General features: G+C 35.7%; 5 protein-coding genes and 1 long non-coding RNA gene across 16 annotated transcripts; 2 read left to right on the forward strand and 4 right to left on the reverse strand.

The window, feature by feature from the left end:
- The first annotated feature begins 10,245 nt into the window (after positions 1 to 10,245).
- LOC123525364 (uncharacterized) lies at positions 10,246 to 110,917 on the forward strand. Of its 3 annotated transcripts, none has more exons than XM_053537928.1 (17): positions 10,246 to 10,437; positions 39,708 to 39,846; positions 45,537 to 45,866; positions 50,758 to 50,881; positions 51,692 to 51,879; positions 54,071 to 54,213; positions 55,721 to 55,892; positions 56,667 to 56,767; positions 68,387 to 68,615; positions 69,265 to 69,392; positions 71,682 to 71,850; positions 76,246 to 76,401; positions 76,897 to 77,046; positions 94,868 to 94,955; positions 99,330 to 99,417; positions 100,153 to 100,200; positions 101,562 to 110,917. In XM_053537928.1, the coding sequence occupies exons 2-17, from the start codon at positions 39,771 to 39,773 to the stop codon at positions 103,980 to 103,982; spliced, it is 4,611 nt and encodes a 1,536-aa protein (XP_053393903.1). In that variant the 5' UTR covers positions 10,246 to 10,437; positions 39,708 to 39,770; the 3' UTR covers positions 103,983 to 110,917. The 3 variants fall into 3 exon arrangements, with proteins under 3 accessions (XP_053393903.1, XP_045160287.2, XP_045160286.2); XM_045304352.2 differs by lacking the exons at positions 10,246 to 10,437; positions 45,537 to 45,866 and adding exons at positions 25,703 to 25,835; positions 44,912 to 45,223; XM_045304351.2 differs by lacking the exon at positions 10,246 to 10,437 and adding an exon at positions 25,703 to 25,835.
- Positions 88,547 to 91,588, reverse strand: LOC128555509 (uncharacterized). The gene is made up of 3 exons (XR_008370120.1): positions 91,445 to 91,588; positions 89,273 to 89,411; positions 88,547 to 88,599 (listed from the first exon to the last, which is right to left on the reverse strand). It is a non-coding gene; the product is annotated as an uncharacterized LOC128555509 (long non-coding RNA).
- Positions 110,918 to 124,469: 13,552 nt separating the features above from the next.
- LOC123525365 (uncharacterized) lies at positions 124,470 to 181,719 on the reverse strand. Of its 4 annotated transcripts, none has more exons than XM_045304356.2 (22): positions 181,514 to 181,719; positions 178,421 to 178,547; positions 177,869 to 178,081; positions 170,979 to 171,124; positions 170,453 to 170,561; positions 167,074 to 167,222; positions 166,695 to 166,820; positions 165,416 to 165,527; positions 165,103 to 165,275; positions 164,597 to 164,704; positions 163,278 to 163,349; positions 161,326 to 161,449; positions 160,464 to 160,637; positions 157,131 to 157,240; positions 145,042 to 145,111; positions 134,240 to 134,476; positions 132,626 to 132,868; positions 132,189 to 132,428; positions 130,373 to 130,459; positions 126,958 to 127,182; positions 126,077 to 126,166; positions 124,470 to 125,425 (listed from the first exon to the last, which is right to left on the reverse strand). In XM_045304356.2, exons 1-22 carry the CDS (start codon positions 181,514 to 181,516, stop codon positions 125,280 to 125,282), a joined length of 3,084 nt encoding a protein of 1,027 aa, XP_045160291.2. In that variant the 5' UTR covers positions 181,517 to 181,719; the 3' UTR covers positions 124,470 to 125,279. The 4 variants fall into 4 exon arrangements, with proteins under 4 accessions (XP_045160291.2, XP_045160288.2, XP_045160292.2 ...); XM_045304353.2 differs by having other exon boundaries at positions 178,421 to 178,577; XM_045304357.2 differs by lacking the exon at positions 181,514 to 181,719 and adding an exon at positions 179,114 to 179,210.
- An 11,528-nt stretch (positions 181,720 to 193,247) lies between these two features.
- Positions 193,248 to 211,295, reverse strand: LOC123525367 (ras-related protein Rab-10-like). The gene is made up of 5 exons (XM_053537933.1): positions 211,235 to 211,295; positions 205,250 to 205,388; positions 199,409 to 199,498; positions 197,609 to 197,710; positions 193,248 to 195,474 (listed from the first exon to the last, which is right to left on the reverse strand). Exons 2-5 carry the CDS (start codon positions 205,328 to 205,330, stop codon positions 195,394 to 195,396), a joined length of 354 nt encoding a protein of 117 aa, XP_053393908.1. The 5' UTR covers positions 205,331 to 205,388; positions 211,235 to 211,295; the 3' UTR covers positions 193,248 to 195,393.
- Positions 211,296 to 238,130: 26,835 nt separating this feature from the next.
- On the reverse strand, positions 238,131 to 248,494 carry LOC123525362 (T-cell acute lymphocytic leukemia protein 1 homolog). 6 transcript variants are annotated; one of them, XM_053537931.1, is made up of 3 exons: positions 247,958 to 248,494; positions 246,089 to 246,127; positions 238,131 to 239,338 (listed from the first exon to the last, which is right to left on the reverse strand). In XM_053537931.1, the coding sequence occupies exon 3, from the start codon at positions 239,328 to 239,330 to the stop codon at positions 238,557 to 238,559; it is 774 nt and encodes a 257-aa protein (XP_053393906.1). In that variant the 5' UTR covers positions 239,331 to 239,338; positions 246,089 to 246,127; positions 247,958 to 248,494; the 3' UTR covers positions 238,131 to 238,556. The 6 variants fall into 6 exon arrangements, with proteins under 6 accessions (XP_053393906.1, XP_045160280.1, XP_045160283.1 ...); XM_045304345.2 differs by lacking the exon at positions 246,089 to 246,127 and having other exon boundaries at positions 247,958 to 248,491; XM_045304348.2 differs by lacking the exons at positions 246,089 to 246,127; positions 247,958 to 248,494 and adding an exon at positions 245,846 to 245,973.
- An 8,604-nt stretch (positions 248,495 to 257,098) lies between these two features.
- LOC123525895 (alpha-1,3/1,6-mannosyltransferase ALG2-like) lies at positions 257,099 to 265,126 on the forward strand. Its single transcript, XM_053537930.1, has 3 exons — positions 257,099 to 257,717; positions 262,594 to 262,794; positions 264,544 to 265,126. The coding sequence occupies exons 1-3, from the start codon at positions 257,222 to 257,224 to the stop codon at positions 265,050 to 265,052; spliced, it is 1,206 nt and encodes a 401-aa protein (XP_053393905.1). The 5' UTR covers positions 257,099 to 257,221; the 3' UTR covers positions 265,053 to 265,126.
- Positions 265,127 to 277,187: the final 12,061 nt, after the last annotated feature.

The following is a 277,187-nucleotide window of genomic DNA, read 5'->3' on the forward strand; positions in this document are numbered from 1 at the left end:
AAAAATATTAAGAAAACTTATTATACACATTACATTAACATCAGACTGACCGATAAATTAACACCTAAGTGAAAGCATGAAGTGTTAAGAACCCCCTAGAGTTAACAGGACACATGGCAAACACATTTTTATGATAAGGCCGCACCAAATTGATGTCTTGTTCTTCGGATTTTTTTCAAAAATATTTGGGACGAGCGAGCGAAAAAAACAAAACTTTTTCAAATCATCATTTATTGAAGTAAGCGAAGAGCGATGAAATAAAAACAATTAAATAATCGCTTGTGTCATGTTTATCACCAAATCAAGTGTGTTTCTATTCATAAGCAGGAAAAACAAATGTGTGTGAAGTAACATTAAGACAGTATTGTCTTTGGAGTATTGAATGTTTAATGTGTGATGCATACAATAAAAAGTAAGAAATATATCAGCGCTTTTATTATTCTGAAATGTGTTATTTATCCCATATCACTTAACAATTTTCTCTGCTCGTGATATTAGACCTTTTAACCCTTGAAGTGCTGGACAACATGTATCTATTACAAATGCAGATCACACAACACTCTATTGAACCTGTTAATCTGAGGTGGTACTATTCGGTGCCAAGTCTGCAGGCTGGCGCCGGGTTTTCCTGTCAGAAATCGAATGAAAATCCAACACTTTGAGAGTTTGACTATACAAAGTATAAAAAAAACAAACGTTGACACTTTGGAGTGACATATAAGCAAATGTCTAGAATTCCTGATGTATTGTCATGTACCATCTTTAATATCACTCAAACCAAATAAAGAATTGTAGAACAATCACCAAAAACAAAAACCAGCGTTTGAGAAACACATAACCCTGGCAGGTTTTACACGACCGTATCTGCGGAAAGATTCATCTTATTGTATAGTGCAGCAGCCCTAACATCTCTGTAAAACTGCAGCTCGGGGAAATCTCAACAGCTGTTGCTGAAATTACCTGCCGTTCGTCATCTCGGCATGAAATAAAAAAAGACATAGGGGCTGCCATTTTGTTATGCCCGATATTTAAAGCGATCGAATATTACAAAATTTAATCGAATAAACTCATACTACCGCGGTAGGTATCCCTTCTGTGCGGTAGTGAGACTACGTAGTCGGATCAGTGACTGTATTACGGAAAATGTTCTTCCGTTGCTCCGATAAATTACAAGCAAGGTGCATTTAAACTTCGGAATTTCCACGTTTTTTTTCCGTTCCTACTGATTTCGACCCAGGGCAAAAAATACGCCAGGTGCGGGCGGTCAAAAAAAATTGAAATGTTTTTTTTTTTTCATTTCCCGTCAAATTGGTGCGGGAAATCCGACGAACAGGTAATCAGTTTGGTGTGGACTAACAATCAGTAGGCTGAGCCAGTGGATAGGATTTTTTTTGCAAACTTAATGTATCCAGAGTAACCATTGTCTATTTGAAACAAAGCTTCCATTTAGGGGTAAAATTTAGCAATATATTCAACTAGCTACATTAGCTAGCCCCTCTTTGCTTATGAATTAAACGGAAGTGTGACTCGCTTAAATTAATGCTACAACAATAATTTCAGTTATATATTACTAGCCAGCATTTTGAAATGATAAATTTTTTACAAGGCTTTAAATTTTATGTTCAAAACAGACGAAACAGCTATCCAAATAGATGGTATTGATAAATTACATGATTAGAATTATTTTTTTTAAATACTTTAATTATTTTTTTTATTCAGCTGTCAAACGCATGAAAGGTTAAGAAAAGAGTTTAACACTATGATAAAAGCCGAGGTACACCGCATGGTAGGACCTATTCGCCCGTAGCGTCACCTGTCAAATTATTAGGGAAGATAACTCAGCGAATGCTGCTATTCAGCCGAAATAGTTGAACTATTGCCTAAAGATGGAAATCATGATGAAAAGCAAGTGTTCGAAGTTTCAAAACCACATGTCAAATACAAATAGTTTTGACGAAACATGTACAATGTACGAAAACCGAACCAATATTCAAGTCCAAAAAGGGGAATAATTCAGTCAAAATGTAATAGAGTTAAGTACTCTTGCCTACAGATAGATATAATCTGAAAAGTAAATTCCTCGAAAGCACCGAAAACAATGCAAACAGTGAAAATTGCAGACTCGGTTTGATTGAGTCTGTTCATGAACAGTAATGGAAAATGCAACACTGCCCACGCCCCCTAGCACCGGCTTAAGCAGTATTCAGACTAATATAATAAAGAAGTGTTCAAAGTTACAAAGCCACATGTCGAATAGATGATGCAAAACATGGACTTGTACGTAATCTGAACCAATTTCAAAGATCAAAACGAGCCATACCCTTACAGAAGAAAAAGGCCTGCTGCGTACTCTTGCTGTGTACATACTGCGTATATGATGCGTACATGATGTGTACTGAAATCAAGGGCTTTAAATAGTACGCAGGATATACACCGCACATACACCGATAGTACGTTTGTAGTACACTTTTGACATGCAAATGAGCTCTGCCGCGTACTACTTGCTGCGTACATGCTGTGGACTACATAGTACACAGGATGTACGCTGGAGGAAATTAGTATGCGGGAAATAGTACGCAGCATGTACGCGGCACATACACTTTTCACATGCAAATGAGCCTGTGGTGTACTACCCCTGTGGCGTACATGCTGTGTACTCCTACGGCGTACATGCTGTGTACTCCTGCGGCGTACATGCTGTATACTCCTGGCCCGAGTCCTGTGGCGTACATGCTGTGTACTCCTGCTGCATACATGCTGTGTACTCTTGTGGCAAAGCTGCTGTGATAATGTAAATTCCTTACCCCACCAACTTTCGTATGCAAATGCTGATCATTTGGACAGAAAAAAACAGAAAAAAGATAAGTGACATGTATCAATAAGTATTTACCCTTACCAAAATAATGTAGATTGATGTTATCAAATAAATTAGTATGCTTTTCTTCATCCACTTTTCAATGAAATAAATCAATTTTTGTAGCATGTAATTTGGTAAACATTTGAAGAAAATGACGTAACTGCATCAAGGGGAAACAACTTTAATGCAACTAAATATAAGTGTTATGATTTATTATAGACGATGTGTGCGTAGTATGTATTTATTTTGATTAAAATCCATCTGAGAACAATCTAGGACTGGAATTATATTAGCATTTATACACTTTTACGTCCGTAAAAAGTAGCGCACCAAAAAATTTTGGATTGATTTTTTCCAATGGGGCGAGCGCAATTAGCCAAAAACGTTCTGAAAATATACGAGCGGCAAATCTGATGAACAACTTTTTAATTTGGTGAGGCCTTAATGAGTTAACATAATGAGCATTAAAGCCTTTATAAAACATGATAGAATGGTGTTTTGCTTAAGAGTATTCAAATAACAGTGAGAGCTATTAATTCTTCTCATTTGGGTGCTGTTGAGGCATTATCTTGGTAATTATTTCATGTATTACAAAATGTAATGCAACGAAGTTCAAATAAGGCTTTCAATTATCCAAGTTAGAAAGCTTCAGGATTAATTCAAAATGAAAAGAATATATTTTTACACTGCATGCAAGGTGCAGCTCAGAAATCACTAAGATGTAAGCTTCACAAATGAACATTGCGAATAGTTTGGAAAATTTTCATTGTTCAGAATACCGGTAATCTGAACTATTCTATGCTATTAAGATAAAAGTTACTCGGAAATCAAGTTCTTGCTTCCAAAAAAAAAAAAAAATGTACAAATCCTTCCTGCATGAAGTGTACTTCAGACTTTTACCTAAAAAAATTCAAAGTATAAACACCAAAAGAAAATGAACAAGTCCCTCACGCATATATGAAGTTTACTTCAGACTTTAACTTAAAAAAAAAAAACTAAGTATAAATGCCAAAAGAAATTGTACAAGTCTTTCCCACGTATATGAAGTGTACTGCACAAATTTCAAAGTATCTGCGGTGTACATGCAGTGTACTATTTTCTTGTACAAGTCCCTCCTGCGTACATGCAGTGTACTCCTTAAATTTTCAGAGTCTGTGCTGCGTACTTGAAGTGTACTAGTGACCTCCTGCGTACATGCTGTGTACTCGTCGAAATAGTACGCGGCATGTACGCGACATGCGGTGTATGTAAAATGTACTCCTCTGGCGTACTACTGTGTTCGCGGCATATACACAGCAAATACGCAGCATGTACGCCACAGAGGCTTGCTTCTGTAAGGGTAATTCAGCCAAAATACTTGACAGAGTTATGTACTCTTGCTTACTGGTAGGTACTGTTATAATAAACAAAGTTACAAAGCCACATTTCAAATAGTTTTTACAAAACATGGACTTGTACAAAATCTGAACCAATTTTTAAATCCAAAAGGAGCCATAATTCAGCCAAATTACTTGACAGAGTTATGTACTCTTGCCTACTGGTAGAAACTAATATATTTAAACAAGTGTTCAAACTTTTAAAGCCACAGTCATGTCAAATAGTTGTTAGAAAACATTGACTTATCATTAGAATAGCTTCAAATGCGAAATTTAACTTTAGGCTTCATAAAAAACATCACAACAACCAGTGAAAATGTCAAAACTCTAGGAAATAAATATGAATATAATAGAATAGAGAAAAGTAGAAACTTCACAGGTCACTCAACACGACAAAAACAACGAAAATGTTGCAGGCTCGGTTTGATTGATGTCTTTTTGGAAACGAAACAATTTAATAGATAAAAAATGATATAAATGATAATGGTTATTTTGACATTTTATTCTTAATATGTATGACCTTAAAAATTATCTAAACCTAAAATATAACATATTTTAAACATTTGAGTATACTGCAAATATATCTTAATTAAGATTGCAAATTATTTGTAAAACACATAGGTCTATTCTGAAATGAAAATCTGTACCATTTGAAAAAGAATGAAAACGTGTGTATGGTGTCACAGTACGAACTTTGTCACGTTAGGGGAGAAGATGTTTCAGGCAGCCAGTTAGCTCGGTTGGTAGAGCACTCGACCTGTAAGCGGGGGTTCCCGGGTTCGAGTCCCGGACTGACTGCATTTTTATCTCACCCTGTGACATAATGGCGTCCAACATTGGACCGTAGCATGCTTGCTTGGTCAGTCTTACGACGCTTGCAATATTATATACCTCCGGAATTCGAGGACGAATTTCCATTTTTTTTTTTTTTTGGTGGGGGGGGGGGGTGTGTGTATGTCACGGTACGAACTTGGTCATGTTAGGGGAGAAGATGTTTCAGACAGCCGGTTAGCTCGGTCGGTAGAGCTCTCGCCCTGTAAGCGGGGGGTCTCGGGTTCGAGCCCCGGACTGACTGCACATTTATCTCACCCTGTGACAATGGTATATTAAAAAGTGTTTTTATGTGTCCTTTTTGCTATTTTGACCAACTATCCTTGAATGACCTCAATCACTTTCAACAATGTAACATTTAAAAGAATCTTTCACTACAAACAATTAAAAGGAGTTTGTAAAATGTGTTGTTTTTTCACATTTGTATGTGATTGCACCAACTAGATCTTAATAACAGATATATTAGAACCAATTTTGTTTCACCATGGTAACCATGTTAGGCAAATGTACACCTCTAAAATATTGTAAATGAAATTGTCATGCACACAAACTTGTTCTAATATGAAAAATTACCAGTTATGTCATAGAATTTGGAGAGAATGTAAAACGATTGCAGATAAAATAGTAATTTTAGACATTTTTGACCTTTTGACCTTGCCTACGGCCTTAAACTGACCTTGAGTGACCTCAGAAATAAAACATGATTTTACACATTGTTAGTTTAAATACTTGTATACAGTTAAGTTACATAGTTTTTCTTCATAAATTATTTACATCCTTATCTTTAAATTTACCTATAAAATCTTAAAATGGCGGCCATCTTGGACGCCATCTTGGATTTCTCGGTCCGCACCAAAAATTCGCAATTTATGCCGGCAGTCCGATAAACTTCAGACCCTGCCAAACATTTTGGTATATGACATGTTTTGTAACTTTTTGTGGCTAGGTTACTCATTAACTAAGCCATTAAATTATTAGGTTTTGCTGCTCTACTATAAGGGACATTCAAGGGACAAAACATTTAATTTTATTGGCAACGTGTGAAGAATAAAATTGAAGTGATCTGGAACTGCTCATGATTTGGAACTGCTACACACACTGTATTCATCAAATTTTTACCAATAAAATTTTTTTTTTTTGGACTGAAAATTGCCTTTCACCAGATTAAGAAATTTACAGTGCTTTATAGGGTATAGCGGATTTTAGGGTATAGGGGATAGGTTGATAAATTTTGCATTTAGACTTGAATTATTGTATAAATTTTCATATCATTCTTTTACTGGCATGCAGACAGACATTCTGACATACATTTTAAATGATTGCTTGTTATGTTGTTTTTCATATGTTATCAAATAAAAATCGAGGCTATCCTTTACTGACCAAATAAGTGTGTATGTAAAAAAAAAACCATAAATGAATGAAAAGTATTTGATAGAAATTTAAAAGCTGAATGTTTTTGAAAAGAGAATACATTATTATTCTGATTTATAGTAAAAACATATTGGGAAGTTTGTTTAGATGTGGATTTTAAACTAATAATGGAAAAAATGACCAAAGCTATCCTGTACACCCTAAACCAGCACGTATGTATGTAAACAATAGCATGGAGAGAAAAATCACATGAATTTCTATTAAATGCTGAATGTTTTGAAAAGAATAGCTGTTTCTGTCTGATATACAGAAAAAAAACTACTAAATTTTGTTTCTTTGAATTAGAATGCAAGAAAAATTAGTTAGCTATCCACTATACCCAAAAGCACTGTATAAGAACTAAAAGAAGGAACATTTTTAGCCCACCATCATCAGATGGTGGGCTATTAAAATCACTCTGCGTCCGTGGTCCGTCCGTCCGTCATTCCGTCCGTCCGTCCGTCCGTCAGTCCGTCCGTCCGTCCGTCCGTCCGTCAGTTAACAATTTCTCGTTATCGCATCTCCTCAGAAACTACTGGGGGGATTTTGACCAAACTTTGTCAGAATGATGTATTGGTACCCTAGTTGTGTCCCCCTGAAAATCAGACTGGTTCAACAATTTATGAGTGAGTTATGGCCCTTTGTTTATTTCTATAATTTCTATAGATTTATATAGGGAAAAACTTTGAAAACCTTCTTGTCCAAAACCACAGAGCCTAGGGCTTTGATATTTGGTATGAAGCATCATCTAGTGGTCCTCTACCAAGATGATTCAGATTATTTCTCTGGGGTCAAATATGGCCCCACCCTGGGGGTCACATGGTTTATATAGACTTATATAGGGAAAAACTTTGAATAACCTCTTGTCCAAACCACAGGGCCTAGGGCTTTGATATTTTGTATGTGACATCATCTAGTGGTCTTCAACTAAGATTATTCAAATTATACCCTAGGGTCAAATATGGCCCCGCCCTGGGGGTCATATGGTTTACATAGACTTATATAGGGAAAAACTTTGAAAATCTTCTTGTCCAAACCACAAAGCCTAGGCTTTGATACTTGTAATGTAGCATCATCTAGTGGTTCTCTACCAAGTTTGTTCAAATTATCCTCCTAGGGTTAAATATGGCCCCGCCCCGGGGTCACATGGTTCATATAGACTTATATAGGGAAAAGCTTTTAAAATGTTCTTGTCAGTAACTACAACATTCAAACTTGGACCACATGTATATTTTTGAGTGGCAAGATGAACCTTGACATGAGTTGACCTTGATTTTGACCTAGTGACCTACTTTCACATTTCTGTAGCTACAGCCTTCAAATTTGGACCACATGCATAATTTTGTGCACTGGAAAAAACTTTGACCTTTATTTTGACCTAGTGACCTACTTTCACATTTTTGAAGGTACAGGCATCAAATTTGGACTACATGCATAGTTTTGTGTACTGAAAAAAACTTTGACCTTGACATTGACCTAGTGACCTACTTTCACATTTTTGAAGGTACAGGCTTCAAATTTGGACCACATGCATAGTTTTGTATTCTGAAATAAAATTTGACCTTGATTTTGACCTAGTGACCTACTTTTACATGTCTCAAGCTACAGCCTTCAAATTTGGACCACTTGCATAGTTTTGTGTACTGAAATGACCTTTGACCTTTACATTAACCTAGTGACCTACTTTCACATTTTTAAGGTACAGGCTTCAAATTTGGACCACATGCATAGTTTTGTATACCGAAATAAAATTTGACCTTGATTTTGACCTAGTGACCTACTTTTACATTTCTCAAGCTACAGCCTTCAAATTTGGACCACATGCATAGTTTTGTGTACTGAAACAAACTTTGACCTTTACATTGACCTAGTGACCTACTTTCACATTTTTGAAGGTACAGGCTTCAAATTTGGACCACATGCATAGTTTTGTATTCCGAAGTAAAATTTGACCTGGATTTTGACCTAGTGACCTACTTTTACATTTCTCAAGCTACAGCCTTCAAATTTGGACCACTTGCATAGTTTTGTGTACCGAAATGAACTTTGACCTTAAGATTGACCTGGTGACCTACTTTCACATTTTTGAAGGTACAGGCTTCAAATTTGGACCACATGCATAGATTTGTGTTGTGTACGGAAATGAAATTTGACTTTGAGCTAGTCAATAAGTCTTGAAATTTGGAACACTCAAAAATGGCACATTGGTGGGCGCCAAGATCACTCTGTGATCTCTTGTAATTAAATGAATGAAAATTGCTGTAAATAATTCATGCATGCCTGTACATAATAGACATTTCTAACGTAAACGTAAATCGGAAACGGAATACTGAATCCGTAAATGTTATTTGCAAATAATGGTCTAAGGGAAATTACTAGTGCATTACTATTGGATGAAATTGTCTCCCATAGACCACAAATTAGCCTAAAATTTTACGGCTTCAGTATTCCGTTTCGTAATTACGTTTACGTTAGAAAGGTCTAATAAGGAATAAAGATAGTTTGATCACTATGAATAGATAATGACACATATGTATAACTCATCAATATAAGGATATATAATCTGGCATATGAATAAACATAGATTCAAACAATAGGAGGTACATTCTGTTCATATAAGGATTAAAACACACACTGAAAACAAAAATATTCATATTAATACCACCTATAACTAGTAATATTATATATACAGAGAAAACCTAATGTTAAAAAGTGGTGAATTTTATATAGGAGAGAAGACTTGCAACAACAAATACAAATAATATTATATAAAAAAAATATAAGGAAAAAATTGAATAAGGTGGTCAGTAAATATTTTGAAGTGAAAACTAAATCATAGTCAAGAGTGTGAAAAGTGAACATTAGGTTGAAAAATGAAGTAATCTAGAAATTTAAGAGTGGAAAAGTGAAAAGTTCAGCAAAATCTATTGTGTGAAATCAATCCTGAAGTTATATTAATTCTGTGTATAAATTCGCCTTGGATATAATTGTGTTATTCTGAATTCCATTGATTATTATCGTCGCTGCAAGATTTTTACTGAGGGAAAGGATTCTTACCCTTGGGTGCCTCGACAAGTCAACGGGGGAATCTACCTGACAACAACAACAATGGCGAATTTGTTTTGGTTTGAAGTTGGAAAGTCGTTGATACCTGTGTGTCGGGTAAAAGAAAATGCATTATCTATGGTATTTTGCGGCAACCTATCGTGGTTCGTACATTTTTGGTTCTTTTTTTTTTTTGAGAGAGAGAAATAAAAAAGATCTGGGCGGCATAAAAAGAGGGGACGGGCGGGGATGATAATCTAGGAATTAATTTATTATGGCCTTACCTCCCTTTTGTCTGTCTTGATTGTACAACCTAGAGTGAATTATGAGGTCTGAAGAAGAGTAAAACAATCTGTTATAAAATGTATTATCATAATAGCTGTCAAAGGGAACAGTATAAAGTTTAAAATTTTGTTGAAATGTAAAGAAATAGGCTCATTAATTATGTTGTCCATAAAGGGAGATAATAAGAAAAGTTACCAAAATTGGGTAAAAGAATGCAGTTCAGATATTTATTTAACAATGTGATATTAACCTACTGCAATGTATGAAAAACTACAAAATGTGTAAAAACTTTAAAAACATCTGGATCTAGGACACTGTCAAACAGAACTATACATTTGGCCCGTTTGTTTTGTTTGTGTTTATTCTAAGTATTACGACAACCACTGTGACTTGCCCGAGGCAATTAATTATGACAAAAAGACGTTTACAACTAGGTCTTACAGTGTTTTTGACGTAACATGAATATGATAAATAAATTAATTGTTTTTACCATCTCTTTATAATGAGTTTTTTGCCTATTAACTTGATGTTTAAAATTATAAAGTTTGTAATTTGCCATACGTAACATTTTGGAGTTAACTTAATATTTTCTTTCGTCGTATACGGATGTATGTGGATATTCATGTAAAAAGGGTAGGTTTATAATTATAGAAATCAGTGTGTCATATCATAATATAAAATTTTCATCATGGATTATTTTGTGATCATAATTTCATTAAAAACGCCATAATTATGCCATATTTCGACATGTAATTTGTAAACAGGGCCCTATTTGATGGTTTAGGTAAGGTCATGAGGAAATTTATTTAGTAAACAGGCCCCAAAGTGAATTCATAAGGATTTTTTGTGTGAACAGGCACAGAAATTCTATGGTTAACAGGTCATAAGAATTTTTTTGTACTAAAGAGTGCCAGTATGTATGGTTCAGATAAAATCATAAGGAAGTTATTGTTAACTGGCTATCTTGTAAAAATGCCATAATGCTGTATGTAATTGGCTGTTCATTAAGATGAAGATTTCAACTAAAGTGGTTTTTTCTTTGTAAACTTTATAGTGTTACTTAGAAGAAATCAAACAATTAAGTGTCTGGAAGTAGAATTACCTTAGATTTTATTACTGGCAGTAATACTAGTAATAATTAAATTGTTAATTTTTGAAATTTTCTGGCTTCATATCTATTTTACAATTTGATTTGTTTACTGTAGTTTGAATGAAAAAAATACAACCATAAGTAACAATGTTAAATTATGTTTGTTTATAAACCAAGGTAAAAGGTATTGGTTGATTTTGTATGTAAGCTCAGCCAGTTATTAATTACCACAGTTTAAAGGTCCATAATGCTTTAAAAAATTCTTAAAAACAGATGAAACAACTTTCCAAATAGATGTTATGCATACTTACATGGTTAGAAAAGCACCTCTTTTAATACTGCACATGAAATGTTATAGTTAGAGCAATAAAGGGAGGTAATGAAAACAATAGATTCAATAAAAGATTCTAGTTTATTCACCAATATTCAAACCTTTGACAAATTTCCAAAAATCAATTATTGGAAGTAGGATTTAACAAGAAATTAATGTATTTTATGTTCATCATTGACAATTTTAAAATGTTGTAGCCACATTTTAAACAGTGGCATTAATATGAGCCTGTTACTACTTTGTTTCTTGTTGATAATTTATTCCTTATTTTCTATAATTGTTATTTCTCACTTATCGGACAGAAAAATCTCTATTTTTAGAAATGCTGGAAAATCTTATCTCACATGGGTTATCCCACACTCCTGTGACGAACTACTTCATGTACTAAATATACATATTATTTATGTAAAATAATTAAAAATCAAGTACCTTTATCTTTTCTCTCCGATCTTTATAGTGTATTTCTCGATTCAAAATTCGTTACTTTATGATAAGAACGTATCGTTACGTTACAAACGATAAAACTAAAGCGGAACTTTGTTATTGTGCGTCACTGAAATGTCATGATGTCACTTCTGCTTACGGACTTCAGTTACCCGCGTTTTAAATAGTTTCATATTTTCATGTTTGTTTTTACTGTTTCTGTTGTGGTAAGTGAGAAATAGAATCCATTATTGGTGTTCAGTGAAGATCGGAAATTCCAACCCTCGGGCGCACCGCTCAAGTCTTAAACTCGGCACAGCCTCGTTTAAGACTTGAGCGGTGCGCCCTCGGTTTGGGTTTTTCTGATCTTTACCGAACACCAATGATGGATTCTCTATATCTTAGATATTTGTCAAAGATATTTATGGCTCTAAGTGCACATAATATTTATGATGCATCATAAAAAGAAGTGGTTTTCTTTCTATGAATCAACCCTTACTCTGCTAAAGCTTTTCTATAATACAGCTCTCATGCCATTTTTAGCTCACCTGTCACAAAGTGACAAGGTGAGCTTTTGTGATCGCGTGGCGTCCGTCGTCCGTTGTCCGTCCGTGTGTGCGTGCGTGCGTGCGTTCATGCGTAAACTTTTGCTTGTGACCACTCTAGAGGTCACATTTTTCATGGGATCTTTATGAAAGTTGGTCAGAATGTTTATCTTGATGATATCTAGGTCAAGTTCGAAACTGGGTCACGTGCGGTCAAAAACTAGGTCAGTAGGTCTAAAAATAGAAAAACCTTGTGACCTCTCTAGAGGCCATATTTTTCATGAGATCTTCATGAAAATTGGTCAGAATGTTCATCTTGATGATATCTAGGTCAAGTTCGAAACTGGGTCACTTGGGGTCAAAAACTAGGTCAGTAGGTCTAAAAATAGAAAAACCTTGTGACCTCTCTAGAGGCCATATTTCTCAATGGATCTTCATGAAAATTGGTCATAATGTTCACCTTGATGATATCTAGGTCAAGATCGAAACTAGGTCATGTGGGGTCAAAAACTAGGTCAGTAGGTCTAAAAATAGAAAAACCTTGTGACGTCTCTAGAGGCCATGTTTCTCAATGGATCTTCATGAAAATTGGTCAGAATGTTCACCTTGATGATATCTAGGTCAAGTTCGAAAGTGGGTCACGTGCGGTCAAAAACTAGGTCAGTAGGTCTAAAAATAGAAAAACCTTGTGACCTCTCTAGAGGCCATATTTCTCAATGGATCTTCATGAAAAATAGTGAGAATGTTCACCTAGATGATATCTAGGTCAGGTTTGAAACTGGGTTATGTGCGGTCAAAAACTAGGTCAGTAGGTCTAAAAATAGAAAAACCTTGTGACGTCTCTAGAGGCCATGTTTCTCAATGAATCTTCATGAAAATTGGTCAGAATGTTCACCTTGATGATATCTAGGTCAAGTTCGAAACTGGGTCACGTGCGGTCAAAAACTAGGTCAGTAGGTCGAAAAATAGAAAAACCTTGTGACCTCTCTAGAGGCCATATTTTTCATGAGATCTTCATGAAAATTGGTGAGAATGTTCACCTTGATGATATCTAGGTCAGAGTCAAAAGTGGGTCACATGCCTTCAAAAACTAGGTCATTAGGTCAGATAATATAAAAACCTTGTGACCTCTCTAGAGGTCATATTTTTCAATAGATCTTCATGAAAATTGGTCAGAATTTTTTATCTTGATGATATCTATGTCACATGTGCTCAAAAACTAGGTCACTATGTCAAATAATAGAAATAACGACGTCGTACTCAGTTCAACACTAGGTCATGTGGGGATAGGTGAGCGATTCAGGACCATCATGGTCCTCTTGTTTTCAACTGAGGTAGATTGAATCTGGTGTTAGCAAAGAAAATGACAAAATCCATAAAGACAAGTAAAAAGAGCGAGATTCCCAGCGTGCAGATACATTGCACTGCCAAGCCACCTCTCAATCTACTTTTGGTTGAAAAAATGGCGTGAGAGCTACCTTGTCATTTTTAGCTCACCTGAGCACAAAGTGCTCAAGGTGAGCTTTTGTGATCGCCCTGTGTCTGTCATCTGTCGTCAGTCGTCGTCAACAATTTGACTATTAACACTCTAGAGGTTACAATTTTGGCCTAATGTTAATGAAACTTGGGAAGAATATTATCCTTAATAAAATCTTGGAGTGTACAATATTGGGTCATCTGGGGTCAAAAACTAGGTCACCAGGTCAAATCAAAGGAAAAGCTTGTTAACACTCTATATGTCACAATTTTGGCCCAATCTTAATGAAACTTGGTCAGAATTTTGCCCTTAATAAAATCTTGGATGAGTTTGATATTGGGTCATCTAGGGTAAAAAACTAGGTCACCAGGTCAGATCAAAGAAAAAGTTTGTTAACATCCTAAAGCTCACAATTTTGGTTAAATTTTAATGAAACTTGGTCAGAATGTTACTCTGAATAAATTCTTAGAAGAGTTAGATATTTGGTTGTCCGGGGTCAAAAACTAGGTCACCTGGTCAAATCATAGGAAAAGCTTGTTAGCACTGTTGTGGTCAAATTTTTGATTGTATCTTCATGAAACTTGGTTAGAATGTTAATCTTGATGATCTCAAGGTTCATTCTGAATCTGGGTCATGTAGGCTCAAAAACTAGGTGACCAAGTTAAATCAAAGGAAAAGCTAGTTAACACTGTAGAGGCCACATTTATGACCATATCTTAATGAAACTTGTTCAGACTGTTAATCTTGATGATCTATAGGTCAAGTTTGAGTCTGGGTCAGATAGGGTCAAAAACTAGGTCACTAGGTCAAATCAAGGGAAAACCTTGTTAATTTTGGCCCAGTCTTAATGAAACTTGGTCAGAAAGTTACCCTCAATGAAATCTTGCATGAGTTTGATATTGGGTCATTTTGGGTCAAAAACTAGGTCACCAGGTCAAATCAAAGGAAAAGCTTTTTAACACTCTAGAGGTTACAATTTTGGCCCAATTTTAATGAAACTTGGTCAGAATGTTACTCTCAATAAAATCTTAGATGAGGATGATATTTGGTCATCCCGGGTCAAAAACTAGGTCACCAGGTCAAATCATAGGAAAAGCTTGTTAACACTGTAGAGGCCACGTTTATGATTGTAACTTCATGAAACATGGTAGGAATGTTAATCTTGATGATCTCAAGGTCAAGTTTGAATCTGGGTCATGTAGGATCAAAAGCTAGGTCACCAGGTCGAATTATAGGAAAAGCTTGTTTACACTGTAGTGGCAACATTTATGACTGTATCTTCATGAAACATTGTAGAAATGTTAATCTTGATGATCTCAAGGTCCAGTTTGAATCTTGGTCAGAAAGTTACCCTCAATGAAATCTTACATGAGTTTAATATTGGGTCATTTTGGGTCAAAAACTAGGTCACCAGGTAAAAACAAAGGAAAAGCTTTTTAACATTCTAGAGGTTACAATTTTGGCCCAATTTTAATGAAACTTGGTCAGAATGTTACTCTCAATAAAATCTTAGATGAGGATGATATTTGGTCATCCCGGGTCAAAAACTAGGTCACCAGGTCAAATCATAGGAAAAGCTTGTTAACACTCTAGAGGCCACATTTATGACTGTATCTTCATGAAACTTAGTCAGAATATTAATCTTGATGATCTTTAGGTCAAGTTTGAATCTTGGTCATGTGGGGTCAAAAACTAGGTCACCAGGTCAAATCAAAGGAAAAGCTAGTTAACACTTTAGAGGCCACATTTATGACCATATCTTAATCTTGATGATCTTTAGGTCAACAGGTCAAGTGAGCGCTACAGGGCCTTCATGGCCCTCTTGTTTAATATCATCGGAAAATTCTAGATATTTAAAAGAAGAATTTAAATTGAAAGCGGTGGGTTATTTGGTAGCCATAGATGTAAAGAATTTCAGATATGAGAAGTAATGGTCAAATCATGGCAGGTAGTCAACACGGCGGCTTAATTTATATCCAACTGCAGAGTATGTGATTTGTAGCATCATTTTAGGTCCTTTCTTCAGTTTGATCAAATATTGGCACAAGAAATGGCCCCATTTTGTTGTCACTAGAGCTAAAAATTGATCGAAATATCTTTAAACAACTTCTTCTCCTAAGGCACTTGATCTTCATTAAAATTCTTCAAGTGGAGGCACTCAGCCCCATTTTAAAGAATTTATGCTCTAAATTTTGAAATAGTTTTGGTACCACATGGCGGATCTTCATTAATGCTTATAGTCATACAGCCTTGAAGGGTTAAATCATTTCACATTAATATTGAACAGCATAATTCATGAAACTTGTATAGTACACAACAAAACAATTGCCAGTTAATACTGATATTTATATACATTGAATTCCAGAAAAGGACTGCATTAAGGGGCCACACTTTTGGACAGTTCATTCACTTTAAAAACTCACCAACTTCAAAGAACTTTAAAATAATCTTTAAGTTGATGAAGCAATAATGTCCAAGTGAGGAAATTTCATCTAACTAAAGGAACGTGGTTTACAGCTATTGTTTATTTTTATTTGTTAGCTCACCTGTCACATAGTGACAAGGTGAGCTTTTGTGATCACCCTTCGTCCGTCGTCTGTGCGTGCGTGCGTCAACAATTTCTTGTCTGCACAATAGTGGTTTCATTTATGATTTTATTTTAACCAAACTTGCACACAACTTGTATAACTATGCATGAATGTGTGGCACAGTAAGACGACGTGTCGCGCGCAAGACCCAGGTCCGTAGGTCAAAGGTCCTAAACTCTAACATCGGCCATAACTATTCATTCAAAGTGCCATCGGGGGCATGTGTCATCCTATGGAGACAGCTCTTGTTAATTCATTTAATGTTTTAATTAATTAAATTTCAGGCATTAATATGCTTCACTGTATGAGCTTGTGTGTGAAAATATATTTAACTAAAATTGAATAAGAACATAATTTTAAAGATTTTGAATATAATATAAGCTCATATTAGAGCGAAATGTTTTTGGCAAGCTATTGTGACCACCCCACGTAAGTCATCAAACTTTCATTCAATTAAAGCTTGTCGTATTTTCTAAGAAATGAAAATTCTCTTATTTCCACAGCTTCTTCACATTTTGATTAATTGCTGCAGATTTCCTCGGCTCAGTACTCAGCATTTCCGCATTCGGTGGCTCAATACAATTGCTAACTTTTCCAATATCTGATCTTCTCCCAAAAAATTTCCGTATCCTTTCCGCATTTGGTGGCTCAATACTCCGCATTGGTTGGGGAACTTTTCCGATACCTGCTTTTCTCCCAATTTACGCAGTTTTTTTTCCACATTCTAGATTTGTTGCGGATTTCCTCAGCTCAATACTCCACAAAGTTCTGCATCATTTGCGGAGATCTGAGCTAATTAATGTATTATATTATAATAAGCAATACTTTTATTCGTGTTTTTTGTTCTTATGCATAAAAATATACCACGAAGGCCTTAGGCCTGAGTGATATATTGTTTTCTCATAAGAACAAAAAACTAGGGTTATTCTAAGATAAATCACACTTGGGAACTTGTTATTTCGATTCTAAGACGTCATACTAGTATCAACAGTTCTAGAAAAAATGGTAACTACCTTTTTTTGACCGTGCTACACGCCTGGATCAGATGACATCATTGCACGTGAGTGGTTTATTGCAGAATAACCCAAGATAGATTTTGCTCTACATGTATGTAGGTTATTCGCTGGCCGTGTTAGAATATATAATAAACAGCATATTATATAAAGAATTATATGCACTGAGTGAGGCTGGAACCTGCATCGATGAGAGGCAAGTGATTTGAAGTCAGCAACCTAACTACTTGGCCATGGAAGCCCTACTGTTGGTCCAATAAGCATATGGGCCATGCCAATTGTCTAGAAAAATGACGTGCGTAAAATACTTCCGCACGGTATCCAAACAGAATTTTGTTCTGAATTCCATCTCATTTACATATTCCGTGCCTGTTTTCCTGCCCAATGACGTGCGTAAAGCTGCTCCGCACGGAATTTTTTCCTGCTAATTTAAATATTCCGTGCCAATTTTCCTGCCCAATGACGTGCGTAAAGCTGCTCCGCACAGAATTTTTTCCTGCTAATTTAAATATTCCGTGCCAATTTTCCTGACCGATGATGTGCGGAATTTCTGTTTTATTTAGATACCTTAGAAACTGAATTCCGCCTGGAAAAATTGAGCATTTTCCCTCTCTAATCCGTGCCACTGATGTGCATAAAATTTCATACAGGTGCAGCAGCAGCAGTTAAATATCGGAGAAATAATGTTAATTAACCTTTTGCTGAGTTCATAAAAGCTAAAATGCTTTTCTCCATTTCGTATCGATACTTTTTTGCACATGACATATGTGATGTCTGACAAACCCTTCTACGCGGCTGACAATTACGCTGAGAAGTTGGTGATGGAAACAAAATTATCACGTTGCGTTTTAGACCGTACCAAACAATCGGCAAGTGCGCAATAAAATAAATTGAACATAGGTGTTCCGAATTTCAGAGTGCGTGCATGTACTCCCATGAGTGATTTTTATATGTGCATTTGATACTTTGTGCGTGATTTCACGTACTGCAGTGCGTAAATGGGCATGCTGTTATTGTATTAACTTCATATCAAACAATAATAGAATATGATTAAATCAAATTTCATGAGAAATGCTTTTAGAAAAATTCCTTCAGGATTGGTCAGCCAGTTTAAATTGCCAAGTTGAATTAAATGCATTGTTTTAAGGTGCGCCCCCTGACTTTCATTGTAAAATTGATTGTTCACACAGTACAAGGTCTCTATGCACTAAATAATGTTTAAAAAGAATGCATTCTTGACATGCAGAGTGTAACGTTTTAAGTATGATGACTGTATTGAATTTCAGGGGCGGCATAATCAATTGTCCGTATTGCCCAGGTTGTCCCAAAGCTTGTACGGGCAAGTGAAATTTGACCAGAATTTACTGTAACTATCATACAGACAAAGTGAAAAATGACAGAAACGGACAAGCAAGTCAAAATCAGATTTCACCACCCCTGAATTTAGTGAAAATCATTATATAGAGTTTGTAATTTGAAACAAATTTTATGCAAAAAATTGAACCTGTTTTGGGTACAACAGTAAAATACAAGAAACATTGTGTAAATTGAAAATATTTTTAAAGATGTTACCCTGCTGGAATGTTTTTGTAAAAGCTGGCAATCAATTAACATAATTATATAAAATACTGGTAGTAATATAAAGCAAAATTGAATGTTTTCTATTCAAAACTTGAAAGCAAATTAATTTTAATATTAATTTTTGTTGTTTTGTTATCTAGATGTAATTTTTTGCCTTCATTGACATCTTATTATGCCATTATATGCTTCAATGCATGGTTGCAATAATGACGCAGTTTTACACACTAGATAACGGGCTATCCTGACGCCCGCTGGACAAAATATCCCGCTGGAAATGTAACCCAGCTGTAAATCGGTAGGTAAAGTTTTTCATTTATTTCTAATAAAACAAAGCCAATTCTTGCAAATCAACTTGACAGTTTTGTCAAGGAATGAACATGGCTTACATTTACAATTCCTTGGCCAAAAACGATCGTTGTGTTTTTAGATATTCGCTCACAATTTCTTCAGTTTGAAAAATCAAGCAAAAAAGTTTTGTGCAAATTGTTTTGTTTACGAAGAACCTGTGAAAACTTTTATTATCTACTTTAATGGATGTGTCCTTTTGGAACACCTGTGTGAAGTTTCCAGGTTCTCTATTATTCCTGGAAATATATGTTAGCCGTTAAATAGGCATGGTTGAAAACGGCCACTAGTGCTGTCATTGAATTCGGATGTTAATTACATTTATAGACTATCCATTAACTCCAATGATTTTAAATACTTTTGTATGTAAAAAGTATTACTGGCAGTGATTTGACGGAAACGTAATTATTTTATAAAACGGTACTTTCATTTCAAGAGGCTTTATGACTATATTCCTTCACATTCGGGCTGAATTTTAACCTAGTACACGCGTTCTTGCAATTTTTATACGCCCGTTTGAAAAACGGGACGTATTATGGGAACGCCCCTGGTGGGCGGGCGGGAGGCGTCCACAGACATTGTCCGGAGTATATCTTCTACATGCATGGAGGGATTTTGATGAAACTTGGCACAGTTGTTCACCATCATGAGACGGAGTGTCCTGCGCAAGAACCAGGTCCCTAGGACTAAAGTCAAGGTCACACTTAGAGGTCAAAGGTCAAATACAAGAATGACTGTCCTGAGCATATCTTCTTCATGCAGGGAGGGATTATGATGAAAGTTGGCACAATTATTCATCATCATGAGACGGAGTGTCGTGGGCAAGAACAGTTCCCTAGGTCTAAGGTCAAGGTCACACTTAGAGGTCAAAGGAAACAAGAATGAAAATTTTGTCCAGAGCATTTCTTCTTCATGCATAGAGGGATTTTGATATAACTTGTCACAAATGTTCACCACCTTGAGGTGGAGTGTCATGCGCAAGAACCAGTTCCCTAGGTCTAAGGTAAAGGTCACACTTAGAGGTCAAACGATACAAGAATGAAAACCTTGTCCGGAGCATTTCTTCTTCATGCATAGAGGGATTTTGATATAACTTGTCACAAATGTTCACCACCATGAGGCGGAGTGTCTTGCGCAAGAACCAGGTCCCTAGGTCTAAGGTCAAGGTCACACTTAGAGGTCAAAGGATACAAGAATGAAAACCTTGTCTGGAGCATTTCTTCTTCATGCATAGAGGGATTTTGATATAACTTGGCACAAATGTTCACCACCACGAGACGAAGTGTCCTGCACAAGAACCAGGTCCCTAGGTCTAAGGTCAAGGTCACACTTAGAGGCCAAAGGTCAGATACAAGAATGACTTTGTCCGAAGCATTATTATTCTTCTTCATGCATGGAGGGATTTTGATGTAACTTGGCACAATTATACACCATCATGAGAGGAAGTATCATGCGCAGTTCCTTTCTTTAGAATTACTTCCCTTTGTTGTTACTATAAATAGCTTATATTGTAACTTCTTCATTACTAGTCGTAGGGAAAAATCAAGACCACTTTTCTGTAGTACAACATGCATGCTACATCCAATTTTGAGGTGTATTTTGACCAGTCTCTACCTGGTAAAGATTTTTGTGTGGACATACAATTTTTTATTTTTTTTTTATTTTTTTTAAGATTAACTTCCCTTAGTTGTTACTATAAATAACTTATATTGTAACTTTTTTATAATTGACCGTAGGGAAAAACCAAGACCACTTTTCTGTGGTACAGCATAGATGTTACTTTCAAATTTTAGGTGTATTTTAAGGTCTCTATACCTGGTAAGGAGTTTTTTTGGGGGGACTTAGAAAAACAAAAGACTTACAATGATTACTAAACAACCACAAAATTAAAATACATTTGCAATACAGCAGCTAGAGTAAAGAAATTTGCTGTGACGGGCATATATTGTGACATTCTGGCACTCTTGTTCAGCCATGCGAAAGCCAACCATATAGTTTTGTGCAGTTATTATAAAAACTGAAACAATACAGTACATATTGCCAATAACGTAGAACCCGGAAACTTCACACAGGTGTTCTGAAAGGACACATCCGTTAAACTTGATGATATAAGTTTTCGCAGGTTGTTCTTTAACAAAACAATTTGCGCAAAACTTTGGATGTTTTGCTCAAATTTTCAAACTTGAGAAATTTTTAGCGAATATCTAAGACCATAACGATGGTTTTTGGCCCAGAAATTGTAAATGTAAGCCATGTTCATTCCTTGACTGAACTGTTAAGTTGATTTGCAAGAACTTACTTCGTTTCAATAAAAATAAATGAAAAACTTTACTGCTGGATTACATTTCCAGCGGGTGTCCGGATAGCCTGTTATCCAGTGTGTTTTAGCTTGACATAATTTTTGACAATTATGTCGACGGGGAAGCTAAAATAATACCTTCAACCCCCTTCAGCTCACCCTATGTCCTGCAACGTTAATGTATTGAGAAACCAGATTTATTATCTCAAGTTAAGATCATTATTTAAAAATGAAAATCTAGGTTCTTTTATGAATTGTTCCTGAAGATAAAATGGCACAACTTCTTGAAACATTCTTAAATATGTGTTCATGAACAGTGCATGAAAAGTGAAAGGTGACTTCAAGAACTAATGTACATGAACAGTTCATGAACTATTCACTTAATAAATAGTTCTTGATATTTTGTTGACCATGAATAGTTCATGAACTTCTTGCTATATGTTTTTAATGTGCCATTTTATCTTCACGAACTAGCAGTGAACCGTTCATGAACTTGATTCTTCATTAGTTCATGAACTACCTGTCATGAGTAGTGCATGAAAGATTCAAGAAAATAACATCATGATTGTTCCTTTAACCTTTTACCATGGACAATTCAAGAACTCTGTGTGATTCTTTAGTAAATCATGAACACATTTTAAGGACAGTTCATGTCCAAAAATTCATGAACACAAATCAAGAACTGTTGAAGGTTAGTTCATGAACAGTTCTTTAATGGTTTGAAGTGTTCATGATTTCAAGAACTGCATTTCGCAGGGGTGCTTCCATTCTTTGCTCTTTCGTCTTTCCATAACATTTTGAGTCTGCTCTGTATCTTCTAAACCCTTTGAAGGATTTTCATGAAACTTTGGTCAAATGATCACCTTTTTAAGGCAATGTGCAGAATCTATGAGTCAGCCATGTCGGCTCAAGGTCAAGGTCACATCTTGAGGTCAAATGTTCGAGTCTGCTCTGTATCTCCTAAACCCCTAGACTGATAATTATGAAATTTGGAAGAAATAATCACCTTAGCAAGACGATGTGCAGAATTTATGAGTCTGCCATGTAGGCTCAAGGTCAAGGTCACAAACCAAGGTCATAGCCTTTGATTTTGTGCCTTCTCTGTATATGTATCTCCTCAACCCTTTGAAGGATAATCATGAAACTTTGGTCAAATGCTCACCTTATCAAGACAATGTGCAGAATTCATGAGTCAACCATGTTGGCTCAATGTCTAGGTAACAACTCAAGGTCAAAGGTTTGAGCCTTCCATTTTGTCTCAGTTCTGTATCTCCTAAACCTGTTGAAGGATAATAATCATGAAACTTTGGTCAAATTATTACCTCATTAAAATGATGTGCAGAACCCATCAGTCAGCCATGTTGGGCAAGGTCAAGGTCACAACTTAAGGTCAAATGTTTTAGGTCCATTCTGTGTTTGCTCTGTATCTCCTAAACCCCTTGAAGGAATTTCAAGAAACTTTGGTCAGGTGATCACCTCATCAAGAAGATGTGCAGAACTCACAAGTCAGCTTAAGGTCAAGGTCACAACTTGGGTTCAAATGTTTGAGCCTTCCATTTTGTGTCCGCTCTGTATCTCCTAAACCCCTTGAATGATTTTCATGAAACTTCGGTCAGTTGATCATCTCATCAAAAAGATGGGCAGAACTCAGGATTCAGTCATGTTAACTGAAGGTCAAGGTCACAGCTTGAGGTCAAAAGTTGGAGCTTTCCATTTTATGTCTGCTCTGTATCTCCAAAATCTCTTGAAGGATTTTAATATGACTTGGCTGTGATATTCCCCTTATCAAGACAATGTGCAGAATTCAAAATTCACCCCAGCCAGCTTAAGGTCAAGGTCACAACTCGAATGTTTAATGGTTCCACCAAATACCAGAACCCTTTCACTATCCATAATAGTTGCGGGGATATAGCTGTCTTTCTGACTGCCTTCTTTAATTTAATACCCGCTGAATAATTATCTCAAAATTGGTTAGCTCAGAACTATGGATCTGATTGCATGGTTGTGTGTTCGACCCTCAGGCATCATGTAATATATTCTCATTGATGATTTGATAGAAGACATTGTGTCTGATATAATTCATCCTCCACTTCTGATTCATACATGTTGGCAATTATTGTTGGGAATATTGGCAGTTACTTGTGGAGAACAGGTTTGTACTGGTACAGAATCCAGAAACACTAGGGTTTAAAGACTGAACTGAGATACTGTTGAAAAACAGTGTTAAACACAAAACAAACAAACGTTAGTTGAATTTCATAGTATAATTGCCTGCACGTCTCCCAGTACTTTAAATCCTGTTACAATTTACAAGCTTTCCTTGTACTTAGGGGAAAGCAGAGAAAGCTTAAATTTTGAGTTTTAATTAATTACACTGTATTATTACTTTGAATGACTCCATGATAATTATGTCACTTTGTAAGTGCATGATGTTGAATTAAGATGTTATTTCTGGAAAAATGAAATGCCCAGTCAAATTGATCAGCAGCTAGCTTCTGACAATAGAATTTCAAAAGAAATAAAGATATTTTGAACATTAAAAAAAAAAAGAAATGCTATTACCTCCCTTTAAGTTCTTTAAAGTTTAGTATGAATTGTATTGAGACTTATAAAGGAAACAACTTGGTTACATCAAAGATTTCTCCGACATTAGTTTCCAACCTCAACAGTTGAAATCGTCTCAAATTTTGACCAGTTTAATTTATTTGTGTTATATAGAACAAAATAAAAACTTGTTTGCAGATGTTAAGTTTTACTTTAATTTTTAGGAAAATAAGAAACTTGGATATAATTAAGGAAATTATGGAGAGTAAGTTAACATAGTTTTAATAGTTGTGATATTAATTTGATCTTGACAGTCAAAAATAAAAACCTATAGATATTATACTAAGATATGCTAACAAATGAAAGTTATTTTTTCAAATTTTCCTGTTGGCTTTCAGAGGGGCCTATTTTGCCATAGGTTAAAGGTTACTAGCCCTCTGACTTCGATATGCCTGCCACTATCTGTTGTTGGTTCAAGCCTCACTTGGGGTATTGAATTCTTCACGTGAGGAAGCATGATCCATCTGGCTAACAGAAGGTTGATGGTTCTACTGAGGTGTCTGTACATCAGATGAAATAATGTATTGGGTGTCACCTGGGGTTTTCCTATTCCATCAAAGCTGGGAGTCGCCATATGACCTATAATAATTGTGTTGGTGCAATGTTAAACCCAACAAAATATGTAAAATTAGCTGCCTGTTGACCCTTGAGAAAATGTTAACTGCAGTACTGTATTTTTTAAAAAAATGCAGGTTAAATGCCAGATCTCTCAGGTAGTTACTGCCGACTTAATAAGCCACTGCACCTCAGATCATGTAACAACAGAAAAAAAGAAAGACTTTTATATCAGAAAATTATTGCTATATTTTTTAAGAATGCTTTAAATTTTACTGACATACATGTTATGGAAACACATGAGAATTAGTTGTGTTTACAATTTTTTTCCATTTTAAATTGAAAAGAGTTTGTAATGAGATACTGAGGTTAAACTGCCTAAATAATCATTTATTAAACGACCACTATAAGTATGTATAATCCTCCGCAGTGTATTTGCAAGAACGCTGGAAATTTTTTGGGAGGCAGTAACATTACTGTTAGTATGATTCTCCAATGCGGGCATGATTTTAGTTTTCAACTGTCCGTTAGTTTCTTAGTTCGTTCGTCACAACGTTAACTTTTTGCATGAAGGCACTTTACCTGCGAACCACTGCACCCAGGACCTCCAGACTTCACATGCTGATAGTACTTATTGAGTATACAAGCCCTATTGACTTTGGGGTCACCAGGTCAAAGGTCAAGGTCATCAGGTCAAAGTTCAAGGCCGTGCGGGGGGCATTTGTCACCATTAGTGACAGCTCTTGTTTTGTTGAATAATTTCATTGGCAATTTTTAGACGGTTGATAAAAACTCATGTTCTTTTTTGTAATGTTCACAGTACAACTATCAGTTCTAAAGAAAGATAAAAAAATTTTAGTGAAAATCTAGGGGTCAGTGCTTGCAAGATATTTCTGTACATTTTGTTTTCTTTAAATGTTTCAAATTCCTCAGATTTGTTAACCAGATTGTTTATCTGATAAGTTGTTAAATGTGAGTGCATGAAACTGACAAAGTTATGTTGCATGACAGGTAGTTATCAGTAATGCACTTCATAAAGATTCATGAATATTTGAACAGCATAATGTGAAACTGTTTTGACATTTTTTGTAGGATGGTTACTTTTAAATGTGACAAAAACTATCAATACATTAATGGATTAAGTTTTTATGGGATATGGATTTGATTACCGTTTGGACAGGTATAATTTCTAATAGTCTTTAGCACTGACCAAAAAATATCACAATACCAAGCCCAAATTAATTTTCATTAATGCCAGGTTTACAATTTATATAATTATTCTAAGGTGTGATGTTATTATCAGATGTTGGTCTAGTTACTGATGCTCTAAAGGCATAACCCCCCTATTTGTATTCATTTTTTGACACAAAAATAATTTCTGAAAAGTCTCCCGTAATAAAAAAAAATCAAAAAAAAAAAAAAAATTCTGACCTACCTACACTAATTTTTTTTAGCATGTTACCGGAAACAAAGAATTATGTCTCCCCCAGGAGACATATTGTTTTTGCCCTGTCCGTCCGTCCGTCCGTCCGTATGTCACACTTCATTTCCGAGCAATAACTGGAGAACCATTTCACCTAGAACCTTCAAACTTCATAGGGTTGTAGGGCTGCTGGAGTAGACGACCCCTATTGTTTTTAGGGTCACTCCGTCAAAGGTCAAGGTCACAGGGGCCTGAACATTGAAAACCATTTCCGATCAATAACTAGAGAAGCACTTGACCCAGAATGTTGAAACTTCATAGGATGATTGATCATGAAGAGTAGATGACCCCTATTGATTTTGGGGTCACTCCGTCAAAGGTCAAGGTCACAGGGGCCTGAACATTGAAAACCATATTTGATCAATAACTAGAGAACCACTTGACCCAGAATGTTGAAACTTCATTGGATGATTGGTCATGAAGAGTAGATGACCCCTATTGATCTTGGGGTCACTCCATCAAAGGTCAAGGTCACAGGAGCCTGAACATGGAAAACCATTTCCGGTCAGTAACTTGAGAACCACTTGACCCAGAATGATGAAACTTAATAGGATGATTGATCATGCAGAGTAGATGACCCATATGATTTTGGGGTCACTCTGTGAAAGGTCAAGGTCACAGGGGCCCGAACATTGAAAACCATTTCCGGTCAGTAACTTGAGAACCACTTGACCCAGAATGATGAAACTTCATAGGATGATTGGTCATGCAGAGTAGATGACCCCTAACGATTTTAGGGTCACTCTGTTAAATGTCAAGGCCACAGGGGCCTGAACATGGAAAACCATTTCCAATCAATAACTTGAGAACCACTTGACCCAGAATGTTGAAACTTCATAGGATGATTGAACATGCAGAGTAGATGACCCCTATTGATTTTGGGGTCACTCTGTTAAAGGTCAAGGTCACAGTGGCCTGTTCATGTAAAATCATTTTTTGGAAATAACTTGAGAACCACTTGACCTACAATGTTGAAACTTAATAGGATGATTGGACATGCAGAGTAGATGATCCCTATTTATTTTGAGGTCACTTCATCAAAGGTCAAGGTCACAGGAGCCTGAACAGTGACTTGAGAACCACTAGGCCAAGAGTGTTGAAATTTAGCGGGATGACTGGACATGCCAAGTAGATGATCCCTATTGCAGCCAACCATCAGTGTCACTTTGACTTTCGCTCCTGACCCCTATTGACTTCTTGCCTATAGGACTTTGCATTGGGGGAGACATGCGCTTTTTTACAAAAGCATTTTCTAGTTTTTTTTTAGGCCTAACCAAAAATATACTGACTGAATAGCAAAAACACTGCAGATCATGATCACTGACTGCATGGATATGCAGGCTGATCATATCTACACTGGTCGCAAAGGCAGAACCAATGTTGGCCAGCATGGTAAGGGTTAATACAAGTGAATGTTTTCACTGATGGTGTTTTTAAAATTTTGATTTTCGTATCCTGGTTGCTGAACCAAAATAGAGTTATTTTAGTGTAGCTAACTAGTTAACTGTATACATTGGACTGAAACTTCACAAAATATTGCTTCCTTGTCACCTGACCTGCTGAAACAATGCAGTCAGATTACTCTTGATATCTTGATTGAATTTAATGTAAATCATTGCCCTTTTAGATTCTGGGCCTCTCCTGCCATTTGCCAGTGTAGTCAAACACTACGTACAAATTCAAACACTGGCTACTAATTTTTTAAAGTGGCTACAAGAATTTTATTAAAATGTGGCCAAATTCCAGCAATTCAGCTTCATTTTGGCAGTTTCTCTAAAAAAGGAGGCTACAACTTTCCGAGGCCTAGGGGAGACCTGAGTGAGACATTAATATATGTCATGCACAAAAACCATTTTACTAGCTCAAAGGTCAAGGTCACAGTGCTTAGTTGATGTATACAGGTTACTAAATGCTCAGGTGCTGGATGTCCAGCGTCCATCGTCTGTCTGTCAACAGTTAGCTTGTGTATGCAATAGTGGCTGTATTTTTGCAATTGATCTTCATGAATTTTGGTCAGAATGATTACCTTGATGAATATAGGCCAAGCTCAAAAATGGGTCATCTTTGGTTAAAAACTAGGTCACTAGGTCAAATCAAAGAAAAACCTTGTGTATGTGATAGAGGCTGTATTTTTCAACTGATTTTCATGAAAAATTATCAGAATGATAACCTAGATAAAATCTAGGTCAAGTTTGAAATGGATCATCGGGGCTCAAAAAGTAGGTCACTAGGTCAAATTAAAGAAAAACCTTGTGTATGCGATAGAGGCTGTATTTTTCAATTGATCTTTATAAGGCTAAAATTAAAATTAGGTTTGTTTGCTGTCTCCCGACTGACCTGCGAAAAACACTAGCTGTGCTCCAAATTTTTTTATCGGCTTACTGAACAGAATATTTTTATGCCCTCGGCATCTACTGATGCAGGAGGCATATAGTGATTGTCTTGTCCGTCCGTTTGTTCGTCCGTCCGTACGAGGTTAACCAAATAGGACCGTTTCATCTGGCATCAATACCCCTTACTAGAATGACTTGATACTAATGCAGATGTAATCTGTGACCATTCCTCATCTTCAGACATCACCTGACCTCAGTTTGACCTTGACCTTGACCTCAATTTGGACTTAGGTTTTATATTGGCCATCCGTCTAGCATCAATACCGCTTACAAGAATGAATTGATACTAGTACAGATGTAAATTGTGACCATTCCTCATCTTCAAACATCACCTGACCTCAGTTTGACCTTGACTTCATTTTGGGCTTAGGTTGCTCTATATGGGCCATCTCTTGGTTAACCAATCTCTTGGTTAACCAAATGGGACCGTTTCGTCTAGCATCAGTACCCCTTACTAGAATGACTTGATACTAATGCAGATGTAACCTGTCACCATTCCTCATCTTCAGACATCACCTGACCTCAGTTTGACCTTGACCTCCTTTTGGACTTAGGTTGCTTTGTATCGACAAGGATGCCATCGGGGGCATCAAGCGTTTGTTGAACGCAGCTCCTTGTTTTATAAGTTCCAATCAGCTGCAGAACATAAACCCAGACTGCATTCACGTGACAGAGCAGCGCTTTCAGTTAACCCCCCGAACGCTTATCACTTTCAATTAACCCCCGAATTTCTGTCACTGGCCGATAATTACATAGATTGTCTTAGCACACACTATTTACGGAAGGAAATATTTAGATCGACATCCGGAGCTTAGGAGTGTGACTTTTTTCGGTGAATCCTTTTCACCTACATTACCATGGATCCATAGCCTCATCAGATATCACTCTCTCTCCACATTCATTAAGTTTATCTTAATGAAAATTGGTTAGAATACTCGTTTTTATGAAATCACTAGGTCAGACATGTTTACCCTGTTATGGTGTGTTTCTCAGGTGAGAGACCTAAGGGCCATCTTGGCCCTGTTGTCTGGTTTTCCTAAAATATTTTTTTTGTAAATAAATAGGGCCAAGGCTCTTTCTTTTAGTTTAATTGTGAGCTGTGCATGCCTGTGACTTTTCTCATGTTGCTGGGACGTCCGTGTCTGTGACACATTTCTAGTTTCCAATAAAAAATATGATATATACTTTGTGTCATTATATCTAATAATAGTCTCTTTTTAGCTCACCTGTCATATAGTGACAAGGTGAGCTTTTGTGATCACCCTTCGTCCGTTGTCCGTCGTCAGTCCGTCCGTCCGTGCGTCTGTCCGTCAACAATTTCTTGTCTGCACGACAGTGGTTTCATATATGATTTTATATTAACCAAACTTGCACACAACTTGTATCACCATAAGGTCTCGGTTCCTTTCTTGAACTGGCCAGATCCCATTATGGGTTCCAGAGATATGGCCCCTGAAAGGGCCAAAATTAAATATTTTGACCTTGTCTGCACAATAGCAGCTCTATTTATGATTTGATTTTTACCAAACTTGCACAAAACCTGTGTCACCATAAGATCTTGGTTCCTTTCTTGAACCGGCCAGATCCCTTAATGGGTTCCAGAGTTATGGCCCCTGATAGGGCCGGAATTAGCTATTTTGACCTTGTCTGCACAATAGCATCTTTATTTATCTAAGTTTCAAAACGTTGTTACTTGCATTACTATTATTATGTGCTCAATTAGATATTTACCAATTTAATACTGAGAAACAAAAATTGTTGATGTTATAATAAATAGCAGTTTCTTATACGTACTTAAAAAGGAATTTAAACTTTACTTAGTTCATTAGTTGTATCAGTATGTGTAGGCGAGATGAGTGAAAAGAATTTCAATTTAGTTATAATAAAAAGGGTACTTACTTTTCGTCATTCTGAATTTCGAAACTGGGGCATGTGGGGTCAAAAACTAGATCAGTAGGTCAGATCAAATGAAAAGCTTGTGAACACTCTAAAGGCCACATTTTTGACCCAATCTTTATGAAACTTGGTCAGAATGTTAGTCTTGATGATCTCTAGGTCAAGTTTGAAACTGGGTCATGTGGGATGAAAAATTAGGTCAGTAGGTCAGATCTAAGGAAAAGCTTGTGAGCACTATAGAGACCACATTTGTGACCCAATCTTTATGAAACATGGTCAGAATGTTACTCTTGATGATCTTTAGGTCAAGTTTGAAACAGGGTCATGTGGGGTCAAAAACTAGGTTAGTAAGATCAAAGGAAAAGCTTTTGAACACTCTAAGAGACCACATTTTTGACCCAATCTTTATGAAGCTTGGTCAGAATGTAAGTCTTGATGATTTCTAGGTCAGGTTTGAAACTGGGTCATGTGGAATCAAAAACTAGGTCACTAGTCCAGATCAAATGAAAAGCTTGTGAACACTCTAGAGACCACATTTTTGACCCAATCTTTATGAAACTTGGTCAGAATGTAAGTCTTGATGATCCCTAGATCAAATTGGAAACCGGGTTATGTGGGGTCAAAAACTAGATCAGTAGGTCTGATCAAAAGAAAAGCTTGTGAACACTCTAGAGACCACATTTTTGTCCCAATATTTATGAAACTGGTCAGAATGTAAGTATTGAAGATCTCTAGGTCAAGTTCAAAATTGGGTCATGTGGGGTCAAAAAACTAGGTCACTTGGTCAGATCAAAGGAAAAGCTTGTGAACACTCTAGAGACCACATTTGTGATCTAATCTTTATGAAACTTGGTCAGAATGTTAGTCTTGATGATTTCTAGGTCAGGTTTGAATATGGGTCATGTGGGGTCAAAATTGAGGTCAGTAAATCAGATCAAAGGAATAGCTTGTGAACTCTCTAAAGACCTCATTTGTGCCCCAATCTTTATGTAACTTCATCAGAATGTTAGTATTGAAGACCTCTAGGCCAAGTTTGAATATGGATCATGTTTGGTCAAAAACTAGGACAGTAGGTCAGATCAATGAAAAAGCTTGTGAACACTCTAGAGACCAGATTTGTGACCCAATCTTTATGAAACTTGGTCAGAATATTTTTCTTGATGATCTCTAGGTCAAGTTTGGAACTGGGTCATGTTGGATAAAAAACTAGGTCACCTGGACAAATCAAAGGAAAAGCTTGTGAACACTCTAGAGACCACATTTTTGTCCCAATATTTATGAAACTGGTCAGAATGTTAGTATTGAAGATCTCTAGGTCAAGTTCAAAATTGGGTCATGTGGGGTCAAAAAACTAGGTCACTTGGTCAGATCAAAGGAAAAGCTTGTGAACACTCTAGAGACCACATTTGTGATCTAATCTTTATGAAACTTGGTCAGAATGTTAGTCTTGATGATTTCTAGGTCAGGTTTGAATATGGGTCATGTGGGGTCAAAATTGAGGTCAGTAAATCAGATCAAAGGAATAGCTTGTGAACTCTCTAAAGACCTCATTTGTGCCCCAATCTTTATGTAACTTCATCAGAATGTTAGTATTGAAGATCTCTAGGTCAAGTTTGAATATGGATCGTGTTTGGTCAAAAACTAGGTCAGTAGGTCAGATCAATGAAAAAGCTTGTGAACACTCTAGAGACCAGATTTGTGACCCAATCTTTATGAAACTTGGTCAGAATATTTTTCTTGATGATCTCTAGGTCAAGTTTGGAACTGGGTCATGTTGGATAAAAAACTAGGTCACCTGGACAAATCAAAGGAAAAGCTTGTGAACACTCTAGTGGCCACAGTTGTGACCCAATATTTATGAAATTTAGTCAGAAAGTTTGGCTTGGTGATTTCTAGGTCAAATTTGAATCTGGGTCATGTGGGGTCAAAAACTAGGGCACCTGGTCAAATCAAAGGAAAAGCTTGTGAACACTTTAGAGGCCACATTTGCGACTCAATCTTTATGAAACTGGGTCAGAATGTTTGTCTTAATCATTTCTAGGTCAGCTTTGAATCTGGGTCATGTGGGATCAAAAACTAAGTCACCAGGCCAGATCTAAGGAAAATCTTTTCAACACTCTAGAGACCACAATTTAAGTTTTAAACTCATGAAAATTAGTCAGAATGTTTGTTTTGATAATCTATAGGTCAAATTCGAATCTGGGTTATGTGGGGTCAAAAACTAGGTCACCGGTCTAATCAAAGGAAAAGCTTGTGAACACTCCAGAGGCCACAGTTGTAACCAAATCTTTATTAAATTTAGTCAGAATGTTTGTCTTGATGATCGTTAGGTCAAGTTTAACTCCAGATCTGGTAGTCGTAATAGGCAAAACAACAATCAAAGAAACAGAGATTTTGATAGATTTAGTCATAATTATTAGCTAAAATGTGACTTTTGGAATGTAAGGAGTTGGAAAAGTGACTGTAACTGTGATAATTTTTTACTAAGATGTCATTATATAAATAGTTTAAATCTTGATATCATTGGCATTTCAGAAACTCATCTTATTGGTAATGATAATCTTTGTGTTCCTGGGTATAATTGGTATGGTCAAAATAGAAAGAAACTCCATGTTAATGCTAAATTGGGTTCTGGAGGGATTGGCCTTTTAATCAAGGATAAAATACTTTTAGATTTTAACATTCAGATTCTTAATTCTGAGTCAGAGGGGATTTTATGGCTATCATTGACACATAAAGTTGATTCTTCTCGTTTTAATATATGTGTGTTATCTACCACCGATTAGTCACGCCAAATAGATGCACAAAAATACTTTGATACACTGTTATCTCACATTTATGAGTATAAGAACTTAGCGAAACTTTTTATCTGGGGAGATTTTAACAGTAGATGTGGTGATTTATCTGACTATATTGATGGAGTTGATTGTATACCTGCAAGGAATGTTTTAGATTTTACTGTTAATAAATATGGTCATTTGTTGATTGATTTTCTCCTTAAATATGTGCTTGTTAAATGGATGAATCTATGTCTCTAATGATTTTACATGTGTTTCAGCAAATGGTAGCCCTGTAGTGGATTATTGCATTGTAAGTCATGATGATATGCATATGTTTAAAGAATTTTCTGTTCTGAAAACTACAGATGTTATAAATAGTGTTGGAGCTGATAATGTTACTACTTCAGGATCCTATCCTGATCATTCCATTCTTACATGGAATTTTTGTTTAGATACCGACTGTGAGAAGGGTATGAATTATGCTAATAAGGTTCAAGGTTCCTATTTAAAATTTGATGTCGAGTCTATGCCTAATTCTTTTTTGTCCGATGATGTTAAGATACAGCAACTATATGGTACAATGTTTAGGCTTGAGCAAGGTTTACAACGTCAAGTAGATATGGACAATGCATATGAAAATCTGTGTTCATTGATGAAAGAAGAAATGTTCTCAAAACTTAAACATAAGCATGTCAAGGTATTGGCATCATCTGTTAATAATAAAAAAGCGAAAAATGGTCAAACCGTGGTGGACCGAAGAGTTGTCTGTGCTTTGGAATGAACTTTGTTTACATGAGCAAAATTGAATTAAAAGTAATAATGGTGTACAAAAGACTCCTGTTTTTAAAGTATATTTTTTCTCGGCATAGAAAACATTTTGATAAAATGGTCCTGAAGGCTAAACGTGGCTATTGGTATAAAGTTCAAGCTGATATTTTAAATGATTTTAACTACAGTCAATGTGACTTCAGGAAGAGAATTGGAAAAATTGGTATTGCTTGTAATAAAAGCATCCCTATGGAGGTTGTTTTAGATAATGGTATGGTGTCAAATGGCGTACCAACAGTGTTGGATAAATGGAAAAATAGTTCCAAAAATCTGTATAAAAATAGCACTGTAGAAAATACTAGTACTATTTGTGATAACGACAGTTATATGTCTGACAGTAATATTTTACATGAACCTGCTTTTGATAATGCAATTTCTATGTTAGAAGTTAGAAAAGCAGTCTTAGATGCTAAATGTAACAAAGCCTGTGGTTTCGATGCCATTCCGGTAGATGTATTTAAGAATGACACATCTGTCTCTATACTTCATATGTAATTCAATGTCTGTTTTAACACTGGTATAATACCGACTGCATGGGGATATGGTATTATAAGTCCTATACCGAAGTCTAGTACGGCAGATCCCCGGGATCCTTTGTAATATAGAGGTTTGACCCTTGCATCCAGTATGTACAAGTTATATTGTTCCATTTTAAATAATAGATTAACTAAATGGTTTGAAGATAATGGTATAATTTCCGAGGAACAGAATGGGTTCAGAAAAAATCGAAGTACTGTTGATCACCTGAATACCAGTCACAACTATTATAGAAACTAGAATAAAGAAAAAATTATCTACATATTGTGCATACATTGATTTTAAAAAAGCATATGACTGCATTAATAGGAATATTCTGTGGAAGAAACTTTCTGAATTAGGAATACATGCTAATTGTAAGATGTATGCAGCACTGAAATCCCTATACTCTTCTATGAAACCATGTGTTCGTCTAAATTCTTTTACCACAGACTGGGTCGATGTACACATGGGTTTACGACAAGGATGTAGTTAATATCACCAGTATTTTCAACTTCTATATTAATGATTTTGTATCTATAATTAAATCATGTGGTTATGGTGTTGACATTGGTACTAATGATAAATGCTGTATTCTGCTATATGCGGACGATATAGTTCTTCTGGCAGGTTGTGAATACGAACTTCAAAGTATGTTGGATATCTTGCATGACTGGTGTACTATCAACTGTATGTCTATAAGTCCGACAAAGAGTCTGGTTGTTCACTATAGACCAAACTGTATAATTTAGGTGTGGGACTGATGAAATAGCCATATTTGATAGATATGTTTATCTTGGTTTGGTGTTGACTGAAATATTATGATTATAACATTACAGCAAAGATTGTGTCACAAACTGCCGGAAGAGCTCTTGGTGCGATTATTGCTAAGTTCAATAATGCTGGAGGGCTTCCATTAGATGTTTACAATAAATTATATGATTCAATTGTTTGGCCGGTGCCATTTGGGGTACAAGATCATTCTCCTGTATAGATGCTGTTCAACACCAGGCTATGAGGTTCTATTTAGGAGTGGGAAGGTATACACTGAATGCAGCTGTAAATGGAGATTTGGGTTGGGTAGCTCCTTTTGACAGACAATGGCAATCCATATGCAATCTGTGGTCAAGGTTTAGTAAGATGGATGATGATAGATTAAACAAGACAGTGTATATATGGTATGAACAATGCTAGGGGTAATTGTAGGAACTTTATGTACAGAGTCAAAAGTCACCTAAGTAAAATTGACTGTTCTCAGTTTTATGATATAAGCTATCCTATTTCCAAGGCTGTTATGAAAAAATCTGTATTAGAAAAGATGAGATCAGTGTTTCAGATATCATGGCTCTCTGTTGTTAATAAAACTAATAGTATTAGATCGCGAGGTACTGGTGGAAATAAACTCCGAAATTACACCGAACCACAAAATAAACGCAATGGTTGGGGAAACACATATAATTCGAAAATAAACAATTCACCTGTGCGTCTTGTGCCGGTGTTGTCACTTTGGGACGTCCTGTCCTTGGTCGATCCTGAACATTACCAGTTTGTTATAGACGTTGATGGAGTCTTACAGTCGTCGAAGCATGACAACCTAATGCTGCAGCTATACGTCACATGGACATTCCGGCATGTAGCATTCCGACAGCCTGATTTTGCAAATTATCTGGAAGTGGTGGCATTACAAAAGACTATTTATGTCAGCTAAAAATCTTCTGGGGTGTTTTTTTAATTGTAAAATCGTAACAGGTCACGAAATTAGCGATTTTTTAAAAATAATTTACTTACTTCAGCGCACACGTGCAAAACGTGCTTTTCGTATTGTTGTGCCAGTCAGGTGTCACGGTACGATGATTTCAATAAATTTTAGTGGCATAGTAATTTTTTACATGTATAAATAATATTCAAATACGTTTGGGTTAGTAAAATGTATTTACGGCGGAAATTTTCAAAAAAGAAGTGTGTTGCGTTTATTTTGCGGTTCGGTGTATAAGCTGTTAAAACAGGACATCTCTTGTGAGAATTATTGTAAACTGGTGATACCCAGAATGCATCGGTCTTCTTTTGCTAAGTTCAGAGCTGGAGTTGCACCTATCCGTGTAGAAACGGGTCAATACGAGGGATTGCCTATTCAGAATAGAACATGCTTATAGTGTAAGGATTGTGTTGTCAAAATGAGTTTCATATTCTTTTGCACTGCCCTTTGTATACTGAAATAAAAGCGAGTTTATTCGAAAAAGCTATATCAATAGACCCAGACTTCTATAAAATGAACGATACAGATAAATTCATCTTTTTGTTCACAAATTCAGATATTATTCGTTGCTGTGCCAAAAGCTGCCATCTGATAGTACAACGTCGACAATTATTTGCTTGTAAATAGTTTGGTTCTTGACCTTGGTATCTGAAATAAGCACTGACTGAGAAAGTACGTGTGTTGCCTCTTGAAATTGATTCTAGGGGGATAAAGTTGAGAAAACTGTTTCTCCTTTTGTCTCTCTAGTGCCTTATTTGTAAATTTTGGCTGCAGTCAGCAGATGTTTGAGGTAGGAAGGTCAACTGCCAGGTTTATCTACGTTGTAAGATGTTTAAGGCCCTGTAACTAGAGTTTTATTGTAAACTGTACCATATAAATTTTACTTTTTTTAAACGATATAGATGACATAAATGTTCCATTATTTGACAACATAGTATTACTATATGATACTACTAGTATATTCTCATGCTGTTATGCAGTGGTATATTCTCATAGTGTTATGCAGTAGTATATTCTCATGCAGTTATGCAGTAGTATATTCTCATAGTGTTATGCAGTAGTATATTCTCATGCTGTTATGCAGTAGTATATTCTCATGGTGTTATGCAGTAGTATATTCTCATGCTGTTATGCAGTAGTATATTCTCATAGTGTTATGCAGTAGTATATTCTGATGCTGTTATGCAGTAATATATTCTCATAGTGTTATGCAGTAGTATATTCTCATAGTGTTATGCAGTAGTGTATTCTCATGCAGTTATGCAGTAGTATATTCTCATGGTGTTATGCAGTAGTAAATTCTCATGGTGTTATGCAGTAGTATATTCTCATAGTGTTATGCAGTAGTATATTCTCATGCTGTTATGCAATAGTATATTCTCATAGTGTTATGCAGTAGTATATTCTCATAGTGTTATGCAGTAGTATATTCTCATGCTGTTATGCAGTAGTATATTCTCATAGTGTTATGCAGTAGTATATTCTCATAGTGTTATGCAGTAGTATATTCTCATGCTGTTATGCAGTAGTATATTCTCATAGTGTTATGCAGTAGTATATTCTCATGCAGTTATGCAGTAGTATATTCTCATTGTGTTATGCAGTAGTATATTCTCATAGTGTTATGCAGTAGTATATTCTCATGCAGTTATGCAGTAGTATATTCTCATGCTTTTATGCAGTAGTATATTCTCACAGTGTTATGCAGTAGTATATTCTCATATTGTTATGCAGTAGTATATTCTCATGCTGTTATGCAGCAGTATATTCTCACAGTGTTATGCAGTAGTATATTCTCATGCTGTTATGCAGTAGTATATTCTCATGCTGTTATGCAGTAGTATATTCTCATAGTGTAATGCAGTAGTATATTCTCATAGTGTTATGCAGTAGTATATTTTCATAGTGTTATGCAGTAGTATATTCTCATGCTGTTATGCAGTAGTATATTCTCATGCTGTTATGCAGTAGTATATTCTCATACTGTTATGTAGTAGTATATTCTCATAGTGTTATGCAGTAGTATATTCTCATAGTGTAATCCAGTAGTATATTCTCATAGTGTTATGCAGTAGTATATTTTCATAGTGTTATGCAGTAGTATATTTGTACCCCCCGACAACAAAGTTGTTAGGGGGGGTATACTGGTTTCAGGTTGTCTGTCTGTCCGTCTGTCTGTCTGTCTGTCCGTCCGTCTGTCTGTCCGTAGACACAATCTTGTGCGCACCATCTCTCCTCATGCCCTTGACACAATTTAATGAAACTTCACACAAGTGATCAGTAACAACAGTAGTTGTGCATAGGGCATGTTAGGTTCTTTCAGAAAAAAAACTTGCAGAGTTACGGGACTTTGTTTTTTGTTACTATACTATATACATAGACACAATCTTGTGCGCACCATCTCTCCTCATCCCTTTGACACAATTTAATGAAACTTTACACAAGTGATCAGTAACAACAGTAGTTGTGCATTGGGCATGTTAGGTTCTTTCAGAAAAAAAATTTGCAGAGTTACGGGACTTTGTTTTTTGTTACTATACTTTATACATAGACACAATCTTGTGCGCACCATCTCTCCTCATCCCCTTGACACAATATAATGAAACTTCACACAAGTGATCAGTAACAACAGTACTTGTGCATGGGGCATGTTAGGTTGTTTCAATGATAAAAATTGCAGAGTTACGGGACTTTGTTTCTTGTTCACATACTATGTACATACAGTCTGCATATGCAATCTTGTGCGCGCCTAATCTTCCGAACCCTTGCACACAATTTAATGAAACTTCACACAAGTGATCAGTATCAGCCCCAGTTGTGCATGGTGCATGCTACGTTCTTTTAGATAAATATTCTGCATAGTTATGGGACTTTGTTTTTTGTTACTATACTGTATACATACAGTCTATATACATACAGTCCACATAATTATGCAATCTTGTGTGCGTCAAATTGCAATGTACTGTGTCAGTGCATGTGGGGGGTACATTCATCACCTTTAGTGATAGCTCTAGTTTCATACTGTTATGCAGTAGTATATTCTCATACTGTTATGCAGTAGTATATTTTCATGCAATAATGTTACATTCTCAGGCAGTTTACAACACCACTAAAGAGCAAACATCTCTCTTCTAATTGTATTGCCAATTTTTGAGGTTGATTCTTTCTCATCACATATTCTTAGTAGTATATTTATTTTCAAGAAGAATAACACTGACATAAACCACTGTGTAATTTAAGTACTTTTGTAATCTAAGTGGTTTTAAGGGTTGTGCAGTACTGTAATGTAGAAATTAAGCAAAACACTTCAGTCTGAACGAGATTCTGTTGTAGTCATCACAGAACTTTATTTTCCCAATATTTATACATATCAGGATTTGTTTCTGTCTGTATATTTCAGAAGCTTCAAAGAACTAAGAAGATACGGATGAATTATAACAGTTTCCTGTAGGAATATTTCAACATGCGTGCCATATATACAGTAACAGTCTGGCTAGCATGTACTGTATCGTGCTCTGCAGTGCTTGATTTCTTCACAAGTAAGTTGAATTTGAGTGTATTATTATACTGGATTCCAGTCCGTCCATCTGTCACTGTCACTTCTTGTCTGGAGCATAACTCAAAAGGTAATGAAGATAGGTAGTTGTTACTTCACACATTGATAGAGCTCATTGAGAGGAAGTGCAATGATAAGGAATCATAACTCTGGATGGACTCCTTTTTAGCTCGACTATTTGAAGAATAAGTAGAGCTATCCTACTCACCACAGCGTCGGCGTCGGTGTCACACCTTGGTTAAGTTTTTTGTATCAGTCCACTTTTTGACAAAGTCTTTTGAGATAAAGCTTCGAAACTTTCAACACTTGTTTACCATCACCATGGCCAGTTGTAGGCAGGTGCACATAACTCTATCAAGGATTTTGGCTGAATTATGGCCCCTTTTGACTTAGGAATCATGGTTAAGTTTTTCGTACCAGTTCGTATTTTGGCAATGTCTTTAGAGATAAAGCTTTAAAAAAGAAAAAAAATAATTCTTCCCCGATAAGGCTTAACATCGAAACGTTGGAAGTTAATAATTATCTATGAACAAATGCTACACGTGTTGTTGTTGATTTTTCTTGTTTAGAGATAAAGCTTTGAAACTTTCAACACTTGTTTAGCATCACTGTGTCTAGTTATAGGCAAGAGTACATAACTCCATCAAGGATTTTGGCTGAATTATGGCCCCTTTTGACTTTGAAATCTTGGTTAAGTTTTTTGTACCAGTTCATATTTTGGCAAAGTCTTTTGAGATAAAGCTTTGAAACTTTCAACACTTGTTTACCATCACCATGGCCAGTTATAGGCAAATGTACATAACTCCATCAAGGATTTAGGCTGAATTATGGCCCCTTTCTACTTAGAAATCATGGTTAAGTTTTTCGTACCAGTTCATATTTTGTGTAAAGTGTTTGACATATGGCTTTGAAACTTTTATCACTTATTCAGTATAATAGTCTATATCTGTAAGAAAGAATACATAACTCTGTCATCTATTTTGGCTGAATTACGGCCCTTTTTGGACTTGGAAATCTGTTCTGTTTTCATACAAGTCCATGTTTTGTCAAAACTATTTGACATATAGCTTTTAAACTTTGAACACTTGTTTATCATTATGATTTCCATCAGTAGGCAACAGTACATAACTCTGACAACTATTTTGTCTGAATTATGGCCCTTTTTGGACTTTGAAATTGGTTCACACATTGCCATTTAGTGCAGGACTTATCGAAATCCACAGATACTGGAACATTGTTTGTCTAATCTATTTTTATTTTTGTCTGAATATTTATGTTAATATTTTGACCCCATTCTTCAGTCAATTCTTCGAATGGTCAGGCGCATTATCATCAGACAGCTCTTGTTGTGCCCCCACCCCCCCAATCCCCCAGCTCAAAAAGTATTAGAAATAAATTGATGAAACCTTGCATGAGTCTTTATCCTGATATGAAGTTTCGTGCCTCCTATTTTTCATCTGGCTCCGCCCCCTATTTCCAGAGTTATGGCTACTGAAATAGTCAAAAATGCACATTTTCACCTTCTGACACGCCTAGCTCAAAAAGTATTTAATATAGATTCATGAAACGTTGCATGAGCCTTAATCATGATATGAACTTGTGCGCCGCCTATTTTCATCTGGGTCTGCCCCCTACTTCTAAAGTTACGGCCCTAAATAGTCAAAAATGCACATTTTCACCTTGTGATGCGCCTAACTCAAAAAGTATTACATATAAATTGATTAAAACTTGCATGAGTCCTTACTATGATATGAACTTGTGCACCTCTTAATTATTTTTGTCTGTGTCCGCTCCCTATTTTCAGAGTTATTGCCCCTGAAATAGTAAAAAATGCACATTTTCACCTTGTGACGCACCTAACTAAAAAGTATTATATATAAATAGATTAAACCTTGCATGAGTCTTTATTATGATATGAACTTGTGCACATCCTAGTTTTTGTCTGCTTCCACCCCCTATTTTCAGAGTTATGGCCCCTGAAATAGTCAAAAATGCACATTTTCACCTTGTGACGCGCCTAGCTCAAAAAAGTATATGATATAAATGAATGATAACTTGCATGAGTCTATATCATGATATAAACTTGTCCACCTCTTAATTTTTGATTGGCTCCTTCCCCTGTTTTTAAAGTTATTGCCCATAAAATAGCCAAAAATGCACATTTTCACCTAATTATGTGCCTAGCTCCAGAAGTATTTGATGTCAGTTCATGAAACCTTGCTTAAGTCTTTATCATAATGTGATCTTGCACACTTGACATTCTTCTTGAGAATCTTAGCGCTTATTACAGAGTTATGGCCCTTGAAATAGCCAAAATAGTGGATTTTTTGTTTTTGATGCTCATAGTTCAAAAAGTATATATGGCCTAGAATAATGAATCTTTTTCATAAAATGTATGTTGAGGCTATACGCTATTAAGACTGCAAACATTTGAATTATTTCCCATTATTTGTGACAAATGTACCAGTGGGTGGGGGCACACCCTGTGTCCTACAGACACATTCTAGTTGGATTATCTCTCTTTTTGTAGAAAGCTGTCCAGAGCCTAAGTCCAAACTAATGAAAAGGATTGACTTGATACATAACATATTGATATAGGTCAGTAAGAGAAAATGCAGTGTCAAAGAACCATAACTCTAGCTGACCCCATTTTTAGCTCGACTATTCAAAGAATAGTCTAGCTATTCTACTCACCATGGCGTGGGTGTGGGCGTCACACCTTGGTTAAGTTTTTGCATGCAATTACATATAGCTATCATCTAAAGGCATATAGCTTTGAGACTTATTTTTTTCTTTTTTAGGGTAATTACAAACCTCACTGGGTCAAGTTCCATAACTCTGACATGTATTTTGAGCAAATTATGCCCCCTTTTGGACTTAGAAAATTCTGGTTAAAGTTTTACATGCAAGTTACTATCTCCAAAACTTATAAATGCAGATATTGAATTGAAACTTCACGTGTCTTCGGGGTTATGAAACTAGTTGATAGCACCAAGTCCCATAACTCTGACCTTCATTTTGGCCAAATTATGCCCACTTTTGGACTTAGAAAATTCTGGTTAAAGTTTTGCTTGCAAGTACATACAGCTATTACTAAAAGGCATATAGATTTGAAACTTATTTTTTCTTTTTAGCTCATCTGATTTTTTGAAAAAAAAAGATGAGTTATTGTCATCACTTGAGCGGTTGTCGGCGTCGGCGTTGCCTGGTTAAGTTTTATGTTTAGGTCAGCTTTTCTCCTAAACTATCAAAGCTATTGCTTTGAAACTTGGAATACTTGTTCACCATCATAAGCTGACCCTGTATAGCAAGAAACATAACTCAATCTTGCTTTTTGCAAGATTTATGGCCCCTTTTGTACTTAGAAAATATCAGATTTCTTGGTTAAGTTTTATGTTTAGGTCAACTTTTCTCCTAAACTATCAAAGCTATTGCTTTGAAACTTAGAATACTTGTTCACCATCATAAGCAGACCCTGTACATCAAGAAGCATAACTCCATCTTGCTTTTTGCAAGAATTATTGCCCCTTTTGGACTTAGAAAATCAGTTTTCTTGGTTAAGTTTTATGTTTAAGTCAGCTTTTATCCTAAACTATCAAAGCTATTGCTTTAAAACTTGCAACTCTTGTTCACCATCATAAGCTGACCCTGTACAGCAAGAAACATAACTCCATCCTGCTTTTTGCAAGATTTATGGCCCCTTTTTGACTTAGAAAATATCAGATTTCTTGGTTAAGTTTTATGTTTAGGTCAACCTTTTCTCTTAAACTATCAAAGCTATTGCTTTGAAACTTGCAACACTTGTTCACCATCATAAGCTGACCCTGTACAGCAAGAAACATAACTCCATCCTGCTTTTTGCAATAATTATTGCCCCTTTTGGACTTAGAAAATCATTTTCTTGGTTGAGTATTATGTTTAAGTCAACTTTTCTCATAAACTATCAAGGCTATTGCTTTAAAACTTGCAACAGTTTTTCACCATCATAAGTTGACACTGTACATCAAGAAACATAACTCTATCCTGCTTTTTGCAAGAATGATGTCCCTTTTTAGACTTAGAAAATCATGGGTAGGACAATATTTCTATTATGCAAAAAAAATCAGATGAGTGTCAGCACCCGCAAGGCGGTGCTCTTGTTTAAGATAAATTACCAACCTAACTGGGTCAAGTTCCATAACTCTGACATGTATTTTGGGCAAATTGTGCCTCCTTTTGGACTTTGAAAATCCAGGTTAAAGTTTTACATGCAAGTTTCTACCACTAAGACCACCCTAGCTGCTATTAAGACCATTTTGTATAGGAAAGGGTGGTGGTCTTAGTAGCAGGATTCCACTGTCAATTGCTAACATAGGTTTTGTTGAGTGTATGCTTTATTATTACATACTCAGTTATACATTCCGTTAAAGACCTGCTCCAGTCATATACCTTTAAATCTTGAATTGTCACTGAAAAAGCATTAAAATCCTGACTATGAGCTGTGAAGCCTGTCGTAATAGAGTCTTTTTCATATAAAATTCTATATAAAATACCTGTGGTTTTGCGTTGCATACACACAAAAGAAATTGAACAGCTGTGGAGCAGGGCTTTAAGTTACAGTGGAACCTGAAATGTCAAAATTTATCCATAAAATTTGACATTCCATTTTCATATCTGGTGTGTGACGTCAGTTTTGTGCAAGTCTTCATGTTCAAAAGTTCCTTAACAATGATATTTTCGGACCAGGGCCAGACACTAACCATTTTGGGTGACTGGTCTGAAGAGCAGTTTCCGCTAAATTTTTAAATGAAACGGTTACTGGTCCTCCAGATATTTTACTGGTCCTTGTTGCTTTTCACTGGCCCCGGACCAGTGTTAGTGTCTAGCCCTGTTTTCCGTTTTTATTAAAGAATAGAATTATATCATTTATATAATAATTAAAAGTGTAGTGTGTGTATGTAATAAAAAGATTATTAAATTTGCATTGAGAAATTTGCACACGTTCTTTTGCAGGAAAATCTAATAACCTATAACTATAATAACAGATCAAAAATACAAATATTTTACAGTGTTTGCAAAGGAGAGCCAGGAGGCAGATGTAAGTCTTTATCCAATGGATCCGACAGTTTGTGTTTCGTCAGACATCACTTTCAGCTGTAACAGTTCTTTGCATAGAAAATCAGACTCTGCAGACCAAATAAGATTTTTTAAGGGAAAGAACAGCTTCAAAAGTGTAAAAAATCTTAATAGGAATGGAAAAAATACTGCTAATTTTACATTATATGAAGTCAGTGAAGTAGATCAACATTTAATTGTTTGTTGCACCTTGGGTAATTCCTGTAATACAAGTGAAGCAGTAGTATCTATGCTGAATGTTTTACGTAAGTGAGATCTCCCATGTGCTTTATGTCTGTATGAACCGCGCCATGAGAAAACCAATATAGTGGCTTTGTGACCAGCATGGATTCAGACCAGCCTGTGCATCCGCACAGTCTGGTCAGGATCCATGCTGTTCACGGTTTCTCTAATTGCAATAGGCTTTGAAAGCGAACAGCATGGATCCTGACCAGACTGTGCGGATGTGCAGGCTGGTCTAGATCCATGCTGGTCGTAAAGCCACTATGTTGATTTTCTCATGGCACAGCTCGTATGCTTTTAATGTTATAACATGTTTTATTTTTCTTCCATGAACAGATCAAGAATATTTACACAATGGCACTCTAATCCCGATAGATCCCGATGTTTGCACCTCACAGAATATCACATTTACATGTATGCTTCTTAGTACTCCAAATCCTAGCAACTCCATTGGCTTCGCTGTGAAAAATGAAAGTACGAATAAGGAGTTTCTACCTGTGGACAAGGATAGAATAACTGCGATAAATGAGACCTCATCGGAATTTATGATTTACAACATCAATACCACAAAATACATTTTTGTTAAATGTTTCTACTGGGAAACTTTTGGTGTTGTTAATGATACGTCCCTGCAGCTCGGTGATACATCAGCAGCATCTATTTACCGTAAGCATCTCAAGAGTACATGCTTAATGATGGTTTTTCTGTCACAGGGATATTTTTGTTTTTGTCTACAATATTGGTTTTGTTTTGATATTTCAACGCAACAGTTTTCCTGTAACGAACTTTTAGCTCGATTTCAAATAAATACAGAAGCTATATATCCTACTTGCCCCAACTTCAGTATCAGTGTTAACATCAGTGTCAACATAAAAATTGGTGCATACAAATTTTTGATCTTCATTCTTATTTATTTGTCAAAATTTCTTGAATGATTTGCTTCAGGACCGTCACACATACCACACGGCATAAGTGCATTATGATTAGTCACTCCATTGATAGGTCTTATTTTTCTCAGATACGTCTTAATTCAATATCCAGCTATTTGCAACAGTTGAGTGTGCAGTTTTCTTCATAAGCTGACTTGCTTACATTTCTTCTTTGTTACTTTCTGACTTCTTTTTGTCAAAATCATTTATTCATCCTCACTTTCTGTTTTGTATGGGTAGTATCTTATTTAAGTTTGTATTGAATTGTCAGAAAACTATGTAGGTAACCTTTAGCCTGCTGCCGGTAAGTGATTCTGCCTTTGCGACCAGGGTAAATGTACAGGCTGATCATGGTCTGCACTGTTCGCTATTCAGTCAGTAAATTTTCAGTAAACACCCCTTCAAATAATAAATGATACTACCCAAACTGAATGATGGACCAGTCCAATATAGAAATTTCAATATAGCTAGGTAGGTTCTTCTTTAACTGAGCCGAGCCATGAGAAAACCAACATAGTGCTTTTGCGACCAGCATGGATCCAGACCAGCCTGCACATCTGCGCAGTCTGGTAAAGATCCATGCTGTTTGCTAACAGTTTCTCTAATTGCAATAGGCTTTGAAAGCAAACAGCATTGATCCTGATCTGAGACTGTGTGGATGCGCAGGCTGGTCTAGATCCATGCTGGTTGCAGATGCACTATGTTAATTTTCTCATGGCGCATCTCAAATGTTACCTGTGCCTTAGGAGATAGATAAATCTTGTATTACACAAATTTCATAAAAGTTGACCCAAGTTTTCTCAGAATTACCTTGCTGCAAACTTACTTATCTTATTAAAGCATTTGCCAACTTGTTTGTTAGATTGTGATAAGATTCTGTTAACTAATTTCCTTTTTCTTGGAAATGACTGTTGTTCAAAGTCTTGTTGAAAAGGATTATCAACAAAGTTAAAGAGACAGATAAAGGTATTGCACACCTTTTTGTACCCTTAAATGTTTTTTATGTGTCACTGTGCTTTGATATAATGCACCACACTCCTTTGTTTAATATTATTCCAAAAAAAAAATTAATCCCTCTATCCTATAATGAAAATGGAAGATTCAATGTGTCGCTTTATAGTCTAGATTATCCTACGCAACAAAAAGTAAACCTCGAAATAAAAATGCACTCAGCTTTTCAAGAAGCAGTTCTGTGCCTCACTGTCCAGCAATGATGTAATTAAAAAATTAGCTTCATACAATTGAAACATAATTTCATTTTTTTTTCATTTACAACTGCATTTATATTTGAATGTTTAGATTAAATATAATGATTTTTCTACAAATTGCCAATATCCTAAGTACATGTTTTGTTTATCTTATTCTAAAGAAATGAGATTTTTTAGACCTTTCTTTAAGATGTATTTATTATGTCTCCCCCAGGAGACATATTGTTTTTGCCCTGTCCGTCCGTCCTTCCGTCCGTCCGTCCGTACGTCACACTTCATTTCCGAGCAATAACTGGAGAACCATTTGACCTAGAACCTTCAAACTTCATAGGGTTGTAGGGCTGCTGGAGTAGACGACCCCTATTGTTTTTGGGGTCAATCCGTCAAAGGTCAAGGTCACAGGGGCCTGAACATTGAAAACCATTTCCGATCAATAACTAGAGAACCAGTTGACCCAGAATGTTGAAACTTCATAGGATGAGTGGTCATGAAGAGTAGATGACCCCTATTGATTTTGGGGTTACTCCGTCAAAGGTCAAGGTCACAGGGGCCTGAACATTGAAAACCATTTCCGATCAATAACTAGAAAACCACTTGACCCCGAATATTGAAACTTCATAGGATGATTGATCATGAAGAGTAGATGACCCCTATTGATTTTGGGGTCACTCCGTCAAAGGTCAAGGTCACAGGGGCCTGAACATTGAAAACCATTTCCGATCAATAACTAGAGAACCACTTGACCCAGAATGTTGAAACTTCATAGGATGATTGGTCATAAAGAGTAATTGACCCCTATTGATTTTGGGGTCACTCCATCAAAGGTCAAGGTCACAGGAGCCTGAACATGGAAAACCATTTCCGATCAATAACTAGAGAACCACTTGACCCAGAATGTTGAAACTTCATAGGATGATTGTATATGCAAAGTAGATGACCCCTATCGATTTTGGGGTCACTCCATTAAAGGTCAAGGTCACAGGGGCCTGAACATTGAAAACCATTTCCGGTCAATAACTTGAGAACCACTTGACCCAGAATGTTGAAAGTTAATAGGATGATTGGTCATGCAGAGTAGATGACCCCTAACAATTTTGGGGTCACTCTGTGAAAGGTCAAGGTCACAGGGGCCCAAACATTGAAAACCATTTCCGGTCAGTAACTTGAGAACCATTTGATCCAGAATGATGAAACTTCATAGGATGATTGGTCATGCAGAGTAGATGACCCCTAACGATATTAGGGTCACTCTGTTAAAGGTCAAGGCCACAGGGGCCTGAACATGGAAAACCATTTCCAATCAATAACTTGAGAACCTCTCGACCCAGAATGTTGAAACTTCATAGGATGATTGTTCATGCAGAGTAAATGACCCCTATTGTTTTTGGGGCCACTCCGTTAAAGGTCAAGGTCACAGGGGCCTGAACATTGATAACCAGTTCTGATCAATAACTTGAGAACCACTTGACCCAGAATGTTGAAACTTCATAGGATGATTGAACATGCAGAGTAGACGACCCCTATTGAGTTTGGGGTCAGTCTGTTAAAGGTCAAGGTCACAGTGGCCTGTTCATGTAAAATCATTTTTTGGAAATAACTTGAGAACCACTTGACCTACAATGTTGAAACTTAATAGGATGATTGAACATGCAGAGTAGATGACCCCTATTTATTTTGAGGTCACTTGATCAAAGGTCAAGGTCACAAGAGCCTGAACAGTGACTTGAGAACCACTAGGCCAAGAGTGTTGAAATTTAGCGGGATAACTGGACATGCCAAGTAGATGATCCCTATTGCAGCCAACCATCAGTGTCTCTTTGATTTTTGCTCCTGACCCCTATTGACTTCTTGCCTATAGGAATTTGCATTGGGGGAGACATGCGCTTTTTTACAAAAGCATTTTCTAGTTGACATTAAATTTGAAAGCTTCTCATTTTAATTTTAAGTAGATCTGTGGAAAAACAGTGATTAAGACAGTGTTTAAATCAAGAGTTGATTTTAGTTTTTTGATAATCATCATACATAATATAGCACAATTTATGAATATGATTATACCCTCACCAAACATGTTTGTGAACGGGGTGGGGTGTATATTATAAGAGGCAGTTTTGTCGGGTCCCCTCATGTCGCATCCCGTAGCACAATCTATTATCTCAATTATTACTTAATAGATTTGATTCAAACTTAAATTAGATGTTCCACCTTATCACCCACATCATGTGACACAACTTTTCATGAATTATGCCCCCTTTTACTTAAAATTTATGGTTAATTTTGATGCATTTTCACTTGATCTTAGTTATTTCTAAATGGAATTGATTCAAACTTAAGATAGATGTTCGACCTCATCACCCACATCATGTTACACAAGGTGCATAACTCTGACACAAATTTTTCATGAATTATGCCCCCTTTTACTTAGAAATTAAGGTTAATTTTGATGCATTTTCACTATATATCATTCTGATTGGCTTAGAGCCATAGGGAAGTAACCTTTTTTAAAAGTACCTAGTTACTTTATCTTAAATTCCAAGAATAAGTCTATTTTTAGAAATTCTATTTTTAGATTTTCAATATTTTAGGTCTTTTTCTAACTTTTTTATTATTAGTCCTATGGAAAATGTTAAGACATTTTTCTGTGGTAACATGTGTTGGTAAGACATATTTTTGTATTCATTTTTAGTGTATCTTTAATATTAGAGATTTTTATATTTACCTAATCCCTCATCCTGGGCACATAAACTTAAGTATTACTTGCATGTGCCACGGAAGCCCAGGATGAAGTACTCAGACAGAAGACGAGTAAAATTTTCTTTAAAGTATTAAGAGTTTTTTTACATTTTATTTTATTCTAAGTATTTTTAAAATTTCTTATGGTTAGACTGTATGGCGGGGATATAAGTCACTCCAGTGAGTGCGACAGTTCTATTTGACATTGTTGTTGGTCAGCTTTCATGGATTCACATGGTCTGAAAGTTTAATCCCAAAACAAAGATTTGAATCTTTTGGGCTTCCGTAGCCCAGCAGTTTATGATGACTTTTAGGCACTTGCACTTCACTGATCTGGCTTTGAGCCCTGCTTTGGGCGTTGAAATCTTCATATAAGAAAGCCATCCAGGTGGCTTGTGGAAGGTCGATGGTTCCACCCACATGCCCACCCATGATGAAATAATGCATGGAAGGGCACTTGGGGTCTAAACCTCCACCATCAAAAATTGGAAGGTTATAGTATTGGTGTGACAAAAAAAGTCTTTACAGTTGGAAATCCATGAATATAATTATGTACTTTCAAAATAGCTAATTTTGGCAAAACTACAAAAAAGGTTAAATGATTTCATGGTGATAATATTAAGTAAACTGAAAAATGTAAATTCAAAGTAACTAAAAAATGAAATAATCACTTTATTTTTTGCCATTTAGCTATGCCTGAAAAGGTGGAACATGTGGATTGCATTGTGGAAAACTACATCAAATCAATGAGGTGTTCTTGGAGTTACGGGGACAACTATAAAGGACGCGAGTTACCACATGTAGAATTTCATTGGTATGAATCTTTGCTAATTCAATATTTTGGGAGTAAAAGTGCAGAATTCCCTCAAAATTTGTAAACTATTATATTATGATAATTATTAATGTTATTTAAGATTTTAGCTGGTTTTATGAAGAAAAAAATGTTTTGACATATTTAGTGATCAACATTCTGCAATAATAACTTGTCTTTTTTTTTTTACGTCTTCACTTTCTTCATTATTCATAAATATCAAGTTGAACTCTTGGTAGATATTATACTTATGTCTTCCCACAAACCCCATCTGGTGAGACATATTGTTTTTACCATGTCCGTCTATCCATCCATCACACTTCATTCTTGATCAATAACTAGAGAACCATTTGACTTAGAAGCTTCAAAAGGCTTACCTAGTAGATGACCCGTATTGTTTTTAGGGTCACTCAATCAAAAGTCAAGGTTACAGGGGCCTGAACATGGAAAACCATTTCTCATTGATAACTTTAGAAACACCTGACCCAGAATTGTTTACACTCCATTAAGGATGATTGGACATGCAGAGTAGATGACCCCTTATGGTTTTGGGGTCACTTGGTCAAAGGTCACAGGGACCACAACAGTAGTCATCTTAAAATCATGCCCCTGGGGTCAAAATTAGCCCAACCCGTAACTTGTTTTAGATAAACTTGTATTGAAAAATATCTTATTTGTCTGAAATCTTTAGACCTAGAGTTTAAATATTTGGCATGTAGCTTTATTTAGCAGTCCTCTACCATTAAATTATATACCAGTTTGAGTCAGGTGAGTTATGCTAGTGTCATCATAGACCTTTTGTTTTGTTTCCAGGAGAATTCCAGAATACTCGAGGTCATGGAATGTATGTAGTGATCTGAACATTAAAGCAGGCTACTGTAACTGGAACAGCTCACGTAGTGGAGATTTTACAATGAAATTAATTGATATAAAGCTTATGCTTAAAGAGCCATGTGGAGTGAATGTGTCCTCAAACTTCACCATAGACACAAGAAAGATAGGTTTGTAAATTCAGGGTGTTGTTGATCTACTGCTTAGTCTTTTTAAGTTTGTATTCAAGAATGTAACATGCAAGACTAACAAAGGTGTCATGTTAAGAAAAAATGCCCCCCCCCCCCCCCATGAGTGGTGGGGGCATATAGATTTGCTCTTGTCCGTGTGTTCATCCATCCGTCTGTCCGTCCGAAGTTCGTGACGATCCTAGTTCAAAAAGTATTTTGCCTGAGTCTTTATCATGATATGAACTTGCGCACCTCCTATTTTTCGTCTGGTTTCGCCTCCTAATTTTAGAGTTATGGCCCCTGAAATAGTCAAAAATGCATATTTTCACCCTTTGACACACCTAGCTCAAAAAATATTTGATATAGATTCATGAAACCTTGCATGAGTCTTAGTCATGATATGAACTTGCGCACCTTCTATTTTTCATCTGGGTCCACACCCTATTTCTAGAGTTACAGCCCCTGAAATAGTAAAAAGTGCACATTTTCACCTTGTGACATGCCTAGCTCAAAAAGTATATGATATAAATTGATGAAACCTTGCATGAGTCTTAATCATAATATGAACTTACGCACCTCTTATTTTTTGTCTGGCTCTGCCCCCTATTTTTAGAGTTATGGCCCCTGAAATAGTCAAAAATGCACATTTTCACCTTGTGACACGCCGAGCTCAAAAAGTATTTGATATATATTCATGAAACCTTGCATGAGTCTTAATCATGATATGAACTTGTGCACCTCCTATTTTTTTTTTATCAGGGTCCGCGCCCTATTTCTAGAGTTATGGCCCCTGAAATAGTCAAAAATGCACATTTTCACCTTGTGACACGCCTAGCTCAAAAAGTATTTGATATATATTCATGAAACCTTGCATGAGTCTTAATCATGATATGAACTTGTGCATCTCCTATTTTTTTTTTATCAGGGTCCGCACCCTATTTCTAGAGTTATGGCCCCTGAAATAGTCAAAAATGCACATTTTCACCTTGTGACACGCCTAGCTCTAAAAGTAATTGATATAAATTGATGAAACCTTGCATGAGTCTTTATCATGATATGAACTTGAGCACCTATTATTTTTCATCTGGGTCCGCCCCCTATTTCCAGAGTTATAGTCCCTGAAATAGTAAAAAGATGCACATTTTCACCTAATTATTTGCCTCACTCAGAAAGTATTAAACGTAAATTCACGAAACCTTGCTTGAGTCTTTATCATAATGTGACCTTGCACACTTGGCATTCTTCTTCAGAATTATAGCGTTTATTACAGAGTTATGGCCCTTGAAATAGCCAAAATAGTGGATTTTTTGTTTGTGATGCTCATAGCTCAAAAAGTATATGGTATAGAATAATGAATCCTTTTCATAATTTTTTTTTGAGGCTATACCCCATTAAGACTGCAAACATTTGAATTATTTCCCCTTATTTGTGACAAATGTACCAGTGGAGAGGGGTGTGGGTGGGGGAGACACACCCTGTGTCCTACAGACACATTCTAGTTTCCATTATTGATCTGGTGTAGTCACAAAAATCATTATCGTGGTGCAGACAGCAAAAATACGCAAATTTGTGTATAATATGTAAATAATACTGACTAAAAGCTAGAGTTAGGATTACCATGGTTACAAAATATAATTATATATTTAAGATACTTTGTTCAAATTGCTTGAATCTGGTATATACCAGAGTCTGTAGTATATCACCACATTTGTTTTTAGTCACAGCCGAGACAAATACATCTGGTATTGTTTAATTTCAGGTTTGCCACCAACCATTTGAAGTCTGGGGAATTTTTTTTTTTCAGACCAGAAAAGTGATTTTATTTTATAGACATGATTTGAGCCGCACCATGAGAAAACCAACATAGTGCATTTGTGACCAGCATCGATCCAGTCTGGTCAGGATCCATGCTGTTTGCTTCCAAAGCCTATTGCAATTAGAGAAACCGTTAGCGAACAGCATGGATCCTGACCAGACTGCGGATGCGCAGGCTGATCTGGATCCATGCTGGTCGCAAAGCCACTATGTTGGTTTTCTCATGGCACAGCTCATTTATTAACTTACTGTTAGTAAAGCAAGGATATTCTATCATATTAGAAAAAACTAATATCTTCTTATTTCTGTGAATTAATCAACATGCTGTATATATGTAAAATGCTAGACTTAATCATTTAATTGTCTCTTGTTTCAGTGAAGCCCAACCCAGTTTTTGGATTAAAATCTTCAGTTTTAAACAGCACTTGTGTCCAAGTGCAATGGAGAACAAACAATTCAGAGATGCAGTACCCTAAAGAACACAAACTGATAGTTTCCAGTAAATGGGATGACCCTAAGGTAAACTTTGGGCTTTAAATATTAACCTTAAACTAATTTTCTTGGAGGCCATTCACTCTTGTCTTGTAATTCTGGATGACCCAGACTGTACAATACCTTGGTCTGTAGCATGCGGACATCTCTGTTGCAAAAAGGATGAAGGAAGTTTGGCTCAAGTCAGTTCATCTGTAGGTTGTTGGTTGGTCAGTGAGTTTGTTTTATTCTGATCAGTTGCTAGAGAACACATTCTTGCAATCAAAATAAGTTTATAAAATTTACAGTGATTGACTGGTAGGAAGATGATCTCTAGTGTTTTAGGGTTCATAAGGTAAAAGGTAAAAATTGGATATTATGTATAAATGTATAAGGTGGGCCAGTGGTCTAGTGGTAACACACTTGACTGTCAATCCAGAGGTCCAGGGTTCAAATCCCAGTCCAGACACTGGACAGATGCCTGGACATATCTGAGAGTGAGTGTCTCCCACGTAACTAAGAGGCCTGTACTGGTCCTTCCCAGGAAAGACAGCTTTGCCTGGCACTTTAAAGAACCAGCCTGTCTATTCCCAAAGAGCTATATAGGCTAAGTTAGCCGTATAGGCCTGTATCTAAAAAAGATTCCTCTCTATCTGTTCTTGGAGCTTTATCTCACTCTGTCCCTCTGGTCAGATTGCTCTGTGTCTGTACTAGTAGAGGATGAATTTCCCAGCCTGTGTAGCTGCATTTGCTATATGTAAAGTGCCTTTGGGCATGTTTATCATGAAAAGTGCTTTATAGAAATCAGGTATGATAATAATAATAATAATAATAATAATAGTAACATTCTTGATACTGGAAATTATCTGTTAAGTTTACTCAGACAGGCTGCCAGGCTGGGAGGAATAGAGAGGGTATAGGGCATTTATGCTGCACAAACAAATCTTTGAGTCAGTTTGACATGTTTTTCTCAGACAGGCCACAAGGGTGGGGGGAGAAGTGAGGGTGTGGGGAATTTTTGTTGAAGAAAGATAATTTCTGAAAATGTGTAATATTTAGCATAGATTTAGTTCCAAGACAACCGGTCAGTTGGGTAAACAGTTTTAATATATATACATAAGGGGGGGGGGGGGGGGGAAGCGGAATGCTTGGATTGTACTAGGGGTCATTGGAGGCAATGTCACATTTACTATTACTGTTTCAAAAAGGTAATTAGTTAAGATTAAGTTAAGTATTGTTGCCAAACTGTTTGTAGCTGGTTTGAAGTCAATTTGAGCAGCTGGTCAATGTAAAAGTAGGCTGAGTTCAAAGTGAGTTTTTCTAAAAATGGATTGATTCACCAATTCCTTAAAATTGTTTTTTATGGTCAGGATCCATGCTGTTAGCTTTTAAAGCCTATTGAAATTGGAGAAACTGTTAGTGATCAGCATGGATCCTGACCAGACTGCGCGGATGTGCAGGCTGATCTGGATCCATGCTGGTCGCAAACCCACTATGTTGATTTTCTCATGGCACAGCTCATTTTAAGACTGATTTATTGCTTTTCTTTTTCCAGGTGTATAAGTTCAACACAACAGAAGATACTGAAAAAGATACACACGGTTGGACGTTGTGTAGTCTGCACCCACATACAGCTTACACATTCACTGTAAGCATACAGCCAACTGGAGGGCAAGCAGGTTTTTATAGCGACCCTAGAGAAATTGTGGCCACTACATACTCTGATAGTGAGTGAATTTGATCTGAATATTATATAAAAAAGCAACAACCTTCATTCTAATTCGAAATTTATTTAACACTTATGCAAAAACTTTGAAATCTTTGTTTACATGTAGGTTTGTGTTAGCTGTCATATCTGACATGAAGAATTCATTCATGTTTTTCGTGATACAAGTGTAAGATAATCTGCTAAGTAGATTTTAAACAGTTGTAATATCAGCATATTTAGCACGACTTTTCAAAGAAAAAGAAGAGCTATTGCACCGTCGCAGTTGGTTAAAGTTTTTGATAAAAGTCGAATATCTCTGTTACTATCAAATCTATTGACTTGAAACTTAAAATACTTATTTACTATCAAAGTCTATCTACATCAGGAGAAACAACCCCATAACTGTGATTTGAATTTTGACAGAATTATGCCCCTTTTTAAATTAGAATTTTTTGTTAAAGTTTTTGATAAAGTCAAATATCCCTGTTGCTATCAAAGCTATTGACTTGAAACTTAAAACGGTTATTTACTATCAAAGTCTACACCAGAAGAAGCAATCCCCATTACTCTGATCTGAATTTTAACAGAGTTATGTCCTTTTTTAACTTGGAATTTTTTTTTTACTGGCAAAGCTGTTGTAATTCAAAGTCAAGCACTGAAAAATGCGAGCGCGCTGTCTTACGGATAGGTCATGTTGTTAGTGTAATTATTTGCTTAAAAAATGTTTCCCATAATGAAAAAACTGTTCCTGGTTTCTTTTTTTAACTATAGATTTTGCTTTCTTGATTTTCAGTACCAAGTGCCAGTCCAGGTGTAACAGAAGGGGGTTACAGCTGGACTCACAGGGACTGTGAAGGAATAAATGACAAAAGAAAAGTTTGTGTGTTTTGGAAGGTAAGTTGTTTTTTTGTGGCATTTTAGATTTTACTACTTTCTATTTTGAGAACAGTTAATTTAAAATTGTCCTTGGTCTGTTTTTTAGTATCCATCTTCTTCCATACCAAGAAGAATTTTTAACCAGGTTTTCAACGAAAACAAAGGCTGGGATTGATTTTGGGGTTTCTGGGGTCAAGGTCAAGGTCACTGTTACTTAAAATAGAAAAAGGGTTTCCGGTCAATAACTTTTGTTTCGGTAAAGATATTTGAATAAAACTTGGTATGTATGTAGCTTATCTCAAGACAAAGGCTGGGATTGATTTTGGGGTTTCTGGGGTCAAGGTCAAGGTCACTGTTACTTAAAATAGAAAAAGGGTTTCTGGTCAATAACTTAACTTAGGAATGAGCTATCATGATGAAACTTGGTGTATAGAAAACTTATATAAAGTTGTAGCTTGGGATTGATTTTGGGGTTTCTGGGATCAAGGTCAAGGTCATTGTTACTAAAAATAGGGTTAGGGTTAGCATATCTTCTACATGCATGGAGGGATTTTGATGAAAGTTGGCACAATTGTTCACCATCATGAGACGGAGTGTCATGTGCAAGAACCAGGTCCCTAGGTCTAAGGTCAAGGTCACACTTAGAGGTCAAAGGATACAAGAATGAAAACTTTGTCCGGAGCATATCTTCTTCATGCATAGAGGGATTTTGATGTAACTTGGCACAATTATAGACCATCATGAGACGAAGTGTCTTGCGCAGTTCCCTTCTTTAGAATTACTTCCCTTTGTTGTTACTATAAATAGCTTATATTGTAACTTTTTCATTACTAGACGAAGGGAAAAATCGAGACCACTTTTCTGTAGTACAACATGCATGTTACATCCAATTTTGAGGTGTATATTGACCAATCTCTACCTGGTAAGGATTTCTGTGTGGACTTACCATTTTTTTTTTTTTTTTTAATAAGATTAACTTCCCTTAGTTGTTACTATAAATAACTTATATTGTAACTTTTTTATAATTGACCGTAGGGAAAAACCAAGACCACTTTTCTGTGGTACAACATAGTTGTTACTTTCTAATTTTAGGTGTATTTTAAGGTATCTCTACCTGGTAAGGAGTTTTTTTGTGGACTTAGAAAAACAAAAGAATTACAATGATTACTAAACAACCACAAAATTAAAATTACATCTGCAAATACAGGTGCTAGAGTAAAGAAATTTGCTGTGACGGGCGTATATTGTGACATTCTGGCACTCTTGTTTATTCTTATGAAAAGTGTTGAAAACCTGGTTTCGTGGCATTGCCGCATTTCTTGTTTTAACTGTCCTGATGTTAAATGCTGCTACTAGAAGACTTTATGCCCAACAGGTCCAGTTCACACCATTGCTGTTCTAATTCAGTTACAACAAAAATGATATTAATGCAGATTTTGAAATAAGTTAGCCTATACAATAACAACAAAAGGAAAAGAAATGAGGCTCTGCAGTTTTGTACAACAGTCTCAATTTGATAGTTTTAATACTTTTTCACTATTTCAGTGAGTTGATATTTTCTGAATTAATTTTAAAGCATCAGTATAGTCAAAACGTGAATTGATTTAAATTGTAGAAAATAAAATAAGCTGAACTTTGTAATAAAATTAAAGGGAAGTAATAAAGATAAATTTGTGAATGAAGTTATTTATTAACCCTTACCCTGCTGAATTTCTATAAATGAACTTGTCCATTAAGCTCATTATGAACATTTATTCTATCTCATTAACAGTTGTTGTAATTTTACGAATTGATGGTATAAAAAAATTATTTGATTTACTTAATTGCAAACAATTTTTGAGTAAAGAAGTTTATTAAATAAACATGTGAACATTGTCTTTTGCAATTTTTATTTTGAAATGGTGCTAAAGTTTGAAGACACATTCTAACTTGAACTTTTTTTTTTTTAATCAAAATAGCAAAATATTATTTTGTTGATGTTATAAGTCTTTGCCAGTTTTATAAAAAAAAACAAAAAAAAAACGTCTTTAGCCTTTAAGCAGTCAGTATAATTATCAGATCTAATCAGTAAAAATTTTACTATAACTTCATTCTTGTTGTGCTGGCCTTTTTTTCTGACTGTCAAAAATGTAAAGATTTTTAGCTCCACTTTTCGGAGAATAGGGGTGGTATTCTACTCGCCCCGGTGTCGGTCTCAGTGTTGGCATTGGCGTGTCCTTTCTTGGTTAAGGTTTTTTGGCAACCTTTGTTTTTCTGTGTTACTATTGCTTATATCTTACTTTATCTCCATATTAACATTGTTCATCATGCAAACAAAGTACGGTATGTGCAGGGGCTGGGCCCATTATACCCAAGGTCAAGGTCACCAAGTTGTTATACTTAATAGGTTATTTTTAAGGTTAAAGTGTTTGGGTAACCTTTGTTTTTCTGTCATATCTTTGTTACGTTTGCTTATTTCTAACTTTAAGTTCACATAAACATTTTCCAGCATACAAACGAAGTATGTGCAGGGGCTAGGGCCATTATACCCAAGGTCAAGGTCCCCAAGTTGTTATACTAAGGTTATTTGGAAGGTTAAAGTTTTACAGCAAACCTTCGTTTTTCTGTCATATCTTTGTTACTATCTCTTATATCTCACTGATCGCATAAACATTATCCAGCATACAAACAAAGTATATGCAGGGGCTGGGCCCATTATACCCAAGGTCAAGGTCACCAAGTTGTTATACTTAGGTTATTTTTAAGCTTTAAATTTTTCAGCAGCCTTTGCTTTTATGTCATATCTTTGTTACAATTGCTTATATCTTAATTACTGTAAGTTTACATAAACATTTTCCAGCATACAAACAAAGAATGTGCAGGGGTTGGGCCCATTATACCCAAGGTCAAGGTCACCAAGTTGTTATACTTAGGTTATTTTTAAGGTTAAAGTTTTTAGACAACCTTTGTTTTTCTGTCATATCTTTGTTAATGTTGCTTATATCTTTCTGTATGTTCACATAAACATTGTCCAGCAAACAAACAAAGTATGTGCAGGGGCTGGGCCCATTATACCCAAGGCCAAGGTCACCAAGTTGTTATACTTGGAATTATTTTTATGTTAATTTTTTTTTTAAGCTTCTTTTATAGACATATCTTTGGTACTTTAAAAGATAATGACTTGAAATCAAAAACATTTCTTTATAATCATGATCTGCATGTGAAGTTACAATTTCCATAACTCTGATTGTGTTTTTGACAGAATTATGCCCCTTTTATACTTAATTTTTTTTGGCAGTCTTCGCTTTCTGGATATAACTTTAGTACAGTATAATTTGAAACCTAAAATGTATCTTTATCATCATCATATGCTATAATTATAAATAAAATAAATAAATAACAAAAATAAATAGAAATATAATTTGAGTTTAGCAAAGTCTTTATACTTTATGCACATGTAGTTTTTTGGACTGTTTTTTTTTTCTGATATGATTTTATTTTGTCAAAATAAAGATTGTCAGTACCCCTTCCATACTTAACCTTTAACCCCTCTGAGTAGTAGGGTCTTTTGTGAATGCTCAATGTTGTTGCATCCGTCAAGTTTCTAAAAAAATCTTCTTGTTGAAGACCACTGGGCAGAATTACACAAAACTTCACAAGATGTTCCTTGGGTGGCTCCCTTCCAAAAAGAATTTAATTCTATGCAGAACTCTGGTTGCCATGGAAACCAAAAGGAAAAACTTTAAAAATCTTCTTGTACAAAACCGCAAGGCATAGAGCCTTGATATTTGGCATGTGTCATCATCTAATAGTCCTCTATGAAGATAATTAAAATTTTGCCCCTGGGATGAAAAGAGGCTCCGTCCTGGGGGTCATAGACATGGACTAATATAGGAAAAAAATTTAAAAATCTTCTTTTCTAAAACTACAAGACCTAGGCCTTTGATATTTGGTATGAAGCATTGCCTTATGGTCCTTTACCAAAATTGTTCAAATTATAACCCAGATGTGAAAAGAGGCCCTGCCACAGGGGGTCTCAAGTTTTACATAGACTTATATAGGAAACTTTAAAAATCTTCTTGCCTGAAACTGGAAGGCCTAGGCTTTTGATATTTGGTATGTTGCATTGCCTTGTGGTCCTCTACCAAAACTATTCAAATTATGCCCCTGAGATGAATAGAGGCTCTGTCCTGGGTGTCCTAAATTTAACATAGAATTATAAAGGGGAAAAATTCAAATCTTCTTGTCTTTAAGTTCAAGGCTAGACCTTTGATATTTGGTATGTAGCATTGCCTAGTGGATCTCTAACAAGATTGTTCGAATCATGCCTCTTGGGTGGAAAGAGGCCCTGCCCTTGGGGTCACATGTTATATGAGTTATATATGAATATATACTTCAAAAATTATCAGATCATATTTCATAGACTGTTTTATTATAATTAGTTGATGACCCCAATCAATTAGGGGTCACTTGACTGTGACCTTGACCTGCTGACCTACTTTCTTGTTTTTAGCTCACCAGAGCACGAAATGCTCAAGGTGAGCTATTGTGACCAGTCATTGTCCGGCGTCCATAGGTTCCGGCATCAGTCAACATTTGCCTTTTGAACACTCTAGAGGCCACATTTGTGACCCAATCTTTATGAAACTTGATCAGAATGTTAGTCTTGATGATCTGTAGGTCAAAACCCAAACTGGGTCATGTTTGGTCAAAAACTAGGTCAGTAGGTCAGATCAAAAGAAAAGCTTGTGAACACCGAGACCACATTTTTGACCCAATCTTTATGGATCTTAGTCAGAATGATAGTCTTGATGATCTCTAGGTCAAGTTTGAAACTGGGTCATGTGGGTTCAAAAACAAGGTCAGTAGGTCAGATCAGAGGAAAAGCTTGTGAACACTGTAGAGACCACATTTTTGACCCAATCTTTATGAAACCTGTCAGAATTTTAGTCTTGATAATCTCTAGGTCAAGTTCGAAACTAGGTCATGTGGGGTCAGAAACTAGGTCAGTAGGTGAGATCAAAGGAAAAGCTTGTGAACACTCTAGAGACCACATTTTTGACCCAATCTTTATGAAACCTGTCAGAATTTTAGTCTTGATGATCTCTTTAGGTCAAGTTCGAAACTAGGTCATGTGGGGTCAAAAACTAGGTCATGTGGGGTCAAAAACTAGGTCAGTAGGTCAGATCAAAGGAAAAGCTTGTGAACACACTAGAGACCACATTTTTAACCGAATCTTTATGAAACTTGGTCAGAACGTCAGTCGTGATAATCTCTAGGTCAGATTCGAATCTGGGTCATGTGGGGTCAAAAACTAGGTCACTTGGCCAGATCAAAGGAAAATGTTTTCAGCACTCTAGAGACCACAATTTAAGTTTGAAACTCATGAGAATTAGTCAGAATGTTTGTTTTGATAATCTGTAGGTCAAGTTTAGATCTGGGTTATGTGGGGTCAAAACCTAGGTCACCCGGTCAAATCAAAGGAAAAGCTTGTGAACACTCTAAGAGGCCACAGTTGTAACAGTTGTAACCAAATCTTTATGAAATTTAATCAGAATGTTTGTCTTGATAATCTTTAGGTCAAGTTCAACTCTTGGTCCCCATGTGGGGTCAAACACTACGTCAGTAGGCCAGATCAACTCTGGTGAGCGATATATAGGGCCATCATGGCCCTCTTGTTTAAGATATAGCCTTGAAATTTGGATGGCATGTACAGTTTTGCATACCGATCTTAAAACTGACTTTCAATGACCATGAATGTAACCTACTGACCTACTTTTTAGCTCACCTGAGCCAAAGGCTCATGGTGAGCTTTTGTGACTGCTCAATGTCCGTGGTTCGTCGTGTGTCATGTGTCGTCCATTGTCCGTCCGTCAACATTTTCTAAAAAACCCACTTGACAGAATTACACCAAACTTCGCAGGAATGATCCTTGGTTGGTCCCCTTTCAAAGTTGTTCAAATAATTTGATTCCATGCAGAACTCGGCAACCGAAAGGAAAAACTTTAAAAACTTTCTTATCCAAAACCGCAAGGCATAGAGCCTTGATATTTGACACTACATCATCTTGTGGTCCTCTATGAAGATTGTTCAAATTGTGCCCCTGAGGCGAAAAGAGGCCCCGCCCTGGGGGTCACAAGTTTTACATAGACTTATATTGGAAAAAACTTAAAATACTCTTCTTGTCTAAAACCACAAGACCTAGGCATTTGATATTTTGTATATAGCATTGCCTTGTAGTCCTCCAAAATTATTCAGATTATGCCCCTTGGGTGAAAAGAGGCCCTGCCCGGGAGTGGATGGGGAAGGTATCTCAAGTTTTGCAAAGACATACAGAGGAAAAAAACTTAAAAATCTTCTAGACTGAAACTGCAAGGCCTAGGCTTTTGATATTTGGTAGGTTGCCTTTTTAGCTCACCTGAGCCTTTGAGCCAAAGGCTCATGGTTAGCTTTTGTGACCGCTCAATGTCCGTCGTCCATCGTGTGTCGTGTCCATCAACATTTTCTAAAAAAATTTTCTTGAAAACCACTTGGCAGAATTACACCAAACTTCACAGGAATGATCCTTGGGTGGCCCCCTTTCAAAATTGTTCAAAGAATTGAATTCCATGCAGAACTCTGGTTGCCATGGCAACTGAAAGGAAAAACTTTAAAAATCTTCTTGTCCAAAACCACAGGGCCTAGGACTTTCATATCTGGTGTGTAGCATCATCTAGTGGTCCTCTACCAAAATTGTTCAAATTATTCCCCTAGGGTCAAATATGGCCTTGCCTCAGGGGTCACATGGTTTATATAGACTTATATAGGGAAAACTTTGAAAATCTTCTTGTACAAAACCACACGACCTAGGGCTTTGATATTTCGTATGTAGCATCATCTAGTGGTCCTCTACCAAGATTGTTCAAATTACCCCCCTAGGGTCAAATATAGCCCCGCAACTTTGAAAATCTTCTTGTCCAAACCACAAAGCCTAGGGCTTTGATATTTGTAATGTAGCATCATCTAGTGGTTCTCTACCAAGTTTGTTCATATTATCCCCCTAGGGTCAAATATGGCCCCACCCCGGGGGTCACATGGTTCATATAGACTTATATAGGGAAAAGCTTTTAAAATCGTCAATAACCTACAATATACAAATTTGGACAACATGTATAGTTTTGAGTGGCACAATGAACCTTGTCTTAGTAGACCTTGATTTTGACCTAGTGACCTACTTTCACATTTCTGTAGCTACAGCCTTCAAATTTGGACCACATGCATAGTTTTGTGTTCCAAAATGAAATTTTACATTGATTTTGACCTAGTGACCTACTTTCACATTTCTCAAGCTACAGCCTTCAAATTCGGACCATGTGCGTAGTTTTGTGTACCGAAAAAAACTTTGACCTTTACATTGACCTAGTGACCTACTTTCACATTTTTGAAGTTACAGGCTTCAAATTTGGACCACATGCAAAGATTTGTGTTTCGAAATGAAATTTGACCTTGATTTTGACCTAGTGACCTACTTCACATTTCTCAAGCTACAGCCTTCAGATTTGGACCACATGCATAGTTTTGTGCACTGGAGAAACTTTGACCTTGACATTGACCTAGTGACCTACTTTCACATTTCTGAAGGTACAGGCTTCAAATTTGGACCACTTACATAGTTTCATGATCCAAAATTAAATTTGACCTTTATTTTGACCTAGTGACCTACTTTCACATTTCTCAAGCTACAGCATTCAAATTTTGACCACATGCATAGTTTTGTGTACCAAAAAAAAACTTTGACCTTGACATTGACCTGGTGACCTTCTTTCACATTTTTGAGGGTACAGGCTTCAAACTTGGACCACATGCACAGTTTTGTGTTTTTATGCCCCACTTTTGTGGGGGGGGGGTGCATATAGATTTGCCCTTGTCCGTCCTTCCGTCTGTCCTTCCGAGAATGTTGTGTCAAGCGTAGCTCCAAAAGTATTTGACGTAGGGTCACAAAACTTTACAGGAATGTTGGTCAACATGTGTAGTTTTGCACCTGGGGTTTTCGCGTCCGGATTCATTCAGTCAGAGTTATAACCCCTGACTTTGTAAAAATTGGTCATTTTAATGTTGTGTCACGCCTAGCTCCAAAAGTATTTGACCTAGAGTCACAAAACTTTACAGGAATGTTGGTCAGCATGTGTAGTTGCAGGGCACTCGTTCGGCCGTTTTTTGGGGCCGAATATGGGCCCCATTCCCGTCATAAAATAATATGTTTTTTTCCCCTTTCACAGAAGAAAATTCCCCTGATAACAGGTTGTTTGACACAACTAAATATGAACTCTCTTTCAAGTTATATTTAGTTACTCTAAGGAAGGTTACTGCTGCAATATAGTTACATTAGTTAGAAATGTTGATAAGTGTGAAAAGTAGTAACATATATCCCTAGTGAAAATGAACATCTGGAATACCACTGGAACATCAGCTGGAATTCCATCTCAGTTCCACTGGTATTTTTCAACGGAATAGTGTTGGTATTCCACTGGAATACCAATTATTTTCCAGTGGAATTCATTTGGAATACCAGTGGAATCCCACCAAAATACTGTTGAAAAATACCAGTGGAATTCCACCAGAATACCAGTGGAATTCCACCAGAATACCTGTGGAATTTCACTTAGAATACCAGTGGTATACCATCAAGATTCCAGTTGAATTAATTCCATCAAGTTTCCAATGGAATTCCATTTGAAATACTAGTGGTATACCATCAAGTCAATGAAAAAAATGGTACTTTAATGATATCTAATGAAAATCAATGGTAAATCAATGAATATAAATGGTACTAATGATATCTAATGAAATTCAGTGGTAAAAAATGCACTGCATGGACAGCATTTTTCCCACTGCAACTGGCGGGCATTCAAGGGACACTGGACAGATGACGATTCTGACAGATGGCCCTGTCTGTCAGTGGATATTCATTTATCATGTGACTTAAATCCTTGCGTTAGGTAAATATATATCTTGCAATGTTGCTTTTAATTGGATGTTGGTGTCATCATCATGTGTAAAATAGGAGATGTGCAAGTTTACATCATGATAAAGACTCATGCTAGTTTTTATCAATTTATATCAAATACATTATGAGCCAGGTGAAAATGTGCATTTTGTCACTATTTTAGGGACCATAGCTCTAGAAATAGGCGATGGCCACAAAACGTAGGAGGTGCCCGGAAGTTATATCATGTTATAGACTCATGCAAGGTTTCATTAATCTATATGAAATTCTTTTTGAGGTAGGTGCATCATCACAAGATGAAAATGTGCATTTTTCACTATTTCAGGAGCCATAACTCTGGAATTTGGGAGAGGGGTGCATTGCTAGCTGGAAAATAGAAATAGGAGGTGCACAAGGTCATATCATAATAATTTAGACTCATCAATTTATATCAAATACTTTTTGAGCTTGGTGCCCCACAAGGTGAAAATGTGCTTTTTTTACTATTTCAGGGGCCATAACTCTAGAAATAGGGAGCAGCGACAGACGAAAAATAGGAGGTGCACACGTTCATATCATGTTAAAGACTTTTGCAAAATTTCATCAATTTTGATTAAATACTTTTTGAGCTAGGCGCGTCACTTTTTTTTTTCCTACACACATACTCACAAACGGATGGATGTACAGATGCATGGACGACACTAGACTAAAATTATATGCCCCCACCACTCATAGTGGGGGCACAAAAACACATATTTTAACAAAGTAAGAAGCATGAGCATCAAGAACTGATCAAAATATTTACATGTATAAGAATATAAGTCATGAAAACCAATGACAAAAATATGACTGCATCTGACTAGAATTATATGAATAAAAGAAACAGAAAAAATATCACATTTTATAATTGATTTAAACTACTTTTGTTTTCAACATATATAACACACTTACTGTAGCTGATACCATGCTATTCACATAAATCTGGTCCAGAATTTCAAACTATATAAAAACCATCATTTTTCCGCCAAAACTGGTGCTATATTTTATTCACAAATCATGAAATTCAGTTGAGTGGAATTCCACTCGTACTGGTATTCCAAATTCAAATTCCAGTGGAATTCCACCTGTACTGGTATTTCAAATTCAAATTCCAGTGGAATTCCACCTCTACTGGTATTTCAAATTCAAATTCCAGTGGAGTTCCACCTCTACTGGTATTTCAAATTCCAGTTCCAGTGGTATATTTGGTAATTCCACTGGTATTCCAGTAACATAGCAGATTCCAGTGGAATTTATGTAGCATTCCACTGGAATTCCATTGATTTTTTCACTAGGGATATGGCTAAAATCTTCCTCTTTTTGTCTTAAAACACCGAAAAATTCCCCTTCCTGAGGGTATGGGTACCTGTCCCCAAAAGTTGTCTAGTGCCCTGAGTTGTGCACCTGGGGTTTTGCATCCGGATTCATTCAGTTGTGTAGTAGTTATGGCCCCAGACTTAGTAGAAAAATGGTCATTTTAATGTTGTGTCGCGCGTAGCTCCAAAAGTATTTGACCTAGAGTCACCAATGTTTACAGTAATGTTGGTCAGCATGTGCAGTTGTGCACCATGGGTTTCGCGTCCGGATTTACTCAGTCGTGTAGGAGTTATGGCCCCTGACTTAGTTAAAAATTGGTCATTTTAATGTTGTGTCACGCGTAGCTCGTAAAGTATTTGACCTAGAGTCACCAAAGTTTACAGGAATGTTGGTCAGCATGTGCAGTTGTGCACCTGGGGTTTCGCATCTGGATTCATTCAGTATTGTAGGAGTTATGGCCCCTGACCTAGGAAACAATTTGTGTCCTTTGTCATATAGTGGGGCATCTGTGTCTCATGGACACATTCCTAGTTGAAATGAAATTTCACCTTGATTTTGACCTAGTGACCTACTTTCACATTTCTCAAGCTACAGCCTTCAAATTTGGACCACATGCATATTTTTGTGTTCTGAATTGAAATTGACCTAGTACCTACTTTCACATTTCTCAAGCTGCAGTCTCCAGATTTGAAGCACATGCATAGTTTTGTATACTGAAATGAAGTTTGACCTTGAAATTGATCGTGTGACTTACTTTCACATTTCTCAAGTTTCAGCTTTCAAATTTGGACCACATGCATAGTGTTGTGTACTGAACTTGCTTTTGACATTCAGCTATTTAAATAGGAACACTCAAAAATGGCTCAGTGGTGGGCGCCAAGATCACTCTGTGATCTCTTGTTTAAGATACAGCCTTGAAATTTGGATGACATGTACAGTTTTATACACCAGTTTAAAACTTGACTTTCAGTTACCATGAATGTGGCCTACTGACCTACCTTCTTAATATTTTAGTATCTGATTTGCTTGCCATTTGAAACATGTGGCTCATATAACTCAGGTGAGCGCTTTAGGGTCATCATGACCGTCTTGTTATATCTTGGTGTATCTTCCTTTTAAAGTAGAGGTCTCTAATTGAGACCGATTCATTTTATTCACAAATTGCCAAATAGTGGAAGGCGCTGTATTACGGACAGCTCTTGTTAACACTAGTGAATGCTTTAATTATACAAATGAGGTTTTAATGCTCAGTGTATATCAGCATTATCACAGTACTAGCAGCTAGTTGTAAAGACTTCCAGTACTTTTGAGAATAGAAATTAAAAAATTTTTTCCAGCCAATCCCAGAGGAAGATAAAAATGGTCAAATGAAAGGACTAGATGTTGTATTCACAGCTGTCAATCAGGCTAGTAAACCAATCAATAACCAGTGGGCTGAAGATTCAACATATGGTTGTAGTTTGGGCTTGCTGTGTAATATAGACTACGTGTTCTCCATCAAGGCTAGAAATAGAAATGGTACATCAGAAGATAACTCTACATTGCTTATATCGGCTGTCACTAAAGGTAAGATTTAATTCCTGTTGTAATTCAGTGAATGAGAAGGTGTAAAAGAAATTAGGTATTTAAATAACCAAAGAGATATGGATAATATTAATACTACTTACAGTCAGGTTTGGAAATTATGGAAAAGGGTTTCGAGACTAGTATCAGAATTTAGCCTTGCAGTTGGTCAGATTTTATAAGTTTTGATATTGTGTTTTAGAGTGCAGCCTTGCAGTTGGTCAGATTTTTAAGTTTTATGACTAGTTTCAGAGTGCGGCCTTGCAGTTGGTCAGATTGATAAGTTTTGATACTGGGTTTTAGAGTGCAGGCTTGCAGTTGGTCAGATTTATAAGTTTTGATACTAATTTCTATTCGTAGAAATGTTATGATTTTTCCATAGACTTCCATTATGAAAAATTGTGTGAGGTCCAAATTTTTTAAATCAGCCTAGTAAATACTCAGGCACATAACCCTATCCTTTTTATTTGCTGAATTTTCTATGTATGTAACATCTGAAGTTTTGAAAAATCAGTGTTTAATCAAATTCTACATTGTAGAGAAAATTTCTATCCAAACGTGCAGAACTACCTTAAAAGTACACTGCAGTAGCAAGGGCATCTACCCTAATCCTTAACTTGTGTCATGTTTGTCATTTCTGCTTTTTTTTCAGGAATAGTCCAGCCACAGTTTATCGTTGAGGCTGCCAACACCTCAAATGTTTCTGTGAGTTGGACAGAAGCAGAAAAAGCCACTGGTTATGTGGTAGCCTGGTGTAGAAACAGAAATGGAGAATGTGAGGTGAGTCATTATTATGGCTTTCACATGTAATGAATGAGACATATTTATGTAATGCTGTCTGTTCGTCTGTATGTCAAAAAGTTGTCCAGGAAACCCCTCCAACATCCCCAGGTGGATTTGCACTAAATTTTACAAGAGCGATCAGTGCCAAGCCTAGATATGCATATTGTCAGCATTTTCGGGTTCAGTGATTTGTGCCTTTCATTTATCAAACTTTATGATGATTTGGCCACTTCTCTTAAATTTTTGGGTGGATTTTCACCTAACTTTACAGGAGTGGTCAGTGCCAAGTCTTAATATGCACCTTATTGGCATGTTCAGGCTCATTGATTTTTAGTGGACATAACGGCCCTTTATTTGTCAAATCTTATGATATTTTGGCAACCTCTCTTACACCATTGGGCAGATTTCCACCAAACTTTACAGAAGTTATCAGTGCCAACCCTAGTTATGCATTATATCAACAGCATGTTCAGGTTCAGGGATTTTCAGCAGAGTTATTGCCCCTGATGGTTCGTATTTTACAGTGTTTTCATTACTTGCTGTATACCATTAGGCTGAATTTCACAGATCTGCATGAATGCTAAGTGTGAAGTGTAGTTGTGCTAACCAGAATCATGTTCTGGTTGAATGATGTTCAGCAGAGTCATGCCCCTTGATTTGTCACACAAGGACATTTTTGCATACAAACTACATAAACACTGGAGTTAGGATGATTAGAACATGGATTATAAATTATTGACTGTAACAGTTATATTATTTGTCATTTATTGTGTCTGCATAAACTGCACTGGGGAAATTGTAAAGATAAGATGGATGACACTGATATTGAACCGGCAGTCTAGCTTCTAAGCGATGTTAAGAGAAAAATTGTTTCAACTTTGTTTCAGAAAATATGAATTGCTACTATTTTTGCACTGAAAAAAAAAATACATTACATAAACAGCATCTAATGAAAGCAAAGTAGAATTTGTTACAGGTTAGTACTATTGTCGGGTGAAATAGAACAGCCATATTTTATCGAAATTTCATATACAGGCTGTTTGCTATATTTACATTGCTAAGTTGTCAGCATTTTCAGTCATATGATTTTTTTGTGGTATTATGGCCCTTTAGTGTAAATATTTGAATAAAGTTGTATTATGATACTGATGGAATATCAATGAAAGTAAACAGTTATTTTGTGCCAAGCTTAACCCTTACCCTGCTAAATTTCTATAATGAACTTGTCCATTTTTTAATTTGGACAGTACAATTAATTGTTAAAAGGGTGCATGTCAGAAAGATACTGACTGATTAGTGGACAGTGTAGATGGTGATCAGACTGCACAGATGTTCACACTGATCATGATCTGCACTGGTCGCAAAGGCAGAATCAGTTGTGTGCAGCATGATGAGGGCTAATCATGAATGTTGTAAGGGATTTTAGGTTGAATAATTGTTGGCTTAGTTACTGGTCTTTTACATTTGGAATATATAAAGCTTGTTACAACTTGTCATACCTTGTATAGATTTCTCTTCTGAAACCATTAATTGCATTGGAAAAATGTCCAATACAAATGCTGATCTTGTGTACCAAAGGCTTTTATCAGCTGGAGTTATTCCCCCATACTATTTTAAGTATTAGTAGTTTTTCTTACAACTTCACCTTTTAACAATAGGCCTAGGGGCTTTGACGAATTTAGTAGAAATACCCTGTTCTTAAAGAAGTAACTTCTGTTGGCTATTGAATTCTTGAAAATGTAAATCTTGTACTGATTACTTAATCAAAAAAGAAAAAGGATATTGGTCTGTTATGAAACTCGGGTTTGCAGCATTTTCAGTTTTTCTGTTTGTTGCAAAATCATTGCCATGTTCAGAGGCAGTGTAGATTTCAGCCAAGCTGCAAAGTTTTTGTACCAAGTCTAGGTTATTTTCTGCATATCTCACTATATTCTGTTGTCAGATACTGAATATTTGAGCCACACAATGAGGAAACCAACATAGTGCTGCAAAACCATGGCCATCTTCAAAAGGCAGAGTAGATTTCAGCCACGTTACAAAGTGCAGTCTGGTCAGGATCCATGCTGTTAGCTTTCAAAGCCTGCAATTAGAGAAACCATTAGCAAGCAGCATGGATCCTGACCAGACTGCACAGATGTACAGGCTGGTCTGGATCCATGCTGGTCGCAAACGCACTATGTTGGTTTTCTCATGGCTTGGCTCATTTATTTATCTTCTGTTCAAATGTTCAAAGTCATATACAAGTCTCAAATTTTGTTAAGAATATTAATATTGTTGTTCTTGCAGAATAGAAACATTGTTAATTGGCAAAGATTCTCTTCGGCCACTAGAAAAGCTGTTCTTCAGATTAATCCAGAAAACTCACCACAGGACTTTCTGTATGGTGTAAGTGTGTTGACAGAGCAAGGCAGCAGTGGTGTAGAATGGCAAGATTGTGTCTACCTTAAAAATGCTAGTAAGTGTTTATTTTGCATTGCCTTTCTTATTCACCTACCTCAACAATAATATATCCATTGCCTTTCTTGTTCACTGACCTCAGCAGTTATATATCCATTGCCTTTCTTGTTCACTGACCTCTGTAGTTATATATCCATTGCCTTTCTTGTTCACTGACCTCAGTAGTTATATATCCATTGCCTTTCTTGTTCACTGACCTCAGTAGTTATATATCCATTGCCTTTCTTGTTCACTGACCTCAACAGTTATATATCCATTGCCTTTCTTGTTCACTGACCTCAGTAGTTATATATCCATTGCCTTTCTTATTCACCTACCTCAACAATAATATATCCATTGCCTTCCTTGTTCACTGACCTCAGCAGTTATATATCCATTGCCTTTCTTGTTCACTGACCTCAGTAGTTATATATCCATTGCCTTTCTTATTCACCTACCTCAACAATTATATATCCATTGCCTTTCTTGTTCACTGACCTCAGTAGTTATATATCCATTGCCTTTCTTATTCACCTACCTCGGGGCCTCCGTGGCCGAGTGGTTAGAGTCGTTGACTTCAAACCATTTGCCCCTCATCGATGTGGGTTCGAAACCTCATTTGGGGCGTAGAATTCTTCACGTGAGGAAGCCATCCAGCTGGCTTACGGAAGGTCGGTGGTTCTACCCGGGTGCCCGCTCGTGATGAAATATGCACGGAGGGGCACCTGGGGTCTTCCTCCACCATCAAAGCTGGAAAGTCGCCATATGATCTAAAATTGTGTCGGTGCGACAATAAACCCAACAAAATAAATAAATAAATATTCACCTACCTCAACAATAATATATCCACTGCCTTTCTTGTTCACTGACCTCAGCAGTTATATATCCATTGCCTTTCTTGTTCACTGACCTCAGTAGTTATATATCCATTGCCTTTCTTATTCACCTACCTCAACAATAATATATCCATTGCCTTTCTTGTTCACTGACCTCAGTAGTTATATATCCATTGCCTTTCTTGTTCACTGACCTCAGCAGTAACATATCCATTAATGTATCCATTGCTTTTCTTGTGCACTGAACTCGAGAATAAATTCATTGTCTATTATATTCACAGACTCCCAAATTAATATGTTCATAGCATTTCTTGTCTGAAGGGCCCAACAGTAATACAAACACTGCCTTTGACAGACCCCAATGATAATATATCCATTGCCTTTTGTGTTCACTGACCCCAACAATGATAACATATGCAGTGCCTTTTTAGCTCATCTGAGCCAAAGGCTCAGGGTGAGCTATTGTGATCGTTCACCGTCCGGCGTCCGTTGTCCGTCTGTAAACTTTTACTTTAAACGACATCTCCTCATAAACCGCTAGGCCAATTTCATCCAAACTTCGAAGGAATGTTCCTTGGGTGAAGCTCTACAAAAACTTTTCAAAGAATTGAATTACATGCAGAACTCTGGTTGCCATGGCAACCGAAAGGAAAAACTTTAAAAATCTTCTTCTCAAAAACCAGAAGCCCTAGAGCTTAGATATTTGGTGTGAAGCATTCCCTAGTGGACTTCTACCAATTTTGTTCAAATCATGACCTCGGGGTCAAAATTGACCCCGCCCCAGGGGTCATATGATTTTACATAGGAAAATCTTAAAAAATCTTCTTCTCAAAAACCAGAAGCCCTAGAGCTTAGATATTTGACATGTAGCATTGCCTAGTGGACCTCTACTAAAGTTGTTCAAATCATGACCCCAGGGTAAAAATTGACCCTGCGCCAGGGGTCACATGATTTTACATAGATTTCTATAGGAAAATCTTGAGTTTTTTAGCTCACCTGTCACAAAGTGACAAGGTGAGCTTTTGTGATCGCGCGGTGTCCGTCGTCCGTGCGTACGTGCGTCCGTGCGTGCGTCCGTAAACTTTTCCTTGTGACATCTCTAGAGGTCACATTTTTCATGGGATCTTTATGAAAATGGGTCAGAATGTTCATCTTGGTAAATTCTAGGTCAAGTTCGAAACTGGGTCACGTGCCTTCAAAAACTAGGTCAGTAGGTCTAAAAATAGAAAAACCTTGTGACCTCTCTAAAGGTCATAATTTTCAATGGATCTTTATGAAAATTTGTCAGAATGTTCATCCTGATGATATCTAGGTCAAGTTCGAAACTGGGTCACGTGCCTTCAAAAACTAGGTCAGTAGGTCTAAAAATAGAAAAACCTTGTGACCTCTCTAAAGGCCATATTTTTCATGGGATCTGTATGAAAGTTGGTCTGAATGTTCATCTTGATGATATCTAGATCAAGTTCAAAACTGGGTCACGTGCGGTCAAAAACTAGGTCAGTAGGTCTAAAAATAGAAAAACCTTGTGACCTTTCTAAAGGCCATATATTTCATAAGATCTTCATGAAAATTGGTCAGAATGTTCACCTTGATGATATCTAGGTTAAATTCGAAAGTGGGTCATGTGCGGTCAAAAACTAGGTCAGTAGGTCAAATAATAGAAAAACCTTGTGACCTCTCTAAAGGCCATATTTTTCATGGGATCTGTATGAAAGTTGGTCTGAATGTTCACCTTGATGATATCTAGGTCAAGTTCGAAACTGGGTTACGTGCGGTCAAAAACTAGGTCAGTAGGTCTAAAAATAGAAAAACCTTGTGACCTCTCTAGAGGCCATATATTTCAAGAAATCTTCATGAAAATTGGTCAGAATGTTCACCTTGATGATATCTAGGTCAAGTTCGAAACTGGGTCACGTGCAGTCAAAAACTAGGTCAGTAGGTCAAATAATAGAAAAACGTTGTGACCTCTCTAGAGGCCATATATTTCAAAGATCTTCATGAAAGTTGGTCAGAACGCTCACCTTGATGATATCTAGGTCAAGTTCGAAACTGGGTCACGTGCCTTCAAAAACTAGGTCAGTAGGTCAAATAATAGAAAAACCTTGTGACCTCTCTAAAGGCCATATTTTTCATGGGATCTGTATGAAAGTTGGTCTGAATGTTCATCTTGATGATATCTAGGTCAGGTTCGAAACTGGGTCACGTGCGATGAAAAACTAGGTCAGTAGGTCTAAAAATAGAAAAACCTTGTGACCTTTCTAGAGGCCATATATTTCACAAGATCTTCATGAAAATTGGTCAGAACGTTCACCTTGATGATATCTAGGTCAAGTTTGAAACTGGGTCACGTGCCTTAAAAAACTAGGTCAGTAGGTAAAATAATAGAAAAACGTTGTTACCTCTCTAGAGACCATATTTTTCAATGGATCTTCATGAAAGTTGGTCAGAATTTTTATCTTGATAATATCTAGGTCAAGTTCAAAACTGGGTCACATGAGCTCAAAAACTAGGTCACTATGTCAAATAATAGAAAAAACGATGTCATAATCAAAACTGGGTCATGTGGGAAGAGGTGAGCGATTCAGGACCATCATGGTCCTCTTGTTTAAAAAAAAATAAACCAGAAGGCCTAGTGCTTAGATATTTGACATGTAGCATTGCCTAGTGGACCTATACAAAATTTGTTCAAATCATGACCCCCTGGCTCAAAATTGACCCCGCCCTAGGGGTCATTTGATTTTACATAGGAAAATCTTCAAAAATTTTCTAAAAAAAACCCAGAAGGCCTAGAGCTTAGATATTTTACATGTAGCATTGCCTAGTGGACCTCTACAAAATTTGTTCAAATCATGATCCCCGGGGTCAAAATTGACCCGGCCTCAGGGGTCACTTGATTTTACATAGGAAAATCTTCAAAAATTTTCTAAAAATAAACCAGAAGGCCTAGAGCTTAGATATTTGACATGTAGCATTGCATAGTAGACGTCTACAAAATTTTTTCAAATCATGACCCCACCCCATGGGGTTACTTGATTGTACATAGAAATATCTTCAAAATTTTGTAAAAATAAACCAGAAGGCCTAGAGCTTAGATATTTGACATGTAGCATTGCCTAGTGGACCTCTACAAAATTTGTTCAAATCTTGACCCCCCAGGGTCAAATTGACCCAGCCCCAGGGGTTACTTGATTGTACATAGGGAAATCTTCATAAATTTGCTAAAAATAAACCAGAAGGACTAACCTTAGATATTTGATATGTAACATTGCCTAGTAGACTTCTACAAACTTTGTTCAAATCATGACCCCTGTGATAAAATTGGCCCCGCCCCAGGGGTTACTTGATTGTACATTGGAAAATCTTCCAAAAAAATTCTAAAAATCATCAGTTCGAAATTTGAAAGATGTAGCTCATATTACTCAGGTGAGCGATCCAGGGTCATCATGACCCTCTTGTTTGGTTGTCTGCCCTAACAGTAAAAAATCAGTTGTTTTTCTTGTTTATTGACCCCAACAATAATATATTCATTGTCTTTCTTGTTCACTAACCCCCACAATTATGCTGATTTTTGTTTTCAGAACCGAGTAGGAAGCCTCAAAATGTGGTTGTGTCAACAGGACCAGATGATAACACACTAGTTGTCACGTGGGATAAACTGACATGTAAATCAGATGAGCCTTACATAGCCATGTACAGTGTGCAGTTTTACAAAGAGCATGGAGGAAACCAGCAATGTAAGACTGCAAACTTATATTTTCTGTTTTTATAAATTTCCTTTAAGGGACCAGGAAATACCTTCCTGTTGAGTTTAAGCTACTGACTAAAATTATTTGGCCATTACAGTGCTGGGACTATTTGGCCAAGAAGTGAAGATCATTGACTTCCATTTACTTGTCTTTAACAAAGGTGGGTTCAAAAACTTGCTTGGTAGAATGTTTCATGTGAAGAAGCAGGCTCGCAGGAAGTTATTGCTTTTACCTAGATACCTATTCATGCCTGAATGCACCTGATTTCTTCCTCTGCCACCAAAAGCTGTAAAATAACCATATGACAAAAGTTGCGTTGATTTGACTATAAACCCAACAATAACAAAAAAGCATTACATTGTTGGTTCTTGCATCACTAAAATCAGATTCTTCCTTATGAACTAAAAAATGATTGCATGTAAACTTTTTCAGATTTGAGCTAGAATTAATAAGTTTAATAGTAGTGGCTGTTTTTCACTTCAGCCCAAAATGTCTCAGCATCAGGTGAAGCAAGGGTTGTTTTGAATAACTTGGAGGAAGAACAAACTTACATTGTAACAGTGAGAGGAATTACAAAAGATGGACATTATGGACAAGAGAGTCAACAACAGAAAGGTGTACCAGTAGATAAAAGTATGTTGAGTCATTGTGTATTGCTCTTTTTAGCTCACCTGTCACAAAGTGACAAGGTGAGTTTTTGTGATCGCGCGGTGTCCGTCGTCCGTGCGTGCGTGCGTCCGTAAACTTTTCCTTGTGACATCTCTAGAGGTCACATTTTTCATGGGATCTTAATGAAAATGGGTCAGAATGTTCATCTTGGTAAATTCTAGGTCAAGTTCGAAACTGGGTCACGTGCCATCAAAAACTAGGTCATAGGTCTAGAAATAGAAAAACCTTGTGACCTCTCTAGAGGCCATAATTTTCAATGGATCTTCATGAAAATTAGTCAGAATGTTTACCTTGATGATATCTAGGTAAAGTTTGAAACTGGGTCACTTGCGGTCAAAAACTAGGTCAGTAGGTCTAAAAAAAGAAAAACCTTGTGACCTCTCTAGAGGCCATATATTTCACAAAATCTTCATGAAAATTGGTCAGAATGTTCACCTTGATGATATCTAGGTCAGGTTCGAAACTGGGTCATGTGCCTTCAAAAACTAGGTCAGGAGGTCTAAAAATAGAAAAACCTTGTGACCTCTCTAGAGGCCATATATTTCACAAGATCTTCATGAAAATTGGTCAGAATGTTCACCTTGATGATATCTAGGTCAAGTTCGAAACTGGGTCATGTGCGGTCAAAAACGAGGTCAGAAGGTCTAAAAATAGAAAAATCTTGTGACCTTTCTAGAGGCCATATATTTCACAAGATCTTCATGAAAGTTGGTCAGAACGTTCACCTTGATGATATCTAGGTCAAGTTTGAAACTGGGTCACGTGCCAATAAAAACTAGGTCAGTAGGTCAAATAATAGAAAAACCTTGTGACCTCTCGTGCTATAAAAAACAAGGTCAGTAGGTCAAATAATAAACAGAAACAGAAAAACCTTGTGACCTCTCTAAAGGTCATATTTTTCATGGTATCTGTATGAAAGTTGGTCTGAATGTTCATCTTGATGATATATAGGTCAAGTTCGAAACTGGGTCACGTATGGTCAAAAACTAGGTCAGTAGGTCTAAAAATAGAAAAACCTTGTGACCTCTCTAGAGGCCATATATTTCATGAAAACTTCATGAAAATTGGTCAGAATGTTCACCTGGATGAAATCTAAGTCAAGTTTGAACGTGGGTCATGTACCTTCAAAAACTAGGTCAGTAGGTCAAATAATACAAAAACCTTGTGACCTCTCTAGAGGCCATATTTTCCATGGTATCTGTATGAAAGTTGGTCTGAATGTTCACCTTGATGATATCTAAGTCAAGTTTGAAACTGGGTCACGTGCGGTCAAAAACTAGGTCAGTAGGTCAAATAATAGGAAAAACCTTGTGACCTCTCTAGAGGCCATATTTTCCATGGGATCTGTATGAAAGTTGGTCTGAATGTTCATCTTGATGATATCTAGGTCAAGTTCAAAAGCGGATCACGTGCCATCAAAAACTAGGTCAGTAGGTCAAATAATAGAAAAACCTTGTGACCTCTCTAAAGGCCATATTTTTCAATGGATCTTCATGAAAGTTGGTGTGAATGTTCATCTTGATGATATTTAGGTCAAGTTCGAAACAGGGTCATGTGTGGTCAAAAACTAGGTCAGTAGGTGTAAAAATAGAAAAACCTTGTGACCTCTCTAGAGGCCATACTTGTAAATGGATCTCCATAAAAATTGGTCAGAATGTTCATCTTGATGATATCTAGGTCAAGTTCGAAAGTGGGTCATGTGCCTTTAAAAAGAAGGTCAGTAGGTCAAATAATGAAAAAACGTTGTGACCTCTCTTGAGGCCATATTTTTCATGGGATCTGTATGAAAGTTGGTCTGAATGTTTATCTTGATGATATCTAGGTCAAGTTTGAAACTGGGTCAACTGCGATTAAAAACTAGGTCAGTAGGTCTAAAAATAGAAAAACCTTGTGACCTCTCTAGAGGCCATACCCTTGAATGGATCTTCATGAAAATTGGTCAGAATGTTCACCTTGATGATATCTAGGTCAAGTTTGAAACTGGGTCACGTGCCTTAAAAAACTAGGTCAATAGGTCAAATAATAGAAAAACCTTGTGACCTCTCTAGAGACCATATTTTTCAATGGATCTTCATGAAAATTGATCAGAATTTTTATCTGATAATATCTAGGTCAAGTTCAAAACTGGGTCACATGAGCTCAAAAACTAGGTCACTATGTCAAATAATAGAAAAAACGACGTCATACTCAAAACTGGATCATGTGGGAAGAGGTGAGCGATTCAGGACCATCATGGTCCTTTTGTTTTAGCTCACCAGAGCCAAAGGCTCATGGGGAGTTTTTGTGACCGCTCAGTGTCTATCGTCCGTCATCAGTCGTGCGTCCATCAACATTTTCTAAAAAATCTTCTTAAAAACCACTGGGCAGAATTACACCAAACTTCCCAGGAATGATCCTTGGTTGACCCCCTTTCAAAATTATTCAAAGAATTGAATTCCCTGCAGATTTCTGGTTGCCATGGCAACTGAAAGGAAAAACTTATAAAATCCTCTTGTCCAAAACCACAAGGCGTAGAGCCTTGATATTCGGCATGTGACATCATCTAATGGTCCTCTATGAAGATTGTTCAAATTATGCCCCTGAGGTGAAAAGAGGCCCCGCCCTTGGGTCACAAGCTGTACATAGACTTATATAGGAAAAAATCTTTAAAAGTCTTCTTGTCTAAAACCACAAGACCTAGGCCTTTAATATTTGGTATGTAGTATTGCCTTGTGGTCCTCTGCCAAAATTGTTCATATTATAACTATGGCCCTTGGGGTGAAAAGAGGTCCTGCTCTGGGGGTCTCAAGTTTTACATAGACTTATATATAGGTGAAAACTTTAAAAAATGTCTGCCTGAAACTGCATGGCATAAGCTTTTGACATTTGGTATGTTGCCTTGCCTAGTGTTCCTCTACCAAAATTGTTCAAAATATGCTCCTGGGGTGAAAAGAGGTCCTGCCATGGGATTCCCAAATTTAAGATAGACTTATATCTATAGGGGAAAAATCTTCTTGTCTGAAAGTTCAAGGTCTAGGCCTTTAATATTTGGTATGTAGCATTGCCTAGTGGATCTCTAAAAAACTTGTTCAAATTATGCCCCATGGGTGAAAAGAGGCCCCGTCCTGGGGGTCACTTGTTATATATATGTTATACAGGAATAAATACTTCAAAAATTATCAGATCATATTTCCTAGACTGTTTAATTATAATTACCTGATGACCCCAAGTAATTAGGGGTCACTTGACTGTGACCTTGACCTACTGACCTACTTTCTTGTGTTTAAAGATACAGCCTTGAAATTTGGTTTACCTGAACAGTTTTGCACACTGATCTTAAAATTGACTTCCAGTGACCATGAATCGGCCCATGCACTTCAGAATTATGGCCCTTGAACATAATTGCTTTTCTCAAAAGCACCTCTAGTTTAGATAAGAGAATGAAGAACTTTGGCTGTGATTTAAGTAGGCAGAGAATGCCCAGTATTATTGAGTCAGTACCAAATGAAGACTGCATAACCATGAATTTATTTTCATGAGATGATGTTTTTGCAGAAAGTTGGATAGATCTTTGTTTTTAGAGGAAGTCAAAATATTTTGCATCAGATTTGTTGTTCCTGATTTGGGGCAATACCCAAAACTTCTACATTAGTTTTTCTATTAGGGATTTATGCTCCCCACTGTTAAAGCACCAGAAGGCATATGATGTCTGAATTGTCTGTCAATAAATTCATCCCACAGTCAGTCTGTCACTCATTCTTGTGTATTAGAAATCCTCCTACAGGTCACCATCTATCTAAAAAGAAAGTCAGTATGCATTATCAGTATGAAGATGACATGGGTATGTTCATACATATTCTCTGGAGTTATGACCCTTGTTTGGATTTTGTACATTTACATTTACATTGTGTACTCAAGTACTCCTACATTTACTTCCAGTTCGAATGAAACTTTGTAATCATCTTGTACATATTGTCTGGAATTATGTGTCCAATTATTTTTAGCTCAACTTTATGAAGTATATGGAGAGCTATCCTACTCAAACCATCGTAGGTGTCAGCGTCTTCCCACAACCCCACCTTGGTTAAAGTTTTTTTTTTATACTTTCTCTTTTTTCTCCTTATCTCTGTAATTACTCACTGGATTTGTTTTAAATTTACAATAGTTATTCTTCATCATCACCCACATCATACGGCACAATGACTATAACTCTCACTCCAATATTTTATGAATTACCTCCATTTTTTTGCTTAGAATTTCAGGTTAAAGTTTTGATGCACTTTCACTCTATCTCTGTTATTCTAAAATGGATTTGATTCTAACTGAAAGTAGTTGTTCCCCATCATTTTCCACATTATATGACACAATGCCAATAACTCTGGTACCAATATTCATGAATTATCTCCCTTTTACTTAGAACTTAGGGTTAAAGTTTTGATGCACTTTTATTATATCTCAGTTATTACTAAATGGGTTTGATTCAAACTTAAATTAGTTGTTCACCATCATCACTCACATCATATGACACAAGGTCCATAACTCTTGCACCAATATTTCATAATTTATCCCCCTTTTTACCTGGAATTTTTTATTTGAAGTTTGATTTGTTTGTTTTTTGGGGGGTTTAACGCCGTTTTTCAACAGTATTTCAGTCATGTAACGGCGGGCAGTTAACCTAACCAGTGTTCCTGGGATCTGTACCAGTACAAACCTGTTCTCCGTAAGTAACTGCCAACTTCCCCACATGAATTATCAGAGGTGGAGGACTAATGATTTCAGACACAATGTCGTTTATCAAATAGCCATGGAGAACATACGCCCCGCCCGCGGATCGAACTCGCGACCCCGCGATCCGTAGACCAACACTCTTACCTACTGAGCTAAGCGGGCGGGTTGATTTGAAGTTTGAAGTTCTCAGTAACTTGCAGGTAGAATTTCATAGTAATTTAAATGAACATGAACCAGCATACTGTGATGATGTCTGTCAAGTTTTTTGGCGGGGATTTGGTCAATTTTCCTTAGAGTTATTGCCCCTGATTTACTAAAAAAATGCCCAAAAATGTCCGTCCGTAGCAATTTCTCAGTAACTAGAAGGTAGAATTTCATGAAACTTGAATTGAACATAAACTAACATACTGTGATGATACCCGTCAAGTTTTTCTTTTGATTGGTCAATTTCCCTTAGAGTTACTGCCCCTGATTTACTGAAAAATGCCCAAAAATGTCTGTCCGCAGCCATTTCTCAGTAACTAGAAGGTAGAATTTCATGAAACTTGAAATAAACATGAACCAGCATACTCCGATGATGCCCGTCAAGTTTTTTTGGGAGATTGTTCAATTTCCCTTAGAGTTATTGCCCTTGTTTTAATGAAAAATGCCCATAAATGTCAGTCTGCAGCCATTTCTAAGTAATTAGTAGGTAGAATTTCATAAAACCTGAAATAAACATGAACCAAGATACTGCCATGATGTTGTCAAGTTTTTTGGGGATTCAATTTCCATTATAGTTATTGTCCTTTAATTGTGTAAAAATCCACAGATTTGTACATAACAAACCAACCAGTAGGTAGAATTTCGTTAAACTTCTTTCATTCTTTTCCATGAACATTTATTTTAAACATCTGAAGTTGTGTACCCACACCTTGTCACCACCTTTCCTTGGTCACACCCCTCCACCTCCTACCACCCCAACCTGCAAAAAAATATAAAAATATAAAAAAATAATTCCTTTTTATTATTTTTTTCAGAGTTGTACTGTTCCCCCACCTCACTCCTCCACTCAGTTATGCCCACCACCCCAGTCATATATATCCAATTAATTCTTGTCGGGGCTGTAACTCTTTCATCCATCAAGGGATTTTGAAGTCACTTGGCATAAATGTTCACCATAATAAAATGACATGTTATGCACAAAACCCAGAGCCCTAGCTCCAAGGTCAAGGTCACACTTAGAGGTCGAAGGTTCCCAGCAAACACACCACGTTGTTACAACGTTGTTATGACGTCTTTTCCTGACGTTGTAACGTTGTTTTTTGGTTGATAATGAAAGGTGCGTTGACGTCTTGTCACAACGTTGGAAAGACGTCTTTTTTGCAACGTTGGAAAGACGTTGTTATTTGGTTGATAATGAAAGGTGTGTTGACGTCTTTTTCACAACGTTGGAAAGACGTCTTTTTCACAACGTTGGACAAACGTTGTTTTTTGGTTGATAATGAAAGGTGCGTTGACGTCTTTTTTGCCACCTTGGAAAGACGTCTTTTTCACAACGTTTGAAAGACGTAGTTTTTTCTTTGATTGTGAAAGGTGTTTTGACGTCTTCTGCAGTGTTGGAACTACATATTTTTCACAACTTTGGAAAGATGTATTTTTTACATTTGAATGACATCTTTTCTCAATGTTGTTTCGTCTAAAAGCACAAAAAAAAAACCAACAGTCTATGGTTTTAAACAAAAGTGTACTGAATAATAGAATAGTCACAAGACGTATCATAACATACTGGGTCTAGTAAGAAAACATACTAAATATGATTCAACTGAAATGTTTTTATTAAAAAGTACATATACCATTCAATCAAAAATAAATTTTGTTGATGCATGTAATCTGTAACAAGAGATCACAGAGTGATCTTGGCGCCCACCAATGTGCCATTATTGAGTGTTCCAAATTTCAAGACTTAATGACTAGCTCAAAGTCAAATTTCATTTCCGTACACAACACTGTGCATGTGGTCCAAATTCGAAAGCTGTAGCTTGAGAAATGTGAAAGTAGGTCACAAGATCAATTTCAAGGACAAAGTTCTTTGTACACAGAACTATGCATGTGCATCAAGTTTGAAGGCTGTAGTTTGAGAAATGTGAAAGTAGGTCACTAGGTCAATCTTAAGGTCAAAGTTTATTTCGGTACACAAAACTATGCAAGTGGTCCAAATTTGAAGGCTGTACCTTGAGAAATGTGAAAGTAGGTCACTAGGCCAAAACCAAGGTCAAATTACATTTCAGAACACAAATCTATGCATGTGGTCCAAATTTAAAGCCTGTACCTTCAAAAATGTGAAAGTAGGTCACTAGGTCAATGTCAAAGTTTGTTTCGGTACACAATCCTATGCATGTGGTCTAAATTTGAAGCCTGTAGCTACAGAAATGTTAAAGTAGGTCACTAGGTCAATCTCAAGGTCAAAGTTCATTTCGGTACACAAAACTATGCAAGTTTTCCAAATTTGAAGGCTGTAGCTCGAGAAATGTGAAAGTAGGTCACTAGGTCAAAATCAAGGTCAAATTTTATTTCGGAACACAAAACTATGCATGGTCCAAATTTGAAGCCTGTACCTTCAAAAACGTGAAAGTAGGTCACTAGGTCAATGTAAAGGTCAAGGTTTGTTTCGGTACACACAACTATGCATGTGGTCAAAATTTGAAGGCTGTAGCTTGAGAAATGTGAAAGTAGGTCACTAGATCAAAATCAAGGTCAAAATTCATTTCAGAACATGAAACTATGCATGTGGTCAAAATTTGAAGCCTGTACCTTCAAAAATGTGAAAGTAGGTCACTAGGTCAATGTCAAGGTCAAAGTTTTTTTCAGTGCACAAAACAATGCATGTGGTTCAAATTTGAAGGCTGTACCTACAGAAATGTGAAAGTAGGTCACTAGGTCAAAATCAAGGTCAACTCATGTCAAGGTTCATCTTGCCACTCAAAACCATATATGTGGTCCAAATCTGAATGTTGTAGGTTATTGACAAGAAGATTTTAAAAGCTTTTCCCTATACAAGTCTATATAAACCATGTGACCCCCAGGGCGGGGCCATATTTGACCCTACGGGGATAATTTGAACAAACTTGGTAGAGAACCACCAGATGATGCTACATTACAAATGCCAAAGCCCTAGGCTTTGTGGTTTGGACCAGAAGATTTTCAAAGTTTTTCCCTATGTAAGTCTATGTAAACCATGTGACCCCCGGGGCGGGGCCATATTTGACCCTATGGGGATAATTTGAACAATCTTAGTAGAAGACCACTAGATGATGTCACATACAAAATATCAAAGCCCTAGGCCCTGTGGTTTTGAACAAGAGGTTTTTCAAAGTTTTTCCCTATATAAGTCTATATAAACCATGTGACCCCTGGGGCGGGGCCATATTAGACCCCAGGGAAATAATTTGAATCATCTTGGTAGAGGACCACTAGATGATGCTTCATACCAAATATCAAAGCCCTAGGCTCTGTGGTTTTGGACAAGAAAATTTTCAAAGTTTTTCCCTATATAAATCTATGTAAATTATAGAAATAAACAAAGGGCCATAACTCATTCAAAAATTGTTGAACCAGTCTGATTTTCAGAGGGACACAACTAGGGTACCAATACATCATTCTGACAAAGTTTGGTCAAAATCCCCCTGGTAGTTTCTGAGGAGATGCGATAACGAGAAATTGTTAACGGAAGGACGGACGGAATGACGGACGGACGGACAGAAGGACGACGGACCACGGACGCAGAGTGATTTGAATAGCCCACCATCTGATGATGGTGGGCTAAAAAGAGCTGTTCAGGGACAGCAACAGTCAATCGACTATTCAATAGCTTTTTAACAAAATATTTCATCAATGAATACAACGATAAACACTTGTGGAAATGGGCAACCATTTTGCTTGAATGTAATAAAGTGTCATAGCATATAAAAACAAGAGCTGTCATAGAAGCAGCATGTTTAACTATTTTAAAACTTGATACTAAGTGAAGAAACATTATCTTGAATTCTAGCATAAAACTGCTGTTATTGTCACTTTTCGGGGGTGTCTTAACAGGAGAGAAAATGTGTATTAACAGAGAGATTCTCGCGCTCACATGCTGTTGTAACAACTTTTTATTTATGCGCATTCCGTGGCAAAGCGTAAACGTATTACGGCCCCAAAACGAATAATTCAAAAGGAACATGACGTGAACGTGATAAAACAAACTTTACCGCGCATTTCATGGGAATTTAATGACGTTGAGGGACAATATATTCATTTACTTGGTTTTGCGTTTTATTGCCAGAATAGCGTTAGCGCATGTTATTTTCGTGTTATAACATCTACAGAATCCCTCGGGAATCATTGGTACCTGGCTTGGGTACCAACCAATCCCTCGGGATTCTGGAGATGTTGCAGCACGAAAAACATGCGTTATCCCTACATAATTACTTTATGTTTGAACAAAAAGCATTGAATAATAGCCATAAATGAGTGAAACTGCCTAAAATTCCTTTAAATAATTCAAGAAATACTGGTTCGATACCACACTTCGGTCTGTGAAATCTGATCTTAGATGCTGACAGAAACAAGTAGGATAGCTCTGCATATAGTTTGTACAGTCTAGCTAAATCTTAAAGTTACTCACCCACAGTTTGGGTGGAATTTTTCAACATCTTCCTTTCAAAAGTTTAGCAGAAAATTGTGTATTTAACACAGAATGTGATCTAAAACGGTTGAGAATAAAATTTAGATATTGGTAAAAATGCAACAGGAATGTAAATTTTCTGCAATATTTCAAATTTAGTATACTACATTCTGCACAAGATTTATTGTTATTTAATGGAATATCTTGCTTAATCATTCCAATAAGTTTGACTGAACCAATTTCCAACTCCAAAAAAGACCATAATTTATCCAAACTCGTTGACAGAGTTATCTGCTCTTGCCTACAGATGGAAATCATGATAGTAAGTAAGTGTTCAAAGCCATATGTCAAATAGTTTTGACAAACAGGTACTTGTACGCAAACTGAACCAATTTCTAAGTACAAAAAGGCCATAATTCAGCCAAAATAGTTGACAGAGTTATGAACACTTACTTACAGATGGCGATCATATAATAAACAAGTGTTCAAAGTTTCAAAGCCACACATCAAACAGTTTTCACAAAACATGGATGGTAAGAAATTGTACCAATTTCCAAGTCCAAAAGAGAGTCATAATTTAGCCAAAATCTTGTAAGAGTTATGTACTCTTACCTACAGATACAGACCATGGTATAATAATAATCAAGTGATAAAAGTTTCAATGTCATATGTCAAACAGTTTACACAAAATATGAACTAGTAGGAAATAAAAGGTACCCTAATGCAGCAAAAGTCCTTGATAGAGTTATGTGCCCTTGCCTAAAATTGGATATGGTGATGATAACAAGTGTTGAAAGTTTCAAACCTTTATCCCCGAAGGTTTTGCCAAAATGTAAACTGGTACCAAAAACTTAACCAAGGTGTGACGCAAAGCTGATGCCGTATCGAGTAGGATAGCTATTCTTATAGTTCAAATAGTAAAGTTATAAAGGTCCAATTGCGGCGTCTTTTATGCAGTTTCTGAAAATGATTTTAATAAAAAATCTTGCAAAAAGTTCTATGTACAACAATCTTAACAAAATACATTTTTTTTCATATATAACTTTCAGCCAGGTCATTTAATATTGATTTATGTGACAAATTATTTTAATTATTCTCAAAATCACTACAAATGGATAAAGTCTGCCCATCACTTAGCTCGAGACAACATTAACCTTAACCAACAAATTCTTGATTTTGCCTTGTGAATGAGTAATCTAATCCATTCACAAAAATATTAAGAATAAATAAAGTAAAGTTTAAGTGTAATGGACTGGCAAAACAATGAACAAACAACTGCATATTTTTGAAAAACAATTCATTGTGCAAACTTTTTTTCTCGAGATACTATTTGAAATATCTTCACCTTGTAGAATTTTAAATTATCTGAAAAAAATTCCAATAACACTGTGCATCCAGAAAATGAATTGGATACAAGTTCTTCAGTTTTGTATACAACAAAAAATCAAACTTAACTTGCACTGTTTTCACACATTTCATGTATATCACTTTTCAGCTGCATTTAGAATTTACTGAAAGATTCATTTTGTAAGTAGAATGTTTTGCATTTAACACATTTTAAATTCAAATGTTTGTGTTTTAGAGCAGATTACACAGTATGTAAGTCATGATTTCTGCTATTTCACTATTTCAGATTTCCTTTTGAACTGGATTTCTATCTGATAGTGCATATATCAGTCACTAGGCCTTTTCCCACTCCTAGCTCCCCTTCCTGGTCCTATGTCTACGCAGGCTGAAAATATACATTTTAACACACATGTAACTTAACGTTTTGTTAAAAACTAGAAGATGATCACACATATTAGAATTTGTATAAAGTTAAATGTATGGTAAGGTGACGGTGTATCATTTTTAATGCATGACATACTAATTTCTTTACTTTATCACAAAGTTTTATACGGTAATACAGTGGGTGGGATAGCGCCGATGTCGTGAATTCATTTCGGACATACTGAGTTTTCAAAATTTCTGGAGCCCTGAATACTTGGACAGGTTCATTCAATGCTAGAATTTCTATTCTTACTAACACCATTCTCACGTAAGTATGATCAAATATCATTTCTTAATATTTACCCTTCAAGTTCGAAAACAATGTTGTCCTTTCTTCTGCAGTTTGCTTTTCCTCTGATGTTAACATGGTCATTAGTTTCATTGTCATCAACCTGTGAAACAGAATGAATTTGGTGATAAAAAGTTAATAAAAAAGGTACAATTTGAATCTATATCACTAAAAATTAAATCAATAAGACAAGTATGCCAAGGAGCAGAGTGTTGAGCCCGCCAGCTGTCAAGTGGCCTTGGACCTAGGGACCTGGTTCTTGCGCACGACACTCCGTCTCATAATGGTAAACATTCATGCCAAGTTACATCAAAATCCCACCATGCATGAAGAAGAACTGCTCTGGACAAACTTCAGTATGACCTAGGCCTCTTAACTGTGACCTTGACCTTTGAGACAGGAACATGGGGTTTACGCATGGCACACCTTCTCACTTAGGTAAACATTCATACCAAATATAAACAAGATTGGTTCATGCATGTATAAGTTATGGTCCGGACAGAATCAGACAGACACAAGCACATACATCGAAAGTGGCGACTATATCGAGCTCACCGTAAGTGGGTTCAACAAAATCTTGACACAAGACAAATACAACTCTTGTATAATTATTATTTTTCATTCTCTTAAAGTATTCTTCTAAATTTAAAACATGCACAAAAATGCTTGTGAAACACGATTCAGATGAGTTTCAGTTAAGTTCACGCATATTTTATTCAAGAGGAAGTAAAAAACAGGTAATAAATTTATGGAAACTTTATTCCAATATTACTTACTTATCAAACACCATGATATCCTTGTACAGCTAGAAATTGTGCCACTGGCCCATGAGTAAGTGTTGTATATAAGCAGAAGATAAAGATTCTATTCACAGTCCCTCATAGATGTTCTTCCAACAGCAGACAACATGGAAACCTGTCAACAGCAAAAAATTTCAAATTAGAGCTACTTTGTAATAATCTACATTTTAAGCACACAACAGTAGTACACCCATGCATAAAATAAATTTTGAGAATTTACTGTCTTGCATTTTAGATGTAAACAACCTTGAATCAGTTTCACAACTAGTTTCGGTTAACCTTTAGCCTACTAGCAACAAGTGATTCTGCCTTTGCGACCAGTGCAGACCAAGATCAGCTGCACATCTGTGCAGGCAGATCATGGTCTGCACTGTTCGCTATTCAGTCAGTAAATTTTCAGTGAACACCCCTTCGAAAAACAGATGGTACTGTCCAAACTGAACGATGGATCAGTTCATTTTAGAAACTTAGCAGGGTAAAGGTTAATGAAAACTTATTGCCTGACTAAACTCAGACATATCAAAGTCTTTGTAAACAGATCCTAGGTTTTCTGCACGAGGCATTATGTTACTAGTCAAATAATTCGCCTTTGAGATTGTTTTATATTTGTGACGGGCAATCTAAACGTCAAACTTTGAAGGACCCAAAATATGGAATATAAATCACAGTACACAGTCATGTAAGTTATTGGTTTCGCGTTTTTCGCATATTTGCATGTAGAGACATGGTAAACTTTAATCGTGTACAGTACATACATACATTTAAATCACCAGAAAATAAGTAATTTTGGATATTATTTGATAATTTTGGCATAAATCATTGAGAAATTGAATCCCTTTCAATACATGTAAGTTTATTTGAATTTAAGACTAATGTTTGAAAATAATCGGCATTTAAACCTATAGCATGTAAAGCGTTGGCAGCGATGAAAATTTCATCGGAAATTGCTTCAACTATTTTGGTCTTTCGAGTGTTTGACGCAAGTGGGGATACTGCCCATATGAAAATAATTATCCCAACATTTCCTAGGATCGCATCAAATTAGTTGGACTATTATGTTACTTCTGAAGAGAATCATCAGGCATCAAACGAATGTGAAGCAGTATAATAAATTATATTATATGGAGATGTCCAAATACAACGTAACAGGATGTTTCGGGACAGTGTGATAACTTGACTGTCGCTGTCTCAACATGTCTAAACTTATTTGGCACGATTTCTTTCAGGAAATCTCTAAAACATGTGACGTCACGCAATGGCCTTGACTACAACAAAATGTAAAAACTGTTGATTTCATGTTAGTCAATATGGTGACAGCGACAAGTAAGCATAGTTCCGGCTATATTTCTGTTGCCTTTAGATAATGGATGGCACTTCTGTTAAATTTTCTTGTTGTATGGTGGATGGCGTGTGAATGCATTGCACGTTATTATGCAGAAGGGGGGATGGGCAGGGACTTTTTTCATATACAGACTTTTGGTGGCTTGATAGAATTTTGATCAGAATTGATAAAAAAAAAATATTGATAGAATCTGTGTTTTAAGAATATTGATGCAGTTAGAAAAACATCACTGTTCACAAAAAAAAAAAAAAAAAACCTGGACGGCTAGCCGCTCACTGTCTTATCAGTTCTAAAAATAGAAACTACAACGGATTTGTTTACAAACACCATCTAGTCTAGTCCTATATCATGACCCGCTTAAAACACTGTAAAATTAGTTTGACTACCACACCCCTAGCGGCTTCCAACAAGTAATGCTGTTTGGTGACAGATATCAACATACAAATGGCATGTAACTGTTAGACACTAAGCATATGTGAATTTATAAACTAAAAACCCTTTGTCAAAACCTTTATAATTTATGGAAAGTTCTAACTATTTTTTGCACTGTAAACAGTAAGACTGCAAAATGTTGACAGTCTGATCTTCGTCGCATGAAAGATATTTTAAGTAAGTCCATTTCTAGCCTAAAATGCATAATTATTAATTTATCCTCATGCAGCACAACAAATTATGTCAACATACAAATTACCGGTAATAGGCCTACCGCGAAAATATATGACAATATAAGTTATAGCTATAACTTCAACAGTTTTAAAAACGTCATGACAAAAAATAACTGCTGTAAAAACTAACAACATACTTACAGGTGGAGAAGCCATGATTTGACATATAATATGTACAGGGCGCTTTTTAAATACTTCCACGAATTTTCAAAACTCCGATCAACAACATGAACGAGGGCAAAAAGGCACGTGAGCTAGACCTGTTTTGATTGGTCAATTTCGAACACATGTCGGAAATCATGGGACGGAACTCTTTCGAGTTAATGTTAGATGGTTAATGTTGCTAACCTCACGACATGACGAATAGCGCTAAACGACAAATATGTAATAAAGTATTCACGCAATGAAATTATTTTTGCAGCTTGAAATAGTTTAAAGTTTCAGTAGATCTCGTTGTTCCGACGTTTTTACAACGTCGGAATAGCGATGTCGGATTTTGGTCGCTGTAAAGCCGTTGGAACAACGTCGGAATTAGCGACGTCGGATTTGGTCGCTGTAAAGCCGTTGGAACAACGTCGGGATAGCGACGTCGGACTTTGGTCGGTGTAAAGTCGTTGGAACAACGTCTGATTCTGGTCACCGACGTCGCGACCCCAAAACAACTATAAAAAGACGTCTTTGCGACGTCGTGTGTTTGCTGGGTTATCATGGTCTGTTTTGTTTCAGGTCCATAACTCTGCCATCCATGAAGGGATTTTCAAATAACTTGGCATAAATGTTTATCATAATGAGACGACATGTCATGTGCAAGACCCAGACCCCTAGCTCCAAGAAGTCAAAGGTTAACAGGGTCTGTTTCGTGTCCGGTCCATAACTCTGCCCTTCATCAAGGGTCATAAATGTTCCTCATAATGAGACAGCATGTAATGCGCAAGATCCAGACCCATAGCTCTAAGGTCAAGGTCACACTTAGAGGTTAAAGGTTAACAGGTCAGGGTCTGTTTCATGTACTGTTCATAACTGCCATTGATGAAGGGATTTTGAAATTACCGTATAGCGGGTTATTTCTGCAGTCAAGATATTCTGCGTTTTGGCCCCAAAAATTGAGAATCGAATTTCTGCGTGTTTAATTTCTGCTTTTTCACATAAAAGGGAGAGAAATTTCTGCGTTTTTATGCCAAAGAGGAGGTAATTCCTCGCATATTCGGGCGTTGTGAGAATGATAGCGTATGAAAACAATAAACTAAATTACTGGTAACTGTTGTAAAATAACTTTGCATTTAAGGAATACATTGTAGGATATAATAACATGTGAATTGAAAAAATATAAGTCTAACAACAATTGCACAAACAACAACTTCAAACTACGGTATATTGGCATAACGGTTACACTGCTTATATAAAGGTTACTAAAGTAAAGATTGGAAGATCTTCACAAGGGATTAATAACACAAGTGAAATTCACTCAGTTTATTTCATTCACAGAAGAAAATGTTTTCTGAGGGATTCACAGTTTGGACTTTGATTGACCATCACACCTAATTATACCATTATCGGTAATTGTCAGATGGTGACGGTAATTTCCAATAATTAGACCATGCCATTGTGAACTACGGATTACCTAAGGAAACATAGCGTGAAACAACGTTGGTGAAAATAATGCAGATTTTTTGTGTTTCAAATTTTTGTTGGATGAATATTCTGCTGGAAAAAATTTTGCGATTCTACCGAGAGACCGCAGAAACGCAGAAATATTCCCCCCCCGTAGAAATAACCCGCTATACGGTACTTTGCATATATGTTTCCTATAAGGAGATGAGGTGTCATGCACAAGACCCAGACCCCTATCTCCAAGGTCAAGGTCACACAGAGAAGTCTAATGTTTTTCTTGTCTGGTTCATAACTCTGCCATTTATCAGGGGATTTAAAAATAATTTGTAACAAATGTTATCTATTTTGTCACATTTATAACCCAGACCTTTTAGGTCAAGGTCAAGGTCTCGATAGGATATGTGATTTTATTATGCATACAGCTGTAGCATTCTTGGGCACACTTCAGGAGCATTTGTCACCAGTAGTGGCAGCTCTGTGTGTTTTGTTGGTGTTATTTTTTTTTCATTTTTAATTTTCCATCAGTATTGTTAATCAACATGTGAAGTTTTGTACCCTGACCTGGTCACCCCAGCTGCCACCCCACAAAAAAACAAGCATTCACTTTCTGTTAAAATGATTATGACTAATGAAATTATTTGCTTCTTAGTAACATCCTTAACTTTTTGCCAGATATATTTTTTTGCCATTCCTCACCACAAACTGGCTTTCGGTGGGGGATAACAATTCATCAAATTTGCTTGTTACTAATTTTTATGCCCCCGAAGGGAAGCATATAGTTTTTGAACCGTCTGTCTGTCGGTCTGTCAGTCTGTCGGTCTGTCCGCATTTGTTGTGTCCGGTCCATATCTTTGTCATCGATGGATGGATTTTCAAATAACTTGGCATGAATGTGTACCACAGTAAGACGACGTGTCGCGCGCAAGACCCAGGTCCGTAGCTCAAAGGTCAAGGTCACACCTAGACATTAAGGGACAGTGCATTGATGGGCGTGTCCGGTCCATATCTTTGTCATCGATGGATGGATTTTCAAATAACTTGGCATGAATGTGTACCACAGTAAGACGACGTGTCGCGCGCAAGACCCAGGTCCGTATCTCAAAGGTCAAGGTCACACTTAGACATTAAGGGATAGTGCATTGATGGGCGTGTCCGGTCCATATCTTTGTCATCGATGGATGGATTTTCAAATAACTTGGCATGAATGTGTACCACAGTAAGACAACATGTCATGCGCAAGACCCAGGTCCGTAGCTCAAAGGTCAAGGTCACACTTAGATGTTAAAGGTCTTTTTTCATGATAGTGCATTGATGGGCGTGTCCGGTCCATATCTTTGTCATGTGGGCATGTGTCATCCTATGGAGACAGCTCTTGTTTTATTTAAAATTAAAGTAGTTGTTCCACATTACCATTCACATCATATGACACAAGGTGCATAACTCTGACACCAATTTTTCATGATTTATGCCCCCTTTTACTTAGAATTTAAGGTTAATTTTGATGCATTTTCACTATATCTCAGTGTTTAGGAAATTTATTTGATTCAGACTTCTGTAGTTGTTTCACATCATCTCACTCACATCATATGACACAAGGTGCATAACTCTTTCACCAATATTTTATGAATTATGTCCCCTTTTCGCTTAGAATTATACCTATATAGTGTTTTGATACATTTTATCTTTACCTCTCTTATTACTTCATAGTTTTAACACAGACTCAAGCTATTGTACAATATCTTCATCCACCATTGGAGTCAGTTAACACTCCAGTGACAGCTCCAGTTTCCTCAGATGTGTCCAGTTTCACTATCCAGCATCGAAATGGTCGAGTGCACTTTTTCCTGTGCTGCTCTTGTTTAGATATGCTCTTTTCGGGAGACTTTGTACATGTTATATTCAGTGGGCATATCTGATACAGTTTCGACATCTTTCTCGTGTTTTTTTTTTCAGGTTTAAAGCCAGACGCAATTGTGGGAATTTCCATCAGTGTGCCTATAGTTGTTATACTAGCGGTTGTTGGATGTTTCTGTGTGTTAAGGTAGTGTACTGTTGTATGACTTACCTTTTCAAAAAGGGCATACATTGACATTATATCAGAATTGGGTACTATAGTGTTAAATGCTGAGTGGTGGCTGTAAAAAGTTGCCTCGACTTCATCTCAGTGTTGTAATATTTTCTGGTCCTTCGGGATCATTGATTTCAACTCATTTAGATTTGAAGATTGAATACTGCTTATGCCGGTGCTAGGGGGCGTGGGCAGTGTTGCATTTTCCATTACTCACTGCTCAGTGATGAACAGACTCGATCAAACCAAGTCTACAGATTTCACTGTTTGCATCGTTCTCAATGCTTCCGAGGGATCTGCTTTTCAGATTTCATTTACAGAATTTAGCTTTAGTTGTTATTTACCTGACAGCTTCATTGCAAAACACATAATACCTAGTTGCAATATACAAGTGTTGTGTAGGCAGAGCTTGAAGTGGCAGTTCTACCTAATTTCTGTATACAATTGCCTGTGTAGGCAGAACATGCACCAACAGTTTTACTTTGATTCAGTATACAACTGCCTATGTAGGCAGAACATCATGCAACAACAGTAATTCCTGGGATATACATCTGCCTGTGTAGGCAGTACATGCACCAACAGTAATTCCTGCTTTCAGTATACACCTGCCTGTGTAGGCAATGCTAATGTACCAACAGTAATACCAGTTTTTAGTATACAGCTTGCCAGGGTAGGCAGTACATGCATCAACAGTAATTATGTCTCCCCCAGGAGACATATTGTTTTTGCCCTGTCCGTCCTTCCGTCCGTACGTCACACTTCATTTCCGAGCAATAACTGGAGAACCATTTGACCTAGAACCTTCAAACTTCATAGGGTTGTAGGGCTGCTGGAGTAGACGACCCCTATTGTTTTTGGGGTCACTCCGTCAAAGGTCAAGGTCACAGGGGCCTGAACATTGAAAACCATTTCCGATCAATAATAAGAGAACCACTTGACCCAGAATGTTGAAACTTCATAGGATGATTGGGCAACAAGAGTAGATGACCCCTATTGATTTTGGGGTCACTCTGTCAAAGGTCAAGGTCACAGGGGCCTGAACATTGAAAACGATTTCCGATCAATAACTAGAAAACCACTTGACCCAGAATGTTGAAACTTCATAGGATGATTGGCCATGAAGAGTAGATGACCCCTATTGATTTTGGGGTCACTCCGTTAAAGGTCAAGGTCACAGAGGCCTGAACATTGGTAACCAGTTCCGATCAATAACTTGAGAACCACTTGACCCAGAATGTTGAAACTTCATAGGATGATTGAACATGCAGAGTAGATGACCCCTATTGATTTTGGGGTCAGTCTATTAAAGGTCAAGGTCACAGTGGCCTGTTCATGTAAAATCATTTTTAGCTCGACTATTCGAAGAATAAGTAGAGCTATCCTACTTACCACGGCGTCGGCGTCGGCGTCACACTTTGGTTAAGTTTTTCGTACCAGTCCACATTTTGACAAAGTCTTCTGAGATAAAGCTTTGAAACTTTCAACACTTGTTTACCACCACCATGACCAGTTATAGGCAAGAGCACATAATTCCATCAAGGATTTTGGCTGAATTATGGCCCCTTTTGACTTAGAAATCGTGGTTAAGTTTTTCGTACCAGTTCATATTTTGACAAAGTCTTTCAAGATAAAGCTTTGAAACTTTCAACACTTGTTTACCATCACCATGGCCTGTTATAGGCAAGAGTACATAACTCCATCAAGGATTTTGGCTGAATTATGGCCCCTTTCGACTTAGAATTCTTGGTTAAGTTTTTCGTACCAGTTCGTATTTTGACAAAGTCTTTTGAGATAAAGCTTTGAAACTTTCAACACTTGTTTACCATCACCATGTCCAGTTATAGGCAAGAGCACATAACTCCATCAAGGATTTTTACTGAATTATGGCCCTTTTTGACTTAGAAATCTGGGTTAATATTTCGTACCAGTTCATATTTTGACGAAGTCTTTTGAGATAAAGCTTTGAAACTTTCAGCACCTGTTTACCATCACCATATCCAGTTATAGGCAAGAGTACATAACTGCATCATGAATTTTGGCTGAATTATGGCCCTTTTTGAGTTAGAAATCTTGGTTAAGTTTTTCGTACCAGTTCATATTTTTTGTAAAGTGTTTGACATATGGCTTTGAAACTTTTATCACTTGTTTAGTATAATAGTCTCTATCTGTGGGAAAGAGTACATAACTCTTTCATCTATTTTGGCTGAATTATGGCCCTTTTTGGTTCTGTTTTCATACAAGTCCACGTTTTGTCAAAACTATTTGACATATGGCTTTTAAACTTTGAACACTTGTTTATCATTATGATTTCCATCTGTAGGCAAGAGTACATAACTATTTTGACTGAATTATGGCCCTTTTTGGACTTTGAAATTGGTTCATACATTGCCATTTAGTGCAAGACTTATCGAAATCAAAGAAATACAGGAACATTGTTTGTCTAATCTATTTATTTCTTTTGTCTGAATATCTGTGGAAATATTTTGACCCCATTCTTCAATCAATTCTTCGAATAGTCGAGCGCGCTGTCATCAGACAGCTCTTGTTTGGAAATAACTTGAGAACCACTTGACCTACAATGTTGAAACTTAATAGGATGATTTGACATGCAGAATAGATGACCTCTATTTATTTTGAGGTCACTTGATCAAAGGTCAAGGTTACAGGAGCCTAAACAGTGACTTGAGAACCATTAGGCCAAGAGTGTTGAAATTTAGCGGGATGACTGGACATGCCAAGTAGATGATCCCTATTGCAGCCAACCATCAGTGTCTCTTTGACTTTCGCTCCTGACCCCTATTGCATGGTTTGCACAGGCCATGAAAAGTCCTTGAATTTGATGCCTACTCCTTGAAAACTTCTTGAATTTTGTAACAGTCAGAAACTACTTGAAAACTACTTGAATTTAGGTAAAAACAGACAAAAGATGGCAAATAGTCCTTTAATTCGTCGGGTGCAAAGTGAAAACGGACAAACATTATAAACGGACCAAAATAAACTAAAACACGACGGAAAAAAACCCAGCTGTTACCGCCATTAGGGCCTGCCACGGAGTTGGCGATAGTACAGTACAGTACTGTACTTTACGAGTTTAATGCTCTTTCAAGTAATTTTCATACTGTGTAATTTATCCGCGATGCATTGAAGGTCATTTCTGGTTATTTCATGTCTCAGCAACAGTGACATTGTGCCCATTTTAGTCCTTGAAAATGGAGGAAAACTACTTGAAAACTCCTTGAAAACTACTTGAATTTTTTTTGGGAAGGTCTGTATGAACCATGTATTGACTTCTTGCCTATAGGGCTTTGCATTGGGGGAGACATGCGCTTTTTTACAAAAGCATTTTCTAGTTCCTGCTTTCAGTATAGAGCTTGCCAGGGTAGGCAGTACATCACTACATGCACCAACAGTAATTCCTGCTTTCAGTATACAGCTTGCCAGGGTAGGCAGTACATGCACCAACAGTAATTCCTGCTTTCAGTATACAGCTTGCCAGGGTAGGCAGTACATGCACCAACAGTAATTCCTGCTTTCAGTATACAGCTTTCCAGGGTAGGCAGTACATGCACCAACAGTAATTCCTGCTTTCAGTATACAGCTTGCCAGGGTAGGCAGTACATGCACCAACAGTAATTTCTGCTTTCAGTATACAGCTTGCCAGGGTAGGCAGTACATGCACCAACAGTAATTCCTGCTTTCAGTATACAGCTTGCCAGGGTAGGCAGTACATGCACCAACAGTAATTCCTGCTTTCAGTATACAGCTTGCCAGGGTAGGCAGTACATGCACCAACAGTAATTCCTGCTTTCAGTATACAGCTTGCCAGGGTAGGCAGTACATGCACCAACAGTAATTCCTGCTTTTAGTATACGACTGCATGAGTCGGCAGTACATGCACCAACAGTAATTCCTGCTTTCAGTATACAGCTTGCCAGGGTAGGCAGTACATGCACCAACAGTAATTCCTGCTTTCAGTATACAGCTTGCCAGGGTAGGCAGTACATGCACCAACAGTAATTCCTGCTTTCAGTATACGACTGCATGAGTCGGCAGTACTTGCGCTTACAGTTGTACCTGGATTCAGAGTACCTGTAGATTTAGGAAATGAATTTTACTTTTGGCACTTTTTAAAATGCTTCTTACCAGAAGATACTGGGTTGGGTAGTATGTGCAATGCTTCCTTACATGGAGATGCAGGGATTAGACCTTCAATTAAGTCACTTCCTTGCAAGAAAACGATACATGCTTTTCTAGGAATGGCACATAACCATAAGTGCTCCTCAGAAATCTTTAAGATTTACAAAAATATATTTGTAGATAATAAAGGAAATATTTTCATTATTGTAGAATGTGTAAAAGGAAAGCAGACAAGACTAAAGAAAGTTTAGCACAAATAACTATCCCCGACGACACCCCCTTTGGACCGGATGGTACAGTAAGTATTTAACTGTTTTACTTAAGCCCCTCAAAAGCTTGTATGTGGTATGGAATACAGATTTGTTTTCAGCTATGTGTCTGTCGGTTCTAAAAGTAATGCAATTCAAACTTGGAATTGGTTCAAACTTTTACAGAATATTGTGAACACTCTAAGAATTTTTTTAAAGGGAATCTTTTGTTATTTTTCAAAGCTCTTCACGATAAATAAATTGCACAAAAATATTGTTTCTAATGTTCTAAAATATTGTTGACAATGGCAGAAACTTGTAAAATTTCTTTTTCATGTGCAGTTGACCTTTTATATAAATGTTTGTTTGTTTATTTTGGGATTAACGCCCTTTCTCAACAGTACTTCAGTCATGTAACGGCGGGCAGTTAGACTAACCAGTGTTCCTGGATTCTGTACCAATACTCTGCAAGTAACTCAAGTCAAGTCAAGTCAAGTAAAATTTATTTAAAGTCGGATATCACAACAATACAACACAAGCTGTGGAACTGCCAACTTCCCAACATGAATTATCAGAGGTGGAGGATGAACAGACGCAATGTTACTGAGCTAAACGGGCATAAATAGTAAAAATACTGTGGATGTGGCTGTGGTACTGCTGAATACATAAAAAATGTCTTTAATATTTATCGCCTATTGATCTTTTTATACTAATTAATTGTCATGCAGCAACGTAACAAAATTTCCTATTTTATTTGTGACGTATTTTTAATTCTACCGTTTCAGGTGGAAGAGGGAGGAATTGACAGATCATCAACTCGATCTATAAATAGTGTAAGTTATGAGTTAGACATGCATGCCCTTCTTGTTTTTATCTGAGAATTATCATAGTTTCTTGCCAACTGTTTTAAATAAGCAAGCATGTATTTAGTGAGATAATTCAATAAACTTGAACACGTACACACAAACACATTGGACCAGTGATAGGATTAAAAACCAAACAGCACAGTCAAGGAATGGGCCAACTTCATTTAATTTGAAATCAGTCACGCATTCTTAACCTCTATGCTGGAGACCTTTTATCAGAGACTATATAACAGATCGCTGATTCATTTAAAACACTTTTTGCAGGTCAGTGCAATACTTCTATTAATTAATTTTAAGGCATATATGAAGAAGATACCTTGGATCTTCCTCCATCATTAAAAACTGTAATGTTGTAATACGCCTTGAACTGTATATCAGCAAGACATAAAACCTAACAAAACAAAAAAGTGTATAGCTGTCTGGTAACCAGACACTTAATGTACATTCCAGTCACCGGTGACCGTAAGCCTAGCCTGTCCTCTTAAGGTCTTCAAGGTGTCAGGTATTCAATTTGTTCAGGAACATTATAAAATAATGAGTGAATGTTTTATGATATTATATTTGCTTATAATTTAGAAAGCAATATTTATATGTAAAGAAATATTAAACTTAATTCAGAACTCCGTCACAGTAGTAATATGTTTGTATTCCAAGGGTTAAAAATTGGATTGTCACAGAAGTCCTAATTAATGGGGAAACATTTAGTTATCAGATATGTTCTGCAAAGTGAAAGTACCACATTTATACAAGCTTAACAGTATTTATAGATAGGATAAATTATTTTCTGAATAATATTCAAAATATTTACTATAGTAAGAGTTATAATGTGCTCATTATGTAAATAAAAAATTAATTAAGAAAATATTTTTAAGATCATGCTTCCTGCATGTTAAAAGGGGATTCTAACATTTTCTTTTCATTTTTGTATCAAATCTTACAAAGCAATGCTTCATCTTCACCATCATCTTCATTCCAATTGGAACTGATGGTCTAAACATATGTGTCAATTGATTTATATGAAAGTATGCATTTCTTCATTTTATTAATTTATATAAATGTATGCATCTTTTAATTTTAACATTAGCTAATTTTTTGTACCAATGCTAATCGTATTTAGACAGAAAGCATATTCCCAAATACATTGACCAGCCGTTGTTAAGGTCCATATAGGACTGATTAATGAAGAGCTATAGGCCATAAATTTAGCAGAAAGTGCTGTTTTCATCATGTCTTGTATAATTAGATTAAGGTAAATAGTACTTCGATGAGCTGTCTAGGCTCATCCTTGCCTTCTCGTTTTCAGGAAGACGTGTTATTTTGAATTTCAGATTGAACGTCAGAATAGTAATGACAGTGGCTTTGACCCGATGACACCACCGGTTGGCAAGTTTGATAAGCAACCTAAGTTTGTTAATGTATCCGGGTTGAAAAACCCGCAAGTTCTGCCAAATGGCTATTGTACGGCAGAATTTGAAAAAGGTCAAAGCTCTGACATAGATCCTGGTTCTCCTGCAGTTGAATTGGGTTCTTTACATACTTCCTTAGATAACTTACACTTTGTTCCAACAGAGCCAGTAGTAGCTCAAGTTGGCTTTGTAATGAATGGGAACTATGGGACTGGTAGTGAAACGTTTGTGAAAAAAGTGGACAGAGATACTGTTCTTAATGAAACAGCAGTGAAAGCGAGGGTAAAGAATGATTCTGGGGATTCTGGTGTGAGTGATGCTTATTCAAAAGCGGCATTAGGTAGATCAGGAGAAAAGATGAATAATGATAATGGCCAAGATGTTGATGAAAAAAATGCTAACAATGATAATGAAATACCTGATTACGTGTCAGGTGATAAAGTCATTAACTCAAGTTTCAAAACAAGTAGTATTATAATACCAACGACTTTAGCATTTTCTGAATGTTCATTTGATAATAGTTCCTTTTCTGATCGGGAAAATGATATTACAAACAGTCATGTTTCAGATACATGTGTTGGGTCTTCACCTGACTATGTTAAAGCACAGTCGCCACATGATAATGTAAATGCTTTGTTATCTCCTGAATATATTACAGCTCAATCACATACCGTCAGTACAAACATAAAAGCAGATAATCATCAAGTCAGTTTACCTAAACACAAAATTCAAAATAAAAGTAATGAAGATAATGAAAGTATCCCTGAAAAAGTCTTTGCAAATGTTTCTTTCCAACCATTAACCAATATTCCATGTCCCAGAAGTATGGATGAGAGTGATGATTCCAGTATTGAGGAAGAAACTGTATCATCACCTACACATGCTGATGCTTCTTCTGCTCCTGTAAAGCCTCAGTCTGGTACAAGTAAAAGTGACTACATAAAAGTAACAAATAACAGTACACCTATGATTCACATTCCATCCAACTCTTCGAAATCTTTATCACAGCCAGTAAATGAACATGGTCAGGCCTCAGATTATGTTACGACTACTGACATGCCAAGCATGTCGATAAAATGTGCTCCTCAGCAGCAGGAAAACTCAGGTACTAGTTATGTCACATTGCCTAACACTGGAATGCCAGTGTCAGAGAGGACACATGGAATCCCAGTCCAGATGTTGTGTGTTAATCCACATCAAAAGCCAAACGATGCACATGTTTCTGTATCAGAAAGTCAAACCAGCAAACAGAACTCGGATGTTTCCTTGGGTTATGTAACTTCTGTAACAAGCCTGAATACTTCAAACTTAACACAGTCCTCACTGAATTCCTCCCCAGTTAGTTCGCACACAACATCTAATCTTCCTTCTACTGACTCTAACTATTTTTCAGAAGATCCAAATGTTAAGATTCCTACACCTGCATCTGACCAAACTAATATGACACTTCTTTCTGTTTACAGTTGTATGTCTTCTAATGTTGTTAATGATAACCATGCAGCTGGAGGATATACGTCTCATTCTGCTGTTGCTCAGGGTCCAGTTCCTGTTAGTTCTGCTCCTATTTCGGTAACTACTGGTGGATATTTGCCCCATTTAAATCCTGTTCAAGGTCAAATGTCTCCTGGTGCTACTGCTGCTCAAAGTGCAATGTATTCACCTAATGTTCAGGCGTCTTGTGAAGGTGAACGAGATGTTGCATATCCAAATGCTTCAAAAACCGTTGACTCTACATCTAGTGCTAATAGTGGTTACGTATTGTCAGAAAATAATCCTTTCCCAAAATCAACAGAACAGACCTCGTCAGGGTATGTAACAAATACAGATTCTCCTGCTACATTTTCTTCTGTGGCAGCTGAAAGTTATGATGTCAGTCCCCAGTATAGGCACACTACAGCACAGAAAACTGATAGTCAGCTTAAAGAGAGTTACACAGGTAGTGACTGTACGGATCAGTCACTATCTTCTGAATCGGGGATGGTTGCATTCAACAATGATCAGCCTAAAGAAAATATCCCAGATAGCCATACCAATAAAACAAATGAATCACAAAAACCAAATAATGTGCCGACCAGTGAAATGCAATTACCAAATGGCTATGTGGATCATCAATTTATACCTAAGGGAAATGTTTACAAAGAACAACCTTCTGTTGAAATGAGAAATATTGAGAATCAGAATAATGGGGATGATCAAGGCAGTAAGAGGGGATCAGACTTCGGTTTAAGCAGCCTAGAAAATGAGAGTCCAGAAACAAATAGAAAACTGAAAAATGTACAGACTGGATATGTCTCATGCGAGGTTGCAAAGTTAACGAAAAATGATGGTCTCCATATGTTGTAAAAAGCCTCAATGGCCAGTTTTTAAAGCTCACAGACTCGGAATCACTTGCTCCTCACCAATGCACTTGTGAGGAAGCCAGATATTTGGTATACGATATGTCGATAGTCTACCGTAGTGCTTACTATGACTGAAATAATGTCATTAGCAGGGACTTAGGTATTCTTCTACCATCAAACACTGGAAGGGTGCAGTGTAACTTAATTGAAATTATTTCAATGTAACTTCAAGTCCAACAACACTAACATTATGCCTTTGGTCACCACAAAGAAAATATTTCAGAATTTTATAACTGCCTTCTTACAGTCATATAAAATGTTACATTGTAACACAAAACTTCTATTTCACACTTATCTACGTGAACAATAATATTGTGCCTTGCAATTAGGCAGATATGTACACCCATTATACACAAATACAGCAAAATTTTAATATTCACGATTCATTCTGATCTCTCACCAGGTAAGTTGAAATATAGTGAAACAGAAACAAATAGTAGTTGATTTGCTCTTTGTTTTTGTTGTTGTTTTCTTTTAAATATCTAGTTATTCACTGAAATTAAACCTTTGTCTTCTAATAACATTTATACCATTAAAACACTACTCACAATTTGTCGCCATTGTTAGCAAACAAAATCTACGGTCTATTTACAATAGTATTTTGTCAAATGTACACATGTGTTCAAAAGTTTACCAAAGCAGGTCTTGGATTAAAAATTTATCACAGTAAATGACAGGAAATATTGTTTCTTGACACTTAATCTGTCATTTATTAAAGAAGAAAAACATGCTGCTGTGGTAAGTTATGACTGATTACTGTCTTCTTCCAACTTTGCAAAACTATTCAGAGGGGCCTTCCTGGCCAATAACTTGATACCACTTGCCCCATACTGCTGTCAGTTCGAAACCTTGCTCGATGTATGTTAGAAAGCTATCTGTCTGGTTTGCAGAATGTTAGTGGTTCGATGCATGTACCTGCCCATACCTGCAGTATATCACGGGGGGTGGGGGAGGGGGAAATATGCGGTCTACATTCACCGACAAAAGCTGAAAGTACCTTTAAGACCTAAAATCATGCCATTGTGACTTAAAACACGTCGGGGAAAAAAAGTCAAAAACCTCAAATAAGTAATTTTGTATGAAAGGGAATACTGATGTTCCTATAAATATTATTTTGTCTTCTAACATGAGTAACATGTAAATTTATTTGCATGTTAATGACATGTAAAGGGTAATTTGAACAATTGCTCATTTTTTATTTGATTGATAAATTCACTTTCGCATAAAGCTTTTGTTTGTATATAAAGAAAAAGTGCTATTTTCATCAACATCTTGTGCCTTGTTCATTTCTATGTATTTGTATATATAGACAATATATATGTAAATAATATTGTAACATCAGACATTTTATGTTGATACAATTATTCACATGTGATATTCTGCATGTATTATGCTTTTATATGTTATGACATGACACATGCAATTTGATGACTGTTACTGAAAAAAGGTTTGTTCAGTTTAAATTAAACAGCAATACTTCACTAAACTGCATGCATAGCAAAGGGTGCTTTTGTGTTTCCAGCATTGCTAAGGGATCACTGAACTTTGGTATTAAATTCACATTTTTGATATACCTTTTTAGCTCACCTGTCACATAGTGACAAGGTGAGCTTTTGTGATCACGCAGCGTCCGTCGTCCGTCCGTCCGTAAACTTTTGCTTGTGACCACTCTAGAGCTCACATTTTTTGTGGGATCTTTATGAAAGTTGGTCAGAATGTTCATCTTGATGATATCTAGGTCAAGTTCGAAACTGGGTCATGTGCCTTCAAAAACTAGGTCAGTAGGTCTAAAAATAGAAAAACCTTGTGACCTCTCTAGAGGCCATACATTTCACAAGATCTTCATGAAAATTGGTCAGAATGATCACCTTGATGATATCTAGGTCAAGTTCGAAACTGGGTCACGTGCCATCAAAAACTATGTCAGTAGGTCTAAAAATAGAAAAACCTTGTGACCTCTCTAGAGGCCATATATTTCACAAGATCTTCATAAAAAGTGGTCAGAACGTTCAACTTGATGATATCTAGGTCAAGTTCTAAACTGGGTCACGTGCCATCAAAAACTAGGTCAGTAGGTCAAATAATAGAAAAACCTTGTGACCTCTCTATAGGCCATATTTTTCATGGTATCTGTATGAAAGTTGGCCTGAATGTTCACCTTGATGTTATCTAGGTCAAGATCGAAACTGGGTCATGTGCGGTCAAAAACTAGGTCAGTAGGTCTAAAAATAGAAAAACCTTGTGACCTCTCTAGAGGCCATATATTTCATGAGATCTTCATGAAAATTAGTGAGAATGTTCATCTTGATGATATCTAGGTCAAGTTCGTAAATGGGTCACGTGCCGTCAAAAACTAGGTCAGTAGGTCAAATAATAGAAAAACCTTGTGACCTCTCTAGAGGCCATATTTTTCATGGGATCTGTATGAAAGTTGGTCTGAATGTTCATCTTGATGATATCTAGGTAAAGTTCGAAAGTGGGTCACGTGCCATCAAAAACTAGGTCAGTAGGTTAAATAATAGAAAAACCTTGTGACCTCTCCAAAGGCCATATTTTTCATGGGATCTGTCTGAAAGTTGGTCTGAATGTTCATCTTGATGATATCTAGGTCAAGTTCGAAACAGGGTCATGTGCGGTCAAAAACTAGGTCAGTAGGTCTAAAAATAGAAAAACCTTGTGACCTCCCTAGAGGCCATACTTGTGAATGGATCTCCATAAGAATTGGTCAGAATGTTCATCTTGATGATATCTAGGTCAAGTTCGAAAGTGGGTCACGTGCCATCAAAAAGTAGGTCAGTAGGTCAAATAATGAAAAAACGTTGTGACCTCTCTAGAGGCCATATTTTTCATGGGATCTGTATAAAAGTTGGTCTGACTGTTTATCTTGATGATATATAGGTCAGGTTTGAAACTGGGTCAACTGCGATCAAAAACTAGGTCAGTAGGTCTTGAAATAGGAAAACCTTGTGACCTCTCTAGAGGCCATACCCTTGAATGGATCTTCATGAAAATTGGTCAGAATGTTCACCTTGATGATATCTAGGTCGTGTTTGAAACTGGGTCACGTGCTATAAAAAACAAGGTCAGTAGGTCAAATAATAAACAGAAACAGAAAAACCTTGTGACCTCTCCAAAGGCCATATTTTTCATGGGATCTGTATGAAAGTTGGTCTGAATGTTCATCTTGATGATATCTAGGTCAAGTTTGAAACTGGGTCATGTGCCATCAAAAACTAGGTCAGTAGGTCTAAAATTATTAAAATCTTTTGACCTCTCTAGATGCCATATTTTTCAATGGATCTTCATGAAAATTGATCTGAATGTTCACCTTGATGATATCTAGGTCAGTTTTGAAACTGGGTCACGTGCGGTCAAAAACTAGGCCAGTAGGGATAAAAATAGAAAAACCTTGTGACCTCTCTAGAGGCAATATTTTTCATGAGATCTTCATGAAAATTAGTGAGAATGTTCACCTTGATGATATCTAGGTAAAGTTCAAAACAGGGTCACGTACCTTCGAAAACTAGGTCAATAGGTCAAATAATAGGAAAACCTTGTGACCTCTCTAGAGACCAGATTTTTCAATGGATTTTCATGAATATTGGTCAGAATTTTTATCTTGATAATATCTAGGTCAAGTTCAAAACTGGGTCACATGAGCTCAAAAACTAGGTCACTATGTCAAATAATAGAAAAACAACGTCATACTCAAAACTGGGTCATGTGGGAAGAGGTGAGCGATTCAGGACCATCGTGGTCCTCTTGTTCATAATATGTAATGATTCTTCAAATCTAGATAAAAGAAAAATACACTGCCCTATTTAAACTTATGAGTTTGAGTTTAGACACCTAGTGTATTATGAATAATGACACAAGGTTCGTGTACCTTTGTTTCAATGGGCAGTGAAATTCGGTTGTATGTACAAATAGTTTTCAGTTTGATGTTAATATTATGCACAAGAATTATGTATATGAAATGACATTTTGTTGATTCTCTTTCATTTGAACATTGTATAATGAATATATACCATTGGCTGCTTAATCTGGGTTTGACTGTAAATAATTTAAATTCTTCAGATCTTATATATACCATACTTTTCAATAAGCAGTAGCTTTTGACATTTATTTATTTATTCGTGGTGCTTTTATTCAATACATATTTTTTACAAAAATGTGCAATATGAAGAGGGAGGATGTTGAGATATGTTGTTTTGTGACTTTTTAGGGAATGAGACATTAAGCCTTGTTAAGAAAAATGTGTTTATATACTAATAGACTGATTTAAAGGTAACCTTTTGTCAAAATTAATTGCTGTTGATTGTAAACTTATATTTGAAGCCGTGCAAAACTAGTAATATAAATAGTTGACTGCCAGTTAAAAGTCATGAGTTGGTTATTATAGCATTTGGCACAATCTTCCAAAATTTTCAAGCATGACAGAAGACGAAACGTCTGTAATTATTCGTCAGCATACTATGATAAATAAAGGAATTTTAGGGGTTTTTTTTGCTTAAACTGTCATTTTGAGCACTATTCTCACTATTCTGGGCATATCAGTTAAGTTATCTAATCGATATACTGTTGAAATGGCATTCAGCAAGCGTACACTAACGTGCTACTTATGTATCATTTTTCTTGCTTTTAATGGAATGGTTTTGTGTCATGAAATCTTTAGGTGTTATTGGCTCATAAATCTATGTTATCTGTCACAAAATATGTCAACAGATATAAAGTTCCCTGTTGTAATACGTTTTGGAGGTTAAAAAATTGAATTCAACCAAATTGTAAAGAAATCATTTATTGTACGACACGCATATAAATTATTTTAGACAGAGGATGGTTAAACTAAAAACTTTCTGGAAATTTCTGTTTACAACATAGACAGAATTTAAGACTGAATAGTTTTGGCCTTCAAATGAAGCTTGCAGTAGTACCTTCATCTCGTTTTCGTGAATGCTTTGTACCAAACATTTTTACTTAAGAAAGAAAAAAAAATAACTTAAAGAGAGAAAGAAGGATTTACAATTCTGGTCAAAAGAACATTGCTTATTAAATAATTGGTAAGTCTGTGATAAGTGATGACTGGGCAACAGAGTGGCAGATTATTTTATCTGAATTTTCGTCAAGGAAACCAGACCTAATTAAGTTAATGTATTTGCAGCTTTGAGTCAGTATTGTGTATTAAAATTAGTGTAACTTTATTTCACTTTTGTGATATGTTTATAGCATTTGTTACTGCTGATTGTTTTATATGACAAAAATCAAAGTGCTGTTGTTGTTTTTAGTAGTAGTTTTATAATTGAATTGATTGTCGTTCTTTATATGAAATACAATGCAATTTATACAGAGTGTCTGTTGTTGTGCCATGGCGAAGTAAATAAAGCTAAAAATGGTGGACATTTTATCACCTTTTAGAGTATATGTTAACAATAATTTTGCCAAAGGCATTTTAGCATGGTGTAAGAATACCTTTAAGTTTTCTGTTATATATATTTCATAAATCTATTTTTTGATACGTTGATTTTTATTAGTTTTGTACTTCGGTTCAGGTTTTACAGGTCTTAAAATGAAATGCAAACAATTTGTTGTCTGTTTAGTTTTAATTTTTGCCATGTGCATTTTGTACAATTTACGTACGAAAGTTTTTTTTTGTAACCAAGTTTATACAGTCTCTTAAAAGAAAAACAAACACTTTTTTTGTTTGTTAACATTTATGGAGGATCATCATGTGTTTAAGTGTAAGGTTAACTAATTTTCAATAAGTAAATTTTAGATGCAATATCTCATGATTGTCTTATATATTACTGTTAAAAGTATTCGTATTTGGTATGTAAAAATAGACACATTGTTCCATACCTTGTCAATGGCATAGGGTTTAGTGGCCAGGTGGTTAGGTCACAGACTTCACTGGGAGCGTTGAATTCTTCATGTGCCGAAGCCATCCAGCTGGTTTACGGAAGGTCGTCAGTTCTACCTAGGTTCCTGCCTGTGATGACATAATACACATAGGGACACCTCCAAAGCTGGAAATTCGTCATATGACCTACGATTGTGTCGGTGCGACATTCAATGCAAACAAAACAAACAAAATGTCAACGGTATTAACAAAACTGCACAATTTCAAGCGCAACGTGGAACATTAGATTCAACATCAGCACATTTCAATATGATATGTTTCTTTTACCTCCTTATATGTTGGGCATAGTTGTAGTTTTTCATTTTCTTTATTTTGTTTATGTACCTCTAATGTCTTTCTTATATACTAAAAATTTTTGATCAATTGTAATTCATGTTCTGTTCAGTCGTAAATCTAATTCTGTAGAAGTGAGATGATATTATGATAACCGCATTGTTTCAGACGGTGACTGTTCAAATTTAATTTACCATTACGTACATGTCTGCAACTTCCATTCACCAAACAATAAACATTTTATGTATAACTTTATAAAAGTCAGTTTTCATTTGCTTGTAGTTCATTTTGCAATATTCATGCCTGTCAAGAAAGTTGAAGCAAAAAATTGTAACACATGGCTGACGTCATGTGTGAAATAAAGCCACTACATCTAATTTACATTTAATTTTAGTGTAAAAACAAATTGAGCTGATATTTTAAGTGTAGTAGACGGTGGTCGAATTGTTATAACTGTTAATTAGAAAACGTTCTGGTGTTTTAGCAGGAATAGCTAGCTTGTGATGTTTGTGTCTACCCACATTGAATTTATCAAAGTCATCAAATAAAATTGATAAGAGCTTGGCAGATGTTATAATGAAAAATGAAACTGGTGAAATAACATCAATATTATATGATTGTTGTTCGAACATCTGTGATTTTCAAAACCTTTTATTATTCATAACTGAAGTATATAACTTTTAAAAAGACTGACAGTTTGTAATATTTGTGCATTCACATGATAATTTTGGTGTAAATAATTTCAGTAATATGGGTCCAGAATTTTGAAGTATTTTACAGAAGTAATGATTTGTTGCAGCAGAGCATTTATACAGTTGGAATTCATTAAAGATATATAGTGACATAGTGATAAGGTGAGCTTTTGTGATCACCCTTCGTCCATCGTCCGTCGTCTGTGCGTCCGTCAGTCTGTCAACAATTTCTTGTCTGCACGATAGAGGTTTCATTTATGATTTTATTTAAACCAAACTTGCACACAATTTGTATCACCATAAGATCTTGGTTCCTTTCTTGAACAGGCCAGATTCCATTATGGGTTCCAGAGTGATGGCCCCTGAAAGGGCGAGAATTAGCTATTTTGACCTTATCTGCACAATAGCAGCATCATTTATGATTTGAATTTAATCAAACTTGCACAAAACTTGTGTCACCATAAGATCTTGGTTCCTTTCTTGAACTGGCCAGATCCCATTATGGGTTCCAGAGTTATGGCCCCTGAAAGGGCCAAAATGAGACATTTTGACCTTGTCTGCACAATAGCAGCTTTATTTATGATTTGATTTTAACCAAACTTGCACACAACTTGTATCACCACAAGATCTTGGTTTGTTTCTTGAATTGGCCAGATTCCATCATGGCTTCCAGAGTTATGGCCTCTTAAAGGTCCAAAATTTGCTATTTTGGCTTTTGCAACCATAATGCGACTTCATTTATGGTTTGATTTGATACAAGCTTCCAAAATATCTTCACCAACAATAAATCTTTGATTCCATGACAAATCTGTCAACTCCAGTCGTAGGTTCCAGTGTTATTTATATGTGATTACCTCCCCTGATTGTAATCAAAATGGATTTATATCAGTAAGTACTTATAGGACTTATGGTCAGAGACCACCAATTCAAAAAAGTACAGGGAACTTACTGGGAATGAGGTAAGTGTATACCTGGGAATAAGGTAACGTCTGTGCGTTCTGATTGGTCAGTCATGTAAACAAACCCAGGAAGTGATTATTTTTTCAAAATTGATGTTTTTTCACTGCATTTACAGTATTTTATTATAGATTTTGACAAAATTTGCTACATTTTATGTGTATTGAAAAAAAGTTTTATCAAACGAATTTCTCCCGCCATGTCAATGATGTAAACAGGGGGTCATCTCATTCACGCGAAAATTACTTAAATAAAGTATCACTATTCATATGTTTTTCGTCCGATATTTTGGTAGAACTAAGACAGTTCTTGAAAAACTTGTAATTAGATATACATGTTTCGATGTATGGAAGGCCGTACACGCCATAATGTTACAATGTAAGTCTATGGGAAAACAATTGGTGGTCTCTAACCTTATTTGAAATTTCAGTATTGTCATTCATTGGACTGAGACAATCAGGGTAGATAACTATGGACTGATTTTATGTCAAATTACCTCCCTTTATTTCAAATTAAAGTGGGTATATCTCCGTAACTAATGAAGATACTGATCTGAAATTTCATTTTTGTTAACAGATAGACTTGGACAATCAGTGAAGATACATATTGACTGAATGTATGACAAATTACCTCCCTTTATTTTTTATCTAAATGAATACACCTTAGCAGCTTCTAATGAGATTGGTTTGAAATGTTATTTATGTCTTCCATGGTAAGAAATAGGTCATATTAGATAACTCTTAATTGAACAGTTATCGATATGAATACTTAACTAATATATTGTTGTATAGGCTTGTACTTTGTATCTTCTACATGCATATACCAATGCGTGATTACCTCCTCTGATTTTAATAAAAATGGATTTATCTCGGTAAATGTTTATAGAACTCATTTGAAATTTCATTATTGTCTTTAGTTGGACTGAGGCAATCAGGGTAGATAGCTATGGACTGATTTTATGTCAAATTACCTTCCTTTGTTTCAAGTTAAAATGGGTGTATCTCAGTAACCAATGAAGATACTGATTTGAAATGTCATTTGTGCCATCAGATGGACTCAGACAATCAGGGAAGATAACTTTTTACTGAATTTATGACAAATTACCTCCCTTTATTTCATGTAAACGAATGTATATCAGCAGCATCTAATGAGATTGGTTTTAAATGTTAAGTCTTCCAGGGTAAGGAATAGTCATGTTAGTACAAAAATGCAGCATTTGAGCCTAGGACCCTCAAACTTGGTATGGAAATTGGCCCTGACTAGGTCAAAAGGGACTGTTACTAGAAAATGTTTATCCTGATGATATTTAATGTGTATGCCTATGTGCTCTATGTCCAAACTTGAATGGTACTCGGGTGAGCGATATAGGGCCATCATGGCCCTCTTGTTTGCTGTTTGTAATAAAAATACTGTATTAATTGCATTTTAAATTTGATTTTTATGCCCCTGGCATCTACTGATGCGGGAGGAATATAGTGATTGTCCTGTCCGTCCGTACGAGGTTAACCAAATGGGACCGTTTCGTCTAGCATCAATACCCCTAACTAGAATGACTTAATACTAATGCAGATGTAACCTGTGACCATTCCTCACCATCAGACACCACCTGACCTCAGTTTCACCTTGACCTTGAACTTGACCTCGTTTTGGACTTGGGTTGCTTTGTATCGACAAGGATGCCACCGGGGGCATCAAGCGTTTATTGAACGCAGCTTCTTGTTTTTAAAGTTTTCGAAGTGAAAAAAAGACTTATTTTGCCACTGCTCATTTCATACGAGAATGCATCTTTCTGGGCCTTTTTAAGTTACTGCAGATTATCTAAGCAATCATGGTAAATTCATATGTGACTTGAGACTAAGAACGTTGATGATTATGAACCCGTTAGAGAAAAAATAAATTTAATTCTATTATTGTGACAAAGAAAGCGTTTTCTTTCTCAGAGCAACATATATCTGTTGTGTTTTAACTTCCCTATTCAGAGGGTTCAGAGCCGCTATTTAGTATGTGTGGATGCGCCGGCTATGATCGTTCGTCGTCAACATGACCTCATCATGTACTGAAACTTGGATGCACACTAAACTTGCATCATTAGATTGAGCTCTGTCAAGTCAAATGGTTCATTTGCTTGTATTTAGGGGCAATTTGGGTAAACGTACAAAGTCTTTTGAACAACTGCTAATTAGGAATAACTTGGTGGACCGTCATAAAACTGTATAGTATCCTTACATTTACATGCAATTCTAGAAAGCAAAGTACAACGGCCTACCAAATTTATTAGTGTCAGATCCCTGGATCTGCGTTTGACAGTTTTTGCATAAAGTTACAAAGTGTACTTATCTTAATAAAAAAAAAACAAACAAGTCTAACATTCTTTTACAAAACATAAACGTTACATGGTAAACGATCTTTATGAACCCCAGCAAGCTTATTAAAAAAAAATAACATACAGTCCTTCTGTTGTAAACAACTCTTAACCTCTAGGTGGATACTTCTGTTGTAAACAACTCTTAACCTCTAGGTGGATACTTCTGTTGTAAACAGCTCTTAACCTCTAGGTGGATACTTCTGTTGTAAACAGCTCTTAACCTCTAGGTGGATACTTCTGTTGTAAACAGCTCTTAACTTCTAGGTGGATACTTCTGTTGTAAACAGCTCTTAACTTCTAGGTGGATACTTCTGTTGTAAACAGCTCTTAACCTCTAGGTGGATACTTCTGTTGTAAACAGCTCTTAACCTCTAGGTGGATATTTCCCATTTTGGACAGAAACGTCGTCCTTGTTGAGCGACTGAGGGCCATTGGGGTCATTTAGTTAAGGGGATCATTTTGTACGTGAACAATAAATAATCTGTTCATTAAATTGTCATTTAACGATTGCTAAATATGCCTCAGTATATGGAATGGATCGGATATACAGTTTCCATAAAATTGTAAAGTAAAGTAAAGTGGCTAAGTTGCTCGCTTTTTACATGGCTTTTTTTAGCTCACCTGAGCAATGCTCAGGTGAGTTTTTCTGATCGCTCGATGTCCGGCGTCTGTCGTCTGTCTGTCGTCTGTCGTCTGTCTGTCGTCTGTCTGTCAACATTTAGCTTGTGTATGCGATAGAGGCTGTATTTTTCAACTGATCTTCATGAAACTTGGTCAGAATGATTACCTTGATGAAATCTAGGCCGAGTTTGAAAATGAGTCATCTGGGGTCAAAAACTAGGTCACTAGGTCAAATCAAAGAAAAACCTTGTGTATGCGATAGAGGCTGTATTTTTCAATTGATCTTCATGAATTTTGGTCAGAATGATAACCTTGATGAAATCTAGGCCGAGTTTGAAAATGGGTCATCTCGGGTCAAAAACTAGGTCACTAGGTCAAATCAAAGAAAAACCTTGTGTATGCGATAGAGGCTGTATTTTTCAACTGATCTTCATGAATATTGGTCAGAATGATTGCCTTGATGAAATCTAGGCCGAGTTCGAAAATGGGTCATCTCGGATAAAAAACTAGGTCACTAGGTCAAATCAAAGAAAAACCTTGTGTATGCGATAGAGGCTGTATTTTTCAATTATTCTTCATGAATATTGGTCAGAATGATAATCTTGATGAAATCTAGGCCGAGTTTGAAAATGGGTCATCTCGGTTTAAAAACTAGGTCACTAGGTCAAATCAAGGAAAAACCTTGTGTATGCGATAGAGGCTGTACTTTTCAATTGATCTTCATGAATATTGGTCAGAATGATTGCCTTGATGAAATCTAGGCCGAGTTCGAAAATGGGTCATCTCGGGTCAAAAACTAGGTCACTAGGTCAAATCAAAGAAAAACCTTGTGTATGCGATAGAGGCGGTATTTTTCACTTGATCTTCATGAATTTTGGTCAGAATGATTACCTTGATGAAATCTAGGCCGAGTTGGAAAATGGGTCATCTCGGGTCAAAAACTAGGTCACTAGGTCAAATCAAGGAAAAACCTTGTGTATGCGATAGAGGCTGTATTTTTCAACTGATCTTCATGAAATTTAGCCAGAATGATTACCTTGATAAAATCTAGGCCGAGTTCGAAAATGGGTCATCTTGGGTCAAAAACTAGGTCACTAGGTCAAATCGAAGAAAAACATTGTGTATGCAATAGAGGATGTAGTTTTCAATTGATCTTCATGAAATTTGGTCAGAGTGATTGCCTTGATGAAATCTAGGTCGAATTTGAATATGGGTTATCTGAGGTCAAAAACTAGGTCACTAGGTCAAATTAAAGAAAAATCTTGTGTATGCGATAGAGACTGTTTTTTTTCAATTGATTTTTATGAAATTTGGTCAGGATGATTGCCTTAATGAAATCTAGGTCGAATTTGAATATGGGTCATCTGAGGTCAAAAACTAGGTCACTTGGTCAAATCAAAGAAAAAACTTGTGTATGTGATAGAGGCTGTATTTTTCAATTGATCTTTATGAATTTTGGTCAGAATGATTGCCTTGATAAAATCTAGGTCGAGTTTGAACATGGGTCATCTAGGGTCAAAAACTAGGTCATATCTAAGAAAATGCTTGTTTTTTATCGCAAGAGACCAATTTTTTGGTCCAATCTTAATGAAAATTGGTCAGAATATTTGTTTCCATGAAATCACTAGGTCAAACATGTTTTACACTGTTATGGTGTGTTTCTTAGGTGAGCGACCTAGGGCCATCTTGGCCCTCTTGTTTAATTTACGTGTCTATTAATAGTTTAATACCTATATATAAATATATCTTTCTTGCATATTACACAGAATTTTCCCGTGCTTTACCGGTAGTGGAAGTCCGGTCTCACGCGTCGGTGTGTAAGATGACTCGTGCTGTAATTCATGCATGCATGCATACAATTTACATGCGCTACTATTATAAGATAGTGCTTAAAAGAAAAACATTAAGCAGTTACCCCCGAGCTAGATATTTCCATCCGCACCTTTAATAAGTGAAGTTCTCTTATAATATACATCACAAGAACATTAAGCAGTTAAAGAAAGCGGTATAAGTTGAAAATTCCCCTTTGTATACATTTCAAAATCTCAAAATTTGATGTAAAATAATTGATATGAACTTAGTTCGTATTCACCTTTCTGCATCTCTAAACATCACTAAATTGTTATGCACCTAGTCTTCGAATGATTGTCTCATCATTTTATGGCATTTAATTTTACAGTTATCATTTCTTCCTTTTTATTTTACTCTGTTCTTTCTTTGTAAATAACTTTACCGTGAGTCTACGCAGTATTAATACATATTTATAAAGGAGGCATCTTAAAAGCCTACTCAATCTGTTTCTTACTGACACGCATACTTTTGCGATATTAGTTACAACATACAGTTTTCGGTCATGCATAAACGTCATTTACTTCTTTCTGAAATGTCAGCAATATTTGTTCAGGCAGCTATACTCACGAAACGTTTTAAGATTCTTAGCGCTGCAATGAATACAATAACACCACATAACCTTGTTGCAGGACGGAAATATGAATACTGAATAAAATAAGACCCATTGGGTCTCTAAATTGTACAATCTTTTGCAATTGGAATAGATAAACGTGACATAAGGAATAAGAAAAGCAAGTATACACAGCCAGTCAATTATCATTGAATGTACAAATGCAAGTTTTTATGTTAATGCCTTAAAAACGATGTTTTCATTAAAACGAAATATTTTGGAAATAGTTAAAACAGACAGACGATTTTCATACAATGTTAAATGTTGGTATGTTTCATTTTAAGCTCATAAACTTACTTATGTTTTAACTGCCTGCCTCCGGGTAGTATAATTCCCTACAACTGTTCTATTTTAATACTCACTCTTAAAGTTTATTTTTAAGCTCTTTAGAGAATGTAGTAGAAATGAATTGTTTACATATGAATGATTCTTACAACGTGCTGGTCATTTTATCTTGACCATATTTTAAAGACATATTATTCACTGTGTTTTTATCATTCTTTTTTTTTTTGAGCAGAAAATCATAGCGCATCGGGACCATTTTTATACACATTGTTGCCTTCAGCAATTGTCATTGTTACGCAAACATACTTTAAAGAATGCTTTTTGTTAAACAATGTATTCGAATGTCTCAAAGAGATCATATCACAGTAGTGTTAGAAATTTGTTTTCTTTTCTTCTGTCAGTGCATATCCCATATATTACTCTTTTGTGTTTAAAACAATAAAATGTTCTACAAGTGTTGTTGTATTTTTTCCATATACCGGAATGAGAGAGTTGTTTGCGAGGTCCAGCGATGCCTGAATATTTACCCGTTATGATAGGACATGCAATTTATAGCCATCTTTCCTACATCAGTTCAACAATTTAAGTTCTTAAAAATTTATAAATTTTCAAAGATTAGAATTTATTCACCAGAATCTGGGTTAGGTCTTACAGTATTGATGATGGACTTCAGTCAGATTTTTACTGCTTAAACGTATTTCCTCAAAAGTGTTCGCGCATTATTACCATCTCTGAAAATGACCTATTTTCGGGTGTTCTTTTCTATGTCTTCAAAGGGCAACATCTAGAACTGTATTGTCATTTCTTTCTCATTTGCTTGTCCGGAGTATAGCATCGGATTAACATCAAACTTGGAATATAGATGTGTTGTTGCAATGAGTTCTTTGTTGTAAGTGTAACACTAATATCTCTAAGAACTGTGCAGGCAGTTTTGCTTATTGTCGTTATATTTTCTGATCCTTTCGGATCATGGAATCCGTTTCAATAATATATACTCAAACGCATAAGAAAGTGTGCACTCAGCTTTTTGTCATCTGAAGGAGGTTATGTTGTCCGAAGTAGATTATTTTGTCTATAAGTATGTCATGTTTGGTACCAAAATTTAGTGCAGTTAATGGCCAATTTCATCTTTTTCAAATATTTTCAAAATTTTGACATTTATGAGGATTCTTGGCTATTCAAAGCCAACTGTGGTCAAAAACGGAAGTTGTAAATCTTTTTCTTGCCAGATGATAAAAAGCTGCCGGTTCCTCAAACATTATTTTGTTTAGATATCGTGTGTGACCACCTCTACTATTTATTCAAGCATTTATATGGCAACGCTTCGGCCTAACGTAACAGTAGAATGACGTCACGAGGAACTGTATTCCATTCTTGAGTAGCCGTTCTCACCCGAGGTCTGCTTACAGCAACTCGACCAGTTTGCTGAAATTGCTGATGCAAAAGAATTGTGACATTCCTCTGACACCCAAACGTTCTGCTGACGTAAATAACGCTGTCACCCCGTTGAAGCATTGACAATGCTTCAATTCGCAGTTTCACTAAGTCTTGGCATTTTATTACAGCACAGATTTGAAATCTAATGTGTTTTTCCTTTCACCAAAGGTATAAGAAAACTGACAAAACAAAACACATTTTTGTAGACAGGTACATTTCCTATGGGTAGCACGTGCAAATCATGCAAAAGTGTACTATTGCTAGTTATCTTGACTCCATCCAGCTTTTATCGAAAACTTGAAGGAAGATCCACAGTAGTACTGTACATGCTTCGAGCAAAGTATGTTGCAAATTGTTGACGAATACCTTTTTTAGAAGTGAAAATATTCAAATTTAAAAAGTGCACACTTTCTTTTGCGTTTGAATATAGTTCCATTTCAGTTGAGTGGTATTGCACTGTCTCTCACTAACATACTCAATCAAATCCTCATAAACAGAACCCTCTACGTATTTTGGGGTTACAGAAAAATTGAAGCTTGGAGGAAAAGAAATGCGCAAAAACCGTGAATCTAACATCAATGAGTTTTATGTTTTTCCTTGTTTTACCACCAGTCCTAACAACGTAGTAGTTATAAGAGTAATTGACTACTAACTTTGAATATAGGTATGTAACAATAAGGAAGAATCATAACTGTCCACTTTAGTCAGTGTCAATATCGCTATCACTTAACACTTATAAAAACAAGTTCCGCGCCACAGCAGTTCCAGATAGGAAAGCGATATTGCGATAAAAATTGTGTAGATAGCTTACAAGAAGATTCATATTTGGATTGGGTTTGTGGCCGCAGGGATAAAGGTCAAGTTCATGTTTGCTTAAACTAAAAACAAATTTCAAAGGCTTGTCTTTACAAATGCATAAAATCTATTATAGTGCTTTAAAACTTTCCATGCTTGTTCCAAATCTTTCAGTTTGTCTCCCATTATTTCAAATTTACTGTCTTTGTTTTCCATTGAAACAATGGAGAATGTCTAATTTCTAAAATATTTGGGGGTCATTCTTACGCTATAAATAAGTGATTTTAGGCCCATTCGATATCAACTTTGTTAACTTATGTATTACACCACAAGGCCATTTTCTAAGAGGGGTGAAAATGAAACAAAACTGATATATGTTTAAAATGCGTATATTAGTGATGCAGTACAAAGTAATAATTTCAAACAGCTCGTGCTGAGGTGAGCCAGATTGAAATTATGTTTCATAACTATTGAAACATCAACGATTTTCAACTTCTTTTCTGTCTGTTAATATACATGCATATTAATGACAGATTGTACAACCAATGATTTGAACTGATTTTGCACAAGAAAATGGTATTTTATAATACCGATGCATTCTTCTATAGTTGTATAAACAATTCCATTAGTCGGCATCACGAATCCACCTACAAACATTACAAGTGTAGTATTTTCATATTTCGCCGTCAGTTTTGCCACCGCTCTTAACACTGCCGTTCAGTCCGAACGTGGAAGGATATTGTCGACTTTTGAGGATGTCTCCTCAAATACCTTGCTTTTCGGGGTCAAATTATTGAAACATATTCAAAGCGTTTTCAAAGAGTGGCGCGCTTCTTGAAGAATTTAAGTGGATACTAAGAAGAGACTTACCTTAAGCCCTTTTCACATAAAGGAAACAATCTATTTATAGAGTGAAATTCTTTAGTGAACACTGTTTGTCAAGCATAATCCTGCCCATGTTATATCAACGAAGTGGAAATGTAAGCTATTTATGTTACCTGCAGTACATGATAACACAGTTGACCGAAGCCAACATGAAATATACACGGGTTAAAATCCTAGTTTGGTCACTGAATTTGGTTCGAAAAGGTCACCTTTTGCCACAAGTGTGTCTATTTTCTGTTGGATAATGCAAATACTGGGTCAAGAAAATGTCCAGATCATAACGCGGTTCCTAAACAGACTTGTATTCCCCAAATTAAATTATGGATTACACTTACAAACTTCATTCTTCGACGACGACTTTGGCGCCTTTGTATGACTACTATCCAATGTCACCCATATTAAAGTTAATATTCTTTACTGGTTGAAAATCAGTTTCTGTGTTTATAGGATTGTTATTTTCCGTCCGTCAACCCGCCATTCCTTCTGTATTTTTTTCTCATTTGGTCCGTCCGTATGTTCGTGTCTTGTCCATAATTCTCAAACTCTAACAAATAATGTGACATGACACCAAGTTCAAAGGTCGATGTCACATAGGACTATTTCCTATTATGTCTGTATCACAACCATCCATCAAGGCATTTTGAATTACCTTGACACAAATGTGTTACAATGTTACAATACAATGTAGGCTCCTAGCTTATATGTAAATGTCACTCCTGGAGGTCAAAGTTTAACATGATATTAACTGGGTCTATTTCGTGCAAGATAAATAACTATGTAATCCTTTGAGAGATCACTTCTGTATACATAACTTGGTACAATTGTTCCCCAAAATGAGACGATGTGTCGTGCGTAACACAAAAACGCCTAGCTAAAAGGCCAAAGTCAACTTGGAGGTCAAAAATCCATACCTTTGTCATCCATCAAGGAATTTCAATATCCCTTGACACATATGTTTCCTATAATGAGGCCACTTGTCACGCGTAATATCCAGAGACCTAGTCCAGAGGTTAAGGTCACATTTAGGGGTAAAATATTTATAAGTCTTTCCGGTCCATAACTCTGCCATCCATCATGGGATGGGATTTTAATATTACTTGGCACAAAATTCCCATAAAGAGACATAACATGAACTCATTTTAAAAATATTACTTCCCTTTAACATGATGAAGTATTTTACTATATTTATTTCCTTTGATTTTCTCACCAGTTTAAAAAAAAGACGTTTTATTAAAAATATTTTATATCCATAAATGTTAAAAGCAGTTTACAATTAATATTGTAGACTTTATACATCTGCGGATGTCTCTAAATTGCTTTTTGTACTTTTAAGCATGTGTAAATGTTGAGTTCTGCTCAATCTGGGGCTAGGGGGCGTGGACGGTAGCATGCATTTCCACTACCGTCCATGAACAGGCTCAAATAAACCGAGCCTGCAACATTTTCGTTTTTGTCGTGTTGAGCGACCTGTGAAGTTTCCACTTTTCTCTATTTAAGTTTCCACTTTTAACTATTTTTTTATATATATATACAAAATTAAGTTCAAACATTTTGCATATACATTGTATAGCACAATAACGTATATACATGCGGTCTATACTCTGCGTGGCATTTATATGCTTCATTGTGTCTGAAAGGGCGGATGGACCGTAATTAAACTTAAAACTGACTGACTGACGTATATACATCATTGCAAATATCATCTGCTATACAGTTAATTAAGATAATAAAGGGGACTTTGTTTTGTATGACAATACTTCATTCATTAGTTTCACATATGGAAGCCGTGGAGGGCCACTTCTGAGTTATGAATTTGACTTTTGAAAGGAAAGATCTTGAATATGCGTGTTCTAGCCACTTGATTTTTGGTCACATAACGTTTGGTCCGAGCCATCCAGCAGATACACTTGAAACAAATTCGAGGTTTCCCCTTTGTATTGCCTGTTTGTCTCAATTTGCCAACAGTTCAACAAACCAACCCATGTAGTCTTGTTTGATGAATGTAAACCCAAATGCTCTGCAATTCTTAAACAGCAAATTAATTCTAGTGCTTCTCTTATTTCAATACGGTAATTTGTAACTGATACGAGTTCGAAATCAAAAGTAATATACTTTCGATTTCGAATATTCGACGTTTTTTGTCTAGAACTTTTCCGATTTTCAGTATAAAGATCCATTAATTGATCATAATGGATATAATACTTTCTATCTTCTGCTAAAGATAAAAAACGTTTTGTGTTGTCAGATGATATATCGAATGCAGACAAACTTCTTCCTTGGTTGCTGGATATTTTCAGCGCTTGAATATTGTAAGAGATTTCATAATTTCTTATATTTCTTGCATGATTTTCCGTCTCATATCTGCACCATGCCAAGAAGCTTGTAAATGTTGTGTAATATCCAGGTCTTGTTGGAAATCCTATAATATATTCGAGCTGAAACCTTGAGTTACTCTAAGTATTTATAATCGCATCATTTTGTTTAGAATCATACTTTTTCCCCCGTTTCGTCTTCATTACTTTTCTTTTTATCAATTCCCTCAGTCTTGCTGTTAGTAGCTGTCTTAGTTTTATTAAACAAAACTGTAACTTTGTTCCTGAAGTCTTGTTTACTCTCATAAACATTCGACCTCTTAATTGCATTGCTTTTCCTACTTGTCTTATTAACATTTTCTGTACATTCCTGTTTTTGTTCAAAGAAATTGTCCGATTTATTTATTGTTCCATTTTTCATTAACGTATTTTTACCATATCTGAAATTTGATCCAGTTGTTTTTAAGTCAATGTAAAAGCTGAACTTGCTTGACCTTTGACCTACTGATCTCAAAATAAATAAAGGTCATCTGCTGGTCATTATCAATCTCCCTATGAAGTTTCATGATCCTCGGCCCAAACGTTCTCAAGTTATTGTCCGGAAAAGGTTTAAATGTTCCAGGTCACTCTGACCTTTGACCTTTGGAACTCAAAATCAATACAGGTCATCTGCTGGTCATGACCTCATGACCAACCTCCCTATTAAGTTTCGTGATCCTAGTCCCAAGCGTTCTGAAGTTATTGTCCGAAAATCGTGTAAATGTTTCGGGTCACTGTGACCTTGACCTGTGATCTACTGACCTCAAAATCATTAGGGGTCATCTGCTGGTCATAACCAACCTTCATATCAATTTTCATGAATCTAGGCCCAAGCGTTCTCAAGTTATTATCCGGAAACCGTTTAACTGTTCCGAGTCACTGTGACCTTGACCACTGACCTAATGACCGCAAAGCCGAACTTGACCTGTATTTCATAATGTTACACCTGTGTACCAAAATTTATGATCCTAGGCCCAAGCGTTCTCAAGTTATAATCTCGAAACCGTTTAAATGTTCCGAGTCACTGTGACCTTGACCTTTGTCCCCTGTGTACCAAACTTTATGATCCTAGGCCAAAGCCTTCTCAAGTTATCATCCGGCCACCGATTAACTGTTCAGGGTCACTGTGACCTTGACCTTTGACCTACTGACCCCAAATTCGAACTTCACCTGTATTTTCTGGTTTTACAAGGGTGTACCAAAAATATTTAAATCATTCAAGTCTTTCATGAGTTATCATCCGGAAACCATGAAATCCAACGGACCGACCGACCGACCGCCAAGTTCACTCCTATATACACCCCCACCAACCCCAAACTTCGTATTGTTGGGGTTTAATAAAAAGATAAAAACTAAAAAAAATCCATTTGCAAATACAAGTGCTAGTGTAAAGAAATTTGCTGTGACGGGCGTGTATTGTGACATTCTGGCACTTAGAGTAGCGCAATAAAAACAGTAGTGTTATAAAAATGAATAGTACAATAAAATGAGTAGTGCATGCTAATGTCGAGGGAACGACATTTAGTAAATCGTGGAAAGTTTTGAAATAATATAAACAATTGACTAATAACAACAGATGGACGGAGTTCAGTAATTTCAAATGAACTATAAAATATTGAAAGAGGTCAATACAAAGATGCTACATGGAAATTTTGTGTACATCAATACAACAAATGCAGGTAATGTCGAAAACATATATACATAATCCCTACTGCAAAAAATATCACTTCAAATACTTTGTTTTTATTTCACGATGTCATGAACAAATAAATACCGGTATAACTGTAAATCACTGACAAATGTATAAAACAGATATCAATATAGCAATCAAACACATCTTATAACACGATGTACAAAATTCTTATAAAAGAGTTAAATGACCGCTTGCTTTAAAAAACAATCGGTAAAAATACAGATGTATTTCATTAGTATCACATGAACTTTTTCCGTTTTTACTAAGATTACCAGATTACTAAGAATAGAGTGTTAGAATAACTTTTGTTACTTGATTTGCACAACCTGCATTATTAAATTACAGTGAGTCTGCAAGTGTCGTCCATCGCTGTTACAGTTACAACAAAAGTTAACTAAATATGTGCGATGTACACGCATACAGCTTGCATCGAAATAACAGATGGCGGTGCCACAAACACTAATCTTACATGGTTTGAGGTAAATGCGTTTAGATATGTCGGTGTTAATTCAGTTTATGTCCACTTCACGTTTGGCATATGCAACTCTCATCTCTCCTGGTAACCTTCTTTTGAATTTCTTTATTCCAATGTATGCAAGTGCTGTAATTACGATTCCGACCACCAACATACCAATGGCCACGCCCACAACTCCACCTACATATAGATAACGGTTAATACTAACTTCTTATCTAGAATCAAATGCCCAGCAAAACAGTACTAACTAGAAGATGCTTTTATAGAAAAGTGCATGTCTCCCCAAATGCATAGTGGTATAGGCAAGAAGTCAAAGGTGACAGGAGCGAAAGTCAAAGACACTGATGGCTGGCTGCAATAGGGATCATCTATTTTGGCATGTCCAATCATCCCACTAAGTTTCAGCATTCTGGGCCTAGTGGTTCTAAAAATATGAATTGGAAACGGCTTTCCATGTTCAGGCCTCTGTGACATTGACCTTTGGTCAAGTGACCCCAAAATCAGTAGGGGTCATTTACTCATATCCAATCGTTTGATTTCATTAGTATACATGTTTTTAAATATGTTTTTTTCTCTCTACATCTACTGTATTACTTTTCATTCTGCAGTCATTTCTTAAACGTACGATACAGTTTATAAGCATGATTAAAATCTTACCTTATTAATGTGTTAATTTCCTAACAAAAACTGACTTAAGATTTATATGCAAAAGAAATTGCTTTTACAGTTTACCATTTGTCTGCCAGTGCTCGAACCCATGCTCATGGAGGCAAAGATCGGCACCATGTTTAACTCATCGCCGCCAGAATATATGTATAAAACTGCCTTTACCTGCTGATAAGCCTTTTTTACTTGATGGTGGTGAATTGGCATTCTTCAAGGGCTTCTTTGTATAAGGACTTTGACTGGAAATAATTTGTCCTAAAAATAGAAAAGGTTAATGGGTTTAATGAACGTTACAGGAAATATTTAGCAAATGCAGTTTACGACTATTTTCAGATGATATACATATCACCATACCAGAATGTGACTTAAGTATTTCTTGCATGTCGGGCAGGATTTCCCGTGCCTTCCCGGTGCTAGATATACTCATCTTACACCCAGGGGTGTAAGATGACTCACGTGCTATAATTTATGAATGAATGCGTAAATTCATACGCTTCTATACCAGAATAGCGCCTTGAAGAAAAACCTTCGTTTTTCTTTATATATTCTACAAATTGAAGAATAAGGCATGCAAGAAAAGATTCAATCCCTGGCAGCAGGTCGAGATGGGAATATCCGGCACTCGGGTAACTGTTAGGGCGGTAACTCGGCAGGAGCCTCGTTATCGCCTAAACAGTTAGCTTTGTGCCGGATATTCCCATCTTTACCCGCAACCAGTGAAAAATTCTTATAATCTTACACCTAGGGGTGTAAGATGACTCACGTGCTATAATTTATGAATGAATGCGTAAATTCATAAGCTACTATAACAAAATAGCGCCCTTCGTTTTTCTTTATATCTTCTACATATTGAAGAATAAGGCATGCAAGAAAAAGAATCAATCACTGGCAGCGGGTAAAGATGGGAATATCCGGCACTTGGGTAACTGTTTAGGCGGTAACGAGGCCTCTGTCCAGTTACCGCCTAAACAGTTACACTCGTGCCGGATATTCCCATCTTTACCCGCAACCAGTGAAAGATTCTTATAGTATACCGGAATACTTACCATTTGTTGTACCTTCCATAGTGGAAGATGAGAAACTGGACTGAGCCATAGATTTACTGGAACTTGAAGCAGTCATAGACTTGCTGGAACTTGAAGATGTCATGGTTTTGCTGGAACTTGACGCTGCCATAGATTTACTGGAACTTGAAGCTGGCATAGATTTGCTGGAACTTGAAGATGGCATAGATTTGCTGGTACTAGGCTCTGCGTTAGGCGTGGAATGTGCTGAAAAATCTGACAATAAGCATCTAGAGCCTGATATTCTCATATTCACATGAATATACATGATATGAAATCCCGATATTGATATGAATATATGTAATATGATAGAATGTGATACAGTATTTCTAGGCTAACATTAAAATATGTGGTAATTCCACGTTGATATGAATATATTCGAAATGATATACGTGATATGATGTTTCCGCCTCGACATGAATATACGAATATATGTGATATGACATTCCCAAGATGATTTAAATATACGTGGTATGACTTTCTCAAACAGACAATCTTATGCCATGTTAATAAGAATATATGTGACCTGATATTGTCATGTTGACATATATGTATTTGAAATTGAAGTTCATTTTGTGTTATCAATAATTATCTTTAGATATTAAATGCATTAAGGGACATCATAAAATGGTTTCTTCTATTATAGGTTATCCTAAAGTCAGTTTTATTTCATGATATCCTTAATTCCATGTAATGATATCTGTAATTTTATCTTCCATGTAATGATATCTGTAATTTTATTTTCTGGTATCCATAAATTTGTTTGGATATCACAAAATGATTTAAAGATATTATTACATAGAATTAAAGATGTCATAGAATGAACCGGCTTTGTGGTATCACCAATTATTAGGTTTAAGGATATCATTAAATGAATTATTGCTATCAAAAAGTAAACACTGTTTTGGATATATTAGAATCGATTTTATGATATTATCAAATAAGCTTAAATCTTATAATAATGATTTTGTTTAGGAATTATTGATATCCAGAGATCGAAATTAGGATCTCAAAAGATCAAACATATTTTGAGATATCCTGAATTCTTTTATTGATACCATTGAATGAATTTTGCGATATCCTTAAATGTATAAAGGAAATCATTAAATCGAATTAAGGATATTAGAAAATATATATCTAGAGACATCCAAAGTTCTATTTTGTCACTTTTTTGTGATATCCTTTAATCATTTTTGATCATTTTAGGATATCTCAAAACACTTTTAACGATATCATAAAATAAACTAGAGCTGCTTTTGAGAAAAGCGCATGCCTCCCATAACTGCCTATCGAGCTTGGCCGAGGACTTATTGAAAAACCCATTTTGTTCAAGTTTGGTGAAGATCGGATGTTTGACTTAGAGTGCGGACAAGATTTGTCACGCACACACGCACACACACACACACACACACACACACAAACACAGACAGATACACACAGAGACAGGAGTAAATCATTATGTCTCCCACACTACTATGTGGTAGGAGACATAATTGACCATATCATAAAATGAATTAAGGATATCACAAAATGGCATATGGATATCACAAAAAGTGAATAAATGGTAAAACGGCACTACATTATGATTCGGGATATGTTTCTGCAAACTATATTATAAGCTAAGCTGATGATGTTTCATTTGGTAACATTCAACAAACAAAACAAATTTCAATCATTTTTCATTATCAGTAACACTATTTTCATTGTGTACTGTTTGTCTTACTTGCTGTACCAGAGGCAAACTCCTACTAGAACGTATCGAGGACTGAGATTGTGTATATGTATTTTCTGAGTTATTAAATTGTCCTGGAAATATACATTTTAATTGTTTAATTGGTATCATAAACCTAAAATTAATTAAGAAATATTTTTGGTAGGCAGTTGCTGATTTGCATTAACAACAATGTATCTAAGATAGCGGTCTACCTAATAGTTTACAAGGTGTTCTAACGTCAGTAACAAGGGAAATCAAGGGTGGGGGGGGGGGGGGGGGGGGGGATGGGGGAGCATAGCGGCGCTAAATCGCTCACATGACCTTGATTATTTTTACCTTGAATATATCTATAACACTTTGAATCATGAATGGTAATTACGGTGTTTAGAATAAACTAAGGTCAAGCAACATCATCTGAACAAATGTTAGCACTAGGGACCGCGTGCTCCATTTGAATATATTTAGGAGAGGTCCTTATAGTTTGATGAAGATCCTCCAGTGGTACATAAGAAGAAGTTATTTAAAGGTATTTCTATTTTTTAATTCTAGAACCTTCTAAAAGGGACACATGCCACTATTAGAAACAATCGGGGAGGACATTATAATGATCCTACAGACCAAGTTTGACAAAAATACATCAAACGGTTTATGAGAAGTAGTCGTTTAATTTTTTTTTTGAACTAGCTGTCCCTTAAAGGGGCCTCATATTGGGTCAAATTTGAGACAGGATGTTGCAAAGATGCTTCTTACTAAACTTGGTATAATTCAAACCAGTAGTTTGAGAGGAAATGTTTACAATTATTTTCACCAGCTGTAGCAGCCTCTAACAGAGGCCGAGTGCCCAACTGTAACAAAATTGTGAGAAGAACATACGAAACGCTAGAGACAAGGTTGGGTGAAGATCTGTTAAGCGGTTCGTGAAAAGAAGTTGTTCTACTGTATTTCTATTCAACTTTAGCAACCCCAAAAAGGGACCGAGTGTCCCCACTTCAATGCATTTTCAATAGGACCTAATAATGATGCTTCAGACCAAGTTTGTTTCATGAAAATCTTTCAAGCGGGTGTTGAGAAATTGTTTAAAGGTATTTCTATTTGGAGCTCTACTGGGCCCTAAAAGGGACTGAGTGCCCCATTTTGAAAGGGACTTATAATGATGCTACAGACCAGGTTTGATAAAGATTCGTGAAGCGGTTCAAAATAAGTTTTTTATAGATATTTCTATTTTTAGCACTAACGGCCCATAAAAGGGACATATGTTGCCCTCATTTGAACAAAACTAGGGGGGCCTTATAATGAAGCTGCACGCCAAGTAAGATAGAGTTCCATGACTTGGATCATGACAAAAAAGTTGTTTCAAATTTTTATTTTTCTATTTTAACTGAACTGGCCTCTAAAAGAAGTCAAGCAAAACATTCAAATAAATTTGAGAGAGGACATTGCCAGAATACTACATAGCAAGTTTGGTATGACCGGTAGTTTCTGAGGAGAAGATGTTTATTTTAAATTGTGGATGATGGAAAATTGGGGATGGACGCAGGACCGTCTACCTATACTAATAGCTCACCATGAACCTTCGGTTTAAGTGAGCAAAGACGTAAGGAATGAATCGTGTTTGTGTAGTTGGAACATAATTGGTTGTGTACACTGGGTTAAGCGTGGATCATGATTGTGCTCTTTAAACACCTGATGTTACACTGGCAGTTGATGGTGGAGGACTAACGCACTTGGAGGATTTCGGCGTATACGGCGTTCCATCTGGAAATATTTGTCCTGAAAAACACATTAAAGTTATAAATGTATCATGTCGAAATTTCATAAATGAAAATATGAACAATTCCTACACACTTATTAGATATACTTCACGGTTATATGTATAAGCATTATTATGTATTAGGTTTATAATACTACTGAATACTGGCAACTAGAAATCGAAATAAATTTCTTTACTTACAGCGGTGAGGATTGCTATTTCGTTCTGGTGTGTTGACGCTTTTGAAAAAATCAAACACGAACGACAAATTAGCGTGCCAATACGGCAAATTAGACGTTCTGGCAGGGAGGCCAACACGCCAAGTCAAAAATTTGCTGTTCAGACTTGCTGGCGTGTTAACGCCCGCACCAGAACGTATTGTCATAGTTGCGGCTAAATTTGGCGTTGGCGCTTTACAAACGTGCCTATACGCCAAAACGACGTAACAAAAATCAGCCACCATAGTTACTAGACATGTGTCTCTACAAACTGAACACCACTGAACGATTAGCATTTATTATTGGCAATAAGCATTAGCTTTGACTTTTAACATTTGGCATTTGGTATGTAGCATTAAGCGTTAAATATTTGGTATTTAGCATACTGGTTTCCCAGTAGTTTCCGGACCCAAGTAGTTTTCCGGACCTTTTACATTTCGTGTTGTATAGACTTTATGCCGTCGTAAAGCATCTGGGTAACAATATCATATCATCTAGACCTTTGTTGCCTTTACATAGCAGCGAAAACCTAGCATTGCTAACTTATTTATTATTTGAATATCCCGGTTGTTTTAACTTACTTTGATGTAATTGTTTACACAAGCGATTGTCAACTGCAGGGGAATTCCAGTTGCAGTGCGCATGCGCAGAAATTGAGGCCCCTTGAAGGTATACATCAGTCAATTGATGCTCCCGTTTGAAGGCGATACAGTAAAAACATTCCGAGAGTAATAAAATAGAACAAAGAAAGTCAGAAAAATCGACCAATTCTCTATACTGCGGCTTTAAATTATCGATTAAAAATGGGAACCAAAATAGACGGGTATTTACCTACGATACCGTAGATCAATCAAATGTTTAGCAGCAGTGTCCATACCCGAGTGGTCAGGGCGTACGTTAGACTACCAATTTTGAGACCGTTCTTGTTTCTTTTATTTAAAAGTTGTAAATTATATTAAAAGTTCTTAATTTCTTTTTTTTTGTAATATTACCAGTTCTCTCAATACGTTCCGTCATTTTTAGCGTGACGTTGCAAACGTCATTCAAACGTGATTAAACGTAACTGTTAAATTCTTGAAATAGACTTTTCAAATCATCATCACGCCTTAGAATTATGTTTTAATTTTGAATATATATAACGAAATTGGAAATGTTTGCTTTTACAGAAAGGTTACAACTGTTACAATGAAAGGTCCGGAAAACTACTCGGAATAACTGAGATATTAATGGAATTAATTGCCCCTTTTGAGGCCTCACCTACATTTGTGTTAATGAACGCAAGTGTAATACGAATTCTGCATGGCGTTTATGAAGAACCTACCTTTCTTCTGTGAAAATTTTATGTTTCTACTATTTTTTGTTTGAAAGTTACTGGCAAAACATAGCGATTTCGGTCCGGAAACAGCTGGGAAACCAGTAGGTCTTCAATACCTTTTGCACGAATTACCATATTATGTTTTTCAGGAATAAGCTTCTGAAGCGGAGGTAGGAAAAGACATCTCTGCATTGGGAGATTGCAGAAAGTACTTACTATTGTACACATCGCACCAAAAACTTGGTTCTGAGCTGACCTGCCCTATATTTCGCATAGACGCCGTGCTTAGTCTGCATTCCGTTTTGTTAGCACAGTAACCAAAGCTGGCACAGTCATTCCTCTCTTCCTCCACACATAATTTCGCGCACTGACCAATGCTTACACCACTTATAATACGATCGTCTGCGTTAGTAAGATGCTGGCGCGTGGTAATTCTGAAGTCTGATAGATACTGCCCTGAAAATAAATAAAACAAAAATATTTATAATAACACAAAGATCTGATGTATCTTTGAGATTATATCAAAACAATAAAAGTTTGCATCAGATCTGTGTGTTATCTTAGTACTTACGCGATGGCGAACTTGAACCATGTAAATAGCACTAAATTACGTATACAATATACAATGAAGACAACAGAACGATTACACTTACTTGAAAAATGGCTGCAAATCGGTGAGTGAACTTTATCGGCTTTTGGCACATCATAGAAATGGGTTCGACCTAAGTAACATGTTGAAATCTCGTCACAATAGTCAAACGATTTGCAACTGAACTCATCATAGGCTGAACAAAGCTTTGCACACATGTCGGCGGAGTATACATTTTGATAGAAGACATCTGAGCTTGACAAAACAGTGGTTCCTGGCACCATCTCGTAATCAACCGTGTATTTTTCTGTTAATGACATTGACAATACGTGCAAAATGATAATAAAAAATGCAAGGTAGAAACATTGCATAAAAATGCAAGATAGAAACATTATATAAAGATACCTTTTATTTGCCTTAATTTCATAACAACTTCTAGCGCATATGTAAAATGATACGGTGCCCCTAAAGTGACATGTTACACACATTTTTTCCAATTAGGTAATGTGAGACTTTTTTTTATTTCGTTTAAACGAGATCATTTCGTTTAAACGAAATGATTTCGTTTAAACGAAATAACTTATTTCGTTTATATGAAATAAGTTATTTCGTTTATACGAAATGATTTCGTTTAAACGAAATAAGTTATTTCGTTTAAACGAAATAAGTTATTTCGTTTAAACGAAATCATTTCGTTTAAACGAAATAAAAAAATGTCTCACATTACCTAATTGGAAAAAATGTGTGTAACATGTCACTTTAGGGGCACCGTAAAATGACGCAGATAAGGTAATAAGATTTGCAAATACAGCAATATTTTAATAACGTATGAACAGCTTATATCATCTTGTTGGTCAAAGAGATGTGATTCAATACCAAAAAATCCGGTTATATTAAGAGATGTATATCTTTTTTAATTGTGTATTGAAATACACTTAACAACTTTAACCATTTTATTTTAACCTTTAGCCTGCTAAATTTCTATAATGGACTAGTCCTTTCTTGAATTTGGGCAGTACCATTTATTTTTCGAAGGGGTATTCAATGAAAGTTTACTGACTGAATACGGATGTGCAGGCTGATCTTGGTCAGCACTGGTCTCAAAGGCAGAATCACATGCCGCCAAAGCAGGCTAAAGGTTAATATGAAACATTGCAAAAATAATAGTCGACATTAAGCCCAAAAATCAAAAGCAACATAATCTGTAAATTACAATTAAAACGTGTGACACTGGTGTAATTCATGTTATGATAGTTCAAACATGACAAGTGAGGAATTAAAAAAAACCAAAAAAAAAACAAACAAACAAACGAGAAACAAAACAAAAAACAATTTATTTTCATATCATCACATCATACTTAATCACGATTCGGATTCACAGTTCCGGAGGTAGAGCAACTGCCAGAATGCAGTGACTGCTATTTGAGAACAAAACATGTACGAACCAAGTTAAGCTAAAGAAAAAATAAATAGCAAATTATGTTTCACTACTTTTTAATATAAATTTCGCACCTTTAACCTGTGATATAATCTAAATATTGTAGGTAAAATAATTTTCAAAAGTCCACTAATATCCAACATTGATATTTTAATCTTACATGGAAAGCAAATTAATATCCTACACATGATTCTAAGGTTATCCTTTTGAGACTGAAAACGATGTTGGAACTTTACTTACTGCTATACATGTCTGTAAATGCGTTGTTTACAACTAAATTCGGTCTTTCATCTGGATGGAGTCGGGAGAGCACGCAATAGCCAGTGGTAAAATCATACCAGAAAGAATTACAAACAAAACTCATCCTATTTAGACACGTTGAAGCACAGTCGTCAATTGACAACCCGGTTAAAATCATATCACTGTATCCTGGTATGTATTTGTTTGTTTGCACCGAAAACCTGTCCATCAAAGCCTCTGAAGAAATAAAGTTTCAAGTTTCAAGTTTATTAGCATAATAAGCAAACAATTTGCCTTTGGCCATTTACAAACACAAAATACTATGGCAAAGACACATATACATACACAAATGATAATGGATACTTAATATTTATATACACATTATTACAATATACAGTTAAGAAACAGTGAAATTTTCCAGGGCATTTTTTCTTAACATGCATTCTTTAATATATCTAGCTATTTTTGTTTGCAAACTTTTATTTTTTGTCGACATATGCGAGTTAAATTTCTGTATAAAAGGCCAAGATAAGTTTCTAAAGTATTTTATACGAACTGTTCTGAATTTGTCACATCATAACATAAAATGATATTCCGATTCAACTGCCTTTTGATTACACAATATACATAGTATATTTTCTCTTACTGTACCATTGTATCTGCCACTTTCTATACAAAGGTTATGAGATGACAATCTTAATCTAGAGAAATCTTTTCTCAAGTCATCATTTGTAATATTACAAACTCGGATAAAAAAAAAACAAAAAACAACAACATGAAATCAGAAATTAAAAGCGGCTTATACTGGCATAGGAGCACTCATGAACCTGAACAATTTCATATTGTCGTTGGGGATTACGGTATTCTTCAGTCGTAATATCGCTCAAAGCGCACCTGTCTTTCCGGTGAAAAAAACAAACTTTAAACTTACAAACAAGTAAACTGCCGACTGTCAATGGTGGTCTACTGCCTTAACTCTGGTGAAACATAAAAATGCACTGCTGGTTGTTGGTTTTTACTGTCTTATTTTAGATTAGGCAGATCTGAGCCATTACATAGCGTAAGATCCAAATTGAAAATGTATATTTTATTACTTTACGTTTTACGCCATCATTGTAATTACCTCCCTTTAATATGAAATACATAAAGAGATGACTAATACTTTTAATTTCAATATAATTTTCATGTTTTACATTTAAATTTGATAAATGTTTAGATATTTTAACTACCTGAAACAAAAAGCAAGTTTTAAACAGCGTGGAGCTTTCATTTCAATCTATCTTGGTTTCGCAACCGAGATAGACAAAGGGAGGCAATAATAATTTACAAGTGTTTTTAACTGATTTCTGCAAAAAATATACTTGTCAGTGCAAATCTTTGACAATATTTATACAGTAGTGTTTATATTAGTATTATTTCTAAAGCAAAATGTGTTTTTTTATATTATACTTTGCTAAAATAATGCAACCAAGACAGAAAAAAAATCAAATTTTAAAAATAATTTTATTGAAAATCTGACGTATGTTAAAACTTAGTGTACACAAAAGGTGTAAATGATCAGTTGATTAAGTTTTGAACAAGTATATAAGTTGACCAAAATCTGATTAACCACCTTTAATATTAGTGTTATTATCAAAATTCAGATCTCTGCTTTTCAATCAGTTCTAATTCCAGTCATGCGAATCTATTATTTCGATTTACACTTCATTTTATTCTATTTAACACTTACACCATTTTGTCTTTATATACCTTTTAAGGTAGTTCAGAGTTTGAATATATATATGACTGGTTATTTTCGTTTATCACATTCACTGAATGCTAGATATAGACATTTCATATTTACTAGATGTTTATTTCTCAACCTGCCGGACCAACTAAGATATCGCTTTTTGGCATAAGGGTCACCTGCATTGGACAGAGATTCATATAGGGATATAAAAATATATCAGATAACATTTTGTTACATTAATCAAACATTTACCTTATTCAATTATTGCCTTTAAGGGATCGCACACGAGTCAGTACGCCTCTTTATCAGTGTTTGTATCAGTACAAAGAACAGTAAAGATAGATATAGAACGCCGCAGCTGTCTTACGTCGAGACAATTCATGTTACCATGTCAGAATATGGTCTTAACTTGTCAAAACGGTGACTTATTATGTTAAAAATCTATGTTATCATGTCAAAATATGGTATTAACTTGTCAAAAATAAGGTCAAGGTCAATAAATAGCGGGTAGACCTATTGTTGATCAGCTTTCGAAAAAGTTAGATTTAAAGTAATTTATAGGTGGAATATAGTAACGATTTTTACATGTATGTGTTTGGAATATGATGCACTATGTGGATATAAATTGATATGGGAGTAAAAAGAACAGAAAAAGAAACTAGAGCTATCACTAAAGGTGATGAATGTACCCCCCGCATGCACTGACACAGTACATTGCAATTTGACACACACAAGACTGCATAATTATGTGGACTGTATGTATATAGACTGTTTGTATACAGTATAGTAACAAAAAACAAAGACCCATAACTATGCAGAATATTTATCTAAAAGAATGTAACATGCCCCATGCACAACTAGGGTTGGTACTGATCACTTGTGTGAAGTTTCATTAAATTGTGTGCAAGGGTTTGATAGATTAGGCATGCACAGGATTGCATATGCAGACTGTATGTACATAGTATGTTAACAAGAAACAAAGTCCCATAACTCTGCAATTTTTGTCGCTGAAAGAACCTAACATGTCCCATGCACAACTACTGTTGTTACTGATCAGTTGTGTGAAGTTTCATTAAATTGTGTCAAGGGGATGAGGAGAGATGGTGCCAACAAGATTGTGTCTATGTCTATAGTATAGTAACAAAAAAACAAAGTCCCATAACTCTGGAAAAAAAATTCTGAAAGAACCTAACATGCCCCATGCACAACTACTGTTGTTACTGATCACTTGTGTGAAGTTTCATTAAATTGTGTCAAGGGGATGAGGAGAGATGGTGCGCACAAGATTGTGTCTATGTATATAGTATAGTAACAAAAAACAAAGTCCCATAACTCTGCAAAATTATTTTCTAAAAGAACCTAACATGCCAATGCACAACTACTGTTGGTACTGATCTCTTGTGTGAAGTTTCATTAAATTGTGTCCAGGGAATGAGGAGAGATGGTGCGCACAAGATTGTGTCTATGTATATAGTATAGTAACAAAAAAAACAAAGTCCCATAACTCTGCAAATTTTTTTTCTAAAAGAACCTAACATGCCCCATGCACAACTACTGTTGGTACTGATCACTTGTGTGAAGTTTCATTAAATTCTGTCAAGGGGATAAGGAGAGATGGTGCGCACAAGATTGCGTCTACGGACAGACGGACAGACGACCAGACGGACAGACAGACAGACGGACAGACAGACAGACAGACAGACGGACAACCTGAAACCAGTATACCCCCCCCTTACAACTTTGTTGTCGGGGGGTACAAAAATAGTAGCAAAGGTGAAACGCCAAAAACAACAAAAGGGAACAAAGGAGCAAAATCCTGTGACATTAGTTCACCTCAGAGTGGTGCATTTGTGCAATTATTGGATTTGGATAGAAACTCTGTGTTCAGTAGTCCGGCATTTACTAATCAATCGAGCAGTACAATGATGTCTCAAATGCACAACAAGAGCTGTCTCCATAGGATGACACATGCCCCCGATGGCACTTTGAATGAATAGCTATGGCCGATGTTAGAGTTTAGAACCTTTGACCTACGGACCTGGGTCTTGCGCGCGACACGTCGTCTTACTGTGGTACACATTCATGCCCAATAATTTTAAAATCCATGCATGAATGACAAAGATATGGACCGGACACGCCCATCAATGCACTATCATGAAATATGACCTTTAACGTCGTCTAAGTGTGACCTTGACCTTTGAGCTACGGACCTGGGTCTTGCGCACGACACGTCGTCTTACTGTGGTTCACATTCATGCCAAGTTATTTGAAAATCCATCCATGGATGACAAAGATATGGACCGGACACGAATGCACTATCATGAAAAATGACCTTTAACGTCTAAGTGTGACCTTGACCCTTGAGCTACGGACCTGGGTCTTGCGCGCGACACGTCGTCTTACTGTGGTACCCATTCATGCCAAGTTATATGAAAATCCATCCATCGATGACAAAGATATGGACCGGACACGAAAATTGCGGACAGACTGACAGACTGACAGACCGACAGACGGTTCAAAAACTATATGCCTCCCTTCGGGGGCATAATAACAGTACTCCGATGTATCATGGTCAACAGCAATTATTGCAAATGCCAGTGATGGGTCAATGTCAATCATCTGGTGGTAGTGTATTGCCTCCGGGACAAGTAACAATGAATCAGAATGCATCACCCTCGAGTGTGTATCGTGTCCAGCAGAGTGTATCCGATGCCAGTCAAAGTACACTGCCCCCGAAGGTATCAAATGCTGATCTTATGCAATTCATTAGTGGAAATTTCGAGGAAATGAACTCTCGTTTAAGCAAATTAGAATCGGTAGAGAAATAAGTGACTGATCTAGATGGTAAATTGAACAAGCTTTGGAGTGACTTAGATAAACGGGTGGCAAAAAGTGAGGACAAACTGTCCACAATGGAAGAGGCTATTGCAGTCAATGGCTTTTCTATAGACAAGACAAAAGAACAAGCTGAGCAACTGCAGGCCGAGAACCAAAAGTTAAAGGAATCTGTTGCTGATTGCAAGCCGGGTCATTGATGTGCAATCTGATTATCGGCGGCATTGCTGAAACAAAGGATGAAACTAAAGAACAAACAATTCAAAAAGTCAAGCAATATTTCAAGGACGATTTGAAAATTCTAGAAGGTGATATCCCGAATATTCCAGTTGAAGACGCTAGGAGAATTGGATTACCAAAAACAGATAAGCCAAAAATGTGTAAGTATCGTTTAAAGATCTGAAAATGAAAAATTATGTCATTCAAAGGAAATGTGGACCCGAAAACCTCCGGAATATTCATGCATTATCAATTTCCCCCACATGTTGTTGCTAAGAGGAAACAGTTAACCCCGATTAAGAAAAAAGCTCGGAAAGACAAAAAAGACGTGTACATCAAATATGACAAGCTGTTTGTCGATGGCAAACTCTATACAAATGGTGTGTATGGAAACGTTCCGTAGGAAGAACAAGAAGGTGTAGTTGCAATCAGAGTTTGGACCTGTAACGGTTTATCGCGTATAAAACAAGATGACGATGATTTTTGTAATATTCTGTCGAAATATGACATATTTGTTTTGCTTGAAACTTGGACGTCAAAGGATAGTAAAATTTACTTGAGTGGATATAGAGTGCACAATTTCTATCGAAAATTCCAACACAGGAAAGCCCGTCGACAAAGTGGTGGTTTTGGGTCTGAAGGAATGTATCACTGACGGAATAAATGTTAGAAATCATTTTGATACAATAATTCGGATTAAACTTGACAGAAATTTCTTTGGAATGGAAAAGGATGTATTTGGGCTCACCAGCATTTAACGTGGTTAATCGGAACCTGTTTGAAATAATTGAAAGTGACACTAGGTACTTTCAACAGCATGGTATAGTTATGATTGCGGGATATATGAATAGCCGGACCGGACAAAGGGCGGATTACGTGGTCTATGATCGTATGGACTCAATTTTAGACGACGAGGATTAAGTACCAGATTTACCCCTTGATCGCACTTCAATGGCGAAAGCAGTTAATAACTACGGTACACAATTGTTGGATTTATGCAAGGCGACAAAGTTGCGGTAAGGTAACGGGAAACTAGAACCACGAGGGACATATACATATACATGTACTGACTACAGAACAAGTACAGTTATAGATTATTTGCCATGTGAACAGTGCAATTTCAAATATATCCAGTCATTGAAAATATCCGATTTTACTGTGTTTGCTATATTAGAATTTGATATTTGCACAAACTATAACAGATGCCCAGAAATTGAAAATTCCAAAGGATTTCAATACACGAAATGGTCGCATGAAAAGAAAGATGAATTCAGAAGGGAACTGATTAGTAGACTACCAGATTTAAATAACGCCGTAAACGGGTCGAACAATGTTGAGACTGATAAAAATACAGTAAAGGGCATTGTTAACAATTTTGTTGGAATCATTAACAACGAGGCAAAGCCGTTATTTCATAAAACAGTTCGTCCATTTCAAGAGAAAGTGAAATTCAGAAACAACTTTGTTTTGAAACCTGCCGATTAGTTTGGTGATTCATGTCGTCCTAAAAAGTTTGAATATCAAGACGCTTTGCGGGCATTTAACGCGGTGAAAACGGACGTCAATAGACGCATTCTATTTGAAAAGAAAAAGCAATATAAAATGTGCACTAAAAGTAAACGAAGACGGTATAAAATAGATAAAATGAAAGAGATTGAATCCCTGAAACATAAAAAGCCACGTGGTTTTTTGGAAATACGTTTCAAAGAAAAAAGAGCAATAAAGGTGATAATATTGCTTTAACAGAACTTTTCGAGTACTTTAAAAATTTGTCAAATGATATCGCAGTAGACGAAGAAAGTGAAAAAGAACTTTTGTGATGAGGATATGCAAATTAATGATCTTATTTTTTCAGAACTAGATGAGGCGTTTTCATTAGATGAAATACGACGAACAATAAAATGTTTAAAGAGAGGTAAGGCCAGTGGTAGTGACTCTCTCATTAACGAATATTTTATCGAAACTGGCGATACCATCGGCAAATACTTAAGACACATTCAACATGGTGTTATTATCTGGTCACTTTCCTTCTGCATGGGCGGAAAGGTTGAAAATTCCAGTTTACAAGAAAGGGGATGATACCGATGTACAGAATTACCGAAGAATTACCCTTGTTAGCGTGTTGGCAAAATTGTTCATGTCAGTTCTTAATAAGAGACTTACGGACTGGAGTAATAAGCATAACATTATATCTGACTCGCAGTTTGGTTTCAAATCAGGTCTTGGAACCATGGGCGCAATATTTTGTCTATATAGTGTTATCAATAATGTACTTAACAATGGAAAACGCTTATATTCGACATTTATGGATATGCGCAACTGTTTTGATAGCGTGTACAGAAATGCTCTGTGGCTGAAGATTTCTAAGTTAGGAATTAATGGTAAAATGCATAGGATTATGAGATCAATGTATGACCGTGTAATGTGTAGGGTGCGACATTTGAACAATTATTCTGATTATATAGAAATAGCTGTTGGATTAAAACAGGGAGAAAACTGTTCACCTTTTTATGGTCTATGTTTATTGAAGACTTGGAATTGTATCTTATGTCTAATTCTAATAGTGGCATTAATTTTAATGATCTGACACCGATATTATTTATGTATACAGATGACAAGATGTTGTTTTCTGATAGTGTTGAAGGTCTACAAAGAAGTATAAATGATCTGCACACTTATTGTGAGCGTTGGGGTCTCACTGTGAATACTGAAAAGACTAAAGTAATGATTTTCAGGAAATGTGGTCCTGTGCGTTATAACGAAAGGTGGACTTATAATGGAACTTTACTAGATGTTGTTGATAATTTCAATTATTATTATCTTGGTGTTGTTTTTTATTCAAATGCTTATAGGTAAAGCATGAAAAGCAATTAATTGTTTGTTAGCAAATACAAAGGAATTTAACTTTTCACCAAAAAACTATGTTAGGTTTGTTTGATTCTTTTGTTTCGTCCATTCTAAGTTATTCAGCTGAAATATTGGGTTATTCTAAGAATAGAGATATAGAAAAAATTCAATTGAAATTCTGTAAAAGAATTTTGAATGTAAAACTTCCAACGATTAATGTTGATATACCGGAATATTGCGAATTGTGCCGCTACCTATTGTATATAAACCGATATGTGAGAATATTGAAATACTGGTTTAAAGTTATTAAAGCTAATAATTGCATTATAAGCACTATGTATGAACAATTGAAAACCGATATGTGTAATAATAAAGTAAACTGGTGTTGTTATGTAAAGGACATGTTATATGTAAATGGTTTTGGTTATGTATGGGAAAAGCCTGCTGTAAACAGTTCATACCGTTGTTCAGGCAAAGGCTTATTGACAGTTTCATACAAACCTGGAGAAACAGTGTACAAAGTAATCAGGTGCTAATTGTATATAAGCATCTAAAACAAGACTATGAATATGCAAGTTACCTCAGTTGTAAGTGATAAAAGATACCGAACATTGTTAACCAAGTTCATAGTCTCTGCACGTTATTTAAAAGTTGAAACTGGGCGTTATGGTCAAAACAGAATTGACAGAAGTAAACGAACGTGTGACGTCTGTTGTTCTAAAGACATAGAAGATGAGTTTCATATGATATGTGAGCCGCGCCATGAGAAAACCAACATAGTGGCTTTGCGACCAGCATGGATCCAGACCAGCCTGCGCGGATGATCCATGCTATTCGCTTTCAAATCATATTGCAATTAGAGAAACTGTTAGCGAATAGCATGGATCCTGACCAGACTGCGCGGATGCGCAGGCTGGTCTGGATCCATGCTGGTCGCAAAGCCACTATGTTGGTTTTCTCATGGCACGGCTCATGTGTTTGTCCTCGTTATAAAATGTTGAGAAAGCGTTATATTGACAGATATTACTATGAACGACCAAATATGTGGAAATTTATTAAACTTTTGTCATGTACAAACGAAGCGACACTTAATAATTTAGCTTGTTTCATCAACTGTGCTTTGAAAGTGAGAAGAAATACGTTAGAAAATTAAATATGTATTTCAAATTGTATATATCAAGACCATATTATTCATCTTTACCTTCTACTGACGATACCTTTATCGTATAACTGGTAAATGTTTATTTTTTTGTATAATAACACATTAAATTGACACTTATAGTGATAACTAAGTTATAAATGTTTTGTAAATATGTTTTAGATTCGATGACTATGATTTATTATGTACATGTTGTAGTGATGAGGAGCTCATGGCTCAAATCTGAATAAAGCTTTCTGTATTCTGTATTTATTACCGATTCATTAGCATGATTTATTACCGATTTATTAGTGCCACTGATTTCCAAATTCGATCCTTTCATTTCAACTTCAGCACACCCGATTTGTTACCGATTCATTATTTAGCAAAACAAAAACCTGTTTTGTTACCGATTTATTAACCCGATTTGTTTACGATTTATCGCCGATTCATTAGCTCATTTGCATACCATTTGCATTGTGATTCACCATTTATTACACCGATTTATTCCAATCTTCTTTTTTTTGTTTTGGCGAAATCATGTATTTCCAATGAATGGGGGCGGGACTTTCTCTGCAAAACCCGATTTTATCAGATAATCAAATAATCGTAAAATGGGAAAATTCGGGTGAAATCAAAAGATATATTTAACTTTTTAAAAATCTCAAGGAGATGATTGAAATTTTACACATTAAAACCTATATTCCTGTCAGAGATCTAACTCAACGTAATGGGACTTATTATTCCTTGAATAAATCTCAAACAAGCTAATGACAACTGAAAAATGGAAAAATGTATTGATAACTGTATTATCTAAACTTGATCTTGTCGAAAACTAATGCTACTTACACGTGCAGAAAGTATAAAAAAACTTAAAAAGCAAGCAATGACAATCAGGACTGTCAACGATATTCCATTCTAATTTTGGGAAATGGCGGCGAGACCAATTATGCCGAAACCGTTATAAAATGATATTACTTACATAAAGAGTTCTAGGAAAATACAAAAGATAATAGGGGGCCTACTCATTGTAGTGACAGCCATTATGATAGTATCCACACACACAGTGGCGTCTGGGTAAATTCGGACATCGGCATAATCGTGCAGTTTTAAAGTAAAATCTATATGTTCTCCCAAACAATAAAGCTAATTAATGTCTCTTTTGTGAAATTGATATGTCTCCCATAATTAAAATACAACCAATTGTTCAAACATTGCAATGACGTAACAACCAAAGTAATGACGTGGTATTCATTCTTTTTGCAAACAACAACGATATCGTTGCAAGGCGGGATTTTTTTTTGACGAGGAATCAATTACTGTATCAGGAATTTATTATTTGTATTCAGAATGAAAGATGAATATTTTAAAAACTCAATGATATCATTTTTTTTCAAACAATCAAAGAATTGTCTAAAATAAGGCAAACGTTTAAGTGTCCCAGTTAAAATACCCTTTTCTAATAGTAGGGAAAACTCGCACATCCAGTTTTAAGAAATATTGAAGACCCCTTGTACCAAAATTGTTATAAAGTTCGTACATCATATCTTTACCTTGAACAAGAATTATTGAATGAATTTAATTTGACCGTTTTAAAAACAATTTAGGTGTCCGAATTATTCCTTCGTACATTTGTATTTTATTATGTCCGAATGATTCCTATAATGTGTCCAAATTTTCCTACCTCATCCGAGTTATGCTGACTGAGGGTAGGGCCAATGAAATCGATTTTGTGACCACATTTTTAGATAACAAGCCTTAATATGATTGGATATCGTATCTGTAGATATTTTTTTCCTAACTGTTTGGGTTTGTTAAGCAGCGGATCAAAATTTCCTTCACATCAACCTGTCAAATACGAACTGTCAAAAACGTCCGGATTCGCTCGGACGCCCCTAACAGTCATTCGGCATCTTACGTCTGAAACAATATCGAACGGATATTACACCAATTTTGTAAAACCGATGTCGGGTCAATATAGAAAACAATATCAAGCCGCATAATACTTGCTGAAATACACGTTTTGAAACGTACTTGTTGATAATTTGCGTTGAGGATTTCTAATTATGTTGTCGTCTATCGAGTCTGCTGTGACTGTTGTCACCTGAAATGGAAAAAGACGACCAGTCAATCCACATTATGTTCCACATAACCTGTAGTTGAAACACAAGATGGGTCACAACAGTCAGTTAGTGTGAGTATGTTGCGTATGAACAAATATCTTATACAGAAGTATGCAATGCAATCAAACGGTTAAGCAAACACAAAACGGCTGAAGAAGGTCAGTTTTTTTTATTAAACGAAGCATGTGATATTTTAGCTGGATATTTAACTTTATTGTTTAATAAGATTTTGAATACAGGTTGTTTCCCTGAAGCATGGACAAAATGTACCATTATCATGTAAAGGAGCTTGAAGAACATTAGTTTCCGAGACAAACAAGAGAAGAAAAAACACAGGTCACCGAACTCGTTTTAATTTTATAGGGAATTTTCTTCACCCACTATTTAAGCAATTCTAAAATTTTGTAAAATTTTAAAAATGGTGGTACTTTATAAAACATATAATATCCCACTTAATGTTATAGATATTTCAGGTCTTACAGGTTAATGTGGATACAAGGTGATGTCAGTATTATATAAGCATAAATGTCACTAACAAATCTCTTTCATTTTTACATGTTGACGGAAAGAAAAACGTATTTATATATGCAAAAATAATTCTGACGTTAAGATTTTCAAACTATTTTGCAGCTTAAATAACACACTAAAATTCTTCAAAATGGAAAGAAAAAGTTGGGGTTACCGTGCATCTAAATGGTTTATTTAGAAAAATCTGTTAAAAACTGGTGAATTTTGATATTTTTGTTATTTTTGTTTTGATTTATATTTTCTAGATAATATAATAATATATATGTAATCTTGAAAACTTTTATTTCAATTATAGCTTATTAATATATGTATCAATCAGGAAAATATCAAAACCAAACCTGATTTACTTTAATAGATATTTGAAATTACCTACCCCTACCACATTGTAAATCGTACGTCAATTTTAGGTAAATGCCAGCCAAAAATAAGGATGAAAAAATTTTTCGCAAAAAGTATAATCTTTTTGGTTAAATGATACGTTATTAGCAATATTTTAATTATTTAGCATTAATTTTTGGCAAAACTTTTGTTAGAAAGCATTATTCGAAGAAACATTTTTTCAAAATGGTGGATATTCTGAGAGAAAAAAACGCTCGTACATCCTTAATAGAAAAATATTACGCATTATAGGCATGTATCAATCAGTAAAGTCATGTGTCCGTGGTCACATTATTTCATTATCATTCGCTGACGATATGGTAATTTTAGCTACAAACCCAGTTGATATGCAAATATCACTTGTTAAATCGTGCGATTATTTTTAGGAAAAGAGGGAACGAGGAGGTTTACGCAATGTAGAAACCTGGTTTTATAAAAATGATTTATGTGCTTGAAACAGTCAATGATTTTTTAAAATTATTTTCACCTTTAATTATACTGGAAAGTATGCACTTAATAGACTTACGGAAAAGGCCTTAAAGCCATGAATACACTTGCTGAAAATCTAAAACTTCAACAAAGGTAGCTTTGCAGCTGTTTGATTCATTTGTTGTCTACATTAAACTACGGTTGCGAAATATGGGGATTTTCCAAATCCAAGCAATTAGAAAATTCACATGTTAAATCTTGTAAAACACTATAAGGGGTTAGACAGTCATCGTGCAATGTTGCTGTATATGGCGAAGATACCCGGTATACATCAATAGATATGTACATATTGTAAAATATTGGTTAAGACTGTGTCAAAGTGATAATGTTATTATGAACGCTAGAGTCAGCCCTATCAGATTGTTTGAATGGCAAATCCAGCTGGTTTATGTGAATAAAACCTTTAGTCGAGATATGCTTTTTGTAAAAATGGAATTAGGTTGTAAACAATAGAACTTTAGTTCATTATAATGATAAAAACTATTGTCAATATGTTTAAACAACGTTTGAAGGCAAATTTATACAAGAATGGTGAACTGGTATCAACAGTATGGAAGTTTTGACTTTGTACAAAAGTGCTAAACACTGGAAATAGAACCATATTTAAACAATATTAATTCTCACAACCCATGTATTGCAATAACGAGCGTTCGCATATCCGCAAGTCTTAGAAATACAAACTGACAGATTTGGAAGAGACACAGTAGACAGAAATTTGAAGGTTTGTCAGTTATGTGATAGTAATGAAACAGAGGACGAATTCCATTATGTATTAAAATGCCATCCCTATCAAGAAATTAGATTAAAGTATTGTAAGAATTATTACAGAAAGTAGCCAAGTATACTGTTGTCGTCTAGAAATAAGTCAGAACTTTATATATATGCTAAGTTTATCCAGGAAGCGCTAGACTCAGAATATCAACTTCAATATTTGAATTATTGTATTGTTCAAAGTTAATTTAGAATGTACCATTTGGAAATAGAATGGATGTGTCTAATAAGACAAATGCGTATTGATAATATGTTCGCAAGGTCGTATAGTAGTTGAGCAATAGTTAGATTACTGCTGGTAAACATAAAATGATAGATATTTAATTGTTTATGGAAACAGATCTTTCTTGGGTAGTTAGTATATATCTTTTTATATTTTTTCTCCCGTCTTCAAAAGTCAGTGATACAGTCAGTTGCCCAATTTACATACGACATGTAAAAGTTAAAACATAATGAGAGAGAGAAAGAGAAAGAGAGAGAGAGGGGGGTGGGGAGAGAGAGAGAGAGAGTACATTGTAAATTAAAATGCTGCGGTATCATTTTTTTTTTTCGCGTCGGCTAGCTTTCGAGGATTGTATGGAAAAGCATAGCACTTCCATGTTAGCACACCCATTATATTACCACATGAGCGAGGCTAGGATCGCGGTTTAAATGATACCACAGTAATTATTTTGTTTAAACTGATAAGAAATGATATATAACAAAAGTTATCATAATTGAGCCGTGCCATGAGAAAACCAACATAGTGGGTTTGCGACCAGCATGGATCCAGACCAGCCTGCGCATCCGCGCAGTCTGGTCGGGATCCATGCTGTTCGCTAACGGTTTCTCCAATCCCAATAGGCTTTAAAAGCGAACAGCATGGATCCTGACCAGACTGCGCGGATGCGCAGGCTGGTCTGGATCCATGCTGGTCGCAAACCCACTATGTTGGTTTTCTCATGGTGCGGTTCATATATGTATTGAGAAATGAATAAGGTCCATCCAAGTGACTCACACCCTTCTTATGGGTACATCTGTACTCTATTTGTCAGAATGTTATTGATGTATATATTATGCTTGTCACTAGAAGCTACGAGGTTCCTGCAAAAAGTTCTGTCACTAATGGGCTTCCGTAGTTTTATCCCAGGTATTTTTTTTAAAACGCTTCATCGAACTTGAATTATGTATCCAATAGCTAATGATATCCGTTTATTTCGTGCAAACTGCTTTTCAAATGACCAGAGTTATTTCAAATTGAAATACACTGACCAATTTACTTGTCACACTGTAAAATGAACGAAAGGACTGAAATTCGTAGCTATATTAAATACCGCATTAGGCTTGATATAGTTAGGACCTGAGAAATGTTTGCGCTAGGTGGGTACCTCATTTGCTCACTGAGGAGCAAAAATACCCCAACAAAACGCCTTAAATATGCCAAGGGACTTTTGAAAATATAGAACAGAACAGAACAGACTTTTATTAAGACTTATACATAAGTACATCGTCTAAACACATCTTTAAACATTTTCAACATGTCACGTGTGTATACATGGTAACAGTGTAAAATACAAATGAAACATTTAGTCATTTGACAGAGGAAATATGAACTGAACATGTACATACTTATGATAACAAGCAAATTCGATGAATTGGTATCCCCCGCCGAAAGGGTTTGTGGTGAGGAATGGCAAAAAGATAAATCCGGCAAAAAGTTAAGGATGTTAATAAGAAGCAAATAATTTCATTAGTCAAAATAAATTTAACAGAAAACAAATGTTTAATTAAAGAGTACACAATAAATGTATGATACTTTGATCCGGACTAAAGAATTCATTTTGAATGGGATATGCTTACTGTAATAAGCTTAGCTTTTAAAATTAAATGCAGTTAATTGAAATGTGAGCTTGAAGTTTAACTGGAATGAAATATTGTCTTTGAGTGGTTTGGCACCAGGTGTTGCTGTTTTACATGTACATTAAAAGATCAGATGTCCTTAAGAGAACACAGATAAGATATCTTGAACATGGCTGAGGGCAAGGTTTGTGCAGTCACAACTTAACATGTTGAAGGTTTGAACATTTAAAAAAAAAAAAAAAAGGATGGAAATATATATATCTATATATAGATATATGTATATATTTATTTTTTTAGGGGGTGGGGGTGCAGGGGAAAGGGAGAGGAAACAAAATTTCACATGCTGATTATAAATATTGATTGAAAATTAAAAATGAAAAAAAAAAAAGGTAAAAGGGTGAAGTTGGAGTGGGGGGGGGGGGGGGGGGGAGAGGATGCATGATCAATGGTGGGCATGACTGGGTGGAGAAGTGAGGTGGGGGAATAGTACAACTTGGAAGGTTTGAAAAAAATCTAAAATAAATGAAAAAAAAAAAAAAAATTTGGGAGGGGGGTGGGGGGGAGTGGGGTTGGGAGGGGGAGGGGGAGGGGGTGTGACCAAGGCAAGTGGGTGACCAGGTGTGGGTGCGCAACTTCACATGTTTATAATAAATGTTCACAGAAAAGAACGAAAGACATTTAATGAAATTCTGCCAAATGGTAAGTTTGTTATGTACAAATATGTGGATTTTTAGACAATTAAAGGGCAATAACTCTGAAGTTACAAAAAGAAATCCGTACAAAATTGTCTGTGCACAACCACATTATAGTGCTCTAAATTCTGTTAAAGTTTCATAGTTCTAGGTCAAATATATCAAAAGTTATGATGCAGAAATTGGCATATCTATAGATCTATAGTACCCTATATAGTTAACACTAGAAACTTCTAAGGGCCATAACCCTGGTGTTACTTGGGCAATCTGTCTGAAACTTGATGGGCCCCATAACCTCATAGTGGTGAACATGTATATGAAGTTTGTTTGAAAAAAATCTAAAATAAGGAATGAATTTTTTTTTTTTTTTGGTGGGGGGGGGGGTCGGGGGATAGGGGGGGGGGTGTGTGATCAAGGTAAGGGGGCGACCAGGTGTGGGTACACAACTTCACATGTTTACAATAAATGTTCATGGAAAAGAATGAAAGAAATTTAATGAAATTCTACAAAATGGTAAGTTTGTTATGTACAAATATGTGGATTTTTATACAATTAAAGGGCAATAACTCTTAATTTACAAATAAATCCAAATGAAATTGTGTGTACACAACCACATTATGGTGATCTAAATTCTGTTTAAGTTTCATAGTTCTAGGTCAAATATATCAAAAGTTATGATGCAGAAATTGCCATATTTATAGTACCCTATATAGTTAACACTAGAAACTTCTAAGGGCCATAACTCTGGTGTTACTTGGGCAATCTGACTGAAACTTGACGGGCCGCAAGAACTCATTGTGGTGAACATGTATATGAAGTTTTAAATAAATATTCCCAACCATTTCCTAGATATGGCTCCGGACGGACGGACGGACGGACGGACGGAAAGACGGAAGGACGGACGGACGGACGGACGGAAAGACGGACGGAAGGACGGACGGACGGACGGACGGACGGACAACGCCAAAACTATATCCCTCCGACTTTCGTCGGGGGATAATAATATGAAACTAGAAGTATATGATATGGTAACAGAGGATGAACATATTAAGCAGAATTATTTAAAATAGCATTACGAATACATAATGCTTCCTTGACATAATTGCACAGTTTTCTCAATTCAGAGTTTAAAAGTTGATGGTATTTGAACACGCATGGGTGATTAATGTATTTTTGTCTAATAAGAGTATAACATGGGCATATACAAACAAAATGATACTCGTCTTCAATATCAAGTTGGTTACAAAATATACAGTAACGTTCATTACGTTGTGTATTGTTTCTTGCATATCTGCCCGTTTTGATCCTTAAAGGATGGGCAGGCATACGCAGCTTACAAAAATATAAACGATTCTTCTTTGGTAACATGTTCAAATATTTTTCATACTGAAATTCATTTTTAAATGTTTTATACATATCAAGAACAGTACTATTGCTTAAGGATGCATACCAGTCCTGTTTAAATGTATCTATACTCTAATATACAAAGGCTGTGATAGTCGGATTATTTCTAACTTGCTAACAGAAACCTGGGTGCATATGTTTGAGCCAAAGAGAAGGGCTGATAATAAGCAGATCAATAACGCCCCGGTATTGCCAAGAGAACCATAAGTTCAAAAAGGATGTTATATGCAATTTTCTTCCATTATAGTGGGACAGTCGTCCAAGTGCCTTGTCCATCTGGTCATACAATCACTGGACGATTATTCAAGAACTCTTAACTGAAGGAAGTGGAAGAGTTTTACAATAAGAAACGTCCAAGCAAATGATGGCCAGGAGTCCATCTTATACACGACAATGCCTCCTCTCACAAGTGTGAGGTTGTAAAGTCTTCTTTTTTTCATTGCTTCTGAAAAGGTGATAATTGTAAACCATCCGCCTTATTCATCTGACCCGAGTCCCTGTGACTTTTTTTTATTTCTTTGAAACATCGCCGAAGCAAGAACGATTATTTTTCCCATTTTCCGTATTCTGCGCAATATATCAACGAAATTGACCATTAATTTTGTCCAAAATTAGACATCATTATTGACTTCAATGGAAAGCAATGCTAGTAATATAAACGGTTCAAAGGGTAAGCGAAATAATAAACTTACAATTTCAAAAATTATATCATCATTTAGAGGAAAGATTAAATCAACGTGCCGCCGAAGCAAATTCGTTATCTTAAACCATTTAAAAGATTTAACGAATAAATCGAATTTATCGTACACATTCTTTATTAAATGTGTAAAAAACGATAATGCCAATTATTTGAAAATTCGAAAATCGAAAGTTCAATATAAAGGCAAATGTACTTGTTGCATTTTTGAAGCAATCCGTCTAATGATACTTTTCCGTTACAGCTTCTTTTTGTTGCGGGCCTACTTTGCAAATACGTGGCTCTGAGGCTGTGTTTGTGGTGCTCTGTGCTGCTGAGAAATCTACACTTACCTATTTTTTTTTAAGAAAATGCTTTTACAAGTCCAAAAGTTCTCTTGGCAGCGCCATTTATCAGTGTCTCCAACAGATACCTAAAGAAGACTATTTATCTGCTTTTCGCGATTAGGTAAAATCGTTACAAAATTGTGTTTCGGTAAGGGGGGAATACTTAGAAGGTTTGTAACAAAAATAATTTTGATAAAACTTAGCACTTAAGACATCCGAACCCAATGACAGAACTTTTTGCAGGACCTCGTATAAAGTTTATGTGAAAATGAATTTGTTCTTTCGTTCGTTCGTCCGTTCGTTCGTATTATGCTGAACATAAAAATATATTATCGTCCACTGGAAGGACACCATGAATCACGATGTTTCAACATAGTTATAATTATATAAATAAATAGACTTGTTAATTTTACATAGAAAATAGTTGCAGAGGCATTTAATACCTTCTAACCTGGAGTATTTTTCTACACGTACACATTTTAAAATCCCAACATCTCTTGTAAAATTATTGTCAGATTGTCTACTTGATTTTGTTTCATGAAATTCAAAATCTTTATTTATCATTGGCCGGGATCGAAAGTCCTTCGTGAGTTTTGAGAGACAAACAAAAAAAATGTTTTCAGGATAAAGATATTTAAAGGATCTAAATGATTTCTTACACACGTGTTATCGATTATTTTTCGCGACACATCTCAGGTTTCTACTTTCTTTAATATCGCCCATAAACGAGATTTTAAAATGACATAATCGTTGGAAGTTGAAATATACGTAAAGTATACGTGTCGAAAACTGAGTTTAACAAGAAAATTCGATGAATTGGTATCCCCCGCCGAAAGGCTTTGTGGTGAGGAATGGCAAAAATATATCCGGCAAAAAGTTAAGGATGTTACTATGAAGCAAATAATTTCATTAGTCAAAATCAAGAGAATATGTTTTTTTTTGTTTTTTTTAGGGGGGGGGGGGGGGGGGTGGAGGGTGCAGTGTGCAGCGAGGGTGATCGGGTGAGGGTACAAAACTTCACATTTTTATTAGCTCACCTGTCACATAGTGACAAGGTGAGCTTTTGTGATTACCCTTCGTCCGTCGTCCGTCGTGTGTCCGTGTGTCCGTCAACAATTTCTTGTCTGCACGATAGTGGTTTCATTTATGATTTTATTTTCACCAAACTTCCATACAACTTGCATCACCATAAGATCTCGGTTCCTTTCTTGAACTGGCCAGATCCCGTAATGGGTTCCAGAGTTAAGGCCCCTGAAAGGGCCAGAATCAGCTATTTTGACCTTGTCTGCGCAATAGCAGCTTTATTTATGATTTGATTTTTACCAAACTGGCACACGACTTGTTTCACCATAAGATCTTGGTTCCTTTCTTGAACTGGCCAGATCCCATTATGGGTTCCAGAGTTATGGCCCCTGAAAGGGCCAAAATTAGCTATTTTGATCTTGTCTGCACAATAGCAGCTTCATTTATGATTTGATTTTAACCAAACTTGCACACAACTTGTATCACTATAAGATCTTGATTCCTGTCTTGAACTGGCTAGATTCCTTTATGGGTTCCAGAGTTATGGCCCCTGAAAGGGCCAGAATTAGCTATTTTGACCTTGTTTGCACAATAGCAGCTTCATTTATGATTTGAATTTAACCAAACTTGCACAAAACTTGTGTTGCCATAAGATCTCAGTTCCTTTCTTGAACCGACCAAATCCCGTAATGGGTTCCAGAGTTATGGCCCCTGAAAGGGCCAAAATTAGCTATTTTGACCTTGTCTGCACAATAGCAACTTCATTTATGATTTGATTTTAACTAAACTTGCACACAACTTGTATCACCACAAGATCTTGGTTCCTTTTTTGAACTGGCCAGATTCCATCATGGGTAATTTCTTTTTAATTACTTCCCTTTTACGTTAATATAAATAGCTTATTTTTAGTAACTTTTTTATTATTGGCCGTAGGGAAAAACCGAGACCACTTTTCTGTGGTACAACACGGATGGTACCTCCAATTTTTAGGTGTATTTTGATATATCTGTACCTTGTTAGAATTTTTTTTTCTTTTTGGTTAAATTTCTTTCCTTTGTTGTTCCTGTCCTTTGGACTTAGATATTTTTTCTGAGGACCTTCTTGTCCTCAAGTGCAATGATAACAGGTGAGCGATATAGGGCCATCATGGCCCTCTTGTTATAAATATTGATGGAAAATCAAAAATGAAAAAAATGGGATGGGGGATGTATGATCGGGGTGGTGGGCATGCATGATCGGGGTGGTGGGCATGACTGGGTGGAGGTGTGAGTTGGGGGAACGGTACAACTTTGCATGTTGATAAATATTCATGGAAGGTTTGAAAAAAAATTAAAACAAGAGGGCCAAGATGGCCCTAGGTCGCTCACCTGAGAAACACACCATAACACACCATAACAGTGTAAACATGTTTGACCTAGTGATTTCATGGGAAAAAAATATTCTGACTAATTATCATTAAAATTGGAGCAAAAACCTTGAGTATAAACAAGTATTTTCTTTGATTTGACCTAGTAATCTAGTATTCGAACTTGACCTAGATTTCATCAAGGCTATCATTCTGACCAAATTTCATGAAGATCAATTGGAAAATACAGCCTTTATCGCATACACAAGGTTTTTCTTTGATTTGACATAGTGACCTAGTTTTTGATCCTAGACAACCCATATTCGAACTTGACCTAGATTTCATCAAGGCAACCACTCTGACCAAATTTTATAAAAATCCAGTGTAAAATGCAGCCCCTATTGCATACACAATGTTTTGCCTTGATTTGACTTAGTGATCTAGTGACCTAGTTTTTGAATCCAGATGACCCATATTCAAACCTGACCTAGATTTCATCAAGGCTATCATTCTGACAAAATTTCATGAAGATCAGTTGAAAAATACAGCCTCTATCACATACACGAGGGTTTTTCTTTGATTTAACCTAGTGACCTAATTTTTGATCCCAGATGACCCATAATCAAACCCAAACTAGATTTTATCAAGGCAATCATTCTGACCAAATTTCATGAAGATCAATTGAAAAATACAGCCTCTATCACATACACAAGGTTTTCCTTTGATTTGACCTAGTGACCTACTTTTTGACCCAAGATGACCCATATTCAAACTTGATATAGATTTCATCAAGGCAATCATTCTAATTTAATTTCAGGAAGATCAGTTGAAAAATATAGCCTCTATTGCATACACGAGGTTTTTATTTTATTTGACCTAATGACCTACTTTTTGACCCCAGATAACCCATATTCAAACTTGACCTAGATTTCATCAAGGAATCATTCTGACCAAATTTCATGAAGATCAATTGAAAAATACAGCCTCTATCGCATACACAAGGTTTTTCTTTGATTTGACCTAGTGACCTAACTTTTAAACCCAGATGACCCATATTCAAACTTGACCTAGATTTCATTTATGTTATCATTTTGACCAAAATTCATGAAGATTAATTGAAAAATACAGTCTCTATCGCATACACAATATTTTTCTTTGATTTGACCTAGTGACCTAGTTTTTGAACCCAGATGACCCATTTTCAAACTTGGCCTAAATTTCATCAAGGTTATCATTCTGACAAAATTTCATGAAGATCAATTGAAAAATACAGCCTCTATCGCATACACAAGCTAAATGTTGACAGACAGACAGACAGACGACAGACGACGGACATCGAGCGATCACAAAAACTAACCTGAGCATTGCGGGGTGGGGGGGGGGGGGGGGGGGGGGACCAAGGCAAGGTGGTGATCAGGTGTGGGTACACAACTTCACATGTTTATAATAAATGTTCATGGAAAAGAATGAAAGAAGTTTAGCTAGTTACTGTTAAATGGCTGCGGACGTAGATTTTTCATTAAATCATGGGCAATCACTCTAAGAAAAATTGACCAATCCAAAAAAGAAATGGACGAGCATCATCGATGTATGTTGGTTCATTTTTATTTCAAGTTTCATAAAATTCTTCCAACTAGTTACTTAGAAATGGCTGCGGACGTGGAATTTTCATTAAATCAAGGGCAATAACTCTAAGGAAAATTGACCAATAAAAAAAAATGACGGGCATCATCGAAGTATGTTGGTTCATATTTATTTCAAGTTTCATGAAATTCTACCAGCTAGTTACTGAGAAATGGCTGCAGACTTGGATTTTTCATTAAACCAAGGGAAATAACTCTAAGGGAAATTGACCAATCAAAAAAAAATCGTGACGGGCATCATCGCAGTATGTTCGTTCAAGTTTATTTCAAGCTTTATGAAATTCTACCAGCTAGTTACTGAGAAATGGCTTCGGATGGACGCACGGACGGACGCACGGACCGACAACGCCATTTCAATACCCCCCTCCCGATTTCATCGGCGGGGGATAAAAAATGAAGAAATGCCTTTTACGAGGTGTTCGCGGAACTTGTGTGTAGCAGTATTCCATTAACTACGACGAACATGTGCTTATTTCAAGATACAGTTATTGTTTTCTGCTTAAATACTATTTCTGAAGATCCTATGCCTGTCACTTGGAAATAGCATACGATGTTGTAGAAGTTCAAAAGTAGTCCAAGAATGTATACGATTTTGTCATATGACAATTTAAATGCAAGCCTTTTGGTAGTAATTTTCGGCATAATTCACGAATTTTTCAGGACTGATCCAGATTTCAGATTTTTCCCTGCCAGTATTTCCCTAAATACAATGTAACTCATTTTAAGCTTATGAAGGTAGATTGTTAGGCTTGTGATTTCAATATAAGTCCCGGAAAAAGATTTTCCCCAAGATGTAATACGCGATTTTTGACGCCGGCCAATGATATGCTACCCAAGATGGAAAAAGTTCTACAAGCAGGCCTACCTGTCCACTAACGTTGACATTCAGCCGGAAATTTCCAGTTATGACAATATTTTTAAGAGCTCTCATGACGTCAGGCGAAGACATGTTCAAAACTTGTGACTGCGTTGTACCTGTATTATATTTGGATCGTGATTTAAAACTTTTAACTTTGAACTAATTGTCTTTTAAAGCATATCGCTGTTAACAAAGTATATAGTTTCAGTACAATAAGTCGACGATCATCTGTTTAAACAAGAACAATGCAAAACATACGGGTTAAAACAATAGAAAGACGACCGAGCTGTTGTTTTTGCCTCATTGTGATGGCATCAAGCTCACATTTTGTTACACCTATCACAGTAACCAGTTTTCGCCAAACTAGCATCAAGTATCTGCATTATTAAGGTAGTGGACTCGCAGTTAGACTCGGAAACCCGCGCACTTAATTATGTATTCTTTGTATGCTATCTGGTCTTTCGTAAAAAATCAAATGCAGAATGTCAGTTTATCTTACCTTGTCAAGAGAAGATCTCTTTACTTTAAAGTTTATGGAAAAATGTTCTTATGCCAGTGATAATGTAGAATATCAGGTAGTTGTCAAGTAGAGATATGTTAACTATACGTTTGTTAAGTAGTTATCCGTGCAGAGATCTGTTACTGTAGTGTTTTAGAAATAATAATATTAACTATATCAGGTAGATATCAAATTGAAATATTTTTATTAAAGAAATTTTGAATACATGAAAATGATTATATTGAAGGGTTAAAGAATACATTAGGTATATATCTAGTAAGTAACAGGTTATTATTCCTTTCAAGTGAAAATGACACGTTGAATGCTCACGTATCGGGTAAAGTGATCAAAAGAAAAAAGGCAGTATGTTTGGTAAAACTGATGAATATCTTTTGTCTCATAATTGCCAGAGTAGAAAAATACCTCTCAGGTTAAATATGATTATACATTTTTGAAAAGCGGAATTTCAAAATACACGCCGAGTGATACACCAATACTGTATTAGGCATTGTAACTGAAAATACAAACTTCAAGAAGGAGCTATCTATATTATATGTATGTGAAGTTAACTGCATCAGAAAACAAGGACTGAAAAACTTATTAAAATATCATTTCCTGAAAAAGAGTTATTTCAGCTGAAAAAAATGATCCCGGATGAAATATTTGGAAAAACTGGAGACAACTCCGCAAAGACTTTATGATAGGCTTAGGTGACAATTGACCTAGTACCTCATCCAAACTACCCACTGTTTATCTCTAACCATGAAAAAAAGCATGCACATTTGCCACATGGATTAGCAACCTCAATACAAAACCATGTAAAGATCAAATAATTGATTGCCCTGGGGGAAAGTAGGGCATTTTTGTGGTGAAATTTGTCAACAAACAGACGATCTTTTTTAAAAGAGTCAAAACCCACAGAATTTCACAAGGTGAAATATGTTGAAAAGGCTACTGCTGGAAAGAGAACAATCTCAACTATCCATACATATGCGTCAAGGTATGGGGAAAATATCTAGAAATATGAGAAAATCGAAAGAAATCAATATCAAGACTGTTAGATGCATAACTGTATAATTATACATGGCATTTATCATAGATAGGTTACTTTTGCACTGATATAACATGGGCAGGATTAGGTTTAAGAAACGGTGTTCACTCAAAAATTTCACTATATATTTAGATTGTTTCCCTTGCGTAAAAAAGGCTTAGGGTAAATCTCTACAATACTGGAAATTACCAAGGACATCATTCAAAAAAGTTAATTGTGAATATAAATCATATGTTTAACCCTACGGTTTTTTTAAATGTGCGAAAAAACCGATGGCGGAAAACGAAAGCTATTTGATTAATATTGAAGAACTTAGGATGCATCGATCTTGATATTGTTTAATGGGCATCAACGATTATAACAAGAGCACCGCCTTGCGGGTGCTGACGCTCATCTGATTTTTTTTGTGTAATAGAAATATTGTCCTACCCATGATTTTCTAAGTCTAAAAAGGGCCATCATTCTTGCAAAAAGCAGGATAGAGTTATGTTTCTTGATGTACAGTGTCCACTTATGATGGTGAAAAACTGTTGCAAGTTTTAAAGCAATAGCTTTGATAGTTTATGAGAAAAGTTGACTTAAACATAATACTCAACCAAGAAAATGATTTTCTAAGTCCAAAAGGGGCAATAATTATTGCAAAAATCAGGATGGAGTTACGCTGCTTGCTGTACAGGGTCAGCTTATGATGGTAAACAAGTGTTGCAAGTTTCAAAGCAATAGCTTTGATAGTTTAAGAGAAAAAGTTGACCTAAACATAAAACTTAACCAAGAAATCTGATATTTTCTAAGTCCAAAAGGGGCCATAAATCTTGCAAAAAGCAGGATGGAGTTATGTTTCTTGCTTTACAGGGTCAACTTATGATGGTGAACAAGTGTTGCAAGTTTTAATGCAATAGCTTTGATAGTTTAGGATAAAAGCTGACCTAAACATAAAACTTAACCAAGAAAACTGATTTTCTAAGTCCAAAAGGGGCAATAAATCTTGCAAAAAGCAAGATGGAGTTATGTTTCTTGCTGTACAGGGTCAGCTTATGATGGTGAACAAGTATTCCAAGTTTCAAAGCAATAGCTTTGACAGTTTGGGAGAAAAGTTGACCTAAACATAAAACTTAACCAAGAAATCTGATATTTTCTAAGTACAAAAGGGGCCATAAATCTTGCAAAAAGCAAGATGGAGTTATGTTTCTTGCTATACAGGGTCAGCTTATGATGGTGAACAAGTATTCCAAGTTTCAAAGCAATAGCTTTGATAGTTTAGGAGAAAAGCTGACCTAAACATAAAACTTAACCAGGCAACGCCGACGCCGACGCCGACGCCGACGCCGACAACCGCTCAAGTGATGACAATAACTCATCATTTTTTTTCAAAAAATCAGATGAGCTAAAAATGTTATTTTTACTGTAGTATTTTACTGACCTTCTCCATGTATCAAGGAAAAGTCAGTACCTTTACAATTTTTTATGACTTCAGTTTTCGTCATTGGTGCTTTTCTTACGTATACGCACGCATAATTATGCGTTTCTTCTTCATGAAATTTTACACAAATAAGATATATATATATAAGCCCTAAATATTTAATCAATCAAGACTCAGGTAATGACGGGTAGTAAACATCCTCATTTTTTTCCAGCTATATTTTGTGTAAGCCAGTTGATGTTGTCATATTATTTTGTAATTTCGATAGCAATTTTCAAATACATTTCTTTCCATTCTTGGAAATATAAACATTTGAGCCGATCCTCATTGTGAGTTCACTACATTAAATAATACTGTCAACAAATTTACCTAATGGAGGTGGCATGTCCAATAAAGTAGCGATGAAATAAAACACGTCGGAATCAATGACGAGCTGTCTATCCTGGACACGTATTGGAGACACGTGACCAACCTTCACAATTTCGTCTGTGATCTTTGAGATTAATAAATTGTGATACTGCATCAAGCTGATGTCCCAGTTACCTACAATATATCTGAATGTCAAACCAATGAATATTGCACATAACAAACGAATAGATAAAATATATACAATATGAAAAAAAAAAATGAAAAAAAACAAAACGAAATACAGTTTCTAAATTACATTTAAGGTGGTATAACGTTTTGAATTTCCAGTGAATGACAAAAAATGAATTTTAGTTCTTTCTTAATATCACGTTATGATTGAACCTAATGTTTTTCTTAATCCATTAAAAAGGAACAATTTTCATATCTTAAGCTCGAGTTTTGATACCTTTCTTACCAACTATAAACTAAATCAATAGAATTCCTTACGTGACTTCGGTGAGCTGAACAAAACAATTTCAAGCACAAATATTGATGTGAAATCTGTAGCAAGTTACACACTACAATGCCCTACCAAGATACTTACAAAAACAATAAAAGAGTATACTGTTAACATTCTGTCGTTCTGTCTATCTAAATCACAAGAATTCCTACTGTTTCAATCATCTGTCACTAATTAGAACAATTCAAAGGGTTGCAATGAGACATAATCACATTCCTTATCTTCGCATAAATATTGAGGCTTTATCTAATAAGCACATTTTACTAGAAACACAATGATACTTAAATATCTTCATCCGTGACGTGTCGTTTCTACTGTGACAGTCATAATCATTAACAGAATATATTTTGTTATCAGATATACCTGGGAATGCTATCCTAAATGCTGTCTTGGACGTTTCTGCATAGCAAGAAGCAATAGAAAATTTATCTGCTGAAGGAGCCCCAGGGGTAAAGTCATAAATATTGTATAAGGCTGTATAGCCAACCTATAATAGTAAATTAAATATTCAATAATATTTGAACAAAAACAATTATCGTAAATGAATGATATGTAATTTGTAAAATATTGGTAGACCTATTTCTGGTTGTTTCGACGTTCTTATATCAACAAATGAAATTGAATTTATTTGAATTTATTTGCGCATTATCACAACGCTGAAATCTCCTAAAAACAAGCACAGCCGATAATGTATAGGTTAAATGGACATACTGAATATTATTCGCCATATATTCTGAATAAAATGGACAATTTTCAAGGAGCTGTTAGACATTTCTAGTCGCACTTTAAAGAACAAATCAAGAATAATCCTAAAACTGAAATTATATGATAAGAACAGTAGGGGTTGTGTATCTTCTGGGAGGGATTTTTTTCTGTCACATTTGCTTTCTGCAAAGTCACATCAAAACCGCACTACTACGGCCTGGTACTACTTCTAGTACTAGAACTGAGTTTAACGTCATCAAATACAACTGTTAAAAGTACATCCACAGTGAAATTTTAACCAAAAAATGTTTTATTCAGACATCTGTGGCTACCCAAATAAAAATAGTGTTCAGTAGCATGTTAATCATTATGCGACAGACCAGATAGCTCCCGTACTGGTTCCTTCCGTACGGTCTATATCAAGTTCAATTGTAATTCATAATGTACAAATCGTCGCCTCAATTCAACATGTTCTCGCTAGCTAACATTTTGATGAAATTATTATAATTACAAAGGTATCATCCGGATCTTCATTATGACAACACTTAACAAATAATCTAATTTCAACATTAAATAAGTATTTCATCACAGAACAATCGAAATTCTAAATGAATTTTGGACCTAATATAAAGAATACTGTGAAATTTCGGCGACGAAATGCAGTTGTAATATTATACAGACGAAAAGAGGGAAATTACAAAATACTAATATCGAGAGGTGGGTGGAAAATGTAAGTGCCCATGTCTTCAAATTGATGATATGTGCATAAGATTTATTTGCACGCGAAATCTGACGCCATTTACAAAAAAAAGAAACCTGAACAAAATAAAATGGCGTCGTTCGAAAATATCTTTCAAAATTGGACACCAAAATTTCAAAAAGAACAGTAAATAATAGGTAAAACTATTTTTTCTCATGGTAAAAATCAAAATATCGAATTTGTTTATGTTTGGTGAATAGTAATTGGCACTGACCACTCCTGTAAGCCTACATAAGGTTTGAAGGAAATCCACCCAATTATGGAAGAGAAGTTGCAAAAATCGTCTTAAAATTTGATGAATCAAGGACCATAACTCGGCTGAAAATCATCGAACTGGAAAATCCCCGATACGTTTCAAAATGAGGCTTTGATCACTCCTGTAAGTTTTGGTGGAAAGCTGTCCAATGATGTAAGAGAATATGCCAAAACATCATAAAATTTGACGAATCAGGGACCATAACTCCATGAAAAATCATCAAACTGGAAAATGTCGATAATATGCACGATGAGACTTGGCTACAACCAGTCTTGTAATGTTTGATGGAAATCTGCACAATATTATAAGAGAAGTGGTCAAAACATCATTAAGCTCCGCTGAAAATCATCAAGCTGGAAAATGCCGACGACATCAGGAAGGTCTAATACGTATCAGTTGTTCCAGATGACATGCATAACTCAGCTTGGCAATAATCACTCTTGTGAGGTTTGGTGTATATCCGTCCAGTTGTGTCGGAACAAGTATAAAATTCTATGTATAGTCCCATTTAACATGTATACAAGAACATTTTCTAAATCATGTAGTAAATGACGTAATAAAATAGATGTGAAAAAAAAAATCAGCTTAACGTACCCAGTCCGGAGTGGATATTCGCAACTGAATAGGTACATCTGTACTGCCAGAACTGTAGTCGACCCATACTTTCTGCAGAATATTCAATGAATCAGTCACAATTTTATAGACATTATTTGAGCCGCACCATGAGAAAACCAACATAGTGGCTTTGCGACCAGCATGGATCTAGACCGCGCAGTCTGGTCAGGATCCATGCAGTCCGCTTTCAAAGCCTATTGCAATTAGAGAAACAGTTAGCGAACAACATGGATCCTGACCAGACTGAGCGGATGCGCAGGCTGGTCTAGATCCATGCTGGTCGCACACGCACTTTGTTGGTTTTCTCATTGTGCGGCTCATTTCGGTATGGATGCCGAGTGCTTCTATTATGGATTGCATGTGAACAATGCATTTCATCACCAATATCAAAATAACCTAACAACAGCAATTCATAGTGCAATCTACACTTCTCGTTTATAGGGTCTCAAGCGATCATTAACTTGTTCGGCACCAATCGGAACATCGTTAGTCGCAATACATGATTACCACATGGAATGTCTAGTGGAATGAAAAATCTTGTTATTTCTTTTTCATGTACTTTGTGCTGTTTTTCAACAGTACTGCGGTTTTGTAATGGCATGCAGAGTTTCTGGATGTTGTACCAATACCGTGTTCTCTGTAAGTGACTTCCATCTTCTCTACATGAATCAGAGATGGAAACTGACTTCAGATTTAATGCCTTCTATCAAATTCCAGAGAAAATACAGGGTCGTCTAAAGACCAGATCTACACTGTCCTTATTGAGCTAAGTGGGTCGGCTACTACGGTATTAACATTTTATATCATCAAACAGATGAACAATCATAATTATGTATTAATTAGTCACTATTATGTAGACACTGAAGGCCTAGGTCTGCATATATTGATTAAAAATGGTGTTTACTAAACATAATGTTTTTGTTATAGAGACACAAGAAAATGCTCCTTCTCGCATTCTAGACAAACACAGGGGAACGTTCCTCGAGACCCTATAGCAGGTCGGTCCTGCGCATATATATTCCGGTTTAGCTGCGCTCCTCTCTGTTAGAATTTTTACATCCGTTTTTTGTGATTAACCTTAAGCGTAATAATAAATTCAGAATTTCAAATAATAAAAGTCATTGAAGCCTCTCAATAACCATTAATTTTAATTTTCAGAAATAAATCACAAGTTTTTCATGAGATGTGACCCCACAACTCTACTTATTACCGGACGCCTATAACAGACACTCGTCCTGTTTTCATATTCCGAACTACAGTCACGAACGGTATAACGTAGTTAAACATTTAGGACTTACATTCAGGAAATAGATTTCAAATGTTGAAGAAAACTCTGGATAACCTGGCAATTTGAAATCTGTTCTGTTTGAAATAAACACGTCACATAATATGCCCCTCACAGTCCGCTGTAAAGAACATGTCACCCATTACATATATGTACAATATAAATTATATACTATTTTTGTCACATAAAGGTAATATATATCTCAACTCTCAAATGCTCGTTTCCTTTTAAAGTTTGGTTTGAGATTATCAAAATGCTGAAATGCAAAAGTAAAGTATATCTGACAAATATAGAATTTTTTATTGTCAAAATATTTTTTAAAAAGTTTGTTTTTTCCAGAAAGTCTTTAAATTTAAAATGTGAAAAACAATTCTATTTTCTGAAATCTCACATATTCGCCTTGGATGAAATCTTATAAAAACTAATTTTAAAACTGATCACAATGCATTTAGTTATGACTTTATAGACAGAGGATAATGCATTATTATGATGTTATCATAAAATAATATCATGAATTACCGTTCCTTCATAAGTATATGTTGTGTTGTCAAGGTAAAATAATTCATTCGGTGATTTCATACGGAGGGAGAATTGCGCCCGATTCGAACTTTCAACGGTGGTATAAATCGAAGTATTTGTTAGAGGGAATATAGTGCAGTTACCCCTAACATTGTCGATACCATAGGCGACTCCTGCAAAAGACATATCAAAAATAGCAAAATATTTCCTGCCCCCGTTTACCATGTTCGGCGTTAATTGCAGCTTAACGACCACACGGCTTTCCGACGGAGAATTCATTTTCTAACTGCCATTACGGATGTTAATGTTATACCTGTGGAGTAGTCGTGGATTTCGCTAACAGGGTTGGTCGCATAGTACGGGTACCTTGAGGAAAGCGGTCTGTAGTCGATTCTTACAACATTATTGGTATAATCGTAATAAATCTGGAAAATATGTGTATATAAAACCTAAATTGACACATAGAATCATTGGCAATACAACAAGAGCTGTCGGAGGACAGCAACGCTCGACTATTCAACAGCCTTGTCGATTGAATGAATACGAGTCGAAAAAGGGACATAATTTAGTAAAAAAGCAAAATAGGGTTATGGAACCTGCATAGTGCTTATCAGCTCAGGACAGTGGACAAGTGTGTGAAGTTTCAATCCATTCCCATTAGTGGGTACTAAGATATCAGCTTACATAATAGGAATTTAACCAAAAACTCCTAAGTCGAAAAAGGGGCATAATTTTGTAAAATGCGAAGTTGAGTTATTGACCCTTTGCATTGCATGTCATATCATGACAGTGAACAAGTGTGTGCAATTTCAATCCTTTCCTATTAGTGGATACTGAGATACCAGCTTACATACAAAAACTTAACCAAAAATTTCTATGTTGAAAAAGGGGCATAATTTTGAAAAAAAGCAAAATAAAGTTATGGGACCTGCTTTGTGCATGTCAGATCATGACAGTGAACAAGTGTGTGAAGTTTCAATCCATTCCAATTAGTGAAAACTGAGATACCAGCTTACATACAAAACCTTAACCAAAATTTTCTAAGTCGAAAAAGGGGCATAATTTTGTAAAAAAGCAAAATAGAGTTATGGAACCTGTGCAATGTAGGTCAGTTTATCACAGTGAATAAGTGTGTGAAGTTTCAATCCATTCCCACAAGTGGTTGCTGAGATACCAGCTTACATACAAAAACTTAACCAAATCGGGACGCGGACGCGGACGCCGACGCGGACGCGGACGCGGACGCCGACGCATGGGCGAGTCCAATAGCTCTACTATTCTATGAATAGTCGAGCTAAAAATGATGTTGTTGAGTTCAAATCATTAACTTATTTCCAGTTTCATAATAACACATTATGTCTAACAGATCATCGACGGAACATAGACGTATTCGTTTCTTTGGCAATATAAAAAAACTAAAATAATGCTAAATTACAGAAAATAAGGATCGGAGAAATGCACAGTCAAACCAAACATTGTGGTATCAAGCTGACAACACATGCCAGTTGCATTTTGTAGGTACATAAATGAAAAGTTTATGCATGGTATAAGTATACTAATGAAACTTTATAAAAAGTTTTAAACATATTTACATCCGCCTGCGATACACCAAGATTCATTGTGTCCACAATTTCTTCTCTGAAGGAATATTGTCCGGTGGATAGAACAGGCACTTTTCTCGTCTGCTTCCTGCCTGGACACACTTTACCTTGTGGAGTCTGAATCAAATTGGGGGAAACTAAATGTTTTAAGATATTTGTGAATGTCATTTATAATTATTATTAAATTATTTTAATCTAATGTTGCTATCTAGATAGAATGTATATAACATAATATAATGATAAATCAAAGCAATTAATTAAAGAAAAAGCAAAGAAGCAAAGAAAATCAAAAACAGAAAAGCTTATTTTGAGCAAATATCAACAATGGAAAACTCGATTCATTTCAAGCAATAATTCTGATGACACTTACATCGAAAACGGAATCACTGCCCCATATATGGTTTCTGTAGTCAAAATACTCGTAAGTATGGTGGAAAGGTGTAGCACCTAAGGTAACGCCCTGTATTTCTGCTAAGACGGGAACTTGATTGGATAAATCAGGCGCCGTCCAGTTATATGCTGAAAGATTTGTGAGAGCATTTAGTAATGTTACATTTTCATCAACCACCTTTGAAAAGAATATTCTGGGTAAACTTAGACGGTGAGTAATATATGTTAGAGGGGTAAAGTTTGATGAAGTGCAAAGTTTATACAGAAAACAAAATAGCAGTCCAAGATAAAACAAGGCAGTCTGAAGGACAGCTAAATCCCCCGCCACTGCTATGGATAGTGAATGGATAAACCTTTGATTTTAGCTGTGACCTTGACCTTGAACTGACATGGCTGACTCATGAATTCTGCACAACGTCTTGATGAGGTGATCATTTGACCCAAGTTTCATGAAAATTCTTCAAGGGGTTTAGGAGATACAGAGCTGAAACCTTTGACTTTCAGTTGTGACCTTGACCTTGAGTTGACATGGCTGACTCATGAGTTCTTGATGAGGTGATCCTTTGACCCAAGTTTGATGAAAATCCTTCAAGGGGTTTAGGAGATACAGAGTGGACACAAAATGGAAGGCTCAAACCTTCGACCCTTAGTTGTGACCTTGACCTTGAGCTGGCATGGTTGACTCATAATTTCTGCACATCGTTTTAATGAGGTAATCATTTTACCCAAGTTTTATAAAATTCCTTTAATGGGTTTATCGGACACGAAATGGAAGGCTCAAACCTTTGACCTTCAGTTGTGACCTTGACCTTGAGCCGACATGGCTGACTCATAAGTTCTGCACATCGCCTTGATGAGGTGATTGTTTGACCCAATTTTGATGAAAATCCTTCAAGGAGTTTAGGAGATATAGAGCAGACACAAAATGGAAGGCTCAAACATTTGACCCTAAGTTGTGACCTTGACCTTGAGCCGGCATGACTGACACATGGGTTCTGCACATCGTCTTGATGAGGTGATCATTTGACCCAAGTTTGATAAAATTCCTTCAAGGGGTTTAGGAGATATAGAGCGGACACAAAATGGAAGGCTCAAACCTTTAACCTTGAGTTGTGACCTTGATCTTGAGCCAACAAGGCTGACCCATGGGTTCTGCACATCGTCTTGATGAGGTGATCATTTGACCCAAGTTTTATAAAATTCCTTCAAGGGGTTTATGAGATATAGAGCGGACATAAAATGGCAGGCTCAAACCTTTGACCTCGAGTTGTGACCTTGACCTTGAACCGACAAGGCTGACTCAAGGGTTCTGCACATCGTCTTGATGAGTGATCATTTGACTCAAGTTTCATGAAAATCCTTCAAGGGGTTTAGGAGATATGGACCGGACACGATTTTGTTACGGACGGAAGGACAGACGGAAGGACGGACGCAGACCATTCCTATAATCCCTCCGCCACGGCGGGGGATTAATAAGACTCTAAATTAGGGTAATACATATTACTGAAATTGCAGTCCATTGTAAAATAGGACATGAAGTTATACCTATGCATATTATATAACTTTATTATGCATCAAGCCAATTCTAACATAATTACAGAAGAAATCACAGTGCAAATTTACAAGATGTGTAAGCAAGATGACAAAAAATATATCAATAAATGAACACTTCATACAAAGTGCATGTTACATCTTTGAGAGAGGGAGAGACTGTAGAGCATTATATAACATTATGACAAATATCAAGTGTTACAACATAGTAGAGACTTTTACTAACATTTATTAATGACTGCTACATTAAAGGTGGATAATCAGATTTTGGCCATGTAACGGATTTGTTCGAAACTTTAGCATCTGATCATTTACACTCATTTATGTTCACTTAACACTTAATACAAATTAGATTTTCACTGGAGGTATTTTTAAAATTTCATTTTCCTATCCTGGTTGCCCAACCGAGATAGAGTTATTTTATCATAAGTATAACTTTGATAAACATACTTTGCCTAAGGAAATGTATAAATATTAGACATATTGTAATATATTTGTAAAATATTTGCATTAAAAATTATGTATTTAGATGGAATTCATTAGAAACGCAAGTTTGAAAAATTATTATTACCTCCCTTTGCCTATCTTGGTTGCGCAACCAAGATAGATTGGAAATAAATGAATTCAGAAGCTACACACAGCTTTAAAACTTGCATTTTGGTTCAGATTGTTCAATAGTTGATATGTCTATCAAATGCAAATGTAAAACTAGACATTGTATCGAAATAAAAAGAAATACCCAGCTTTTTATATACTTTCATATTAAAGGGGAGTAGTTACAAAATTTTATAAAAATAATAAAATATACATTTCGAATAGGAATCTAACTCTATGTAATCGATCTTTTTGTTCCTTAAATAATTCTCTACCAGGATATACAAAAAGTAAAAAATGTCATTAAATGTTGATTAAATGTGATTGACCACCTTTAAATTCAAAAGCAAGTGTCGTTTTTCAAACGCCCTGTGTACATATTACAGGCAAGTGCAAACTAGCACACTTGTGAAAACTAGAGAGAAGTTCCAATAGCCTAGCAAAAACATGGAACTTATCAATGAGTAATGTTGGTATCATTTGTAAGTTATATTAGATACTGATATGTTGACGCATTAGTGCTACAGAAATTTAATTAATTTCAGTTTTTAAGGAAGAAAAAACAATTTATTCTGTACACTAAGTTCAGATATTTTCTGATTTTGAAAATAAATAAGAATGTCTTCTTTAACTGGTTCTAACATCGACAATTTATTCAGATTTTTAATTGTTATTTGTACAATATACATTCAACCACTATCATGTAAAACAATGAATAAATTGTGTGCTGTTATGCCATTCCATTCAGTGACCTACCTCCATAAAATTAAATGAAAATATTTTCTACGAAAAAATGTATGAATAAGTGTCATACATTCATCTTACCCAGTAGTAAAAACCAAACCATGATCATAAGAATAGAATAGACATTTCTTATTATCTTTTATATCTCAGTAAAATGGTATTATAGACTTTTGCCTGATGAGAAGGAACTTTCTTTACACCCTTTAGCTGCTAAGCAAATAGAAACCCAGGTTGAATAAGGGGAAAATATATTCAAGAAATGGCAATTAAGGATCAAGTCAGACGCCGAGGAAGACCAATATAGTCCAGACAAAACGGTAGCCTCGAGTAAAAATAAACGCTCATATAAAACAAAATACTCCATTCTAAAATTAAATGCTAAGTTAAGTAGCAGAGAAAAAAAGTTATCAAGTTAACAGTTTGATGTCAAATTCGTATTTGAGAAAAAGGAAACTGACGGCAATACATACCAGAAAAGTAGTAGTCCAGGGTAAAATTAGCCGCTAAGTTAGGCCAGTACATACATGACTGCCACCAGTCACAATTGATTCCTCGAACAATTTTTGGTCCTTTATACATCTGAAAGGGTGAAGAAACCTTTTGCAGTGTAATTCACTACGAAAATGACAGGAAGAGCAAGAATAATGTTACACAATTTGCACAATATATTTACTAATCTATCACAGAAATTCTATTTATGGCTTAAGTTTAAAGCCATTTTCAGCAGTATTCAGGTTTATATGTAAGTTATGTAATGTAAATCAGTTAAACTTACAGGTGTTTCTGAATTCTGTACCAGTACTTACATGTTTTCTAAAAGTTTCAGAACGCTTCGGCATAAAAATCAGAATGGCCTCCGGCATGTTGTTTGCTGTCAAATAACCCGGCTAGAAATTCCGAGAAAGGTACAGAAGGACTCAAATTTAAGTCATACAGCCAAGTATTTATTAGTTCTATGAAATAATCCAATAGCTAAAACTGTGTATATTTTCTTACCAAACCATTTGACTTAGCAAAATGAAGCGCTGAACTAGTGGTATATATATGGGGTATCCCACCGCCTCCTCCAGAACTTTTCATGCCGAAGATAATCTCATTACCATACGGATCTCTATTCAGAGTAGTGACAGAACAGTTGCCGTCTGCAAAAAAACATTTAATATAGTGTTGTTTCACATTCAATAAATTTTTAATTTATGGAAATCGATTAGTAGTGAACCAGTTATATAATGCAAACTTGGGAGAATAAGTTGTTAACGGTAGTGTACAGACAAAAAATCTGAACTCTGGATAAATCTATCCTTATATGGGAATTTATTGGATCATATGAACAAATTTTACAACTGTGAATGAAAGAAAATATACTGCTTCATTTGGAATATATGTGAATTTGATAAATGAAGTGTACAAAAAGTTATTAGCAGAAAATAAAACAAAAACAAAGGACTACTCTCAACGCAGGGGGAATTTGACATGTAACCTTTTAATATGAACCACTTAGGTAATACTCTATTCATATCTCCATCGAACGGACAAGGCTACTTATTCATGACCCCAGGGCATGGTAATTTCCTCCACAATCAACCTTATTTAATGCATACGGAAGACGAAAATTATTGCAATAGTGTGCTTAACAGTCAACATATTAACAAAGTAGAGAATGTCGCTACACATATTGGCAATTACACAGAGCAGTCACCCCCGCAGGCCCGCAAAATTGCAAATGGCGTGCAGGAAAACAAGGGGAGTAATAATTCCATAATCACAGATCAAAACAGAGTCAAACCAGACGAAACATTGGAAATACTATTGAATACATCGCACAACTGCGATGAAAGCTATCATCTTGACGCAATACAAGAACATGATGAATTTTATGAACTCGAAATCGGATCACAGGATGAAGAATATTCTGAATATTTGAAACAAATTAACACAAATGCAACACAAGCTACAAACTCAAACTTGTCAGACATGCTAAATGACACAGATAATCTTCAAAGCTACCAACCATGCCGACAGCTTGATACAGAGCTAGAGAATCAGCCCAAGTTAGTACACATTGAAAAATTACTGAAGTTGCCAAATGAAGAAAGTGAAAAACTAGAGAGCTACAGAAATGTACTTGCACAAAGACTAGCCCAAACCAATATATGCCCAGAAGGGAGACTTATTCACAGAAGGGGTTCTGAAAAATGCCCTCTCTCGTATAAACTAGCAAAAGACTGCTATTTATTATATATGCTATCGAAGGGAGAAAAATAACAGCCGATGTCGAAAAAATATTCAGGAAAACCGCCACCAACAAAGAACTCAACGAAAATATCAACCAACAAAAGCCAAACCCAATATCAGAAATTGAAATGGCAAAAATCATCCCGGACGAAGAGCCAATCACCGTAGCGAAAATAACCAGATAGACCTAAAAGACGCACATGAAAGCGCGGGAACATATGCCGATAGTGCTAAACGTATAACTAAGCAAACGCAAGACCAGCACATAAATGCAACGTCAAAAGCACAAGAAACAAACGCTTGATACAGGAACAATGATGCTGAATTAAATAAGACCGATACAAATGACGCAAACAAATGAACTGACAATAGATACGCTAACAACGTGCGAAACAATAAAAAAACCCACTAGATCAGCAAGAGATAAAGAGTACCAAAATGTGCAAATCAATCAACAAAATGGTACAACATACATTTGGAAAAAGACTTATCGCGGTAAAATTATGCATGATGACCAAAACTTACGAAATGACAACAAGTTTATAGGCGCCTTTCGCGGAAGAACAAAGACATTCTACATAGGAGGCATATGTCCCAGCTCCACAAAAGAAGGAATAATAGAATATCTACAAGAGCGTGAAGTAAATCCCACCAGTGTAAATCTTTTTAATTGATTTAATGGAAATTTATTAGCCAGAATTACGGTAACTGCACATCAAACTAACATTATTGAACAAAACTCATTTTGGCCACGATTTGTCCACTGCAGACCCTGATATGGTTATGATACATGGGATTCATTTCAGAATAAGTATACAAGCAACGAACACGACACATATGATGCTCGAAGTAGTAAACACGAACATTACAGAAAGTATTATCGCGAATCTTACGCAAGTGATGACCAGTCAAACCATGAACACCAATACTACAACCAAAGAAGCAAAACAAGATGCAATGACCAATTGGACACCGAACACAATCAAATGTAGATATGGAGCTCGAGGACAAACTTAACCTTATGACATGGAACGTGCGTGGCATAATGACATCTGCAGCCAGCCTCTGTCATATTCTTGACATAATTGCATTGATATAGCCTTCATTACAGAGCACAAATTGCTTCCACAATATAAAAACTTTATGGACAGTATACACATAGACTTCGAAACACATACAGTATGTAATGACACCTTAAACTTCTGGGGCAGTATTTCTTGTGGAAAAGGTGGTGTTAGTATTATGTACAAAAAGTCGTTGTCACTGAGAGTAGACAATATAGGAAACATTCAATCTAATCGAATCGCAGGCCTGGAACTAACTATTAAAAACAATTTGTCAATACTTGCATTCTTTGTGTACTTACCATCAGTGAACTATTCAAACGACGAGTTTGCAGAAACAATAGATACGTTAAATGCTTTGTATGAATCATATTCACAAATCGGCTCCGTTTTATTTCCTGGAGACATAAACGCAAACTATACTAGTAATCTCGTTACATTTAATGAGTCATTTCGAGATGAACGGTACCGTAACTTCATAGACGGCAACTCGCTTATATCTTCTTGCAATAAATGCAATCGAAGAGGCCCTAATTACACGTTTAGCCTAACTATAAAAGATTTAGATGATATTGTAATAGATAAATCATTAAAAATTGAAAATGATCAAATAACAGTTATAAACGACGAAGTTACATCTGTCTCAGACCATTTACCTGTAATGTGCACTCTTACTATGAATATCGGTAAAAGAGACACTAAAAGATGTTACGATCAAGGAGAATCATGGCACAAATGTACCGAGGAACAGATTGATAAATACAATAAGCTACTATCTGAGGTGCTCCCATCAATTGAAAATGAAGATACAGAAAGTTTCTATTCAAATATAGTTAAGGCAATTCAAACAGCATCAAAACAAACACTTCCGCAAGGGAAATACAATAAACATGCACAACCGTATCGAACACCGAAAGTAAAGGAAGCACACAAAAACAAGATACATGCACGGATACAATGGCTACAAGATGGACGATCTAGGGGAGACCATAATGATTCATACAGGAGGTATAAACAACTAAAACGTGCATTCATCAATACCCAGAAGGAGGCCATACACGACATAGAACACACATATTACACAGAACTCGACAATACAGCAAACTGTGACAGCCAATCATTCTGGAACCTTGTAAACAAAAATCGAAAATACAAAAAAAAAAAGGAAATATAGTGTCCTTAATACAGATGATATCAAATATGAAACATGTGATGAAATCGCTGGAGGCTTTAGAACATATTTCAATCAACAGAGCTCACTTACGATAATATGTTTAAATGTGATATTGAAAAGAACTATGATACAATATTAGAAAGCCAAGAATGTGAACATAATCCGAAATACGAATAAAAAAGGATTAACGAACGCATGCTAGTGCTAATCATAAAAAATCTGAAACTGAGAAGAGCACCAGGTCATGACAAAATAACTAACGAACACCTCATATATAGGATGAAGTCCCTTGTTACGCATCTATGTGTACTTTTAGAAAAAATAATAATAGCAAAATGCTATTCACCAACTGACAGTAAAAAAGGGCATTATTATTCCTATATACAAGTCAAATGGAAAACCAAGAGATGACCCGACTAATTATCGTCCGATAACTTTACTTCCGGTCACCTACAAACTATTTGAAGACACACTGCATAAGAGATTGAAAACGTTTGTAAATACAAATAATATAAGCTTTCCATCTACTCAACAAAATGCATTTCAAAAACAAAAAGGTTCTGTTACTGCCTCATTCAACCTGCAAGAAAGCGTTCGTCATCAATTTGAGAACGGCAGCAAAACTTATATTGCCCTCCTTGATACACAGAAAGCATTTTATACAGTTTGGTTAAAAGGTCTACTCATAAAATTTACAACATGGGCGTAAAAGGTCAGTTATGGAAAATCTTGAATTTACGTTCCGACATGATTAGTAAAATAGTCAATGGTGGAGCAGATTCAGATTCGCTACAAATTCAACAAGGAGTTCGACTAGGAGGGGTAGGCTCGATTTCGGTCTATTCTTTTTTTATTGACCAATTTCTCGTTGAACTTCAGAATAGCAAATTAGGAATCGCTATAAATCATATACAATGTGGAAATATAACTCTGGCAGATGACCTGACCCTAGCAGCGATATCACCAATTAATCTATAAAGCATGCTTATTTAAAAAAAAAAATTCCTTACACATTTTAAGACTGTATTCCTAGCCCCGTTATAGATTTTAGCTCGATATGCTCAGTTATATTTTGTCCGCTAAGGAGAAGAATTCTATAAGACTTGTCTTTCATTCTTATCCTTTCCTGTTTTGCTTTCATCACAGTATGACATTTGTATCATTATATGCACTTCATTTATGTTTAAACTAAGCATGCTTAATATCGTCGAAACATGCCGACTCAAATGGCGATACAACATTAACTCTGATAAAAGTGCGATCTTGATCTGTGACTCTAAGAAAAACTCTTCTACTAATTCGATGTCCTGGAAACTCGGTTTGTATTGGTTCAGAATCTAGGAACACTGGTTAGGATAACTGCCCGCCGTTACATGACTGAAATACTGTTAAAACCCAAAACAAATAAACAAATAAATAAATGGAAACTCGGTGAAAATGAACTACCTATAGTTACATATGCTACACACCTTGGAATAAATCTAAATAAAAGTTTGAGTAACAGTGACAATATCCATAAATCAATTATTAAGGCACAATCAGCTTTCTTTTCACTGATGTCTGTTGGAATCACACCAAAAGTGCTTAATCCACACATATCCGCAAGCTTAGTGCAAAAAACTGTTTTACCTACCCTCCTATACGGATGTGAGTTATGGAGTGATATCACATACGCTGAAATTATAAAACTAAGAACTGTACAAAACCTTTGGTCGAAAATCATCCAAGGTATAAGCAACAGATATGTGCTTAAGTATGCTAGGCTGGCTCAATATTGAACTAGAAATTGAAAAACGAAAATTAATATTTTTACAAAGGCTATGTACTCTATCAAGTGATAAACTTACCAAGAAAATATTTGACTTTTGTCTCCGACTCTGTCATTACATATGAAGAAATATGTGTAATCAAACTGGAGTTATTCCCGATTTGTATCGTATCTTGTGTAAATATGATCTTTGCAAATTATTTAAATGACTACTACCATGGCATGTCCTTCCCGTCTAAGAGTAAATGGAAGTCAATAGGTAATAAACGCATCGATAGTTATTTAGCACTATGGACAGCAAGAATGAATTTATCACCAGATTTCGATAGGTTTAAGCATATCCATGCAAGGGTTGACACTGCTGTTATTTACAAGAGTATTTGCAATGAATTTACACCTGCAATGGCCCAGTGTATTGCAAATGTTTGGGTACAAGTTCCGAATTCTGACGAAAAACTTCAGTGTCCTTACTGCTTGAATATCGTATATGACATTTATATGCATAAGGTAATAGTATGTTCAAATTTGCTTACACTAACATATGAATTATGTAAACTAGTGATAGAAACTTTTGATATAGTGATTATCCAAGAACTTCGACATATGAATGAAGAGACACTTTTTATCAAACTCTACTTGGAAAACTCATAATGAGTGCACATAATTGGGATATGCAAAAGAAGTTCCTTATTATGTCTTACAAGTATATTGTTATCAGTACTTGATATGCTGAAATTCTATCCGCAGACAGTGAGCTGCTAAATCAAGGGGTCGGGTTGCTTATATTTCGCTTTTGCGTAAGCATACCGAACTCCAGCCGAAACGAATTATTAAAGCACACACGTTCCTTGGTAGTCCTTCGAAAGAAAACTACACTTGGGAACCTGCATACCATAATCTCACTCGATGCCCAGTACCATCTTCAGCATATCAATTACTTTCTATATCACGCACGCACGCACGCACGCACGCACACACAAACACACACATATATATATAATGTTTGTACTGAAAATGTAGACTGTATAATTGCGACATTTCAAATCAATTTGTAACAAAGTGTACATGTCCTATAACCATTTATAATCTGTTTATATAATGTATGTTGTAATCTCTGAGTAAGAGGAAATAAAGAGAATATAGAAAATTCTTTTAAACAAGGAATCAACATTTAAATGCTTGTTTATTTTAGGTTTAGCGTCATTTATCAACAGTAATTCAGTTATGTAATGGCAGCCAATCAACCCTAAATAGTGGATTATTTACCTGTACCTAGTTGTACTCCACACTGACAAGGGACACTTGAACGTCCCCACATGAATAAAAAGTGTAGCACAAATGACTTTAGAGATACTGTCAAATAGTCGACGAAGCATGTGAGGGACTCTAGACACATAATCTAGACGTTGTCTAAATCTTCATTTGAAGGAAATACTGCATATTTTTGGACATCAAAGTCGCCCTTTTGTAAATTGACACTTCTCTGCTAAGGGCAATAAAGCCGTAGAGACAAAGACCACTAATTACTGTGCGTGTTTTTATCAGCAATGTAATTTTCAATACAAGTGTCATTTATACATTAATTAATTAAGGTATATTCCTAACAAAAAAAAAAAGACAAAAAATAGACTTTACAGGTACTTACTGACATCGTATATGATCTGATTGTTAGTGTAGTCGAATATCATGTAGTTCATAGAGTTATTTCTCAGAATTCTCAATGCCGCGCGATTATTGGTATCGTCAGAGTATTCCTCCGCGGACCATGTCGTTTGCTTGTCAATGATGTTGGCCTCTACACGCAGTTGGAACGTGTCTGGTATATAGGGCAACTGTGGCATCTTTGTGCCTGCCGGTACTAAAATGTAAACAGAACAGAACAGAACTGAGCATGGCAGTCAGAGGGTTCTAACGTTTGTGATTGACCCTATATTCTATCTAGTTTACTGACAAGATTCACAGTCAGAACTAAAGATGCGGATTACTGCTACTAGAGTTGAATTCTGGTTTTTACTATTACTAAAACTAATCCGACAAAAACGTATAAGGGAAGTTCCTTATTAACTGGAAGCGGTCAAAATTCTGAATTTTTGTTGATATTTTTTACTCTTTTTTTTTTTAAAAGGAATATTTTTTATCAAGTGCCAATACACGCACAATTTATATTGACTTTTAAGAAGGATGAAAAACTACTTACAGGTAGGATCGAGAATGGTTTGGTTCGGTGGTGCGCAGATTGATGGGTACCCGAATGGAGGCGGAGTCTGTCCGTGCACAGACACAACAACGCTCAGAAATAATACCACTGTACAAATGGACAACGCCTGCAAGTATAGACCGTACATAGCTGCCTGCTAAAAACAAAAATAACCGTCTTAGATGACATCGTGTTGGGAAAGACTAATGATTATCATTATTATCATTATTTATCTTTTTAAAATTTCAACCGTATGGCCCTTTTCTTACATGAAAACTCGCACATGCGTCTTCACGTGAGGAAGAAACATATATTAATTACAAAAAAAATGTTTTCATGAGAAACGACTTGTCGGACTTATTCAAACAATGGGAATACTTACCCGAAACTTCAGACATTAATGAGTTTATATATTTTAGACAATTCAATGAATGGTATTCGTTAACATTTTACAAAACTTAAATACGACATCTGGAATGGTGTCTTTAATCGTGAATACATACTTTTCTATCAAAAGGGGCAATGCTGAATTTTTGAATAGAGAATACATTTACCCAGCATTGTTCAAGCTAAAAATACATGGTATAAAACAAAATTTACTTTATAATCGACATACTTTAGTGCTTTAAAAAGATTAAATCCATTTTATTTTATATTCCGCTATAACTGATAGATACAAAAAAGAAAACGTACCATTTTTCTGCAATTTTACATAAGAATAAAATGGCGACTGACACGCTACATGAGTGATTCTGGACTCTGAACCGGGGATGGTTTCTGGTTTTTATCATATATATGATATACTTCAACAAACACTTCCATACATGTGAGGTATCGTAATCACTTGAATGAAAAGATATCATTGAAGTCGATAATTTGGATATTTGTATGTAAGGTCTAAATTCCAAGTACACAATATCATTATCTAAAGACAGGAAGGGATCGAGCCATGTAACAGTCTCATTGCAGATACCATTTTGTAGAACCCTTAATACTGTTCAACTTTGGAAAATATACGGGAGCGGGAATCCCAAAAGAAGCGCAATGCGCCGAATTGTAAAGGAAGAAGTACGGCAATGAATACAACCTTTTGTAGAAGTGGGAGGGGACATGGGAAACTCCTGGACAATTTAGAACTATTGGCATGGAAAGATGGCCTATGGTGCTTTTTAAATTTAAATTCGGAGTACCCAAATATCATTAATATGTACGCAGGTAGAGACCGAGACATATCACGTCCCTACTGCAGATATCATTTTAGTAGAATTCCTCGGATTTGAACCATTGGGTGTAGGTACGAGAGGAGATAAACCTTTCTGCAGAGGGGATCAGGAAATTATCTAAATATAGCTATGGAATGGCCTCTGGTGCATTTTTGTCTAAACTTTGACTAGTGTAGTTGACTTCTGAGCCGACTGCGCATGCCCCTCACGGACCAGAATAATCTACAGGCAAATTGACATTTGTACCACAACCTTTAGTATTCAATCTGCTTATTATATATTTTGCTGTAAGCAAATCGTCAAATTCTTTGTTTAAACCTTTGCGTCTCACAACGCTAGAATTAATGCAGGAAAAGAATTACGTTAAGTTTTTCTTTTTTATCTCACCTGAGCCATAGGTTCAAGGTGAGTTTTTTTTGTAAGCACTTGATGTCCGTCGTCCGTTGTCCGTCTTTTAACAATTTCTTGTATTACCATAAGATCTTGGTTCCTTTCTTAAGCAAATCATATTCCACCGTGGGTTCTAGAGTTACGGCACAAAAGGGGCAAAAAAAGGCTATTTTGGTCTTGTCTGCACGATAGCGGTTTCATTTATAATTTATGTTTAACCAAACTTGCACACAATTTGCATCACCATATGATCTCGGCTCCTTCCTTGAACCAGCCATATTTCACTATAGGATCTAGAGTTACGGAACCTGAAAGGGCCAGAAATTTGCCATTTTGGTATTGTCTGCACAAAAGCAGTTTCATTTATGACTGGATTTTAGCCAAACTTGCACTCAAGTTGTATCACCATAAGGTGTCGGTTCCTTTCTTGAAGCAGCCATATTCCACAATATGTTCCAGAGTAAGTGCCCCTGAGAGAGCCAGAATTGGTTATTTTGGTCTTGTGTGTACAAAATCATTTTTATTTATGATCGGTCGTGCGTCGTGCGTCCGTCAACGATTTCTAAAAAAATCTTCTTCAAAACTACTGGGCAGATTTACACCAAACTTCACAGGAATTAGGTCTCGATTCCTTTTTTTAACCAGCCATATTCCACAATGGGTTCCAGAACTTGTCCATCTTTCATTTTGGACAGTACCATTAACTGTTAAAAGGGGTGCTTAGCAAAAAAGATATTGACTGAATGGCGGACAGTGCAGGCTGATCATGATCTGTACTGGTCGCAAAGGCAGAATCAATCATGCTCAGCATGATGAGAGTTAAATGCAAAAATGTTGAAATTAACAAATAAATGAGCCGTGCCATGAGAAAACCAACATAGTGGGTTTGCGACCAGCATGGATCCAGACCAGCCTGCGCATCCGCGCAGTCTGGTCAGGATCCATGCTGTTCGCTTTCAAAGACTATTGTTATTAGAGAAACCATTAGCGAACAGCATGGAGCCTGACCAGACTGCGCGGATGCGCAGGCTGGTCTGGATCCATGCTGGTCGCAAACCCACTATGTTGGTTTTCTCACGGTATGGCTCAAATTAACATTTACATTTCGTGACAATTGTCAATGGTGTATGACTGTTCATTACTTTACAACAATAACATATTTACAAACACCGAATTTATAATTAATTTTACAGAGTTACATATTCCAACAGACACTGTGGTCTTAGTCCAGTATTGGCTAAACGGTATGTGATTGCGGTACCGATCCGATTGACATTCAGCCGACACCAGACGTCAACCTATATCTCTCGGAGACAGTATCGGACCTATAAAATGTCACTTTGGTACTGCCGATATCGAAGAAATGCTTTCCTTACATAATTAAGAACATACTTGCATGATATTGTTTCGAATAAAACTTGTTATATGTATCATAATGAGTAGTGTTTGTTTCTTAATTAACATAAAGAAATAAACTTACCATTTTTTCCTTTTTAGCTGGAAGTCAACATGTATAAAATATGTTTATAACAAATTCCTGTTGTATATTTAAAAGATATGGGAAAAAACTTTATTATTATGACTATAGAAAATTCAAATTAGAGTATTAAATAAAATATCATTTTTATTACAAATATAAATATTTGATATGATGGACTTTGGGCTGTTTACACTCCTTCAGTTGTCCAACCTAGGTTGTGATACTGTGGTTAAAATTAATGATAAAACAAAAGATAAAATTAATATCTAGGAGTACATATACAGGCTTAAACCTCCGATATAAGTCACTGTGGGGGGATAATCCTGTAACCTATTTCTGACATTTACGGATCTTAAACTGTGTTAACAGAATGTTGAACGTGTGCAGAACGCAATGTGATCAAGTGCAGTTTCCAAAATATATTAGGTGTTTTTAAAGATATTTATCTACCCTATCCAAACTGTGTTGTTACAAACTATAAATGCTCTAATGGACGCACAATGTTGAGGCCCTGCATGACAAGTTTTACTCAAAGGTATTTTTGATAAAATTTCACACTAGAAGTAACATGCACTTGAAGTAATAAAATTTAACTTGACAATACTGTTTTTTATTTACTGTAATATGTACAATGAATGTACGTAGTGGCAATTGACTTACAGTACATGTAAGACTCTCAGACTCAGCGTTCGAGCCCAATTCGTCTTTTCATATGACGGCGACACTGTTTTATCTTCCAGGAAGCGCACTAGAATGTTGTTAAAGTGAATTCAAAGATTTTATCACCATCAAGCTAAAGTGAACGAGTACAGACTGAACTATTTGAAATGGCCGCAAAAGTTCTGATGTACATTTACGGGACATAAATTGGATTAAAAACAAACTATACAACCTAAGATTATACATGTGTCTCTGGAATTCATACGCGTACTCATAAAACTTTACTTACGCCTCAAAATGCTTTTTTCTTCTTTCGCCGTGTCGTTGTTTAATATTAGCAGTTATTTCAATTGACCTTTAAAGATAGTCTTGTAATTAAAAAAAAAGAGGTCCGAAATGGGCATAAGTCGCCAACCTGGGTAGTGTCAAGGTACGAATGATATAACCCAGGGAAGTACCTACGCCTTTAAATAGAATCTTGAGCAATGAAATGGGTGACTATGTCTTAGACAAGCCGACAAACGATGTAGAACGTCCTTTTTAAAGCGTAGAGTTGATATCTCATATATATTTTTTTCTACTTTAGCCATAGCAGCCGCTAAAAGGGGCCAGGATTCAAGAGAACAAGTCATTTAAAGCGTTTTTTTCTAATTTTAGTTCTAGTGGTCCAATAAAGGGCTAATGCATAACAGTTTGAACAAACTTCAGACAGATCCATAAAATATTGTTGTTACAGACCAATCGTGGTGAAGATCCACCAAGCAGTTCATTGGAATGAGTCATTTTAAAGGTGGCTAGCAAGTGTCTGAAAGGAACAAAGCGAAACCACTTGAACAAATTTGAGCAGGATTGTACAAGAATGCTACAGGATATCTTTGATGTAAGATTCTTCATGGCTCTTTAAAAGTTACATAACCCGCGCCAGAAGAAAACCAACATAGTGCGTTTGCGTCCAGCATGGATCCAGACCTGCCTGCGTCCACGCAGTCTGGTCAGGATCCATGCTGTTCGCTAACCGTTTCTCTAATTGCAATAGGCTTTGAAAGCGAACAGCATGGATCCATACCAGACTGAGCGCGGATGAGCAGGCTGGTCTGGATCCATGCTGGTCGCAAACGCACTATGTTGGTTTTCTCATGGCGCGGCTCATATCGAGATTTTTCTATTTGTACCTCTGCCAGTATGTTTCATGTCAATTATGATAAAGATCCATCAAGTGGTTCATATGACATTGTTCAAAAACTGTTTTTTTGTTAGCTCTGACGGACCTAACCGTTCAAGCACATTAGTATGAACAGACTGAGAGGTCTAAACAAGGATGCTACAGTTCAAGTCTGGTGAAGTTCCATCACGTGGATCATGAGCTGAAGTCTTTTACAGAGAACAATTTTATAAACTTGAAAACTAAAATATGGATGCTACTGGCCAAGTTTTGAGAATCACGTAGTTCACGAGGCCAAGTCATTTGATTTATTTTCTTCTATTTTAGCTCTGGTAACCCCTAAAGTAACATCATTTAAACTTAGTAAGAAATATATAGTAGAAACTACTATGTTGCGCCAAATAACAATAGAAAGAGCTAACAATACCTCAAAACAATTAGGAAATTATGACGTCACTTTAACTGCGAATGTCAATTCTTGTTCTGCAAGGTTAGCGTGTCACTATAGTATCTTTATTTTGCAGCACGTTAAATCTCAACTAGTAAAACAAAATTTATACCTTGCACAGCAAACAGATTCAGTTCTTCAGATTCTTATTGGAAGTACCGGAACACATGCAATATACTATTAAAGATTACTGTTTCAGATCTTATTGGAATACGCGACACATGCAATAACTAATGAAGATGTTCACTGTTTTTCAGGATTTCTTTATTTGGAAGTACCGCGGACACATGCAGATTATACGTAATTGAAGATGTTCACTGTTTTTCAGGATTTCTTTATTTGGAAGTACCGCGGACACAGAATATATGTAATTGAAGACAGGTAATACAAGATGTTCACTGTTTTTTCAGGATTTCTTTATTTGGAAGTACCGCGGACACAGATTATATGTAATTGAAGACAGGTAATACAAGATGTTTACTGTTTTTCAGGATTTCTTTATTTGGAAGTACGGCTGACACAGATTATATGTAACTGAAGACAGGTAATACAAGATGTTCACTGTTTTTCAGGATTTCTTTATTTGGAAGTAGCGCGGACACAGATTATATGTAAGGACAGGTAATTACGTAAAAAAGGTAGACATAGTTTCTAAAGAATTAAAGAAGAAAATATTTTTACTGGGAAATTGTTACTATTGCCTAAATAACAGAGAAGTACAGCCGTCACATGAGTAATAAAGACATTGCAAACTTGTTGAGAAAATTTGGATACAATTAATGTAGCAAGTGAACAATATAAAATTGTCTGCAAATTATACCAATCCACATTCCAGTTATTTTATTTTTTTTAGATGTTTTCACATAAGAGTATATGCAGATAAAAATGTTTGACTCATTTTTGCATTGTTTGCTTTAATTTGCAGAGATAATGCTCTAGGATTTAAGGATTGCAGCCTGATGAGCTAATGATTTTAAAGTCCCAAACATAAAAACTCATTATATTCATTACTAAGTACTTCTAACACTATATGTCTTAGCTTTCATGGAGGCTATTACATTTTCGATTCGGACAACACCCATTTACATTTACCCCTGGTTTGCTCACTCTTTACCTACATTCTGAAGTTGAAATTTCCAAGTTCTAGATAAAAGTCACAGCAAGTTAGTGGCAATACCAACAAGAGCTGTCTGTTGACAGCACGTTCGACTGTTCGAAGAATTGATGGAAGTGTGGGGTCAAAATATTACCAGAGATTTTCAGACAAACAAAGAAAGTATGTAAGACAAACAATGTAGGCCTACCTGTATTTGCAGATTTGGATAAGTCTTGCACTATATGGCAAAGTGTGACCATGATGGTAAGCAAGTGTTCAAAGCCTCAAAGCCATTTATCAAACAGTGTAGACAAAATATAGAATGGTATGCCAAATTTCAATGTCAAAAAGGGTCATAACTGAGATAAAGTCCTTTTCCTAGTTGTGTAGTCTTTCCTGCGTATGTAGACTATGATGGTGAACAAGTGGTCAAAGTTTCAAAGTCATGACAAACAGGTTAGACAAAATATGGACTGGTATGAAAAATTTAACTGATTTCCAAGTCCAAAAAGGGCCATAATTCAGCCAAAATAGTTGAAGAGTTATGTACTCTTGCCTACAGATGGAGATCATGACGATAAACAAGTTTTCAAAGTTTCAAAGACACGTCGAATAGTTTTGACAAAACGCTGACTTGTAAGAAAACCAAGCCAATTTCCAAGTCCAAAAAAGGGCCATAATTCAGCAAAAATTGTTGACAAGAGTTGTGTACTTTTGCCTACAGATGGAAATTATGGTGATAAGCAAGTGTTCAAAGTTTGAAAGCCACATGTCAAATAGTTCTGACAAAACGAGGATTTGTATGAAAATTGTACCAATTTCCAAGTCCAAAAGGGTCATAATTCAGCCAAAATATTTGACAGAGTTATGTACTCTTGCCTATAGATAGAGATTGTTGTAATAAACAAGTGATAAAAGTTTCAAAGCCATATGTCAAACATTTTACACAAACTATGAACTGGTACGATAAACTTAACTCCTTTTTACAGACTGGGGTCATGATGGTAAACAAGTATGCAAAATATGAAAGCAATATCTCAATGGACTTTGAAAATATCTGGGGTGGTATGCAAACTTTAACATTCATTCTAAGTCGAAAAGGGGCCATAATTCAGTCAAAATGCTTGATAGAGTTGCCTTCTCCTTTTTACAGACTGGGGTCATGATGGTAAACAAGTATGCAAAATATGAAAGCAATATCTCAATGGACTTTGGAAGTATTTGGGGACCACTGGTACGCAAACTTTAACATTTGTGTGATGCTAACGCTCACGCCGACGCCGGGGCGAGTAGGATAACTCCCCTATTCTTCGAATAATCAAGCTAAAAATGTTATCCATTGCAAAGCTTATCCAATGATTTGAGTGACTCAGTCGTGTTGGATATTGAAAAAATATTAGTAATACTAAAACAGCTATGCATGAGGAAAAACCTGGACCACTTAGACCAAAATAAATCGAAAAAGAGAAGGAAAAAACATATTCTGTATAGTTTTATTTTGACTAAATTAAATGATTTACATTTTAGACAATCATGCAACATAATATTACACAGTAAACATAAAATATGGTGTTACGAAGCAGATACCTTACAAAATAATGAATATTGTTTAACAGTATGTTTAGATACTTTACTTACAATAAATCAATTTTTGTTGAAACTAATTCTTGTTCTAATAATACGGCTGCTTAAAACACTGCAGGGTGAAATTTATTTAACTTACATATATTCAACTGAAATGATACATTATTCAAATTATTTACAGCAACTTAGACCAAAACCACCTTTTTTGTAAATATTTGCTTCCTAGTAAAATCCATGTTTGTTAATCTGATTATATCACTTTTTAATCAGTCCACATATTACTTCACATCACAAGTGGAAAAACTGCATGAGATTTTCAAAAAATTCGATATTTTGAGAAATGACTTCTCAAACCAACAGAATATTTTTTTCTCACAAAGGATATCAATTTTATTGTTGCTAACAGTGATTTTTTTTAAAACGACAGTCACTTATACTTGTGAAATATTCAATGTTGTTCAATTACTAAACAATAGGCATGAAGGCCTGTTATCGACTGACCAAGTTGACCTAAACATCAAAACTTAACAATCTGACAAGTTTCATCAAGAATGTTCATAAATGTGCCTCTACAGTGGTAACTAGCTTTCTTTTGATTTGAGTGACACCGTGCAGTTTTGACCCAACATGACCAGATTTGAAACTGACCTAAAAAACATCAAGTTTAACATTCTAAGTTCATGAAGTCAGTCAAAATGTGGCCTCAGAGTTAACAAGCTTTCTTTGATTTGCCCCATGACCTAATCTTGCAATCTGACCAGTTAAATGACCTAAAGATCATCAAGTAATATTCGCAAGTTTCAGAAGAATAGTCATAAATGTGGCTCTAAGTGTAAAGCTTTCCTTGATTTAAAACCTATGACCAGTTGTTTTTAGTACGAAGTGACCAGTAAATTTGACCTAAAAGCATCAAGATAAACATTTGACCAAGTTTCTTTATAAATGGTCATTATGTGGCCTTACAGTGTTAACTTAGCTTTTCCTTTGATTTGACCAAGTGACCTAGTTAAATCCTAAACATGACCCAGATCAAACTGGACTAAGATGATCAATATAACTCTGACCAATTTTTTGAAGAAATATAAATGCGGCTTAATTAATACAGCTTCTTGATTAAACCTGGGCTAGTGGTGAAATATGAACTCAAATCAAGAATTTATGGAGGTAACATTATGACCAAATTCATTTAAGAATGGACCAAAAGACCTCTAGAGTGTAAAAAGCTTTCCTTATAATTACCTGTTGACTATTTTGACAATGACGAATATCGAATCGTCCAAGACTTTATGAGTAACATTCTGGCAAGTTTCATTAAGATTGGTCAAAATTGTGTCTAGAGGTTAAACTTTCCTTTGATTTTGGTGACCTAGTTTTGACAATACCCAATACGAATCGTCAAAGTTTTATGGGGGAACTTTGACCAAGTTCAAGATTGGGCCAAAAATGTGACCTCTAGATTTTACAGTCAAATTGTTGACGACGAACGACAGACGACGGACGACGACGGACGCGACAAGGATCATAAGTCACCTTTGAGAAACTTCGCTCAGTACTAAAAATGTCAATGAAAATCAATTTGCAGTTCTTTTATTAGCACTTAATCACTAAAAATTTATTATGCAAAATATTTCAGCACTGAATACATTCATATATGTATATGTGTATTTCAAACATAATGGCATATCTTCAATGATATCACATTTACCTCTATTTTATTAAAATCAACACCAACATGAATTAAGTCCAACAATTTCTTTAGCATTTAACAAAGTTTTTTCAATAATGCTTTAGGTACAAAAGCAAGTGTATTTACTTTTTCAAGACTTATAACAGATTTTTTTTTCTGTATCCCCACTTTTTGTTTGAAGTTTTTTATACTGAAAATTACTAGACTAGTAGTAACTTTTCAGTTATGTAACTGACAAAGTCCCCGCCAGAAACAAAGGAGTTGGATTTTTAGAAAATCTGTGAAGCCACTGAACAGAACTGAGACTTCCCATCGAATGAGCCAGTCCTCAAAGTTAAAACAGACTTTGGAGAAAAGTCCCAGACCTTGTAAGAAACAATCATACATTTCAATTAAAGTCATAACATAAAAAAACGTAATGTTACAATAAAGGACAATAGAAATTGCAATGTTTTAGGATGACATTAGCTGTGGTAATTAATAACCTACAAGACTCCTTAGCATACTGTGAACCTTCCGTACTTATCTTGAAAATCAGAGCAGATGCGTTTTTAACCCAAAATAAAATAACAAAATACTAAATAAATGAGTATTTTTTGCTAATAAACTGAATAACAAGAAATATTATGGACTCATTACTATAAATACTTAAAAACTATACAGAATTTTTCATAAAAATCTTTTACAACATTTTTTTATGATGTGAAATGTTAAGTACATGACAATCATATTTATCCAGTAACCAAGTTTCAAAGCACCAAGCACAAAAGGTATTGAGAGAAAATGATCCCATTCAACTATTACACTAGGACAAAATAAGCAGTTAAGAACTTAGCACATATCAACATTAAACATCAAAAATTTAATACGGTTTATATATTCAAGGCCCAAAACAGACTGTATATGTGTATACGTAACGGCAGGAACCTGTACCATTTATATGCATTTAAATAAACATCTTAATTCTGAGCAGTCAGAAAACTGCTGCTAACAGTCAAACCTGTGTTAAGGACCACCTGTGAACAGCCACTACCTGGCTATGAAAACCAGAAGTTTCATTTGTATTTTCGTAACAACTGTAATGTATTTCCAACTTGGAAATAAGGACAATTCTCATATGACTGGTACTGATATACAGGTGTGGTTATATATAAACATTTTGACACATAACATCAAATATACTGGCTTGTTTTACACAAAAGGTTTTATCAAGATAATTTCCATTCACAGATTGACACAAAATCTACTGTTTGATCGATCAAATCTGTAGCATGGGTTTCTCATGAATTACAGCTTTATTTGGCAAGATGCAGATATAGATAATACATCTTTCTAAAGGTGTCAGTGATTGGTTGGTCGTTCGTTTTTGAAATTTCAAGACATCCATAATAATCTCAATTTTATAGCAAATAATGAATTTTTCATTATATATCTTTACTAATTTTGAAATTTTACAAAAAAAAAATTACATGGAAATGTTGCTTTTATTGTTAATTAAGATATCCTAAAATTTTATAACAATGCATTTACACATAAGAATTGAATTTCAAAACTTTACTTCATCTCTAAAATGGCTGAAATTTACAATTAGGTTTTTTTTAATGAAAAATTAAAAACTAATCAAGATATTTGGACATTTAAAGACTCCCATCATCATGCTACATGTTCTTTTAAATGATGTAAAATATCAAGGGTACTGTCTTAAATAAGGTGGATGTAACAGAAAACTTGTATTCATGTACCTCATTGAAAGAAATCTTTGAAAAACTTTTTTATCCCAGTGAATATATTCAAATAGTCTGGTTATTTCAAAAACTGCCCCTTCTCTGAAGAAAACACTGATCACAAAAAACCAAAAAGGTACTATTCAAGCACAAGATATTATACTTTCATATTCAAATGTAACCATACGCCCCATAAGAAAGATTATCAAATCTACATAAATAGAAACATATTTTATAAACATGCAAGATCATTAAAATTATGTTGTAATCAACTTACAAATAATTATACCACAGAGAATTAGATCAATTTTCATTTTTGTTCATTAAAGATGACATGAAAAGTCACTAATTTTCATAATTGCTGTACATTTTTATTTTACTTATTGAGTAATTGAATGAAAAGATGGCATTTAAAGCAGTCTTACCATCAATCATCTACCATACAACAAACTTTCACGAAAATATATAATTTCTCACCAATTATGTGTAAGATGTAAGTGCCAAATAAACCTACTGTAAACTTAAGGGGAATTCATATGCACAGACAGGCAAAAAATATTCACAAGGCTGTAGGTTAAGGCAAGCTAAAACCACCCTGGCAAGCTTATAAACATGTGCTTTCACAGAGAAAAGGAACTTTGTTCAGAAACAATGCAAAATAGGAGAGGTTACAATGTCATACACATACATGCATACAGGTAGGATTTCATTCTTTATTCCAGCATACATCTGAGGTGCTTAAATACAGAATATTGCAAGTTATTTACAAAATGTAGCCATCCATACCTTTACATGTGATTTAATTATGAAATAATCAATACCTTCATGATGTTTATCACTTGATTTAACAAGGTTCCAAGTTCAGATACACAGGAACTGTTTAAATATACAAGCATCTGAATGATGAACCAAGGTAAATCAAACAATAAACCAACAGAAGGTATTGTTAATTTTCATTCTATCATGCTCATTACAAAAATTACTGGGATACTTCAATCATCAGAGCAGAAAGGAAGTGGGTGTCATGCTGCTATCTGACCCTAAAACGTTCCCTCAAAGGTGTGTGCATCAACAGTTGTTGATTGCAGAACATACAACATTTGACTTCCCTTTTTGTTAAACTGATAAAAAAATTCGTATTCATCAAAAAAGTTTTAGCATATGATTTAAATGTATTGAGATTTATTACACATACGCATATCAAATTGGAACCTCTCCATTCTCATGACTTTCATAAGCTTTTCCAATTTACTTTAAATCAACGAAAAAAGAAAACATACATATTTTCTTACAGAAACTTTCTTTCAAAAACTGAAATTAAAAAAAAAACAAAAACAAAAAAAACAAGATCGCCCATTTTTAAATGTGATGAACCACAAATGTAATAATTGGCTAATACAATATGAGGCAGGTATACAGAAAATAAGGATCCTTTGTCTGCATACACAATACTGGAGTAATCCCATAAATAATTCCCAATCTCCCAAATATTTCCCTAAAATTGATAATTCAACAACTAATCAGTGTGACAAGAGATTTTAACCTGAAAGAGAAATATTTTTGTCCATGGTTTTCACCTTGGAGCTAGCCTTGAATTGAAAATCATGTTATTTTTTATATAACAGACAATGCAAGTATGTTTTATTTCAGTAAATGTATTTGGAATATGGCATAAATGAAATAGAAGCAAGTTCCTTCAATTTTTCATCAAACTTCCCTGAATCATTAACAGTAGATCAACTAAATATATCATTTTGTTTTTACTCAAACTGAAGTATATTGCAAATTTTAAAAAATACGATGCAAGTCTGAAGATGTGCCCATTCAGTTATTGCCTGGAAATATTTTAACTCATCAAAGACACAAGCTTAAAAGTTTCATTATCATTTCTAAATTATCACTACAGATTCCCTTCTGACTGCCAAGTTAGGCTATTTGAAACAAAAGAATTTACAAAAATTTTGACTCAAAATGTGAACATAAATTCCACTAATAAGTCCCAAGCTAGTTAAGTAATAAAACACTTCTTACCCTAAAACCTTTAAAGAAACTTCCAAATATGACTCATAAAAAAAACTGTAGACTGTAGACTAAGTTTTTAAAACAAATTTGCGCTGCTACAGGAAACTTAACCAGTGAAATGAAATTTGGTCAAATACAAGCCCTATTACAAGCATTCAGGACAATTTTTAAGTTAACTGCAAAGAGGTACAGAAAGTTATACCTGTTTTGCATCAAATGATTTTTCCAAACATTCTGTACATCAGTATACAGACAGTTAATGCAATAAAGCCATACAGACTTCTCACTATTAACATATAGGCAGGACACAGAAAATCACATAAAGCAACTGTGAAAATTTATTTACACCATGAAAAGTCTATGACCATACTGACAATGCTGCAAGAAAATAATCCTGTTCTGCTATTTAAACAAGGCAACTGCATGTTACATATATATACAAGACATGTGATGATGTAATTTAAAAACTTTTCCCAATCAGCCATGAAAATTAAAGAAATATCATATTCTAAATATTGTATTTCTCTTGAAAGGGACTCAGATTTAGATTTCTTACATCTGCAGTACGTAGGCTCAGAGTTCATAGAATTTTCATGAGGTAAATTGCAAAGACATACAATATAGGCTTAGTAGTAGTCACATAAGATACCTCTCAACAACTATACTTTCTTAACATATGTTATATATATATAATAATATATTTTTCAATGGAAAAACTATAGACAGATTTATCAATATTATGAGTGTTACAATCTGAACTTTACACTCAAGATGTAAGTATTACAATGTTAACTGTAATGTTGACACTCAAAGAGAAACAAGTGTTTCAGTATTAATGTTAAGATTTATAAGGAGTTCATTATTAGCACTCAGGATACTCAATGTTACTCAAAATACGAGTGTTTCAATGAAAACTTAACACTCAGGATGTTTGATGGCTTAAAAAATATCTGCCATCCAGCAGCCGATCACAAGAATCGAGACAAATTAATTCTGATTGCACTTTCAGTAATGGATGTTATAGTCTTGTTATTCTTAAACAGAGTCGTATGAGATATTACCTTTGACCTAAAGGCTAATGATACACCATAGCATAAATTTCTCCCAATTATAAACTCATGGATTTGTCTAAGGGCCACTCATAATTTAATAAATCTGATATAGATAAAATCTTTCCAAATTCAAACAATGTTTAGCTGAAACACAATGTGTTTAGTTAACTAACATTATGTGGTGTTTTTATAACCAGACACCTTACAAAAATATCAACCAAAAATTCATTACTATAACAATAGTGTTATTTGCCTTTAGGAATATAATTAAATGAAGCATAAAATCAAAACTGACAACATGTTTTTCAGTGATTTATTGAAATATAACAGTAAAATATATATCTTACTTAAAATTGAAAGAAATATTTAATACTTTTCAGTAGTACGGAGCTATACAATGGGTAAAATAACTGGAGAAACAAGAAATAAAAGAAAATTGCTTGTTTTACATGTAAAGATCAAAATATTTTTTCATTCATGGCCACCATACATATTACATTTCCTGGGCCACTGGTGAAGATAATACCCAGTGGTCACTTAGTAAAAGATATTTCAATCTGACACTGAAACAACAAGAGCTGTCTCCATAGGATGACACATGCCCCCGATGGCACTTTGAATGAATAGTTATGGCCGATGTTAGAGTTTAGGACCTTTGACCTACGGAGCTGGGTCTTGCGCGCGACACGTCGACTTACTGAGTCACACATTCATGCGTAGTTATTTTAAAATCCATGCATGAATGACAAAGATATGGACCGGACACGCCCATCAATGCACTATCATGAAAAATGACCTTTAACGTCTAAGTGTGACCTTGACCTTTGAGCTACGGACCTGGGTCTTGCGCATGACATGTCGTCTTACTGTGGTACACATTCATGCCAAGTTATTTAAAAATCCATCCATCGATGACAAAGATATGGACCGGACACGCCCATCAATGCACTATCCTTTAATGTCTAAGTGTGACCTTGACCTTTGAGCTACGGACCTGGGTCTTGCGCGCGACACGTCGTCTTACTGTGGTACACATTCATGCCAAGTTATTTGAAAATCCATCCATCGATGACAAAGATATGGACGGGACACGCCCATCAATGCACTATCCTTTAATGTCTAAGTGTGACCTTGACCTTTGAGCTACGGACCTGGGTCTTGCGCGCGACACGTCGTCTTACTGTGGTACACATTCATGCCAAGTTATTTGAAAATCCATCCATCGATGACAAAGATATGGACCGGACACGAAAATTGCGGACAGACTGACAGACCGACGGACCGACAGACCGACGGACCGACAGACGGTTCAAAAACTATATGCCTCCCTTCGGGGGCATAAAAACCATCCTCTATATCTGGCATGTGTAAAGTGGCATGAAAGTATGAAATCTGGTGTTCCATTAGTGGAAGTGTTTGCTCTAACATGTAAAAACAAGACACATTTCATTTTGTGTCTCCTATGTGGTATTTACCAATACTTCATTAAAAGTCATTTAACATTCATGTATGGAAAAATAAAACATTTTAATGAAAATGACTTCGTTTACATACAATTATATATTCTTCTAAGAATGTCTCAGAGCTTCTTTTGCTCAGACAGAAAATGCCAAATTACATTATCGGCGTTCATACCTTATAATCTTCTTGAAAAACAACGAGTTCATCAGGATGTAATGTTATATCATACGAGAGTTGATCCGAATGTAATGTCACTGTGTACATTTTGCCATTATTCATTTTTGTATCATTACTAAAATTATATTGGAATGTATATTCAGTTCTAGTAACATGAGTAAATAGTACTGACTAGGTTTGTTTCATGTAAAATATATGGAAATTCAAAATCGTCTACGCCATTTTGCTGTATGTGAGAATAAGGTTTGTTTCGTCATTAATTAACATCAAAAGAACGCTCAAAATCATGATATTATAATGTTGTGAAGTAAAGTAGTGCTGCTGTCTTTAGATAAAACTTTAATAACATCATTCATGTTTCAGATCACAAAGTAGTGCTAACTCTTGTGACTGCTTAGAAACAATGCTGACTTCTGACATCAGTGCATGGGACATTTGCCATTATCACGCCTTTAAACAAAAGTCGACATCCAGATTATTTTTATGACGTTTTCGGAAAGTACTGTAAAAATTGGTTATAAATTTCTGTCGCCTTTTTTTTTTTTTTTACAAAGGTTTACATGGTCCAAGTGACATTACTTTCGGATCAACCCTTATATTTCAATCAACCTCTGAAAAACACGAAATAAATTTAACAATTCTGCAAAATTAAACCAAAATTTAATTATTTATTATGTGTAAATGGTTCTGATTGCTTCTGAACATGACAACTAACATGTATTAACATTGCACACTGTAGATATCCTATGTGACACCACTAGGCCTGTGAGTTTATTAAAAACTAGAAGTGACAGTATTTAATATTAATTAGCAGCATTTCTTTGTTCCTGTGTCTTGACTTCTGTGAACATCTATACCACTACTTTGTTGTGCATCTCTACCTGGAGTCTGAAAACAATGAATTAAATTAAAGGAAGGTTAGAACTTGCTCTCGCAAATGTCTGCGAGTACAAAAAATTTCAACTCGCAAAATATCAATTTTACTCGCAGTTTTGTTTAATTATTTTGGGCAGAAACTTTATATACAAAAATATGAAAATCATAAAAATGTACATGATCTTTCTTATGTGCTTTTTTCTAGGCCAGATCATGGTCAAATCACTTCAGTGAGGTCATGAATTATGCAGTAATATATTCCAGTGTATAAACGATATCAAAATACAAACATTTAAGGTAGAACAAAAGAGACTGCATGACGGGTCAAATTATCATATATACGCCTATTTGTTAGGGATGAACGTTCAGTGTAAAAACGTTTAAACCTCTTAAATACACCGCACACCTCAATTTCCACATGTGTGGTAAATACAATAAACAAATAAACTTGCAGCTTACAACGAATACCAGGTGGGCTTATGGAAAGTACATATTTTCTATGTTTAATTTTCTTAACACAGCTCTGCCCTCAATAACACTACCAGTGGGTGTAAGCAGTACAAAATGCAGTTTTTCCGTCAAATATCGTGCGCGAGCATATCGGTAATGTAACAAGAGCTGTCACAGGAGACAGCGTGCTCGACTATTTCGATGCTGGATAGTGAAACTGGGCACATCTGAGGAAACTAGAGCTGCCACTGGAGTGTTTAATGACTCCAATTGTGGATGAAGATACTGCACAATAGCCTGAGTCTATGTCAAAAATATCAACTTAAAGTAATAAGAGAGGTAAAGATAAAATGTATCAAAACACTATATAAGTATATCCTAGGCAAAAAGGGGCATAATTCATTAAATATTGGTGCCAGAGTTATGCAGCTTGTGTCATATAGTGTGGGTGATGATGTTGAACAACTATTTTAAGTTTGAATCAAATCCATTCAGTAATAACAGAGACAGAGTGAAAGTGCATCAAAACTTTAACCTAAAATTCTAAGTAAAAAGGGGGAATAAATAATAAAAAATTGGTGCCAGAGTTATGCACCTTGCGTCATTTGATAAGGGTAATGATGTTGAACAATTGTTTAAGTTTGAATCAGATCCATTCAGTAATAACAGAGATAGAGTGAAAGTGCACCAAAACTTTAACATGAAATTCTAAGTAAAAAGGGGAAAAATTCATGAAAAATTGTGCCAGAGTAATGCATCTTGTGTCAAATGATGTGGGTGATGATGCTGTACAACTATTTTAAGTTTGAATCAAATCCATTCAGTAATAACAGAGGTAGAGTGAAAGTGCACCAAAACTTTAACCTGAAATTCTAAGTAAAAAGGGGGAATAATTCATGAAAAAATGGTGCCAGAGTTATGCATCTTGTGTCATATGATGTGGGTGATGATGCTGAACAACTATTTTAAGTTTGAATCAAATCCATTCAGTAATAACAGAGGTAGAGTGAAAGTGCACCAAAACTTTAACCTGAAATTCTAGGTAAAAAGGGGGGATAATTCATGAAATATTGGCGCCAGAGTTATGGCCCTGATGTCAGATGATGTGGATGATGATGAGGAATAAGTATTTCAAGTTTGAATAAAATCCATCAAGGAATTACAGAGATAAGTTGAAAAAAGAGAAAGTGCACCAAAACTTTAACCAAGGTGGGGACGCGGAAAGACGCCGACGCCGACGCCAGGGCGAGTAGGATAGCTCTCCTTATACTTTGTATAGTCGAGCTAAAAATTCTGAACCATATAAATGAAATATCACTGCATAACGAAAATCTGCAAACCATGTAAAACGTCATTATTTTTTTTTTTTAGAAATCTGTTTAGTTTGTTTTGCTGGGTCAGAAGCACAAGAATCAGGCGATCCACCCTAGGTGCCATCCTAAGTGCACTTCTGGCATTAACTCAGGCATGGGCTGCACTTGGTTATAACTACTAACTTCCTGCAAGCTAAGTGGATTGCTCCTCACACATAAACAAAAGCAAAACTTAAACCTGCAGAAGTGAGGGGGCAAGTGATTCAAAGTCAGCAACCGTAACCACTTCACAGGAGCCCGTCATCACACGGGTAGCTCATTTTTAGTATTCACTGTGATGTAAAAAATACCAAAACATGCTTACACTATTAGAATTTTCATACCTTATTCAATATAGCTTGTGCTAAATCCATAAAAGCTTTTTCTACATTAATATTTGCTTTTGCACTGGTTTCTAAAAATGGAATTCCATGTTCCCTTGCAATCTGAAAACAAACAATGGTTTTCATATATTAGCAGTAGTAACTTTCAAAATCAACAGAACTTTGTCATAATAAACTGGAGTGTCAAATACCTTAGTAATGATACAGTTCAGGTAATATGAAGACTTTCTAACTTTAGACAGTACAGTACGACTGTACGACTATCTTGGTGGCTACCTCACATGATGACCACAACATATACATAATATGTGAGAACACACAAGAGCCTTAGGTGAGAAGCAGATGACAGTAACAGACGCCACATTGAGACTGAAAATGGAGGTGGGTATGGGGTAGGGGAGGGGATCATAATGACTTTCTATTACATTTTATAAGACAGACTGATATCATCATCTGGGATTGATTTGCCAAGGATTTTTTCCACACAAGTATTACAAATACTGCAAGCTGTTACTAAGCATAACTTTACTACCGGTATTGGTTTTAATATATAAGTATCGGACATTTATAAAACAAGAACAAATAACTGACAGGGCAGCTTTCCTATTATTTTTGGGGCAACCCACTGGCTCATCAGCCTACAGACCATAGTGGTCTGGACATCTGACCTAATGATCCCCAAAACATTACGGGTCATCTACTGACTATAGGCAATCAACCTATAAAGTTTGACAACTGCAGGCCATAACTTTAGTTACTGAGCGGTTTTCAGTCTCAAGATCACTCTGACCTTGGCATTTGATCTAGTTATCCTCAAAACAATACTGAATAGGGGCCATCTACTGTTCACAGGCAATCAATCTGTGAAGTTTGATGACTGTTAAGGCTCCCGCGTTTACAGATTTTTGTGAACGTTTACACGATCTTTCAAACACAGAACGATACCGTTTAAACGGCAATCCATTATCCCAGGATATTGTCTTAAGCCATGACTCTGGCTAGTTTTTTCCCTTCTATAACGGTGGCCCATAATCATAAATGCATTATTTTCTTATACTAAACAGGAAAAAATATCAATTCATGGAAATTTTTGGTAACATTTTCGCAAGTTCAAGCTGCTTTGACATTTCCACGCTATGTTGGTACTGTTTGATGTGATTTCAATGCGAAATGGAACAATTTATTTTAATCGAATCAAATTTAGCATTGTATACAGCCTTCTACCACGGTATGGTTCCATCCCAAAAAAACGGAATTTATCACTTAATATCAAACAGGTGCGCAAAATGGCGGCTACTTGTTTACCAAACAAGAAACATATCGCCCCCTTAATGCAAAAAGGTACCAAGTGCCGTCTTTATTCATATGCTCATGGTACCTTTTTGCATTAAGGGGACAATATAATATCGTTAACAGGCAGTGAAAACTTGTTTCATTCAGTTTTAGATAGACTTTAATGGTTGGAAGGGTGATTCGTTTAACCAGGTAGAAATTTTGTAAACGTTTACCAGTCAAACACGACACAGACTCGTTTAAACGTGTAAACGACTGTAGGCCAAAGCCTTCTTTAGTTATTGAGTGGAAACAGTTTTAAGTCTAAAGGTCACTGCAATCTTGTACTTAGAACAACTGATCCTCAAAACAATAAAGGACATCTACTGACCACAGCCAATCATCCAAATGGTCTACAGACAGAGAGACTGACTGAGAGTTCAGACAAACAATGATCAAATCACTTCACCCCTTATTTGAAAGGTATCATAATTAAGTCAGCACATTATAAAAACATTTATAACATACTGCATCTCCTCTGTCCTTGGACACCTGTCTCTTGTCTTCCATATCACATTTGTTCCCTAGGATCATCTTCTCTACATCCTCATTGGCATGCTGAAATAAAAGGCATGTCAACACAGTATGACACACGAGCCCCCAAACCCCTATCCTAAACATGTTTGACAAAATAAAATAATGAAGTCCAATAAAGGTATATAGGTCAAAATATTTTATCCAATATGAAATTCCATACAATGTATGCATTGTCCACTTGGTATGAAAACTAAGGAATGGACAGTTCAAACAGCATCGTTCCACGTGTGTCTTTGTTAGTTTGAACCAAGGTCATAAAGAAAAGTTGTAGACTTCATGCTCCTAAATGTGATCACTAATTTTCTTAAGGTGGTGACAATTCTTTATAAAGTTTCAGTCGATAAATTCTTCAAAAGTTTGCGTCTTCTTTACTACAGTTAGAAAGTATATGAGCCGCACCATGAGAAAACCAACACAGTGCGTTTGCTACCAGCATGGATCCGCGCAGTCTGGTCAGGATCCATGCTGTTCACTTTCAAAGTCTATTGCAATTAGAGAAATAGTTAGCATCAGCGCAGTCTGGTCAGTATCCATGCTGTTTGCTTTCAAAGTCTATTGCAACTAGAAAATGCTTTTGTAAAAAAGCGCATGTCTCCCCCAATGCAAAGTCCTATAGGCAAGAAGTAAATAGGGGTCAGGAGCAAAAGTCAAAGAGACACTGATGGTTTGCTGCAGTAGGGATCATCTACTTGGCATGTCCAATCATCCCGCTAAATTTCAACACTCTTGGCCTAGTGGTTCTCAAGTCACTGTTCAGGCTTCTGTGACCTTGACCTTTGATCAAGTGACCTCAAAATAAATAGGGGTCATCTACTCTGCAAGTCCAATCATCCTATTAAGTTTCAACATTGTAGGTCAAGTGGTTCTCAAGTTATTTCCAAAAAATGATTTTACATGAACAGGGCACTGTGGCCTTGACCTTTAATAGACTGACCCCAAAATCAATAGGGGTCATCTACTCTGCATGTTCAATCATCCTATGAAGTTTCAACATTCTGGGTCGTGGTTCTCAAGTTATTGATCGGAACTGGTTATCAATGTTCAGGCCCCTGTGACCTTGACCTTTAACCGAGTGACCCCAAAAACAATAGCGGTCATTTACTGTGCATGAACAATTATCATATGAAGTTTCAACATTCTGGGTCGAGAGGTTCTCAAGTTATTGATTGGAAATGGTTTTGCATGTTCAGGCCCCTGTGGCCTTGACCTTTAACAGAGTGACCCTAAAATCATTAGGGGTCATCTACTCTGTATGACCAATCATCCTATGAAATTTCATCATTCTGGGTCAAGTGGTTCTAAAGTTACTGACCGGAAATGGTTTTCAATGTTCAGGCCCCTGTGACCTTGACCTTTCACAGAGTGACCCCAAAATCGTTAGGGGTCATCTACTCTGCATGACTAATCATCCTATTAAGTTTCAACATTCTGGGTCAAGTGGTTCTCAAGTTACTGACTGGAAATGGTTTTCAATGTTCAGGCCTCTGTGACCTTGACCTTTAATGGAGTGACCCCAAAATCGATAGGGGTCATCTACTTTGCATGTACAATCCTCCTATGAAGTTTCAACGTTCTGGGTCAAGTGGTTCTCTAGTTATTGATCGGAAATGGTTTTCCATGTTCAGGCCCCTGTGACCTTGACCTTTGACAGAGTGACCCCAAAATCAATAGGGGTCATCTACTCTACAAGACCAATCATCCTATGAAGTTTCAACATTCTGGGTCAAGTGGTTCTCAAGTTACTGACCGGAAATGGTTTTCAATGTTCAGGCCCCTGTGACCTTGACCTTTAATGGAGTGACCCCAAAATCGATAGGGGTCATCTACTCTGCATGTACAATCATCCTATGAAGTTTCAACATTCTGGGTCAAGTGGTTCTCAAGTTATTGATCGGAAATGGTTTTCCATGTTCAGGCCCCTGTGACCTTGACCTTTGACAGAGTGACCCCAAAATCAATAGGGGTCATCTACTCTTCATGACCAATCATCCTATGAAGTTTCAACATTCTGGGTCAAGCGGTTCTCAAGTTACTGACCGGAAATGGTTTTCAATGTTCGGGCCCCTGTGACCTTGACCTTTAATGGAGTGACCCCAAAATCGATAGGGGTCATCTATTTTGCATGTACAATCATCCTATATAGTTTCAACATTCTGGATCAAGTGCTTCTCTAGTTATTGATCGGAAATGGTTTTCCATGTTCAGGCCCCTGTGACCTTGACCTTTGACAGAGTGACCCCAAAATCAAAAGGGGTCATCTACTCTTCATGATCAATCATCCTATGAAGTTTCAACATTCTGGGTCAAGTGGTTCTCAAGTTACTGACCGGAAATGGTTTTCAATGTTGGGGCCCCTGTGACCTTGACCTTTAATGGAGTGACCCCAAAATCGATAGGGGTCATCTACTTTGCATGTACAATCATCCTATGAAGTTTCAACATTCTGGGTCAAGTGGTTCTCTAGTTATTGATCGGAAATGGTTTTCAATGTTCGGGCCCCTGTGACCTTGACCTTTGACGGAGTGACCCCAAAAACAATAGGGGTCGTCTACTCCAGCAGCCCTATAACCCTATGAAGTTTGAAGGTTCTAGGTCAAATGGTTCTCCAGTTATTGCTCGGAAATGAAGTAGACCGAAGGACGGACGGACGGAAGGACGGACGGACGGACAGGGCAAAAACAATATGTCTCCTGGGGGAGACATAATTAGAGAAACAGTAAGCGAACAGCAAGGATCCTGACCAGACTGCGTGGTTGCGCAGGCTGGTCTGGATCCATGTTGGTCGCAAATGCACTATGTTTGTTTTCTCATGGCGCGGCTCAATTATAAACCTTTATAATTTTTGAAAGTTCTTCTAAATCTCTGAAGTAGGCGACCATAACACTTGTTCACAGAAGTTCCTTCTTAACTTGATCAGACAATTTATACAATATAACACAAAAGGGTCCGGCACATGAGTGGATTAAGTTTAATGGCTTATTTCTGAAGGTTTTTCTATTTTTAGATCTACTGACCTAGTTTTTGACCGCACATGACCCAGTTACAAACCTGACCTAGATATCATCAAACTGAACATTCTCAACAATTTTCATGAAGATCCATTGAGAAATATGGCCTCTAGAGAGGTCACAAGGTTTTTCTATTTTTTGACCTACTGACCTAGTTTTTGACCCCACGTGACCCAGTTTCGAACCTGACCTAGATATCATCAAGGTGAACATTCTGACCAATATTCATGAAGATCTCATGAAAAATATGGCCTCTAGAGAGGCACAAGGTTTTTCTATTTTTAGATCTACTGACCTAGTTGTTTTTAACACCGCACGTGAATCCCAAGTTTCGAAGACTTGAAAGCCTAAGAATCATAGATCACATCCAAGTGTTGTAATATATCAGTGAAATAATTTTCATGAAGATCCATTGAGAAATATGGCCTCTAAGAGAGGTCACAAGGTTTTTCTATTTTTAGACCTACTGACCTAGTTTTTGACCCCACATGACCCAGTTTCAAACTTGACCTAGATATCATCAAGGTGAACATTCTGACCAATATTCATGAAGATCACATGAAAAATATGGCTTCTAGAGAGGTCACAAGGTTTTTCTATTTTTAGACCTACTGACCTAGTTTTTGACCCCACGTGACCCAGTTTCGAACTTGACCTAGATATCATCAAGGTGAACATTCTGACCAATATTCATGAAGATCTCATGAAAAATATGGCCTCTAGAGAGGTCACAAGGTTTTTCTATTTTTAGATCTACTGACCTAGTTTTTAACCACACGTGACCCAGTTTCGAACTTGACCTCGATATCATCGAGATGAACATTCTGAACAATTTTTATGAAGATCCATTGAGAAATATGGCCTCTAGAGAGGTCACAAAGTTTTACTATTTTTAGACCTAATGACCTAGTTTTTGACCCCACGTGACCCACTTTCGAACTTGACCTAGATATCATCAAGGTGAACATTCTGACCAATATTCATGAAGATCTCATGAAAAATTTGGCCTCTAGAGAGGTCACAAGGTTTTTCTATTTTTAGACCTACTGACCTAGTTTTTGACCCCACGTGACCCAGTTTCGAACCTGACCTAGATATTTTCAAGGTGAACATTCTGACCAATTTTCATGAAGATCTTGTGATATATATGGCCTCTAGAGAGGTCACAAGGTTTTTCTATTTTTAGACCTACTGACCTAGTTTTTGAAGGCACGTGACCCAGTTTCGAACTTGACCTAGATATCATCAAGATGAACATTCTGACCAACTTTCATAAAGATCCCATGAAAAATGTGACCTCTAGAGTGGTCACAAGCAAAAGTTTACGGACGCACGGACGGACGACGGACGACGGACACCGCGCGATCACAAAAGCTCACCTTGTCACTTTGTGACAGGTGAGCTAAAAAATCATACTAATATAACTACTCCATAGACAAGGGTTTTTACCCCGCAGAAGCTATGTTTTCAACTACTTTCTTTACATGGCCAGGAAAAAAATATTATCAGCTATTTTCCCATTCAAACATTGCATTCAGTTACTCAAATGAATCAACTTTTAAAATTACCTCAACATATTTTCATATATTTATCTGTTTTTCGACAATTCGACATCATACCGAACGAAAATAAGCCATTAAACTTAATCCACTCATGTGCCGGACCCCTTTGATATAACAGCTACATACATGTATCTTGTATATAAGAATGCAGTAAGACAGAATTTAGCTAAATTCCAATCACAGTTTTATCAAAAAAGGGAGATAATTCAGTAAATGTTCTTGATAATTCAGTAAATGTTCTTGACAAAATCATGGTTTTTGCGTCTTCTTTACTACATTTCATGTATACTATATTATAATATACAGTGTAACTTCTGAAAACCGAACGACCTCCGGACCAGCTTAAAAGTTCGGTTTTTAGAAGTTTCCGGAATTCAGAAGTTTTAAAGTTTGTAGGCAAAGTGGACGTGGTGCACAAGAGTTATGTTTTCTTACACGTAGGATGAAGGAGATTTTTATCCTTTTTAATTTTACAATTTCATATTAATTAATTAATTAATTAATTAGATAATTAATTAATTATTTACAAACATTAAGGATAATAAATACATAAATAACAAATATAAAAAGAAACAACAGAACTTTAATAATAGCATTTACGCAAACATTTTCCATTTACATTTTACCATCTTTGGAGTCCCGAGTCCATCAACATTAAATTTTAATTAATGTTGATAATGCATAGTTTAATCGATGTAACTGATCATTTATAAGTTAAAACATCTATCTTTCTTTCGTTCAAACATTAAGAAAGGTTTTAACACATAAGATATTTACCGGTAATTCATCAAGTTTTCATAAATTAAATACAAATGAAAATAATCGCTAATTACTTCCTTACTTTTGCATCAAATGATTATTGTGATTATATAGCGTGTTAAAATAAACGCGCACCGCTAATGAATAAACAAAAGAACATGTTGATAGCGTTTCTGGATTATCAGGTGACAATTTAAATCCAGGACATAATTTGCTGTTCGGTTTTCAGAAGTCAATTTTAGTGTTAAAATATAAATGGTGCTTCCAAAATCGTCCGGTTTTCAGAATTCGGAAGTTCCGGGTTTTAGAGGTTAAAAATATTTAGAAATAAGAACAGAAAAAAGCGGGACCTTGAGTTTCGTACGGTTTTCAAAGGTTTCCGGTTTTCAGAAGGTCCGGTTTTCGGAAGTTACACTGTATATGTAAAATTATATCCAAGTTACCTCATCTATATTTCTTAACCACTTTGAAATATTTTCGAAAGTTTTGGCATTTGTAATATCATACACAAGCATGATTCCCATTGCGCCTCTGTAGTAGGAGGTGGTGATTGTGTGGAATCTCTCCTGTCCTGCTGTATCCCTGAAGTTACAAAAAACTGGTGGTTAGAGAACTCAGATACCTTACATTCTGAATAAATGCCCACTGGTGGAGAAGGGAATTATACTATAACTCTTACTTTTAACAAGAGCACCGCCTTGCGGGTGCTGACGCTCATCTGATTTTTTTTGTGTAATAGAAATATTGTCCTACCCATGAAAACAAGAGCTGTCGGAGGACAGCAACGCTCGACTATTCAACAGCCTTGTCAATTGAATGAATACAAAAGTTGAAAAAGGGGCATAATTTTGTAAAATGCAAAGTAGAGGTATTGAACCTCTGTACTGCATGTCATATCATGACAGTGAACAAGTGTGTGAAGTTTCAATCCTTTCCAATTTGTGGATACTGAGATACCAGCTTACATACAAAAACTTAACAAAAAAACTGCTAAGTCAAAGGGGCATAATTTTGTAAAAATGCCAAGTAGAGTTATGGGACCTTCACAGTGCATGTTAGATCATGACAGTGAACAAGTGTGTGAAGTTTCAATCCATTCTAATTAGTGGATACTGAGATATCAGATTACATACAAAAATTTAACCAAAAACTGCTAAGTCGAAAAAGGGGCATAATTTTGAAAAAAAAAGAGAGTAGAGTTATGGGACTTGCTTAGTGCATGTCAGATCATGATAGTGAACAAGTATGTGAAGTTTCAATCCATTCCCATTAGTAAGTACTGAGATACCAGCTTACATACAAAACCTTAACCAAAAATTTTTAAGTCGAAAAAGGGGCATAATTTTGTAAAAAAGCAAAATAGAGTTATGGAACCTGTGCAATGTAGATCAGTTCATCACAGTGAATAAGTGTGTGAAGTTTCAATCCATTCCCATAAGTGGTTACTGAGTTACCAGCTTACATACAAAACCTTAACCAAAAATTTCTAAGTCGAAAAAGGGGCATAATTTTGTAAAAAAGCAAAATAGAGTTATGGAACCTGTGCAATGTAAGTCAGTTTGTCACAGTGAATAAGTGTGTGAAGTTTCAATCCATTCCCACAAGTGGTTACTGAGATACCAGCTTACATACAAAACCTTAACCAAAATCGGGACACGGACGCGGACGCAGACGCCGACGCCGACGCATGGGCGAGTGCAATAGCTCACTATTCTATGAATAGTCGAGCTAAAAAGGCCATCATTCTTGCAAAAAGCAGGATAGAGTTATGTTTCTTGATGTTCAGTGTCCACTTATGATGGTGAAAAACTGTTGCAAGTTTTAAAGCAATAGCTTTGATAGTTTATGAGAAAAGTTGACTTAAACATAATACTCAACCAAGAAAATGATTTTCTAAGTCCAAAAGAGGCAAAAATTATTGCAAAAAGCAGGATGGAGTTATGTTGCTTGCTGTACAGGGTCAGCTTATGATGGTCAACAAGTGTTGCAAGTTTCAAAGCAATAGCTTTGATAGTTTAAGAGAAAAAGTTGACCTAAACATTAAACTTAACCAAGAAATCTGATATTTTCTAAGTCCAAAAGGGGCCATAAATCTTGCAAAAAGCAGGATGGAGTTATGTTTCTTGCTGTACAGGGTCAACTTATGATGGTGAACAAGTGTTGCAAGTTTTAAAGCAATAGCTTTTATAGTTTAGGATAAAAGCTGACCTAAACATAAAACTTAACCAAGAAAACTGATTTTCTAAGTCCAAAAGGGGCAATAAATCTTGCAAAAAGCAAGATTGAGTTATGTTTCTTGATGTACAGGGTCAGCTTATGATGGTAAACAAGTATTCCAAGTTTCAAAGCAATAGCTTTGATAGTTTAGGAGAAAAGTTGACCTAAACATAAAACTTAACCAAGAAATCTGATATTTTCTAAGTACAAAAGGGGCCATAAATCTTGCAAAAAGCAAGATGGAGTTATGTTTCTTGCTATACAGGGTCAGCTTATGAGGGTGAACAAGTATTCCAAGTTTCAAAGCAATAGCTTTGATAGTTTAGGAGAAAAGCTGACCTAAACATAAAACTTAACCAGGCAACGCCGACGCAGACACCGACGCCGATGCCGACAACCGCTCAAGTGATGACAATAACTCATCATTTTTTTTTTCAAAAAATCAGATGAGCTAATAAATGAATCTTAAACATTTTTTATTACAATAGCTGTACTATTTACTTCTGGCTTTAAAAAGTAAACAAGAGGACCATGATGGTCCTGAATTGCTCACCTCTTCCCACATGACCCAGTTTTGAGTATGACGTCATTATTTGACAAAGTGACCTAGTTTCTGAGCTCATGTGACCCAGTTTTGAACTTGACCTAGATATTATCAAGATAAAAATTCTGACCAATTTTCATAAAGATCCATTGAAAAATATGGTCTCTAGAGAGGTCACAAGGATTTTCTATTATTTGACCTATTGACCTAGTTTTCGAAGGTACGTGACCCTGTTTTTAAGTTAACCTAGATATCATCAAGGTAAACATTCTCACTAATTTTCATGAAGATCTCATGAAAAATATGGCCTCTAAGAGAGGTCACAAGGTTTTTCTATTTTTATACCTACTGGCCTAGTTTTCGACCGCAAATAAATGAATCTTAAACATTTTTTATTACAATAGCTGTACTATTTACTTCTGGTTTAAAAGTAAACAAGAGGACATGATGGTCTGAATCGCTCACTTTCCACATGACCAGTTTGGGGTAGAGTCATTTTTTTGACAAAGTGACCTGTTTTTGAGCTCATGTGCCCAGTTTCGAAACTGACCTAGATTTCATCAAGGTGAAATTAGATTATTTTCATGAAGATCCATTGAAAAATATGGCCTCTTGAGAGGTCAAAAGTTTTAATAATTTTAAAGACCTACTGACTAGGTGTTGACCGCAGGTTGACCCAGTTTTCAAACTGACCTGATATTTTCAGATGACATTCAGACCAAATTTCTTTTAATCATGAAAGTATGGCTCGAAGAGTAACAGGTTTTTTTATTATTTGACCTCTGCCTAGTTTTAAGGCAGGTGACCCAGTTTCAAAACTTGACTGGATATCATCAGGTGAACATTCTGCCCAAATTTTTGGAGTTCATTCACAAGATGGCCAAAGAGAGGTCACAAGGTTTTTCTATTTTAGCTGTGACCTGTTTTTGTTGCACATGACCTGTTTCGAACTTTGCCCTGATATCATCAAGTGAACATTAGACCAACTTTATACAGATCCCATGAAAATGGCCTCTAGAGAGGTCAAAAGTTTTTTATTATTTGACTACTGACTAGTTTTTGAAGGCACCTGACCACTTTCGAACTGATCTAAAATTCTAGTGAAATCGACCATTTTTCGTACGTCCCTGAAAAATATGGCCTTTAGGAGGTCACAAGGTTTTTCTATATACCTATGACCTAGTTTTGAGGGCCCGTGATCCATTTTCGAACTTGACCTAGATACATAAAGCTGACCTTTCAGACCAATTTAATATAGATCCATGAAATATGGCCTCTAGGAGGTCACAAGGTTTTTTCTTTATTTGACCTACTGACTAGTTTTTAAAGGCATTGGGGACCCAGTTTCAAAACTGGCCCTTTAATATCATCAAGGTGAACGTTCTGACCAATTTTCATGAAGAGTCTGTGAAATATATGGCCTCTAGAGAGGTCACAAGGTTTTTCTATTTTTAGACGTACTGACCTAGTTGTTGACCGCAGTTGACCCAGTTTCGAACTTGACCTAGATATCATCAAGATGAACATTCAGACCAACTTTCATACAGATCCCATGAAAAATATGGCCTTTAGAGAGGTCACAAGGTTTTTCTATTTATGACCTACTGACCTAGTTTTTGATCGCATGTGACCCAGTTTCGAACCTGACCTAGATATCATCAAGGTAAACGTTCTGACCAATTTTCATGAAGATCTTGTGAAATATAGGGCCTCTAGAGAGGTCACAAGGTTTTTCTATTTTTAGACCTACTGACCTGTTTTGAAGGCACATGACCAGTTTCGAACTTGATCTAGATATCATCAACATTCTGCCCCAATTTTCATGAAGATTTGTGAAATATATGGCCTCTAGAGAGGTCACAAGGTTTTTCTATTTTTAGACCTACTGACCTAGTTTTTGAAGGCACGTGACCCAGTTTCGAACTTGACCTAGATATCATCAAGATGAACATTCTGACCAACTTTCATAAAGATCCAATGAAAAATGTGACCTCTAGAGTGGTCACAAGCAAAAGTTTACGGACGCATGCACGCACGCACGCATGGACGGACGGACGCAAGGACGACGGACACCGTGCGATCACAAAAGCTCACCTTGTCACTTTGTGACAGGTGAGCTAAAAAATCTTTGTATAAAATATGACGCTTGTGGCATATGGAGCTGAGGTGCATTTATACCATGGTATTTCAAAAATACATGATACAGTCAGCAGGTTTTTGTTCTATGTCTCTTTTATAGATGACTGAAAGACAACTTTAAAAATCATGTTCTTTTTTAATCTCCCTACAGTAGAATAAATATTCAACAGGTGTTTATAAGTAGAACAAGACTGTAAATTAACACATATCTTTAATTAACCATGACATTCAACACAGACTTTCTAACTTATTTAATTTCAAAAGGTAAACTTCTCTGACTTAATCATAAATATTGTTCTATTTCCTGGTCTATATGTTATAACACTATTGTCTTTTTTGCTTATGTGACTGAAAAAATTATCACAATCATATGACTGGATGAGTCACCTCCTAAAATATGTGACCTTGTTTTGAATACCTATTAGGATACAGTTGTATCAATTCCATACTTCATCAACAAGTCTAGTTATTATTTGTGATAAAATACATTATTATAGCTCCATCTTTCTCCAATATGATATAATTCATGTATTTTACAGAAAGACGACCATATACACATTTTTTCTAATCTGCTAAAAATTCTCAGAGAAACGGAAAAACACTGGTAGTAGTGTAAGCCAAAATTTTAAAATATCATTTTTTGTCGAATAGTACTTTGTTTTAACTAGTATAAATGTCAAGTCGTAAAAACTACTTTTTGCCAAAAAATATCTTGTACACCCTATATTTCAATTTGTTTTCCCTCCCACCAGATTCTAGCCCTTTCATTGGTTGAGTAGTGTCACGTAGTTGCCCTCTATATTTTTATAGAGGGTCAGTGGGTTACCCTACATTAGAATTGTAATTCAAAATGGCGGAAATTTGCATTTTCGATATAATGACGATAAAGTAAAAGTAATTACAAGAAATTTTGTAAATTTCATATAGATTTTTGCCTTTTGTTGTTCATTAATAATTTTTGTTGTTGAATTAAAGCAAAATATTTCTTCTTTAATGATGATTTAACGTTTCATTTTTTTATGTTGACTATTCAATGAATGAGGGAGCTATCCTACATGCCCAGGAGAAGTAATGAAGTGGTCGATAAAACAGATAAATTATTGGGTTTGTTACTGACCCTCTACGGAAATATGTAGGGTCAGTATGCTTTATAGAGGGCGAGGCGAACCTCTATGGAAATATGTAGGGTCAGTATGCTTTATAGAGAGCTCGGCTTCGCCTCGCCCTCTATAAAGCATACTGACCCTACATATTTCCGTTGAGGGTCAGTAACAAACCCAATAATTAATAATCTCCTGTAAGTGCCAATCATGAGCTAATTAACTGAGCAATAAGTAGGCTCGAAATATTTGGTCTGGAATAATTTCTGACGAAATGTGACAAAAGGCACTGACCGTTGCTACCGGAATCTAACTCATCTTAACCATGTTGGTGACTTATAATGAAAAATTAGTATTGTACAACCCCAAATGCTGTTGCTATATCCCATATATGCTATGCTTAAGTGCATGAAAAAAGTTCTGCATACCATATCTGCAACTTAATCTTCTTTCCTCCAAGTTCCACAGTTTTAATCTTGAAATCAATTCCTGAAAGAATCAAAGAGAATGAAATAGAATTATTAGGTAATAATTTTGGTCAATCCTAGTACAAATGAAATGAATAACACATATCAGTATCGTAGCTGATGTTGTTTTTTTTTCTCCAAAATACAACACTGTCTAAATATTGTCCAAAAATTTATTAGTACAACAAGTATCAGGATTTTCCCTTGGCCCTTTCAATCAGCTGATAATACATCTTAACACTGACTGATATTTCTATGAAATAAATTTTAAAATAGAGACTTTGCTCCACTTCCATAAAACATTTTTTGTCTTAGTTGAATTTGCTACTAAAACTTCAAGATCAAATTGAATAGTCATTAACAACTTTAGACATAAGTAAAAAATCAAGTTTCATTATCAGACTCAGCTGACATTGAAAACATTTTTATGTTACCTTGAGCTTAGCACTCTGTTTTTTTTTCTTAATTAAAGAAAACCTGTTAATTTTTTAAGGAACACCCTAGTGATAACCCTTCTTCCAACATTACAGGCTCAGCTATGAATTTTAATGTTGAACTTGTTATACAGAAATGGCAATGAATATTTTGTATTGTTATTATCAGTAAACATGTCTATACATATTTATAAACAGGGAGTTCATATTACATTGTAAGCATAAATTCCTCACATCAGCTTAGGATCTTGAGATCTGACTCCAAGGTCATAACAAGAGTTGTCGGAGGACAGCAACGCTTGACTATTCAACAGCCTTGTCAATTGAATAAATTAAATATAAAAGTCGAAAAAAGGGGCATAGTTTGTAAAATTGCAAAACAGGGTTATGGATCCTGTACAATGCATATCAGCTCATGACAGTGGACAAGTGTGTGGAGTTTCAATCAATTCCCATTAGTTGGTGCTGAGATAGCAGCTTACATACAAAACCTTAACCCAAAATTTCCAAGTTGAAAAAGGGGCATAATTTTGTAAAAAAGCAAAACAGAGTTATGGAACCTGTGCAATGTAAGTCAGTTTATCACTGTGAATAAGTGTGTGAAATTTCAATCCATTCCCACCAGTGGTTACTGAGATACCAGCTTACATACAAAAGCTTAACCAAATCGGGACGCAGACGACGACGCATGGGTGAGTCTAATAGCTCTACCTATTCTTTGAATAGTTGAGCTAAAAACCATCCAATCTCAAAATATCAACTCTGACTGGTTGTATCTGAGCATTAAAACAGCAAGTTGGCATTTTAAGACTTGCATCCAAACTCAGTTTATAAGTTTCATATATTAAAACAACCTTGGTGTTCGATAAATATTTTGTGTCATTTCAAATCTGTCCAACACTGAGAGACTGAAGCAAACAAGAGGGCCATAGTAGCCCTAAGTCACTCACTGAACTTAACAGTTTGACCTTGAATATATGTACGACACAATGAATCATGAATGGTAACAACTGTGTTTAGTAAAATCTAATGGCCCCTGAAAGGGGCAAAGTACCCCCAGTTGGAAAAACTTGGGGAGACATCTTACAATGATGCTACAGACCAAGTTTCATGAAGATCCACTAAGCAGTTCATGAGAAGAAGTCATTTAAAGGTTTTTCTATTTTAAGCCCTAGCTGCCCCAAAAAAGGTCATGGGCCCCATTTGAATAGATTTGGGACAGGACCTTATAAAGGTGTTACAGTCCAAGTTTGAGTAAGATTCATCAAGCTGATCACGAAAAAATATTTCTATTTTAAGCTCTAGAGGCCGAACTCCAACAACTGAAACAAGGAATCGGTAAAACTGAATGATGATCCCTGACGCACGCGCTTGTCCCAATATGGGGAATAATGTATTTTACCGTCAATGGCCTCTATCATTTTGTGAAGTTTCAATGAAATGCCATTAATACTTTTCAAGTAATGCTCCGGACAAGCCTGATTTTGTATAATAAAGGGAGATAATTCAAAAATTAGGTAAAGCAGAGTTATGGTTCTTTGACAATGCACTTCCTGTCAATGGCCTCTATCATTTTATGAAATTTCAATGAAATGCCATTAATACTTTTTCAAGTAATAATCCGGACAAGCCTTATTTTGTATAATAAAGGGAGATTATTCAAAAACTAGGTAAGGTAGAGTTATGATTCTTTGACACTGCACTTTGTCTCAATGGCCTCTATGATTATGTGAAGTTTCAATCAAAAGCCATAAATACTTTTCAAGTTATACACCGGGCGAATGTGTGATGGACGGACTGACTGAAGGACAGACAAAGCGGCAACTATAATATATATGCTTGCCCTTCAGGGAGCATAAAAATCTGCCAGACCAAAAAAAATATGCTGGACCAAAAAAAATGTCAGTGCACTGCATATGTTGCTTTTCTCCATCATATTGAGCCATGTGTGATTTTTAGTCCATTTCTCGTTAAAATGTTTGGTCAACCCTCTTATTTTCGTACACTGTTTTCTTTTCACTATGATTGTCGGGCGTTAATTTCGTTTCTTTCCCGGTTCTGCCCCGGCATAATATGTTAGAGACGCCATTTTGATGTGTTGTGCGAGATGTTGCGGTTCTCTCTCGGGGTACAATAAATGCCGGTCAGTTGGACCGCATCCGGATTAAGAAATGGCAGACCGCATCAAAATTTTCCGATCATGTCAGTCGGACGGACGACTTTCTGGAAGTCTGTCATTTTATGGTTTAAACATAACAGTTTAATAAAGTGTAAACACTATATGTTTCATTTGGCTACCTCGCTGTATTTAAATGTCACCCATTACACTCTTATTGCTGACAGTGCGGTTATTGATCATCTGACATGTAAAATGTGTGTAAACTTTATGGTGTGTTTTTTATATCAGTGACAAACTCATGTTTTGACATTTATTCACATAAACATCAATTGTATTGAATGGAAGGAAAAAATGCATATTCTTTCCAGGTATCTTAAAATTTCACTAATATTTTTGTTTGTGCGATTTAAAAATCGCCGCATAGAATCATCATGGAAGGTTCATCACAGAAAAGGTCCTTCCTATGTTGTACATGGAGGAGAGATATTGACCAGTGCAAAAAATTATCACAATATAGTGACTCACATAAAGGTAAAAGGTAAAGTTACATTTTATTTAACGTTGCTTTATGAAACAATGAACATAAAGTGCCTTGCTCAAGGACACACCGCAATGGGAGTAGCCACGAATCAAACCCGGGGCCTTCACCTCCGTAGGAAAAGTAAAAATAAGTTGCATTTATATCAGAATTTTAAATTTGATTTTGATAGTGAAAGATATGTTAACATGGTTTTACCATATTGTCAGAGGGCAGCTTTAGCTAAATTTAGAATGGGTGTCGAGACTGTCAATTCACACTGAAACCAGAAGATATGAGAGACTTGATATCAGTGATAGGGTTTGCCCAATATGTAAGATAGAAGTAGAAGATGAGAAACATGTTCTCTTACATTGTTATTTGTATAATGATGTACGCCAGGTGTTGTTTGAAAAAGCTACTAGTATATGTCCATGTTTCAACAGGTATTCTAAGACTAATACTGAACAAGAGCTGTCGGAGGACAGCAACGCTCGACTATTCAACAGCCTTGTCAACTGAATGAATACAAAAGTCGATAAAAGGGGCATAATTTTGTAAAAATGGGGAAAAGGGTTATGGAACCTTCACAGAGCTTATCAGCTCATAAAGTGAACAAGTGCGTGAAGTTTCAATCCTTTCCCATAAGTGGATACTGAAATACCAGCTTGCATACAAAAACTTAACCAAAAACTGCTAAGTAAAAAAGAGGCATAATTTTGAAAAAATTGCAAGTAGAGTTATGGGACCTACACAGTGCATGTCAGATCATGACAGTGAACAAGTGTGTGAAGTTTCAATCCATTCCCATTAGTGGGTACTGAGATACCAGCTTACACACAAAACCTTAACCAAGAATTTCTAAATCGAAAAAGGGGCATAATTTGACAAAAATGCAAGTACAGTTATGGGACCTAACACAGGGCAGTCAGATCATGGGCAGTGGGAAAAAGTGTGTGAAGTTTCAATCCATTTCCATTAGTGGGTACTGAGATACCGCTTACTACAAACCTTAACCAAGAATTTCTAAGTCGAAAAGGGACATAATTTGTAAAAATGCAAAATAGAGTTATGGAACCCGTTTCAATGTAGGTCAGTTTTATCACAGTGAATAAGTGTGTTAAGTTTCAATCCCTTCCCACAAGTGGTTACTGAGATACCAGCTTACATACAAAACCTTAACCAAGAATTTCTAAGCCGAAAAAGGGGCATAATTTTGTAAAAATGCAAAATAGAGTTATGGAACCTGTGCAATGTAGGTCAGTTTATCATAGTGAATAAGTGTATGAAGTTTCAATCCATTCCCACAAGTGGTTACTGAGATACCAGCTTACATACAAAACCTTAACCAAATCTGGACGCCGACGTGGACGCCAACACAGAGGCATGGGTGAGTCCAATAGCTCTACTATTCTTTGAATAGTCGAGCTAAAAACTATGCTTCCGTCAAATAAGAATATTGTTAAATACACTGCCAAATCCTGTTCAGAAATTTTAAAACTTAGAAACCACTGTTTATACCACTAATATAGTTTGTTTTTATATTTTATTGTAAATAGAGATGATGTTAAATTCTTTTAAAAAAGGAAAAGAAAAATACTAGTATGCGGTAAACATGGAAAGTATGCTCTACTGCTCTGAAAAATGTTGAATATATTGATGGAAATTTACTAAACTGTTTCAATTGTATTTGTTTTTCATAGACTTTGGTCAAAGAAGTGCTATATAAATGACGTTTAATAAAGGGTTCCCTTCGAAAATGTCAATATGTTGTATCTTAGTTTCTGATAACCATTGGAATTTTCAAAATTAGTCTTACCGATACTTTTATTCTGTGATTAAATTGTAAGGTCATTAAGCTATTGTTAGCTTGACTTTTCGAAGAAAAAGTAGAGCTATTGCACTCTCCCCAGCGTCGGCGTCGGTGTTGTCGTTGGTTTCGCTGTTGGTTATAGTTTTTGATAGTCTGATGTCTCTGTTGCTATCTAAGCTAAAGACTTGAAACTTAAAATAGTTATTTACTATCGAAGTCCACACCAGGAGAAACAATCCGCATAACTCTGATTTGATTTTTGATAGAGTTATGCCCCTTTTTGACTTAGAATTTTTAGTTAAAGTTTTTGATAAAGTCCAATATCTCTGTTGGTAGCGAAGCTTTTGACTTGGAACTTAAAATAGTTATTTACTATCAGGATTAACCAGAAAAAAATCCCCATAACACTGATTTGAATTTTGACAGAGTTATGCCCCTTATAACTGGGATTTTTTTAGTTAAAAGTTTTTTGATATTGTGGGGATATTGCCCATATGAAAAATTATCTCAATATTTCCTAGGATCGCGTCAAATTAGTTGGACTACCCTCTCGACCAATGCGTCCACACATACTGGTTGGGAACCATTTTCCGGACACATTTTCATATTTTGGCTCCATTATTCCCTAAAAAAAATATTTGACATAAATGAAGCCCACACTGCACTAACTTCAGCTCCTTCCGCATCCGATGTTGTAATCAGCATCGCCTTGTGAAGTAAAACATGGGTTCTATGGGGCCTCAAATTGATCACTAAAAGACGTTATTTTCCTCTAAGGTAAACCAGTTCCGGACAAATATTTTGACGTTTTTTTGCGTTAAATTTGATATCGAAATAAGTAATTAACAATTTTTACACATTTTCTTTATAATTAACTTTAAAAAAGGCAAAAGAAAAAAACCTGGTTAAAAAAGCATAAAAAAATAAAATCACATTAAATCTAATTTTCCCCAACCGCGTTTTTGAAAATTCCAAGGGGGGGTTAGAAAAAATTTGAAAAACAAATTTTTAAAATTTTAAAAGAATTTAAACCTAAAAAAAAAGTAGAACAGTTAAAAGGGAAAACAAAGAATTTAATTTATTTTTCCCCAAAGAACCCCAAAGTAGGGAAGGGACTGGGGTTTAAGTTTTTAAAACCCCCCTTTTGGGGGGCGAAATTTGGTTTGGTCCGGGGAAATTTAATTTAAAAAAAAAAATTAAACGGGGTTGTAATTTAGGGGTTTTTTTGGGAAAAGAAAAAGGCAACCCCCTTTGGGTTGATTTTTTTAAAAAATTAAAATGAAAAAAGGAATTTAAAGGGGATGTACCATTTTTTTCCGGGAAAACTAGGTTAAAAAACCCATACGTTAGGGGGATTTTGGAAATTTTCATTTGCAAGTGATTTTTTAAAAGGGATCCAAACCCGGAAAAAAAACCAAATTGGGGGGAAAAAGGTGATTGGCCCTTTCCAAACATTTTTTGTAAATAAATTAATTGTTTTAAATTTTTAAATTTTGGAAATTTTGGGTGGGGAAATTTTCCCTGACCCTTTTTCCAAATGGGGGAAATATGTAGGGGTAGAACGGATTTTTTTTCAAAAAATTCTAAAACCCACGTTTTTTGAACCCAAATCCCCAATGCCTTTATTTAAAACTAATAAAGGTCTTTTTAGATTCAAATCTAAATGGAAAAAAGGGGCCCAAAATTTCGGGGCCCATTTTAGGTTTCGGGTTTCTTCCCAAAATTCCGGAAGAAATGGCCCAAAAAAACCAGGGAATAAAACAGTACGCAAATTTCAAAAAACTTAAAACATTTCCTGGGCAAAAAATTTAATTTTAAATTTTGTTGGTTTCCAAGCATTGATTTAGTTAAACAAACCGAAAAAACCCTTTAAAGGAGGTTTTGACTTAAAAGGGTTACCCCGCAGGGGTTATTTTAAAGTCCTAAGGAAATTAAACAAGATACAAGTCCCTTTTTTAAAACCGTCGGAACTTTTAATAGTTATTTTAAAAAAAAAATTGGGTTAAAGTTTTTTGGAAAAAACAAATGTTTAAAAGGGTTAAAAAATGGCTTTTAAAAAGGGGAAATTTACTTGGTTTTTAAAGGCCTTTTTTAAAAAAAAATAAGCATATTATTTTGGTTTAAATGAAAAGAAAAAATAAAGTTTATGGGCTTAAAAAAGGAATTAGTAGTTGACAGTGGGTATGTGACAATTTGTGAGGAAAAAACCCCAAATTTCCCCCCAATTAAATTTACTTACCCCAAACCCTTTCCCCGAAAGAAAGATGTGGGGAAAAGGGAAAAGGGGGCCCTGAGAGGGTCATCCCGTGCCACCCCGCCTCTGTCATTACAATGTTATCACAAAAAAAAACAGTTGGCATCAGCAAAAAGAAAAGAGAAAAAAGATATTTAAAAAAAAAATAATTTTAAAGAATTACTAAATTTTTGCTTTTTTATTTTTAAAAATGAAAGTACTTGAAAAAATGAAAAAACTATTGTTAAGTTTAATGAGTAAATGGATAGATAAAATTTGTAAAAAAAAAAGGGTTTAGATATGCTTCCCCTTGGTTTTTGCCGGGTATGGCCAGTCCACACGCGTTTGAAACTCCCCCAGGCGACAGCACAAAAAAGAATAAAAAAAAAAACATGGAAGCGGGCAAAAAAAATTTAAATTACCCCCCAAAAAAAGTTTTTTGCTGGGCCCGAAACAAAGAAGCCAAAAATAAATAAAGAACCAAAAAAGCCCCCCAAACCCCCCAAAAAATTAAAAGCAACAAAAAGGGAAAAGGGCCCACATTTCTTTGGGGGACCAGCCCAGGTGCGGATCGCCGGGCCCAAATTTCCTTGTTTTCCCGGGCCCGTCCTTTTTTTTTGGCAGATGTTCCACACCCGAACGGCCTAAAAACAAAAAGAGTTCTTGCCATACCTAAAAGTTTTTACTGTGGGTTTTTTAAGGGTTTTTTCCCTATCTGAAATTTAAGAAAAAGTTTTAATTTACAAAGGGGATTAAAAAATTTGGTGAGATTTTGGGTTTATCATTTTAAAGTTTAAATACCCAATTTTTTTCTTTAAATTAGTTTTCTTTTTTTAAGGGAAATGATTCATATCATTTTTAAAAAATTCCCTTAACCCACGATACTGTTTTTTTCCCAAGCTTTTCAGTATTTGTTTTTACTACAGAAATGCAAACGAGGGCCATTTGTTAAAAGTTGGTTTGGGAAATGAAGGATTTAAAAATGCCCAATCTTGTTTAAAAATTTAGGAATTTACTTAGCCGTTGTAAAAATTTTTAACTGTTTTGCTGCTTGCAAATATCTTAGGCCTGGTGCCCCAAAATCAATTTGGGGGTTCTAGTGAAAACACCTATATTTTGCCCTCGTCTTCACCCGTGATTTCATTGTTTTTTAAAATTGAAAGTTTTGACCGCGTTATTTGTTTTTTGGGCCCTTGATTTTGCTTAAAATTTTTTTTCGGGGTTTTTCCCTGCTTTTTTATTTGATTTAAACCCAAGAAATTAATTCTTTCCCTTCAGATTCGAGTGTTTTTTTGGGAAGGTGGTTAGGTTCGGGTTGACTGAAAGACAAGGTTTTGGGTTTCCCTTGGCATATTTTTATAGGGTTGATTTCTTAATAAAGTAGGAAAATATGTTTATAAAGATGTTGAATATAAGACCCCAATATGACCCTTGGGGGAAATCCTTTATGTTTTAAGCCTTTCGTTTTTTGAAAAAAAATTGGTTTTTGCCCATTGGCCCATTTTTTTTGAAAACTTTTGAGTCCCGCACCCCTTTTTGAGGACCATTCCCTTGATTTTAAAAGGGAGTATTAAGTTATAAAGGTAGACAGTAAACGCCTTGGTTAGATCCATGGGAATGGCGCCGACATATTTATTTTCATCTAGGGTTTTTTTCCAGTCTTAAAACCAGACGAAAAAGGGTTTTTGGACCCCAAATGATGGTCTAATTTTGGGATGGAGGGGGGGGAAGTTTATTACTAAAGTGGGTTTTAAACTGGTTGGATTTCTTTTCATAAATTTTTGCATAGGGGAAAAGGTTTACTCACTGGCTGTAGTTCTTTGGAAAAAGGGGACTCTTTTTATTTTAATAGGCGTCCCCCTGTGTGTTTTAATTTTGAGGGGAATTGCCTTTGATTGGATTAAAATTAGCCATAGAAAGTGATAGGAGGGGTAAGATTTTGGGGGGACCGGTTGATTTTTTTTTGTGGTTTTACCGAAAAACCCTGGGGTTTTTTTACTTCCATTTTTTTTTATATTTTTAAAGTGATGTTTGATCAGGAATTGGGGGAAAAAATCAAAGGGTTCTAGGGGTGTTATCATAAATTTTTTGGGGCCCCTTTGGGGTGATCGGGGTTTTATTTGGCTTTTGGGGAAATTTAAAATCCCAATGTTTTTAGCAATTTTAAAACAAAAAAATTTCATTCATTTGTTTAACTACAGTGTTCTGGTTTGATTTTTGGGGGTGGGGTTTTGGGGGTCCTTAAGAAAAATTTTGGGGACTGTTGGATTTTTTAACCTGTTTTGTGAAAAGAAAGGTTTGATGGTTTGGGAAAAAATTTCCCTTTGACTTTGGTCCCCCCATCGCATCTTTCTTTGAAGTGACCAATTTTTACTTCAACTTTGAAAATTTGTTTTGGGGTTACGGGGTTTGTGTAGTGCCTCCAGTTTGCATCGTTTTATTTCTATTTAAAAGTGGTTTTTTAGCTTGTTTGGGTTTTTAAAATTGGGGCTTTCTATATGTGGAGTTTATTATGGGGGGGATGTTTTTTGGGGGTTTTTTCTTTTTCGGGCATGTTTTATTTCAATTTTTTTTTCAGGAGGTTTTCAGGGCCCAGTTTTACATCATCTTTGTCATCAAAGATGTGTGCTACATGGAAGGGAATTTAGATAAATCTTATTGAAATTTTGTTTATCAAAAAATTTTATAACTGCGGAAATTTTCCCTTTTCTTGGGAATTTGGGGTTTACCAATGTTTCTTTAGGGTTGTTTTCAATAAAGGGGTGGCGTCACTTAGTCCCCAGTTTTAAAATTTTCCCGTGTGGCATAGGAGGGATTTTGAAAAAATTTTTAAGTATTAGGTCAAGAAGGGGGGTGGGTATTTTTTGGGAAACATGTGGGGGCTTTGATAATGTTTTCAAGATTGAAATTTTCACAGAATTTTTTTTAAGGTTTTACTTTTTCTTTTCGGAGCAAAATCAAAGTTTAAGTCTCCCCAAACAAAGGTTTTTTGTCAAAGGATTAAAAAAAACTTGTCCAGACATGAAGTTTATCACAGTTTAAAAGGGATCACCAAAAAGGTGGTGTTTGTATACACTTAGGATTGCCCATTTCCCCTTTTTTCATAAAACAGTTTTAAAACACAAACATTTTTAATTTTCATGCTCAGGGTTTTTTCCTTTCGCTTGAAGGGTTTAAATTGATCTAACAAAAAAAACATCAAACCCCCCCCATGGGTTTCTGTCTTTACGTTCCATTTTGTATCCATAGCAAAAAGGGAAAAGGGGTTTTCTGTTGAAAATATCATCAATTTTAGGGTTTTAGCAATTTTTAATAAGGGGTACGAGTTTGTCATCAAGTACCCGCTTTAAATCGTCAAATTTATTCGTTACTGTTTATGTACTCGCAGATTCTGGAAGATTTGGGGGATGGGCACACTAAATACAACTGCCCTTTATTTCTGGAAGTTTCCAAATATTCCCCAAATGACTTTAAAAAATATAATAATTTTTTTAAAAAAATTTTAAAAAAAAAAATCGAATTTCTATCGCCTTTTAGCGTTCACTTCAAAAACCCAATTAAAAAACACTCGGGAAAACTAGTGAAAACCCCTGGATTTCAGACCGTGCCTGGTGATAACCCATATGGATATTAAAAAACCCCCTATTTTCTTTCTGTAAAACCCAGGGAAAAAACTATAAAATTTTAAAAAACAAATGGGAAAAATATTAAAAGTGAATGTTGTTTTGGGTATAGAGAATCTGTCTTGGTCTTCGGTTAAGATCAGAAAATCCCCAAACCCTCGGGGGCCCCAACCGCTCAAGTCTTAAAAGGGCCCGTGCCGAGTTTAAGACTTGAGCGGTGTGCGCCGGGGTTGGGATTTCGATTTCACCGAACACCAATGATGGATTCTATTTCTCAAATTACCCAACAGAAACAATTAAAAACAAGTTGAAAAAAATGAAACATTTTTTTTTTTAAAAAAGCGGGAAAAGGGCGTCCGTAAGGGAGAAATGACGGGGTGACATTTCAGTGAGCACAATAAAAAAGTTCCCCTTTTGTTTTATGTTTGTGCGGGAACGGTCGGGTTTTTTCATAAAATAAATCTAATGAAATTTTTAATCGAGAAAAACACTATAAGGGCGGGGAAAAGAAAAAATAAAGGTACCTGATTTTTTTAAATTTTTTTTCATAAAAAATATTTTATATTTAGTGCATGAAGTAGTCTTTAAGGAGTGTGGGATAACCATGAGATAAGGGTTTTCCAGCTTTCTAAAAAATAGAGATTTTTCTGTCCCATAAGTGGAAATTGTGAAAAAATTTTGGCTTTTAAGTCTTTGGAAAAAAAGGGATATTGAAAAAAAATTTTGGGAAAATTTTACGTCGAGAATACTTTCATCAGTAGGTTTAAAAATGTACCCCCGAAATTTTACCGTTTTAAAAACTTTAGTACCTTGAAATTATTCTTTTTCTCCCTTCCTTTTAGTTATTTTCCCCTTCCCAAAAACGAAATTTTTATGATAAGAACGTCCCGTTACGCTAACCCAAAAGATTTAAAATAAAAACGGAACTTTTTTATTGTTTCGTCACTGAAAAAGTTTACATGTCACTTTTGCTTACGGGCGTCCATTTCCCCCGGTTTTTTTAAAAAGTTTATTTTTTCAAAGTTGTTTTTGTTGTTTTCTGTTGTGGGAAGGGAGAAATAGAATCCATCATTTGGGGTTCGGGGAAAGATTTGAACCAATGGGCAGAAATTTTCTATTTCCCTTTCATACCGACGGGGATTTTTCCCTATTTTTTTCCGGGCTGGAAAAATCCGTGTAAGAGATCTTCCCTGCTTTAAAAGGGCATAATTTTTTTTCGAAAAACGGGAAAAAAAATCCAAACCTTGACAGTTCCTCTTTGTTCCCCGATAGTTTTATTTTTTCGATTTAGAACACGGGTTTTTTAATAAAAAAATTAAACGTTTTGTGGAAGTTTTTAAAAAAAAACCGGGAAAAAAAATTTTTTTCACATGTTTTCGTCGCGGGGGTGTAATAAAGGCCCTTAAAAATAAATGATAATTTCACTAGTGTAATTTAAAACATTTTTCGTCGAGTCATTTAAAAGTATAGGGGACGCCCGGGCAAAATTGTCTTGTTTTATATAGTACATGAAAAATCGGATTTTTGGGTTTGGGCAAAAAAAAGGCTTTAAATGTGATAAAAAGGAAAAAATTACATTTTTTGGGTTTCCAATTGAATTTTATTTAAAACTCGTTGAATTTAAAAAAAATAAAATGCTCGGCAGAGCCTGATTTTTTATTTTTTATTCAACTCGTTTAATAAATTTTAATTGAAAAGCACCCCATGTAATTCCTTATTTATTTTGGGCCTTTTTAAAAAGTCATGGTCTTTTTTTTTTTTACGGACGTTGATTTCCCGCGCTTTGTTTAAATACGCTGCTATAAGAAATAGTTCTAAAAAGAAAGCCGTTCGACTGATTTTATTTTTATTATTATATCTTTATACTGGCATGCAAGAAAAAGATTCTGTCACTGGTTATGGGTTCAGATGGGAATATCCGGCTCTCGGGTAACTGTTTAGGCGGTAACTCGGTAGGAACCTCGTTACCGCCTAAACAGTTATCATCGAGGCCGGAAATTCCCATCTGTACCTACAACCAATGAAAGAATCTTATAAGAAACATCTTAAAAGGAAATGTATAGACTCTACACTAAAGCCAAAAAAATCAGGCAAATGGAATAAATACAGACAATTCTCAAAACATCTGAAAAGAGAAATGCGTCATGCAGAGTGGAACCATATAAACAATGTTATTAAAGATGGGTTTGAAAAAAACTACTCTAAACCTTTCGGGAGTTATATCAAGTCGAAGAAACAAGACAATGTAGGAGTCGCGCCACTTAAAAGATAAGGGAACCTATTTACAGACTCAAAATCAAAAGCAGACATATTGACAGATCAGTTCAAATCAGTTTTCACTGTGGAATCTGAAAAGGATACACTCATCCAAGAAAAGATTTAAAAAATCCCCGACATCTCTCAGTTGAAAATAGAACAGACAGGGGTTCAAAAATTATTAAGTAAAATTGACCAAAAGAAAGCCATTGGACCAGATGGTATACCAAACATTGTGCTAAAAAACTGTGCAAAAGAATTAGCACCAGCTCTTAGCGGAATTTTTCAATTATCAGTGGCTACAGGACCATAAACACAGGATTGGCGAAACGCAAATATGTCGGCAGTCTTTAAAAAAGGTGGCCGTCATCAAGCAGAAAACTACCGTCCGGTAAGCTTAATATCAGTGTCGTGTAAATTACTCGAACAAATACTTTGTAAATTCATCCTGAGTCATCTAGAAAGGAATAACATCTTGGCAAATCTAAATCATGGGTTTCGTTCTGGGTATTCCATAGAAACATTACTCTTAGTCACTATGCAGGACCTAATGAAAAGTTTCGATTGTAACATATGTGCGTGAAATTAGCCAGAGCAGCCAGAGTAGCCAGAGTTCAGCCAGAGTTTAGCCAGAGTAGCCAGAGTTCAGCCAGAGTTCAGCCAGAGTTTAGCCAGAGTAGCCAGAGAAGTCAGAACTCTGGTTACTCTGGCTAGCCAGAGTAGCCAGAGTTCAGCCAGAGAAGTCATAACTCTGGTTACTCTGGCTGGCCAGAGTAGCCAGAGTTCAGCCAGAGAAGTCAAAACTCTGGTTACTCTGGCTGGCCAGAGTAGCCCGAGTTCAGCCAGAGAAGACATAGCTCTCGTTACTCGGGTGTACCCGAGTTCAGCAAGAGTAGTCAGATCTCTGGTTAGTTACTCTGGCGGGCCCAGAGTAGTCAGAGTTTAGCAAGAGCAGCCAGAGCTCATCCAGTATCTAGAACTCTGGTTACTCTGGAATTTAACCAGGGTAGGTTCTAGATTTTTAACATGTTCTGGCTACTTTGGTCAGGCTGCTCTGGTTGAACTGTGGCTACTCTGGCCAGCCAGCCAGAGTAACAAGAGTTCTGGCTACTCTGGCTACTCTAAATAGCCACTTGAAAATATTAATTAACTTGAAATTCAGTTTAAGCATGCTTTTGAGATAGAAATAACATATTAAGTTTCATAATCAAATTCAACAAAAGACGGAAAAGGGTTTGTGAACTAGGTTACTCGGCTATTTAAAATCCTAGAAACTCTGGCTACTCTGGCCAGCCAGAGTACCAAAGCAAATAAAATCAGGAGATCGGGCTATTTGGATTCTATGGGGGAAACCAGAGTAGCCAGAACATTTTAACTCCTAGAAACTCTGGTTTTTTCTTGCTGAACTCTGCCAGCCAGAGTAACCAGAGTTATGACTCCTCTTGCTGAATCTGGCTGAACTCTGGGTACTCTGGCCAGCCGGAGTAACCAGAGTTATGATTTCTCTGGCTGAACTCTGTATACTCTGACCAGCCAGTGTTCATCCAGAGTAGCCAGAGTTATGACTTCTCTGGCTGAACTCTGGCTACTCTGGATGAACTCTGGCTACTCTGGCTAGCCAGAGTAACCAGAGTTCTGACTTCTCTGGCTACTCTGGCTAAACTCTGGCTGAACTCTGGCTACTCTGGCTGAACTCTGGCTGAACTCTGGCTACTCTGGCTGCTCTGGCCAATTTCACGCACATTTGTAACATACAAATGGACATAGCCATATTAGATTTCTCGAAGGCGTTTGACACAGTCCCACATAACAAACTTTTACACAAAATTGAATCATATGGAATCACTGGAAACATCCACAGATGGTTGGGATCATTCTTGAAGGAAAGAAAAATGAAGGTACCTGTAGAAGGAGAACATTCCAAATAAGTAGATGTCTTATCCGGTGTTCCTCAAGGCACTGTGCTGGGACCCTTAATGTTCTTATGTCACATTAATGACCTACCAGATGAAGTAAAATCACAAGTTCATTTATTTGCAGACGATACCAATAAGAAACCAAAGTGATCATCAAATCCTACAGAACGATCTATTCAACCTTGAGAACTGGGAAAAAGATTGGGGAATGCGTTTTAATGCTAAAAAGTGGTATATACTAAGTGTAAAGTCACGCTCTTCATTCTTCTATCAGCTTGACAATAAAATCCTGAAAGAGGTTGAAACAAACCCATACCTAGGAATTACCATCTCAAATGATTTACAGTGGTGCACACATATAAGAAACATCTCTAAGAAAGCAAACTCAACCCTTGGGTTCTTAAAAAGAAACTCGAAGCATGCTCCTATGGATAGTAAAAGATTAGCATATATTGCATTAATTAGGTCAACGCTCGAATATGCGGCTATTGTATGGGACCCTTATAAACAAAGTGATATTACAAATCTTGCAAAAATTCAACGACATGCAGCTAGGTTTATTACAAATGATTATAAATTTCGATACGATGGTTGTGTAACTGAAATGCTTAAAGAACTTGGTTTACCACCTCTTCAAGATAAAAGGAAAGAGAAACGACTTATAATGCTATTCAAGATCGCTAGGGGTATGGTACCAGCAATCAATGCTGACGAGTTCCTTACAAAAAATCCAGCTACAAGGCAAATCAAAGTGAAAACATTTGACGATTTTAAAACAAGCAATATAGTGAGCAAATTCCAAACAAATAACTCTCAGTGCTATAAAGTGGAACGTGCCAATAGTGAAGTATATAAAAAATAGTTTCTTTTTAAAAACAATACCTGACTGGAACACCCTTAATGACAATCAGATACGTGCAGAGACACTAAACGGCTTTAAATGTGCCGTACAGAAAAGGGACTAAATTCCCTAAGCGCAAGCCCGTAGTTAATGTGCCAGAATAGGACTTTTACTACGTACACATACAGATACAGATAAAAAACAAAACAAAAAAAAAAACTCGCTGAATGAAAGCTCAAAAGTAGCCTACAAGTTATCTCATTTTTTTCCGAGGGGGTTCATTGTATTATTTCTCATTCTTCAATGTACTAGAATGTTCTATAAATTATTGAAATAAAAATGTTAGGCTATGTGTTCACGATGGATTTTTTTGGTATAAAAACTTTTAACTATTAACTTTTTCCGTCAACAAAAACACGACATCTGGTGGAATCTGGACCGCTACTGGTGTTTTCTATCAAAGAGCTATGTATTTTATACTTCTTTGTTTCAATCCGGCGTTTAAGACTTATTCCTGCAGATACACACTGCCGTTTGACTACTTTTCAGCAAATAATTAAGATTGGTTTCCATGTAAACATCATCTCAGATCTCGGCAAGAGGCGACTAAAATTTTGCTATAAAAATAATCTCCCATACATTACAGTCGTTTTGGGGGTTTGAATTAAGCGTTTTAGCCCCTGCTAAGAAAAATAGTCTACTTTCCGTTTTGTCAACAACATGCTATAGACACCTAGCAACGGTTTGGATGGTACGGTTCTGAAGTTTGCGGATTTGAAAAATATGATATTGTTGAATCATTATTTGTCAAATTCTATAAATATATAATATAAGCTTCATTTTAAGAAAACCACACCAACCTTTATACTGTAGGGCCTACAGGGAGTGGGTATATCACACTAAAATTCTTATCAAAGCTAGAATTATTTTTTTGGAAAAGAATTGAAAGTGGTAAACAAGATGGCACATCTGCTATATTTGAATAAATTATTGTTGCAGTTAATTGATTTTCTGCACTCAAAGTTGAAGAAAACATGAATCATTATGATTGAATCAGGCTCTTTCCAGTTACCAGCTGGTAAAATCTAATCCTTGAACATTTTTTTTTTTAATTTAAGTAACCTTGTTACGGAAATTGTTAGAGATAACTTTTACAAGAATATTTTGTAGAACGGAATTTTACTATTCATCGAGACCAAGGTGTTCATGAACGGCGGGAATAAATGGAGAATATATCTATATCTAAAACAGCTTACGATGCTCCAGGCTACTACGATTCTTCCCTTGAATAATCCTGCAGCTTTTAGCAAGTTCAGGTGTAGCTCCGCCTAGGACTGAAACTGGGCGCTATGAAAATCTAATATGGATAATGAAAGCGTCATCGCAACAGATGACCGTATTTGTGAGCTGTGTAGTATCAATGGATTTGGCGACAAGTAACACCATATGTTTGAATGCTGTTATTATAGAAAAGAAAGAAAGAGATACATTCAGAGATACGATATCATCGAAATTCACAACACTGTTTTAGAATTGTTGTTTAACTCTAAAATGTTAGTAAATGTACATTAAGTCATTAGGAAACGTCTGTAAAATTGAACTATCAAAATTCAGTATTGTATTTGAGCCGCGCCATGAGAAAACCAACGGATGCGCAGGCTGGGCTGGATCCATGCTGGTCTCAAATGCACTATGTTGGTTTTCTCATGGCGCGGCTCATTTCTTTTTATTCAACAAATACTAGTATACATACTTATAATTGGAAATTAGATGATTTTACATCTATATCACAAAAGATTTACGAAGTCTTTTGTAGAGATTTAACATTTCACATTCCATTTCTCTTTGTCAATTAACAAATTCTCTTTTCGTGTGACTTTTATATTGTATAGAATCGCCATTATATCGTGTTTCGTTGGGCATGGTTCTGCGATTTGTAGTGATGTGCAATTTATATCTAGTCATCATTTCAAAGTAATTCCCTGTAATTTCCCTGTGCTGGGGCTAGTGAACGGGACAAGTTGCTAGCATCTTGTCCCCAAGTAACCTATGATGATGTGGAGTACAATCTGTCTTATTGTCTTGTGCTCATTCAAGATTTAGAGCGCCATATTGTTAGGCTGCACTTTTTGAGCTCTGATTTGGTTTAATTTTGTTGTCGTTAATAGTGGGAGTAGAGACGTGATTTTTGGAGTGTAGTTTTGTGAATGTGTGATTGCTGTGTTTGTGTCATTACATTTTGGATTGCTGCATGTGTTGATCCGGAATCAGCATCAACAACAATCACATATATAAACTTGAAATATTTATTATTGATAAACACTTTGTGAACTCAGTTCGTTCACCATTGTGGTTTTCATTCATGGATTTTATTATGTATGACAGCAATTTCTTACACAAAATTGGACAATCAACTAGGTGTAGTATACCCTAAGAAAAATGGAAATAAATTGAATGGACAAAATGAACAGCTTACATGTTTGACGCTAAATTGTCACTCGGCAGTAAACAAGGATGTTCTTATTGGTCAATTATTACGCGAGGAAAAGATAGATTTTGCTCTTCTTACAAAGATTTGGGTTTTTCGGACGACAAACAACACCAATATAAAAACGTCTGATCTAAATCAAAATGGCTACAAAATAAGTGTAACAAACAGGCAAAATAGGGGGTGGGTGGTGGTGTTTGCACTGACGTGTAGATCTGCTGTAAACATGCGCCCCCACTTTCGCAGGAAATTCTTACAGTTTTGAATATGGTATTTGGCAGTTGTTTTTTCAAGAACATTACTATGCATGTAGTTGGGATTTACAGACCTCCGTCTTTATCCACTTGTTCCCAGTTCGTCACAGACTTCTTTCAATATATGGAGGGAGTACTATAACATTTACTAAAATGTAATGGTCATGGGTGACTTTAATCTTCACATCCACGATGAAAACAAAGCAGTAACAGAATTCAATAATTCTTTGTACGCCATGGGTTTACAAAACATGTACAATTTTAGTACACACATTGGTGGTAACATTCTTGATTTGGTCCTACCGAAGTCGTAATGGTGTTGAAGTAGTTTCTTGTGAACAGGGTCCATATATTTCTGATTACTGTGCAGTAAAAATTTTGTGACAAATGTTAGAAAGGAAAATTAACAAGTGAGGTGGTGTCTTTAGAAATTTCAAGACATGGATACGAACCCCATTTTCAAGCGATCTGAGAAAAATGACAGTCGAAAGTGATAATGTCGACCTTTTTGCTGAAAAATTTTCAGACAGCAGTAGAAAAGATTATGAACTCACAAGCACCATTTATAGAAAAAACAATCACCCAAATCGCGCCCCAAAAACCCTGGTTCACAGAAAAATTTCCTTCACCTTAAAAGGTGGCTCGCAAATCTGAACATTTGTGGAAAAAAACGTAGACAATCACATCTGCATAAAGCCTTCAAAACAGCACGTAAAAACTACGAAAAAAGAACTAAAACATGAGAAAAAAAAATCATCTCTGAGTGAAAAAATTCTTAATGCAAAAGGTGACTCGAAAAGCTTTATAGATTTGTACTGAGACAACAGGCACTAGGTCTGAGAACCCTATGCCAACTGGACTGACATTTACACTGGCTGAAAAATTTGCAGATCATTTCATGAATAAAATCGAAAAATTGGGAAAATCGTGAAACATTTCGATAAGTTTAAACCCATGCAAAAAAGATATTCCTTGTTTTGACAGTTTTAAAGATCTGAGCGAGGAAGAAGTTAGAAAACTTATTAACCAACCACAGACAAAATCATGTGAACTTGATATTCTCCCAACAAAAGTGCTAAAATCATACTTGGATGAGCTGTTGCCTGTTATTCCCAAAATTTGGTTAATTTGTCGTTGCCGCGACGGCATCTTTCCAACAAAATGGAAACAGGCAATTGTAAGACCTTTGTTGAAGAAAATTGGGACTGGAACTTGAATTCGCAAAACTACAGGCCTGTTTAGTAATCTATCGTTTCTGTCAAAATTAATTGAAAAAGCAGCTCTGTTCAGACTCAATGATCATGTAAATAAAACATAATCTTTACCAAAAACCAATCTGCTTACAGGAAAAACCATTCTTGCGAATCAGCACTGTTACGTCTTGTAAATGATTTACTGGATGCTATGGGAGAAAAAAGAAGTTACGGCGCTAATTGCCATCGATCTCAGTGCCGTTTTTTTGATACTGTAGTTTCATGACATTTTGTTGAGTGTGTTAAACAGGGCAGTATGGCGTTCTTTGGAACGCACTGAGCTGGGTTGATTTCCTATCGCGCCCTAGAAGTTGTCGTGTAAGTGTCAATTCAGCCATGTCATTTCCACGCCAATTAAATTGTAGCATTCCACAAGGGAGCTGCTTGGGGACCTTGGCTATATTTGACATATGCGGGGACACGTTTGATGTTATTCCGCCGTCGATTTCAGTTTACGGCTTTGCGGATGACCACACTGCTAATAAAACGCTTTAACCATCATCTCCAACAGTAGAATCCCAGGCAATACGAGAACTGAACAATGTGCTAAAACAATCAACAACTGGATGAATGAAAATAAGCTTAAAATGAACACTTCCAAAACCGAGTTCATCATGTTTGGTATAGGCAACAGCTCTCTAAGTGTTCAACTGACAAAGTATGCATGTAGGTGATGAAGTGAAATCAGTGAGCTTTATTCGATATCTAGTGCATTCCTGGATGAAAACTTAAATTTCTAAAAGAGCATGTAAAACGAAAGTGTAGAACAGCAATGCGCAACTACTTAAAAATAAAATGTATCCGGAAATACTTACCAAGAGGCTACCAAAAACCCTTGTCCTGCCCTTGGTGAATCCCATTTAGATTATTGTAATTTTCATTCTGTATGGTATTGCTCAAAGCGAAGTAAACAAAATGCAACGAATTCAGACCATGTGTGAAAAAATTGCCCTAAACGAAGAAAATATGACAGTTCAAAGCAAGCGCTGTATGACCTTCACTGGCTACCAATCAAAGTCAGAATCACATTCAAAATGCTCACCTACATGTTTAATTGTTCAGTTGGAAACTCCCAGAATATCTTTCTGAACTTCTCATAAACAAACACAGACAAAAAAACTTGCGTTCTTCAATTCCGTTACTGGGTGTTTCGTTGTTCCTTTCAACAAGCGCAAAACGTTCAGCGACAGAATTTTTGGTACTGTTGGACCTAAACTCTGGAATGAATTCCCTCTCAAAAAAAGGGAAAACTCTGACACAATAGATGTTTTCAAAAAGAAGTTGAAAACTCATTATTTTGGAAATTGCTTTGCACTCTTTTAGAGACTGTGACTGTAATTTTAAGAAAACTGAAGTAACGTGAACTGGATGATTTTATTGTGTAAATACATTCGAATATGAACAATATTAAAAACAAATAAAAAAAAACAGTTGTTTGTAATATTTTTTGCACAGTCGCAATAAACCCACTTACTCGTACTTAATAACAAACAGCTGTCTTACTGTATCTTAATATTCTAATATTTTATTAATCTTATCTGATGTCTGATCTTTTTTTTAATGCTTACTAAATAGTTTATTCACAATGCTCATTTATGTTATATGTCATTAAATATCTTATTTTTTTGTCGTATTTTTATGTATTTGTAAAACGCCATTGAATATGTTTTGCGTAAAAATAGGCGTTTAATCAAATGAAACAGTTTCAGTTTCAGTTTTTTCATTCATAGAATTATTATGTTCATTTATGCATATTTTATTGTTTGTACATTGTATTTACATATTCCGTTTGGGGATCAAGTTCTTGATATGAGTAAACTTAAAAACTAAATCGACTATGCGTTCAGTATTAATCACAAGAAGTCTATGTACTTCCAAGTTATTCCACAGGACGTGTTATCCCCCGTATTTTCTACTTTTACAACTATCATAAATGCGTTGACGTCACCTCGACCTACTGAATTTACGCCATACATGCGACGTAAAAGTTTCCCTACTTCATGTCCTATTTATTAGAATCGAAGTTAAGACCATGTTTTGATATATCTAAACATACGTAATCGGTTGTACGCCGCGTATATTTCACTTGGGCTACGCTGTCGTGAAATTATTCCATAGGCGTGTAACCTCTTCATACTGTTTAGATATAAGACTGTATATATGGTCCTGCTGTACATTATTTCTTAAATGTTTGATTATAAGTAAAGATGATACTTTTGAAGCAACGTTTGGATGGACTGCTTCGATTCCTGGCTACTACCACTGCGGCATGCCATTGGGCAAGCAAGGCACTTGATCATTATTGCCTCAGTCGAGCCAGCTTTAAATGGATAATTGGTTTTAACTGTTATTGAAAAAGAGTCGCTCAAAAGCTCTACAGAGCCTATGTTTATTGTTCCACAAAGCGACGGTTAATAAAATTTACCTTTAGCTTTACCGTTCTACCTAAGGGAGCTTAATGCGGATGGGAGGTACGCATACCGCTCCACGGGGAGCGCTACATGGTATTTCACTTCTTATATATGCAACAACCATGTTGATACAGTGATCGGCACCACATACACCTAGAAAATAAACTCCGTACAGCAGCTTATCCGAACAACTACCATGAAGATGCAGCCATTGGCGCATCTACAAATGTGCTCCCCTTTACAACTTGGCGAAAAACATGTAAACGTAGTGATGGCCATGCAGGCCTACTTGTCTAAGGCTATGTTAGACGCAGTGATCGGTGCCGAACTTGTCAGGACGTAGATGTTCTTAAATGACACTTAACCATAAAACCAGCCCGCCCGCGGGGTCGTCAGTTCAATCCTCTGGCGAGGCGTATGATCTCTGTGGCGTTTTGATATGACATTGTGTCTGAAATCATTCGTCCTCCACCTCTGATTCATGTGGGGAAGTTGGCAGTTACTTGCGAAGACAGGTTTGTACCATACGGCACACCTACAAAGGATACTCGTGTTTCCCTATGCAACTTGCTGACTCGACCAAGATCGATCTCACCTTTGTCATGAACGAAAATGTTCACTTGTATACAATCTGTCGAACCGGCAAGTAAATACAGTAACCGGCTCCACACTAGCCACTGACAAGGTTATTTTTCCATATACAACTTATAGATACAACAATCTTGTTAATGGAGTGACGGACCACACAGTTCCGTTAAAGCCACCCGTGCCTAGTATGTGCTGCATCCGACCCTTTCATAGTACTGGGCCGGTCAGTATAATTATATACACCAGATGTGATTGACTTCTTTTTTTTTAAGTTTTTTATTTCATTTTTCCCCATTGAATGATGATAACAAAAACTTTCAAACAGCAACTCTGGATCACAGACAGCGCTCACATTTCCCCAGTTAAAATGGCATTTTTTTTAAAAATTTATGTTAGTCAGATGCTGTTTTTAACTCATTGTATTTGCATTGAACTCTTGCATTGTTGCAGGATAAGCTCCATTTATCGGTTCGAACAAAACAAAACTTAAAATACGCATAGCTTTATTCTACGAATCCTATAATAAAGTATGTGAAAAAAAATCAATTGGGTCCTTTACAGGGGCTTTTCAATATTTTTGTATATGTGCATTTATTTCAAGTGTCTTTGTCACTCTTTAAACAAACTTTCTACCTTATTTTACAATATCACAATAAAGCATTATTTGAAAATCTTGAAATTCCTATTCACTATTTAGTAATGAAAAGTACAATTTTTGACACTTGAAAACAAATTTATGATTTATTTACTGAATAAAAGATCAAAGGAACATATTGCACTTCTGATATCAAACAACAGATATGTCCTTTAATTCATGCCTCAGTTTGAGCAATCAACATACCTCCTCTCAAAATATCAATGGGGCCTTTATGTATGTGTGTACATTTCTTGGAAAACACTTGAATCATTATTACTGCTTCCTAAACAACTTTGATGACCAGTTTCGAAAACTGTGCATATTTATGGTGCAAGATTAATGTATACTGAACCGCTTTAATAACGCAAAACTTTCGAAGGTTTGAGTAACTTCTATGTTAGGCATATGTTTAGAATATTTTTTTTTGTTCTTTTCATTATTGACCTCATATATTTCGAATTTATCCAGACCCTGAAATATTTACACCGTTTCCACGCATGAATGATTTCAAATCTGAATATCAGATATTATATGTAACAGTTATATGTTTGTAATAAAAAATATTGCATCAAATATTTTCACAATATTTTTGGAAGAAACTTTCAAAAAGTGTTGCATTTTTAAAGCTGTGGAGTGTATATTTACGTCACGACTTTTAAATGTATTTTTTTTATATAACGGTCTGTAATTGAAAGTATCATTAACTTTCTAAAAATACTTTTTCCATTAAAGTCACGGAAGCTTAAGCTCTGTGGAAATTGTTGATCCAGCTTACCTGTGCTCGAACCTCTGTGTGTGTGCGTGTGTGTCTTTTCTTTATCCTCACCGCCGGTAAACGATATGGGCGAGCGTATTCTAAGTTGATTGTGCCGTCTAAGTTGTTGTATGTATATTACAGTGCACTCCATGGTGTTCCGGCTTTTGATGATATTTCTAAGCTTATTCTCTTCTAACTTAATGTGTGAATCCCTGTTTTTTAGTGTTGTGCTATGTTTCTGGTACTAAAGCAAAACGGTTTGGTCTGAAGGTCCATCTCGTCACTGAACCCGGCGTTGTTTGTCCCTCCCGGCAAACTGCATGGCCGGCATGATGATCCATAGAAGGCTTCCACCGCCAGACGTCCAAATAGCCTGTCATCTTATGTCCCAGTCCTGAGTGCCCTCGAGTGCTTATATCAGATGTCCTCTTCCATCCTCGACAAACCAACTGAAGTAAACATATTCCAGAAAAAAAATCCCTCCAAGATGGTAATCTGGCATCGAATTAGGAGGGTGTCATGAGATTCTATCCCACCAAACCCTCGGGGCATGGTGCGATTCCAGCACATGACTGCTCGACGAGAATCGCCAACCAATCCCACCACATTGGCTCCTTGAGGAAGGTCAAACACCTAAAACCATGATGAGATGTGCCCTCAGATAATTATCACTAACTCGGACAGCGCGACATATAGCTAGCGATGTATGTGCCTCTGACGCGACGTGCATGCGGCGGTGGCTTGGTCAGAGTGTTCGAACCTGTTTGTTTGTTTGTATGTATGTAAGCTTATTTATAGTCGCCACCGGTAACCTATATGGGCGACTCCTCCAGAAGATTGTTAGTAATGTTAGTGGGAGGATAGTGCAAGATACAGAAGACGCTCTAGATCCAGAAGCTTCCCAGGTTCTTTAGCGTGTCAGGTGTAAAACACCAATACACGGGACTCTTATCCCAATGTTATTTTATTTGGAGGAGCGGGGGCTTGAACTCACGACCCCTGATTTCGTAGTCAGACACTGGACCACTGCGTCCGCTCTAGTGTCCGAACCTGTTAGTTTGTATTACTAGAGATCGATATATTCAGTGATACGATGTACTAATTATATATACGTTTCGATCAAACCTTTATTTTTCTATCTGCATGGTTAAATACCGAGTGATATGTCACTTAATTATCAAAGTTTAAAAAGTTTTATTATTGTCAGGCAATGAGCTCATCTGCATCAGAGACGCAAAGAAAGTTCATACTCTGAAGAATATGTCATTATGTTTCAGTTTTAGATGGTAAATTAATTTGTTTTCTCATTTATTATCTCCCTTTGACCAGATGCATAAAGCTTGGACAAGAATTGCCTTTGTTATCTCAATAACGCATTGATTAACATAAAAAAAAATCTTGAATAATTATACGTTTTTAAGAATATTCCTTAATTTTTTATCGTTTTTCTGAAAAATCTCTATAATATGCAAAAATAGAAAACATACCATACATGTGTTCGATATTTACTGATTAATTAATTAACAGTTTAATCCAGTAGATGATCAACAACTCGTTATTAAATAGGCTACACTAAGACGTATTTCTCTTCTACACAAATTAATCAAACTTGAACTAACAGAAGACCTTTTCTTTGAAATTAGAACTCTTATCACACTTCCAACATCTGCATAATCCGGATTGAATTGTCATCTGATTTGATTGGGATGAGATCAATCAAAGACTGATTGATAAAAAATAAGATTTCTTATTAGAAACGAATATTTAAACAAAAGACGCGTGTCATTTGACATATTGTTTTGTTGCAAGTTTTCCAGATAGCACCGCCTGGTGTCAAACGGGCAATATTTATTGGTAACTGCAATGAATATTAAATAGGATTAGATGCGAGGAAGTGAACAGAGAGGTTGTTTCAATGAATAGGAGCGTGGATCACCTAACCGCTTTAACATCAAAAGTCTGTTAAAAAGTTGTTTTTTTTTTGTTAAACCTCAAGGAACTCTCCCATTATCCCCACGTACTTTAATTAAATAAGTTATGATACATTTAGACTTACAAAGTCTGTTGAGATCAAATAATCTGTAATAATATTAATTTCTTCATACTGACTGATATTTTCTCAGAAAAATATTTTTCTGTCTAGGCTCATCTCAACAGAGACAGAGACAAAAGATATTGTAAATTTTTTCAGAAAGTGGTATCAGAGAGGATTGATTTTATAGCCAAGTGCTTTACATTTAATGACTCTAACGACTGATGACAGTCTATGATACATTGTGTGTTCTAGTTTAGAAAAAAAACTAGTAAAATGCAGAATCCGGCTTAATATGTTGAAGAATCGCCGTTTATTGTGGCTTCCATTCAGGAATGAAATAATGCATGGGCGTGTTTAAATTGTGCGGAGCCAGAACGCATACTTTAAGGACAGCCATATGTATTTCATATATAAATGGAAACTACTATCTAGATTGCGATTTATTCCTGAATCAAAAAGCTTTGCAGTGCCCTACGAAATATAGCCCTAAATTTACCGGTTACTAATATAAAAGTTATATTTGAACTGGAAAATTCATTCTATCACTGAATACTTTTTAGAATGGTGTAGGCAAGCCGAAATTCACTAAACCCTGTTACAGATTTTGCGGATCAAACTGTGAGCACACTTGAATAAGTTCATACTTATCAAAAATGTTCACGCTCAAGACAAAATAAGACTATTTCAGAATGTGGTTTATTTGCTAATATGCGTTTGCAATAAGCAGCTTATTTACTGTAAAAATAAATAACAATTTGTGCAAAGAGGTATACATAACCATGGTGGTGAATATCAAATAACGTTGCTAAAGTGAATCATTAATTAATATTTTTGGTACAAAGACTTAAACTGCATAAATAAGTAAAGAAATTCTCCCCACCGAGAACAATGTTCGGCGAAAGAAAACAAATGTTGATACATGTTGTATATGATCACAAGCCGTCAACACAATCTTTGGAAAAGAATACTATTTATATATAACACATTACTTCTTTAGCTAATCCGTCCATCCGAAAATGCAGATCACTATCGGCAAAATGCAAAGAATATACTAGACGATAACTGCTTTTGTATAATAGCCAATGCGAAAGAGACGGGTGTGTAATCTTCAGTCTTCGTCGCCGAAGCTTTCTCCGTAACATTCCGGCGAAGAACTCATGTCCGATGACATATTAGACCTAATCCTTACATTTTCCATTCGCATAATATCATGTCCACGATTTCTATAGCAAGTGTCATCGTTTTGAACTTTTTCTGTCTCACATCCGTCAGAAATGCAGTCTTTTTCTTGAAATGCCACAACGTTTGAAAGAAGTCTAATGTATCTTATGGCAAAACGTAAAATTTCACTTTTGCTTAATTTCTTATCCGGCGGGTGCGTTGGAAGCAGACGTCTTAATTCCGTAAATGCCGTGTTGACATTCTGTTGGCGCCATCTTTCCCTTGTGTTTGTGTAATTTCTTCGGTTGCTGACTCTACGGTGAGTGCCAGGGTCCACTCGTCTACAAATCTTGTTTCGCAAATCGAGCGGTAAATCAGTATGTGCATCAGACGACACTGACGTCACCGTGGCACGTGGTGACGGAAACACGTGATTTGGTATTCTGTCCAAACAAATAAAATTTGCTTGATTATATTCAGAGTCAAGAAAGACGTTGTCATCATTTTCGTCCCTGTTTTCACAATTTTCATTGTCATCGTCTGTTAAACTGAACGAATCGACTGACATATCGCTCTGATATCGATATTTTTCACGTTGTGTTTCTTCGGAGGATCTCGGTCTTTCGATTATCAAACAAGATTCATTAAGGCTGCCGGCAACCGATAAATCTGACGCAGAAACGATGCTGGAAGCTCGTCGGCGATGAATAGCAGACGACATCTTTGAAACTGTAAAAATTAAGAAATAGGAATATTAGTTTCATATGGTATACGTTTTTTCATCATTAGTTAACATTCAAACAACATAGAAGAGAAGTTTCATTTTTTAAATAACATTTTGTTTTTTATTGTTTATTGTTTTAAAATTTCATATTTACCCCGATATTGATAAAGTCACTGTTGCAATCACACATCATTAACAAGCAACTTATCTATAAGTAAATCAACACGGCACTAAACAATATCACTTATCGTAAAACCTTATTTTACAGTTATCAATTATGCCGTTTTTTATATTAAATATTATTTCACTCGGGGTGCGTGTGATTTTATTTCAGTCTCAAAACGCTCAAACACTCGTCCGTTGTATTCGATTGCATTTCCCACGAAAATCATGCATTCTGAATACATTCCAAGACCCATGTTTATTAGTTATCTAAATGAAGTTTTTTAATCAAAAGTTTAATATTCCGATGACGTATATATGATCTTAACAGATCTGATATTTTGATGTTTCAAGGCAGTGTTTAGACACATTGCAAGGTACTTGTTTATAATTTCAATTTATTTACAGTTTGAAAAATGACAGTTGTGACCCTTAAGAAGTCTGTTATTTTAATTGCTCCCATTCCACGGAGAAAGAAATGCGCAGGCGTATTTAAAATGTATCATTTCAAACGGTTAATTTGCGCTTAAATATTTCTATTTTGACAGGAATGTCTCGAAAGAAATTTAGATGTATGAATCTTATCATAAACGAGTGTCGCACAATTATCTTTGACTCCAATGAAATTAAATATTTTCATGAATTATACATACTGATAGGTTACGTGAAATTTTATCAGTGAGATTTCAACGGCGGTGTTACTGCAAAATGATGTTGTTTACAAAGTTTTTTTTCCTCCAATTATATTATAGTGCATGTATTATCATTTGGATTCTTTTATTACAATAGGTCAAAATTCTCGTTTTGCATTGTATAATTAATGTACTCACAGGAAATGCGGCATTCTATAATAAACCACTGTCTTTCTCAATTCTCAAAAATAATACAGTGATATAATATTTATAATACAACAAGCTATAAAGCACATTTTTAACATTTTTATTTCCGGTAAAACGTACATGAACGCTTTCAAATATCCGTTACTACAAAAATCCCAAACTAAGAGCCATAGTCGCGACAACGTTGTTCTAACGTGCATTCTGTCTGCTAGGCCTTTTTAAATCGTTATAGGCAGTGAAAGAATTCGCAAAATCAGTATAAACATGAGGAAGTTATGCACATTTTAATATTTTATAAAACAATAAGCAGTCATTTTGTTTTCAAGGAATCGCAGAAAATGGCGAATTTCATTTACTTTTATAGAGTCTATAGTTATTAACTGTGTTTCCTCAGTTCTGAACATTCGTTTCTCTACTTTTACCTACTAGAAAGAGAGAAATAAATATTATTTACATTTAAACTCAAGGAACAGAGGAAAATTAATTTATTTAAAATGGTATTTGCTAAATAATTAATTCAGCAGTGTGTAAATGACGTCGTAAAGACTTTGAGATGATTATATCAATGGTTAACCATTTCTTGAACTTCAAACTCCATTTCCTATACATGTATTAGTGTTATGAATGGCTTAACAACGATTTCCATTCGGTAAAGCATGTTCAAATTCTTTTCATTGCAAACTTAACGAATGTACTTTTTTCAAAAATGACACTAGCCTGAAAATTCAGTTGCTCTTATTTCATGTAGAAATATAAAGTTTACATATTTCTTGTTTGACTGGAATATTTCAAAGTACTTTCACATGTATGTATTTCACCAAAATGTCTTACAATTATCCTTGGCTCCAATGAAATTAAATATTTTCGAAGAATCAGCACATAAATCGGTTTCTTGGAATTTTATTTTAGTGTCCTTTTCATTCTATAACTCAAAATAATTTAATAGTGTTTTATTACATGACATCAGAAATAAATGTTCTTTTCATTTTTTTTTTGTCTTATTAGGACAGTTAACATGTATAAAAATAGACCGGTCATTTATCACAAATTATGGTTCCTTTTTTGGTTTACTCTTTCCAAGGATCTTTCACATATTTAATTGACTATAGTTACCGGTACGATATATTTTTAGTTCGACTGAACATTAAAATCGAACATAGAAAAGACGCGCCGGTGAAAATACTGTATCGATTTTTTTGATTTTTTTTTGTAAAACTATAGAAAATAAAAATTGAAGGGTTTGATCGTACTAACTGGTTTAGTTCATGATTTGCACATATCTCGGGAAGCCGGATGGAAGCAGCTTTGCCCACACTCTTTAGAATGAAATCGGGTAAACTGCACTATCGTTTTTGCACCTAAAGACCACAAGTAAAAAATGAAAAATGATATCTATGAAATGTTCATGTTCTATAATTATCAAGAAATGATATGTCAAAATGTATCAGGCATGTTGCAATCCAGGTGTCCTAGAGAAAATTCGTTCTCCCAATGATGGAAATCATACTGGCTTCAGAATGGAAAGCATATGATGAAGTATGACGTATTGGCCCCCGCATCTTCCGTCAATTTTAGAAATCTGACCAGATCATTTCCGGTACATTTCACACATGGGACAAATAAACTGTATCGTGAACAGTCCATATCTGACAGACATACAGACAGACAGATGTGCACACGAACACACACGCACGCACACACGCACGCACACTCACATACATAAAAACAGTGTTTTTTTTTCACAATTACTAGTATATGCTATTTTTGTCTATAAATGGGTTTTGTCATAGTTACTAAATTCAAAAGATGGGTTTTGGGATGACACTCACTGTTTATGTGGCTGGTTAACCTAATCAAGGAAATGGTGTTTTCCAGCTCAGGGTTTGAAAATAACTAATCATGACTAAAATAGACAAAAATAACTCTTCCGACACTTTGCCTTTGAGGCCCATTTTTATGGTTTGAGGCTCCGTAACTGGTATAATACCACCTATTAACCGTATGTAATATTATTATATAATACATTCGATCTGCGTAAAAGTAAAAAAACTGCACTCAAACACCCTGATTAATACATGAAAAAATGAGGACGAAGAAATCGCTTATGTTCGATAAGTATCAAAGACTGGTATGTCAAAATTCATCAGACATGTGGAAAACCAGGTGTCCCAGAGAAAATTACCCATAACATGCAAAATTGTTTAAGGTTCTAGAATGATTGAATTCATACTGGCTTCCGAATGAAAACACAGGATGAAATATGAATCTGATCATTATAACAGATAACACTGTTTCACTGCTATAAATTTGACACAAAGATGATGAAAGAAAGAAGCCAGTTGCTTGAACCTATTCAACCGGCTGTGGAGAGAAATTTTGAAGTCAAACGACGACAATCGAATTATTCTTTGAATATACACTAAAGCCGGAGTTATCAGACACCTGGGTTAACAGAATCCTGGCTTATCCGGCATAGAAGATACATGTAATTCGTTTCAATTTTATACACAAGTCTATCGGTTTTTTTTTTTTTTTTTGGTTTTTTTTTTTTTTTTTAAATTTTGATGCAACTACGTCTGGTTTCACTTACATTACAAAATATGAAAAGATACTAGCACTTAATTCATGTCATGACAGTTTTTCATTAAGTTGTTACTTAATTTAGTGAGTCATGATAATTTTCTATTAAACTGTTACCATTAAGTTTACCTTGCATTACTCAACATTACTCAACTTGAGTTAAGAAGACATGGCAGTTCTCAAGTAAGCTGTTTCTTAAGTTAAGTGATCTATTTTTTTTTAACTCAAAGTGATAAATTAATGGAAACCTTTTCATTAATTTGCCACTTAAGTTGAAAGGGTCAAGACATTTTTCCATTATGTTGATACTTACGTTTAGTAAAGTCACAACTTTTTACCAAGTGTATTAATTGAGGACAGTTTTCCATTAAGTAGCTACTTAAACAATGTACCACAAAGTTGTTACTTAAGTTAATGGGGTCACGAGAATCACTACAGTTTTCCATTAAGTTTTTAACTAAAGTTCAGTGAGTCGTAACTGGTTTATGTTAAGTTGTTACTTAAGTGAGTTGCGAAACTTCCATTGAGTCGCTTCTTAAGTTTAGAGAGTATTAAGATAATATTTGAGCCGCACCTTGAGAAAAGCCAGCATAACGCATTTGCGGCCAGCATGGATCCAGACCAGCCTGCGCATCCGTCAGGATCCATGCTGTTCGCTTTCAAAGCCTATTGCAATTAGAGAAACGCGGATGCGAAGGCTGGTCTTGATCCATGCTGGTCGCAAATGCACTATGTTGGTTTTCTCATTGTGCGGCTCATTTAAATTAAATACGTCACGGAAGTTCTTCTTTTGAGCTGATACTTAAGTTAAGGGAGTTATGACAGTTCTTCAGTAAGTTGATACACTGACATGAACATTCTTCATTATGTTGTTACTTAAGTTTAGTAAGTTATAAAAGTTTACCAGTCAATTGTAACTTTACTTTAGGGAACGTTAACGAGTTTCATAAGTTAAATGAGCCATGGCAGTATTTTACTGAGTTGCTATTTTAGTTAAAGAAATTACAAAAATTCTTCATCATTCTGTTACTTAGGTTAATGAAATCACGACAATTTTTCATAAAGTTGTTACTGGTACAACAGTTACGTAAGTCCTGGCTGATGTCCACTAAGCTATACATCGATTAGATTTTCGTTTTTAACTTTTCTAAGTTCCGTTCATAAAGTCATTTCAAGTTCATTTTTTGTTTATTCCAGCGTATGAGTCTATTTTTTTTTTTTTAAAAAAACATTAATAGAAGTATCGTATAAATACATGACAAACAAAAATGGCTGAATTTATTCAGTAAAATATTTTTGAAAAGGAAATTGTTTTTAACTGTTTTCAGTGGTTTTATCAGATTACAAGTAAAACAGTAACTGTTGAAAAAAATGAAATGTATCGTACACTGGTTTTGCAGGTCAAATGGGTTTAACCTGGTTAAAACTATTTTTTTTTAAAACATGAAATATAAAGAAAATGTGTTTGTTTCATTAAAATACCGTTTACCCGTTAAGAACAGACTATAAACTGAAACAAACAAATAGCATCTATATAATTTATTTTACGAGCCATTAGACGAAGTTAGTTTTATATTTTATAACAATGTTTATATCAGCTCTGTTTCTTTTTATAACAGACTGTAGCCGTGCTCCACATGTGGACATAGCACATGTGTATAGTATAACAATCAACCCTGAAGAGCTCATTTAAGGAATCCAATTCTTTAGAAACGGCATGCTTACTGGAAACTGACACCAGATTTTATGAAACCATAGCTTACCAATTAAGCGTTATATCAATCATTTTTCAACACCATTTATATGAGTGTTTATTTCTCTTCAGCACATACAAACAATTAACAACGCACCTGTAGTCAAAACAGATTTTTGTCATCGTATCATGATATCGCGGCACGAGAAAGAACATTAGTTCACATATATGAATTGATAAGACCGTGCAAATTAATTTCTAATGATTCCCGTACATGAAACAGCAGTCAATGGAATCATCTGTAGACTTGATCACTCCAGATAGGACAAAATAGAACAGAACTGCAGAATCTACCTTGTTCTTCTATGTCACCTTTTTATAGCAATCAAAATTCAATATTCTATTATTTCTTAAAAAACCTAATTAATACTGTCGTGACTGTTACTAGTAATTTTGTTAACGTTGATTCTATTACTACAGAATTCAACGCTCGCCGTCTCTCCTATTTTCCCGCGGAACTTATTCTTAAGTCCATTTTTCCCGCGGAACTTATTCTTCAAGTCCATTTTTTTCCCGCGGAACTTATTTTTCAAGTCCATTTTTCTCAGCGGAACTTATTTCTCAAGTGTAATGAAATTGCTAGGTAGTCCCGCTGTACACATGGTAGACAGGACTTTGTTCAAAACCATTCTCCAACTTTATAACTCGTAAATAATTTTTAAAGTGTGTTTACGCATGAATGACGTGCTGAACACAGCTGAAAAAGCGACAGTTGGACAATCAAGCAAATCTCCTAAACCGCTTAATTTTTTTTCTCACGGAACTGACGCAGATTTCTGTTTGATATATTTTGTGTTGTTTTTCTTTACTATTGTTAACTTAATCAAAAAATAAAAATAAATAAATATCTTCGCTAATGACGTGTTATTCTTTAAATCAAAATAAGTTGTTTACATGGTTATTGAAATACAAAAATGTAGTTACAATCTTGTTTGAAAAGTTTAACAGTCGTCACTTAGCAACGAAATATCAAGTTTAAAAATGGAAAAAAATCACTAATTGTATATACACAGATACATGTATATATTGTCAAGAATGGAAAAAAAGTGTTCAACATCATAGCTGTCACGAATATTTTTATTTTAGGGGCAAAGAAAAATATTTATACATAAAAAAATCAACTGATGAAATAATTCCCTGTATTGTTCAAATAACCACGTCTAAAAACTAATACTCACAATTTTCCTTTCCATGCGACCAATAAAATAGTTTTTCAAAAAAAAACTGTCTTTGTTTCCTATTGTTTACACAGATAAAAGCATCAAACCAGGATGTGACTGAAAATTAAACACCAACTTTTCAAAGTGTCTTACTTTTTTATCAAAAATGAGATGTTTACACGAATACTGACGTGGTTACGAAAGTGTGTTTGAAAAAAGTGAGATCGTGCATCATGCATCAGATCTCGTTCACAATCATACCTTTGTCAAAACATTTATCTTGCACGGAATCTCTTTTCCCTGGAAATTGAAATGGTTTTCTTAAACATAAAATAAAATAATCTCTAAATTATGCTTTAAATTAAATAAAACGTCAGTTAATGCCAGTACAGATTTAAATTTTGTAATCTTGCGAAAATTTACGGACGTGAATACGTAAATAGTAGATATGGATTCGGCTAGGTGAAGATGCGGTGTCGATGTTGGTTCGATTCTCGACATGTATACTCAAATCTATGAAAAGCCGCTTGTTTTGCAAGTGACATCAAAATACTAAAATATTTGTCGATGCGGTATATGACCAAAAATCTTCATTACAATAACAAATGATAGAAAATATATTTGCGTAAGGTCTCGATGTGTCATATCCTGAATCCTAAGCAAAATGTTGGGTTCAAATTATTTTGGATGGTCGCATTTCACAGCGATGCACGTGTTGTACAATGTACGCTATTTTTTTTTATTTCACACCAAGTTTTATTAAAACGATGAAACAAGTTTATGTTGCACCTTTTTGAAGAACATTTAAAGTAAACATTAATGAAATATTTTCCATCTTAAAAACTAAACCTCGCAATGACAAAAACTGTCTAGGTACAATAATTTGCCATTTTTGCTTGTTCAAAAGGAAACCGTAAATACTTACATAGATCTACATATATTTAATTAAGGGAAACAAATCATACAGATCCCACTAAATGCGCGTATACAATGTATATACACATAACGTGTCTAGCACATATAGAGTATAATGAGAGTAGAAATGGTCCGCTAACAATCTACAGACTATAAAGACATTTCAATGACGAATATATCAGACAAAACACACTACAAATGCGTAGCTTTAATCTTGTGAGCACCCAAACAACAAAAAGGCTTTAAAAATAAATGTCAATTGATGACAAAAAGAACTGATGCAAAGATAAAGAAAAACACAAAACGAACTTCTTGTGATTTAAGACGCAGACCAAATTATTTCAGTTAAACAAAGAAGCGGTAGAGTGCGACAACTTGAAAGTATTCAAGACTGAAGTACGCCTAATTCCTTATCAGATAGCAATCGTATAATGTCTGTATAATTTGCAGATGAAACCTTATACAGTACTACTTCAGTTCTTTAATAAAGCAGCTATTCATAAATCTTGCGCATTATGTTTTTAAATAAATATTTCTTTTTTTTTCTTTCACGTATTCGTTCTTACAAAAAGATTAGTTTTGACTCGCATCCAGATTAACGTCAAAGTGTCACGTATATTTCCTAAATCAGATTAAAACGTTCGTGGATCATAAATTTTATAAAGCTAAATGGATATGATTTAAGTTAATATTGTCCATGTACATTACAAAGAACATCTTAAATGATAATTATTTGTCATGTAGTTTTCATCACAAATTTATTGTCTCGCATGTTTATGCATATAACAATTTCACATCGAATATGAAAATCGTATGTATAGTTTCTGAAATGCCATGAATCATATGTGACATATACCGACAAAAAATGTTTTCTAGATATAAATCTGAAGGCAAATTTCTTCAAAAACGTATTTTGCATTTCATACGTTTTATACGTACACGGCAAGCATAGTAATTGTTTTAAAAAAAACGGTTTCATTCCCTTTCTTACTTTAGTAATGAGTAGAATATGAAAGCTAGAAAAGCAAAGAAACCTAGCTAAATAATTTAAAAAAAAAACATCTTAAGTGTTCAAAAATTATTTCTCTAAATTCATATATTGAAAAAAGTGCCATTCATTAGTTTATATGATTTTGAATAAATATATGCATAAACTGAAACCTCAATACTTCTTGAAAAAGATAAATAAAACTGAAAAAACTGAACAATACTTACTTTTTATAAGAAAACTATCATTACAGAAAATAGCGTATACTCCGGTGCTTTAGATTTCTACACCATATTAATTTTACATCCATCGTCCAAGCTCCGCAGCAGAATCTGATCACGTGACCAACAACCGCAGCCAATCGCAAGAGAATATTACAATAATAGCATTCATTTCATTCTGTCTGTTGAGAAAAAATATCAAACAAAATAACCATTCATATCTTCGAAGCACATATCAAATCTTTCATCTTTCTACGTATTTTGGCAAAGAATAAGGATAAAATTGAGTTTTATCCACATGTTTAATTCCCTCGAAAAAAATGTTTTTATTTCAACAAGTTAAAATAAATATAATGCTACATATTTAAAATTATGTGTACCATTCTATGTCGAAGGAAATAGAATAAAAAAAAAGTATTGAAATGATTGAAAACTTCATCTACATTTGTTAAAGAGTTAAGAAAATTACTCTCAGCAAAAGAAAAAAAATGCAGATTTAAAATTTCAAGTGCATAGAAGTCCTATTTTGAAGGATTTCATAGAAGTCTTCTCCTTTCAAAATATTTGCACAGCTTCAAATTGTTTTTCTTTTTTTCAAATATTTGAGCCTTTTCATTGGTTGGATCCTTCAGCAAGCCGGATGGTTCAAGTGTTATAGTAAAGGGCGACATCCTAAAATGGTTCTTGTTTACGTACTTCACTGTTGATTTTAATGAATACCGGAAATAAAGATGCTCGTCTTATTATCATTTTGTAAGTGGATTTTGAGTGAAGGGTCAATAGGCCGATGAAAGTTGTAACAAGTGATTTAATACATTTAACTTCCGAATTTCGACCCATTTTAAACGATCTGAAACGAACTTCTTCACATCTTAAGATGATATTTGTTCAAGATAGCAAGTGAAAAGTGAATGAATGCCTTTTCGATTCACATCAAACCATACAGGTCCAACTTCACTTATTGCTATTTACTCAATATATATATTCTGTATAAAATAGACATAGTTCGACCTGCTGTCACATACTGCTGGACCCATGCCACAGCACAAGTGCGGGTACCGGATTTTGATAATAATTATGACCCGATAAATAAAAACAGGTTTTCAACCCAAACCAAGTCCAAATGAAAAATATGCATTGAAATTTGAGCCGGGCGTCAGCACACTTTGACGTAGCCACTGAACTCTGACGCGGGCGTCGCACCTTTTCAATATAATCACAACAAATGTCGACTTATGATCTACTTTTGGAAAGTGTCATTGTACCATTGTCCATTCGATGAGCCACTTACTTCTCTCTTTGTGCTACCAATGTGATGTCCACGAAGGATCGCTTTAATCTCAGGAAATACGCGGAATTCCATCGGCGCAAGGTCGGACGGGTAGAGTGGACGATCAAGCAGTTTCAGATAATAATAATTTTGTAAAATGGTTATAACACATAGCGCTATGTTTTAACCAAATTTCACAAATTTTGGATAAGTCATTATACTTATGATTTTACAATGAAATTCCACGAAATTTCCGAACAACATTCTTAGAATTACATGGCAATTAAAATGATGTGACCTGGTTCTACTATTAAATTGAGAATACAACCTTCTCTTTCATCTTTGTTACATAAGATGTCATAATACAGCCACAGTTAAATTCAAATGAAAACCTCTCTTACGCATACCTCTGTGATCATCTGAAGGGGAAAATAGTGTCTTATAAACCGGCAGATGGTCCCCGTGCCGGTTCCCTTATTTCCTTTATGCCTTTACATTTTGAGGAAGCAGTATTTCCATAGAGCGGACGAACTTGTCAGTCGGTAAGACTGTCTAGCTATGAAACTATAGGGATCGTGTGTTCAAGCCGCCGTACACCAATTAAAGAATTAATAATATTGGGATAAGAGTCCCGCTCATGAGTATTTTACAACAAAGAAGCTGTTTTCTGTATCTGTCACTAGACTCCCAGTAACATTACTAACAGTGTTCTGGAGGAGAAGTTCATATGGAATACCCGTGGCGATAAATAAGCTTACAGACAATATGATTTTCGTTTGATTCTCAGAGTCTGAGAATTTCAGTCCCATGTAGGCACCTTTACCTTTGATAAGAATTGCGCATAGCATTCATGTTGTCTTTTAGTTTTTACATTTTGTTTAAAAAGGATCTAAATGTCGCTTTTATAAAATTGTTTTAAGAATAAAGTTTTACAAAAATATTTCATTTTCCTCCTTGTTCTCTATTTCTTGATCAAAGATTGCGATAGCGATGTCCTGAAACAACCTCACTACTTAGAAGCCTTTAAATGTGTATCAACAGATCTGGTACGCTGAACGTAAAATCAAACGCTTCGAAAAATACGCCGAGTTAAATATTGATATTTATCCTACCCTTATACAAGATATAGCACAATATCACCCTGCCTAATAAACTTTGCTTTATTCAGTCAGTGTCAAAATATCACTTTTGCGGGAAATTTTGAAATCATATATTTTATCAAAATTTTAAACTGAAACCGATACTATTGTATTGGAAATGTTTGAATTTAGAAAATGAGTGGTCAAATTATAGGTTGTTTTTCAGAAACAAAAAAGTTATTGCTATTTTTCACTTTTACGGCACTTCAGCCGGAAATTTTGAAAACATATTTTTTCCGAATTTTTCAATGAAACCGTTATCATTGTATTGGAAATGTTCTAACTAAGAAAATAAGTGGTAATATCAAAAGTTTTTATCCAGAAACAAAAAAGTTATTGCATTTTTTCTATTTTATCCGCAAATTTTATTGCACTTGCAAACGTTATATATGACGTCAAGTCTGCACGCTGTCGGTCTTTCCAACGACTTTTGCCCCAATATTCTTAGCACGTAGGATAAATAGAATATTAGATTACTGTCTGAAAAATTTAAATTTATTAGGCTCGTCTACGAAAATATATAAGGCTCGGCAGCAGCCTCGCCTAATATATTTTCTTCAACTCGCCTAATAAATTTAAATTTATCCGACAGTAACCTTATATTCTCTATTTTTACAACTGCCAAAATATGTAAATATAAATGCAAGGTTGGCTACTAAGAATAAACTATCCTGGTTGTTGCCACTGGTACCAGCGAGATAAAATGATAATACGAAAATCAAGCAAAGGCTGAATTTGAAAGCGGTGACACTTTGGAACCGACTAGGCCAAACTTGACCAAATCGGGACGCCGATACCGACGCCGACACAGACGAGTGGGTGAGTGCAAAAGCTCCACTATCTGAAAAAGAAATCGAAAAGTCGAGCTAAAAGTGATTTCCAATATAAATTCTGAAGCAAATAGACCTTTGTTGCGTTCAGTGCTGGAAGTTCTGATTATATTCATTTTTCCGGAAAAAAAACTTGGAGGTAATACACATTGTCTGGATATACACACACAGCAGCTACTGATTAAAGACAATATAAAGCATATATTACAGTTTTCATTTTGCTGCGCGATCATTCACTTAACGTGATAGTAATAATTCAGAGAATTTGTTCTTTTCAAAATACTGTAGGAATGAAATATTAATGTAGGAATATGTAGATATTTTTTGCGTCTTTGTTGTAAGTTTTGTTTAAAATGACATAAAATCTTATAATGCAATTCATGTGTTGCATGTAGATGTTTTTGTTTTGGCATGTAGAACGCAGTCATGTAATAAAATTGTTCACAATTGTTACATGGAGGTCAGAACATGAGAATCTCTATGGATCAATATTTTTTCTTCATTATTTATTATTGTTATTATCATTATTTTGCATACATGTGAAGTTAGACATGCTGACAAAAGAACTGGAGTTGTCAACCCTTTTTCTTTTATCATGCATATACGAAATCCCGTTAAATTTCGTTCGCCATTTGTATGCATGATGCCATATATGGTCATATGAAAAAAAAAATGCGAATGATGATCGACAAAAATGCGTGCAAGACATGCCTGCTTTGTTTATCATTTCACATCGTTTACATGAAATACTCAGTGCACCGGAACAAAATAAGTATTCTATGTATGCGATGCTTGTTTCGGAAAGTTACTTTATGTCCGTAGATTGCCGAATCAGTGCATTAAAACCAGATTACGTTTTCAGTCATTACTGGTCTATTACGTTAAAAGTACGTTAACAATATGTCTATAACACTTTTATATTTCAAAGTAAGTTGAACATTTTCTAAGAGCGATAACATCAAAGCGACAATTTTGTTTTTTAGTTTCTTGCCTTTTAGCATCTTGTCACCACTACTGCACACACCCTGCCTCCCCCACCCACTTTAATTTTGCTTTTTCTTTGTTTCCTTTAGATCATTGCATCCGTCCTCCTCTGATATAACCGTTTGGGCGTATATTGCCGAGCTCTTGTTCCTAAAATAATGCTAATATATACATAGGCACTTGTTATCTCGTTATGAAAACATATAACAAATGAGGCATTATGTTTGTTTGTGATAACGCGAAATAAAAATAATATCCAACTGTATGCATGTTTATTTCATTAATTGCAACGTTTCATGCTGCTACATAGTTGTGTATATATAGATATCTAGGACAAAAATGCAATTTAGGCTACTTCTGACTGCATCATTCTCTTCTTCTTCTTCTTCTTCTGTCTTTATCTTCCCGTATGGAATAAATGTGAATACACGTATTTATAAACTGTCCACATAAAGATACTCTAATATCGATTAATCCAAAACCAAAACCATGAATAACACATCCACTAAATTTGTACATATATAATCACTTGTTTCGATTCTCAGATAAAAAAAATATGGCGGTTTCTCGCCGGAAGCTCGGATGTCAGAGTACTTTCTTTTAGGTTTCTTAATAGCTGCATACTATGAAGGCCACAAAACAAATCTCTTGCAATGGAATTCTAGACTTTTCAACTCTTTCCAATTTCACACCGCGAAACAGATGTGTACAGTCAATAATAACTTGCAACTTTTCTTCAATGTCCAGATTGCACCATTGTTGATTAAGTTGCCGTGAGTCAAATTCAAATTCAATGTCACTGATAATAGGCTGACGAATGGATTGTAAGTAACCACAGTGAAGTATAAAATGTTCAAAAGTCTCGGCCTCTTCGTTACACATGAGGCAGAGTGGATTAAGCCTAATCTGATTTTGGCTGAACACACTCCTATTGCTTTGTAATATGTATGTTCCGGATGCTATTTTCAATTTTACAGGAAATCTTGTGATATCGTGAGATGATCTTAAAGGAATTCTAATCAGAGGATGTGGTTTTCCAGGTTGAAATAAATCACAGTTTACGAACTTCAAACTTTTACTGTAACTAGCAAGGGCGAGTATTTCGACTTTCCAGTTGTCATTAACAACCTTATTAACACCATGATAACTTCTGAATTGGAGGATCAAGTTATTCATCGTGAATATTTTCTTAATCTCAATGAACCAGCCATTACGTTTCATGGATTAAACACAAAATTGTCTTCTAGCAACGGCCTTTTCAACTGACTGGTCATTTTGTAAACAAATGTTATTAAACAGAACCAATGCATTCTAATGTATTTGTGACTCGACCGGAAGAAATCCTGACAGAATATAGACAGCTGAATCAGCAGTATTGGTCGGTACAGATAAAACGTGTTTCAGAAGCCTCTTTTGATAAATTACAACCGTTCAAAGTATATTCCCTTTGGAAGTATCACCTCAATACCCTAGGTTAATACTGGCACAACATATAACTGTATCAGATGTAACATCAAGTAAAGGTCCATGCCATTATGACCGTGTAATCCTGACGGCATAAAACTACATCGTTCTATTAGCCTTTGAAATGTTTTTATCAACAAATCTCACTACTGGTTGCACTAATTGTTATTGACCTCTTGATCCCAAAATGCGTAGAAGACGTTATATGCTTAATCTCATTATCATAAACAGTGTAAGTTCCAGTTAAAAGATTGTTCAAGAACTCAGATTTACGGGGGTGTACCCTTAAGGCTTCAGTTTTCTTTGATTGAAGAGTGTACTTTTCCATTTTTGAAAATTCTTTAGCTATGCTGATTAAAACTTGTGTATGAGCAGTTAAACTTGAATTCAAGTGATGTCATCAGCGCATACGCTGGCGTTACATCTCACAGTTCCAATGTTAGATCTAATTTCTGTAGCTGCTAAAGATTTCAACAAATTAAGGGGTTTACATAAACTTTATATAAATCTGCACTTCAGATTCCACCTTGTTTAACACTGAAGACATCAGTTAATTTATTATTCCATTTGACCACACTGGAAGTTCTTTCATGAAGACTCTTCAAAAGTGTCCAATGATTGTCTTGTATACCGATTTGATACATTCGACGTGGAAGATGATCATGGCATACAACATCAAATGCTAACTTTGCGTACAGAAAGGTAATATCAATAGCAGTATTGTCGTCTTTGGAGTTTCTGGGAATTTCCTCAACAATAATGGTTGCATGAAGTATTCTTTGTAAATCCACGCTGATAAGGACTATGACAAATCTTAATCAGTACGGCTATACGCTGCTTCATTATAGATTCTATGATTTTCACGAGTTATACCTCTATGGTTAGTCAAATCATTGCATGATCCTTTATTCTTGAATACAGAAGATAAAACACCAATTTTCAGGACAGATGAAATTTCAACCTTATCGAAAATATAGTTAATAATCTGTAGTAGCATCACATGAAGATCTTCCCCACCAAACTGACAGATCGTAAAAGGCTGTAGCTTAACCAACATTTATGGAGCTAATTGCATATTTCATCCATGCTAACTTGATTGACTTTATTGCTAGAAACAATCTGTTGTATTTGGATAATTTCACTGTCATAGGTTTGAGTTTCACATTCAACAGCCAGGGCTTGATAATGTTCATAAAAACCATCAATCACGGAAGCAGCACCATTGTATACAGTACCATTTACATGTAGCATATCCATATCATCAGAGGATTTACATTTTTGTTTATTTACCAGATTGTTAAATAACTTTGGATTTTTGAACCGCGTATTTAGAATTTCTTCATGTTCATTTTTTTTACGTCTTGCCTTCTCAATTCTACATGTAGATCTAAATATTTTTTCTGCGATTTCATAGTACAATACCGTGAATCATTTAGCTCCCGTGGTCTGCCTTCCGCGTTCCGTGCTTTATACGATTTCCGTAACAGTTTTAGTGCTTTAGCTATAATATCCTGGTTCCAGACTCTCAATTTCGGGTTAGAATTCAGTCTTTTTGATTTAACTTTGAAATTCTTCATTGTTTTTGTAATGATTGCCAAGAAAGATAGGACAAACTTAGAAACACTTTCAGGATCCTTAAAATCCATGAATTTAAGATAATTTAGGTTTTGTGTAATCATGGCTGCATATTCTTCCTTATCTACCTTATCCCATCTAATTCTCGGGGTGTAGTATTTCACTTCTTTTTTTTAGTTTCAGTTTTCATAAATGAACTTTTTTTACAGATATTGTTATTGAGTAGTGATCAGAACAGTTACTAATTATATCTTTCAACACTATTTTTGTACCAAAAGAGTCATTTGCTAGAGGCTTAAAAAATAGTCTATTTCAGTGCATTCATCACCTCTTGGGCTCAAGTATGTTTTTCCACTAATATCAAATTCCAGTAATAGAGCATGTATTTTTAGCGTTTATCTTTACAATAACTGTACATCTTTGATAAATCTACATTCAAGTCTCCACCAATCAATATACTGTGACTGTTCCTATATTTCAGACAAATAACACGCAGTAATTCTAAATTATCTTCAAAATTTAACTCAAGAGTGGGAGGTTCCTCTTGATGGCATATAAACAGATGATCAACAAATTATACAAGTCGGACTTAAATTCAATGCAAATAATCCTCTCATTTCCATCAGGAAGCACTGTTACTAAATTGTCAATGTCTATACTCCACATGGGCGTAGGAGCGAGTTTAACTTTGGGGGGCCAAACCTTTTCGACCGGCGGTTTGTGGGGGGTGGGGGGTGGGGGTTAGCGGCAAAGTATCCTCAGTGCATTATTCGTGACAAAGCCTCAAAGCCTTGTACAGGGATTAATTGGGCCATAGGCCCCTCAAACCTTTATGTTTTAGCAATCATTGAGTTATTCTGATGATACACATACGACTAGGCACTGGACTGTCTTAATCAATCATATTATGTATTGTTCTAATTAAGTGTGCCATTTTTTACATTCTTCTGTTGAAGCCCTGGACATACAATCAGTTAGCACTGCATTTGTCTAATTGTGGTATAAAGTTATGGAAATATTATTTCCCTTGAATGGACAATGAAAAACAAAAAAAATACATAACGTTTACATGCGTAAACAGGCTTAATAGTTAGGCCTACATTGATTTTGCAGACGCTCAAACCGGAACTGTAGTGATTGCGCTCAGTGATATATTATCTTTATAAAATGTAAACGATTCTTGGCGTGGCGCGTACAGATTTCAGTACTCACACTACGGAAAGAGACATTTTTAGTCAGAATACAAGGGAAGGCCAAATGCAAATCAGAAATCAGGTTGAAAAGAATTATATGATGCTAAGTAAATGTTAGACTGCAATTTATATCTCTTTTCCAAAATATTCGGGGGGCCAAACTATACTTAGGCCCCACCCTCTCCTAGCTTTGGGGGGGCCTGGCCCCCGCTGCCCCCCCCCCCCCCCGTTCCTACGCCTATGCTCCATAGAATGGCAATTCCACCATAACCGCGAGGCATTTATACAGGAGGAATTGGGTCGAAATAATCACGGCCTCTATTAATACTGTTATTATGTTCTTTTTTTGTTTTATCAGTGCCACGAGTAATGATAGCACCTGTATCACTAAAATAATTCAAAATGGTTTTTTTTAGAAGTTCAAATGTGGTTGCTCCGATCCTGACGCTTTTTACCTTGAAAAACAAGGCCTATATAATTCATAATGTACAGGTGCTGGTGAAGGCTATAGTGGAGGGGAAAAAATGGGACGTGGAATTTTTTATAAAGAATAGTTTTTTAGAATAGTGTTTTTCGGTGGGTCGGGTAACACTAAACACCGTCACCTGCATTTTCTCTAGTCTTACCATATGATTTTGGATTTTGAGCTTGAATTGTCTTGGGGTCGAAATATCTTGGGACCGAAGTGACTGACATTCTTCAAAAGAAGGCGAGAAACGGTGTCAACTTCCTGTACACGAAGTCTGCAGTTTTTCTGACATAAATTCTTCAATTTTGGTGTTGTACAAACTGGAAATCGAATAGTTGTCTTATAAATGCCAAAAGTTGTCTTTTTGCACCCAGATCTGGGTATTGGTGGAGCTGAAAAGGCCGTTGTAGATGCGGCGCTTGCATTAAAGTCTCGGGGTCATGAAGTTGAGTTTGTGACAGCTCATCACGACCCTAGCCACTGCTTCAAAGAAACTCGCGATGGCAGTTTTAAAGTTACTGTTGCGGGTGACTGGTTACCAAGAAGTATTTTAGGACGTTTTTATGCTGTTTGTACATATGTACGCATGGTGTATGCAGCAGTATATCTGGTTTTCTTCAGTGACATTGCTTTTGATATTGTTTTCTGTGACCAAATATCAGCATGTGTGCCAATACTGAAATGTTCAAAAGGAAAAGTGTTATTTTACTGCCATTTTCCTGACATGTTACTTGCCAAGAGGGACACTCTTTTGAAAAGAATCTACAGAGCGCCTATAGACTTGTTAGAGGAATGGACAACTGGGATGGCACACGTTATTCTTGTGAACAGTAAATTTACTGGTGGGTATTTATAAAAAGAATGAATCACTTTACCAATGAAGTTTTAATTTGTAAAATAAAATCAGTTTGGTGACTTTTTTTTACCTAGTGGTAATAAACACAGTCTTGAAAGCATGAATGTAAATTAGAAAGTATCAAAAAAGCAAGGGCGTAGGAGCTGGGGCGGCACCTGCCGCCCCAATATTTCGAGAAGCGGCAAAATGCCGAACTCGTAAATTTTTGAAAAGGCTAGAAAATATAATTGAAAATAAATACAGCGGTCTTCCATTTATCGTTAAGTGCATAGGAGACTGAGATGTACACAGAATCTTGTCATATCGCTGACACCATGCTAGACCACCTTGATGACATGGTATTGTACAAGTCGATAATCCGCAATGACCAAGGTCGCTGTATTTTCACGCACCACAGACTCAGATTATAGGCAATACATTAATTTAATTAATGAAAGTTAATCGTATTTAATTGCTTACATCCAAAATTGCAATTAATGTTGTGTCTCAAATTCTGCCGACAAAGGACGGTATCTTGAGTAAAACACAAACGCAAGTCGGGATCTTTAGATGTCTTTACATAAAATATATTAAATATTTTTGACACTTAAACATATTGTTTGAAAGTCAAAGGCACCAATCATAATGATTAAATTCAACGCATAAAATGTAGAAAAATCCTCATAGACTTTACAGATCTAGTTAAATTAACAAGTATTACAGCTTCTGCATAAAAATATAAAAGGCCATTCAGCCTCGCAATTTTGCATTTCCAAATCGATCATTTGGTAAAAGAAACCTGAACTCCGTTCATTCAGCCTTAAACAGTGAACCGCGTTTTACCTTTATAATGCCATTTAATGACTAAAATGCCACAAGGATTGGATTACCCCTTTAAGTCACGGTCTTGTGCTAGATCCCCTACTTAGGACATTACTGGTTTTACCCTGGCAAGACATTGTCCTATCTAACATCGCACTGCCATTACAGTGTTTCAACATAGTAAACTGTAAATAGGGTTGAAAACTAAAAAAAAAAACGAGGTTCAACAAATACTGAGCAGTCTAACAAGTCGCTAGATTGCACCATTTACTCTTGCTATATGCAAAATTTTCCCCGGGCCACCCCGGACCCCGTTCATAGGAGGGGGACCCCAACTCCCACCCCACCCCCCTCTCCGCCGCCCCAATGTTCAAATCGTCCCTACGCCCCTAAAAAGTTGTGGTAAATAGGATTCAGGGGGATAGAAAGTCACTGGAACAGGATATCTTTTACTTAAATGGATTTTAAATCTTGTAAAACTTCTCTGTCCTGTGTTGGTATGTTTGTAATTCTTGACGCAATTACGGCACAGATACACACAAAATGTTGTATAAGCTTCTCAGTGAGGCTAGACTTGTTCAAATATATTGTGACCCAAGATTGCTTTTTACAAATAAATGGTCTAAGCATCTGGCCAGTTCAGGGGTTAAAAAAAAATTTCACACCACTCGCCCTGCAGGACTAGTAGCCAGTAATATCTACTCGCCCTTAGTGAACAGCCACTCGCCTTAATAATTGACACTTTTAATACTGTCACTTTTATGAAAGGTGTATTATGTACAATAGTATTATTTCCCGAAAAATATTTATTTTGAAAAGTGTCTAAAAAATTTGGACACAATAATCATCGTCCATCCACCCGTGTTGAAAGAGATGAAAAAAAAAACGTTAAAGATTATCGGTAATTATTCAGTTGATAAACTAAGTAATTGACCTTGTTTTCATGATCAATTTACACCCCCTCAAAGAGCTAAAAGAAGTGTGTCAGTATCTTGACATCTGAAGTGGAGATCAAAGCGGTATTTTTGCTCAAGATTGTCATGGCATTACGTCATGTTTTCGCGCCATGTGACACATCACTGTCTGATCGTACCGCATCGGCTCTTAAAATTGCTGGGAAATAGAAATCAATAAAAAGTTTCTTCTTTAATTTATCAAAAGCAAATGTGCTATATCCCGTATAAAAGGTAAATGTCTCAAACGATAGTTACTATAGTGGATATCCTACCTCTGTGACCTATTTGCCCTCAAGGAATTTTACATTATTGTTTGACAAAAAAAACTTTTAAATTGTTGGTCAAAAAATACATGTACAAAGATTCATTTAAAACTTATTAAAAACCGCAATGACATCACATTCCTTTATTTTAAAATCGCATTTCTATTTACGTTCACGAGGTCACGTAACCTATTCTGCCGCACTAACAAAAATCTGTTTGCCAAAAATCGTTTTACTCCATGTATTGTAATTGCTGGCTATTTTTCATTATTTTTTATTCTGTCTTTTGTTCTTTCTGGTCAAAAGTCTGAATTTTATGCCCAGAGTATTCATCATTTATTTACTTTTAGAAAGAAATAAGTAACTAAGATCGCGCTGTTTGAATTTTTACAAATGATTATATGAAAAATCGACCTTTTTTATAGAATTTTGCCTACATTTCTGTCGATATCTTATTAAAATCATTATAGAATTCAAATAGTATTATTTCTCAAGAGGTGTTGAAAACTTGAAGGGAAAATGTTAAAAAATGAATGCACTACGCACAGTTTTTGTGTACGTGTCGATGTAAATTAGATATTTAATATACGATAGGTCGCACGTGCCTGTGGAATGGAAAATTACTGGCATGACGTTTTGATATCTTTACGATTCGCGGGTAAATTCCAGTCAATCCAGGTAGCGACTGAACCATCTCAAAGTTTGTTGATGTTTTGGAGTTGTAATTTCTGAATTTTGGTAAAGTAAGGACGTAAAAAACCACTCGCCCGATTGGTCGAGTATACAGCAAGGTCCACTCTTCCTACTCAGACTTTAACTCGCCAATGCCAGCTGGCGAGTGGAATTTTACACCCCTGCAGTTATTTAGGGAACAGACATTAAAAGTATTGCAGTTTTGGTGTTTTGAATAATTATGAAGTATGGGCCTACATTGTATACAAAGGTTATAAATCATACATATTCCAGTGTTTTTGAGTGTTGAGTATGCAGCTTATCCATAACACTGATGCTAGGTGTAAAGTCCTGATTCAGGTGTTAAGTCCTGATTCAGGTGTAAAGTCCTGATTCAGGTGTTAAGTCCTGATTCACACAAAGTCTTTTTCCAGAGTAAAACAAACCCTGAATATGTAGAGGCATTCATACATACTTTGAACACAACCAATGTTACCAGTTCATACCTAAACGAATATTAGTAAAATCAGTTAATTTCTTATATGAATTTACACCATTCTTAAGTGATTTTCAAAATAAGCAAACCCATTTAATTAATCATTAAAAGCTACACCCCTACCAAACTTACAGAACTTCATAGATCATAAAATTAATTAATTACATAATGTTTTGATAAGAAGCACTGATCAAAGACACTTTCAATAAAATTTGTTGATCCACATCATAAATAATGATGCAAACAACACCCTAATTGCTTTGTTTTGACAGCTGTGCACAATAAACACACTTCCAAGGGGCCCAGGTCAATTAGCATAAATTCCATAATGTTGACAAGTGATCTATGGATTTTAATGGTTGTAATGGTAACCACACCTTTTATTACACCAATCTGTTGTCTCACTTTTACATAATTTGCCATAGTTGAATGATAGAATGCAAATAATAACTTGTTTTTGGGTCATCTATGTACTTTTCCATCCATCAATAGCTATTGTAATATATATAAAGTCTAGTGTGATTTTCAGAAAATGCCACCTGAATTAAAAGTGATAATTATCAATAAATTCCAATTATAACCACAAGTTTTTCTGAAACTGATCTTTTATTAACAGTTTAAACTTCACAAATATGCTTTTGTGGGCTTCATTGCCAATACATTTAATTGGTATTTTTCATTTAAACTGTCAGTGTAGTAGAATGCGTTAAAAGGAGTATCTATGGAGTAATGCATAGATGCGTTAAAAGGAGTATCTATGGAGTAATGCATAGATGCGTTAAAAGGAGTATCTATGGAGTAAAGGGTTAATTAAGGTAGTGGGCCCATAATGTAATTGACAGCACCACTTGCCTGTATGACTTTGTATCCTGTTTGCTGTTTCGGCATTCTTTGGCTGTGAAAGAAGCTCAAAGCATATCATATGGCTTGCCATCAAAATCTGAGAATGACAAAGTTGCTTACTGTATGTAACGGAACGAAAATTGCCGATTGTCCTTATGGGTACACTACCTTAATTTATCCAGTGTTGCATATACTTATGATGAAATGAAACTATTAAGACCATACTCCTGTTTGTTACTTGGTTTATTCACTAGCAACACATTTCTCCTCAGCTAAATCTAGTAGAATGTGAACATCTTGTATGAACACATATTTAAAAAAATTTGATATACCCCAGGAAATGCTCTGCCCTTGAAGTGTGGTACTTCATCAGGAATTAATATGATTTAACCTTCACCATGCTAAATTTCTAAAATGGACTGGTCCAGTCATTCAATTTGGGCAGCATCACTAAGTGACTTATTATTCAAAGAGGTGTTTACTGAAAATTTACTGACTTAATAGTGAACAGTGCAGACCATGATCAGTCTGCACAGACGTGCAGGCAGATACTGGTCTGCACTGACCGCAAATTCAAAACCACATGCTGCCAGCAGGCTAAAGGTTAAGTACCACCAATATTCATTAAAGGGAACACATTTAGACTAAAAATATTCTCAGGAAGTCATATTTTTAAGTCTGACACAGATTCTGTTATTAATAAATAAAGTGTTTATTTTCAGGTGTGTTTGTAATTTGATCATTAAAAAATACAGATAGGACAGGGTTGAATGATTGTGTACTGGTAACAAACACTTGAATATTAATATGTAAACCATTATCGTTTTTCAGCATCTGTCTTCCAAAACACATTTATGTCACTGGGCAAATGTAAACCATCAGTCCTGTATCCTATACCGGACTTCACAGCATTCAATAAGCCAGTGGATGAACCTGTCGATGATCTTCTACCCAGCAATAAAAAACTTGTATTCCTGTCTATCAACAGATATGAACGCAAGAAAAATTTATCACTGGCAATACAAGCGTTTGGTAAGATCCTAAAGTTGGAAATACGTGGCATTGATTTGATTTTACATTTTTATCAGTTTTAGAATGTTACAGCAGTCTGTCATATAATTTGTATACTTCTAAATACACCAGAATCCCTACTTTAATATTCATTTCATGTGAAAAAAGGTTATTTTTATAAAGCAATTAATATATTATTTTAATAATGACTAAAATTAATGGTAATTTATACTCTGCAGAAATATGCTATGCTCATTTGATTAGTGGAGATTGCTGCATGCCTGTGTCAGCAAAACCTGTCTGATGTATTCAATGGTCCACATGTATTCTCTGAAACAGCCTTGCATTATATTTATATATTGATATGATTTATAAGCTTATGTTGAGGTCCTAGTCAGTATATAGTTCTGTTGATCTCCTTGAAAGTAATATTGACTGCGGAGTAGGTCGTTAATACATGTTACCTACAGGTCAGCAATACTACAAGTTGACCTCAACTTGGTCTTAGAGTTTGTACTTGATTGTGAAAGTAATTGAACATTATTTTCTGATAGTATTTAGAGTAAAGGTAGTTCTGCATGTTCATATCATTTTTTTCTACAGTAAAGAATTTGATTTAACCAGGATTTTTCAAAAACATTAGGGTATACTAAGAAAGTTTGGCCGATAAAAAGATAGGGTTGTATGCTTGAGGTCTTGCTAGACTTCTTTGAAAAATATGGACCTAAATCAAGTTTTCATAATGAGATCCTGTTGTAAAAATTTTGATGACATTTTTATATACAGAAAATATTCTGTGAAGTAGAATTCAATGAAACTTCTCACTGTAAAAAATTGGTCTGTTTGCTTATTATTTTTGAGATATTTTTGAAAGAGTAAAGTGATCTGGTCCTCAAATTATGACAACTTTTGGATTTATTTTCTGTGTCCACATTTTTAATCGTGATAGATAGTAATTCTCAGTCTTATCAATTAACACAAAAGTTGCCATTTAATCTTGATCTGATTTATCTAGGCTTTAGCCTACGTTTCATGGTTAAATGATGGTTATGTTATCATTTCCAGTTTTCCAAATGTGCAAAACTAAAAATAGGTCATTTATTTTGTTGTATTTATTAAACTAAAGCAGGCAAGCTTCCAGTTCTGTTTGAGCCCCCGCTCGCTTAGCTCAGTAGGGAGAGCGTTATGTATACGGATCGCATATGTTCTCCGTGACGATTTGATAGAAGACATTGTGTCTGAAATCATTCGTCCTCCACCTGTGGTAATTCATGTGGGGAAGTTGGCAGTTACTTGCGGAGAACAGGTTTGTACTGGTACAGAATCCAGGAAGACTGGTTAGGTTAACTGCCCACCGTTACATGACTGAAATACTGTTGAAAAACGGTGTTAAACCCAAAACAAACAAACACAGTTCTATTTGTTTGAAACTGAGGCACTTTAAAATGATGGTGACTGTAAATAAAAACTAAGTTTTTGGCAGTATTTATGATAATCCAAAAGTTGGAGCAAGCTGCTTTGAAACTATTTATTGTTTTATCTTTAACCTGTGAAGTTTTCGATAACTAAATACTGTGCTGTTACAAAATATACCTAAAAGCTTTGCAATAAACACCAAGGTATGTTGGCGCCAGTTTTAAACAGATAATATAAAGTTACATCATTATGATTGATCTTGGAATAGAAAGCAAGTTTAAAACTAAGAGAAGAATATTATCAATATTTGAGTTATTGAATGTATAAAATATTATCATTTCATTTGATTTTCAGGACAACTGAAGGATAAGATCTCAAAATCTGAAGGCGACAGGATTCATTTGATAATGGCGGGTGGTTACGATGAAAGAGTTACTGAAAACAAGGAGCATTATCTAGAGCTTAGACGTCTGTGTGATAAATTAGGTATCAATGAAGATGTGACATTCCTACGTTCCATTAGTGACATGCAGAAACGAGTACTGCTCGAAAACTGTGATTGTTTAATATACACGCCAGATAAGGAACATTTTGGCATAGTGCCAATAGAAGCTATGTATATGAAATGTCCAGTTATTGCTTGCAGTAGTGGTGGTCCACTAGAAACAGTTGTTGATGGAAAAACAGGATACCTTCGGGAAGGACTTCCTGACCAATTTGCAGAAGCAATGGAAAGAATAGTGTGTGATCCAAAATCTGCCGAAAAACTAGGCGAGGCAGGAAAGAAACATGTTGAGGAGAAATTTTCATTCAGGGCATTTACAGACCAACTAAATACAGTTATTACTGATTTAGTTAAATAAGCAATTTTTTCATTCATTTTCATGTAGTAATACATAAGAAAAATAAATACAGAAATAATTTGTTGAAAATGTCTAAAATGTATAAGTGCTATTTCTTATATTTCTGAATTTTTGATGCAGTGTCACAAATATATTTCTTAATAATATATGACACTTGAGTTGTCTCATACATTACTGCATATTGTAGGACGATTGTATTTATTGTTCAAACTAAGGTTGATACGGTATGTAGGCAGTAAATATATATGTGGTCATGTTTTTTTTATATTCTTTTCTGTATATGTATATAAGGCTGAATTAGCATGCTTTTTTCCAATCAGTGTGATTTGTGAGGGAAAATGTAAGAACACTGACAAATGGAGGGAATGGTTTGCATGTTGCTTTCAAAATGAATTATCAAAACTAATGCCATTGTGTCAGTTTAAAATCTTGCATGAGGTTTTTGTAAATATTTGCCTCCAAGCACGATTACAGCAGGTAGCTGTCAGCTGATACGAGCAATGCATTGTAATTTTACTTGATAAACTTTGAGGTTATCAGCAGTTTCAAAGTGAATTTGGCTTTTATTGAAGACTAGATTAATGATTTCCAGACTTCCAAGGTAGTTGATTGGTTTGCTCTGAAAAAATCCATAGTTTCATTTATATTATTTCATCATTGGCAAAGAAAAACTACTTTTCAGAACACAACTGAACTTCAGTCAAATGCCAGAAAAAAATACTATCAAAAATATCTGTTTTGGTGATGTGCTACAATTTGTCTTTTCCCAGAAACCATAAAATCTCATTTTGTTTGGTTACTAGCAAACTGTGTATATTTTGATTTTTGGATCAATTTTAAGATGCATGGTAATAATCAACTGGCTTCATTCAATATTAAAGGTAAATCAAGTAGAGTCCAGTAAGAGCAGATGAAACCAGGAGTCACAAATTCAGTCCTTGCTCCTCTAAATTAAAACAACCAGTTTTCTTCGAAAACCTGGTTAACTACTAACATCTGAATACATTTGTACAGGTCGTGTATATTGGTGCTATACATCTTGTGCAGGGAAGCTTCTGGAATTTTAGCTTCTGTATCTTGCACTTTCCTTCCACGAAATACACAAACATTCCTCTGGATGAGTTGCCCATATTGGTTATTGGTCAGTCAGGGGTGTAACTGTTTTAAGTTATGGAGCCTACTTCAGTTACTTTTTCAACATAATTCAAGCATTTTTAACTCGACTATTCAAAGAATAGTCTAGCTATTCTACTCACCCTGGCGTCGGCGTCACACCTTGGTTAAGCTTTTGCATGCAAGTACATACAGCTATCATTTAAAGGCATATAGCTTTGAAACTTATTTATTCTTTTTCTAGGTCAATTACCAACCTCACTGGGTCAAGTTCCATAACTCTAACATGTATTTTGAGCAAATTATGCCCCATTTTGGACTTAGAAAATTCTGGTTAAAGTTTTACATGCAAGTAAATGTCTCCAAAACTATTACAGATATTAAATTGAAACTTCACATGTGTCTTCTGGGTTATAAAACTAGTTGATAGCACCAAGTCCCATAACTCTGACATGTATTTTGGGCAAATTATGCCCCCTTTTGGACTTAGAAAATCCTGGTTAAAGTTTTGCGTGCAAGTACATACAGCTATTACCATAAGGCATATAGCTTTAAAACTTATTTATTCTTTTTCTGGGTCAATTACCAGCCTCACTGGGTCAAGTTCCATAATTCTAAACATGTATTTTGAGCAAATTATGCCCCCTTTTGGACTTAGAAAATTCTGGTTAAAGTTTTACATGTATGCAAGTTACTATCCCCAAAACTAATGCAGATATTGAATTGAAACTTAACATGTTTCTTCGGGGTTATAAAACTAGTTGATAGCATCAAGTCCCATAACTGTGATATGTATTTTGGTCAAATTATGTCCCGTTTCGAACTTAAAACTCTTTTGATATTTAACATTTTGGGTAATAATTTCCTGCTTCTGTGACAATATTTCGAATAGTCGAGCTTGGCTGTCTTACGGACAGCTCTTGTATAACCTGTAGTAGTTATAAAATATAGTTACTTTAGGTAAGTTATTCAAAAAAAGTCTTTTTGCTGTTTTCACAAAGTTGACCTTTAAAGTGAAATTAGTAGCAAACTGTGGTTAATCCAATTTTCTTTTAGTCTGATCATGACCTGATAAGCATAATGGGATGTTAAGAGTTTTATAACTTTAAAACTTTTGCATAAAACTTCATCAGCCTTGCGTAAAAAAATTTACTGCATAGCTGGAAAGATAGAAGTTCAGGGATTCAGGAAATAATTGCATTAGTCTCATTCAAAATGGGGAATTGGCACAGGAGGGCTTTGTAATATTTAAGAAATAATAAGTTACCAAATGTGGTTTATCGTAGAATAACCTGAGTTTTGAGTTCTTATGCGTAAGAATATATCACAAAGGCCGTAGGCCTGAATGGTATATTGTTACGCATAAGAACGAAAAACTCGGGTTATTCTACGATAAATCACATTTGGGAACTTACTATTTCGATTCTAACACGACATATTAGTATCAGCAGTGTTAGAAAAAATAGTGACTACTTTTTACAACTGTGCTACGCCCCTGGATCGGATGACGTCATTGCACGTGAAAGTTTATTGCAGAATAACCCTAGATAGATTTTGCTCTACATGTATGTAGGTTATTCGCTGGTCGTGTTAGAATTTATGATAACTGAAACAAGTTATGAAAATATAAGCAATAACTCAAATGGGTTATAAACTGCGATAACCTGAAACAGTTACACCCCTGACTGTTGGTGGTGACTAATAAATAAGTTTATCAAATGGATTTTAACTTTTAAATGCACCAGTATAATTATGTACTTCTAATTTTTCCAAAATAAATATCTATCAATTGTTGGACTGTGTATCTTTTTGATTGACCCAACTTAAAATTGTATATTAACTGTTTATATGGTAATTGGGTTTGTCAAGAGTTTTGTTGGGAAATAAAAAAAATGAAACCGAGTAAATCTTCTTGTCTTGCTTATTCTCGCGATTTGATTTTTTTATGAAATAATCAAGGCTTTCGTGGTTTATAGTCCGATTTACCAGGATTCCATTTTTAAGTGTGAAAAAATTAACCACTTGGGCATCTGTCCAAGAAGATGAATGACTAACTGTAGTAATGCTAACAATTAAGCCGAACCTTATCCATTCAAGAAGTAGTGAACAGAACATCATGTGACAATTTGACGGCCTAATCAACATCGTAGTGTTCTTTTAACAGTCTGAACGTCACCTGATGTTAATCGCAGGATTTGCAACTCCTGACTTCCTTCCTTGTTTTATTGCCAAATCGTACAAATTGAATACTTTGTGATAGCAAACCTATACATGTCAAATCAGCGGTGAAAATGTGTGTGAAGTTTCAAACCATTCCCACTTAAGTTTACTGTTAATCAGGTGTTCCAGGGTTCCTACTTTTTTAAATGCCTCCTACTTTTTGATGAAAACCTACTCCTACCTTTTTGCTTGACATAACAAGAGCTGTCCGTAAGACAGCGCGCTCCTCTGTTCGGCAATTTGACAGTAAAATGAATACATGTAGAGATGGTACCTACCCAAATAAATCAAAGGGGGACAACTCTGAATTGACCTATAAACTGAAGCCAACATTAAACATTGGTCAAAAGTGAAAGGAGAATCAGATACTATAGTAGGTCCTTTTTCAAACAACTTATTAGAAAGACAAAATATGACCTATATTTGTTTAAATCCTTTGTATTCAACATACAATATGCACGCTTTTCTCATGACTTACACCGACAGTTATTTTGTAAGTTGTAGTGAGGCCCTGATAGAAAGTTTAGTAATGCATGAAGATGATATAGAATAATGCATAAATTCCTTTGAAGAAAATTAACGACTTTAAGGAACGTTAAATATTAAGTTTTGATCTTTTAGTCGAAGTTATTTATTTATTGTTCTCTATGGTGATACATTGGTTTACACAACATTTATATATCAAAATGTAAAATGTATATATCCAACAATGAGAAATAACAAAAAAAGTTAAATTGGTAACACAAAAATTCATTGTCATCAAATATAATTACAATGTTTTAAGGTAGTGGTTGTAATTACTACATTTTAAGGTAGCTGATAGGTAAAGACTCCATGTAATGTATTCACACCCGTTAACCGGTTGCGAGCAAAACAGTTCGTGGCGGACAAAACAGTTCTCCGATATTTTTGCCGACATCTATATTGGGGTAAGTATTTTCGATCTAAGAATTGGTTGGTGCAAAATATGTTAAAAATCTTTATTTCTATAAAAAGTAGCATGAACAAAGAACATGCCATGTGTTTCCCGTTTAAAGGTAATGTATATTAAGTAAGTTATGGCGGGTTAAAAGTGTGATTTTGTTGAAAAAAAAAATGCGAAAACGAAAGTTTATCGTGATATATTTAATTCACTTTTCAACGTACGGCTATTCTATTAACGTCAACCTTTAAAATAATGTTTGCTCTGAATATTGTCCAACTTTTAACCGACAAAACGCAATATTCAACGAGTTATAGGCATCCAAATATGACATGCTCGAAAAAATGTGTGGCGGCATTGCACAGTTCAAAATTATTTGTGTGGCGAGACTAAGCGGTTCTGTGTCTTTTGTGATTTTAGATTAACAAGAGCTCATCGAACACGAAATGCCCCCCTTGATGCATTCAGTAATTGCACAAGGAACAGAAATTATATGCTCACTGTAAACAAAAGTTCTACCATTCTGGTTTAATCTGACCTTGACCTTTAACCTATTAACCTAACAAGAGATTACAGAGTGTTCTTGGCACCATCCACTGAGCCATTTTTGAATGTTCCAAATTTCAAGACTAGCTCAAGGTCAATATCAATGTCAAATTTCATTTCAGTATAAACCAATGTGTATGTGGTCCAAATTTGAAAGCTGTGGCTTTAAAAATGTGAAAGCAGGTCACTAGATCAATTTCAAGGTAAAAGTTCATTTCGGTAGACAGAACTATGCATGTGCTTCAAATTTGAAGGCTTAGCTTGAGAAATGTGAAAGTAGGTAATAGGTAAAAATCAATGTCAAATTTCAATTTAGAACACAAAGATACGCAGGCAATTCAAATTTGAAGCCTGTAGCTTCAGAAATGTGAAAGTAGGTCACTAGGTCAATCTCAAGATCAAAGTTCATTTCGGTACACAAAACTATGCATGTGGTTCAAATTTGAAGGCTGTAGCTTGAGAAATGTGAAAGTAGGTCACCAGGTCAATCTCAAGATGAATGTTCATTTCAGTACAAAAAACTATGCTTGTGGTTCAAATTTGAAGGCTGTAGCTTGAGAAAAGTGAAAGTAGGTCACTAGGTCAAAATCAAGGTCAAATTTTATTTTGGAACAAAACACTATGCATGTGGTCCAAATTTAAAGCCTGTACCTTCAAAAATGTGAAAGTAGGTCACTAGGTCAATAACAAGGTCAAAGTTTTTTTCGGTACACAAACCTATGCAAGTGGTCCAAATTTGAAGGCTGTAGCTACAGAAATGTGAAAGTAGGTCACTAGGTCAAGATCAAGGTCAACTCATGTCAAGGGTCATCTTGCCACTCAAAACTATACATGTGGTCCAAATTTGAATGATGTAAGTTATGGACATGAAGGTTCTAAGTTTTTCCCTATATAAGTCTATATGAACCATATGACCCCTGGGCGGGGCCATATTTGACCCTAGAGGGATCATTTGAACAAACTTGGTAGAGAACCACTAAATGATGCTACATTACAAAATATCAAAGCCACAGTCTTTGTGGTTTGGACAAGAAGATTTTCACAGTTTTTCCCTATATAAGTCTATGTAAACCATGTGACCCCCAGGGCGGAGCCATATATTAGACCCTAGGGGAATCATTTGAACAATCTTAGTAGAGGACCACTAGATGATGTCATATACAAAATATCAAAGCCCTAGGCCATGTGGTTTTGGACAAGAGGTTTTTCAAAGTTTTTCCTATATAAGTCTATATAAACCACGTGACCCCGGGGGTGGAGCCATATTTGACCCCAGGGAAATAATCTGAACAATCTTGGTAGAGGACCACTAGATTTTGCTACGTAACAAATATCAAAGCCCTAGGCCCTATGGTTTTGGACAAGAAGATCTGAAACCGTTTTAACTGTTCCTGGCCAATGTGACCTTGACCTTTGACCTAATGACCTCAAAATCAATAGGGGTCATCTGCTGGTCATGGCCAACCTATTAATTTTCCTGACACTAGGCCCAAATGTTCTAGAGTTATTGCCTGGAAACCATTTTACTGTTCCTGGTCACTGTGACCTTGACCTTTGACATACTGATCTCAAAATCAATAGGGGTCATGTGCTGATAATGAGCAACCTCCCTATCAACTTTCGTGACCCTAGGCCTAAGCGTTCTTGAGTTATCACCCGGAAACCGTTTTACTGTTCAGGGTCACTGTGACCTTGACCTTTAACATACTGACCTCAAAATCAATAGGGGTCATCTGCTGGTCATTACCAGCCTCCCTATCAATTTTCATGATCCTAGGCCCAAGTGTTCTTGACTTATCATCCGGAAACCGTTTTACTATTCAGGGTCACTGTGACCTTGACCTTTGACATACAGAACTCAAAATCAATAGGGGTCATCTGCTGGTGATGACCAACCTCCCTATCAACTTTCATGATCCTAGGCCCAAGCGTTCTTGAGTTATCATCCGGAAACGGATTGGTCTACATTCCGACTGACCGACCTACCGACCGACCGACAGACATCTGCAAAACAATATACCCTCCTTCTTTGAAGAGGGGCATAATAAATAGTGCCTAAATAGTGATATCGAGCTCGTAACTCATAAAAAGTAATGTTTATATTCTGACAACAGCAGATCATTTATTGAACATCTAATAAATTTATGTTTTGCAGTAACGGACGCACCAAAATGCAAGCAATAGCTTAATCAGTAAGGAAATCAATAAGTGTCTTTGCTGACTCACTGGTAGGAACTCTGTCACCCGGCATATTAATCCAATAAGTGAGTACAAATGGAAATATCTGGCAGCTGATTGGATATTTAGAATAATTAAACTATAATAATCCTTATATAAATAGCCAGTCCATAGTCCGAACAAAGGCCAGTCGCTTAGATCATTAGAGAGAGCTATACATAATGAGGCTGTGAGTTCGAGTTCAAGTCCCCGGGCGAAACTTACGTCCTCTGTGACTATTTGAAAGAAGACAATGTTTCTAAAACCATTCGTCCTCCAAAAGGTTTTTTCACGGTGAACAGGGTAGTACCACAAGTTAGACTCACCGTTATATAACTGAAATACTATCAAGAAACGACGCTAAACTCTGAACCAACAAATAAACAAGCAGTGTTCCGTATTTAACAAAGCTTGAAAATCTAATTCAGATCTCATGTAATAAACTATTTATAGATTGGTTGCATTCAGACCTCGGGCAAATAGTAATGATAATTAACTAACAAACCCAGTTATTCAGCAAATGTATGTTACTGAAAATACAAAAAATATGTTCTTTATTCAAGTTTTCATTTCAAAATATACTTGAAAAATAGTACCAACTATGGACTGGCGATGTATATAATCAATATACGCGTATTTTACACCAGTGTACGCATAAGAAATGCATAATGTCATCTCAGCAGTACTAAATAATAAGTCCTTAAAGGCTGAACACCACTAAATGCATCCCTTATAAAATTCTATATAAACCACACTTCAAAACCAGCTCTGCAAATCTATTTTCTAATATATCAGATTTGGCAGCCTGCCATCTTTCAAAAGCTGAATGTTAGTGCAACAAAATAATTAAAAGAAAATGGGGTGTTAACTTTTATATAAGAAAACTGTGACCAGCGTCTAAAATACAGCAACTTTTACACCGGTTCCGGCTTGTTGACAGTGGTATCCTTGCACCACTTCTGTTTTCATAATTGCCTATTAAACTTACCCAAAGTGACTTCTGTTATCTATACAACCTATATTACTTGTAACAATCAACATAGTGGCATCAAGCAATGTCCTGTGAAAAAAAATAAGGGGAAAAAATGCACTATATTTTAATTGGGTCTACTTGTGACTAGACCCCGGAGGCTTACACTATATTTGGTAGTGATCAGCCCAAACAGACACAATACACGTTGCTTTACCGTTACCGTGGCTATTAAAACTACGCAAATGTCTATAGATAAAGGTACTAAATCCAAGGCTTACGTTTGTCTAAATTTTCACTCACTGAGACATTGCTTAGCTAGTATTGCTTTTGTCAGTTTACAATGAGTAACGAGCTTGATACCTCTATTTATACCATTTATTAAACTAAAATCACAAAAGACGCAGAACTGCTCTGTCTCGCCACACAAATAATTTTGAACTGTGCAATGCCACCACATATTTTTTCGACCATGTCATGTTTGAATGTCTATAACTCGTTGAATATTGCGTTTCGTCGGTTAAAAGTTGGACAATATTCAGAGTAAACATTATTTTAAAGGTTGACGTTAACAGGATAGCCGTAAGTTGAAAAGTGAATTAAATATATCATGATAAACTTTGGTTTTCGCATTTTTTTTAACAGAATCGCACTTTTAACTCTGCATAACTTACTCAATAAAAATTACTTTTAAATGGGAATCACATGGCATGTTCTTTGTTCATGCTACTTCTTACAGAAATAAATATCTTTAGCATATTTTGCACCAACCGATTGTTGGATCGAAAATACTTACCCTAATATAGATGCCTGCAAAAATATCGGAGAACTGTTTTGTCCGCCACGAACTGTTTAGCACGCAACCGGTTAACGGGTGTGGTATTTTAAGCAATTCTCAATTTAAACATTCTCTGGAGGGAACTAGCATGATCACTTGCTTTCCTTGAAAAACGAATAAATGCTGAAAAAGCATATGGAGATTACTCTATCTGATGATTTTCGTTACAGGTCAACTACCCTTAACAAACTAAAAGGTGTTTTAAGGAATTGGGTAACTTCAGGATATCAACATTAATTTACAATTTAAACTGTCTACACAACTTGAAAAAAGGTTTTTGTTGGGGCCTTTCATTTACAAATATATCAACAATTATCACCTGAATTGAGTGCATTCAAGAGTGGAAAATATTGATGGTAAAATGGTGTAGGGGTTTGTTTACAATATAAAATCTTTAATAACTTCTTTAAGGTACATTTTTGATATGGTTTTGGTAAGCTTATAATAAAGAGCATGTCATTCTCTTTCACTCAGAATTTTTTTCAAGTGTTTTCGACTCTTGGCTAGTCTTGGAACTTGACTTTATTAAAAGACAAAAGGAAATTCAGTATAGGCTCTTTCAAAATGTTGAAAGTAGAGTAAACTTACTTTATACTTTATTGAATTTATTTAGCTGTGGGGGCTTTTGATATAGACTATAATTGGGGAAGTCCTAAGATCTTTGAAAAATGGTCAGTACAAGAGTTGTCCATTTTGCTTCAGATATTTTGAGAAAGTCATTCTTTAGATATTAAATATTGCTATTTTTGACATGGAGAAGAGGAAAACCATAAATATATTTAGAAAATTGGTGCACTTAGCTATCATTTCACTCTGAAAAAAACATGTAAAGATGAATTTGAATTTTTTAGGTACCATCTCTAATACATGTCTCAATAAGAGACCTCTACTTTAAAAAGAAGATACACCAAGGAGCATAATTCTGTCAAGAACAAAAACTAGAGTTACTGGGATTGTTACCACACATGCAGATGATGATGGTAAAAATATATTTTGAGTTTCAAGTCATTATCTTATAATAGTACCAAAGTTATGTCCAGGAAAACGAAGTTTGTCAAAATATTTAAGTATGAAAGGGGCATAATTTGGTCAAAAATACAAATCAGAGTTATGGGGATTGTTACCACGTATGCAGATGATGATGATAAAGATACATTTTAAGTTTCAAGACTTTATCTTATATTGTACTCAAGTTACATCCAGAAAGCGAAGATTGCCAAAAAACTTCAAGTATAAAAGGGGCATAATTCTGTCAAAAATACAATTAGAGTTATGGGGATTGTAATCACACATGCAGATGATGATTATAAAGAATTATGTTTAATTTCAAGTCATTTTCTTTTAAAGTACCAAAGATATGTCTATAAACGAAGCTTTCAAAAAATTTAACACGAAAAATATAAAAAGTATAACAACTTTGTGACCTTGACCTTAGGTATAATGGGCCCAGCCCCTGCACATACTTTGTGCTATGCTGGACAATGTTTATGTGAACTTACAGTTAGATAAAAGCAATAGTAACAAAGATATGACAGAAAAACAAAGGTTGCCGAAAAAATTTAACCTTAATAATAACCAAAGTATAACACCTTGATAACCTTGACCTTGGGTATATGGGCCCAGCCCCTGCACATATTTTGTTTGTATGCTGGACAATGTTTATGTGAACTTACAGTAAGATATAAGCAATAGTAACAAAGATATGACAGAAAAACAAAGGTTGCCGAAAAACTTTAACCTTAACAATAACCTAAGTATAACACCCTGGTGACCTTGACCTTGGCTACAATGGGCCCAGTCCTTGCATATACTTTGTCTGTATGCTGGACAATGTTTATGTGAAGTTACAGTAAGATATAAGCAATAATAAAGATATGACAGAAAAACAAAGGTTGCTAAAGAACTTTAACCAAGAAAGCTCACGCCAACGCAGACGCTAAAACAAAGTGGAGTTAAAAAAGGAAAAAAATAAACAGCCTTTTCAGTAGTTATATTTGCAGATGATGGACCCTTAATGTGTTGCTGGAAGTTTCTGGAGCAATTTGGTGCCTCCTGCAGTACATTGCCTCATATCAAGATACCTATAATCCTACCAAACCATATCTTAACTTTTGGAAACTTCATAAGCAAGCCAGTCAAGACATCTGGGGTCATCATTTGGTTGCCAGTGTAGGTGTAGTATTAACAGCTATTAAGGTAAGAATTGCAAATTTTATGTTGATAACCTCCTACTTTTCCTACTTTTTTTGTAGAGACCTCCTACTTTTTTGCAAGGCCATGCTGGAAGGCCTGGTTAATGTTTAATTGTTACTGAGTAAACAGCTTGCATACATATACTTAAAAGAGAAACAGTTATGGAACCTGTGCATTACATGCTAGACTATCAAACTGATTAGGTTTATGAAATTTCCATCAGTTGCAACTAGTGGTTACCGAGATACCAGTATACATACAAAAACTTTACCAATTAGCCTACAGTTGGGGTGAAATTTCAAACATGTTCAATTCTGCCAAGTTTAGCTTAGAATGCATATATGGCGCTGAAAAATGATACAGCGAGTGAAAATAAGTGTTAGATGTTAGTAAATGGGACCATGACAGTCCTAGATTGCCCACCTGAGTCAAGTTGCTTGCATGAACAGTTTTGGTAGATTGTTATGCAAGGAAAATGTGAAATTATATTGAAATAGTGCCAGTGTTTTCTGACAAGAAGATTTAAAAGTTTCTACTAAATAAATATGGACAGGTAATGTGTGTGTGGGTAGGTGGGGTAAAAACAATGTAATATGACAATATCAATCAAGAAGGTTTTACCACTGTATATCAAACAAGATTTTTATGCTCCCCAAAGGGCCAGCATATAGTTGCCGATTTGTCTGTCCTTCCATCGGTCTGTCTGTCCATCAGTCCATCACACTTTTGTCTGGAGTATAACTTGAAAAGTATTAATGGCATTTGATTGAAACTTCACATAATCATAGAGGCCATTGAGACAAAATGCAGTGTCAAAGAATCACAACTCTTACCTAGTTTTTGAATTATCTCCCTTTATTACACAAAATAAGGCTTGTCTGGAGCAATACTTGAAAAGTATTAATGACATTTCATTAAAACATCACAAAATGATAGTGGCCATTGACGGGAAGTGCAGTGTAAAAGAACCATAACTCTTACTTACCTAGTTCTTCAATTATCTCCCTTTATTATACAAAATAAGGCTTGTCTGGAGCATTACTTGAAAAATATAAATGGCATTACATTGAAACTTCACGAAATGATAGAGGCCATTGACGGGAAGTGTAGTGTCAA

This window comes from Mercenaria mercenaria, chromosome 3 (assembly GCF_021730395.1).
Source record: "Mercenaria mercenaria strain notata chromosome 3, MADL_Memer_1, whole genome shotgun sequence".
NCBI lineage: Eukaryota > Metazoa > Mollusca > Bivalvia > Venerida > Veneridae > Mercenaria > Mercenaria mercenaria.

Excerpts from the sequence above, each read along its gene's own strand:
- LOC123525364 (XM_053537928.1), top strand. The coding sequence starts at position 39,771 with ATGCGTGCCATATATACAGTAACAGTCTGGCTAGCATGTACTGTATCG. Across the intron at positions 45,867-50,757 it reads ATCAGCAGCATCTATTTACC|CTATGCCTGAAAAGGTGGAA; the intron begins GTAAGCATCTCA and ends TTTGCCATTTAG. Across the intron at positions 76,402-76,896 it reads GCATGGAGGAAACCAGCAAT|CCCAAAATGTCTCAGCATCA; the intron begins GTAAGACTGCAA and ends TTTTCACTTCAG.
- LOC123525365 (XM_045304353.2), bottom strand. Across the intron at positions 161,450-163,277 it reads GAATATCCACTCCGGACTGG|GTTGGCTATACAGCCTTATA; the intron begins GTACGTTAAGCT and ends TTACTATTATAG. Across the intron at positions 134,477-145,041 it reads TCAACGCAAATTATCAACAA|AGGCTTTGATGGACAGGTTT; the intron begins GTACGTTTCAAA and ends TTATTTCTTCAG.
- LOC123525367 (XM_053537933.1), bottom strand. The coding sequence starts at position 205,330 with ATGGGAATCATGCTTGTGTATGATATTACAAATGCCAAAACTTTCGAA. Across the intron at positions 199,499-205,249 it reads GGTTAAGAAATATAGATGAG|CATGCCAATGAGGATGTAGA; the intron begins GTAACTTGGATA and ends CTTTTATTTCAG. Across the intron at positions 197,711-199,408 it reads CCAAGGACAGAGGAGATGCA|ATTGCAAGGGAACATGGAAT; the intron begins GTATGTTATAAA and ends GTTTGTTTTCAG.
- LOC123525362 (XM_053537931.1), bottom strand. The coding sequence starts at position 239,330 with ATGTCGTCTGCTATTCATCGCCGACGAGCTTCCAGCATCGTTTCTGCG.
- LOC123525895 (XM_053537930.1), top strand. The coding sequence starts at position 257,222 with ATGCCAAAAGTTGTCTTTTTGCACCCAGATCTGGGTATTGGTGGAGCT. Across the intron at positions 257,718-262,593 it reads TGTGAACAGTAAATTTACTG|CATCTGTCTTCCAAAACACA; the intron begins GTGGGTATTTAT and ends ATCGTTTTTCAG. Across the intron at positions 262,795-264,543 it reads ACTGGCAATACAAGCGTTTG|GACAACTGAAGGATAAGATC; the intron begins GTAAGATCCTAA and ends TTTGATTTTCAG.